The following is a 288358-nucleotide window of genomic DNA, read 5'->3' as shown; positions in this document are numbered from 1 at the left end:
GTTTGTGAGCACTCCCTCAGCCAGCCTTTCTACCTGACTATCTGCCACCTCTGGAAAGCCCATTTCTTTCTCCCCATCAACCTCAGTATTCTAACTTTCAAAGTCAGGTTTTGAAGAACCATCTAATAGTACTATAAAGTTTCCTTACATTATTGTTTATTTTAAATTGGACGCCTCTAGATTCTTTCCGTTAGGGATTAGTAGGATTAAGTCAGCAACCTGATGTCCAGGAGAAGAATTAACTAAAGTAAAATTTTCCACCAATATTATATTTCCAGGTGAAATTTGCTTCCTAGTGACCAACTCGGCCATAGTATTTTCTGACACTTGTTTCGTTTCCTGATTCATTCTGCAGGAATAACTTCTCTGTTGAATGTGTTTATCAAACTGACTTTAATAACCATACACATTCATGTTTTCTTTACAAAACTTGCATTTGACACCAGCAGTCAGTGGATAATAACCATGATTGTTTAGGTGCTTGAATCCTATACCACCGATTCATATTGGCACTTATTAACATTTGAATCTAAATATTCATTAAAATAATTCCCCACATTTTAAAATTTCCTATGAATGTCACAGCTTTACCACAACATTCAAAATTCAAGGTGGTTTTGTATAATACTCTGAAGAAAGTTATGGTCTTAATATTTGTCTAAATAACTCCTCATGCATCTTCAAGGGCAGGGAGTAGGCAGTTAAGCTATAATGGAAGATTGGAACACAATTATCAAGGTACGGTAAGTCCTCAGTTAATATGGTTGATAGGTTCTGCAATTTTAAGCAAAATGATCTATAACAAAACAAATTTTTACCACAGGCTAATTGATATACATAAGAGTCAAGTTTCTGCATCTCACCAACATTATAATGAAACGATGTTGAATGAAAGGACATTATTCGAGGGCGTTATTCATTTCTATGCTTAATAATTCAACAATATATTTTTTCCTCACAATCTGTGGGTTGCCTGGGTGATTCTTCTGCTGATCTCTCCTGGCATCTTGCATGTGGCTGCACCCTGTGGCAGATTGGCTGTCAGCCAGGGCACATTGATCTTACCCCATGTTGCCTCTCACAGAGCCCCACTGCTGTGGTTTTCAAGCTACAGAGAATCAGCTGGTAGGATAGAAAGCTCCAAACTGCAGGAAATGTTAAGACCAGGTGAACCAAACTGCGTCAACTGAGATGACAACGAATGGGAGCAACCAAGGACCATGTACAGAAGGGTAGTTGTGACGTGAGGTTTATGGACATCCTCATAAAATGAGTGCTGGGGGGAAAAGATGGATGGGATTCTGGTGGTAAAGTCAGCAGCGAAGTCCCTGTTAAATTCCCTGAAGAATTCCAAAAATGTACTACAGAGGGGTGTTTGTTTCTCTCTGTTCTACTAGAGAAGCAAAGTATGTTTTCCTTTTAAACAACTAGAAAAAAAAAATTATGTCTATCTCAAAACTAGAGCCCAAAGTTTAGTTCTGAAAATAATGAACGTCCAAAACTGAAATAGTTTTCTTAAAAAAAAAAAAAAAATGTTGTAGGCGGTAACAGCGTTACTTATGCAGAACTTTCCATCCAGATTTTAGTGTGTAAATAAATGACAAAAGTTGTCAATTTATATAAACTCAACTGAAAAAGGAAATTGTCCCGAGTTTAAATGACAAAAAAAAACAACAACCAAAAAAAGTATTTAGTTAAAAAAAAAAAAAAAAGTGGGGGCAGAGGTAATGTAGGTTTCTGATTTCTTAAAAGCCAAAGATCAAATTTCCTTGACACAGTAAACTGTGACATTTTAACCAAAAAAGCAGGTGGCTTCTGAAGGGTCTGCCAGCTAGCCAGACAGGCACCGAAAGTCAGATTGTTTTTTTTGTGATGCAGCTGTGTCAGTCCCAGTTACAACCACCCAGCAATGCTCAGCATGATAGGAAAGATGCAGTGGAACCATTATTGTGAAAGCAGGAAGGTCTGAATTCTTCCAGCAAGAGTGTCTAATGCCCAACATGAAGGAAATAAGTTTTCAGAGACCTGAGAATAAAAAGAAGGCAGCTATGGCTGTATATATGACAGAGAAGAGTTAAGAAAAACAAAACATGTGCCCTACCACCTAGAACGTAAAAATTTGTGTTTGGATTGTCCCGAGACTTCAGGCACACCCTGCGATCTGAGCAGGCACACTTGCCCTTTCCTTCAGCAGAAAGGACGCTTTGAAGTCCCACCTGAGACCAGTAGGATGCCAGGTGGTTTGCGAGCACTCCCTCAGCCAGCCTTTCTACCTGACTATCTGCCACCCCTGGAAAGTCCATTTCTTTCTCCCCATCAGCCTCAGTATTCTAACTTTCAAAGTCAGGTTTTGAAGAACCATCTAATAGTACTATAAAGTTTCCTTACATTATTGTTTATTTTAAATTGGACGCCTCTAGATTCTTTCCGTTAGGGATTAGTAGGATTAAGTCAGCAACCTGATGTCCAGGAGAAGAATTAACTAAAGTAAAATTTTCCACCAATATTATATTTCCAGGTGAAATTTGCTTCCTAGTGACCAACTCGGCCATAGTATTTTCTGACACTTGTTTCGTTTCCTGATTCATTCTGCAGGAATAACTTCTCTGTTGAATGTGTTTAATCAAACTGACTTTAATAACCATACACATTCATGTTTTCTTTACAAAACTTGCATTTGACACTAGCAGTCAGTGGATAATAACCATGATTGTTTAGGTGCTTGAATCCTATACCACCGATTCATATTGGCACTTATTAACATTTGAATCTAAATATTCATTAAAATAATTCCCCACATTTTAAAATTTCCTATGAATGTCACAGCTTTACCACAACATTCAAAATTCAAGGTGGTTTTGTATAATACTCTGAAGAAAGTTATGGTCTTAATATTTGTCTAAATAACTCCTCATGCATCTTCAAGGGCAGGGAGTAGGCAGTTAAGCTATAATGGAAGATTGGAACACAATTATCAAGGTACGGTAAGTCCTCAGTTAATATGGTTGATAGGTTCTGCAATTTTAAGCAAAATGATCTATAACAAAACAAATTTTTACCACAGGCTAATTGATATACATAAGAGTCAAGTTTCTGCATCTCACCAACATTATAATGAAACGATGTTGAATGAAAGGACATTATTCGAGGACGTTATTCATTTCTATGCTTAATAATTCAACAATATATTTTTTTCCTCACAATCTGTGGGTTGCCCGGGTGATTCTTCTGCTGATCTCTCCTGGCATCTTGCATGTGGCTGCACCCTGTGGCAGATTGGCTGTCAGCCAGGGCACATTGATCTTACCCCATGTTGCCTCTCCACATAGCCACCTTGGACTTTCTTACAGTGTGGTGGTCTCAAGACAGCGTTCTTAGAGGGAGCATTCCAGGAGTGTGCAAACAGAGCTATAAAACCTTTTAAACAGAAGCCATAAGACCTATGTCACTTCTGTCATATTGTATTGCTCGAAGCAAGTCACGAAGCCAGCCCCGATTCAAGACGACAGAAAACAGACTCCACCTCTTGAGGAGAGAAGTGGCGAAGTCACATTGCAAAAAGCTTGTGAGATGGGAGACATTGATACAGCCATTTTTGGAAACCATCTACTACACTGCACTAAAATAACTCACATTCCTCCCACATGCAAAATATACTAACCGCCACCTCCCTCCATGGCGCATCCTATTATGGCATCCGCTCCAAGTCCAGGATCTGATCATCTCAGTGAGGTGCACATGTGGAAGAATGAGTTCCTTGTGTTCTGTGTGCAGCTGCTCAGGTGTGCTTCTCTCTGTCTGGGAACTTAAGAACTAAAAAGACACGTTTTCTGCTCCCCATACACTCAACACACGATAACACAAGGACATGCAAACTGCGATAGACAATGGATTATATACTGTGCACCACAGAACCCTAAAGGGAGCAGAGAGTAAGCATGGAAGACGTGGAGAAGTTCTGCCCTCAGGAAGATGGATTAGGGACCTATGCAGTCACCTGAGGGATAAGAATCGTGAAACCACCACCATTTCCTGAACATTTACCAGTAGCAGGCGTTGTTCTGAGCACTCTTCACATACTTTCTCATTAACTTCGTCACCAACTTGAGAAGGAAGGGACCTATTTGGCAACTGAGGAAAACCCAGGCTAAGAAATGATAGGTGACGTAACATTGTGGCTACAGTGTTTGGAGGTGGGAAAGTTGAAGGTAGTTTTAACTTTCTAGCTTGGATAGTAAGTAGGCTAGGGAAAGCAGAACAAGTGATAGGAGATGGAAAAGTTGGATTAACTTTTGGATATGTGGGTTCTGAGATGCCTGCCTCTCAGAGAATGACCGAGGACAGCAAATACCAACTTAGGAATAATTGGTTTTCATGGGACCCTAATATTATTTTTCCCAGGGAGACTGAGAAGCAGTGTGAGGAGGAAACGCTGGCAAAATCCAACACCTGCCCGATTCTAGCTTGTCATGACTGAAAGCTGCTGAGCTGTGGCTGGCATTTCTAAAATTTCATGTTGTGAGCAGGGGTAAGTGGGATGGTTCAGGGCTGGTTTTTCGGCCAGTTGTGATACAACAATTCTTATCATAGAACTTGCACAAGCAACCTCTATTTCTAGTGAGAAATATGGATTTAGAATATTCTCTTGTCTGTGCTGGGGAGAATGCACTCTTTATACACTCCCCCATGTGAGGAAAATTGTCAATTTTGTCAATAGTCTCATTTCTTTGTAGAGGACAGTTCTTGTGTTTTATTTGTTTTATTTGTAGATCAGTTGGTTTATTTGTAGATCAATTGGTTTATTTGTAAATCAATTGCAATTAAAAACATATAAATGTATCAATTGTTGTGACATAGTTTAATTATAAATGAAATAAAAACAATAGCCTCTCAAGAATTGAAAATCAAGGCCACTATAGTACTTCAAAGATTCTGTGATGCTCTCAAGGGAAATTGAGCTTGCATCCCAGAGTGCTTCACGTGGAAGCAGACATAACGAGCTGTCGTGTAGTGTTTTATTTTGATTTACAACCACCCTTTTTAAAAAATAACAAAAAGAACTGGTTTCACTGTTATGTCCATTTTAATATTTAGCTAGTTATCAGGTTGTACAACCCTTTGGTGTATGGTAGGCAAGAACACAGATGGTACAGTAACCATAGCAACAGCACTTAGCCTTGTTTTCTGCCTGTCAGCTTTTTTCAACATCATATTGCTTTTAAAGCAGGGGCACTTGCTTGCATTCTCTCTCTCTCTCTCTCTCTCTCTCTCTCTCTCTCTCTCTCTCTCTCTCTCTCTTTTTCTCCTTCTACCCTGCTTTTCTTCCATCTTTTCCCCACTCCCCTTGTACGTTCCCCTTCTGACCACTCTCTCTCAGCCAACTAAAAGAGAACAAAGAAGTTTCATATAACTTCCTCCTGGTTTTTCAATCTCTGAATTATCCAAACTTTCATACGAATCTGAGTTTCCATTATAAAACTGCATTTCTTACTTTTCTCTTTTTTACTTAAATAGTAGATGTGGGACAAAAGCAATTGTAAGTCCAAAACTTGCCAAGTAAGACCCTTTTTCTTAACCTTTGAGTTCAGGCAAACTCACATAAGTCCATGTACCATCAAGGACTCTTGGAAGCAGATTCTGCTACTTCTTTAGAGAAATCTAACTTTCAGCCACCCTCACATTAAAGGTCTTCCTTGACTCTCGATCCCAAGGGCTTCATACTTAGGCATATTAATTAAAAATGTTGAGCCTGTGTTATAATTTGCCCCTCTGTACATTGCTAAGCAGAATATCTGATGAGCACATTTGGAGTTTCTGCACCTGGAAAATCGATCTTCTGTACAAGTACTTCAGGGCGGCATTCTACCCTGAAACATCTCTGTGCAGAAAATACATTTTATCTAGAGTTTTTAAAATGTTACCCTCTCAGAGAAGCCTTGCTGAATCTTGGTTATTTTCTTAGTTCTCTGTACACTTTTTCAACTGTGATTTATATTTATTTGTTTGATTACTTGTTGGTATGGTTTCTGTTTCCTTTTTACTTTGGCTGCTAGGAAGCTCAAGTTAGTGCTCAGTCAGTGTAGCTGTATTTGCTACTAACCTAAGAGTATTTCTTTCCTTTTTTTTGCATGGCTTTATTTTCTTGTACTGTTGTAATTGCATTATTCTTTTTTAGTCATCTTTAGTTTTTAGACTTTAGTTTTTAAAGTTATCTCAATCTTCTTGAAATCAAGTACCATATAATTATAATAATAAATAAAGATGCTTCATAGTAAAATGATTTTTCAGGTATTTCCCAGAGAGAAGGATGTATACTATGAATGGTTTACTCTTAAGTGTTGACATAAACATGAACAGTGACCAAAGAAACTTTAAATAGTAGAAAATTGAAAAGGTTTTTTTTTTTTTTAACTCTTCAGCAATGTTACAGGGTATTGAGTGAGAATAAGTAAACACTGCATATAAAACTGATTATGTTTATCAGTAAAACAGTTGAATTTTAAAGGGTAAAGTCCACTTGAATTGCTGAAGCATAACTTTACTATATTTTGTGTGTTTATATATACATATATGTATGTACATTCTTGCAGACCCACTTAAAACTGCTTCTCTCTGGGACCTGTATGGCTCCTTGCTGCCTTTCTTAGAGAAGAAAAACCTGTCTGAAAATCATGATTCATGAGTTTCACCACCTTAAGTAAACAGTGTTGCCATATGACCCAGGTTTGCAGATTCAGGATATAAAATCCTTCAGCTGACTCTGAGATTTGTTTGCAGTTGACGGAAGGAGAGGAGAGGAAGCTTTAGGAGGGACTCCTGAGACACTTTTAAATATCTGTGGCCAGAAGAGGAAGCTGTGGTAAGGGAGCAAATCAATGACATCAGTGTCACCTGGGAAGGTGGTGTGACAAGTGAGGATTTATTAATAGAAAGGACAGTGTCAAACGGGGAAAATGTCACACTTAGAAAACAAATGATTAGTGGCAAGAGAAGCTGGGAACCACTTCAGATGAAAGACCAAGTACTTTCACAGCAGTAAGAAGACAGATAGTATCTACTTCTGTGCCTGAGGGGACAGGACTGAAAATAAGGAGGATCAGTTTGGTTTTCTCCCCCGCCCCGTGGTGAGTGGGCGGCGGGTGGAAAGATGGTGAATATGAATAATGCAGGTTCTGAAACGTCTCAAGAATGGAGGGTCCAGTGGCTCCCTCTGTACCTATTCCTAACTCTCTGGACAGGGAGATATAGCCAGGGGACAAATGGAGAGTGATCTGCCTTCTGCTTACTGTTACTTTTCCTGTCTGCCTAGCAAGGGACAGAGTGTCCTTCACCTTACAGAGTCCCATCTTGCACCTTGGAAAACACTCAGTCACCAGGCCCCATTCTCTCTACCATCACATTATTTTTTTCTATGAATCTGGGGTCATGTTGGCTAATACTAGGATGAATTTTTTTTAGAGAGTTGAGAGAGTAAGGTAATGCACCTGTGTGTTTGTTTGGAACCAAAAAAAAAAAAAAACTCACCCAGTGTATAGGCTGCTTTTGTTGTGTGGTGGTGGTGGTGGTGGTGGTGGTGGTGGTGGTTTTTTTGGCCATTCCCTTTCCTAATAGCACCCAGTTTCTATTTACAGAACGTCCTCTCCTCTATTGTAGGCAGTTTCAAGGGAAAATTGGTAAAGTGCTCAGTCCCAGCCAATTGAATCCATTCCGTAGTTGATGGACATGTGTGTTGTACCCGTCTTTTGCTGTTATGATAGAAGCTGCTATAAACATTATTACACGTTTCTCCTGGTGTTTTTGTGTGCAAAGAGGGGATTTGCTAGGTCATAGGGTATGTACAACTTATTGCCAAAGTTTTTTCCAAAGTGGTGCCTCTAATTTTTACTTCCACAAGCAGCCGATGAGAGGTTTCATTATTCTGAGGCCATGCTAACACTTGGCACTCTCCAAAATTTGAATTGTATTCACTAGGTTGCCATAAAATGATATATCATTGTAGTTTTAATTTGTATCTATTTGATATTGAATAAGGTTGAGCACTTTTTAATTTTTTATAACCACTTCTTTAGGATATAATTCACATACCTTACAATTCACTTATTTAAAGTGTATAATTCAATCCTTTTTAGTTTATTTCCAGAGTTGTACAACCATCATCACAAGCAATTTTAGAACATTTTTATCACCCCACAAAGGAAACCCTGTACCCATTAGCAGTCATTTCTCATTTCCCCTAGGTCCCTCTGCCCTGGTAACTTTTTGTATCTCTGGATTTGCCTACTCTGGACATTTTCTGTAAATGGAGTCATGTAATATGAGGTTCTCTGTGAGTGGCTTCTTCCATGTTTTTAAGGTTCATCCATCTTGTACCACGTACCAGTATCGGTACTTACTTTTAATTGCCAAATATTTCATTGTATGGATATACAGCACTTCATTCATTTATCAGTTGAATGTTGTATAGAAATATATGGGTTATTTCCATTTTTGGACATTTGTGTATAAATTTTTGTGTGGATATATATTTTCATTTCTCTTGGGTATATAGCTAGGAGTGGAATTGCTGGGTCATATAGTAACTTTTTTTTTTTTAATCGTATCTCTTTACCCTACAGTTCCTTCAACAAATACTGGGGATACCATAAAATGTATACAAGTAGGCACTTTGGTCAACGTTGCTCAAGCAGTAGTTCACCATATTCAGAAGTGTCTGGATGCTGATGGTAACCACTTTGAGCACCTCTTGTAATTGCAGAAGTCAAACGTGATTTGTATTCATTTTTTGTTATTGATATATATTATTACAATTTTAATTATTTTTTCTTTCTTAAAATGTGAATACATTTTTTTGGCACCCTCTGTATTTATTGAGCACTGTCCTGATTAATTAGGCATGTTAGGTACTGGTGACACAACAGTGAACAAAACAAACAAAAATCCTTGCCGTCATAGAGCATATATTCTAGTGTGAGGAAAGCAAAAATAAACAAAATGAGTTAATTTATATAGTATGTTACAAGCTGTTATATGCTATGGAGAAAAATAATATGGGGAAAAGGATTGAGAGAAGGTAGAGGGAACTGCAATCAGGCCACCTGCATATATGGTCGTGTCCTGCACAAGGATGTTTGGTGAGGCGTAGGTAGGGGCTGAAATCCAGCCATCTGCTGGGGAGAAAGGTACCTTTTCCTGACTAATCAGGTTGGGACTTCAGGACGCTGCAGGTGGTGACCAAAATACCTGACATTAAATGGGGCACTTCCTGAAATATCCTTCTGGCAATACTGAGTTCTTGAGCTGTTGAACTCTTTGGATACAAGTCTTTACCTAAGTTTTACATACCTGATACTACCCTGTTTCCCCGAAAACAAGACCTAGTCAACCTAACCTAGACCTAACCTAGTCAGCTCTAATGCATCTTTTGGAGCAAAAATTAATATAAGACCTGGTCTGACTTTATATTATATTACATAAGACCCGGTCTTGTCTTATATTAGTTTTTGCTCCAAAATTGTTTTTGCTCCAAAATTGTCTAGCTAGGTCTTATTTTCAGGGAAACATGGTGTATCTAAATTTTTTTGTTGATGAAAGAATCAGGCACTATAGAATTAAAATCTTAGTCAAGTCCACAACATTCCATCAGTTGTATTCACCCTGTCTACACAGCCTGGCAGGCTGTCATGGCATAGCAAATGGGTTTGACGAGATTTCCTTTCACAGAGTCAGGCTGAGCATTCTCCCCCTGATTATGTGAAGCTCAACCCCAGTAACTTTCTGGGACTCTAAGTGAAGCTAGATTGTCTATAATTTTGAGGGCTGTAACAATTTTTCATTAAAAAAGGAACATAAATAACTTTTGACCTTTTCAAGCACAGCATATATGCCTTGTCCTTCCAATGTTTCTTAATAAGAGTTAATGGCTTGGCAGTAAGCTAATTTCTTGAATATTTTAAGTCGCATGCCAATTAGCCCTTCCTATCTAAAGCACATTTCACCTTTTTCTTCCCAAGACAAGTCATTCTTGGCTTGTCTGCCAGTCTCTTGTTACAGATGGTACATATTACATGTATTAAGTTTCAGTTACTTTAAAAAATTAACATTAAGGTTTGAAAACTTCTAGTCTACTTAGAGATATCAGTTGTGACGTATGCCATGTAAAAAGAAGGCAACATTTTCACTGTACTTCTTTCTCTGGATATCATTAATAATATTTTCTTTCTACCTTTTCTCTGAAATTTGTTAGTTTGCTTTGTTCAACTGATTTTTTCCTACTGTGTTTCCCTAAAAATAAGACCTAACCGGACCATCAGCTCTAATGCATCTTTTGGAACAAAAATTAATATAAGACCCGGTTTTATTTTACTATAAGACCAGGTCTTATATAATAGAATCTAATACCTGGTCATATACTAATTTTTGCTCCAAAAGACACATTAGAGCTGATGGTCTGGCTAGGTCTCATTTTCGGGGAAACACGGTATATCATGTATGTGAGTATAGGGACTCAAACATAAAGATACCAATTTTAGTTCAAATTTAACACAATTCCAAATTCCACCAGGTTCTTGTTTTGTTTTATCTTATGGATCTTAACAAGCTAATCCTAAAATGAAGGATTCATTAGAATCCTTCCAACGAAATGGAAGAGCAAAAATCAAAGAATAGCCAAGTTACTCTTGAAGAAAAACTATTAAATGGGGCCTGTTCCAGATATAAAACTTAAAAAATATATATGATAATTAAGTTAGTGTGGCATTAGCAAAATAATTTTTTTAAAAAAAGACAAAAATGGAAATAACAAAGCATCCAGAAACAGAGCCAAGCACATAAGGAAACTTGATCTGTAATCAGTGGCATTGTGGATCAGCAGAGAAAGATAAGCCTTTCAATAAGTGCTGCTGGGATTATGGATATCTATCTAGAGGGGAAGTGAAACTGGATTTCTACCTCGCACTATACACAAAAATCTGTATCAAGTGGAATAAAACCCAAAAAACAAAACTCAAACTTTTAGAATAAAATATAGAACAATATTTTTGTGCATTGGGGGTTGGGAAAGATTGTGTTATCAAGAAAAATAAATTCAAGTCTTTAAGGAAAAGACTGTGAATCAATTCAACCACATTAACATTTAAAACATTTGATCATCTGAAGACACTATTTTAAAAAGTCAGGGAAGGGTTTTTAGGTCCAAGATGGCAGATTAGGTAAACACTATGCCTACTACATCCCAGGATCACACCAAAATTACAAATAAATATAGAACAATTAACCTCAAGAATCATCTGAAGACTAGCTGGACAGAACCCCTATAACTAAGGATAGAAAGAAGAGGCCACATCGAGACTTATTTAAAAAAAAAAGTGAGAGAAGATAAGCCACTAGAGAAGATATTTGCAGTACATACTGTCAACTAAGATTTAATATGGAGTATAGATCTACAAACCAATATAAAAAAATCAAATAGTAATGTATATGAACAAGCATTTCACAAAATGGGAAACCCATGAAAAATGCCGAATCTCATTAATAATAAAGAAAATGTGAATTAAGATAAAAATAGGTGCTATTTCATACCCATGAAATCAGTAAGTATGTAGTCTGATGACACCAAAAATTAGAATGAATTTGGAGCAGTAAGAATGTTCATTTATTTGTGAAAGTGTATGTTGCTATAAGTACTTTGAAAAATACGTGTTATGTATGTATGCACAATGATACCATATGTGTACACAAAGATATCATGAAAAACTGGAAACAACCTAAATATCTATCAACACAACAATAGAGAAATAATTTTTAATATAATCATACACTAAAAAAAAAAAGAATGAATACTAAATGCAAAGTGATAATCCAGATTAGATTCTGGAACAGAAAAAAGGATATTAATGGGAAACTGGTGTTATCCAAATAAAGTCCATAGTTTAGTTATTTGTAATATACCAATATTAATTTCTTAGCTTGGACAAAATTATTGTTGTTTGGGATGTTGACATTAGGGGAAGTTGGGGACATGGTATATGGGAGCTCTCTGTACTCCGCAACTTTTCTGTTAAGTCTAAAATTATTTCAAAATAAAAAGTTTACTTTTAAAAAAGAATGATTAGAGCTGCTTGTACCATTGTAGATAAATCTCACAAACATAATGTTGAGAAAATACCAAATTGTAGAAGACACACATAGTATGTAACCAACTATACAAATTTAGAAGCAGTCAATATAATATGTCTTATTTAATGACACATACATATGTAGTATAACTTTAAACATATATATGAGTATGTGAATGAGAAACACCAAATTCTGAATATCGATTTCTTCTTGAAGGTGGGGAGCTAGTATATGTTCAGGAAGGTTGATGATAGAACTTAGATTTTATTTGTAATGTTTAATTTCTTAAGTGGGGTAGTACGTACAAATATAGATTTTGATACACTTCTCCCTTTAAATTATCAGAAATATTTGATAATAAAAAAAATGTCAGTTTCTCTGGAAAGAAAGAAGGGGAGATGGTGTGAAAGGAAAAAGCAATGGGGTGGGGAGAGAGAGAAATTCAGTACTAAATACAAAAAGGTTTTTAAATACTCTTTTCTAAATGCTTTGGAAGTCTTACTGAGAGCTAGTTTAACAACCTCTTGTAGTATCTTTTGAGAACTGGAGGTTAAGGGATACTTAGGACAACAGCCATCTGAATCAGAATCTCGGAAGCTCAAATCAAAGTTTGATTCCTAGGCCCAAGATGCCAAAAGATTTGAGCTCAAATAGGACCCAGGAACTTGAACTTTTATCAAACTCTCTAAGTGTTCTTTTAGGTTACGGCTATCTGGGTAAACTAATTTGGTTTATTTCAGCCATTAATTGATTTCAAACATTTGTTTATTTATTTACATACATAAATACTTTGAGTATGAATGTCTGTATGTAAGATTTATAGGTAGCCTGACTTAATGAATGGTCCCAGCTCGGAGATAATTTGATCAAGAGATTAGCTAGGCAAGTAGTTAGCTATCTGATAGTGTTCTTATACTTAATGGATCCTTTGATAGTCTGGTGAAGGTTTGGATCCCTTTTCAGAACAGTGCCTTTAAATGAATACAATACATTCTGTAAGATTATAAAAGAAACCAATTATAAGTGTCGTTATTAAAGTAAACAAATGTGTGATACGTTAATGTTTGCTTTATTTTAGGCATGGGATAACAAGATGTACTGCAGATATAATAACTATTCTAATTACAAAGTAGTGATGAATTGTAAATGATATTTGGCAATATTTTCAACAACCATAATGTCCCATGAAAACATCTATAATTTCTACTGGCCTCCAAGTCACAGAAAATGCTTTACACTATTGTAGTTTGTCGCCTATGTTCATAGTTAAAGAAAATACTAAGTTCCAGTTAGAAATGTGTGAAAATAATAATAATCTGTAGATCAGGACCAGATCTAGAGTGAAGTGAGGGAAGCAAACACACTCAGGCCCAAAATTTAAAAAACTCAAGTTATCAAAATATCTTAATGCAATACTTTTAAAAAGTCAAAATTAAGGCAGAGAAAATCATGATAAACAAAATGTCAACGTTTTTAAAGAAGAAGAGCATCAATATAGATGCCCTGAATTCTAACCACACACCCGAAGTATTCTACCCATGAACCCCCTCCCCAGATTAAGAATTCCTACATTATAGGCTGGTGTTCTCACTTTTTTCACCTTTCCACCACTTATTTGGCATTGTTTGGGCAGAACCATCAAAATATTCCAAATCTCATTTTTGCATCAATAATCTTTATTTATGGCAAGGAATACAAATATGTTTCTCTGTTTATGTGCTACATAAATTCTGTAAAGTTTCAAAATCTAATAATTCTCTCCCAGTTCTCTGGCAGTGATGACAAAAGATTTTAAAAAACAAATGGTAAAAAGTAATTTTCACATAATACAGGTTCTGTGTTTGTAATCAATGAAGGCAAGTCATTCTAAAAATAATTGTGATTATTTTTCTTATAATGTGAGATTTTTTTCCTATAAAAATAAATAATTTGGTGGTGGTATCTCTACAAGGAGCAAGGAGAAATGTTCAGGAGAGCAGTGCTAACGGGTTAGGGACCCTTCCTTCTCCCCCACAAGCTGCCTTGTAGAAATGCCATCAGAGACAGGAAGGACAGCAATAGCAACATATATGTTTTTCAACAAAACGTTGCAATTGGTTATGGAATCTTTGGAGAACTTTGATTTATTTTATTTTCAGTGTGTTTCTTTCATTCATCGCCACTAGTACTGAAGCTCCACCTAGGGCCCTTTTCAATAATTACATTCATATTCATTAAAGCTTATCTCCCTTGTGAAGGCCATGTGGAAAACAGTTATGCAAATAAGAGAGAGTGGTTGAGTCTTTGTTTTGTTCCAAGCACGCGTTTTACACATACAGATTAGGTTTGGTCACTTCCAGGAACAGAAGGAACACTAAGACAGTCTACCACCATGGGCCTCTGGCCAGGCAAGGATATGGTTAACACCTTATCTCTGGCCTTGAAACATTGGCCTCCAGGAATGCGGCTGGCTAACCTTTGTAACAGGTGGTCCCAGCCCGGGCAGGGTGGTAAAGTGGAGAAACAATAACCTCCTGTGCATCACTGGGAAGGCCAGCTAGGAAGGGTGGGAGAGGCTGAAGTCAGATGACGGCAGAAAATGATCAAAGGGCAGGCCTGCAGAATTTGGTTTACAACTTACAATATAACAGTGAAAACCTTGGTTGTCTACCTTTTGCATTTCTTTTAGGTGAATTTTCAGCATTTTACTACTAGTCCATTGGGCATTTTGTTTTTTTGATTCCCTCTCTTTCCAGCAGTGAGTAATGTGGAATGATTTGAGCTAGCACCCCAGAGTGTTTTGACTCACACCTGCCATCTGTCTGCTTACTCACCATGCAGCCATCCTTCTTCCCCTAACTGATCATTTTTCTTTGATATAAGAACTGGCAGGCAACAGTGGCTGTATTAGGAGATTGTTGGATTCCCGGTTTTCTTTATTCTTGTGATGATTGCAGCATGGCATATTAATGTTTCAGATCTTCACCTGGCATTCTCTGGGAATTACCATATGTTCCTAAAGATAGTGTGGGTGAGTTGTATAAAAGGAGAGGTAAAGGGATTACTTTTTTTAATGTTATTTTAAAATGGTAGACATGTAGACCATTCGACTCAGCACAGAACAAAATGGAAACTCCCCAAATTATTCATATAAGAACTAATATAAATCCCAGCCTCCAATTTCAGCAAAACTACCCTGACTTGCTGCATGTTCCCATTCACAGTCATACTCTGTAGAGTTTGGGTGTAAATTCTCTGTGAAGGAAGATAAGACTGTAAAGAACTAATTCTCTTTACATACAGTCATTGAAACCATGGGTACAAAGCAGAAATTGTGCTTAAAGTAACCAATGTAGGTACATATCCGGACAGTTTAGGCAAACAAACCCACTTTAAAGTCAAGATGCAAACCAGAAGCATGGTTATTTAGCTAAACATCTATTACATATGATTAAAAAAAATCATTTTTAATTATTTCACATATGAAAGAACATAATATACATGTACAGTATATTATAAAGTATAAATAAATACAGTATAAATAAGAAAAATATAAACATTCTTATACCCACCACTTAGCTTAAGAATGAAAACTGTAACATATTTTGGAAGACCCCTCCATGCATCTCACCTAGTGTTACACCCTCTAACTTACTCCACTCCTTGCTTCCTAGGTAACCATTATCTTAATTATGGGTTATCCTTTTTTTTTTTTTTTTTTTTTTGTAGTTTTAAAAACACTTATGTATCTCTAAATAATGTTTGTTGGATTTCGTATGTGTTTGAACTTTATATAATTGTAACTGCAATATATGTATTCTTCTGTCTCTTTTTTCATCATCACTGTGTTTCATTCATGTGGATACATGAATTATAGGCCATTTGTTTTCATATGTATTAACTATTCCATTATATGTATCTACCACAACTTATTTATTTAGTCTCTTGTCAATGTTCTTTGGGTTGGTTGCAGTTTTTTATTATTAAAAACAGTGCTGCAATGAATATTTTAGTACCTGTGTACTGTTGCACATACGTGAGAGTTTCCCTAGTCTAGGATATTTATCTAGAGTTGGAATTGCTGGGTATTAGGTTGGTACATCTTCAGCTTTACTAGATAATGTCAAATTATTCTCAAAGGGGGTTGGACACATCTTCCCTCTCATCGCTGTATTTAAGAGTTTCTGTGGTCCCTCATCCTCATAAGCATGTTGATCTGTCAGGCTTTAAAAATTTTGCCAATATTTTGAATGTAAAATGGCATTTCAGCCTTTTCCTGATTACAGGTGAAGTTGGACATATTTTTACATGTTTACTAATCATTAGTTTTTCCTGTTCTATGAAGTGGGTATCCATGTTTTTTGCCCATTTTTCTATTGGTTTGTATGTTGTTGTTATTGTTGTTGTTGTTTTTGACAGGAAATATATATACACACACACAGGAGTAATATATATATATATATATATATATATAAAATACTGGAAAATTTCATATATATATGTATGTATATATATATGTGTGTATATATATACACACACACATACATATATATGTATAAAACTTGTTCTAAGTATGTCAGAAATTGGAACACATAAGCCCCCTGACTTATGTTTTATCTTTTCATATTTTAAAAATGATGTCTTTAGCTCTTTAAAGGGCGGCAGGAGGACATTTGAGAGTGGTCAGTGTAAGCCCCGTATGCATTGGAGTAAAACTACTCTTTAGTGCTAGCTGCCCCCAAATAATTGTTAAGCTTAATGGTTAAGCATGGTGGGTAAACCTAAATTTTTCCACTTTAAATTCCCTTTTGTTTTGTTGCCCAAACCTAAATAAATATTTTTGCTAATAGATTATTGCTCTTTTACTAACAGATAATCTTTACCTATAGAAATGTATTTTGAAAACTTATTTTACACAGCAATTTTGTAGCAATAAACCTTTTATCAATAAAGCACTATTGTTTAGATGTTAAAAAAATAACATTGTGTCTTTTAATAAACAGAAGTTCTTATTTTAATAGACTTATATTTATCCCTTTGACTATGGATTCTGCCCCTTTTTTGTCTTAAGAAATTATTTTTGTAACACAAGGTTGCAAACATAATCTCCTATATTTTCTTCGGTAAGTTTAGAAACTTCCATGTATTTAATCCATCAGAAATTCATTTTTTGGTTATGATGGGGGTCCATATAGAAAACAAATCGTCCAGGCATTATTTATTAAGTTGCCCATTACTTCCACACTACTCTAAAATTGTAGCTATGACTTCTTTCATATATGTGCGGGTCTGTCTCTGAGGTTCCTATTTTTGTTTCTTTGGTATATTTGTCTGTCTCTGCACTTGTAACACACTAGTGAAACTTTCAATAACCCGGGAAATCCAGTGGGCACATGCTCTCCATCCTCATGTACATTTTTTATTTAATAGTGTATTGGCTATTCTTTTTCCTCCTTGGCTATGTTTGTTCTTTTGCTCTTTTGTATAAATTTTACAATCAGCTTATCAGACCCCCCAAAAAAACAATTTAATAAACTTTTTCTTCAGGTTTACTTCCTTCAATTATAATTTTTCTATAATATATTCATAGACTGAGTCTGCACAAATATGTTGCTAAATCATTTTAGAGGAGTGCTGAGAGATTAAGAAAAGAGTTATAACTCAGTAACATCAATCTTAAACATTTTAAGTATTGAGTTTCATTTTGTTTATAAAACATGAAACATCACAACCTATAGGAAACCAGCCAAGATCAATGAATGGAGATCTTATATATTTTATCCTAGCTAGCTCATATTTGAATCAGGCCTATCTTGGGAGTTTTACATTTTCAATAAAATCAGTGAACAAGTGTTTATTCATAAGCAATTATAATGTACTCAACCCTAATCTAGATAATATATAAAACATAAATTGAGTAAAATATGATTTAGCTCTTCCAAAGATTTATAACTTATTGTAGAAACAACTGATTATCAATAAAATTCCAAAGTTTGTAGTTTTGACTATGAGTAATTATGGAATAACAGTTCAGAGAAAAGAGAGAACAGTGTTGACTGAAGTAATCAGGATAAATTTAAATAAATAGAATTTTTTTTTTTTTATTTTTTTTTTTAAGGAGGGTGCAGCTCACAGTGGGTCATGCAGGAATCAAACCAGCAACCTTGGTGTTATCAGCACCACGCTCTAACCAACTGAGCTAACCGGCCACCCCATAAATAAGTAGAATTTTTAAAAAATAAGGAAAGAAAGAACAAGGTCTGGTATATAATAGACTTCCAATAAATATTTGTAAAATGAGTGACATCAAGGAATATTTGGCCAAATAGGTACAGAAAGCACATATATGGTGGTCCAATGGAAAAGTCATTTGGTAAGTTAGATAGAAGGCAGAATGAATCAAGGGTAAACTGAACCAGGTAGTTGATTAATAGTTTTAAGGCAACAAAGGTCTGAAAAAAGTGCCATGGCAATGTGAAAAGAACATAATCTGGTGACTTAAGAAAATATTTATAAAGGAATCAATGAAATTAGTGACATATTTGGTCACTAATTAGGAATTATTAACATATAATAATTAGTATCTAATAAGAAATAAGAAAGGGAAGAGTCAATTACCTCAAATTTTCTCACCTGGGATCATGAATTATGATTATACTACTGATTCCTCTCCTTCTTCCACAAATTAAGAACTTGGAAGGACTTTCTAGCAGGTTTGACAGAAAGAAAAATACTTTTGTTCTGGACATACTAAGTTTGGGACATTAGAAAAATATAAGCAGTGGGAAGCATGAGATGAGAACATAGTTGAGATGTCAACTAAGTTTTTTAAAGCTAAAATATTAATAGGGTCTCTCAGCCTGAGAATTTAAATAGAACTATGTTCGGATGGCATACTTTTGAGGGCATCTAAAGATCTAGTAGAATCTACTGCTTAAATCAGGAGGTTTAATGTATGAATTCAATATAATTGCAAGTCTCAAATATTTGACACCGTCAATAAGCCAGGTATTATTTGTTCCTCAGAAGTCCTTGCTCTTGCTCTTGCAGAATCCAGAATCTGATAGGCACTGAGAGGCTCTTGGGAAGTAACTCATCCTAAGGGAGGAGAGTGTTGCACAGGTCCTGGGATAAAAGGAGAGAGCTCTCAGCTCCATTACACCTCTGCTTTCTACCCTCCTCATCCCCAAACTAACCATGGGGAACACCTCAGTACTTACCATATGAATGTGGAGGAAATATGCAAGTTCTAAGAAGCAATTTGTACCAGTGCATATCTGGAAAGAGCCATAGCAGGAAAAAGCACCAGCAATGATGAACTGGACGTTATCACAGAAAACTGAAGCAGGAAGGAGGAAATGAGTTGCTGCCTTGTAGATGAGGAGAGAACTATTTCAGGAGCACAAGAGAGATGCCCTTTAGAGAGTCCCATAATTCATTGGGAGAAATTTAGAGAGGGGAAGGAGAGAGTTGTAGATTTCTCAAATTTGCACTATACCAAAGCATCTCACTCAATTAGGGACAATACCATACCCCAAAAGAGTGATTTTAAATGTGTGTAGACATTTTTACTTATCACAGTGACTCGGGGGTCCTATAGACATTTAGCGTGTTGAGACCAGGAATGACAAGCTAATGCAGTGCTCAGAACAGTCTCACATAAGGAATTATCTTTCTGTACCAAATGCCGATAAACAGTGCCTCTGTTGAGAAATCATGCCCTGTAACACTACCAAATAATATGGTAAACTCTGAAGCATGGTGTCTTCTAATTCTTTCTTCTACAATATTTAAAATCTTTGATAAAGGACAAAACAACTACAGTTAATGGGCATTAATTTTTACATCAAGTATCATGACAGAAGTAAGAGACACATAATTTTCAAACTCAAGGAAAATATAAACTAATGTTGAATTTTTTTAAATTAAAAATTGAATAAAATACAGTGCAGTTTTATATTCTTAAAGTTTCTTCTGCTACACATAAAGGTCATTGTAGGAAGCCTAATTATTATCGTATTCATGTTTTAAAGAGAGAGAATTTTTTCTTTTCCAAATCCCAAGAGAATGGAGATTATGAGGAAATTCAGAGAATGAAGGACTTAATTCATCTGTGGTCTCTGATTCCAGGGAAAATAACATATAAGTCGTTCCAAGAATAGAGTTTTCTTTCCTTTGTGGAGGGGGAAAAAAGAGCAATTATCTTAACTGAATGTATTCCTCCCTTCCTAAGTAGGTTTAAATATTATATCCTCCTGTCATTGAAAATCCATTTCTTCCTTGTTCTTGCAAGGAAAATTCCATTTCATTAATTTAAATGGGAATTTTCCAAACAGAAAGAGAGAGAAAGCTTCCCCAGAAAAAAGAAGAACATACTAAATCAGAAGCAGCAGGAGATCTACCAGGAGAGCATCACGGGTCAGATATCAAAGAGAGTTCACCTTCAACAGCACAAACTGCTGGGGCATAATAATTTCCTCTCTATTATAATTACAAAAGTGGAAAGCATAGTCTAGCCCTTCATACATAATGTATCATTTTATCACCCATCTTGAATATCAAAAGGATTCAGTTCTGTGAGTGTCTTGTGTGTTTTTTGAGAATTGTTATAAGTGAAAATACAGTATACATTTTAAGTTAAATAACTCGTAAACTGGAAGGCTGTCCTTGTTGAAAGAATTTGGGAACTGGGAGAGGGAATGAGTGCACTCGTTTTGAATCCAGAGATAGCTCAAGGTCAAATCCTGGCTTTGCTATCTGCAGTGTAATTTCACAAACTTCTCAGCTTTGGTTACTTCATCTGTAGCCTCAGAGATTAGCATTTCCTAAGAAAACTTCATGGCAGAAATTAGCAAAAGATGCAAAATTTGCAATATTGAATTCAAAAAAAACTAAAAATTGAGTAAAATATAGTGCAGTTTTACATTCTTAAAGTTTCTCCTGCCAGCCAGCAACTTATCTATTTATAAATTGAACAGTTCTTTCTTCAGCTTATCTTTCTTACAGTACTTCTAATATACAACTAGCAGAAACCAGTTGACGCTGCCTGGATATCTTTTTAGTCAGTTTCACAAGTTCATTAGGTATATTTTCTATCTTCCAAAGTACCATAGGTGACAGTTTTCAAAATTGTTTCACTACTATACAACATGACTCACCATTTTTTCACCTGCTCTAGCAGTTTACTTAATCGTTGTCCAGTCTTCACTACTTGTTTGTTCAAAAATTTTTCCAGCCTTTGCTAACAGTTTTCTTTGCTAACAGTTTTCTTTGCTAACAGCCTTGGTCCACAGCTTTTCCAGCTTGCACTTGGTGCCTAGTGCTAAAGCCACTGTCACACATTTTAAATATTTGTTAGGCAACACCCCACTTACAGAGAGAAATGTTTGTATCAATTTTTGTTTATAACAAGCCACTCCAAAACATAGTCTCTTAAAAGCATAATCATTTATTAACTCACAAATCTGTAGAGAAGCAATTTTGGCTGGACTTACGGTATATGATGGTATCACTTAGACTCACTCAGGTGGCTACATTCAGCTGGTACATCCTGCGGTCTGGTTGTTAATAAATGACCTCTGTGGCCAGGAGTGCAGTTTCTGGGCTCTCAGCCTCACATGGGAAGGTGCTGGCTCCGGTAGTAAATGGCCAGCAACTGTAATTGGATGGCCATCAGCTGTGGCTAGTTGGCTGTCAGCTGTAACCAGTGAGCCATTGGCCACTAATCTAACTGCCATGGCTACGCTAGCAGAAGATGGGGGCTAACAAGAAGATGGTGGCTGAGCCTGCAAGCCGCACAGTGAGGGTTGCGGATCGTGTGGCTCCTGTTTCCTGTTTCTCCAAACCAGCTGCCAGCGAGACTATAGTGGTGTGACTCCCCTATCTATGGCTCCATAGGTGTTCCTTTTTGGCCTCACCATATCCTGCGTTCTTATGTGGGGAGCGGGACTAGAGACCCCGCCTGACACCCCGCACAACAGCCTCACTCACATACATGGTGGGTGGCTGGAGCAACAGAGGCAGTTGGCTCACCTGTCTCCAACATGTAGCAGGCTACCCCAGGCTTCTTGTTGCTGAGTTCCAAAAACAGAATGAGAAAGGAAGTTTCAGTGTATAATCACTTTTCAACTCTTTGCTTGTGTCACATTTGCTACTTCCTTATTGGCCAAGCAAGCTCATGAGTCAAGCCAAAAGTCAGTGTAGAAGGTAACTATCCAAGGTCATGGGTGTAAGGAGGGACATTTTGAAAACAATCTGTAACAGGTGGTGATGCCTGAGTTTGGTTTTAAAAGGCACGTAGGATTTTACAGATAGACAGTGGGAGGGAAATTTCATTGCAAGAAGAGGGTACATTATATTCAAAGACACAGAGGAATGAACATCATAATCTATTCTGAAAAGGTGTGGTTTTTTTTTGCTTTTTCTTCATATTGACACCATTCAACCTTGCATATTTCAAACTTCAAAATTAGAACTAAGGTTACATTTTGATGTCAAATTTGAATTCCACTCAATTTGCTTATCTTTAAAGATGATATCTTAAAAATTGTGAAGGGAACAGTAAAACAAACAAACAAAAATATTCATATAGTTGACCCAGCTTGCCTTTCAGATTTCAAATTGTCATCACTTTCTAAATATGATAAAATTTAAAGAGTTAACACACCACCACCAAGTAAAATGAATCATTAATATTATTTCCATTCAAGACAATTCAGATTGGAGTGGTGGTAGTGGTGGGCCATGCATGAAAACAATAAGCACACCAGTGGAATTCCTTGAAAAAAAAAAAAACAGACTCTGTTAGCTATCCTGGATTTTGCATAATTAGATAGAAGGAGAACCAATGATTAAGTAAAGTTTGTTGGTGATGGTCAGTTTTATGCAGAAAATAGTTTAGCCAGTGATAGTAATTGACCTGTTATGTTACACATCCTACTCTATGCTTAAGTGACATTACACAACTCTCCATATTTAATGTTCTGAAGTTGAAAGAAACATATGTGTTAGACACATTTCACATTTAACTGCAGGGTTAGAAAAATTTGCTACCGTGTTTCTCCAAAAATAAGTCCTAGCCAGAAAATCAGTTCTAATGCATCTTTTGGAGCAAAAATTAATATAAGATATAAGACCTGGTGTTATGTTATATTACATTATATTATATTATTCTATACTGTACTATATTATATTAGATCCGGTCTTATAGTAAAATAAGACCCAGTATTTATATTATATTATTTATAATATATTATTATTTATATTATATTATTTATATTATTTATATTATTTTATATTATTTATATTATATTATATTCCTGGTCTTATAATAAAACAAAACCAGGTCTTATATTAATGTTAGCTCCAAAAGACACATTCAAGCTGATTGTCCAGCTGGGCCTTATTTTCGGGGAAACTCAGTACCACATCTATTTTATGCCACTGTCAAGGTGTCTGTTTTTCAGCATTTACCTCTGTGATCTAGATAGCGAAAATTGTTGTTCAGAGCAGTTGTAATCCAACTTTGTACCTTGACTCCCTCATGACCTGTCTGATATGACAATTTGCAGAAGAAGAATGTCATGCATTTGAAAATAAGTTAATTACTAAACTGTTACATTTGGAATCTTGCAAAATTATTATTAATTCTTTTTTTGACAAGGATGTAGGGAAATTAATCTTAGAATTAGAATTGATTTGGAGATTGGAAATATGGTTCAATTGTTCATCTTAGCATTTTCCAAAGACTGAAGGAACTTATCCAAAGCCACAAAGCCAGTAAATTGCAGAGTTGAGACCCTAACACAGACCACCCATATTGGTCTACTGCTCTTTCTACCACATCATGCTGCCTCTGATCAAAATAACATTTGTGGTTCAAATAAACCAGCATTTCATAACCATTTCAAAAAGTTATGTAAATATTTGATATTAGCCTAAGATCTAAGTGCTTAAGATAGGACAGTGAATAAAATATAGTACTTTCATCTAGCTTACAGTTTAGTTAAAATAATCACATAGCTGATGATTTTGACATCTTGTAACTGTTTGCCCCTGCATTCATTCTTTCGACAAATATTCCATAAGCACCTAATATATGTCATCACTTTTCTAGGTACTGGGAAAATGTCAGTGAATCAGAAAATAAAATACCTGCTGTCATGGAGCTTACAGTATAGTATTCATTTTTAAATGTATTTTCTTTAGAAATAAATATAATAATATAAAGTATATAAATATAAAACATAAAGTAAATGTTAAATAAAATAAATAATACATATCACACACATAAATTATATGGCATAGTGCAAAGGTAATTTTCTAGTAATCAGGAGATGTGGATTTTAATTTTGGTTTTTGTCTGTGAACAACTGTATGAGTTTAGGAAATTTACGTAACTTCCCTGGGTCCCAATTTACTAGTCTGTAAAACAAGGAGAATAGACTAAACCTGTACTATCCACGATGGTAGCTACATCCCAGCCCTGGAATTAACCATTTCTCCTAGAAGCCCTGGTTTCTTGCTGCATGGAATGACATTAGAGACCAAGATCTAGCCACTAGGTATACTTGTTGGTACTGGAATATTTTTGCTTCCAGGGCCCTTTTACTGACAGAGCTCTTCCTGTTTCTTTTCCTTAAGAGTACTTGTCTTGTCCCATTTATCTCAGTCATCCCTACTTGCTTCTGATTCTTTCATCCTGTTTGTCTCCTTTTTGCATCTGCAATACACAGTTACTGTACCAATGAATCCCCATTCCTAATTTGCCCTTCTTTTACAGATCCAAAATAGCTTTTCTGTTATTCTTTGGAAAGTTGATGTACATTGACCTACTTCTTTTATTCTTTTATTGTGGGCCCTGGAATATAGATCAGTCTACAATTTTTGGTGGGGGAGGGTGGTTAGGCAGGGATGAATGTATGAATGGATTGTGATTTGTTCTATTTTCACACTTTCATTTCACCAGTTCTTACATCAAACTGGTCATTTGGCCTACTAGTTAGAGTGCAATATTCTTCCAGCAGCCACCTTAGCTCTTTTTTCCTGTTATAACTTTCTTTACTAAATCCTTTTATTTTTTTAATTTGAAATTCATTCATTCATTCATTCATTCATTCATTCATTCATTCATTCATATATGTATCATGATTGTGCTTTGTATTCCAGATAAGATGAAAGAGATATACACACACTGCAATAATAATTCTAATCAGAATCTTTGCCACCAAAATATTGATAATTACTTTCACTCAGTGATAGATACATGGAGAGTCATTATGCTAGTATCTCTATTTTGGCATATGTTTGAAAATTTTCCTAATAAAAAGCTAAATTACAAAAACACCCAAAGTGCCAAGAATGCATCTTATAGGTTCACCTCAGTTTGGTATCAAAAACTTCTGCTGAGCAAAAGCTGTTGCACCCTTGGTGAGAAGATCACTGAGGGATTTTTTTTCCCCCCACAGAGAACTTAAGTTGAGTTTTCATTTTTAAGTAAATATATAACTATATTTAATGAATGAATTCTGTGGTTTAAATATCCTTAAATAAATTGCTTCCTCTTTTTAAAAAGGATTCTAAAAATAACATTTCTATTATGTATTTATGCAGCCATAGAAAGCTGGTTTTGAGGCCAGGATCTAGTGCTGTCCTCATGTATGCAACACCCTAAGCCATTGCCTATTTATTTGACAGAGGTTGACCCTTCTGTGTATGGATGACCTGTGCCCAAACTGCTGATACTATAGTCCATCCATCTCCAGAGCTGAGCTGTCTAGAGGAGTTACAGCAGCAGACTGCACACACCCTCTTCCCTGTTGTTCATTTCCCAGGCTGTGTCACCTCCTTCCTTGCATGCATTGCTCATTCAAGTGAAACTCATTTGACCCTCATAACAAAACAATGTGCTGAAATGTTTAAATTAGTTTTCTCTTTTAGGAGATTCTCATTTACGATATTAATTTGCATGGTAAACATTTTCTTCTTTGATGATTCCAAGCAAAACAAGAACCCAGTCAGATTTGAATGATCATAAGTCCTCGATCGGTGAGGTTCAAAACAATAAACTGTAATGTACATAATGGTTTGTACATTCCAGCCTGATTAACTCCAAACTGCCTGCAATCACAGTAACTTTTCTCCTGGAAGCATTCTGGAAAAAGTTTTGCATGCCAAATGAGACATGTAAATGAATAATTGTCTCATAAAATACTGAAATCTACTTAGAAAAAAAGACATTCTCTGGGCAATCCACTGTTTGCTGGCTGCAGCAAGGTTGTGTCCTAGAAAGCTTATCCACTACTAATTATAATGCATTTTCCTCCAGTGCACATTTAGTCCAAATGTAAATATTCCAAACATAATTACCCTTGGAAGGCTATTGCATGGTAATGGTTGTTACAATCTGGGAACATTCCCAGTGGAATAACTCCAGTTCTCTCATTTCTCTATTAATAGTTGCCCACATTTTTTTTTTCTTTTCGTGTTACAGATGTTCTGAAAACCTACGCTGGATGCTTTTTGTTGCTTAGTAAGAATTTAAGTATTTTACAGTGTAACAATAATTTGAAAAATTCAGTATCTTCTTCATAGTCACAAATTTTAATTTTTCTTGTCATGAACCATTAAAATGATCATAAATTGAAAAGGCAAAAAATATTTATAGATAGGTATTAATTTCAATAAAAATAAAAATTTGACCTATAGTTATAATTCTGTATTTCTTCTTTTCCCAATCATCTTGTTTATTATTGGTTAGTTTTATAATTATCTATAAAATATTACTTAAAAATATTAATTGTAGATACTGCTTATATCTGCAGATTAAAACTAAAAAAATTTCATGTTTTTTTGTCAAAGTTTGTTGAAATGTATATAATATCACTCTATGTGGACACCTGGGAGTCTATAATTATGCATGTGGTCAGGGAAGAAATACAAATTGACACTGGTTGTTTCGTATATTTCTCACATACCCAGAAAAGCATGAACTGTAAAAGCAAATATGTTACTTTGGGAAATTTCCAAAGTACTTTACCCTTTCCTAATCATAACAGTTAAATATGTTCATGATAGATGAATCAGAACATATATTTAAAAAATAAACACAAAGTGACATCAGAAACATGGCAGCATGAGGGCTCCCCCTTGGTCTCTCCCCTTGAAGTTACAACAAGTTGAACAGCTATGATTCAACAGAGGATTCCCTGTACAACAACACATAAACACGTCTGAGAGATCTGCACATTGAAACATCTAAAGGTGGGTGAATCAGGGCAAATGGGAGAAGGGAAGGGAGAAGTGCAGAGATGGGGTTTGCAGACGCAGCCTGGAGCTCACTGCCGGTCCAGGACAGGGGAGGATTCAGGCTGTAGGTGCACTCTCTGTGGCCCAGAACAGTCCTCCCTGAGTGATCATATAATACGGCTGAACCCAGCGATTGGGGCAGAGACCTTAAGGCAAAGACCGAATACAGGAGTGTGACAGCTGTGGTCTAGCAGCCTCCACTGCCAGGCAGAAAACAAAGCCAGGGAGCCTGGCTTCCTCCACCCACCCTCCCAGAGCTCGCCTCCCCCACACACTCCCAGGGCTAGCAGTGGGCCCCACAAGAAACTGTAGCAGTGTCAGATTAAGGAGCAGAATATCTACAGCCCTTAGAACTGGAGAGAGTTCCTGAGTGGAGGAGCTCACTGCAGCTAATTCCAGTGACAAGGTAAGAGATATAGGGGTGAGATAGCTGTGGTCTGCCGATTGCCATTACTGGGAGGAGAACAAAGGCCCAAACACCAGCAACTTCTCCCAGCCCACCCCTCCCCCACCTTTCATGGCTGATCCCAGTGGGAACAACCAGGACTGCTGAGACTCAAAGCTCTGCATCTGGCTGCAGGGGGAGCACTGGGATTTCAGGGGCTCAGAACCCCATCACCTACCACATCCTCCAACAGGGGTGGTGTCCAGAGACTGAAGCAACCTGGTCACAAAGGAGACACCCACCTCCCCAGGGAATCTTCCACCATGAGAAGCCAGAACAGGACAAGAGAAAATACAACTCGCCATCACTACCTACTGGAAAACTAAAAACAGACCTATTTGTATCAACCTGCTGCAGAATTTGTTTCTGTAGATGCCCAGGCAGAGAAATAATCTATCAATTACTATGAATAACCAAGGTAACAAGGCAGCTCAGAAAGAAAATGAAAAAATCTCCAGAAAATAAAGACATGGAAATATGTGACTTAAATGACAGAGAATTCAAGATTGCTGTTCAGAAAAAAAACACAACGAGATGCAAGAAAACATAGGTAGGCAGTGAAATCAACTCAGAAATAAAATCAATGAACAAAATGAATACTTTACCAAAGAGAATGAAATTTTAAAAAAGAACCAAACAGAAATTCTGGAGCTAAAGAACTTAATAAAAGAAATGAAAAATGAAATCGCAAGCGTAGGAAATATGAGGTTGGACAATCAAGTTCACAAACTCATCCTAGAAAAAAATGCCACATACCTCATTGCTGACTATCACTGTGGTCACCTTCAAAGTACTCCCTTTGGGAAGCTATGCACCTACACCAGCACCTAGTCCACCCTTCAAAGCAATTTTGGAACTCTTTTTCTGGAATGGCCATCAGAGCTGTCGTCATATTCCCTTGATGTCCTGAATGTCATCAAAATATCTTCCTTTCAATATTTCCTTTATCTTTGTGTAAAGAAAGAAGTAATTGGGGGCCAGATCAGGTGAGTAGGGAGGGTGTTTTGATACAGTTATTTGTTTACTGGCTAAAAACTCCCTCACAGACAATGCCATGTGATCTGGTGCATTGTCGTGATGCAAGAGCCATGAATTGTTGGCAAAAAGTTCAGGTCATCTAACTTTTTCATACAGCCTTTTCATCACTTCCAAATAGTAAACTTGGTTAACTGTTTGTCCAGTTGGCACAAATTCATAATGAATAATCTCTCTGAAATCAAAAAAGGTTAGCAACATAATTGCAGCAAGTTCACGAACTTAATTGTCAGACATCATAGAGCTGACCAGATGGAGGAAAGAATTAGTGATATCGAAGATAGAAATCTAAAAATGACACCAATGGAAGAAAAGAGAGACTTGAGAGTTAAAAGAAATGAAAGAACTCTACAAGAACTAGCTATCTCCATCAGAAAGAGCAATATAAGAATAATGGGCATACCAGAAAGAGAAGACAGAGAGAAGGGAACAGAGAGTCTATTCAAACAAATAGTCGATGAGAGTTTCCCAAACCTATGGAAAGAACTGGATCCTTGAATCCAAGAAGCAAACAGAACACTTAATTACCTCAATCCTAAAAAGCCTTTTCAAGGCACATTATACTGAAACTGTCAAAAATTAATCACAAAGAAAGAATTCTCAAGGCAGCCAGGGGAAAGAAGACAGTAATCTACAAAAGAAAGCCCATTAGACAATCAACAGATGTTTCAGCAGAAACTCTACAAGCCAGCAGGGAGTGGAATCAAATATTCCAACTATTGAAAAAGAGAAATTACCAGCCAAGAATAATACATCCAGCAAAGTTATCCTTTAGATATGAAGGCATAATAAAGACCTTTCCAGATATACAAAAGCTGAGGGAATTTTCCACCACAAGCTCTGCATTACAGCAAATACTGAAGGTTATTCTACCTAAAACAAAAAAGACAAAAGGATACAAAACTATAAGTAAGATTAGGAAGAGACAGACAAGAAACAGGAAATGGCAACCCCTGCACAGACTAGGGCACTAGACACTTAAACATAACATAAAGGTAAGGGAGATAAAAACATAAAAGAAAAAGAAAAGAAGACAATTTGCTACTGCAACTCAGAAATGAACTCACAGCATAAATAGGGATAGTTTGTGACAACAAAGCATAGAAAGGGTGGGGGTAAAGGTCTGAATTTGCAAAGGGGAATAGAGATAAAATGCATGCTGAAGAAAAAGGAATACTGTATATATGAAAATTTACTTTACATAAACTTAATGGTAACCACTCAAAAAAATACAGAACTGAGACACATAGCATAACAAATAAGAGGAAACAGAGAGGAAAAAATCATAGCATACCACCAAACTAAAATAACAGACAGAAACACAAAGATAAAGAAACAGTGGAGACACTGAGCTACTAAAAAACAAAAGATAAAATGGCTAGAGGAAATCCTTATATATCAATAATCACCCTAAATGTAAAAAGGCTGAACTCCCTAATAAAAAGGCACAGAGTAGCAGATTGGATCAAAAAACAAAACCCAACCATATGCTGCCTTCAAGAGACATATCTCAGCTGCAAGGACAAATATAGACTCAAAGTGAAAGGGTGAAAACAATACTCCAAGCATATGGCATCCAGAGAAAAGCGGGTGTAGCCCTACTTATATCTGACAAAACAGACTTCAGGATAAAAAAGGGAACAAGAGACAATGACGGGACATTTCATAATGATAAAAGGGACAGTACAACAAGAAGACATAACACTTAATCAAGATACGTGTATATGCTTCCAATCAGGGAGCACCAAACTATATAAAGCAACTACTAACAGAACTAAAGGGAGAAACTAACAAAAAATACAATTATAGTAGGGGACCTAAATATGCCCTTGACAGCTATGGATAGATCATCCATCCAAACAGAAAATAAAGAAATATCAGCCTTAAATGACACATTAGACCAAATGGACATAGTTGACATTTACAGAGTCTTTCATCCTAGAACACCAGATTATACATTCTTCTCTCGTGCATATGGAATATTCTCAAGGATAGACCATATATTGGGACACAAAACTAGCCTCAGCAAATTTAAAAACATTAATATCATACCAAGCATATTCTCCTACCACTTGCTTTAAAATTGGAAATCAACTGCAAAAGGAAAGTGGGAAATTAAACAACATGCTACTGAAGGAGGACTTGGTCAAAGAAGAAATAAAAGGAGAGATCAAAAGATACATAGAAACAAATGAGAATAAAAATATATTGTATCAAAATTATTGGGATGTGGCAAAAGTGGTGTTAAGAGGGAAATTTATATCATTACAGGCCTATCTCAAGAAACAAAATTCCAAATAAACAACCTAACATTACATCTTAAAGAACTAGAAAAAGAAGAATAAATGAAACCCAAAGTCAGCAAAAGAAAGGAAATAATAAAAATTAGAGCAGAATTAAATAGAGAACAAAAGGACAATAGAAAAAATTAATGCAACAAAGAGCTGGTTCTTTGAAAAGATTAATAAAAATGACAAACTCTTGTTTAGACTCACTAATGAAATACGAGAAAAAACACAAATAAAATGAGAAATGAAAGAGGAGAAATTATCATGGATACCACAGAAATACAAAGGATCATACAAGAATACTGTGAAGCACTATGTGCCACCAAATTCAATAGCCTAGAAGAAATGGACAAGTTCTTTGAAATACATAACCTTGCTAGACTTAATCACGAAGAACTGGGAAAACTAAATAGACCAATCAACAGTAAGAAAATTGAAACAATCATCCAAAACCTTCCCTAAAGCAAAAGTTTGGGACCAGATGGCTTCACTAGTGAATTCTACCAAGCATTCAAAGATGATTTCATATCTGTCCTCCTCAAGTTCTCCCAAAAAACTGAAGAAGAGGCAATACTTCCTAAGTTATGAGGCCAACATTACTCTGATACCAAAACCTGGTAAGGATAACACAAAAAAAGAAAATTACAGACCGTATCTCTGATGAATACAGATGCAAAAACCCTACACAAGGATAGATTTCAACATACGCAAATCGATCAATGCGATACATCACATAAACAAAATAAAGGATAAAAAAAATCATATGATCATATCAATAGTTGGAGAAAAAACATTTGACAAGACACAACATCCATTTATGATTAAAACGGTATAGAAGGAAAGTACCTCAACATAATAAAAGCCATATATGACAAATCCTTAGCTAATACCATACTTAATGGTGAAAAACTGAAAGCTTTTCTTCTTAGATCAGGAACAAAACAGATATGCCCCCTGTCATCACTGTTATTCAACATAGTACTGGAAGTCCTAGCCAGGGCAATCAAACAAGAGAAAGAAATAAAAGGCATCCAAAATAGGGATGAAAAATTTTAAATGTCACTTTTTGCAGGTGACGTGATTATGTAGGAATCATAAAGACTCCACCAAAAAACTATTAGAAATAATAAACAAATACAGTAAAGTTGCAGGATACAAAATCAATATACAAAAATCCATTGCTTTCCTATATACTAACAATGAAATTTCAGGAAAAGAAATGAAAAAAACAAAAAATTCTTTTTGCAATTGCAACAAAAAAGATCCTTCACATCCTTTGTTAGAAATAAATTTAACAAAGACCTATACACTGAAAACTATAAGACAACAGTATTAAGACAGTATTAAAAGAAGTTGAAGAAGACACAAAGAAATGGAAAGCTATTCCATGTTAATGGATTGGAAGAATCAACATAGTTAAAATGGCCATATTACTCATAGTTAAAATGGCAATATGCAAGTTGAATGCAATCCCCATCAAAATTCCAATGGTATTTTTAAAGAAATAAAACAAAAAATCAGATTTGTGTGGAATCACAAAAGACCCAGAATAGCCAAAGAAATCCTCAGAAAAAAGAACACGGCTGGAAGTATCACACTACCTAACTTCAGTGAATACTACAAAGCAACAATAATCAAAACAGCATGATATTGTCAGAAAAACAGAGACACAGACCAATGGAATGGAATTGAGAACCCAGAAATGTATATATATGGCAGATAATTTTTGACCAAGGAGACAAAAACATACAATGAAGAAAGAAGCCTCGTCAATAAATGGTACTGGGAAAATTGGAAAGCCAAGTGCAAAAGAAACTAGACTGCCATATGTCACCATATACCAAAATTAACTCAAAATGGATCAAAGACCTACACATAAGACCTGAAAGAACAAATTGCATAGGAGAAAACATAGGTACTAAACTATGGACCTTGGGTTCAGAGAGGATTTTATGAATTTGACCTCAATGGCAAGGGAACTAAAAGCAAAAATGAATGAATGGGACTACTGGTAAAAAGCTCTGCACAGAAAAAGAAAACCATCAACAAAACAAAGAGGAAACCAACCGAATGGGAGAAGATATTTGCGAACAACACCTCTGATAAAGGGCTAGTATCCAAAATATATAAAGAACTCACACAGCTCAACAACGACAAAGAAAAAAAAAATCCAATTAAAAAAAGAGCAGAGGATCTGAACAGACACTTCTCCCAAGAAGACGTACAAACGGCCAACAGACATATGAAAAGATGCTCAATTTCACTTGGTATTAGGAAAATGCAAGTCAAAACCACAATGAGATACCACCTCACACTTGATAGAGTGGCTATTTTTAATTAGACATGTATGTAACAAGTGTTGGAGAGGCTGTGGAGAAAAAGGAACCCTCGTACACTGCTGCTGGGAATGTAAATTGGTACAGCTGCTATGGAAAACAGTATGGAGGTTCCTTGAAAAATTAAGAATAGAATTACCATATGACCCAGCAATCCCTCTTCTAGGTATGTACCCAAAAAGTCTGAAAACTTTCATCTGTAAAGATATATGTATCCCTAGGTTCATTGCAGCATTATTCACGGTGGCCAAGACATGGAAACAAATAGTCCCCTTTGGTAGGTGATTGGATAAAGATGATGTGGTACATATATACAATGGAATATTACTTGGCCATAAGAAAAGATGAAATACTGCCATTTGAGACAACATGGATGGATCTTGAGCTTATCGTGCTAAGCAAAATAATTCAGATAGAAAAAATTGAGAAGCATATAACTTTACTCATATGTGGGATATAAAACTGAAAGCAACAAACAAGAAACAAAAACTCATAAACACAGACAACAGTTTAGTGGTTACCAGAAGGTAAGGGGGGAGGGAGGATGGCAGAAGAGAGTAAAGGGGGTCAAATATATGGAGATGGAAGGAAAACCTACTCAGGGTGGTGAACACCCAATGCAATATATAGATGATGTAGTATAGAGTTGTACACTTGAAACCTATATAATTTTACTAATCAACGTCACACCAATAAATTTAATAAAAATAAATAAAATATAAAAAAATGAAAAGTTCACACTCTGCAGCAAAACTAAAAAATAAATAAATAAGTAAATAAACAAATCCCCATAGTTCTATCATATAAAGACAGAGTTAATAATTTTGTACATTTGCTATACTTTTATATTCAAGTTTGTTTCATTTTTTAAAAATTATATTTCCAGTTATTATAAATTTTATAACTTTTTTTTTAAGCAAAGGCCGTATCTTTTTTATTATTATTATTGAGGAAGGGGAACAGGACTTTATTGGGGGAACAATGTGTACTTCTAGGCCTTTTTTTTTGTTTTTTCCAAGTCAAGTTGTTGTCCTTTCCATCTTAGTTGTGGAGGGTGCCGTTCAGCTTCAAGTTGTTGTCCTTTCAGTCTTAGTTGTGGAGGGCGCAGCTCAGCTCCAAGTCCAGTTGCCATTTTCTAGTTGCAGGGGGCACAGCCCACCATCCCTTGCGGGAGTTGAACCGGCAACCTTGTGGTTGAGAGGACGCATTCCAACCAACTGAGCGATCCAGGAGCTCAGTGGCAGCTCAGCTCAAGGTGCGTGTTCAATTTTTTAGTTGCAGGGGGCGCTGCCCACCATCCCTTGCGGGAGTCGAGGAATCGAACTGACAACCTTGGGGTTGAGAGCCCGTGCTCCAGCCAACTGAGCCATTTGGGAGGCAGCTCAGCTCAAGGTGCCATGTTCAATCTTAGTTGCAGGGGGCAGAGCCCACCATCCCTTGCGGGACTCGAGGAACTGAACCGGCAACCTTGTGGTTGAGAGCCTACTGGCCCATGTGGGAATCGAACCTGCAGCCTTCGGAGTTAGGACCATGGAGCTCTAACCACCTGAGCCACCGGGCCGGCCCCTATAACCATTTTTAATGTTTTCCAAAATTTAACCAGAAACCATAATATATTGAACCACATTATTTATGGTATCTTCAATATTCTTTTGAAATAATTTTGTGATACTGTAAGTGTGTGTTTGCACTTTACAATTTTTTGTATTTAGGAATTCCTTCAAGGAGAATAATTCTAAAAGTCAAATTATTGGGTTAAGTGATAAAGTGACTTTAAAACTTTTGATAGATTACTAACAAAAATGTTAAAACCAATTTATACTCCCCGAGAGTATGAGAGTACCTGTTTTATCACTTCCTTACCAGCACTCAGTATTTTTATTTTTGAAATATGAAATAACTGGAGAGATGAAAGTGGAATCTACTTAGATCTAATAATTTTATTTTGGAATTTAAAAAAATACTTCTAATAACATTAGACTTTTCCACATTGGTGAACATGTATTAATTTCTCTTTGGGCAATTGCCCGTTCATATCTTTTGTTCTTGTGTTTAGTGGAGACTTTTCTCACCATTTTTAATTTTAGGAAATTTCCTCCTTGTAGAAATTTGATAAATATTTACTTTAATTTTATGCTTGCTGTTTGCATTTTGAATTTGTACACTTAATTCTTAAATTCATTTGGTATATAGTTCATGAAATGGTATTACTACAGGTTATAAACAAAGATACCTACACCCATGATTTTTTTCTAGAATCATTTCAGAAATAATCTTTTCTTTTTTTCTTTGATTAGAGAACATTGTCATATATTTTAATTTTTGTAGCACTATAATATTTTAATATTTGGACATGTTAGATCTCTCATAATTATTATTTTTCATTTTAAAATTTACTTTGAGTGTTTATTTATCTAAATGTATGTTAAGATCATTTTGAAAAATTTAAAGAAATCGTTTTTGGATGTCAGTGAGCCTGTAAATCAATTTGGGATGATTTGACATCTTTAAATTATTCAGTTTGCCTTTCCAGAGATATAGTATATTTTTAGTTTTTTCTTTATGTAGGTCATGGAGTGTCACTATTGTGAATGAAATATCTTGTCTTTTACATTATCCAGCCAGATATTGGTAGATATATAATAACAATATCTGTAATAACAATATTTATCTACATAATAACATCTATCTCTTTTGTGGTCTAGCTAGATAGATATTGCCAGGTACATAATGATAATATAATACCTAACATTCATTAGCCTTGGGATTTACTAAGCAATTATCTTACTTTTCAAAATAATCTGAGGAAGTGGACATGATTGTTTCCATTTTACAAATAAAACAACTAAAACTTTACTTGCTCAATTTATAACTTCTGAGTGATAGGTCCAAGTGTGTCTGACTCTGACTTCAAAGTCTATGCTCTTAACTGCAATACTCTGCAATATGAAAGCTATTAAATTTTATATTTTTAACATATTCCTATTGACTGGATTTTAGGATTTAGAGAAAAGTACATTTGCATTACAGATTTCAAATCAGCATTCTTTATTCCCTGTTGCAGATCCCTCAATAAATCCTCTATTGAATTTCAAAGAATACTCCAAAAACAAGAACTCTCAAATGACTGTCAGTAGAATTTGTCAAAAGAAGATTAGGAAGGCTCTATTAATATTTTTGCATACATTTTGTTCTTAGCACAAACTTTGTGGTTTAAAAATTATTTTCCTCCCACCCCTGGAATTTCTTATATAAAAAAATCTAAACATTTCAGAAATTCCTACTTAATTTTTTTTATATATATTAGACAACCATCATGGTGGCATAGTATTAATACACCTATTGTGGTTTACAACAGTAAAAATAAGTGGGAAAGCCAGGTCTTTTGCCTCTCCAGAGGCCATTGAAAATTGTTCTCATGAGCTGCATTTTCTCAACATAGCACACTGACTACATAATTTTAAAAATTACTTTTAAGAAATGGATGATGACATATCAAATCATAGCTTATAAACAACTGTAGCATTTCTTCAGAATGAAGAGGAGTCCTTATAAAATGGGACCAGACCATATAATCTTCTCAAAAAGCTGCATTATCAAAGATACTTAATGAAGAGGAAGGAAAATGGCTCAGTCTGACAAGATTAAGTCACCCAAGATCTCTGGTGCTCTGATGCTTTTTCTCCATCATGGCTACAAGAATCACCTTTCTTGTTTTGATACATGATGTCTTCATATTCGTTTGAGTAATTAAAAAAAAAAACACAAAAAAACATAGAAACAAACCAAAACCAAAACACACACTTAATTCTTGGATCCCTTCTCTTCACTGGGACCACAAACCACAGATTATTTTCATTTAGATGATGAACTCTTTCTTTTGTACTGAGTTCAAATGAATATGTGTGTATCTCGTCTAAAACTGAGGTTTTGTTGTGGTTTTGAAGAGGTTCCTCAGAATGCAGTCTTGCAAAGTATTTCCATGTGCAAGAAAACATACGAACACCATCTTCCTTAGCATTCTATATTTTTTATCAGAGTAAGATTGGGACTGGCAGGTGCAAACTCAGAGCCCAGGGCAAATAAGATGGTAAAACTAGAACTTTATTCTTTGACTCACATCAGCTATGAACTGTCTTTTCTTTCTTTCTTTGCCTGTGTACATTTTGTAACTGCTTCTCCAAGGAAAATTCCAGCAATGACTGAAAAGCAGCTTCCATACCAAAAACTAGATACTCTTTGGGAGATGGAATTCTCTCTGGTCTACTGCAATCACAATTAAAAGGGTCTGCATCACCAAGGCAATGAAGAGGTTGATTATCACCAAACCCTAGGGCATATGTCTTAAGTTTAGAGTAACTACCGTCTGAAATACTGCTGTCAATATGAGAAGCACTAACCTACCTTGAATACCAAATAACTAGTATAGCATTCTCAGTAGTTATGAAATTCATAAGATGCAGTGCCTCTGTTTTGACAGCTGAAAGCATTCCCAAAGCAACCTTTGATTCTCCTAAGCCAGTACTTTTCAAACTTTGTTGTGCATACAAACTACCTGCGATGAAGATTCTTATTCTGTAGGTCTCAGGTGGGGCGTGAGTGATTTGCAGTAATGCTGACACTGCTTGTTTATGGACCCCCCACTTTGAGAGGCAAGACCTTGGCCAAAAAAGACTCCAGCTGACTTTTATCCCACTGTGAAGGCAGCCACAGCTCCCTTAGTATTTCAATAGCTTCTACTGCTCCATTATATATTAAAGAATTTGGGAATGAGATTTGGTAATTCCAAAGAATTTATATACATAATTTAAAATGTCTTTATAATCGGCGGTGGAAAAAGCCCACCAGAGGGATCATAAAAAAGGTCCTTCGAAAAGTAATGGTTCTTTAGATTTTGGAAACATTGCACAAAAATTCTCAAATGGCCTTCATTAGGGCTCCTTGACATGGTGGATTTTTCTAAAGGGGCTCTTTCCCTGTAGTAGTCTAACGTGCTATCCTTTTGATGTTCAATTAACACTGTATCCTTGACCGCTGAGTTGTAGAAAATCTTTGCTGGATAGTGCATGGAAGAATATACTCTTCTGGGACATTGGCAGAAAAGGTATTAAAAGAAAGGCACGGAGACAGATGCCATGGTCATGACATTGAAGTGTATGTGTAAGATAGGTTTGCTGGAGGCACTGATAGTTGAGGTAGCATGGAGGCTGCCGTGCAGAGGTACTCTTACAGTAACCAGTTACTCTCTGATAATATTCTGCACTAATAACACCATATGTGGTGACCATCCTGTAGAAAAACTCAACAGCCTGCATGGCCCTGCAGGAACAGCAGTCAGGTGACCATGAAGCAAACGCTCTAAGAGCATGTCTGGTTCATAGTGGACATGACCAGTGAGTATAAAACCAGGAAGCAGCAGCTCCAAGGAGAGTATGTCCTAGTGGGGAATGTCTCATTTGTGATCTCTGCGGTGATTAGATTTTTATCTTGTATAAATGAATGAAGAAAAATGGATATGCATGTCTCGCCATACAGAAAAATCTAGATAAGCTGACGATCACAGTGGGGAAAAATCCAGAAGTGGCTCAGTAAACACCATGGCTGGAGTACTTCCCATGCCAGTGTACATTCAGAATTTATTCCTTTCTGAAACTTGGGCCAACTTCCCCTCTTCAGTTCCAACTTCTGCCTCTTCCTGTTAGTTGTAGTTACAAAGTCCAGCCTTCTGTTGGCCTCTTTGAATCTCCTCCCTTCAGCTAAAGATTGTGTTAAATTCTTTATTTGCATGTGTAATACTTTACAGCAAACTCATGGTCATGACATTCTCTTAACAATTTTTTTTTCTACTATAGAAATAATGGAGACAGGAAACTTGGAAAATGTAGAATTGTACAAAACCCAAATAAAAATTGTCCATAATTCTTATCCTTCAAAAACAACCACAATTAATACTTTAATGTATTGATTTACATTTTCCTCTTACCAAGCATTTAGATATTTGTTTTTATAAAGCAATATCAAAACTCAGAAAACCTTTTAAATTATATAAATGCATCAAAGACTTATTTCCTCTCCCCCACCTCCTTTGTCAAGTCTCACTCCCCAGAGATAATAATTTTCCTCAGTATCCCACTGAATCCTTTTAAGGGATTTTTGTTTGTCTGTTTGTTTGTTTGTTTGTTTGTAGTAGTTACTCTTTAGCCTCAAATAATACATTTCACTTCTATTTCTTTACTTACTAATTTTAGACAGTATTCATCAACTCGTTATGAAAGATGAGGAAATTAGGAAATTTACAGATATTCCTCCACCTTCCCCTTTCCTGATTTCTGTTATATTTTTAGTTGTTGAAGTTTATAATGTTGGTATTGTCTCATGGCTCTAAGTAGGTGTTGTATGCTGTGTTTATGGACTGCATTTGGAAATGTAAACCCAGGGGAAAAAGAGGGAAAGGGGAGTGAGAAGGACGCGGTTGCCTTAGCACTTTAATTACACCGATAATATCCCTGTCCCAAACTGACTTTTGCTGATGTTGTCTCTGAATTTGGAATATCTCTGGGCATCCTTTAGAAATGAGTCCTTTTACCTATGAAGTTTGAGGCTGTAGTTTTTCATTCCTCTATTTACTTCTTTAGTCTGATCCTATTTAGTTTCTATCTCCCAGAATTTCCTCAACCATTTAGTCAACTGCTATCTCCATTCCATACCCTGACCCCTTAATGTTATGTTTTTAAATCTTTAAACATTTTTAAGTTTACTTAATGGCTTTTCTGTTACTTCACTGAGACATTGTAGGGATGTGTGTTCAGTCCACCACTTGGCAACACTAGGAATCATTGGGCAGTGCTTGGTTTCAGTGATCTTATAATGAGCCTGATGTCTTACTAATTGGATTAATTTAGATCTTAAAACAATGCCGTAAGATCACATGAATATTTTTCCCGATGTCAGGGTCTTGAACCTCCCTCTTCTCCTTTGTTTCTGTCTTCTGCTCTAGGCCGTGCCTCCTCTCATTATTTCCTCTGTTAGACCCATTCTTGCCCTAACCACCCACCACTTACATGGTTCCCATAAACCTCTTCTGCAAAAACCAAAGGCAATTGAGGAATAATAAGTCGCACTACTACTTAGAATTACATTCATTTATTTTTTAAAAAAGTATTTGTGTGTGTGTGTGTGTGTGTGTGTGTGTGTGTGTGTGTGTGGCCTAACCTGTGCTGGGCCTTGCTCTAGGTGCTGGGCACACAGCAGAGAATAAAACAGAGACAAACTACCACCCTTGTGGTGCTTATATAAGAGAAGGCAGGGATATGTGATACACTGTAGGACTATATCCATCAGCTCCACCCAAACTGGCAAACACTAGAAGGATAAAATGTGCCAGGTTAGTAAACACATCATCAAAACTCCTGGTTGACTTATCAATACCCCAAACTGTCTTCTAATGAATCACTAGGTAGTCAGAATCTCTTTGTCAATAGATCAGTGGATATTTAACAATAATAATAACAGTAATAATAATAATCATATTAAAGGGACGAATAAATATAATTCAATTCTTAAAATTTGAGAACACTAATGTCCTACAGTAATGGTTACATAAATTATGATATATCTATAAAATGAAAATATGAGATTATTATAAATAGTTATGAAGATTTTTGAAGATGAGAAAATTATTAAGTAAAAATAACAATATAAAATTATGTACATAGTTTGACTCTATATGTTACTGGAGTTATTTCAGCTCAGTGGAACATTAATAAAAATAGCATTTTTTATTTTTTATTTTTTTGCCAATTGCTATTTTCAGCTGTGCTCTATTGAATTCCAGATTAACATCTTAGACAGATTCTATAATATTCTGGTTACTTTTAGGTTTTGAAGTATAGTCCAGTTTTAAAACTCTAGTCTCATTTCTGATTCTATTTCTTTTCCTTCCCCCATGTAGTAGAAGCTAGAACTCTGAACACGACAGAGGTAGGGGAGGCAGTGTAGCAGGCTGTGGCTGTGATGGGGGGAGAGGGAAGGAGGTAACCACCTTAAGTGAATGGGGTCAGAGATGAGGAGGCCTCAGTGGCCTCACTCGGGTTCAGCATGTGCCCAGAGGAGGACATGGTTTCCAAGCCAGAGAAGTGTGGTTCCCTAGGGGCAATGCTCAGATTTACCCAGGTTCCTTCTCTTGCTGTGTGGAAAAGAGGGTCAAACTAGCCTTCCCTCAGGTCAACCAGCAGTTCATCCTCCTAGCTTCTCCTCTGGGCTGTGCATCTACCACCCAGCAGCCTCCTGGGCAGCCCGTGCTTTTCTGTTTTTCTAACATTTCACTCCTTCACATGGACTCATGAAACCTCAGATATCCTTGCCATGTCCTTTTAAGGTTATGGTGAACCAGATTGGGGGCAGGAGCCCTCATCTTCTCCTAGTTATATCTTTAAGCCTTATTGGCAGTGGGTTTTCTACGCCCACCTTCAGAAATTTCCAGACTAGAAATGAACATTAGTTTCTACGGATGCCCCATGAACAATGGAAAACTTTTCCAAGAACTCGCAAATGTTTTATTCCAATGGCAGCACAAAGTTACAAAGGAGTGGGACTTAGCAGGCATCAGTCAGGAGCGAGATGCCAGTTTCCCTTTCTTCACGGCACCTATGAATCTCTATGAATTATTCTCTTGAATTTCTTTCCTCTCCCCACCCACTAAGCCTTTCCTTTGGTGAGGCGAAGGTGAAGAGAGGAGTTTCTAGTGTGTTGGTTGATAGTGAGGTTGGTTGTGTGCTTCTTTATAAGACCTGGTAGAAGGGTTTTTTTTCCTCCATGAGTCATATTTGCTAATTTATATTTGCCTGAATATCATCAATTTTATTTCAATTTTCAGAACATTAGAATTGATTTTTAAAATGCTATTGTTAGAAAATACGTCTTTATCATTAGAAAATTTTGTCTTTTTATCTTGATTTTTTTGTTAAAGATCATGTTTAAGTAATTCACTTTTAGAGACTCAATTCTACTGCTTAAATTTACTTTTTTCTCTTTTTAAGATAATTGATTCCCAATTTTTGAATATTTAATATGCTTATATTAATTATTTCTTATTCAGTTGATAATTTATTACTATTATTATTTCTCCCTTCACCATTATTTTATTCCCATCCCTTCACCACTTGCCCCTTTGGCAACCATTAGCTTGTTCTTTATATCTGTATGGTGTCTGTTTCTATTTTGTTTTACTATTTTTTTATTTTATTTTTTTTAGATTCCACACATAAGTGAAATCATATGGCATTTGTCTTTCTCTGTCTGACTTATTTCACTTAGCATAATACCCTCCAGGTCCATCCCTGTTGTCATAAAAGGCAAGATTTCATTCTGTTTTATTGCTGAATATTCCACTCTATATGTATACCACACGTTCTTTATCCATTTATCCACTGATGGTCATCTAAGTTGCTTCCACTTCTTGGCTATTACTAGTAATGCTGCAATGATCATAGGGGTGCATATATCTTTTCAAATTCGTATTTTTGTTTTCTTCAGATAAATCTGGTGGAAGATTTTGAGTCCTAATTATTTATGGCTCTTTAGGGAATGATCTTAGCTATGGGCAGTAGCCACAATTCTGGGGCAACAGGAGAAATCCCATGCAACATTCCACTTAGCAGGAAGTAGGAAAAGGGAAGGCTAGAGACACTTTCAAGTTTAATACTTTTACCCCACTACTTGTATTGTTTATATTATCTGAAAAAAAGGCTTAATTCCTCCAACTATTATTCATCCTAAATGTCTTGGGTAATATCATAGCGTTAGAGTCTGTCTGGCTTCTGTTCCAGGTATTAATTTTGGTATTACAGGCTGGATCAAGGCACATGAAATTGCTACCCTGTTCTCCCTACCCCGCCACCTGGTCCAGATACCATGACCTCGGCCCACTCTTGTCCTGCCACTAAGACCAGGCAATTGGCCACTATGCCCTTGATAAGAGGAGAGATGAGTGATGCCAAACAAGACAAACGAGCTTATGCTTCCTGCTGTCTGATTTCTTACCTGAGCCTACACAGCAGGGTCCCTGGTTCTTGTCTCGGGATCCAGTAGAGTGAACTGCACAGTTACTGATACTCAGCCACAGCCTGGACTTGCCACAGTCCTGCTTTGCCTCTGAATTTTTGGGAAGGACATCCTGGGCATGTCAGTTTCACTAAATTCCAATGCCAGATTATCACCCATCACTAGCCTCTGCCTATGTCGAATCACTAAAACTTCTTTTACCAACGATAACAACAGCCATAAATTGCAATATTTTAGAAAGTTGGGCTAAAATATACATACGTAAGTATACATAAAATTTACCATTTTAACTGTACAATTCAGTGGCATTAAGTACATTCAAAATGTTGTATAAATACCAACACTGTCCATTTCCAGACTATTTCATTATCCCAAACAAAAATTCTATATCTGTTAGACAATAACTTCCCATTTCTCCCTCTCCTGTCCCTAGTTACCTCTATTCTACTTTGTCTCTATGAGTTTGCCTGTTAGATACATTTCATATAATATTACATTTTTTTTTTGTTTATTAACCTCTGGATACACTGATCATTAAGTGTCCAGACTTTTGAAGCAGTAAAATAAGAGATAATATTTAACTTAAGAAAAGTATACAAAGGTATGCACCACCCCCCTGCCCCAACCCAGACCCAGAAAGAGAGGCAAGATCTTGGCTGTTGATTGTAGCACAACTGTTGAGTTTCCCATGAGTACTACCTCCATGACTTTTGCTATTTATTTGTATCACGTATAGTATTGATTACATCATGTTTTAATACAGGGACACTTTACATCACTGGAAAGTCAGTGTCATTTATAAATAGAAAGAAACTATAAAAGTTGATAGAATTTAAACACAGTTATTACATTTTAGCTAGATACTATCACATGCAAAGTTTGTGTACAGCAAAAATCTGTTTTTGTTTATTAAAAATGATTAGCAAGTATTAGTAAAGTGCTAAAGACTACCATCAGGTTGGGGTTTTCTCTTTCCTAATTCAGAAATATTTGAAGCCAGTTATTTAATATTATGACTGTAGACCACTAAAATTATTTCAAGTACCACTAGTATTAAGTTGGCAACACTACTTTGTAAATGTTTCACAGTTTTTGCCATGTTTTCTGTTGTGTTATATGGATCCTCCACACCTAGCCTAATACAAGTTACTTATATAGATGTAGTGAGAAGGAACTTTAAATAATATCTTTCATAATTTATTTTCCTTTGGGATCATATTTCAGAAATTATTTTCCTATTGATTTAATTATCAAGAAAAAATGTTCAGGTGCTGAGATCAAAGATTATTTGAATTTACCAAGGCATGAAAGGTTAAGAAAGAAAAAAGGAAGGAAAGAAAGGAAAAGGAAAAGCATGTTACTTCCTTTTTAATAATGCAAGTATTAGGGGGAAAAGTCACCTGAGTAATAAAGCATGCATCATTTGAATGGATTAAAGTTCAAATCACTGCAAAGCAGCTTATTTTTCATCCATCACCATGGATACAAAAGGACAGCTGAAGTGCAAGCATCTGACATCACAAGCATGCCCAAACAGGCCTGGGAGGAGAGCTGCAGCAGAACCACAAAGGACTAGAAGAAAAGCAGTGAAGGGGAGGGAGGGAGAAGCAGAGGGAAATGGTCATTGTTAAGACTATGAATCAGAAGTTCAGCTGGGAGGATTAAATAGGAGGAGGCGGGAGGCCAACAGAGAAGCTTAGAGACCAGCACTTGTTTACACCGACCTTTTAATACCTTCTTAGCCAGAAATAGAACCAGAGGGAGACTGAGGAAAGGTATATCATATCATTCGCTACCCAATGGCAGTTTTGATAGTTTCTTTTATGTTCTCCTTATTTTATGTTTAGGCTCTAATTTTAATTCATGTCCTAAAGCTTTTACCGGCCTGGCTCACCTCACATTAAAAATCAATCCCCAAAGTAGCTGAAGCCTCCAAGTAACAACTTGAAAGAATCAAAGGAACCAGTACCTGTAAGACAATAGAAAGTGGTAAACATTGAGAAAAATTGCTATTTTAGATATTAAGTTCTTCATGAACAGGCACAATTTTTACTTTATTTAAAATGTTTTATTAACGTAAAATTTTGTTTCTTATCAAAAGGCAGTGCATTTATTCTCAGGCTGCTGCATAGTGTATAAAGACCAGGACTCAGGAACCCTGGGTTCAGAGGTGAGCTGGTAAATGTTTTACAACTGGCTCTCCAGGGCAAGTCCTGATTTTCAGCATTTGCTCATTTCTGTAATGTAAATACTTTCACCATGCCCTATTTCCAGCTACCAACGTGATGTCAACTGGCTTGCAAACTTTCTGAAAATGTAACAGTGAGCTCTAGGATATTAGTGACTGGGTTCTGTGCCAGCCTTGACAACTAGTGGTGGGGCTTTGAGTACCTCACTGGGCCTCAGTTTCCTCTTCGAATGAAGAGGCTGGAACTGAGTTTAAACTTTGTTAAAATTGTGCAATGGTTTGTCTTGGTAGTTTGAGAGAGGATTCTTGGGGGGGGGGGGTGCCCTGGGAGGGGGTATTTGGGAGATGCTGAGCTGTTAGGGTTCTACCTCCTCACAGCCGCTTCAACTTTGCACGGCCCTTCTGACTATCAGAGAATTTTAGATCTCTGTATAAGGTGCTGTTTGAAGAGAAGCTTCTGTGACAAAGGGAAAAAACATCAGAACACCATTTGAATAATTGATCTTAACGACCCCTTCCATTTTTAAAGATTGATGATCTGTGAAACTAAAAATGTGAGTCAAATACCAACATACTGATGTCGGTGGACTGTACTGGACTTACAATAGTACTTTCTCTTTCTTGGTTAAAGCTGAAACTAGATATTGGCTGAAAGTCAACCATGCCTGAGTGGAATTATATCCACAGAATCAAAGACATTGTTAAAATGAGGAGTTTAGAGATAATTTCCTCCAAGGATTTTCAGATACGCCCAAAGGGTTCATCAGAGCCCCTCAGAACATGCCTCTGTGTGTGTGCATGTGTGTACACAAGTGCATGTGTACACTAAACAGGTTGTAATCCACTTGTGTTCCCTCACCTCCCATTGCCATGCATCCTTCGAGAGAGAAGCAGTTCTTACGTATTAAATAATGCTTGCTGCATTTTAAATATTGGGCTTCCATACAAGATTTCATTTGTGGAAAAGCTGGGGTTGGGGAGGGGAAGTAAGTAGAGACATCTGATTCATGCCATTTGCTTTAACAAACCAGAAACTAAGCTTTAAATAAGACAAATGTCTTGTCCTCTGTCCCCACAACCAGTTAGAGGCAGAGTCATGTCTGGAACTCAGGTCTCTAGGTTTCCAAACCATTATTTCCCTTTTCGTAAGCCTGGATACCTGGGACCACTAGTTCCTGTTATATGCCTCTGAGTAAATAACCTAACCCCATATTGTCAAATAGGATAGCCACAACCCACATGGGACTACTGAGTACACTTGAAGTGTGGCTGGTCTGAATTGAGATGTGTCCTAACTGTAAAATATACACCAAGTTTCAAAGTCTTAATACCAAAAAAATGTGAAATATCTCATTGATAATTTTTAAAAATTGATTACATGTTGAAGTGATAATACTTTAGATATATTATGTTAAACATGTATTATAAAAAATAATTTTATTTTTTAAACTGTTTTTCAATGTGACTACTAGACAATTTAAACTTAAATATGTGGCTCACATTATAGTACTTTTAGACAAATCTGATTTAACCTCACAGCCAGTTTCCTCATCTGTTAAAAGTGGAAAATATCTGCCCATTGTATTTCTCAGGGTGTTTTAAAATCAAATGAGTAATCTTTGTAAAGTGCTTTGCAAAATGCTACCCAAGCCATTTTGATATCTGTTTGGCCACTTACTGTGTTAGTTGCTCCCTGGAAGGTGCTAAAAGTTCTGTGGAGTTTTATCTTTTGCTATTGTTTGTGTTGTTGTTTTTTTGTTTTTTTTGAGGGGGGGGGGAGTTATAATGTAGGCTACAAACCTAATAATGAGCACACTCATTTAGTCTTCTCATTTATATTCTGTGTGTGTACCCAGTCCATCGACTCATTAGCCTCCGTACTGAGCCATATAGATTGTAGATGCTACTTACATGCAGTGAGGAGTTCAGCTTGAGTCATAGCCCTCAAGAGCCCTCCTGAGAAAGAACTTACAGAAGGGAAAAGCATCAAGCACAGGTATCTCAATCAAGGGCTGTCAGAGAAGACAGTGTCTGGCTATAGCATGGTGACTATTACTCATAGCCACCCCAGGCCAGCTCCCCACTGTGTTTCTATCACAAGCCAAAAGAACTGAGAGCACTGTTTCACTAAATTATATAAAACATCTGGGCATAAGAAGTGCCTTCGTCAGTTCAGGCCACTATAACACAAATTCTATATAATGGTGGCTTTAACAACAGAAATTTACTTCTCACAGTTCTGGAGGCTGTGAAGTCCAAGATCAAGGTGAGATGCTGGCAGATCTGGTGTCTGGTGAGAAAACTCACTTCCTTCCTGGTTTGCAAATGACTGTTCTTGTATCCTCACATGGCCCAGAACAGAGAGCTAGCTTTCTGGCCTCTTCTTAGGAGGACACTCACCCCATTCATGAGGGCTCCACCCTCATGACCTTATTACCTCCCAAAGGCCCTACTTCCTAATAACATCACATTGGCGATTAGATTTCAACATATGAATTTGGGGGGGTCACAATCAGTCTATAACAGGAAGTAACAATTCACTGGGACCCATCTAACATGGTAACTATAACAACATATAAGGAAGGGAGTATTTCACCTTCACCTCCAAAATTTGGCTCTAGGGTTCTAGTTCAGTCAGGATGCTGCTGGGAAAACAGAAACAACACTAGGTTTAAACAGGTTATTTGATACAGAGAATTGATACAGATGTGTTGAGACACTAAAAGATCACAAAGGGACCACTGAGATAACCCAGATATTTGTAACTGCAGCAAGCAGTTAACCTGCATCATTAAGGGAACAAAAGAATAAGAGCTGGGGCCATCTAGGAACTCAGAGCAAAGGTTGCACAGGGCTGGTGTCTGCACCTCTAGGGGTAGCCCCAGGAATCTAATCCTAGGAGCTGCAAAAGACACATTAGACTAAAGCCAACTTCTGCTGCTAGAGTAGTATTGATAGGAACAAAGGACACCAAGAAAGAAGTTATTTCTCCCCAGTTCCCACCTTCCAGCCGTTCCCTAATGCCTCCTTTTGGCAGAACCTAACAGTGAGCCAACCAGTGAGGGAGTTTGGGAAATACAGTTTGCCAAGTAGTACTAGCCCCAGTATCACATAATGGAATATAGAAAGGCAGGCTGGGGTCTGAGAAACAAGGCATATAACTGGCACTATTCCAGTTCAACTTTGGCACTGACATAAGTGGTTGATCTTATCTATTTATAGACTGGAACACTTTGAATTACCTGTGTTTTTCTTAAACGAATTTTACAAACATGTATACCAGACTGGTCTAGGAACCGATTTCAATAAAATTGCCATCACCACTATTGGTTTTGGAGAACCATCTCTCTCAACTCTTCTGGGAGAAAATGAAAATGCGTACCCCTGTTCATATGCTTTCCTCCTCCCCCAACCCAAGCAATCATGTGGCTACAGAAATTAGTTCATGTTCAGGTATGAGCAGTCGGAGTCCCAGGATTTCTGCTGCACCAATCAGAAAAGAGGTGTTCTTTTTCCAGTGGGATTGTTAGGTGAATAGAATGCAAGTTTGGAGCTTTGGTGGTCATACCTGGCAGGGAAAACTTGCCTGATGTAAAACCAACACATAGGAAAGTACATACAAGAGATAAAAAAATGAAATTTTAATGGCATTGAGCACTTGGATCTAACCACATTTTGAGCGAGGTTTACTTCTAGATTTTTCTATTATATAAGACAATGTTTTGTTTGTTTTTTTAAGAAACTAAGCCATTTTACAAAATTGAGGTAAAATTCACATACAGAGGAAAATGCTTATCTTAAATATAAATTTTGATTAGTTTTGATAAAGGAAAATCTTTTAACTACCACTTCAGTCAAATATAGTACCTTTACATCGCTCCAAAAATCTCTTTGATTCCCTCCCAGTCAATCCCTTCTCCTATCCCCATATTCAACGGTTCTTATTTTCACCAGTATAGATTAAATTTGCGTGTTTTTGAACTGATTATTAATGGAAGTATACAGAATATATTCTTTCATGTCTGACTTCTTTTGCTGAACATCATGTCTTTGAAATTCATCCATGTTGATTAGTAGTTAATTCCATTGATTACCAGCATAACAATTTAAGGATATACAGTAGTCCCCACTTATCCCTGGGGGATATGTTCTAAGACCCCATCCCCTGTGGATGCCTGAAACTGTGGGTAGTACCAAACCCTATATATACTATGTTTTTTCCTACACATATATACCAATGATAAAGTTTAATTTATAAATTAAACACAATAAGAGATTAACTTACTGTTAATTAACTTAATAACTAAAAATAAAATAGAACAATTATAGCAATATACTGTAATAAAAGTTATGTAAATATGGTCTCTCTCTCCCAAAATATTTTATGTACTCCCCCTTCTTCTCGTGATGATGCGAGATGATACAGTGCCTACGTGATGAGAGGAAGTGAGGTGAATGATGTAGGCATTGTGACACAGCGTTAGGCTACTATTAGGGTTACTTGAACATATGCACTGTGATACTGTGATAGTTGATCTGGTAACTTAGCTAGCTACTAAGTGATTGAATGGATGGGTAGAGTATACAGTGTAGATAGGCTAGATAAAGGTTTGATTCACTTCCCTGGTGGGATGGCTCATGATGTCATCATGTTACTACTCAGAATGGCACACAATTTAAAACGTGTGAATTGTTTAGTTCAGGAATTTTCCATCTAATATCTTCAGATTGTGGAAAGTGAAACTGCAGATAAAGGGAGACTACTATAGTACGTTTTAAAAAATTGTTCTCATGTTAATAGATATTTGGGTTGTTTCCTGCTATGCCTAATATGAAGAAAACTGCTGTAAACACTGTATTTTTTTATATATTATTTAATTTCTCCTGTGTAAATACCTTGGCGTGAAATTATTAGGCCATGTTAGAAATGTATGTTTAACTTCCTAAGAAATAGCATCTGTATTTTCACTTGGATGTCCCATAGATATCTCAGGCATAGTCCCCAAACTACTTATTTCTGTACTTTACCTTACACTTGCACTTCTGTACTCATTGTCTTGGTGAAGGGTGTCAGATGTCTTAGCCAGGAATCTGGAGTCAACCTAGGCTCCTTCCCCCTATTACTCTCCCACATACAATCCACATATAATCAGCGCCCCCCCACCCAGTCTTGTAACACAGGTAGTACATATCTATTTTTTTCCTCTGCTCACTATGATTGCAGTATAACATAATACAGTCGTTTTCCAATGTTTTTTACTTTGAGCCATATCAAATGTTTTTCACCAGACTTCAAGGTGAAAAAGATAACAAGAGACAAAGATGGACATTTCATAATGGTGAAGGGGACTATACAACAAGAAGACATAACAGTCATCAATATTTATGCCCCCAATCAGGGAGCACCGAAATATACCAAGCAACTACTAAAGACTAAAGGGAGAAATTGATCAAAACACAATTATACTAGGGGACACGTGTGCACCAACGTTCATTGCAGCTTTGTTTATGGTGGCCAAGACATGGAAACAACCAAAGTGCCCTTTGATAGATGAATGGATAAAGAAGTTGTGGTATATATACACAATGGAATATTTTTCTGCGGTAAGAAAAGATGATATAGGAACATTTGTGACAACATGGATGGATCTTGAGATTGTAATGCTGAGCGAAATAAGTCAGACAGAAAAAGCAGAGAACCATGTGATTTCACTGATATGTGGTATATAAACCAAAAACAACGAAAGAACAAGACAAACAAATGAGAAACAAAAACTCATAGACACAGACAATAGTTTAGTGGTTACCAGAAGGTAAGGGGGGTGGGGGGTGGGAGATGAGGGTAAGGGGGATCAAATATATGGGCATGGAAGGAGAACTAACTCTGGGTGGTGAACACACAATGGGATTTATAGATGATGTAATACAGAATTGTACACCTGAAATCTATGTAATTTTACTAACAATTGTCACCCCAATACATTTAAAAAATAAAAATAAAACAATGTTTTTCACTTTGGCTCAAAGTAAAACACATGTGAAGACTACTATTTTATATATGGTATATATATATATATATACACGCACTCATTTATATCTATATATATCTATATATATACACATACTCATATATACATACATGGATATGAAAGTAACTAAAACAAAAGTTTCATAAAATGATACTTATCCTTCTTGTAAACAATATACTCTGATATTATCTGTTCTACTCTATAGCCATTAAAAAATGTGGTCATAAACCATAAATTGATTGGATGATTCATTAATGAATTACAACCTGAAAGCTCAGGTCCTGGAGTTAGACAGACAAGGGTTTAAATCCCTACTCTCCTATTTTCTAACTGCAACCTTGAGCAAAGCACTTAGCCTCTTTCAGCTGCAGGCTTCACTTATAGCAAAGAAATGATAATAAAAATAATACTATATCATAGAGTTGTAATAAAGATTAATATGGGTTATAGCAAGGATTAAAATGAGTATGTAAAACTATAAACTCAGGGCCAGGAACACAGGTGCTCAATTGATATTAGTTGATTCAGGCCTTCTTCATTTCTCCCTAAGTTACTGGTTCCCTTCCTGAAGTTTTAAAAGTCTTAGCCAATCTTTCTGTTTCTAGTCTCACCCTGCACAATGCCACTGGAATAATCTTTCTGGAATGCACATCGTATCAGTTCTCTGTTCAAAAATTCGTTAGTCACTATTTATGGCTTTTTGGATTAAATATAAGCTTCTTAAAAGGCATTTAAACATTTAGCCTTTGCCTGTATCTCTGGCCACTTCCCCTCCTAGTGTACCGCCTCCTTTGCCCATTATGTCTTCCTCTAATGTGTTTTACTGAAGGATTTGCTCTGCCTCTCTAATGCCTGGGTATATACTGATTTGTCTCTACTTTATATATCTTCCTACTTCTGGTTAGCTTTTACGGAACATAATCTCTTAATTCAAGAGTTACTTTCCCTGGGAAGCATATCTGGGCCAGGGGGCTAAGTTGAGTCCTTCCTCCAAGTCCCCTTAGTACCCTAGGCATATCTTTATAATCTCCCTTATTACACGGGACCTGCAATCAGAGAAACTCATCTTTCTTGTTCATTAGACAGGAGCAGCTGGACGACAAGAACTTCAGTTTTCATCCCTGTATTCCCTAAGGGTACCTAATAAGTACTCAATATGTACTTAATGAATGAATGAAGGTTTCTAACTTAGAAATTTTCCATTGCAATTCTGCCATTTTCCTGTTTTCACTGGAGAAATAGATGGCTATTTTACTATGCTAGGACTCCAAAGTAGTAAAAATACTTTTTACCTATTATATTTATTGTCAATTAAAAATACAGTCATTGATTTTAACAGAATATCCCATGGATTATTTTCAGTTCAGAACAGGCAATTGTCTACTACCGTGTTTCCCCAAAAATAAGACCTAGCTGGACAATCAGCTCTAATACGTCTTTGGAGCAAAACTTAATATAAGACCTGGTGTTATGTTATGTTATGTTATATCATACCATATTAACATATTATAGACTCGGTCTCATATTACAGTAAAATAAGACTGAATCTTATATTAATTTTTGCTCCAAAAGACGCATTAGAGCTGATTGTCCTGCTAGGTCTTATTTTCAGGGAAACATGGTAAGTCAATTGTACTGATATTTTCCCTTTCAAATCTAAAAATGTGAATACAAATAGAATATGGTTTTCTTCAATGTTATCCTACTGCTTTGAAGATAGCATTTGATCTGTAAGTCAGTTTACTTAAAGATGTAATTGTGGAGTAACAAAATCTGAACACATGTATTAAAAACTTGCTTAAACCAACTTTTTAATTTTTTTATGCAAAACAAAAGCAAAAGCCCTGAAAATTCCATAAATTCCATAAAACTGAGACAATATTAATTATGGAAGAAAAATACTAGGAAACATCTCAATAGTTTTCTTTCTTTCCCCACCAACAAAATAATTAACTTGTAAATTTCACCAAATGACCGAAAAGACTTATCCTTTAAACAGAGGAATAATCAAAGGGTATCAGCTTCCCGTACTACAAAGGCAAATAATAACAATTAGATTAAATTTGTTTTCATAAGAGCAGACTACTTTCTGTGTTTCTAATTTTACTGTGCTTTACACCCAACTCAAGTTTTCCTAAGCTGTTCAATTTCTTTTAAACACCAAGCATATTAGATACTGTTTAAAAGTTATATGCTGATAACCTACTATATACCTGGAATTTATTATTAAATTCAAATTTGTCTAGCAATATGGACACGAAAAAGTTAGATTTAAAATTTTTGCATTTTGTATTCCTTATCACATATCTAGGTAAAATATATAAAATTGTGACAGTGCTGTTTCGTTTTTTGTTCTTAAGAATGGTATTACATGGACATCTGAATATTAGCTAAGGATAATTATGTTGGTGTGCTTTTAAAGATATGATTATTTATAGTATATCTTTTAAATTATTATAGTCATTGTAATTTCTGGATTGTCTACAGTTGCAAAGTCTCCTTATTACTTTGCCTATTAATTTTCTGATACTTCTAACAAATTTTTCAAACTTTTTTGTTTCCCATATGGAAAATGGGAGTAATTCTATTGGTAGGCATTTCTAGGAAGATTTCAATTAATATCCATTTCGTCACCTCATAGAATAAACAAGGCAATCAAAATCCTATAGAAAATACACATTTAGTTAGCAATATAACACATGTGGGGATATTACAATGTCAATGTAAGCCCAGGAATATTAAAAATAATACTCCAAAGTGCTTGAGTGTTAACCCCCATTTGACTCTAGGGAGAGACGTTTGTTTTTCACCTAAATCCAAAGTGTTTCTTAACTCTTTATAGCAACTTCTTAAAAAGTAATCCACCAATGTGTTTATTAGACTACATAGTACTTGTGGGGACAGACTCCCAGAGAGCAGTTTCCAGGCTCTCGGCCTCAGTGGAAATGTGCTGGCTCTGGTAGTAGATGACCATCAGCTTAATGATTATTAGTATATTTTCTGTCATAAATATAATTTAAAAATAAGAAGCCTGATTCCTGTTAAATATAATTTCAAGTTTCAGAAATATAAAAATGTAGTTTTGTTGGTTTTGTTTCCTTTTATTTCTGAACAGCTGAATCCTATGTAGTATATAGTGAAATGAAATTGCAAATGCTATAATCTTAGAAAATTCTAATCCTATCAAAGTGATTACATCAATGCCATGTAAAATCATAAAATCTTTAAATTATCTCATATTTTGGAATAACCTTTTAACAATAGTTCAATAAACTGGCTTTTACTTCTGTAGGTTTATAAATTCTTTTTGGTCTTTTTTCAAGCCCAAATAAATTGATAGTTACTGTTATTTCAAACATGATAAAGAAAACTGCACATTGAAAAGATCTTGAAAATGTGTTAAATACAATTAGACAATGTTTTGGAGAGTCCCAATCTTTTAAATACTTTCTTGCTTTTCAGCAACTCTATTAACCTGTAGGTGAAACACATGAAAAGCATTAACTTTGAAACCTAGAATTGAGTGGAGGTAGGCTTGAATGTAGGCCCCACCACTTACTACGTTAGTATATTGCAGTAGATTCTTTAACCACTCTGAATCTATTTCAGTTATAATGAGTAACAATACCTGTCTAGAATCATGAGTAAAGATGGAATGATATTACACTGCCTAGTGCATTGTGAGTGCTGAATAAATTAGTTTCATTCTCAGCTGTCCTTGAGTGTTAACAACCCCCATTTGACTCTAGGGAGAGACGTTTGTTTTTTCACCTAAATCCAGCATGTTTCTTAACTCTTTATAGCAACTTCTTAATAAGTAATCCACCAATGTGTTTATTAGACTACATAGTACTTGTGGAGACAGAGTCCCAGAGAGCAGTTTCCAGGCTCTCGGCCTCAGTGGAAAGGTACTGGCTCTTGTAGTAGATGGCCATCAGCTGTAACTACTTGACCATCAGCTGTAACCAGTTAGCCATTGGCCACTGATATAACTGCAGTGGCTGAGCTGGCAAGCGTTGATTGCAGTTAGCAAGTGAGGTCGGTTGGCAAAGAAGCGGACTGCAGGCTGCGGATCGGGTGGCTCCTGCTTCTTGTGTCTCCAACCCAGCCACCAGCGGGAATACAGTGGTATGACTCTCTTATCTATGGCTCCCTGGGTGTTCCTTTTTGGCCTCACCATATCCTGCATTCTTATGTGGGGAGAAGGACTAGAGACCCTGCATGATACCCCCGCATGACATACTAACTCTTAACAGAGTCAATAATAACGAGTGAGCTATTTTAACAAAGGGTATTAGATTTAAACAAACTGATGCAAAGTTCTTTCAGTGCAGTTTTAGGGGTTACTCCTCTTATTTTTCATTAACAGTTCATTGCTATCTTCTACCGATAGATCTTGCATACAGAAAATTACATTTAATTACGATATTGTTCAGGTGGGCTAGTCTGTAACTGCAAGTAAAATATATTGACAGGATAAAATGAAAGCTTTGAAACAGTGCAAAGTTGGAAAAACAAGGCCAAGCAAGAAACGGAATTACCAAAATTCATGGTCAGAAGATTGATTAGAACGCATTTGCCTTCGAGAACTGGATTCTCTGCAGAATGGAGGTAAAACCCAGTTCTCGAGAAACTAACAAAGAGGAGAACGGCGCAGTACGGTGTTAACCATATGGATAATCAAAAAGCTCAGAAAGGCTTTAAATAACCTTCATCAAAGAGATGATTTTTTTTTTTTTTACTTTCCTTGCGCCCTCGCCCCCCCACCCCCGCAATTAATGCGGTCTAATGCACTGTCAATTTTTTAAAGGGGAAAATATCCCATACAACAGCTCTCAATAGGTTACTGACTTGTACCACAGACCCTTCCATTTAAAGATTTGTATGCAAATGTTTCAAATGTCATTCCACCTCAGCCTCCTTCCAAAACCTGAAAATCACTTTCAAGCCAAATTCTAGGCGCGTTTGTGATTTACGAAGGCCAGGATTTCCAGGCAGGGGCATTAGTACACTAACACCACATTCTCCTGAAATCCAGAAATTTCAAGGCTAAGACCGAGAAGTAGCTAGCGACGTATTTATTTATAATTTATTTATAATTTAAAATCAAGCGATTTCCAAAAGGGATTCGAGATAATTTTTAATGTTTTCAATTACGCATTCTACAATTCACGAACCTCTGTTACCCTCGGTGTGCGCCCCTCTCCTCCCACCACCCCAGGCCCAAGATGCTCTGCGGTCGTGCCTCCCTCCGCACAGTTTAAAAGGCCGGGCTAGCCTCGCTTCCCTACTCTCGGTCGCTGCTAGAGCTAGAGCGGTCAACCAATGGCTGCTTTCTCCTGTACTTGTAGTCCCGCCTTCCAACTCCACCGAAGCCAGTAGAAAGGGCCATCTGGTGACAGCAGCCAATGGGAAACTGGGGAGGTCATCATTGGCTGCGGCCGTCCCGCAGTGGAGTCTGGGCCTGCGCCTCGGTTACCCTGGAGCCGAGGTTGCCCTGCAGCTGCCACCTAGGAGCTGCAATCCCCGCCCCTACCCCAGCCCTGTGTTCAAACTTCCCGCACCCCAGCAACCACGGCGCCTGCCCCGCAGCCTTCGCGGCTTCCGCAGGAGCCTGGCACCCACTCTGGCGGCCAGACGCCCGGGCTCTGGCGAGGAGTTTGGTCCACCGACAGAAGGCAAGGAGGTGGGGCGCCGCGTCGGCTCTGGGGAGGGGCCGGGGTGGGCTGAGGGTGGGCTTTGGGGTGGGCGTGGAGACAGTGGGGAGTTGTGGGTACCAGGTGAGACGCGCTGGAGCCTGGGGGAGTTGGCGATTCGGCGTTTGTAGATGGGGATCGTGCCAGTGGAGTTCGAAGCCGGGAGAGTGAACAGATTAGGGATGGGGAAGGATTTGAAGACACGGGGAGAAGAAAGTCCCAGGAAAATAAGATCCCGCAGCTGGGAGAGGGCGGGAGGAGGGGATGTTTACCTGGACAGGTGGGGGATTGGGAAGTTAGGAGGAGTAGGGGAAGAGTTGGTTATTTGTTATTATGGTACCTGGAAGGGACGGAAAGGATTGCATTGCAGGATCCAGAGAAGGGGTTAGGCGTTATTAGAAAACCCTAGAGGCCTGTAGAGGCTGAGGATGAAAAAGAAAACTTCGGTTATGAAGCTTTGGGTAACTCGGGAATAATAAAGAGGAGATACTAAGACTGGTTAGAGTGGGAAGGCTCTTAAGAGTGGAAAGGAAAATTTTACACATCTTTTAGGAATGGGATTAGAGGAGGAAAGAGGGTTGGCAAAAATGTGCCTTCTTGGCATAGATGAGTTGGAATGGGTGCTTAGATACCTGATGTTTTACTTGGCAGGACCGAGGCACAGTGTTGAAAGTGGTGAAGAGTACAGGTCCAGTTCACCTGTGTTTAAAATAAATCCTCTTTATTCACTTTGTAGACTTGGACGAATTACTAACATCAATTAGTAACAAATTACTAGCTGTTAACAAATTACCAGAAAACCTATTTTTTTCTCCCATTTGGGAATGGGAATATTGTATTGAGATGTTCGTACCTATACTTAGGTAAATGAAAAAAATTGGATGGTTTTGTCCAAGTGGATCTGTTATTGGAATTTGGTTTGTGTAAACTATTGGATGGGCTGCATTGGCAATTTTCTTAATCTTTTCTGTCTTGGACCTCCCTCTGAAAGTCTGAAGAAAATTTTGACTCCTATCCCTAGGAAAATATAGTTGGGCGCATATATATATACATATTTATGGCTATCCTTTATCTTCAGGTCCACGTTAAGAACTTTGGGATCAAAAGCCATAATTTAAATGATTTAAAATTTATTTATTTATTTATTTATTTATTTATTTATTTGGAGGGCAAGGAGGTACTACATGCATTTAGATGAAAGTAAAACTGAAAACAGGATGCAGTTCTAAAGAGTCTTTATTTTCTCTTTTTTTTTCAGCATGGTTGTTTTCATCTATATTTTTTTCTAGTTGTAGTTCCACATTTAAATTTTATATTACTATTCTAAATAATTTACTGTGGGATTTTGTTGCATGTTGATGCATATGTTTATCCAAATACATAATAGGATATAATAGTTTTTTGATTCTCTAAGTTGGCAAAGTGTTATTTCAAATATCAAAAAGTAATTGGTGATTTTGCAAAAGAGATTTTTCTTTTGTCAGTCACATCTCTTCTGTTGAACAATCATGGAACTGTAATTCTGTAAAAGTCCTTTATGATATAGATACTATCCCCTCTCCTGATTCTTCTGCCTGTGATTCTTCATCTCCTTTATGGGATCCTCCTCCTCTGTCCACCATTTAATTGTTGTGTTTCCTCATAATTCAGTCTTCTGCCTTCTCTTCATTCTGTGTTCTTTTCTTGGCTGAGTTCATCCTCAGGCTTTTGATAGGGTTGTCCTCCACCATCTATATTTTATTAACACACTCTGAATTTTTTTTTATCTCAGTGCTGGAACTCTTGAGTTAGCTCCAAATTTATACAGCTGATTTTTGGTATTTCCATATAGATTCCCTATAGGCATCCTAAACTCAGTTCGCCTGATATTGAACCGATCTCCACCAAGCGTGTCCTATTAAATGGTACCATATTCACCCAACTTTGCAAGCCCCAAACTTTGGAATTCATTTATTTAGTTTTTCCTTTCTTCTTATAACCACAATACTATATCCAGTTTATTTTATTTGATAAACATTCTGAATCAGTTCTGCACTCTGTATCTCTAGTTACCCTACCTTAGTTCAAACCACTATTATTTGCCACTTAATTTTAAGACCAGCTGGTCTTCTTCTTTTAGCCTTTTTGCCCTCCAATTCTTGGGTTGGAGGTGTATCTTTGTAAATGTCAGTTCTGATCATTTTATTTCTACTAAACATCCTTTATTTGTTTCCAACCAACTTAGTATGACATAAAGATCCTTCTTATAATGATTTCTTCTACTTAATCCCACCTCACTTATTATTACTTTGTTACTGCCCGCACTCCGGCCAGTGCAGCCATTCTAAACAGCATTGTCCAACAGAAATATATGAAACATATACGTAGTTAAACATTTTTTCAGTTGCCACACAAGAAAATACAAGCAGATGAAATTAATTTTAATATATTTTATTTAACCCAAAATATCCAAAATGCTCTTTCAACATACAATGAATATATAAAAAATTATTAAAGACATATTTTATATTCATTTTTATGTACTAAGTTTTCGAAACCTTGTGTGTGTTTTACATTTACAGCATATCACAGTTATGACTAGGTAGGTGTAAACTACTTGTTGTTTGATAATACGCCACATTTATCTCATGCCTTTTACTTTTGCACATGCTGCAGCTGCTTCGCGAAATGAGGTCTTCCCTCACCAACTGCCTTCTTTTACAAACCTCATCTACCTTCTTACTCCCACCCTCAAAACACACAACCCAAATCATACTTGTGCTTAACCTCTGCTAACACCTAAAGACTCAATTTAGGCATAATGTGTTGCCTCTGGAAACCTTTCCAAACTCCCTTCTTTAATCTTAGTTTTGAGTTTCCTTAGCCTCCAGTACTTCCCTTTATCATTAGTGCTTATACTCTTGTGCGTTATCTTTCTCTTCTTGGCTGGGAGTTTCTTAATAGCAGGGGATCACTTGTGTCTTATTTTGTACTTCCAGCGCCACCATAGTTCAGTGCCTGACACTTAGTAGGCACTGAATGAATGAATGAATGAATGAATATTCTGTGATATTTTCATCATTTAACTGACTAAACTTTGGGAATATGTACTGTAGTTAAGATTCTTTAATTTGACCCATTTTTCAAAATGCTGTTTAAAGAAGCTGATTATGCCTTAAATTTTAAATCTAGCATTTACTGTGATCTGACCTAGAGTTTAGGAAACCATACTTAAAGTCTAAACATAGTTTGATTTTTAAGCAAGAGTAGGTGGTGTGTAAATAAAGGTAGGATAAGGAAATGCTTAGGAATACCCTGGAACATAGAAGTAGAGTAGAAAACCTTTACTTGGTTTTGTTTGTTTCAAATAATTTTTCTCTTTTATAGGAGAGAAGTAGTTGCAGTTTTAATGCAGCTATATTGTGCTCACCTTTATCTCATATTCAGTTATTTATTTTTCTTTTTAGGGAGAAAGATCTCCTTATTTATATCTTAGTTTATTTTTAGTCTACTCATCTAGCTGCCTGTTGTGTGAAATATTTTGCAGGCAGAAGTAGTAACCAACCAGCAATGTTTTATAGTACAAAGAAGCTGAACACAGGGAAATGACTGGAAATGAACAGTTTTTTTATTTTATACTGTTTTTCTTTTTTTCTTAAAACTAAGAACCTTTCTTAAAATCGCACAAATCAGAGGATTATTATATTCCACATAAAGTGCATTCTGTAGCTTAGATTTACTTGCTGATTCATTTGAAACTGGAGATAAAGAAGGCATTCTGGCACTGAAGGAGCTCTCGGTGGTAATCTCTTTTCTGACCTGTTATGTGTGACCTATACAATTTGAGATTTTTTTTTTTTTTAGAAAGTTTCCTTTCGCTTGAAAAATGACAAGTGTTAGATTTGATAAGTTTTCTAGCATTGCCATAATAGCTCTCTTGGCCATTTTTAGAAAATAAACAGTTCTTAGGAATTGAATTTGGGCAAGACTTAATCGTTTTTCTTTTTTGCTTTTACCTAGTTACCTTTGTGCAGATAGAGGAAACAGATGAACAACTGTTAACCGATTCATTCTTGGTCACAAAGAATTAGTTTAAATTGGCTGGAGAATGGTACATGGAATGTAAATCTCCAATGTTCTGTTAACCTAGGTAACATTTTTCTTTTAAGAGAAAAAACAATTTTATTTAATTAATATTGTGACTAGTTTATATTAGTCAAATAGAAATTATTTTTCTGCCTGCAGGTGAAATTCATTTTGTCTGAAGTCCTATTAGCTCATCTCAGTTATTTCAAATTAAGCCAGTAAGAACATTCCAACTTTACAGTGGTAATGGCTCTGAACAAAACTTTTTGATTTGCTAACTTGAATTTTAGAGATTTAAGTAAGTCTTATGCAGTTACTTGGAGGGAAGATTTAGCTTTTAAAACACAAAGGCAAATATTATAGACTGAAACTATTAATCTTCTGTTTGGAATAATAGCATTACAGAATAATCATTTATTCTTCAAACAATAAATGGTGTTGTGGTTACCATGGTGAACTAGACAGATAAAATTTCTGTTCTCTTGGGTATTATATTTAGTAGGAGAAGATAATAAATGTAAGGATATTTCCAAGAGTAACAATGTCTGTGAAGAAAATAAAACAGAGCAATAAGATAGAGTGACGATTCACTTTAATAGAATTGTCAGGGGAGCGTTTTTTGAGAAGGTAGCATTTGTGCTAAGAACAGGATGAAGAGAAGGACCCACCTGTGAGCTGACAACAAGCTTGGCAGGTTGAAGGCAGAAAGAAAGTCACTTTGGCTGAAAACAGCAGATGAGTGGAAGAGTTGCATGAAATAAGGATGAAGAGGTAGGCAGCAGACTTAGATCTCGTGGGGGTTTGCAGGTGTGGTTAAGGAAGATGCTGGCTGTAGGAAGCCGTTGAAGAGTATTAAGTAGGAGAGCAATGCCAGTTGATCTCTGTGTCAAGCAGTTTCCTCTGATTGGTGAAACAAAGATGAAAGCAGAATATTAGGAGGCTATTGCAGAAGTTCAAGTGAGAAAAAATGGTGGCTTGGACTAGGGCAGTAGCAGTGGGGATGGCAAGAATTAATGAAATCTGCAGTGTATTTTGGAGATAAAACCAGCTGATTTTACAGATGTTTTAGATGTGGGATGTGATCTTAAGAAGGAATCCAGAATGCCTTAGATTTGTGACATGAGTAATTCAGTAGATGGAGTTGCCATTTAATGAGATCAGAAAAATAGGAAAGAGTAGGGGTAGAAAGGGGACAGACCATGATTTCAGTTTGGGGCATGTAAGTTTGAAATGATTTTCAGGTACCCAGATGGAGTTGTCAGATAGGAAGTTGGATATATGAGTCTGGCATCAGGCTAAAAGAAGTCTAGGTGACATCACCTAAGGAGAGTGTTGATAAAGAAAAGAGGAGCATATGTGGTACCTTGTGTATTTCAACACTTAGAGATCCCGAAAAGGACGCAGATTCAACAAAGGAGACAAGAGACAGGTAGTGAGGAAACCAGGAAAGCAGATGGCTATGGAAGCTAAGTAAGAAAAGAGTGTTTTAGGACGGAGGGAACAGCTGCTGTGAGGTAAGGGATGAATGGGACAGAAAATTGGCCATTGGATGTAGCCAAGATGGATGTCATTTTCTATTTTGACAGAAGCAATTTCAGTGAAATGGTGGGGATGAAAACCTGACTAGTGTGGATTCAGAAGAAAATGTTTGGGAGGGAAATAGAGATAACATTCTAGATTATAGATTATTTTTCAAAAAATTTTTATTGGAAACTAGTAGTAGAGAAGAGAAATTGGGTTGTAGATGTAATAGGGCATGGAATCAAGCAGAAACTTTATTAGAGCCTCTTTGTTGGTAAGAATGATCCTGTAGAGAGGTCACAATTGGAAGAACACAGTCCTTGAGATGGAGAGAAGGTATGGGAAAGAAAACGGGTGAAAGGTTTAGCTCTGAAAAGGAACAGAAATGCTTCTTCAGTTTTAGCAGGGGGAGGCAACAGTATGGGATAGATGCAGACGATGTGCCTTCACAGGGAGCTAGTTTTCATCTGATTGTTGATATTCAAATATTGAATAGGTAACTCAATTAAGATTCAGCAAATTTGTAGTCCATTTCAGATTTTACTAATTTAGCTCTGTGATCTTAGATAAATTGTGATCTTGGGTAGTCACTTCGTTTTTCTGGGCCCTAGTTTCCTTATCTACGCAAAGAGGGGATTGATTCCCCAAAGTTCCTTCCAGTGCTAAATTGTTATGTAATCTTATTAAACTATAGTACTTTGTTTTTGTTTATACTTTATAAAAAAAATTAATAGTTAGCTTGCTAATAGTTCCTTAATTCATCTTTTACATTCCTTTTTTCTTTTGGTCTAATATTTCATATTTGGTGTCTTATTTTTGCCTTTAACTTGTTAATTTTTGTTTGCCTGTTTGCTTGTTTGAACTGTTTTTTTCTGACAGCACTGTCAGCCAGGCAGCAATGTTTTTATAAGAACTAAGGACTGTTTTTAAAAGTGACTTTCACAAATTTCATAGAAATTTAGAAATTCCTAAATTTCTGTTCTCTAGGAAATCTTAGATCTTTGGGTTGCTCTATGTTCTAATGAATAATTGTTTGTTGTCATGAAGAATTGTAACATAGTGCAGGATGGTACAGGTATATGTAGGTTAGAAATATTTGCTTTATCCTAAAATAGATACTAAATAATCAGAAGTTTGGCAAAGATAAAGTATTCTCTTATGTTCCTGGGGCTATTTTGTAATTTGTTATCACTATTAAGGAAGTGTTCTCATGTATTAGCATGTAATATTTTTAGGGAGTATATATAAAAGATGCATACATAATTTGTTTATTGTAATTAAAGTTTATTGGGGTGACAATTGTTAATAAAGTTACATAGATTTCAGGTGTACAATTCTGTGTTACATCATCTATAAATCCCATTGTGTGTTCACCACCCAGAGTCAGTTCTCCTTCTATCACCATATATTTGATTTCCTTTACCCTCATCTACCGCTCCCCACCCCCCTTACCCTCTGGTAACCACTAAACCATTTTCTGTGTCTATGAGTTTTTGTTTCTCATTTGTTTGTCTTGTTCTTTTGTTGTTTTTAGTTTATATACCACATATTAGTGAAATCATATGGTTCTCTGCTTTTTCTGTCTCACTTCGCTTAGCATTATAATCTCAAGATCCATCCATGTTGTCACAAATGGTCCTATTTCATCTTTTCTTACTGCCGAATAGTATTCCATTGTGTATATATACCACAACTTCTTTATCCATTCATCTATCGAAGGACATTTTGGTTGTTTCCATGTCTTGACCACCGTAAACAAAGCTGCAATGAACATTGGAGCACATTTGTCTTTATGGATAAATGTTTTCAGATATTTTGGGTAGATACCCAGGAGAGGGATTGCTGGGTCATATGGTAATTCTATTCTTAGTTTTTTGAGGAACCTCCACACTGCCTTCCATAACGGCTGCACCAATCTGCATTCCCACCAACAGTGTATGAGGGTTCTTTTTCTCCACAGCCTCTCCAACACTTGTTACTATTTGTCTTGTTGATGATAGCCATTCTAACTGGGGTGAGGTGATACCTCATTGTGGTCTTGATTTGCATTTCTCTGATGATTAGTGATGTTGAGCATTTTTTCATATGTCTATTTGCCATTTGTATGTCCTCTTTGGAGAAATGTCTCTTCAGGTCCTCTGCCCATTTTTCAATTGGGTTGTTTGTTTTTTTATTGTTGAGTTTCATGAGTTCCTTGTATATTTTGGATATTAGCGCCTTATCGGAGGCACTGTTTGCAAAAATCTTCTCCCATTCAGTTGGTTGCCTCTATTTTGTCAATGGTTTCTTTTGCTGTGCAGAAGCTTTTAAGTTTGATATAGTTCTGTTCACTGATTTTAGCTTTTACTTCTATTGCCTTTGGAGTCAAATTCATAAAATGCTCTTTGAACCCAAGATCCCTAAGTTTAGTACCTATGTTTTCTTCTGTGCAGTTTATTGTTTCAGGTCTTATGCTTAAATCTTTGATCCATTTTGAATTAATTTTGGTACATGGTGACAGACAGCAGTCCAGTTTCATTCTTATGCATGTGGCTTTCCGATTCTGCCAGCACCATTTATTGAAGAGGCTGTCTTTTCTCCATTGTATGTTTTTTGGTTCTTTGTCAAAAATTATCTGTCCATATTTATGTGGTTTTATTTCTGTGTTCTCAACTCTATTCCATTGGTCTATGTGTCTTTTTCTGCCAATACCATGCTGTTTTGATTATTGTTACTCTGTTGTACAAGCTAAAGTCAGGGAGTGTGATACCTCCAGCATTGTTCTTTTTTCTTAAGATTGCTTTGGCTATTTAGGGTCTTTTTGTGGTTCCAAACAAATCTGATGATTTTTTGTTCTATTTCTTTAAAAAATGCCATTGGGATTTCGTTGGGGATTGCATTAAATCTGTATATTCCTTTGGGTTATATGGCCATTTTATCTATGTTGGTTTTTCTAATCCATGAGCACGGAATGTCTTTCCATTTCTTCTTCAATTTCTTTTAAAATGTCTTACAGTTTTCAGCATATAGGTCTTTCACATCCTTGGTTAAGTTTATTCCTAGGTATTTTATTCTTTTTGCTGCAATTGCAAAAGGAATTTTTTGTTTTAATTTCTTTTCCTGAGATTTCATTGTTAGTATATAGGAATGCAATGGACTTTTGTACATTGGTTTTGTAGCCGGCAGCTTTACTGTATTCGTTGATTGTTTCTAATAGCTTTTTGATGGCATCTTTAGGGTTTTCTATATATAGCATCATGTCATTTGCAAAGAGTGATAATTTAACTTCTTCATTCCCAATTTGGATGCCTTTTATTTCTTTCTCTTGCCTGATTGCTCTGGCGAGGACTTCCAACACTATGTTGAAAAGCAGAGGTGATAGGGGACAGCCCTGTCGTGTTCCTGAACGTAGAGCAAAGGGCTTCAGTTTTTCACCATTAATTATGAGATTAGCTGAGGGTTTGTCATATATGGCCTTTATTATGTTAAGGTATTTTCCTTCTATACCTATTTTATTAAGTGTTTTAATCATAAATGGATGTTGTATCTTGTCAAATGCTTTTCTGCATCAATTGATATAATCACATGAATTTTGTCCTTTATTTTGTTTATGTGATGTATCACATTGATGGATTTGCGGATGTTGAACCATCCTTGTGCCCCGGGGATGAACCCCACTTGGTCGTGATGAATGATCTTTCTAATGCATTGTTGTATTCTATTTGCTAGAATTTGGTTTAGGATTTTTCATAAGTATTCATCAGAGATACTGGTCTGTAGTTTTCTTTTTGTGTGTTCTCCTTACCAGGTTTTGGTATCAGGGTAATGTTGGTCTCATAAAATGAGTTCGGGAGTACTGTCTCTTCTTCAGTTTTTTGGAAGAGTTTGAGCAGGATTGGTATTAGATCCTCTTTGAAGGTTTGGTAGAATTCACTAGTGAAGCCATCTGGTCCCGGACTTTTGCTTTTGGGAAGGTTTTGGATGACTGATTCAATTTCGTTACTGGTGATCAGTCTATTTAGATTTTCCAGTTCTTCATGGTTCAGCCTTGGAAGGCTATATGTTTCTAAGAACTTGTCCATTTCTTCTAGGTTATTGAATTTGGTGGCATATAGTCCTTCATAGTATTCTTGGATGATCCTTTGTATTTCTGTGGCATCCGTGATAACTTCCCCTTTTTCATTTCTGATTTTGTTTATTAGTGTCTTTCCTCTTTTTATCTTAGTGAGTCTAGCCAAGGATTTGTCAATTTTGTTAATCTTTTCAAAGAACCATCTCTTTAATCACATTAATTTTTTTCTATTTTTTTCTCTATTTCAGTTCTGCTCTGATTTTTATTATTTCCTTTCTTCTGCTGACCTTGGGTTTCATTTGTTTTTCTTTTTCTAGTTATTTAAGGTGTAATGTGAGGTTATTTATTTGGGATTTTTCTTGTTTCTTGAGATAGGCCTGTAATGAGATAAATTTCCCTCTTAAAACTGCTTTTGCTGCATCCCAAAAATTTTGGTAGGATGTGTTTTCATTCTCATTTGTTTCTATGTATCTTTTGATCGCTCCTCTTATTTCTTTTTGACCCGGTTGTTCTTTAACAGTATGTTGTTTAATCTCCACATATTTGTGGTTTTTCCTGCTTTCTTTTTGCAGTTGATATCCAATTGCAAAGCCTTGTGATCAGAGAATATGCTTGGTATTATTTCAGTCTTCTTAAATTTGCTGTGGATAGTTTTATGCCCCAATATATGGTCTATCCTTGAGAATGTTCCATGTGCACTAGAAAAAAATGTATAGTCTGATGTTTTAGGATGAAGTGCTCTATAAATGTCAATTGTGTCCATTTCATCTAATGTGTCTTTTAGGGCTGCTATTTTATTATTTATTTTCTGTTTGGATGATCTATCCATAGCTCATGTCAATGATGTATTTAGGTCCCTTAGTATAATTGTGTTTTGGTCAATTTCTCTCTTTAGTTCTGTTTGTAGTTGCTTGGTATATTTCGGTGCTCCCAGATTAGGGGCATAAATATTGATGACTGTTATGTCTTCTTGTTGTATAGTCCCCTTTACCATTATGAAATGTCCATCTTTGTGTCTTGTTATCTTTTTAACCCTGAAGTCTGTTTCATCTGATACCAGTATGGCTGCACCTGATTTTCTCTGGGTACCATTTGCTTGGAGTGTCAATTTCCACCTTTCACTTTGAGTCTATGCTTGTCCTTGTAGCTGAGTTGTGTCTCTTGGGGACAGCATATGGTTGGGTTTAGTTTTTTTAATCCAATCTGCTACTCTGTGCCTTTTTATTGATGAGTTCAGTCCATTTACATTTAGGGTGATTATTGATAGGTGAGGATTCCCTATCATTCTATCTTTAGTTTTCTGGTAAGACTGTGTCTCCATTGTATTTTTGCCTTTTTATTGTTGTCTATTATTTCTGTGTACTGGTAATCTATGATTTTTCCGTCTGTTTCTTCTTTTATTACAGTATATATTTAAGTCTGGATTTTTTTTTGAGTGGTTACCCTTAAGTTTATGTAAAAGTTTGATATTTAGAGTATTCCATTTTCTTCAGCACACTTATGTTCTCCATTCCCCTATTCTGGTTCAGGCCTTTACTCTCCCCCTTTTTATGTTTTGGTTGCCACAAATTGTCCCTGTTGATGGTGGTCGAATAGCCTCCTTTAGTATTTCTTGTAATGCAGGTTGTGTATTAGAAAATTCCTTCTGCTTCTGTATGTCTGGAAACGTCTTTATTCCTTCCTTCATATCTAAAGGATATTTTTGCTGGGTATATTATTCTTGGCTCATAATTTCTCTCTTTCTATAGTTTGAATATTTGGTTCCACTTCCTCCTGGCTTGTAAAGTTTCTGCTGAAAAATCTGATGATAGTCTAATGGGCTTTCCTTTGTAGGTTACCATCTTCTTTTCCCTGGCTGCCTTGAGGGTTCTTTCTGTAGCATTGATTTTTGACAGCTTCAATACAATGTGCCTTGGAGAAGGACAGTTGGGGTTGAGGTAGTTAAGTGTTCTATTTGCTTCTTGGATTTGAGGATCCACTTCTTTCCACAAGTTTGGGAAGTTCTCATCGACTATTGTTTCAATATACTCTGTTCCCTTCTCTCTTTCTCCTCCTTCTTGTATGGCCATTATTCTTATATTGCTCTTTCTGATGGAGTCAGAAAGTTCTTGTAAAGTTCTTTCATTTCTTTTTAAGTCTCAAGTCTCTTCTTCCTTCCGTGTCATTTCCAGGTTTCTATCTTCGATGTCACTGATTCTTTCCTCCATCTGGTCAGCTCTACTACCTAAGCTGGCTATTTCATTCTTCATTTCTTATTGAGTTCTTAATCTCCAGAAATTCTATTTGGTTCTTTTTTAAAATTTCAATCCCTTTGGTAAAATGTTCATTTTGTTCTTTGGTTGTGTTTCTGAGTTCATTAAACTGCCTGTCTGTGTTTTCTTGCACTCATTGAGTTTTTTCAGAACTGCAATCTTGAATTCTCTGTCATTTAAGTCACATATTTCCGTATCTTTAAGTTCATTTTCTGGAGACTTTTCATTTTCTTCCTGAGCTGTTCTTGTTGCCTTGGTTATTCATGACAATTAATGATTTATTTCTCTTCCTAGACATCTACAGGATTGGCTTCTGCAACAGGTTGATAGGAAGCAGTCTTTCTTTTGTTTTCCAGTACATGGTGGTAGAATGTTTTACTTACTCTCCGAATGCAGCCTTTTATTCTCTCTCACACTGTAGTGTTATGTTTTCTCTGCACTACTCCAGCTTCTTACACAATGGGGGGATTCCCTGGAAGGCAGGCTTCTCCTCTGTGAACAGTTCGCCTGGGTCATAGGGTGCCGCCACATAATTTATTGTTACCTTTTTATTGTTTCTTTGATGGAAGAGCCCGACCCTACCCTGAAAGAACTCATCGTGTATTCTTGCTCATCTAGGTTCCCTTGTTGTCTAAAATTCTGTTATCACCAGTAATTCTTTTTGACCTAATGGATGTGTGAATTAAATAGTAGTTTCATGGACTATGGAAAAGAGATTGCTTGTATCAAATTGTTTTAAAAGATGTTAGAAATAATTGGCTTAAAATGACATTTTTTGGTTGAAGATGTAGATCTGACCACATATATATTTGTTTTCTCTATCCTTAGAGGCAATATTAAAATAATATTAAAGAAAAAAAAACAATAAACCTTTAACATTGAAGCAATAATAACGTCCTCTTAGTAGATGAGCAATTACAACACATTTCTGAAAGAGACAAAGAGTATGATAGATGAAACAGATTAGAACAGAGAAAACGGTGTCCTAAAATGTTCAAGAGGGAACTCTGCAGCAAAGATACTCTGATTTATCCAACAGGATATCCAACAGAACCTCAGAGAATCTTGGGATTTAAAAAGTCAGAGGAAAAAGATGATTGAAAATTGGAAGGAAGAATCATTTAAAAACTACATGTGAAATGGTTTTGCCTCCTTTCCCACCCAAGCCCATGTACAGTGACAGTGTAATGCTCCCTGTCCTTCACCACTCCTTCCCTTTCACATCATAAGTACAGAGGTAATTCTTTCTGGAAATAAAAACTGACAACACTAAAGGAGAAGGAGAGTTGCCATGGTTGACATTAGTGTCTGGAGATAATCCCTCCTCATTCTAGCTCTAAAGGAGTCTCTACATGACGGCTGATTCTCTGATGTTCATCCTAAAGCACAGTGTGCCTGTCAGAAAACCCTACACACACGTACATGGTTTCCATTCATTCTTCCTTTGTCTTCTTAAGTATCAATGGACACCAAAAATTACCTTCAAGAAATAAAACCAGCAGTATATAAATGGAAAGCCTAAGATAAACATACATACTGTCACCATGTGAAATAGAGATGATTCCTGGATCAGAAGAGACCTTAAAACAAACAAAATGTGTACTTAGTGTTCTCAGAGAAATGAAAATATATTGTTTCAGTAAAGGAAGAACAGAATAATCTTAAAAAGCAGAACAAGAATGAGTTCTTGGAAAGTAACATGTTTGCAGAGATTGAAAAGAAAAGGGTGGTTTAGAAGATAAATTGAGTAAATCTCTGAAAATAGAACAAAAAGATAGAACAGGTCTGTTGTTTAACCAGAAGTTTCAAAAAGAGTAAACAGTCAGTTATCAAAGTAACATAACATTTCTGGTGCTTAAAGATACAAGTTTCCAGCATAAAAGGAGGAGAGAGAGAAAAAGGCAACACAATCAGTGAAAAAAGACCCACACCTGGGCACATTATTGTGAAATTTCAGTATAACATGAGGAAAAATCCTAAAAGCTTCTAGGGAAGAAAAAAAGATAACTTGTAAAGGACTGAGAATCAGAGGAGCATACCTAGAGTGTGAACTCCATAATGGTGGGGATTTTTTTGTTGTTGTTTTCATTACTGTTACATAGAGCTCAAAAAAAAAATTCATGTTGAATGAAAAAATGACTATACCATCTTACAAGCACCTCTGAGGGTTTAGAAGACAGTGAAGCAGTATCTGCAAAGTTCTGAGAGAAAATGACTTAACTTAAAATTTGGAACCTATAAGAATTATCAAGCATGAGGGCAAAATAAAAACATTCTCAGGCTTGCAAGGACTTAGAACATTTACCTCCTAACCCATATATCCTTTCTGAAGAAGGTATTTGAGGATATGGACTAGTAAAATGATGATGAAAACTAACAAAGATAATGGCATGGGTTGCTAGAAATGGTAGATTAACTCAGGAGTACAGTAAAAGTAATTCCAGAATGACAGTGGTGCAACAGGTCTAGAAAGTAATTGGTTTAAGTTAGGATATTGGTCTCCAAGAAAAATGTTTTTAAGAGGAAGAATGGAGTGGACTTACAATGATTTAAGAAACTGGTAGATACCAGTGATGTGATAAGAAGGATGTTTTTTCTTTTCAGTTAGAAAAGAGGGACAATTAGGAATTCAAGGGAAAAAATCTGCATAACTAACAAGTAGTTGCATGTTGTAACTATTTAAAATGAAGTGTATTAAATCTTCATCTTTTGTAGTCTAAAATTGTTAATTCAAGTAATATGTAAGCAAGAAAGTATCAGGCATTAAAATAGTTGTTCCAGGGAGCAGAACTTGGATAATAGGGCAGTGGATATTTTCTTTTCTTTTCTTTTCTTTTCTCTTTCTGTTTCTTTCTTTTTTTTTTTTTTGATTAGGTATATGCATATATTTGGGGGGTGGGAAGAGTGCTGATGCATAAGAGATGAGTGGCAGGTAATGTTGTTTTGTGCATGCTTACCCTTTGCAATGAAAAGTTAGGTGGCACCTCTGACTTAGATGGTTGAGCTACTTCTGCCGTGTGCATACAAATAAAATAATTCCTCATCTATACCATATAATCAACTTTTAATTATACTATTGGAATTAAAACTGAAAGTCTTTGACAGGGAACATTAGAATTTAATGAACATGTTGTATATTTGAATTGTAAATATAATTGTTAATATTTACTGAGTGCTTACTGTGTGATATTGATTGAATTATCCAATTTAATCATCAAAAGAATTCTCTAAGGAAGTTACTTTTATTTCCATTTTACAGATGAGAAAATTGAGATTCAAATTTAGATTGAGAAGTTAGGTGAATTCCAGATTTACACAGCTAATAAGTGTTGGAGCCACTTAATTGGTCTAATCAATCATCCTTTTTTTTCTAGATAATGTTTTAAATGTGTAAATATTTTCTTTCATGACTGCAGGCCATTGTACATATTTTAAAAATATTAGTGCTTGTCCCTGGAATTTCTGATTTCAGACCCAATAGCTAATTGTAACAGACTAAGATTGCCAAACACTAATATACCAGGAAGTAAAATTCTAAGTTTGTTTGCTTACTTTTTAAAAAAATTTGTTTACTAAGGAAAATTTCAAATACAGAAGTAGAAATATTACAATAAGGAAGCCACAAGTTTCTGTCATCCAGTTTACATAACTATTAACTCATGGCCAATTTATTTTATCACTACCTTAATCTACTTACTAACCCCTAGGTTATTTTGGACACACCCCAGATGATTTAATTTTATCTGTAAATATCTCAACATATATCTCTAAAAGGTAAGGATTCTTTTTTAAAAAAAAGACAACCACACTATCATCATTTTACCTAAAGCAATAGTAATTCCTTAATATAATTAAATATCCAGTGTTTAAATTTTCTTGATTGCTCTTACAATTTTCTTTTATATAATTTGTTTGCATCAGGATTGAAATTAAGGTTCATAGATTGTAATTGTTTGTTTTCCTTAACTTTCCCTCCCCATCTCTTCTTTTTCTGCTTACAATTTATGCTTTAAAGAAACCAGTTTGTCCTAATAGAATTTTCCAGTCTGGATTTTGCTAATTGCTTTTTTATACATCTGTTTCATGTATTTTCTGTAAATTGTCATTTACATTTAGTGATTTGATCAGAATCAGATTGAATTTTTCTTGTAGGGGGAGCAGATTACATGCTTCAGTGATATCTCTGTGTCCTATCTGGAGGCACACAGTGTCTGCTTGTTTCTGTTCTGTGATATTTCCAGCCATTAGTGATCGTTGTCCAGCTTCATTATTCCATTAGTGGCTACAAAATGGCACTATTCTAATTCTATCATTATAATATTTCCTTTCTCACTTATTAGCTAGAATAATTTTGTAGAGAAACACTTTCCCTTGATTACTTTATTTTGAGATACAGCTGGTAACAGTATAGGCAAGATACATGCTTGATTTTTTTTTTCTCCTTATTGTATCAATTTTCAGGTGAATTAGTTGGTTTCCTGGCAACTTCCAAAGGTGACTAATTAGTTTTATAATATCATATGCCCTCATGGATTTAAACATATGTGATGTGTTTTAATCCTTTGCTTATACAGCTCTTTCGATGGTGAAATCAGTCCATCTTTGTGTAGTAGGAGCTCCTTCCAACTAGCTCCTGAGCCCTCTGACACTCCGAGTGTCTGATTGCTTCCTTGATTTCTAGTGGAACCAAATTTCTAGATTCTTCAGTTCATCTTTTGTATTTCCTCCCTCAGATAAGGAATAAGATCTTTTATGAGTAGCTCTATTTTCTTTTAAAGGCAAATGGTATTTAGACACTATATCTGGGTACGAGGAATGTTCATTGCAATTTGTTCCTTCTTTCTAGGATTTTTCAATAGACATATCTATAAAATCGTTTTTTTAAAAAACTATAAAATCCATCATAAATTCATTTTTATACTCTTAATTAAAATTTTGGACTACGAAGTTTTAAAACTCATATTAGCTTTATTTGTTTCTACCTGCATTGAAATACAACACACTTTTTTTTTTTTGTCAGTGGATATATCTCACTAGAGATATAAAGTCAAATCATTGTGTTTTAAAGTCTGAACTGATTAATCTCTTGTGGACTTGCCACCAACTGTATATGTAGTTAGATTGATTTGTTTCATTTTCTTTTGATTTATAGTAATTGCTTTTTAAAAATCTATTTTCTAAAAATGATAATTTCCCAGGTCGAGTCTATAAAAATTATAGACAAAGAAGTCTAGGCATTTACCATCTCTGCCTCTAAACTTAGCTTCCTCCCTCCCCTGCAGCTCGCTGTACTCAGTCAGCTAACCACCAATACATGTGGCTTTTAAATTGTAAATTAAAATTCACCAAAATTAAAAATTAGTTCTCAGTCACATGTGCCACATTTCAAGTGCTCAGTAGCTCCATGTGCCCAGCTGCTTACCTACATTGGGCAGCACAGATTATAGAACATGTCCATTTTTGCGGAAAGTTCTTTTGGAAGCCCTGCCTTAGAGAACCCCCCCTTTTTTTCATTAGGTGTTTTGTTTATCCTTCTACTTCTTAAAAATATAAAAAATTATGTGTATATATTTATAGTCCTCTTTCTTTGATAAATGGTAGTACGCTATACATGCTTTTCTCCACCTTCTTTTTCTTAATATTTCCTGGAGATCACTCGGGACTATGGAGAATATACAGAGATAGTCCCCTTAGCTTTAACAGCTTCCTAGTACTGCACCTTGTTGTGTGGATGTTTAGGTGTGTGTAGCCAGTTCTTACTGTCATTTTGATTGTTTTACTCCTTTACCACTACAGTACTGCTGCAGTAAATAATAGCAGTGCTGTCTTGTGTATGTCTTTTTTCATATATTACTAGAACCACTGTACTTTGAACACTAATTTCATCATTGGGATTTTTGTTTCTTCTAGAAAATATTTAAAAAGATATTCTAATTATAAAAGTGATCCAATTTTATTTTATTAGAAAATCAAAATATATTAAGAGAGGGATATAATAAAATCATCTAAAATTCATGTCTCAGCGAGACACTATTTTGGTGTATACGTATCCCTCGCTTTGCAGTTTTTTTCAGTTCCTGAGTTCAAATAGGAAGAATACTCAGCATTTTTCAGTGAATATGTGCAGTTCAGATCCTATTATATACACTAGGTTGAATATTTTCTTTACCATAATAATATAAACATTTTCCTTCTTAACATTTTTTGTAAACATTTCTAACAGCTGCGTGATATTATGTTGTATGGATTTTTACAACACTTTTAATTATTCCAGAATGGTTAGACATTTAAGTTGCTTCTTTAAAAAAAAAATGTATTGCATTAAACATTTACATATAATGTTTCCCCTATTTTAGGATTATGTTTTTGGTATCCATGAATGGAATTAGTAGATCAAAGGTTAAAAGCATAATTAAAGTTTTAATACATCTTGCCAACTTTATTTTCCAAAAATTCTATAGATCTTTTCTTGATAGCCACTCTGGCAGCATAGAGTGTTGTTTAGAAAAATCTTTGATAATTTGATAGGTTTAAAAATGGTATCTGAGGTTGAATATTTTTATGTGCCTATCATTTGTATTACCTGCTATGGGGTCTTAACATGTATTTTGCACATTTAACTTTTGGCCTCCTATTTTCTGTATGAGGTGGTATGAAGTAGTTATTTATATGTTAAGGATGGTAGTCATTTTTCTGTCATGTTGCAAGTGTTTTTCATCAAGTGTTTTAATTTGATTAATTTTTACATACTTTAGTTTTACATTTTTATGTAGTCAATCTTGGATATTTTTCTTTTAGCAAGAAGCTTGTTTACCACCCCCACCCCCTCAAAAAAAAAACAAAAACTAGTTATTTGATCATTATTCACTTGTTAAAATCAGCATTTGTATTTATTATAAATCTTGTAAGATTCAAGGGAGTCAAATTCAGATAACATTTATTCAATAGCAGTTATATGTCAGATATTTTACATATTCTCTAACTAGGCTATGATAATCTGTCTTTTCTCCAGATACTGTAAATAAGTGTGTGAAAATATAGATGAATTAAATTATAGTCTCTTTTTAAAATTGTTAGCAGTTTATTATTTTGCTTTTATTATCTTTCATTGTAATTAACTATTGAAATCTATTTTACAAAATATGATGAGTTTCCCTCCCCCTTCCTTAATTGTAGGGGTAAAAAGTGTATCTTTCGGTTGCTGATGTGAATTGTGAACTACAGATACGTAAAGAAGACAAATTGCATGGACATGAGTATTATCATCAGGATCTAAAGACTCTGAAGAATGCTCTTCAGGCTTGCTGTGGATTTTTCTGGAAAAAAGAATCTGTGAAATTATGTGAACAGTGACCATTTTTGAAAACCATGGGGGAAAGAGAAAGAAGTCCAGATACTGACCAAGAAAGTCAGGCAAGCAAACACCATTACTGTTATCGTTCATCTGATTATGAGACTACACCACAGTCTTCTGGCCGGTCATCGCTGGTCAATCCCTCTTCACCCACAAGCATTAAGGGAAAAAGTCCTAAAAGACAAATTTCAGAGAGCCAAGTGCATCACCAAGGTAAGCATTCTTTAAGAGTCCAGTAATTCTAGAAGACTCATTTTGAGTCCATAAGGAAAGCTTGCATGAATGAAACTCTTCTATTAGTATGTATATTGATACATGCATGTAAATGGGCTGCTTTGTATTTTGTGTAGGATATCTTTTTATAAATTTATATAAATATTGTTTATGGCACTGTGTGTTACCCTTTGTTATATTCAAAGTCATACTATATATAGGAGAAACAACCATAAATAAAGCTTCTCAGTTTGTTTTCTTCCTAAATGAATGCTTGTCTTGGGATTTCTGAGGCATGGTAAAGGCAGGAAGAAAACGTCACAAAATGTCTGTACCTTTCTTTGCCTTTATTTGTAAAATGTAAAAAGTAGTGAAAGGCATACAGTGGTTAAGGGGCATCTTTTTAGATTGAGTAAAATTACTTCTCCTAGGTAATGCAGTGCTTACTGCAAAAGTTCAAATTAAACCTGGAAATAGAATTTGGGATTTGAGACCACCAGTCTATTTTCTATTTAACTGTGTTATAATGGAAACAAGATTAATAATTAGAAATATTTTTTCTTGTTAAAATATAATGACATAGTCTGGAACTAGGTATTAATACATATTTGACTAGGTAATATTCTAGAAATCTCTTCTTCATTTTAAAAGTGAACCCTGGTCAAGTATACCCTGAGGTACTACTTAGTAACAAAATATGTAAGGACTACAAGTACACCATGGAAAAACAAGTTAAGGTAAATGAGATAGTTGTAGGGTGTGTTAATAAACTCACCACAGTTATAAGAGCAGTAGCTTAGAATGGTGAGAGTTTAGATTGCAAGGCAAGGAGTGTTAAAATTTGGATCTGAAAAGGAAAACGGGCCAGGTCGTGAAACACCTCGAATCCAGTGCTGATAATATATGGATTGTTTCTGTGGGGGAATAGTTAGCCACTGAAAAGACTTAAAAAGGGTATAATTAAATTTGCCTATATGAACTTTTACTTTGAAAAATAATATTTGCTTTTTAAAAATCTCCAAGAATACATGTTCCTTTAGAAAGCAACCTGTCATGGACCCCAATCTAGCTTTCCAGGGCTGTCCATACTTTTTAACAATTGGATGCTCTTTCTTTGTTTTTTGTTTTGTTTTGTTTTTTGTTTTTTGTGGTTTTTTTTTGCAAGTACAATGCTGGAGGTTTTTTGGTCTCTCCTTCCAAATCTGTCTCAGTGTGGGCATCTTGTTTTGATTTTGTGGTTGAGCGCATGATCTGATATTAAACCTTTGCTACGTAATTAAGAACAAACCGACCTTAGGCTTGAACCTTGGAAAATGCTTATTTATCCCCAAGAAATAATATACATACCTAGGGAATTATTGGTAGGAATACTTTAATTTTTCACTCCTTCCCCAGAAGCAATTTTAGAGGCCACCCAATTAAGGAGTCAGAACTTCTTAAGCCTTATCTTATTTGAGAAGATAATTGAGAAAAAGCTATGAAAAACAGTTCCAGCATCACCCAGAAAAATTTCAATTAATGTTTTCAATCTGACTTGTACAGTTTTCTGCTTTGCATTGTCTTTTGAACTAAAATCTGGTAATTTGTCTACCTTAGATCAAGCAACAGGACCAAACTGATACTTTTCCCTAAACACTAATTTCCCTTGGTTTAAATTGCAATCACCAGTGTAGACTAAACTAAGGAAAGAACAGATGTGATTAAAACAGCATTCTGAACACTTGAATTTGAAGATTTGCATGTTTGATAACCTAGTCTTCCCTTCTCCTTTTTATTTTCAGCATTTTACTATTTTTAAAAATAAAATTGCTGCTCTATCAGAAGTGATATGTATAATGATAAAATTTAATAATAGTTTATAGGTTATGCATGTTTGTATATTACATATTCTGTTGTTTTTAGGTTATACATGATTGTACATTACATATTTATCCTATTTCTTGTTTTATCAATAATATAAACATACTGAGTTTTTGGTAGATACATAGTTTATCTTTCCTATATGTTTTTTAAATAAGCCATATTGTTAACTCTTGGAGGAAGGAAAAAGCAGTATTTTCTCACCCTTGTTTTGGTGGTGACTTAAAGGGCAAGTGTAGAATGATATGTATGAGAATCCTCTTTCTTCTATCAGCAGTATATTTCATCTTGAGAGTTTTAAAAATGAAAATAAAAAAGGTAGATGAAAACTGGAAAATATTTTTGAGTTCAGGTTGAGTGTACTTTTATTAATTGGTTTGTAGTCATACAAATAGACTATGCTAAAAGTAAATGTTCAGATTTTTAGGATGTCAAAAAGCTGGTTGTGGAAGCCCTTTTTGTCTCAACTTGAATAGCTGAAGTAAAGTATCAGTGAAAAATTTTTATCCTGATTCTTACATAGGCTTTAATTTTTCAAATAAAACAAAATTCTATTTATAAGACGTATTTGCTGAGCTGTGTAACTTTATACATAAAAATCAGCTTTGGAATGATGATCATTCATCTTTATAGTCATTTTTATGTATAAAGTTTCTGTCATTCCAAGCGCTCAGTACATATTCCATAATAGCATATACATACGAAAACTCTGTTAACTCAGTATATTGGGAAAGAAAATTGAGATGATGGACTCTCCAAATTAAAATTGGAGCATTGCTGTCCAATAGAAATATAATACAAGCCACACATGTAATTTTATGTTATCTGGTAACCACATTAGGAATAAAAACAGGTGAAATTAATTTTCATATATTTTAACACAACATAACCAAAATATCATTTCTAAATGTAGTGAATATAAAACATTGTGTGTGGGATATTCTGCACTTTTTTTTTGAACTAAGTGTTCGAATTCTAGTGTATGTGTTTCACAACTATAGAATATCTGTTTTGACTACCCATACTTCAAATATCTCAGTAGCCACATATGACGAGTGACTACTATCCTGAATAGCATAGTTTCAAAGTTGCAAGTACGTTTACCCACATCTCTTGTTTTTACCACTTCCTTTGAAGTATTCAAGTATTTATAGAGCTGGAATCCCAAATTAGTATACAATCAAAACACCTTCTATATAATCTTCCATCTTTTTAATGAAACTTTATAATGCTAAGTTGTAAATACTGCTTATTATTCTTTGCTTGTCTATATAAGTATTCGTGGCTGGAGAGATGGGTAGGGAAAGGTTGGATTTTTCTAGTTTTTCTTTATTTTTTTAACTCTGGAATGCATTTTCTCCTTGAAAATGCAGCCACCTTGAAGATTAAAGTTCTTTATTCTCAACTGTGGCAGACATCTAGAACCCTCTTTTAAAGCTGTTCTGTGTATTGAGGCCTAAGTTTAATGAACTTTTAGTAAAAGTAGTAACATTCAAAATTTTTGTGAAATGTGATCTCATATGTACACTTTAAGGATGTCATGTTTATATTTTTAGGATGTAGTGTTTAGTTTTTATCTTGTTTTCGAATTGTCGGATGTTTTGATATGAACATCACAAAAAAAGCCCCTGAGAAAGCGTTTACAATCACATCTCTAAATGCTGAAGTGTTTTCCATTTTCAATCACTGATGAATGGGGTTGAGTTCTTATTACTGACAGAATGTTTGTGGAGAACTTTGTTTTACATGCATCCTTCATTCAGTCTTCACCATAACCTAATCATGTAGGTGGTATCCTCATTCTATGGATTAAGGAAAATAGGAAAGGTTTAGTTGAATTGCCCAAGGAGTTACTAATTGGTAAATCTGAGATCCAAACCCAAATCTTCTCACTGAACAACTTGCTATCGTCCTGTGTCCCCAAATAAAGAGTTCTAATTAATTTAGAGAAACATACATTTCCACATTTGAAATAATGATCCCAAGTATCTTCGCGCAAATGACTTGAATATCATGATGTTCTGCCCCATGTTTATTAGCTAATCAAGCTAATGCTGATGATGCCCATATCGGATTCTGACTTGCCATCTATTATAAAGTAGGAAATGGTAAAGCCTGATACTGCCATCTTTTAAAACAATGTAAAATGACTTCCTATAAACCATTAGTATATCATTTTGATGGATCAGAATATTCTTGACCTTTCCTAAAAGATTCCAGACCTTTCTTAATAAAAACATTATGTTAAGAGCTCTAAATAAAACCTGATATTTAACTAAATGCTGTAAAATCATATTTTAAGAAACAAAATAACTAAAGAGTATAATGGATCCACTTGTGTTACAATTAAAAATAATACTACATTTGGTACAGCTTTCACTTTATTACTGTTTCTTTTTTAGCCCCTAGGAAACCAAGTCCTAAGGGTCCACCAAACAGAAAGGGAGTCCGAGTGGGATTTCGTTCCCAGAGCCTCAATAGGGAGCCACCACGGAAAGATATTGATCTTGTTACAAAACGGGTTCTTTCTGCAAGACTGCTAAAAATCAATGAATTGCAGAATGAAGTAACTGAACTCCAGGTCAAGTTAGCTGAGCTGCTAAAAGAAAATAAGGCTTTGAAAAGGCTTCAGTACAGACAGGAGAAAGCCCTGAATAAGTTTGAAGATACAGAAAATGAAATCTCACAACTTATTGCTCGTCATAACAATGAGATTACAGCACTCAAAGAACGCTTAAGAAAATCTCAAGAGAAAGAACGGGCGACTGAGAAAAGGGTGAAAGATACGGAAGGCGAACTATTTAGGACAAAATTTTCCTTTCAGAAACTGAAAAAGATCTCTGAAGCTAGACACCTACCTGAACGAGATGATTTGGCAAAGAAACTAGTTACAGCAGAGTTAAAATTAGATGACACCGAGAGAAGAATTAAGGTAAAATTCCTACAGCTTCTAATTGTGCTGTTTTTTGTTGTTTTTCACTGGGCATTTGATGTGCTCTATTAAGACTGCTTATTGTAGTTTAGCATTTGCTTGGAAATGAAAACTTTTTTTTAGTATTATCTTTCAGAGTAAGAGATTAGGAAAAATTTAAGATTATATATTTAAGAGCAAAATGCAAAAAAATTGTATATTTTAATGGGCTACATGTTAATGGATAAATGTTTAATTCTGTGGATCATAGTCATTTTGGGGAAATACACTATTTGATTATCTGTTTCTCTAAAATTGAAAATGATACACTATAATAGCTATGGTCTATAAAACTGACATTTTGGGGCCCTTGTATAAGAAATGCCACATGAACAATACTTTGTTTTTTATTTATTTGAACATTTGTGAAAGACATCTTTTGGGACAAGGTGTACCTCTAGTCCCCCAAATAAAAACTGATATGAGAGCTGGGGTTACTAGTCTGAGATTATAGCAAGTCCATTAAAAATATTTTTTATTTGAAATGAGAGAGGAAAAGAATACTATCCCATAACTATAACACAGAGAACTTATTATATTAGATACTACCTGCTATATATACCGGGAGTGCCAAAAGAATGTATATACATGACTTGTATTCATCTTTTGTTGTCAGTATATATTATTACAATTTTAATACAGTTTTTTCCTTTCTTAAAATGTGTAGACATTTTTGTGTATAGATATGTATCAAACAGAAGCCCTGAGTCAGGGCTTAGAGTTGCTTAGAATTTACAAGAAGTTTCGAAAGCAAAGGTAGGGAAAAAGTATGGGAATAATGCCTGCTGTGAGAGCTCTCTGAGCCAAGGGAAAGTCAAAACTATAAATAAGTGAATTATACTTTTTACAGTGTATTCGGTGTTTTTATACATGGTCTGTTTTTGATACATGGCTGAGAGTGCTTATCATAAATTGAGGTTGAATTTTATCAAATGCTTTTTCTGCATCTGTTGATATAATCATAAGATTTTTAGCCTTCATTTTGTTTATATGGTATATCACCTTAATTGATTTGAGGATATGACCCAGCCTTGCTTGTATCACTGGACTAAATCCCACTTGACCTAGTTATATGATCTTTTTAATGTATTGCTGAATTTGGTTTGCTAATACTTCGTTGAAGATTTTTGCGTCTATGTTCATCAAAAATATTGGCCTATAATTTTCTTTTTTGTACGGTTTTTGTCTGGTTTTGGCATCAGTATAATGCTGGCCTCATAAAATGAGCCTTCACACCTCTTCACTTTTTGGGAATAGTTTGAAAAGGATAGGTATTAGTTTTTCTTTGAATGTTTGGTAAAAATTCTGCTATGAAGCCATCTGGTCCAGGGCTTTTGTTCATTGGGAGTTTTTTGATTACTGATTTGATTTCATTCATAGTTATCAGTCTGTTCAGGTTTTCTGTTTCTATCTGATTGGTCCTCAGAAGATTGTGTGTTTCTAGGAATCACCCATTTCTTCCAGGTTGTTCAATTTGTTGGCATATAATTGTTTATTATTTCCTTACAATCCTTTGTATTTCTGTGGTGTCATTGCTGATTTTATTTATCTGGGCCTTCTCTTATTTTTTCTTGATGAACCTGGCTAAAGGTTTATTAATTTTGTTTATCGTTTCAAAGAACCAGCTCTCGGTATCATTGATACTTTGTTTTTTAAGACTGTTATTTCATTATTTCTGCTCTAATCTTTATTTCCTTCCTTCTACTCACTTTGGGCTGTTTGTTCTTTTTTCAGTTTTTTAGAGTGTAAGGTTAGATTGTTTGAGATTTTTCTTGTTTCTCGAGGGAGGCATGTATTGCTGTGTATTTCCCTCTTAGAACTGCTTTGGCATTGTCCCCTAGAGTTTGGGTCACTGTATATTCGTTTTCATTTGTCTCAAGGTATCTTTTGATTTCTTCCTTGATCTCGTTGTTAACCCATTCATGCTGTAGTAGCATGTTGTTTAGCCTTCATGAATTTCTGTGTTTTTTAGTTTTTTTCTTGTAATTGATTTCTAGTTTCATACCATTGTGACCGGAGAATATGCTTAATATGATTTCAATCTTCTTAAATATTGAAACTTGTTTTGTGGCCTAACATGGTCTATACTGGAAAGTGTTCCATGTGCATATGAATAGAATGTATATTCTGCTGCTTTATTGTGAAATGTTCTTTTAAAAATCAATTAAATCCATTTGAGCTGTTTCATTTAAGGCTACTGTTTCCTTGTTGATTTTCTGTCTGGATCTACCCATTGATGTCAACAGTGTGTTAAAACCCCGTACTAGGACTGTATCCTTTTGAACTCTCCCTTTATATCTAGAAATATTCGTTTTATATATTTAGGTTCTCCTACATTGGGTACATAGGTGTTCATGGAGTTACATCCTCTTGTTGGATTGATCCGTTTATTATTATAAAATGTCTTTCTTTGTTTCTTGCTACAGTCCTGTTTTAAAGTCTCTTTTGTCTCCTTTACTCATCCCTCAACATTTATCTTTGCCATTACTTTTTACTTCTTTAAAAAGTAAAAAGAGTTGGAGAGGCTGTGGAGAAAAAGAACCCTCATACACTGTTGGTGGGAATGCAGACTGGTGCAGCCGTTACGGAAGGCAGTGTGGAGGTTCCTCAAAAAATTATGAATAGAATTACCATATGACCCAGCAATCCCTCTCCTGGGTATCTACCCAAAAAATCTGAAAGCATTTATAGATAAAGACACATGTGCTCCAATGTTCATTGCAGCTTTGTTTACAGTGGCCAAGACATGGAAACAACCAAAATGTCCTTCGATAGATGAATGGATAAAGAAGTTGTGGTATATATACACAATGGAATACTATTCGGCAATAAGAAAAGATGATATAGGAACATTTGTGACAACAGGATGGATCTTGAGAGTGTAATGCTGAGCGAAATAAGTCAGACAGAAAAAGCAGAGAACCATGTGATTTCACTGATATGTGGTATATAAACCAAAATCAACAAAAGAACAAGACAAACAAATGAGAAACAAAAACTCATAGACACAGACAATAGTTTAGTGGTTACCAGAGGGTAAGGGGGGGGGGGTGGGAGATGAGGGTAAGGGAGATCGAATATATGGTGATGGAAGGAGAACTGACTCTGGGTGGTGAACACACAATGGGATTCATAGATGATATAATACAGAATTGTACACCTGAAATCTATGTGATTTTACTAACAATTGTCACCCCAATAAATTTAAAAAATAAATTTAAAAAAAAAAAAGTAAAAAGACAAAAACACTACCAAAAACCAGACAAAAACCCTACAAAAAAGAAAATTATAGGCCAGTATTTTTGATGAACATACAGGCATGTGTGTGTTTGTGTGAATCCCTTAATTTATGTTGTAATAACACATCTTCCTACATATGACTTTTAACCTTTGTACTAGCTTTATAATTGTTTATTCACTACTTTTACTGTTTGCCTTTGTCAGTGAGAATTTTTTTCTTTCCTATATTTTCTGATTCATACTTTTGATCTTTTCTGTTTTACTAAAGTCCTTTTAACATTTCTTGTAATACTGGTTTAGTGGTATTGAACTCCAGCATTTTTTTCATTTGGGAAACTCTTTATCTCTCCTTTGATACTAAATCATAGCCTTTCTGGGGATAGTAACGTTAGTTGTGCCAGTGCCTTCTCACTTGCAAAGTTTCTGTTAAAAAATCTGCTGATAATCTTATGGGGACTCTGTTGTATATCACTAACTGCTTTCCTCTTGCTACTTTTAATATTTTCTCTTTGTCTTTAAGCTTTGGCATTTTAATTATGATATGTCTCCATGTGGGCCTCTTTTGATTCTTCTTGTTTGGGACTCTACACTTCCTGCACTGTATGTGTATTTTCTTTGCCAGGTTAGGGAAGTTTTCTGTCATAATTGCTTCAAATAGGTTTAAATCCTGTATTCTCTCTCTTCTCCTTCTAGTGCTCCTAGGGTGCAAATGTCAGTACACTTAATGTTTCTCAGAGGTCCCTTAAACTGTACTCATTTTTTTTCAATTATTTTTTCTAGTTTTGCTGTTCTGATTTGGTGTTTTCTGCTACTTTGTCTTTCAGATCACTGATTTGATCCTCTGCTTTGTCTAATCTACTGTTCATTCCCTGTAATTTATTCTCCATTTCAGTTCTTGTGTTCATTTCTGAGTTTGTTTGTTTTTTATGATTTCCATCTCTTTGTTGAAGTTCTCATTGAATTCATGTATTCTTCCCCTAAATTTATTGAGCATCCCTTATAACCAGTGTTTTGAACTCTGTTATCTGGTAGATTGTTTGTCTCCATTTCAGTTAGTTAACTTTCTGGAGTTTTGTCCTGTTCTTGTATTTGGGACGTGTTTCTTTGTCTCCTCATTTTGTCTGTCTCCCTGTGTTTGTTTCTATGTATTAGGTAGATCTGCTGTATCTCCCAGGCTTGGCAGAGTGGCCTTATGTAGTAGGTGTCTTGTGAGACCCAGTGGTGCAGTGTCCCTCTTCACCTGAGCCAGGTGCTTCTGGGGTGTCCCTCCTGTTGTAACTGAGCCTTGATTGCTGACGGCACATCAGTAGGTAGGATTGACTCTCAGGCTGACTTGCTGTGAGTGCTGGCCATGACTACAGTGGACAAATTGTTCTGTAGGGTCTGATCCCATAGAGCAGGAGTCACTTTAGCAGGGCTTTGGTGCCAGTCGAGTCCACACTTTAAATGTGTCATTTGTGGAGCTGGTTGGGTTATGGTTTCATGGGGTCTGAATCCAGCCACCTTTGTGTTGGTTCTGGAGCCTCTAGAGAGGGTCTTCGTTACAGGACAATGTCAGCTACCATTTGTGTCTGGCTTGGGGCTACCTGGTGGGAAATATAAAATGATCTATGTTTGGTGTGGCTTGCAAGAGGCTATGTTGTGAACTGAGGCTGGCTGCCACTTGTGTCAGGTTGGGACCCTTTTGTGGGCATCGCTGTGTGATCTGAATCCAGCCACTACTTATGCCAGGCTTTTGGCCACTTAGTTGAAGCTGTTTTCCATGCCAACACTTGCTGCAGCTCAGGCCAGGCCTGGGAGTGCCACCTGATGGGAGTTACAATGCAAGTTGAGACTGGTTGGCACTTGTGCTGGGCTTGGGGCCACTTAGCAAGAAGTACAGAGTGTGCTGAGGCCAGCTGCTCCTTGTTTGGGGTTTGTGGACCTTTGACAGATTTTAGGAAAGTCTGCAGCATGAGCCAAGGCTGGCCACTGGTATGAAAAAGCCAGTAGGAGAGACTTGGGCCAAGCATGCAAGTTGGGTGGGGTGAGGTCTCAGTGAATCACCAGGGCAGGGTGAATGGTATTAGCCAGGGTAATGGAGAATGTAGATTTGGTTTCCACCTGTACCTGCTCGCTAGGTTGAGAGGAGCACTCAACAAAGGAAAATAGCTGCTGCCAGTACCTCCACCCCCAGAGAGAGCTTCCCTGACCCCGGCTCCCTCAGCCCTTGCCCTAAAACTAGTCAATTTAGTTTCTTCCCCTATGTTCCTGGTGCTTTTATCGCTGCTGCTCCTGCACTGGAGCCCAGAACAAATAAGTTTGTGAGTTCATGTGCAGGCTCCTCGACACAAAGGTGGCTGAATTCAAACCACATGAAAGCTACCCAACCAGCTCCATAAATGTCTCCAGCAGCCCTCTGTCTCACTCGAATGCAGTCTCTTGCTGATTTTCACAGTCAGATGTTGTGGGACTTCTCTTCCTGGCATTGGTGCCCTGGGGCAGGGGACCCATTGTGGGGCTGGATTGCTCTTCATGGGGTACCTCTGCAGTTGATAGATTCCTCCGAATTCTTAATCGCTACACCATGGGTATGGGACCTACCCATCTGTGCCTACACTCCTCCTCCTAGTCTTGTCATAGCTCTTTTATATCCTTAGTTACAGGCCTTCTGTTTAGCTAGTCTTCAGGTGGTTCTCAGTGGTGGTGGTTGTATAATTTAGTTGTAATTTTGATGTGGTTGTGGGAGGTAAACACAGCAGTTAACATAATCTTCCATCTTGACTTCAAGTCTTTCTTCTGCTGATAGCAATTTATTTTCATTCACTTGTTAAGTTTCCATCTTTTTAGTCTCCTCATTTTATATTTTTAATATTACAAATTATCTCTTTGTTGTGGTTTCATTACCAAGTTATGGTAGCTATAGTTATTTTTTTTTTTCCATTGGGGAAGGGGAACAGGACTTTATTGGGGAACAGTGTGTACTTCCAGGACTTTTTTTCCAAGTCAAGTTGTTGTCCTTTCAATCTTAGTTGTGGAGGGTGCCGTTCAGTTTCAAATTGTCCTTTCAGTCTTAGTTGTGGAGGGCGCAGCTCAGCTCCAGGTCCAGTTGCCGTTTCTAGTTGCAGGGGGCACAGCCTACCATCCCTTGTGGGAGTCAAACCGGCAACCTTGTGGTTGAGAGGACGCACTCCAACCAACTGAGCCGTTCGGGAGCTCAGCGGCAGCTCAGCTCAAGGTGCTGTGTTCAATCTTAGTTGCAAGGGGCGCTGCCCACCATCTCTTGCAAGACTTGAAGAATTGAACTGGCAGCCTTGTGGTTGAGAGCCTACTGGCCCCGGTGGGAATCGAACCGGCAGCCTTCGGAGTTAGGAGCATGGAGCTCTAACTGCCTGAGCCACAGGGCCGGCCCAGGCTATAGTTATTTTTAATGTTCTTTTCTTTTAAACTTTATGTTGTAACTGTTTAATACACTATTCTATAAAAGAGTTGTAGTTTTCTAATTCTATTTATCTCCTTAATCAGAATTTTGTGTACTGTCATCTTTTCATTTCAACTTGAAGGGCTCCTTTCAATATTTCTTATAAGGCAGGTCTAGTGGAGGTGAACTCCCTCTGCTTTTGTTTGTTTGGGAATGCCATATTTCTCCATATCTGAAATGTAACTGCTGGATAGAGTATTCTTGTCTGGCAATTTAAATCTTTTAATAGTTTGAATACGTCCTTCCAATCTCTCCTGGACTATAGAGTTTCTGCTGAGAAATATGCTCATAGCCTTATGTGGGTTACTTTGTAGGTTACTGGGGTTTTGTTTTGTTTCTCTCCAGTTGCCTTTAAAATGCTTTGTCATTGACTTTTTGACAGTTTTAATATAATGTGACTTAGAGGTATTTTTTGTCTTGAGATAATATGGTGTTTTATTAGCTTCATGGACTTGAATTTCCAGTTCCTTTCTCAGGTTCGAGAATTTCTCAGCAATTGTTTCTCTAAATAAGTCCTCTGCTCCCTTCTTCCTCTCTTCTCCTTTTGGTATATCCATTAATCTTAGGTTGGCTCTTTTAATGCAGTCTGACAGTTCTTGTAGGGTTTTTTCACTTTTAAAGAATCTTCTCTCTCCTCTTCCACCCGGATCATTTCTAAATTCTTAGCTACTAGTTCACTTATTCTCTCTTCCATCTGATCTACTCTATTTGCAGTGTTTTTTAATGCATTCTTCATATCTTTTGAGCTCTTTCGCTCCAGAATTTGTTTGGTTCTGTTTTAGAATTTCAATATCTTTGGTAAAGTACTTCTTCTAGCCATTAATTTTATTCCTGAAGTCATTGTATTGCCTTTCTGAATTTTCTTGAAGCTTGTTAAACTTCTTAAAATTATTTTGAATTCTTTACCAGTTAGATACAATATTCCATGTCTTTGGGTTTGGTTGCTAGAAAATTATCATTTTCTTTTTGTGATGCCATGTTACTGTAATTTTTCATTGTGTCTGATGAAAAGTGCCTCTGCTGCTGCATTTGAAGTAGTGAACACCTTTGTTTACTTGATTCTGACAATGCAACAGGTTCGTAATTAGGAGGCTTCCTCTTGTTTTCCAGAAGGTGGCAGGCACTATGGCACATGGTTTTGGTTTCTCTTACCAAAGCCGTCTCACTGCTGAAGTTGGGCGCTCATGCATAAAAAATAGTTAGCAGAGAAAAAACAGTGGTGGCAGTAGAGTGAGGGGAGGTATGTGCTTAACACTTGGGGTGCCCATGTAGGGGGATCCTCCGGTAGGGTGAATCCCAGAGGTACGTGGGTGGATCTCTTGCTGGAATCCTGGGGCATACAGTAGAAGATGTGTTCCTTCAGTTCTCTGGTCTGCCTTCTTCCTTTTCCTCTCGCTAGTTACTATGGTCTCTTCTCAGACAGAGAGCAACAGGTCCCTCCAGCCGCAGCATGCACAGCAGGGCCGACCCTTCCCTACCCCCGCCCTGCCACTCACCACCTTACCCACCTCTGCCGCCACCGCCACTCTCCTGGCTCTGCAGCCTGCTTTGAGATCCACTCCACCCACTTTCGGGTGTACAGATGGGTGGATCTCTGGGGTGTCCTGGTATGCTGTGCAGGGGCGTTTTTGTTCCCTTACAGATGTCTGATTAGTTTTAAATCAAAGGAGAGAGAAAAAGAGAATGACTCAAACCACCATGATACTGGCATCACCTAAAAGAAAATAATTTTAACCTAAATTCTTTCATAAGCTTCATAGAACGTGTCTGAATACTGTGGAAATGGCTGTTGTTTTTATTCAGAAACATTTTACAAGGTAATCTCTGCACCTTGAATAGTGCTGTGTAATTTTACACAGCTGTCTTGGTATCTCTTTGCCCAAACAGTGATTCTCAAAAACCCGTGTTTCTCATCACATCCTTTGGTTGTCTTTTGCTCCCAACTTAAATGACTATTCATATGCTTCAGGCAAATGCTTAAGAATTTATTTATAAGTCATTGTGAAAAACAAAAAAAGGAATAATAGGCTAAGTATGTTACTAAATTGTTGGTGAGTCTCTTTCCCAGTTTAGTTTATATTTACAAACACTGATCCAAACCTGATTTGTATGTCTACTGAAAAAGTCACTTTGATGCTAAGTACACTGTTTTACTGTTGAATTATTTTTAAGTACTATTTTTTATGTGTACACATCATAGGAACTATCAAAAAACCTTGAGCTGAGTACTAACAGTTTCCAACGACAGTTGCTTGCTGAAAGGAAACGGGCATGTGAGGCTCATGATGAAAATAAAGTTCTTCAAAAGGAGCTGCAACAGCTCTATCTCAAATTAAAGGTAAGCCCTTTATTTTAAATTGCAGTGTTTCTCTATAATATATGTTAGATGAAAACTCAATATTTTACAACACTGTTACTTTTCATATTTGTAAGTGGTACAGTGTCATTTACAAAATTATAATCTCTTTGGCACTTACAAAGAAAAGGTGTGTTAATATAATCAGTATAACACATATCAAAAATGAAACATTGAATACACTAATATGAATGATATAAATGAAATAAGTTATAAAACCCTGGAAGAAAATTATGTGAACTAGAGTTTTTCTGTGTTGTGTAGTTGAATAATCCAGTGTTTTTCCTCAGATAACTCCAGGATTAATCATTTAAAGTTATTTCAGATAATGCTCTTCATTTTCACAATGTTTAGAGGAAGCATTCAAATTAGTTAATTTTGTTAAAGCAGGTGTTCTTAATTCTATCCTGAGGTTATTGATGGGTTGAAGTTTTGTGTAAAATTTAGTGTTTATGCATTATCTTGTATAGAATTTTCACTTTGTTAATCAAATTGTCAGAGAAAGCTGTAGCCCCAAAATGGTCAAGAACACTTGTGTTTTTAAAAAGGTCTAGTTTTTAACTTGTTAATAATTCATAACCCACATTTGAGAGATACTAAATCTTTTGTCTCTGTGACTAAGCCTGTTAGGACAATACTACGTAGCTCTGTAAGTAGGAGTGGGTAGAAATGAATTTTGCCTTATTTGCTCTCATTTTTTGACTGCCAATATATAATGGACTTTGCAGGGAGAATCATTGCTCTACCGTACCCTAAGTGTCATAGAGACATTCCTTTCTATTGTTAGGTAGTTACTAAGGGAAGCTGAATTAGAAATATTCTAATTAGGTAAGTAAAGTACCAATTGACAAAGTGAGGATTTTGGTTTTGTTTTAAACAGAGACTCTGTACAGCCTTAATTGTATTGCGTTTGTTTTCAGGAAAAAGAGAGAGAACTGGATATAAAAAACATATATTCTAATCGTCTACCAAAGTCTTCTCCAAAGAAAGAAAAAGAAGTTATATCAAGAAAAAATGGTATAGTAGCTATTATTGTTGAAAAACATGTTGTAACTATTACTTATTAATAACAAAAATTCTGAAATGAAAGGCAAAGGGAAAAGAACTTACTGAAATGAATTTGTTTCCTTTAATCTATTGACAAGTTTAATATTTAATATTAATTTTTATGAAAACACATAAGCATACCCCAAACTAGAGATTTTAGTTTAATGAATCTTTATTTATATCACCTAGCTTTAACAGTTATACATTTTACTAATTATGTTTCATCTAATTTTTTAGAGTATTTTAAAGCAAGTCCCAGCTATTTTATTTTACTCATAAATACTTTGGTATTGTTATGCATATCTACATTTTTTTAAAACAAAAGTATAATTTTCCTCTTCTGTGAATTACAAAAAGTTAGAAACATAAACTTTGTAAAAGCTTAATAGGACTTACCTGTAAGAATCGTCCTCAAGTTCAATAATTGCCAGTAAATCCTAGAAACAAAAATATAATGGTGAGTAGTCATGGAGCTGAACAAAACATGCATTATCTCACTTAGATGGTGAATATATATGTATATATATACACGCGTACCAGATGAATTCCATATATCTTACCAATGTTCAATACAATTAGAAAATTCTTTTATAATTTCCATGGTAGCTGCATGCCAGAGTGATTTTATATACCAGTGTACAAAAGGAGTGCAAACCAGTGAAGACTTCAAGCTGGAAGAATTTCCTATTATACCACAAACAGTTATCTGTTATGAAAACAGATGGGAAGAACCTGAACGTCTTACTTTGGTGAGTTTAACAATATGATTAGGTACTAAACTCTAGGTTTGAAGTTATTCTTAAAACACAGTATCAAACATTTAAAAATTTCAGCAATGATTCAGCAATGATATAGTGCTATATCTGTAAATATGCAACTAGCCTTTTAAAGAAATAGAGATAACATCTGTGTATTTTATTAAATTCCTTTGGATTGACTGTAAGTTCACATTGCACCTTTCAGATGCTCAGAAAGGTTGATTGTACTGTCTAGTTGGAGGTTAAAGAGAAGAAAAATTTACTTTCTAAGTTTCTTACCTTATGTGCACCCAGATAGTCTCTAAAAATCCTCCTTTTAAGTTTCATAGCAAATTATAGTAGTTTTCAAATGATTTGTTAGAATTTGACTACATTTCATTTTTTTGGCCTCCTATATAAGAAAATTTTACAGGTTAGTTGAATGCTGAGCTAACTAATTGCGGTGGAATCTGATTTTATACCATTCAAATTAAGAATGGCATTCAGGGGCGTGGGGCTGTGTGTTGGACCTTCATTTAAAAGGACTTATATTCTGAATACTGGAAAGTTCTTTTCTCTAAGAGGCTTTTCTCGTTAGTGTTTACAGTTTAAAATCCAAAGGAAAAAATGTGCCAGAGAGTCATCATATTTCTATATTTTTGTACCTTGTAAGTTTCCCAGTGACCTGTGATCTCTTCATGTTGTATAAAACAAAGGATGGACTGATTTGGTTCCTGTGTGTACTCTAGTTTTTTATATGTTTATTTTGTTTTTGTTTTACAATCTAGACCAGTTAGCTGTGTCTGCTGTTTCTTTCTATATTTGCACTATCATTGAGATTAGATCATGTTAATCTGTCTTTTTGGAAAGGGAAAGTGTAGAATAGCAAAATAATTCTTTAAGAAAATAAAAAATATTTGGTCTTTATAGGTTTCAGCAGGAGGAGCGGTAACCTGATATGGTGAAAAGAGTATAGACTTGAATTTAAAGTTGCTTTTTAATTAAATTCTGGTTCTAACATTTTAGTTGTATGACTTCTTGGAGCCTCAATTTCCTAATTTGTAAAATGGGGGTGTGTTACCCTTCAGGATTGTGGTAATAACTAATCCTGAAGTTATAAAGCTCTTAAGATTGATCCTGCCATTTTAAAGGGCCTCAGCAAATGGGAGCTGTTACTTAAAGTACAGGCTAAGTTGCTATTGGAAAGAAACCCAGAATACAATTGCTCAAGCAAGATACGAGTTTCTTTCTCGTAATAGACTGAAGGTCAGTGGGTAGTCCAAGATAGGTGACAGCTTTGATCCATGGTAGTAATCCTCTGTCTTATCGCTCTTCCATGTTAAAGACTGTAGTCCTCTTTTATATGATTGGAACCGGCTCACCACCCCTATGAGAAGGAGAGGGCAAGCAGCTTTTGTTTTTATAAATACTTCCCTCTCTCACCCTGTTGGTCCTGTCTGGCTGCAAGGGAGGCTAGTAAATACAGTCTCCAGTTGAGCATCCCTATGCCCTGCTAAAACTCAAGGTATTCTGTAACAAAAAGGAAGAAGGGGAAGATAGATATACTAGGGGACAATGCTTTACTATACAAGTCTATTAATAATAGGTATTTTAATTTTGTTAAGAAAAATTACACGCATGAAAGGGACCATAAGAAACAAGGAATTTATGTTTTTATTTGACTTACATATTACAAAATTTATTAATTGAAGGCTTTGAGCCTAAAGGTATAAGCAAGATTCAAATCCTATTATAAACTTGAAAGATTCAGTGCAGTTGTTACTGCCTGTATTATATATTAGGTGGGTGCAAAAGTAATTGCAGTTTTTGCAATTTTTAACCTTTTAAATCGCAATTACTTTTGCACCAACCTAATAGTTCAACACCATCTCATAGTTGGTTAATACCTTTTTCTGGTTAACTGAATTAATCAGATTATGTTGTGAAATGTACAAGCAAGAATATTTCTGAAATTTGTCTTTTCAGAATTTCATGTGGGGTGTTGGCTTTGCTTTTGTTATATTGGTTCTGACATAATCCTATAAATGTTTCTTTAAAATTTTAGCTAAAGAAATAATCCAGTGTGCTTTTGAAACATCTTTCAGAGGAATGGTAATTTGTGACTTACTCATATATTAATTGAAAATTTGCTTTAATTTCTAACTTAGTTGATGTCATGCTTAATGGGAGATAAACTATGATATTTAAGTGGCTTCTTCCCCTTATTCTACATGTGAACTTCATTTTTTTAAAAATGTGTACTAGGACCTGAAGTCTCAAGAGAGAGGTGATCATGAAGAAGCAGGGATTCTAAATCCAGTATTGGAAAGAGAAGAAAAATGTGTTAAAGATCAAGGACTCCATGTCATAAAACAGGAGGTTGAGAAGCTGGAGGATGGTAAGCATTTGAGCATGTGATGAGTCAGCATCCCTTGGGAAAGAAAGGGTTAACATCCCCTAATATCTTTGAGGTGAAGAGTGAATTGGATTATAGAACAAAAATTAGGCAGAACAAGAAAAAATGGATACAGTGGCAAGGGGATACTCTATCAGGAATCACAAACATTTGAATGATGCTACTAAGGGAAAAAAAATGAAAACTGTAAGTCAGTTGCTATTTGGAGTTAGGGAATAAGGACAAGTCACCTATAGAAAGTTCAGATGAAGTGAAATTCAGATAAAGGGGAAAAAAACTCTTTGTGTATTAACTAAAGCTTCATGAGATACAACTGAAGTACAACCCTGTATTGGCTTGACCTTGAAACCCTAGTGTGTAGACTAGCTCTCAATGACCTGTGAGGTCCTGAATATGTTCTTATAATTTTTGTTTGGTTTTAATATGTAAAGTGAATCTTTAATGTGTTCAACCGTTAATGTGGAAGTTTGGTGAACCAATGCAGTTTCAGATACTGGAAATGAAGTTCAGGAATAAACTCATTTCCATCTGGATAAAATGTCTTAAAGGTATACCTGAAACTCTAATTCTTTGAATGTATTTTATTAGTTATATAGTAGCTGCTTGCAGAGAAATCCTTTTTTTTTCCCTTAAAGTTAACGGACCATAAAATCATGACCTAATTGTTACTTAGTGCATGTACATTGGTGTGTGTATATTTAAAATAATATAACAGTTGAAATAGAAGCTATATTTACATCACATGTTAAACTGTAGAACAGAAAATTAGGTGTTATATTCATTTCTGTCTAGGTACCAGAAAAGGAATAAAGTAATAGACTGTCACTTTTCTTTGTACTTTTTGGCTGATTTTTTCCTGGAGTCTATCTGGAATGATATCTGACATCAGTGAGAATGTATGCCATTTACTAAAATTACCAAATGCATAGTGTTCTTACATATTTTAATTAATTTTTTATTTGGAAATAATTTTAAAATTATAGCAAAGTGGCAATAATAGCCAAAGAACTGTTTAAGACTAGTTTGTATACCTCATGCCTGTACCCTAAAGTACTTCCATGTGTATTTCTCCAAAATAAGGACATTCTCTTATATCATTCCAGTATAGTTTTCAACCTCAGAAAATTAAATTTGATATCACACATTTCTCTAACCTGCTGTCCACATTACAGTTTTGTCAGCTGACACAGTATTGTCCTTTATAGCATTTTCTTATCTGGAACAGCTTCTCAGCCTTTTTAAAATATTTTGCGAGCTTAACATTACTGATAAATTCCAATTCCATTATTTTTAATAGAATGTTCCTCGTTTGGGGTTTATCTGACGTTTTCTGTTAATTAGATTCAGGTTAATGCATCTTCTGTCAGAATACTACATAAGTGATGTGTCTTTCTCAAGGTGTGACATCCAGAGGTTCAATTTATTTTTCAGTTTAAAATAAAAGTATTTTCTCCGTCCATCTCACTACCCTCCATTCAGTGTGCAGCACTGTATTGGGTATAAAAATTAGGCAGAGAACTTTTTTCCTCACCCTTAAATTGAAGAACAAATTTTTTTCTTTAAATGTGAATCTTAAATGCAATGTATATTAAGTATATTCTTTTTGAATACCAGAATATCAAGTATAGAAATAAAATTTATGGGGTCCATTTTTACTGTACTGATAATACCCAAATTACATAGACTGTTGTTTTGTAAAAGATGAGAGTTGAGGTTTCCTGTTTAAGAATATTGACTGCTATAAAATTTTATTTTATAAATTTGATTTCATACAGAATGGGAAAGAGAAGAACTTGCTAAAAGGCAAAAAGGAAAGATGTCTTTGCTGGAAAGAGAAGAAAAGCCAGCATTGGAAACTGGAAGATACCAAGTGGAAATGTACCAAATTCAAAATATTGATAAGTTGGAAGAAGAGGAAGAAGAAAGACTGAAAAGAGAACTGCTGCTCGCTAAACTGAATGAAATCAACAGAGAATTCCAAGATTCTCAGAACCTAAAATGTTTTCCCCTCCCATTGCTACCTAATTTGGAATCTAAACTGCACTCCCCAGAGAGAAGTCCCAAAACATACACATTCTCTGAATTCTCAGAGAGATTATTTAATGGGCATCATTTGCAAGACACTAGTCTTTTAACTACAAAAGGAGATGGTCAGAATCCAGGAAGTATTAGAAGCCCAGTGTCTCCAAATGAGCTTGCATTTGGCAGCTATGTGCCTTCATTTGCAAAAACATCAGGGAAGTCAAATTCATTTAGCCAAAAGAGTGGCCTTTGGGATTTCCAAAGAAATGGTATAGAGAAACTTTGTAAAGACAATGTAGATTTAACTACAAGAAAAGAGAAAAAAGCTAATCTGATGGAACAGCTATTTGGTGCCAGTGGCAGCAGCACCGTTTCCTCTAAAAGCAGTGACCTGAATTCTCCGGCTGCCAGCAAAGGAGACTTTGACCCTCCGAATTTTCTCCCTGGGGACAAAAGCAACAGGGACAGAGAACACAATGAAGATGGTTTTTTCCTCAGTGAAGGAAGAAGTTTTAATCCAAACAGACACCGATTAAAACATGCAAATAATAAACCAACAGTAAAAGCAGTTGATTCTGTAGAAGATGAAATTGAAGAAGTAGCACTGAGATGACTAGAGTATACATTTTTCCAATTGTAAATACGAAAATATTTTAATACAGTATTTATTATAAACATTAAAGCTTTTTAATATTAAAAAGTCCTTATTAAGGAATGATTTTTAATAAAGTGCAAATAAAAAGTAGATCATATCTAGTAGATTATAGCTAGTTTGCCAAGAATGAAGGAGGCTCTTTTGAATGAAACCAAAAATAGAGGTACGTATTACTTGGTTTTGACTTTTTACTTACAAATTTCAGGTTTTACCTCTTAAATCAGCTCTATAGGAAGTTTTACTCCATTGGAGTTCATACTTATTTTCTGTTTTTATCTTTATTTATGTGTATTTAGCTCAGTGAGGATATGACCAAAATTAGTCTTCCCGCTGATTATTGAGTGGAAATTAAGGGTGAGAGGCTCTGTGTTGGGAAGTGTAGGTCCCAGGTGATGGAGAATGGGTGCTACTTGGGAGCCTTGTCTTTTATGGGTTGCGGGGCAGGGCTCCCTTTTTTACATGGTAAGGCTGAGCTACTCTTAAGTGGAAGCAGTCACAATATGGGGACTGCCCATTCCTTTGGAAGGAACCAGAGTTAAACATGTTTCCCAATTACAAGTTTCATTAAATCACTTACCTACATCTGTGCTAATAACATGAGGTTGAATTCAGAAAGCGTTTGTTTGCATGTACGGTTCCTCTGACATGGTTCCCAGTGTAAACAGTAATTCCTTTCCTTGTTCTCCTACATTATTTTTGTCTAGGTGAGATTTCATATCAAATATATAGAATAGAAGAAATTTCATTCCAAGATAGAAACAATTTAGACTCAATTATGTTTCCAAAGGAACGTAACTTGGAAATTTTAATATGTACTATTAAGATTTGAACTTACTGTAAAACCAAAGAGACAATGATAATATCATACTATTGGATTTACAGGACTACTTCTGAGGCAACCTTGGTTAAATGTTGTAGAAATGGGACTTCTGCCTTGCTGTGCAGGTGGAGGTTTTTCTGTGGAAACGCATTGGGCTTTTGCTGTTTGTAGTGCACATCATCTACAAAGGACTTTATGACTTTGGATTACGCTGGGTATGACTGGTCTTTAAGAAGCAATAGTACATCACCAACCAAGGAGGGTTTTCTGTTAACACTGTTAAAATGAAGGGTGAAGATAGTGTGCCAGGGGAAGAACAAAAACGTGTAGATTGGCACTTATTCTAACGTGAGCTTTTTTTTCCCCCAAGAATTTACTATGTATTCACTCATAGTATGATTTCTAATGCCTACCGTACATACTGATGAGAACAGTAGAGTTACTGTTTTATCTTGAGTTCTTATAAATGCTTATTATTTAATATAATTTCATGATTATTTGACAAGACCTACCTGGTTAGGTCTCTAATAAAGATACAACAGCTGTCTTCTAAATTGTGTTCCTGTCATTTACTAGGAATCAAATCTCCCCAAAGTGCTAAACTATATTTAAAAAAAAATTAATAGATATGTTTATGTCTGATACAAATAAGCATTTAGTATGTTGCAAATCACTCTAATATATGTAAAACAATATTGTAGTGCAGTTCTTGATTAAATATTATGTAATGTTACTTTTGTTCATAGCTGCTAATTTCTCTGCCAAAAGTATTCTAATATTTAGGTTGTTTTGTTTTAAAGGCTTTTTAAAAAACCTTTTAGTAAAGTTTTTTATTCAGGTCATTTTTATTACTCTTGCTTTTGTCTACTATCTGATGTTTTCTAGTCTCTTTAACTAGATGCAACAAGACAGAATTTTTAAATTTAAACCTAAAATTAAGTTGTAGACTTAGAAGCATTATGGTGTGAAGCATTAAAATTGGAGTTTAAAATGTATAGAACAGGTTTTTATGAACAAACCTTAGAGAGTGAATCATTTTATTTTCAAAATGTCAAGTTAAATTTGTTGTTTGTACTCAACTCTTACTAATAAAAATTAAAAACATAATTATGACTCTGTTTGAATACCTTAGGTCACTTAGGAAATATATAGTGGAAACAGGACCGACCTGCAGGGTTAATTTTTATTTTATTATTCACCTTTTTTTTCTGTCCAGTATTTTTAGCTGAGGTAGATGAATTTGTCCTAAATCAGGGTAGACAGTATGCTAGTCTTATCACATAATTATAGTTTTTAATTAATCCTTTCAACCTTAATAGCTATCATAATGGTATATATTGTGAATATAAAAAAGGGTGGGGGTCAGGAGGATTAAATTGAATCATAAAATAAACTTATTTCATGGCTGACTTGCTATTTTTCTGATTCTCCTCTCCATCTCATATTCAAATATACTACTGGTCTTTTTCATTGGGTTTTAGTTGGGTATCTGCCTGATGAAAATGGGAAGGGAAATTTGTATTACAACTAAAATATGGACTTTTAAGAATTAAGTTACCATAAGTTGTCAAGAAAGGATCTTCCTTTAAAGCTTTTTTCTTTCTACACAAATGCCCCTTTCACCTGAAAGTCCCCTTTTATATCATTTGAAAATGCTCTCCTTTTAGTAAAGAACATGTATTCATTGTTTGAGTGCTGCTTGGCTGCCCTGCACTGTATTAGATGCAGGGGAGTAAGACTGATCTGGCCCCCGCCCTCAGAGAGTGAATGCAGAAAACGATGAGCCATCCCTGTCTACCCACCTACTCCGAGTGCCTTTGAAGTTTCCTCAGTTGTTATTGGTCTTTTAAAATAATTCTTAATGTAGTTTTGAGGAGTAAATGAAATACTTAGGGTAATGCTTGGCTAGGTGCCTGGTACGTTATAAGTTCTCTAATAAACCTCAGCAGTTATCAAAGCTAATTATGAGTTTCTTTTATGGCACAATCTTAAAAATAGAGCACAGGCTGAGTTCTGGTCAAGATGGTGAAGTAGGTAAATGCTGTGCTCGCCTCCTCCCATGACCAAATCAAAACTACAACTAAGTTATACAATAACCACCACTGAGAAACACCTGAAGACTAGCTGAGCAAAAATCCTATAACAGGATATAAAGAAGCCACAATGAGTAGTAGGAGAGGTGGACACATGGAATGGGAAGGTCCCACACCCATAGTTTGGCAATTAAGAATCAGGAGGGATATCTCAGGTGCAGAGGTTCCCCCTGAGAAGTGAGGTGTCCCAGCCCCACACCTGCCTCCCCAGTCCAGGGCACTAGTTACAGGAAGAGGAGTTCCCATAGTATTCGGCTGCAAAACCTGCAGGGATTGCACCTGAGTGAGATAGAGGGCAGCTGGAGTCCCAGGTGGTCCTCTTGTGGGGTTGCACATAGATTCACTCACAAACTCGCTGAGCTGTGCAAGGGGCAGCAGCTTGAAGAGTGCCAGGGAGATACGGAGAGGAAATGAACTGACTGACTTCAAGGCAAGAGCTGTAGGGGCAGGGATCAGGACTGCTCTCTCCAGGGATAGAGGTGCTGGCAAGCACTATTGCTTCTTTGTTGAGCCCTCCTCCCATCAAGCCAGCAGGCACAGGCGGATGCCAAATCTGAGCCCTCCATTAACTTGGCTAGTCCCTCCCCCCAACCTCGTGATTTCCTTGACCCCACCCCAGCCAACTCACATGCCTTGCTGAACTACTTCAAGCCCCTTTTCTCCACCAATAGCCTACCTCAGCTCATGATGTGGGTTTTCCTAAAATCAAAGGTCCACAAATCCCAAATAACAGCAGCTCACTTGGGTGGGCTCTGTACCTCAAGTCCAGTATAAGTGGCAACCAATTTTAACTTGCATTGTAACTCCCATCAGGTGTCACCAAGCCTGGCATAGGTTGAGCCATTGTTGGCCTGGAATTAACCTGGCACAAGAGGTGGATGGCCTCAGCACACATAGTGGTGCCCTTCAAAGGGCCGCAAGTCTGACAATATTGACAGTTGGAATCAGTTCACAGCACAGTTTCCTGCAAGTGCTTCCAAGCCCAGCACAAGTGGCAGCGTACCACAGATCATTTTATATTTCCCACTAGGCAGCCCCAAGCCAGGAACAAATGACAGCTAAACTTGACCTGCACCGAAGATCCTCCAGAACCAATACACCCAGTGGATGGCTTCAGACCACAGCAGAGCAGCACCTAACCAGTTCCACAAATAACACACTGCAAGGTAGATTTGGCTAGCACCAGAGCCCCACTAAAGCAATTTCCGCTTCATGAGACAGGCACCTACACAACAGCTTGTCCCCTGGCTATAGTTACGGTCAGCTCTTGCAGCCAGTCAGCCTGAGGGTCAATTCCACCCACTGATGTGCTAACAGCAATCAAAGGCTCAACTACAGCAGGAGGGCACATACAACCTACACAAGGGACACTCCTGGAACTCCCAGCTCGTGCACAGGGACACTGCAACACTGGGCCCTACAGGACACCTACTACATAAGGCCACTCTGCCAAGACTGGGAGATACAGCAGATCTACCTAATACATGGAAACAAACACAAGGAAGTAGCCAAATGAAGAGACAAACATTCCAAATGAAGGAACAGGAAAAAACTCCAGAGAGAGAACTAAATGAAATGGAGACAAGCAATCTACCAGATACAGAGTTCAAAACACTGGTCATAAGGATGCTCAATAAACTTGGGGGAAGAATAGAGGAACTCAGTGAGAACTTCAACAAAGAGAGAGAAACCATAAAAAAGAACCAGTTAGAAATGAAGAATACAAGAACTGAAATGAATATATTACAGGGAATCAACTGCAGATTAGATGAAGCAGAGAAATCCGCTATCTGGAAGACACAGTAGCAGAATATACCCAATTAGAACAGCAAATAATAATCATAGAATAAAATGAGGATAGTTTAAGGGATCTCTGGGACAACATCAAGTGTACTAACATTTGTACCCTAAGGGTATGAGAAGGAAAAGAGAAAGACCAAGGGATTGAAACCTATTTGAAGAAATAATGATAGGAAACTTCCCTAACCTGGTGAAGGAAATAGACATACAATCCAGGAAGCTCAGTTCCAAACAAGTTAAACCCAAAACGGCACACAATAAGACACATCATAATTAAGATGCCAAAGGTTAAAGACAAAAAGAATATTAAAAGTAGCAAAAGAAAAGTAGTTACATACAAAGGAGCGCCCATAAGACTATCAGCTAATTTTTCAACAGAAACTTTGCAGGCCAGAAGGGATTGACATGAAATATTCAAAGTGATGAAAAGCCAATAACTACAACCAATATTACTCAGCAAGGCCATCATTTATAATCAATGGAGAGATAGAGTTGCCAGACAAGAAAAAGCTAAAGGAGTTTATCTCCAATAAACCAGTATTACAAGAAATATTAAAGGGATTTCTTTAAGTACAAAAGATCAAAAATACAAAAAAAAAAAAATAGGAAAGAAAACAATTCTCAATGATAAAGGCAAACAGTATGCAGTAGATTAGCCAACTATATAGCTAGTACAAACATTAAGAGGCAAATTAGGAAAATCATGTGCAATTACAATAATAAGGGACACACACTAAGGAAGAAAAAATAATGCCAAAAACAAACGTGGAGTGGGTGAATAAAGTCTGTGGTGATGTTAGAGTGCGTTCAAACTTCAGCAACCATCAACTTAAAATAGACTGCTAGAAACATAGCTTGGTATGTATGAAGAACATGATAACCACAAACCAAAAATCTATAAGAGATATACAAGAAATAGAAAGTAATTGAAACAGTGCTATAGGAAGTCATCAACATACAAGAGAAGAAAGTAAGAGACTAAGAAAGGGACACAAAAGAACTAAAAGAGACAATCAGAAAACAATACAATGGCAATGAGCACATACCTATCACAAATTTCTTTAACTGTAAATAGACTAAATACTCTAACAAAAGACATAGGGTAACTGAATAGATTTTTAAAAATACAAGACCTGTGCATATGCTGCCTATAACAGACCCACTTCAGATCAAAAGACACAATAAAGAAATGGAAAATGTATTTCATACACATGGAAATGAAAAAAAGCTGGGTAACAATACTTAGACAAAGTAGACTTTAAAACAAGAACTGTAAGGAGATAAAAGAGGGGCAGTTCATTAGGTAAAGGGATCAATCCAATAAGAGAATATAACTCTAGTAAACATCTATGCTCCCAATGTAGGAACACCTAAACATGTAAAGCAAATATTGATGGCTATAAAGGGAAAGATCAACAGTAATCAGTTATGGTATGGGACTGAACACCTCATTGACATCAAATGGGTAGGTCATCCAGACAGAAAATCAGCAAAGAAACAGTGGCTTTATATGACACATTAGACCACATGGACACGATGTTTTTAGGATATTTCACCCAAAAGCATGAGAATACACATTCTTTTCAAGTGCACATGGAACATTTTCTAGGACAGACCATGTTAGGCCACAAAATAAGTCTCAATATTTAAAAAGACTGAAGCCATATCAAACATCTCCGATCACAATAGTATGAAACTAGAAATCAATTACAAGAAAAAAAACTGAAAAACACAGAAACTCACACTGGCTAAAGAACATGCTACTACAGCATGAATGGGTTAACAATGAATTCAAGGAAGAAATCAAAAGGTACCTTAAGACAAATGAAAATGAAAACACAGTGACCTAAAATCTAGGGGAGACTGCCAAAGCAGTTCTAAGAGGGAAATACACAGCAATACATGCCTCCCTCAAGAAACAAGAAAAATCTCAAACAATCTAACCTTACACTCTAAAAAACCAGAAAAAAGAACAAACAGCCCAAAGTGAGTAGAAGGAAGGAAATAAAGATCAGAGCAGAAATAACAAAATAGAATCAAAAATAAAAAAGAAAGAAAGAAAGAAAGAAAGAAAGAAAGAAAGAAAGAAAGAAAGAAAGAAAGGAAAGAAAGAAAGAAAGAAAGAAAGAAAGAAAGAAAGAAAGAAAGAAAGAAAGAAAGAAAGAAAGAAAGAAAAAGAAAAAGGAAAGAAAGAGAAAAAAGAAAGAAAGAGAAAATACCAATGAAACCAAGAGCTGGTTCTTTGAAACAACAAACAAAATTGATAAATCTTTAGCCAGCTTCATCAAGAAAAAATAAGAGAAGGCCCAGATAAATACAATCAGAAATGAAATAGGAGAGGTAACAACCAACACCACAGAAATGCAAAAGATTGCAAGGAAAAAATAAACAAGTATCTGCCAAAAATTGTACAACCTGGAAGAAACAGATAAATTCCTAGAAACACACTCTTCAAGCATGAGTCAGGAAGAAACAGAAAATCTGAACAGACCGATAACTATGAATGAAATCAAATCAGTAATCAAAAATCTCTCAACAAACAAAAGTCCTGGACCAAATGGCTTCATAGCAGAATTTTACCAAACATTCAAAGAAAAATTAATACCTATCTTTCTTAAACTATTCCAAAAAATTGAAAAGGAGTGAAGGCTTCTAAACTCATTTTATGAGGCCAGCATTATCCTGATACCAAAACCAGACAATGATCCTACCAAAAAAGAAAATTATAGGCCAATATCTTTGATGAATATATGCAAAAATCCTCAACAAAATATTAGCAAACTAAATTCAGCAATAAATTAAAAAGATCACATAACTAGATCAAGTGGGACTTATTCCTGGGATGTCATGTTGGTTCTGTATCCACAAATGAATTAGAATGACACCACATGAACCTAATGAAGAATAATTTTGATGATTATATCAATAGATACAAGAAAGCACTTGACAAAATCCAATACCCATTTATGGTATTAAAAAAAAAAAAAAAAAAAAAAAAAACAAAGAACCTCTCAGCAAAGTGGGAATAGAGGAAATATACCTAAACGTAATGAAGGCCATATATGATAAATCCACAGTTAACATCATATCCAACAATGAAAAGCAGAAAGATTTGTCTTTAAGATCAGTAACAAAGATGTCTATTTACCCCACGTGTATTCAGTGTAGTAATGGAACTTCTAGACACAGTAATCAGACAAGAAAAATAAGTAAAAGGCATCCAGATTGGAAAGGAAGAAGTAAAACTTATTATTTGCACATGACATTATACTATTTATAGAGAACCCTAAAGAATTCACCAAAACACTATTAGAACTATTAAATTAATTCAGTAAAGGGGCAGGATACAAAATTAATATTTAGAAAACGGTTGCATTTATATACACCAATAATGAACTATCAGAAAGAGAAATTAAGAAACCAATTCCATCTACAATTGCATCACAAAGAATAAAATACCTAGGAATAAATTTTAAAAAGGAGGTAAATGACCTGTACTAGGGAAAGTATAGGTGAAGAAAGAATTTGAAGAAGATACAAAATAAATGGAAAGATATATCATGCTTATGGATAGGAAAAACTAACATCATTAAAATATCTATACTACCCAAAGCAATCTACAAATTCAATGCAATCCCTATCAAAATACCAGCGGCATTTTTCACAGAACTAGAACAGATAATCCTAAAATTTAAATGGAACCAGGAAAGACCTCAAATAGCCAAAGGAATCCTGAGCAAGAACAAAGTTGGAGGTATCATGCTACCTAAAATCAAACTATGCTAGAGGTTATAATCATCAAAATAACGTGGAACTGCCATAAAAACAGACACATAGATCAATGGAACACAACAGAGAGCCTATAAATAAACCCATACCTATATGGTCAATTCATCTATGATGAAAGAGGCAGGAATATACAATGGGGGTAAAGACAATCTATTCAGTAAATGGTGTTGGGAAAACTGGACAGACACATGCAAAAACATGGACAACTTTCTTCTGCCATATGCAAAAATAAACTCAAAATTGATTAATGACTTAAATGTAAGACATGAAACGATAGAAACCCTAGAAGATAATATAGGTAGTAAACTCTTTGATATCACTCTTAGTAATATTTTTTGGGATGTATCTCCTCAGGCAAGGGAAACAAAACAAAAAGTAAACAAATGAAACTACATCAAACTAGCAATTTTTGCACAGCAAAGGAAACCATCAACAAAATGAAAAGACAATCTGCTGAATGGGAGAATATATTTGTCAATGATATTTCCAATAAGAGGTTATATCCAAAATTTATTAAAAAACTCATACAACTTAACACACACAAAAAACAATCCAATTAAAAATGGGCTGAGGACCTGAATAGACATTTCTCCAAAGAGGACATACAGATGGCCAATGGAAACATGAAAAGATGATCAACATCACTGATCACCAGAGAAATACAAATTAAAAACACAATGAGATATCACCTCATACCTCTCAGAATGGCTGTCATCAATAAGTTGGCAAACAAGTGTTGGCGAGGATGTAGACAAAAAGTAACCTTGGTGCACTTTTCGTGGGATTGCAAATTGGTGCAGCAACTATGGAAAACAGTATGGAGGTTCCTCAAAAAATTAAAAATAGAACTACGTATGACCTAGCAATTCCACTTCTAGGTATTTGTCTGAAGAAATCCAAAACACTAATTCAAAAAGACACATGCATCCCTATGTTTACTGCAGCATTATTTACAATAGCCAAGATATGAAAGCAACCTAAGTGTCCATCAAGAGAAGATTGCATAAAGAAGATGTGGTACAAAAAAAAAAGATGTGGTACATATATAATTGGAATATTACTCAGCCATATAAAAGAGTGAAATCTTACCATGTGTGGCAACATGGATGGACCTAGAGGGTATTATGCTAAATGAAATAAATTGGACAGAGAAAGATAAATACAATATGATTTCACTTATATGTGGAATATAAAAAAACAAACAAAACAGAAACCAACTCATAGATAATATAGAATAAACTGATGGTTGCCAGATGGGAAGGGGGTTAGGGAAATGAAAAGGTAAAGGGATTAAGATGTACAAATTGCCAGTTATGAAAACAATCATGGAGATATAAAATACAGCACAGGGAATATAGTCAATACTATAATAACTATGCTTCAGGTGGGTACTAGACTTATCAGGTTGATCTCTTTGTAAATTATATAAATGTCTAACCACTATTCTGTATACCTGAAACTAATATAATATTGAATGTCAACTGTACTTGAAAAAGAAATAAAAAATAAAAATACAAAAGAAATAAATAATAAAATAATTTAAAAAGAGAAAATAGATCATATGTCATGTATATATAATACATCAACATTAAATGCCACAAGATACAAGCAAAACAAGTTTCTAAGCCTCCAAATTAACTATCCTAAAACATCTGCCCTATATTACACCTCTTAGATCTGCACTTAGAACTTTCTGTATTTAATTCAGCATTAACTGTACAGTAAGATTGATGAGTCTGTTTCCTAATCCACAGAAGAGTAGAAAACCTAAACTTTGGAAAGATTTTCTGAAGACAGTTTCAGTGTCATAAGAAAAGGTGAGAGTTAACAGCCTCATAGCAAAAAGAAAGGAAATCCAGAAAATACAGGAGTTTATGATTGCATGATGTGACAATTTGTATCCCAGCTCTCCCACAATGTGTATGTGCATCCTTGGATAAGGTATACAACCAATCTGTACCTCCTCACCCTCTCTGTAAGATGGGGCTAATGATAGTACCTACCTCATGGTGGTTGCATACATTTAATGAATTGATACATGAAAAACACTTAGAACCATAAGTGTTCAAATAATTGTTGTTGATGTTTTGGAAAGGTAATCAAGAAAAGATGGAGAGAAGTAATATTTGTTGAATGCTAGGCATGGCAGTTGGTGTTTTTATGTATTTTAAGAAGTCCAAAGAAATAAAATATTTTACAGAGAGTTTTTCATTAGTACTCCTTTAGTGGAAAATGATAGAAACTCAAGTAAAACTAGCTTAATCAAAATAAGGACATTATTTTTGGATTGACTCTGGAAAGTGTGGTATGGTCTAGAGGTTCGAATAATAGTACTTACTCTGTCCACACCTCTTAGCCTTGCTGGGTATTATTTCCAGATAAATTCTACATTTGGTAACAATACTGCAATTGGCAACCTCAAACCCACCTCTTCCCTTCAGTTGGCACCCACTTCTAAAAGAGAAAATCTTTCCTATATCTCTGGCAAAAGTCTGGTTGGCTAGTTTATGTTATGTGCTCACCTATAGGGCTGGCGGCATTGTGCAGGAGAAGCATGGTCTGCCTACTCCTACCCCTCTTCCTGGAATCATCAGGACTTCTGCGGTACATTCCCCTGATGAACAAATTCTGGACATACAAATATATACATTGTATTGCGTGTGTGTGTGTGTGTGTGTGTGTGTGTGTGTGTGTAGTATTTTCCAATTAATTATTTTAAAATTAGTGGCTCTGATGGAAAAAAACATTGAAAGGCTCTTAATGGAATAAGCATTAGTTACTTACTCAATATGCCTTATTCCCCAAACAATTCATTTCTGGAATAAGATACAATAGGGGTTGCCCTATGAAGTTCATTTTGTTACTAAAGGGTGAGCAATTTCAGCAGTAGCTGAGTATGCAAGACATTTAGACTATACTTTAGAGTTCATAGAAAAGGCTAGCAATCCAGATACATATTTTCCCATACTAACTGCTACATTTGTGAAATAAATGTCCATATAAGTGAACATAGTCTATTTCAATCCAGAACAAAATAAAAATTAGAAAGAGGTAGCCAGGGTAGGATAGAAAGAACACTGGTTTTGGGGTTGGAAGTTGTGTTGGAGTTTGCCATGGACTAATTACAACTTTGGTCAACTAACTGAACTTTTCTTAGGGTTCCTCAGAGGTGAAATTGGGCTGGTCATATCTTACAAGGTTATCATGGGGAGTCAATGAGTTGATGCATTCTTAAGAGAATAATTGAAATAGTGAGCTCTGTAAGTAGAGCGAGAGCATTATGTATTCAGCAATTCTTTTCATTTCTGTATCAACACCCCAAACTTTTTTTTTTTTAACAACGGAAGCTTGTCAATATGGAATTTAAAAAAACTAAATGTGTTATTTTGCCGTATACTCTGCCATCTTTGAAGTGGCTTTTGTCTTTATAAGCCCATGCAGAGGTTACAGTTTTCCATAGAAAGCGCTTTGCTGCTTCTGTGAACAAGCAGCCTGTGGGAGAAGAAATTTACACACATAGTTTTGCTTCACCAGTCGTTGCCATGGAGGAGTAATAGCTAGAACCCAGGAGCCCACGCTGTGGTCTGAAGGCAGGGCATTAGCATTCAGGACAAAGCATCCCTTCCAGTAGAACTAGGAGCACCCTGAACAGCAGAGCCAAAGGTGGCTGCCTGCCTTCTCTCGCTGACCTGAAGATCAAATTTCAGAATTCCTGTCCCAGTTGATGTTGATCCTGGTTAGGCACACTTTTCCCACAATCTGCAACAGGACATCATAGACTTCAGCCATTTTTTTTTTTTTTTTTTTTATCCTTATAAAAAGAACCTGAGGGCTACCTAAACATAAGCAATCATAAATACTGAAAACTTCTGGGGATACCCAGAAACAAAGGTTTATTCAAGTCTTGTCCTTCAAAAAGAACTTCTCCGCAACCTTAAATGTAGATTCAATATTTGCTTCTAATAGGGGTGATATCTGTAAAATTTACTCTCCTAACCACTTACAGAGGAGCTTTGTCAAGGAATCAGTACAAATCTGTACGTTCTTTACCTAAAATATTTTTCAGTAGAGAAATGGAATCGGTGGAACCAAAGAACGTAGGCAGGAAGATCTATTAACGTCACCTCAAATAGTACCACCATGGGCCAGAATCAATGGGGCCCATAATTCTGAAGTCTGGTTTTATAATAAATATACACTTCTTGGCCCTGGGAAGTAAATAATGGCATTTCCCTGACAATCATCACAGTTTTCCTCTTGGAAAATAGACTCAGCTTCATTTAAACAGACAAATTTGCTTTGCAGTTTAGCCGATCGCTCTCAAAGTATGTCCCCCCGGAACCGCAGTGGCATTCCCTGGGAATTTGTTAGACATGCCAGTTCTCAGGTTTCCCTCCAGACCACCTGAATCAGAAACTCCAGGGTGAGGCACTCTGTATTTTAACAAGCGCTACAGGAGATCCTGATACAGCTCAAGCTTGAGAACCACTGCTAAGGCAATGCTAGTAGGTGGTGAGAGGGGTATTCCCTCTAGACAGAAATGGCTACCTGCAAGGTTTTGCAAAGTCAAGTCTAGTTCTTAGGGCTTGGGTTCACAGTGTGCAGGTACAGTATATGGACTCACCTTTGCCCCCTCACGCTGCGCACTGTCTGAGCTAGAATACAACCACTGTCTTTTTTATGGCTACTAGTGTGTCAGAAGATTTGAACTACTCAGGAAAGAGGAATACTATTAGAACAATCAGCACCAAAAAGATTGGGTCATTCATATGGCATTTTTCCATCACAGCCTATAATTCCAAACCTTCAAAATGTTGTCTTATAGCATTTCCTGAAGAAAAACTAATGAAAGTGGTTTAAATTTTATGTTCTTTGTAAGCATGCATTTTATTATAGCAACAAGTTTCTTAAATTGAAAGGTTAAGTTTTTTCTCAGTGTGAGAAGAATGTATGTGTGTGGCTGTGTCCTCAATGGTCCAGACCAGTAGTTTCTGTGCTTGAGGTTTAAGAAATATTAAAATTATCTAAAAGAAATTAACCTGTATATAGGAAATATGTTAGATAAAGAAGAATTAGAACTAAGTATTCAAATTTCTCATGTGTCTACTTCTTAGCATCTGTGCAGACAAACGTATATACACAAGAATTCCTATTTACATCCAGAGGAAGTGTTGATCAACAAAGTAGGTCATGTTTTCAGGAGTCTGGGTTTTGTTTGCTGTACATCTGTCTTTCTCTGGCTTCCTTGATATATGAGTATATTACCAAAGAAACTCCACCTCGTCTAGGACAGACCTCTTCTGTGTAATCTTTTATAAACAGATTAAGATGGTGCCAAGTATCAGGCCATGTAGAACAGTGGTGGTGATTATGGGCGAGGAGGAAGTGGTGGCTGGAGGTAGTAGTGGTGAAGAAATTAGCTATATTTCCAAACGTGTACTCAAGAGAAACACATTTCTCCAGGATTTAGGTCCCATAAAATGCATTTCCACTAGAAAATGTACATTGGAATGGGCCATTGAATATATAGTGGGATTGCAAGTTTTGAATTTACCTATAAAACTGTGATTTTCCCAACGTAATTTTGGCCCTGGGACTAGTAAGCTCTTAGAGTAATTAATATGTTGGTTCTGACACCCCCCAAACAATCATAACTTTACCAACTTCATTGTTACTCTGCTTATTGATAAACACGTTCCCACGTAAAAGGTTCTCTTTCAGTTATGAAATTCTTCCCTTATGTCCCTTATCTAGTAGTTCTCATTTTCAGCTGTGGCTTAATTTCTGTTTCTGTTTTTAAGCATCTTTTTGATTAACTACAAAGTTTGATGGAGACCAGCAGCATAATTAAATTGGCATATACTGTCAGTTGAATCTTTCCTTAGCTGCTGAGAGGTTGCTAGGATACTCTCTTAAAGACACAATTCTCTTCATTAACTGCAAAACCCAGGTTGCCCAAGTAACATTTTTATTAATTCATAACAATACAGGTCAGGATTGCATTTAAATTTATAGCAAGATGAGTGCTATATATCTCTGGATGCTTTTAGCTTTATAGAAATGTATTTAGGTACACTTACAAAGAATGTGCTTTGAATAACAATTTAGTAGATGAGAATTAGTCACTTTATTTTAGGGGGAGTATTCCTTTGTGTTGTACAGTGTATATGGATTTGGAGCTGAAAGAATTCTGAATTTTAATTGCCACTAGGAAACGCATCCCCTTTGTTTCTGTATCACTGCAGAAATGCTATTGTGGTTATTATGATTATTATTTATTAGTGTATGCAACTCCAAATTTCATATTAAGTGCAATCATTGTCCTTGGTTGATTTAATAAAATAAAATAAACTAATAAAACAACTTCATCTATAACAGTTTGATGTGATAGGGACAGTTTTTTCAGAGGTAAAGGACTAGCAAATGGCTTTAAATGATTGGCATTTCTTTTAAGAATTGATTTATAGCTAATGAGTCTGAAAACAACTGTACCTGAATCTATTCTCTACCCATCGTTCATTCATTCATTCATTCAACAAGAGGTTTTGGACCTTCTGTTATTTATAATGCAATTTAATGAAGTCAAATGAGGATTTTTAGATGACATAAGATTTTCATTTTGGAATAGTAACTTTTACACTAATGTGAAAGATGGATTCAACTGTTCAGGAATTGCAGATAAGAAATAATGAGAATGATATCACCACGGTGGTGACATAGGTTGTTCCTGATTTTGCACCTTCACAAAAAAGCAATTAACAACTATTCATGGACAAGACACTGCTGAAAGAACTGTAGAACGTGGGCTTGTGGCTGAAGCCCCCCCATACATTGCAGAGACAAAGACAGAGTGCATTAGAAGTTTAAGAGGCATGGTTACATTCTGACCACATTTCCCCTCCAAGTGGCCTTGGAGCTGCTTCTCCCACTGAGCCCGGGGAAGGGAAACCAACTTGTAGCCCCACATATTGTTGAATAACCTTACCAGAGCATACAGAAATCTGTGTAGCCCATCCAACAGCCCTGCTTACAATGACACTTGGACAAAGACTACAGCACGTGGCTTTCCCTGTCTGCAGAGCAAAACCAGTGGCCTTACCTGACCAGGATATTCAGTGCACACTCTTGTTGTCTGATTCAAGTCCCCAAACAATGAGCCGTGCAGGCTCTGGGTCCTGTCTTGCAGCCCCATCAGGGTAGGAAAGCTAATTCATAGCCCCACCAACTGCTGAGTATAATACCCACTCCTGACCACCTAGTAAGCCTTCGAACATGGAGTCCATCCTACATCCTCACTTGGGCAGGGGACTAAGCCAGCAGTCCAATTCAGCTATTCTCAGCCAGTGGTACACTCCCCGCCCCCCTAACTAGACCTTGAAGAGTTGCCTCACCCCAAAATAGATCCTAATAAAGGCCATACCAGCCCAAAGATATTACCAGCAGACACGTCCAGAACCCCACACAGAGCTGACTGGTAAAGAATTGTCTCTGCCAAAGCCAACCGGCAAAGTCTGGAAGAGGCGACCACTTATTCAAATGCACATATACCAACATGAGGAACCAAGGATCTCCAGAGATCAGGTAAATATGACACTGTTAAAGGAAACTAATAAAACTCTCTCATAACTGACCCTAAAAAAGAAACAACAACAAAAAAAAAAAACAGAGATCTATGAACTGTCAGATAAAGAATTCAGAATAATCCTCTTAAAGAAGTTTAGTGAACTATAAGAACACACATATAGACAACTAAACAAAATTATGTTAGGAAAAAAAGCACGGACAAAATAAGAAATTCAGCAAATAAATATAAACCATAAAAAAACAAAACAGAAATCCTAGAGCTGAAAATATAATAACTGAACTAAAGAATTCAATAGAGAGTTTTAAAAGCAGACTCAACCATGCAGAACAAAGAATTGGCGACTTGGGAGTTAAGATATTTGAAATTGTCCAGTCAGAAGAGCAAAATGAAAGCCTAAGGGACTTATGGGACACAATGAAAAGAATCAATATTTGCATTATGAGAATTCAAAGAAGAGAAAGGACAGAAAGTATATTTAAAGCAATAATGGCTGAAAACTTCTCAAACCTGGGGAGAGAAACAGATACACAAACCCAAAAGGCCCAAAGGACCCCAAATATAGATTGAATTTGAATAGGGGTATACTCAGACCCATTATAATTAAAGTGTCATGTCAAAGACAAAGAATTTTAAAAGCAGCAAGAGAAAAGACAAAAGTTACATACAAGGTAAGCTCTATAAGAATATAGGCAGATTTCTCAACAAGTCAACAAAGTGAAAAGACAACATACAAAATTGGAGAAAATATTTGCAAACCATTTATCTAATAAGGGGTTAATATTCAAAATATATAAAGAACACGTACAACCAAATAGAAAAAAATATATAATTTTAAAATAGACAAAGGATTTGTATAGACATTTTCCCAAAGAAGACTTACAAATGGCCAACAGGTACATGAAAATATGCTCAGCATCACTAATTATTAGGGAAATGCAAATCAAAACCGCAATGAGATAGCACCTCACACCTGTTAGAATGGCTATCATCAAAAAGACGAGATAAATGCTGGCAAAGATGTGGAGTAAAGGGAAAACTTGTTCACTGTTGATGGGAATGCAAATTAGTGCAGCCACTATGGAAAACAAAATGGAGTTTCCTCAAAAAATTAAAAGTAGAACTACTATATGATCCAGCAATTCCACTCCTGGAATATATCTGAAGGAAATGAAAACACTAACTTGAAAAGATACCTACATCCCCATATTCATGGTAACATTACTTATAATAGTCAAGACATGGAAACAACCTAAACGTCCATCAATAAATGAATGAATAAAGAAGTTGTCATCGTGTGTTGTTACACACACACACACACACACACACACACACACACACACACTGGAATATTATTCAGTCATAAAAAAATGAGGAAATCCTGCCATTTGCAATAACATTCCATGCAATAACATGGAACTTGAGGGCATTATACTGAGTGAAATAAGTCAGAGAAAGACAAATACTGTATGATCTCACTTATATGTGGAGTGTAAAAGAAAAAAAAGAAACCTCATAGAATAAAGAGATCAGATTTGTAGTTGCCAGAGGTAGAGGTGTAAGGGGGTTGGGGATTGAAGAAAGATGACTAAAATGTACAAACTTCCAGTTATGAGTAAGTTCTAGGGATATAATGTACAATATAATGACTACAGTTAACTGTGCTGTATGAAATATATAACAGTTATTAAAAGAGTAAATACTAAGAGTTCTCATCACAAGGATAACTTTTTTTTCATTTTTTGCTTCTTTTAAATTGTATCTTCATATGAGATGACTGATGCTAATTTATTACAGCAATTATTTTACAATATATGTAAGTCAAACCATTATGCTGTACACTTTAATTTTATATAGTGATGTATGTCAATTATATATCAATAAAACTGGGGGAAAAGAAATAATGAGTGAGTCAATGGGAATACACTATAGATGAATTGTGGTGTTATTTACGAGACAATTGACAGCACTTGGTAATCAATTAGATATGGGAGAGGGGGAGAAGAGGCCCTCAGTCAGAGGAGATGGCAGTGACAGGGACTGAAATGGGGGCTAAGAGAAGAGCAGATTTGGAATGTAGGAGGTGAGATGCGTCACTCCATTTTAAGCATGCTGGGTTTGTTGTGGGATAGCCACCTGGACATGGTCTGCAAATAGAAGGAAGACCTACATGGAGATATGATCTGGGACTCAATCACACATGATGGAATTTATAGCCACACGTCTGTACAAGTTTACTCAGTGTGTCAAAAGTGTGAATAGAAATAAGTTAATGATAGCAAAGAGATGATCATGCCAAATGGTTTCCCTAAAGCTTATTTTTCACCAATATCAGAATTATACAATTAATGAAGTTGCAGGGCCTTTCTCGTTTCTTTTTTCCCTTCAAGTCTTTCAAGGTAAGAAATGCATCTTAAAAAAAAAAAAAAAAAATAGGAGAGGCTATCAATTTTGAAATACTTTTAGGAAGAAGAGAAAATTATCTGATTCTCAAAAGGCTTTGATACATAATCATTCGCCTCTGCTGAACTTGCCAAAAGGGATTAAAGACATTTAAATTGCTTTTCTATTGCGGCAGAAGAAACATGTTCACTGATGGAAAAGACAACACAGATAAGCAAAAGAACATAAAATTCACCTATAGTTCTACCACTCATTTGAAATGTCAGTGTGTGCGTGTGTCTAGATTTGGGCTTTGTATCCTGTTTTAATGAGTTGCCTTTCCCTGCCCCAGTACCATAGATCTTACTGGTGCATATTTTTAAAATTATTTTACTTAGATAACATATTCCATGTTTCAAAAATCAAAATGATATAAAAAGGAATATAGTAAATTTGTGTTCCTTTCCTTGTTTCTAATCTAACCAGTTACACATTCATACATAAAACTATGAAAATCCTTTCAGAATTTATACAAATAGAGCATGGTGAATTTTTATTTTTCCTTTTTTTTGTAAATAAAAGGTACCATATTTTATACACTATTGTGTACCTTCATTTATTTTTTACTTAGTACATACCGTGTTTGCCCAAAAATAAGACCTAGCCAGACAATCAGCTTTAATGCATCCTTTGGAGCAAAAATTAATATAAGACCCTATATTATATTATATTATATTATATTATATTATATTATATTATATTATATTATATTATATTAATTATTATTATATTATATTGTATTATATTATATGACCCGGTCTTATATTATAGAAAAATAAGACAGTGTCTTATATTAATTTTTGCTAAGACGCATTAGAGCTGATTGTCCGGCTAGGTCTTATTTTCGGGGAAACACGGTATCTTGGCAATTGTGATGGTTGGTTTTGTATGTCAACTTGGCTAAGTGGAGTGCCCACTTATTTAATCAAACACTAACCTAGAGAACACTATATGAAGATGGAGGCAGATATTGAAGTGTTGTCTGCAAGTCAAGAAATGCCAAGGATTGCCAGCAGCCACTAGAAGCCAGAAGAAAAGCAAGGAAGAGATCCTTCCTACGGATTTCAGAAGGAATGTGGCCCGGCCAATACCTTGATTTGAGACTTCTCATTTCCAGAACTGTGAGAGAACAAATTTCTGTTGCTTTAAAGCCACCCAGTTGGTGATGATTTGTTATAACAGCCCTGAGAAACTAATACAATTAAATGTTCATATCATTACATAGAAAGCATCCTCACTTAAAAAAAAGTAGCTTCATGGTATTCCATTGTTATGAATATCCAGAGTTAATTTACCAGACCTCTACTGATGGATATTTGGGTTGCTTTCAATCTTTGCTATTACAAACAATGCTTCATGGAATGACTTTTTACATCAATTTTACATACATCTAAGTATATTTGTAGGACATATTCCGAGAAGTGGAATTGATGTATCAGAAAGTATATCACTGTTGTTTTGATGGATACCACAATATTGTACTCCATGGTTTTCAACAATTACACAGTCATTGGAACCTAAGTGCCTATTTTGCCCTTCTGATAGATATCAGCATAGTTTCAATTTGTGATTCCCTTACTAAGCGTGGGATTTGTTTAAGAGCCATTTACACTTCTGAACTACCTGTTCATATTCTTTTCTTTTTTCCTCTTCTAAAATTTTATATAACTGGAATCATTCTGCACATATCATTATTATTATTTTTTAATAGTTAAATATTTATCATTTATATCCCTCACACAGTGATAACCCCCTTCCCCATCTACTACCCCTCTGACATCACATATAACCATTACATTTCCACTGTCTCTATTCCTAATGCTGTACTCCACTTCTTGTAACTATATATGTGTGTGTGTGTATATAATATCTATATCTATATCTATATATATATATATATAATTATAGTTGACAATCATTATTCTTCAGCTTCAGCTGCACCCCTATGTTTATTGCAGCACTATACACAATAGCCAACACAGAGAAACAACAAAAATGCCCATCGGGGCCGGCTCGGTGGCTTAGGCGGTTAGAGCTCCATGCTCCTAACTCTGAAGGCTACCGGTTCGATTCCTACCAGGGCCAGTGGGTTCTCAACCACAAGGTTGCCAGTTCAATTCCTCGAGTCCCGCAAGGGATGGTGGCTGCGCCTCTCGCAACTAGCAATGGCAACTGGACCTGGAGCTGAGCTGCACCCTCCACAACTAAGACTGAAAGGACACCGACTTGACTTGGAAAAAAGTCCTGGAAGTACACACTGTTCCCCTTCCCCAATAAAATCTTTAAAAAAAAAAAAAAATGCCCACCGGTAGATGACTGGATTAAGAAACTGTGGTACAGTTATACAAGCAGCCATAAAGGAGAATGAAATCTTACCATTTGCAGCAATATGGATGGACCTAAAGAACATTATGCTAAGTGAAATAAGTCAGACAAAGACAAATATATTATTTTCTTAATTTTTAGTGAGTTACTGGTCTATTTTTCTAGGATTTATTTACATATTAGAGAGATTTGCTCTTTATCATTGATATAACTGGAAGTGCCCCCCACCCCAGTTTGTACCTATCTTTTGAATTTGCTTACTGTGTTTTTTCTCTTCACCATGAATAATTTATTTCTATGTAAAATTTATCAAACATTTATTTCGAATTACTGTAGGGTTACAAAAAATTATCCTTTATCTTTCATCTAAAAATTCTTTTAGTTTCATTTCCTATAGAATTTATACTTGTATATACTGTGATATAGTTTCAACATAATTTTTTTCCAAATGGCTATTGTCCTGACACTATTTGTTAAAAGTCCATCTTTGAACTTTGATTTGAAATTCTACCTTTTCCATATACAAAATTGTTCTGTATATTTAGATCTATTTCTGAAATTTCTATTTTGTTCCTTTGGTTATCTGTGCCAATATTACACTGTTTTAATTTTTGAAACTATAAAATATATTTTAATATCTAGTGGCACTAAACCCTTCAACCCATTACTCATCTCATGTTTTTCAGAGTTTCTTGATATTTGGCCTTATAAACTTTAGAATCATTTTATTTAGTTTTTTTAAAACCTTTTTGGTGTGTTTATTAAAATCACATTTAATGTTTTTATAATACTTGGTCGACTTATCTAAGAATATGTGTTTCCATTTGTTCAGTTCTTCTGTATCCTTCAGAAATGGTTTAAAGTTTTGCTGTTGTTATCGTTTTTGTATAAGTCTCACATAGTTCCTATTAAGTTCATTCCTAAGTTTTTAATCTTTTTGAGGCTATTGTAAATAGTAACTTGACTTTCATCATATATTTTATCTGATAACTATTTGTATATGGAAAAGCTATTTTTTCAGTTTTCCAGTTTTGTAATCATTTTGATAACGAAGGTGTTAGGGCTTCATTTCCAGTTCACTTATCTCTAATTTCTTTCTCCTGGTTAAACTGCATGGGCTTCTTCCTCTAGCACATTATATGATAGCAGTGATAGTCGTCATAGTTGTTTTGTACAAAATTTTTGGTAGGAATGCCTCCATTGCTTTCCCTTTAAGCATGATGCTGACTTTTGGGCTGAGATAGATTTATCATGTTAAGCAAATAATCTTTTTTTTCCCCCTGTTTTACTTGGGTATTTGTAATCAAGAATCGTTGTTTAATTGTTTTTCAACGCTTTTTTGGTGGCAATAGATAGAATTATATAATTGTCTCTTTAGGTCTAATAATGTGGTAAATTATACCAATAGAATATATTTCTATTTCTCTTTGTAGGTTCTATAATTTTTGCTTTATAAAATTTGCTTTATTATTTGCTGCCTAAAAGATTCATAATTATACACTCACTGTGAGTTATGCCCATGAGCTTAATTCCTTATTTTTGTATATGATTTACTGTTTTTTTGACTTAAATTTTACCTTTTTTGATATTAAGATCTGATTGCTTTTTTATTTTGGGAGGTGTTTGCCTCGTATTTATTTTGATCCTTTCTGGATCATTTTGTTTTAGATGCATCTGTTGTATAAAGCAGAGAGTTGGGTATTATTTTTGGATCCCGTATGAAAATCTTTCTTTCCATATATAAATTAAGTTACTTTACATTTATTGATTGATATTCAGATAAGCTTGATCTATGTTTGTATTATTTTATACACTCTGTCATAGCAGTTTTTAAAATGTCTTTCACTGTATTTTGTTTTCTTTGCACGTGCATATACCTGTGTGCGTGCATTTTTGCCTGATATTAAGAAAGGTTTATGTGTGTTTTTTTCTTTCTAGTGCCTAATACCCTTAGTCCTCTACCACTGTGGATGGCATCCTTTAATTCCCTACCCAGCCGTGTTAAAAATTGACATGGTTCTTCCCCTTTCCCTCTTTTCTCCAACAACAGATTTTAGTTGACAATATTATCTTTCTTACTCTTTATGTTGTCAAATATTATTATACTCTACTTCTTGGGTCATCAGCTTTAAATGACATCTTTAAACTATTACAAATGAAGCAATTAATGTACTTACTGTAGCTCTTATTTCTTTCTCCCTTCCCAAGTTTTATTAGTTTTATTATGTCCATAATGTCAGGATATAAACCATTTACACTCTGTTCTGGTACCCTATTCTGCATTTGCTTCAGTCTGAATTCTGCAGTTAAATATACTCAGTGCTCACAGGCAATCCTTTCATGATAACGTTCCCAGTCATCTCAGTTACCTGAAATTCATCCCACCACAGTGGGGTTCTGACTGGTGAAATGGGCTCCAGATAACATTTGGAGAATAAGCTTTCCAGGAGTATGCCTGACTTACCCTGTGTTCCTGGGAAAGGAAAGGTGAACCTGTGATAAGAGTTTGTGTACAAGTTTATTTGGGAAATGATACCAGGAAGCAGGAGTGAGAGATCAGGGGGAGAGAAACACGGAAAGGAGGGAAATCCAATGCGTGTGTGCATTTTTGAATTGATAATCCTTATGGGAAAATGGTCCTTGATCCCACAGGGACATTCTGAGGACTGTACTGAAGGTGTCATAGAATTGTCTCCCCCAGCGCTAAAGGAAGTATTTCTCTACTGACTCCCATCCCCACTCATTGAAGGCCTTAACTTCCCCATACTTCCTGGTTGAGAATCCATGAGCACTGAATATGACTCACCCTTGAGGTTCACTGCTGTCTGCACAAAATAGGTTGAAACCTATGTGGAAATATTTGCCACAGATATAGATGGAATCAGAGGTGAAACCAAGAAGGATGTGAGGTACACAAGAGGCATCTGATACAATTTATTTTAACTTTCTGAAACTGTGATTTAATTGTCTCTTTGATCAGCAGATTAAAATTACTTACTATTTCTAATGCATTTTAAATTTTATTTTACTATTGTTTTATATTGTTAATTTCCAGTTTTATTTTTATAGTCAGAGGATAATGGCAGGTAGAATTGTCACTTTTGGGATTTTATTGAGATTCTATTTGGGGCTTAGTATATAATCAAATTTTATGAATATATGAAAAGAATGTGCATCCTTTCTGTTTGTAAAACACAAACTTCAATGTATCTTTTTATTCAAATTCTTATTATCCGTTCAAATTCCCTATCTTCTGTTCTGTTCTTTGTCCCTTTGTTCAGTTAAGGATTGAAAGAGAATGTTTAAGCCTCCCATTTAGAATGTGGTTTTGTCAATTTCTTCTTATATATTGCTTTAATGTATTTTCATTAAAGTTAATGGCCTCCATTTTGGAGGTTTGGAGGGTATAATTATCCACAGCTCTCTCTCTTCCTGTTTATAAACTAACTGAGAAAGATACTCAGAAATCAGATTGGGATGAAATATTAGCTTTGTTGTGTGCAAAACTGAATTAGAGGATTTAGCTTGGATTTCCAGCCAAAATAGACTTTCTACTACTCACTTTATTTAGTCATAAATGGAATAGCTAGGCTGGGGAAAGGCAGTAGCCCCAGAATGTCTAGTGAGGGTAGGGACAGCAGTGAGGTTGAAAGAGCATGCTAGGGAATGTATCCTGAGGCTGTGTCAGCATAGCAAGCACAATGTTTTACTATTCATTCTAGTGGCTTGGGTTGGAAGGGGCTGAATTTCTCTAGTGCCACGTGTTAATGGTACTATTCTATGTTCCAGGGAGATTTCCACATGGAACTCACTGTGTTTTAGGTAGGTGGCTCTAAGAGAGCGTGCGAAAGAGAGGAGTCCATCAATGCACAATGATCCTTCTCTGATTTCACCCATCAAATAAGTCATCCCTGCGGAAGGGACATAGAGGCCTGAGGAGTAAGCACTTCTGGAGGCTCGGGCCTTAACAATTGTGAGAGGTGGGGGAGTTCCGATTTCAGGGGAGGCTGCACTCAGAGAGGGAGAAAATGGTATCTCTTCCCTTGGTCATAGATGTGTAATTTTTAGCAACATTAAATCTTTTTTTCTCCAACTAATTTCCTTTACATTGAATTTTATTTTGGTGTTGATATCAAGACCTCTTAGGACTTCTCTTTGGTTTGATTTCTCATGATATCTTTGTCCAGTCTTGATTTATTTAATGCTTTCTATCTGATTTTGTTTCTGATAGATTGCATATAAAGACCATACAGTGGGATTTTTTTCATGTTGCTTTGTGTATTTATTTAATTTAATTGAGGTAACATTGGTTTATAACATTATTTAACTTTCAGGTATACATTATAATTCGACATCTTTATAAATTATATCATACAATTAGATTTCTTTAAAAGCCAGTGTAAGTGTTTTTGCTTTTTATACTTACAGTTGTCACTACTCAGACTTGTTTTACATTTGACATATAATACTAGGATTTCTTGATTCTTTTTCTTATTAGGTTTTCTTTCTTTCTCTATTGATTTAAAAGCTTTTAATCCTAATCCTTTTACACTACCTTAGCATTAAATATATAAGTATGTATGTATATATGTATGTATGTATTCATTCAGTTATTTATTTCCTAAATTTTTCTATGAATGATTATGAATGAATGAATGTTATGAATGAATCCAAATCTGTTCACCTCCCTTAGTGTAGGATATAAAAATTAGCACTTTCTTCATTCCTCCTTTCCCACTTAATTTTTTGTTGAAATATAATAGGATTTTAAATTTATATTGTTATTATTATTATTTTACTTTATCTTCCTTTTTAAGACTTTTGTTTAATATGCATATTAAGTTTCATAACCATCTTAACAATTATTTGGATGTTAACTATTTTGTTGGTTTGACTGCTTTGCTGACTTTTCTTCTGTACCCTCTTTACTTTTTAAATTTTGAATTTTTTTAGCATCTCAAATATTTTCTTAGTTAAGTTACTATAAAGTACTAAGATACTTTAAGAATAGTTACTAAGACTGTATTTTTTCCCCTCAAATTAAAGTCAACTAACATTTCCCACATAATGACTGCCACTCTAAATGGGAAATACAAGGATAAACAAAACACAAAGCGGCTTCTCAGAGTTTGTACTACACAATTACGTATTATGAATCTTTAAGAGGAGCACATATTATTTCCTAAATCTGATTCCACTCCAATGCTCTTGGCATTAATACTAAATAAAGAAGAACTATTATTCTAATTCAAATTTCCTCCCCTTAGTAACTTCTTTGTTTGCCTGGATTTTATTTCTTTATTACCGAAATGAAAATGTCAATAGGACATGTTTACTGTAGGTCTCTTCTATTTCTCCTGGTAGTCTGTGTATCAGTCAAAAAGAGTTTAGTGCACAAAACAGAAGTTACTCTAGAGATTTTGAACAGAAAGGATTTAATATTGGGAACTAGGTGCTAATGAAAGGAGAACTGGAGAAGCAGACTCCAGATTGGGCTTCTGCCACTGACTCCCAGAACACTGCCTGCCTGGTCCACCCAAAGCAGCCTTCCTCTGCCACAGCTAGGAGGCCTCCTAACTTCAAGAACATGATATCGCAGCTGCAATTCAGGGAATTGGGAATTAAAAAGCCAGAATTGGAATGCCACCATTATCACAATAGCTGGACAGGGGAGCCCAGAGTCTGTTTCTTGTGGCCCCTGCAGCAGCTAGAAACTATATTTAGAAGTCTCCATAGTCTTGGTTACCAGCAGAAAAAAAATGCCCCAAACTAAAGGAAGATAGCCATCACCTCATTGCATCCAGAACCCTAGGTATGAACAAATCTGGAGAATGTCATTTTTATTAGGTTGGTGCAAAAGTAATTGTGGTTTTTGCAATTATTTTTAATCTTTTAAACTGCAATTACTTTTGCACCAACCTAATAGCTTTCCAGTCTTAGGAGCTCAGGAAAATTATGGTTTCCTGATTGGTAGACTCCTAGACTACTGGGATGAACTACTCTACTGGAGGCCAAATGCTCCAGTGCTCGACCCTGTAATGGGTAAGACTCCAGATTTATTCTCTTTCTCTTCATCAGAAGACCCAGTAAGCAATTCTGTTTGCCATGAATATTCTGTACCAAGACTCATTTAGGTAAACAGTCCCACTGACAAGTGTCAGCTCTTCTTTCTTTGTCCTTTCTCAAAACACTTCAAAACTGTTGCCCAAACTGTTCCTGCTGTTCTGGTCACTCAAATCCAGTAAAATAGGAATAAAATTTGTGAGACTAATGCCCCATTGTTCATAAGAAACATCCTGAATGACTCTATTATTGAAAAACTACAATGTTGTGGCAGAGAGTTTTCACTTATATAGGTCATGCTTCTTTATCTAACTGATGTAGTGCCCAAGCCCTGTCCCCCTGTACCCAGACCTGACACAGCAGAGTCCTGTGATCTTAGCCCGTGTTCTGGAACACCCAAAAGCTCTGTAGGTGCGTTTCTGAACACCCTATATGAGGCACTTTAAAAGATGCACATTTCTTCACTGCTTTTCATCACCCCTAAAAGCCCCTAGAAAGTTGTTGTTGTTTTTTTCTAGGCTAAGACTTTTTTAATGTTGCTAAAACTCTAACACTCTAAACCCAAGAACATTTTAAGATACTGTCTCCAAAAAGAGCTTAGAGAGGAGAGATCAAAGGGAAGTATCTCTGATTGCTTTCATTGGTGTTAGTTATTTTATCTGATTTCCCCGTTGACACATGACCAAAAGGGGAGTGGATAAATGATATTAGCAAAGAGCATTGACTTACAGGGTAGGAGTCGAGGGTTGTTAACCAGCAGGCCCAATCATTCAATTTCTCAGTGAGTTTCCCTTGCAGCAAAGTAGGGATAATGACACTTGCCCTGCCTACCTGGTGGAGTTGCGGTCCATGCCAAATGTGTATGTGTCTAAGTACCAATAGCCATACAGAGCAATATAATAATTAACAGGACAAGTGGAGCTGGGTTGTGACAGTAATAAGACTTAGTAGTTATGGGAACAGTAGAAACTCAATAGCCCCTCCTCAGGGCTACAGGCCCTGAGTTTAGTGCACAAAACAGAAACCTCTGCTTCTACTCAGTGGCTGAGGCACTGAACGTAGACAACTTCTGATTATTTCTTGTAGTTAGGCTGTTTTGGCGTTGCCCAGGCTAGAAACTTTCGTTCTTACCCATCCAGAAGCCCCACGAGCAGCAAACGTTTTCAAGAGCCATTTTTCCAGAAGCGGGGCCTTGGTTGCAGAAGAGAATTCTGAAAATGCGGGGAGAAGCTTGTCCATTTCCCACTGCACATAGACACAGGAAGTGAGATCTAAGGAGCTCTGCAGCTCCTGCCCAGCCAGCCATTGTGCTGTGCTGCACTGCAGATAAATTTCTTAGAAGTACATCTTTGGCACCCACTTTAAAATAACCTCTTAGCTAAAAGGAATAAATCATAGGAGGAGGGATTTTGTGTTACTTCCTGCCCTGGAGGTTTAAAGGAATCTATACTTTCCGGGATCTGTCTTTTCCAAGAGCCATTTGGAAGGGAAACCTAAATGAACATTTAAAACCCCTTTTAACTTCAGCCTGTGAAGTTCAAAATGCACCCTAGGAGGCCTGTGAGTCGATAAAACTGAGCCAACTGCTTCCAGCAGCTCCCACAGGCCGGCTGCTCTGAATCTGATGTACCTTTTAGCTTTCGTCTTAGTTTGAGGAACCTGCTAGGAATGCTCTATTTGCCATAATTCTCAGATTTCTTCAGACTAATGTGTCACATCTAATTAAGATGGTGCAGTAATATCACTTTGCTCTACTAACCACAGCTGCTTCTGCTGAAATGTGCCATTTAACCTGGATTGTCCCCAAAGCTGGGGAACAGCTTTGCTGACTATGGCTGATGTATCATCTCAGCAGATTTTTAAATTTCCATTAATATTTAACCTAATATATCTTCAGGTGTTTTAATATTGCAATCAATAAGTAGTAAAACGGATATTAGAAAATTAATTTTCCCCCATAACCCTACTCATGCTCCATGAAATTTTTTTCCTTGCTTTGCTATTATAATAGTTGCCCTGATGACTTCATGATATCACGAGGCTCAGGTGAAGTATTTGAATGTGCAGGGTAAGCTAGGGTGCATGCTACAGGTATAGACAGCTAAGTGCTAATCTGATCTGTCATCTTTATTGTCTGATAAAACCAGACCTGAACACTGAAGGAAAAGTGTTTAAAATGTACACAATGACGTGTGTGTGTGTGTGTGTGTGTGTGTGTGTGTGTGTGTGTAGTTTGGTAAAAAGAAGAAATAAAATATTTTAAACTCAATCATCTGTTTTTGACAACAATAACTCTGTGGCAGCAATTTATATCTGCAATTAACAGTCACCTGTATTTACCACTTTTTATGTCTCTATGGCAGATATGAGTCTCTGAGATTTCTCCTGCTCCTAATCGATAATAACAATATAAAGTTTTGCCCAATATTTCTTTTAATTACCAAGCAATTTGTGAATCAATCCCTGTGTATAATGCAAAATGGATAAAGGGGAAAAAATGTAAGAGTAAACCACAAAATTAGATGGACAAATAAAAATCCATAAATGTTTCATATTACTTTTTTCTTTTAATTTTCATGTTTCAGCCAGATTACTCTGCCTGTCCTCTTCTAATTCAGCTGACTTGGCAGACTTCCCAATATATAGGTTTTCAGAGTTGGCTCTAAGCAAAAAGCTGACAAGGCCTCCTCAGCACTCAATTCAAAATATTTTTCCTTGAGCACACTTTCTCAAGACAACTACCTGGATCCCCTTCTGAATTTCCCATCTCTCAGAGTCTAGGACGTCTAACCCTTACTCAGAAACCATCACCTTTTCTCTTTCCAAGAACTTTCCACAAAGATGGGGACAGTGGTTCACAGTGAGCAGAAGCAACGAGGGCTAAAGGAAGGTTGTTTTTTTCTACCAGTCCAGAATTGGTGTGGGCAGCTACCTATGATATTTACGATTAGGGCTGTCTGGCAACCTTTTTTAAAATATTGGATCGATTTTGTGAATTACAATTAAGTAATATTTTGGCAGAATAAACCCTGAATTAAACCTGGATATTGAATGTACCTCACATAGATTTCCTTTAGAGGGCACTATTGATTCTCTGAAACCATGGAGACCTTTCTTCATGTTTCCTTGGTAAAGATGGCCAATTTTGAAATCATATTGGACTTCAAGTCTACTCATATAGAATGATATTAGCCTTATACTCAGTACCAAATCTATACTTTGAAGTGGTTGTCCGTGTACACGATGATTAAGAAGCTAACCCAGATGCTGGTTGTTAGGACAAGTTATCAATACAACACATACAGTTCTATATTGGAAACTTCAACTGGTTTATTTGCTTTTGAAAATTCTCTAAATGAGAATTTCCTTTTGTAAATTGATGCAAAATTTAAATTAAACAATTCAGTCTTTTGTTTAGAAAGACAAATTAGCACCTCTTTGGAAACTAATGTCTCATTCTACAAATAGATAATTATGAACATATTTTTGGAAGAAGCCATATTTAGTATTTTCACTCAAAAATCCATTAAGGCCTGGAGATATCCTAATAAAAAAAAATTTTCTTTTTTCAAATTTCTTGTGTTTCAGGGACTTTGCCAATTAACAGAATTTTGATAAAGGCCATAAGAGAGAACTTTCTTTTTTTCATTCTCTAAGTTAACAGAAATAGAAATTTACAAGCTGGCTCACTGTAGTCTTTCTCTAATTTCAAAATAATGGGAAACCTGAAATAATCTGAAGCTCAGATACATAATTTTTCAGATATAAATACATTCATGTCACCATTTACCAGGGTTTGCTTAGCTTTCATATCATAAGATACTATTCCAACACACACGACTTGTATAGTAATCTCTTACTAAATTACCAATATTCTAGGATAGTAGTGGGTAGTAGTCTCACAAGTGTTTTATAAATAAATTAATTAATAAATAAAAAGGTCATGTATATACCAAAGATAGGACAAAAAGTTGGATTTTCATTGTCTAATGAATCAAATATAAATTCGTCAGACCGGCCTTTAAGACTCTCCACAGAATGGTCCCAGTCTATCTTCTGAGCCTCAGCTTCCGCTACCAGTAACCTAAGCCCCCAGTAACTGGCACTGCCCACTATTATTTGGACATTCGTGCTTTCCCATATTCTTCCCTTTACTCATCCAGTGTCTTCCACTTCTAATGCATTTTCCTTTCCAACTGCCCTCTCCAAACCCAATAAGAGTTCAATCCATCCATCAAGCGGCATTTTTTGAACACCACTAATGCCACTGAGTCTCCTTCAGAAGTGATCTACCCATTCTGCGAATTTCCATGCCTAGTTCGGTATAATCTCCATGTGGAATTTACTAATTTGTATTTAAGTGGTTGGTGTGTTTATTTCATAACTCTAAATTGCAAAATTTTTATAGTTTGTTTCAGGATCTATACCAAGCCTGGTGCCCAGCATGTGGTAATAGCTTCCTACATATTTTTTTTTTTCAAATGAATTGAGTTAAACTGAGATACTGTTGCCGTTTGTCTGAGGAGGGGCATTGAAGGCAGAACCTGGACAGTGTAGAAATAGAGGTGTGAAGATGAATGTCAGAGATATTAAAAGCGAAGTGAAAGAGCTTACCAACTGATTGAATGTGGAAAGCAAGCACTCTTGGGCCTGATGACATAACTGTAATTGCTGAAGCCATGAGATTAGATGGTATTGTGAAGGGGAGAATGTAGAAAGGTCTTCTCCAGCTATATCACTGGTAAGCACCTCTACTGAGGGGCAGGACTAAGAGCACAATTATGAGTGAGAAATGGTCATAAAGTAAGAAGAAAACCAAAGATATTTTATGTCCTTTCCTTGACTAACCTCTCAGCTATAGTTGACATTATGGAATTTCTCTTCCCACTTGGTTTCACCATTTTTACTAGTTCTTCCTTCCTAGGACATACAAAATGTATAGTTTTATTTCCTAAATATCTTTTAAATTTATTCTACCTTTTTAACACTTACCACCATAGTTCTAGAGAAACATTATCATCTTTATCCAAATTCTTCAGCACCCTCCTTACTATTCTTTGAGCTTCTGCCTGCTTATTCTATCAGGCACCATTCCACCAGAATGATCTTTCTAAAACATAAATCTGACCATGCCATTAAATGGCTCAGAATTGTTCAATGGCTACGCACGATCTATGTCACGTTTGTCCAAAACCCTTGACTACCTGGCCTCTGTCTTCTTGAACAACTTCATCTCCTATCCCTCCCCCACGTGCTCTATCACCCTCCCCAACACCAATCCACTTGTAGTTCCCTGATTGCATCATGCTGTTCCCTGTGCCTCTGATATTTTCCAAATGACAAACTCACTTTTTCTTAAAAACAGTCCAAGAATTGTCTCTTTTTGAAGCTTCTCTAATTCCTAGTAGATTTAGATTCTTCCTCCTCCATGTCTTTCACCTGTCGTTTCATTGGCTATCTTCCCACTGTCTTTTAGCCTCCTTGAGGGCAAGGGGTGAATTCTTTTAATGCTTGCATTTTCAGCAACTATTGTGTGTGGCATTTGGCAGGTGGATTGATACATATTGATCAAATAAATGGATAAAAAGGAGAAAGTTTCAAGGAGGAAGATGTGGTAATCAGAGAAGTTGGAACTGACCAATGACATTTGGATTGGTTTAGAGAAAAGTGACTCTGAGAGAGCAGATTCAGTAGAATGGTTGAGACAGAAGCAAGTTTGCCAAATTGAGGCAATGAAGATAGATTGTGCTTTCAATAAAGTGGTAGGATACTAAAGTAGTTTGATGGAGCACCAGGTTTGGGGGAGCATTGATTGTTCAACTTCGATTTGATTTTAATTTTTGTTTTTGATTTTGGAAGAAGAGTGAGCATAAGCCAAAGTGACCTAATAAAAAGGAAGCTGTTGCTAATTCAAGAAAAAAGATAAATTAACAGGGAAAAGTTCCATAGGAAGGAGGAATAGAGGAACTCAAAGGCACGTGGTGGAGTGGACCTAACCAATATCTAGTACCCCCTTCTTGTGGTAACTACCCTAAATTTCAATGACCTATTTCCAAGTCCAAGGCTGTCAGCTGAATAACTCCAGGGAGCACTAGTCCCATTGTATTTTATGTCAACAGCATAGAACAAAGTTCCAGAATATAAATCCATATGAATTGTGCCTCCTGGAACTATGCACTTGGACAGCGCTGCCTGGGTACCCCAAACCCTATAGGCATTGAGAAATTTGACCCCACCCTGTTTCTAGAAATAGAGTATAGGGTTCAAGCCTAAAATAGTATGAACTTATCACATAACCATAGTTACTGGTTTAGGGAGGGCATTTCTTCCAACTTAGACCAGTGAGATCCAAAAGGGATTTTCTTCAGGCTTTTGAAAAAGAAGTTTCTTTGCTCTTCTGAGAGAAGTTCTGGAAGCAACACTCAGTCTCTTCTTGAATGTGAAAAGCAAAGCATGTGGCCCTGAAACAGCTGCAGCCATCTTGTGATCCTGAGGGGCTCTGAACTGAAGCTGAATTTGATCTTAGCAAGGGCAGAGACGAGAGGCAGAATTTGATTTCTCTGGCACTGCCGAGCCTCTAAAGTCTGCCTTCCCTCTGGACTTCCATTTACATGAACCAGTAATTCCTCTTATTCTTTTAAGCCAGTAACGGATAGAAATGGAACTGTGATGGCCTCAGAAAAAGAATAGAGTCCCTTCTTTTTCTGACAACAGAGGGTAAAGATACAGAGAAATGACAGAGAAAGGTGAACATTTTTCTGCTAACATCTCTTTGTATGTTTTATATGTGCCAGACACTATATTTAACACTTTACACTCTTTCTTTCACATACAATCACAACAGTCCCATGAGAATCATCATCCCCATTTTACATGAACAAACTGAGGTTATAGGAAATTAAGTGAGGGCCGGGTCACTTGGCAGTAAGTAGCAAAATTCATGGTTGAGTAGTGTGTTCGTGCAGGCTGAGAGCCTTCACATACGTTCCTAGTCATCAGGTTAGATTTCAGTGATTTTCCCAGGAAATCTGGGAGCATGCAGAGGCAGAGGGCATGTAGAGTGGGGGTAAAGTAGTGCCTGGAGAATACGGAAAAAGCAGGGAGTCAATGAAAGAATGATGATTCTTTCATAAATGAAAGAATTGCTGAGCAAGAGAATGGCTCTGGAAATATCAAATCTGTATTTCACAGATTACCTTGAACAGCATAACAAGAAAAAAATTGTAAAGTGCCCCATAACAATGCATCAACTTATTTTCATATCAAAAATATTAAACAGAGAAAGACTTGAATATCATCAAGTTAAACTCTCCTTGCCCTGTAGGTGTGGAAACTGAGGTCCAGGAAGGACACTGTAATAATGATAACAACTAATTTCCCTAAAATTCACAGCTGAGCAATTCTCTCAGGAGCTTGGCTCCTCGATTCAAGAATTTTCTGGAAGCCACATTCAAAATAAATGGGGCAGATAAAAGTGGGCATTTACAGGGGTGTACAGGCAGAAATCCAGCCCGTTACTCTATTTATAGACTCTCAGCTTGTCAGTGTTGTGTAAACACAGATTGATACCAGCTACTTCATTCTTTCACTACATTTTCTTTCTTTTGGGGAAAATCCCCTTTTCAGTTTTTGCTTCCACCTTTGTACTTCATAGTCTTTTTTTCTATGCCTGGTGGTGGGAAAAGCACTAGAACTTGAATGTAGGAAATTCAGGGTTGAGTTCCTGCCCAGCTGCTCCCCATCCCTGCATGGAGTTGCCGCCTCTCTTTCCTCAGGGACGCTTGTCTTGCTTACTCCAGAGTTGTGGTAAATGAGAGGGAAGGGGGTTGCCCAATAAAATGCTGTAAAGTTCTCTGTGCAAAGCAGATTTAGGACACCAGACACTTCTAGTCCTTTTCCTTAAAAGTGGTTTTCAGAGATGAGTAAAGGTAGAGACGGCTTACTTATCAATATGGGAAGGAAAAAACTGAAAAAGAGGTAATAAATTGCTGGACAGAACCAAGATTCAAAATGAGTTTGATAGACTTGGATACGGAATAAAATAAATGAGATCCGGCTTAGTAAGGATTAATAGGAAGACCAGAAGCTGAATCATAGATTGCTCTCATTGTATAGATCCTGCTTTGGATTCAAAGAATTATTAGAGTGAATTCAAATTGGGGAAGATGGCCTTTGATAATTGCTCATGTAGAAATTCTCTGAAAAAGTTTTAGTTGACTTCAAGTTGATGTGATCCATAGCCTTTACTGGTTAGCGATCAAAGGAGCAAACAGTCCACTGGGTACTGGCTGGCTGGCTGCGCACACTTGGAACGTGTGGTCCACCCTGGAGGACCCATTTTAAGTTGGATGCCAACAACTCTAGCACCTCCAGATAAGTGTGGCAGGGCTACGGCAGGAGTCAGGAAACCACAAAGAAAGATCGAATAATATAGGAATTTTATACAGAAGAACAGAAGATTGAAGAAGAAAGGGGAGCAGTCTTTAAATAGCTGACAAGCAGAGATGTGTAAGGAATTGGATTTATTTCACACTTTTTGAGGGCAGAGATAGCACCAGCTAGTGGAATGTACAGGGAGGCAGATAGGAGTTCCATTTAAGAAAGAACTCCAAAATATTTGGATCCATCTGTAAATGGAATGAGTTACCTGGTGAATTTATGAGTAACTGAATTAAATGATCTCCAAGTTGCTTCAACTCTAAGATTTAATGGTTCATGATCTTCCAAATCATGCCTCGTTCATGCAGAGAGAACCACTACTAACCTGGTATAAATAGCCTTTTAGTGGTTTCTAGGCATATTTACATTATTTATTCATATTCTAAGCAATCTTTTCTTTATAAAGTAAGCACTATTCTGTGTATATTACATTATAATCTGATTCTTTTCACTTAATGTATAGTAAACCTTTTTCTAGCTCATTAAATAATATTTTATGACCACTTTTATAGGTCACCTGGTGTGGATGTTCCATTATTATGCAACCAGCCCACTATTTTTGGACATTTACTTTGTCTCCAATTTTTAATGACTATAAATAACCATGTGATAAACCTATATACCTTCTCCTCAGCAAAAATGGACTCATCATAAGAAGAGTTTCATGGCTGCATCAAACACACTAAAACTAAAAAATCAAACCAAATAAGAGAACTAACTTACTTTTAACATTTTTAAAGCATCTAACTTTCCTTATAATTTAACTTTTCCTGGAAACATTTTAAGGCAGGAATTCTGGCTTTTAAATGTTCTGTGCTGCAAGGACCACACCATTTATTTTATGTGTTTTATTTTTCCATTTATAAAATTGTCCCCTTCATGTTAAAATTGCCTCAGGGTACAAGTACAAAATATAAAACATTTAATTAAAATATATAAAGCAGAACACTAATATGGTAGCATAATCAATGTTAATGGCAATATGAAAATATAATAGTGACTTTTGAAAATGTAGGAGAAAACACTAGGTTAGTTTTTTTTTAAATATAGGATATGAACTATTTCAAATTACATTTCAACACAATAAGTTAGAGTACCACACAAGACCACATTAGATACAAATTGCATGATTTTAAAATAATGCTATTTACTTTCCCTATTTATTTCATTTCACAATTCTGAAGTAAGTGCACTAGAAGCAAAACACTTAAGAGGGTTTTTGGCCCCAAGATCAAGCAGATATGGGAAGGTATGAGCACATTTAAAAGGGTTTCCCTTTGCAAATAATGATCATTTTTGTCAGTTTAAGCCCTTTTATTTTTATGCCACATGGTTTAGTTAGACAAGTGCATGTGGAAAATATTTTATTTGCAATAAAGCCCTTTAGCATTTATAATGTAGGAATAAACCCATAGCTGGGCCCAATATGCTCTTTCCAAAGAATTAAAAGAAACTTTTAAGACAAGCAACTCTTAAAGAAATCTCTAAAGATGATTAAGAAAGACTCAAGATGAGCTATGACACGAGGTGGCAAATTAAACAGGAATAAAACATCTTTCCATTATCTGAGAAGGCTTCTCTGGCTAAGCATTCACTGAAGGAAACAGGTTGGCAAAGAAAGCAATCTCAAGTAAGACAAAAAGCCACCTGGGAGCTTTGAAAGGAACTGTGCTGAGGCTTTGAGGCCACCTTCCTCGAATACACGTATATAGTCACTGTCTTTGGGGGCAATTTAATATTTCTTAGAAACCTCATTGTTTGAGAATATGTGGCCCCAGAACAAGTCTTCACCATGTTCTATCCCTACTAAGGAGGGTTAGTCCTTATGTTGCCATTGAAATCAGACTTTTAATCCTTGGCCTCTGAGTGACCGGTATTTGCGGTAATTTTCCTAGTGAGAAGGTCATCTTCGCAAATAACATTCTCCAGGGACCTGGCACCATGAGATTTTCCCACTGCATTCTGTGGAGTCTTTCAAGCTGAGGATGCCACTGACCCAGCTCTCCTTCCTTAGAACCCAGTCACTATGACTGCAGCATAACTTGACAGCAGCTAAGAAGAGGGTGTCCAGGACACTGATATTTTTCTACTTTAAAATATTTGGGGAAAGGAAGAAAAAAGGGACAGAAATGAGAGGGAGAAGGAAAAAGGACAAAACTATCTTACCTTGGTGTGTAGTAGAGAGTAACCTTACCCAAAAGGAGATCTGGCTTTTGCCCCTGGTCCCTCAGGGGTGCTCTCTACACCCGTGGAATATCAAGCCTGGTAAGCGTCTCCCAATGTGATTTAAGTGGAGTCTTTGGGTCATGTTGCATCAGCTAGACCTCCAGAGGGGCTGGATACTGAAGTCAGCGATGTGGGTGGCCAGTCAGGTCTATGTAATTAAGCCGCCATAAAAATTCTGGACATCACAGCTTGGGTAAGCTTTCCTGGTTGGCAATACTTCATGCATATTGTCTCACATTGTTACCAGAAAAACTAATGCTGTTTATACTCCACTGAGAGAAATAATTAGAAGCTCTGTGTTTAGAACTCTCCTGGACTCTGCCCCATGCGTCTCTTCCCTGGGCTCATTTTCATCTGTACTCTTTCACTGTAATAAACCATAACTGTGAGTATGTACCATACCTGTGAGTATGTTTCACTGTAATAAACCATAACAGCTTTCAGTGAGTTCTGTCGGCACTTCTAGAAAATTATTGAAACTGAGGGTGGTCTTGGGGACGCCCAAACTTGTACTTGCTATCAGAAGTGAAGGTGGTCTTATAATTTCGCACACAGCAGCAACCCAGTTCCCTCCATTGTTCCTCATAATGACTCACCTGTAAACTATGTCACCTTCTTTCTCTTCCTCCACAATTCCTCTTTGGCCCCCACCCCACTAATCTATAACCCAACACATCCATGACTATATAAGATTGCCACGCCAAAATATTCCCCCTGAAACTTCCACTCTCCCCTCCCTAGGAGAAATCATCTGTTCCAGCCTGGATGTTCCCACTGGGGTTTCCTTCCTACCTGAATAAACTGCCTTTCTTTACTCAGGCTACTTCCCTTGCTTGAGTGTCCTCTTCCCCTCATCTCATCCAAATCCTACCTATATAAACATTTAAAAAGAGAGAGAGGGAAAAACTATAATGTCTTGGAAATTTTATTTAAAATAAATTCAAGGTCAATTATAAACTTGTAGGCTCCAGGGAGAGATAATAGTCTACAGTGGAAGGTAATGGAACAGAAACAACACCAGGTTTCACCAGAATCCAAGTCAAAGAAGTCTTTTGTCTCTTTTTCAGAATGAGCATAATTTGCTGATATTTTATTCTACTGGGGGTTCTCATTGTCCAAAGGGTAAGTGTTGTGATTACTCCTCCATGCTCACAACCAGCATTTCCCTCACAAGTTCTTAAAATGGCATGCCCTGACTTTAGTCAGATGTATACAGATTTTCCCTGTTGCCCTTTCATCTCGATATAGACAAGAGACACCAAAAAAAAAAACCAGGTTACTTTGCCTTGTATCTACTGGGAGTTGTGATTGGTAGCTCTACCCTTGTGGTTCGGCAAACCCCAGCTCTTCAGCACTGGGGAAGATTTAACAGCAAACAGCTATTCTATTTCCCTTCACTTCAGAGCTGCTCCAAAGTTCACATGTCCTTAGGCAACTGTCAGGTTTCTCAGATAATGTATGAACAGCTGTTGGGTTTTTGCTAAGCTCACCACTGCCTCAAACACAGTTCAACTCCTACTCTCTCTCTCGAGGGGCTCTTTCTATCATATTTCCTTTTTCCTCCATCAGTATCAGCTGCCTTCTTCATTCTCCAGCACCTGTCTAGCCTCTTCCAGACCTTTGACACGATGCTTCTCCGATCTAGAGTGGTACTTTTCCTTGTCCCATTTCCAACACCTAGCAGTTCTTCAAGGCAAGCCCCAATACTTCATTAGGAAGTCCCCTCTTTTAAATCTCCTAATTTTAACTTCTCATCTCTCTGACCTCCAAATGAACTCATATTCATATGCTTATAAAATGTTTGGCTGGAAGGGACTTTGGAGGCCTTTCAATCCACCCTACCTTTGAATGCAGTAGTTCGTCCCAGTCTGTGTCTGATCTGGGAATAGAAGCACTCTGCTCTCCCCGACTGCAGTCTGACTTGGGACAGCTGTCTTCCTCAGGGTTCTCACTTACACTGAGCAACAGTCTGCTACCCTGCAACCTCAGCTTTCCTCTACAGCAAAATCAAATATGATGAAGTCACAATTTATGCAGGGATTGGTTTTAGAGAAATCCCAGTTATCATCCAGAAATTAGAGTAAGTATGTTTTTATGTATGTAGTCCCTTTTTTAAGAATATCCCTCATGGTCAATTTTTTCCTACATTTTTGGATCAGATTTCTATCTCTGGCTAAACTGCAGATGTAGTTGTTCACTCACAATTAAAGGCCCTTTATATATAAACCCGTTTTTTAATACCACAATCATATTAACATAGATGCTCGTAAGAAAAGAGGCATCAGGAAACTGAGACCCATCAAGATAATGTACGTACTGTGTTTCCCCAAAAATAAGACCTAGCCAGACCATCAGCTCTAATGTGTCTTTTGGAGCCAAAATTGATATAAGACCCAGTCTTATTTTACTATAATATAAGACCGGGTATAATATAATATAATATAATATAACATAATATAATATAATATATAATATCAGGTCTTATATAATATAATATAATGTAATATAACATAATATAATACCCAGTCCTATATTAATTTTTGCTCCAAAAGACACATTAGAGCTGAGGGTCTGGCTAAGTCTTATTTTTGGGGAAACACGGTATATGTTCCCTCCAGGATACATCTAATCCCTTTCATACATGTTGGGCTTCACATATTTAACAGGAAGCTGTAGCTTTCCCTAATTATTTGTGTTACTTTTGTCACCTTGACACTCCCCATTGTCTCTCACTGGTCCCCACTGGTATTGTTCTTTTACCATAACTGATGCTGGGTTTACCATACTTTGCCACACTTTACCATAACTTTCTGGGTTTTCTGAGAAAGCATAGTTTCAGATTTATGTAGACGGAGTCGAGGTCAGAGTGGGACCACCAAGCAGAGACTGTCCAGGAGGCAGACAGACAGTTAAAGAAACTGAAGTTTGGGCAAGAGATCAGAACTGAAAGTCTGAAAATTTGGAGTCACTTTCAGGAAGGTGATAGTCTTGGCCTCACAATTAGATTATATAATTTCTGGAGGCAGGGACTGCGCCATATATTTCTCTGAAACTTCACATCATGGAAGCATCTCAGCAAACACTAAACAAGTATTTGTAGATTACAATTCAATCCAAGTTCCAGGGAGTCGCAAATATAAAAGCAACTAATTTAGAAAACAAGGTGGGGGAAGAGTTTGACATGGTACATTTTTATGAACAACAGAATTACCTTCCTCTCCACCCTACCTCTAAATTGGCATGCGTGCCCGCACATGCACTTACTGCTCACCCGGCCCTTGAAAACTGGTCTATGCAGAATTCCTCAGGTGCGGGGATGGGGATTGGTAAGTTGGGGGCAAATGAAGTGAAGAGGGCTTCAGACTCCCCACTCCACCTTCAGCAGAGCAGCTCTGTTTTAAATCCATTGTTCACATTGAGCCTCCTGGTGAGACTTTCTTTGACAAAAAGATTTGGAAGAAGAAGGATCTGGGAGGAGGAGAAAAAGGAGGAAGGAGGAAGGAGGAAGGAAGGGAGGAAAAGGGGGAGTAGAAGAAGCTCAAAATCACTGCTCTAGCCCACAGTAGAAGACCAATATAAAAGAGCCATCTGGGCATAAGAGATCTCAGGCTGGGACTATCCAAGCCATCATTCTCAGGGTTAATAGCTAAAGGATATTCAATCTTCCTCTTGCCTCCACTACATTCATTAAAAATCTTTTTTTCATTTTATTACTTTATATTTATATATATAGTGTTGAACTGATAACATGTACCATGGGGCACCACTGCAGAAGAGAAAGCAGCAGGATAGCTCTGTCAAGCCTAATGTTTGCATTTTGGGAAAACTAAGTGCGATTTTTCTTTTTCCAAGGTCTGTCTAATGGCAGGGAATCCTTGATTGTCTTTTGAAGGTTCTTAATCTATGGCTCCCATTAGGGAAAATTCCAAATGCTCCTTTGCAAGGAAGAATATATTTCTGGTAGTTGGGATGTGTGGTAAGAAATAAAAATGGAAGTTTGAGCTCAAATGAGTGGAGGCAGGGCCTGGGGGCATGGCTGAGAGGTGGCCAGGAGACCCATTCAGCAGTAGAGAATGACAAATAAACTGAAAAGTGGGTGGACATCCGAGGGGCATCCCTGAATGCCCCACTAAACAATTTGGACTTTATCCTCTGGGCAATGAGAAACATTGTTTGTTTCTTTGTTTCTTTGATTTTTGTTTTTTCTTTTTAAAGGAATCATCAGAACAGTGCGTTTAGAAGATTAATCTTGATATGGAGGTAGGTGGGTGAGTAGGCAGACTTAGCTCATGAGGTATTGCTTTTCTCAAGCTTGGTGAGCCTTGCTTTTCTTCTCTACAAGAGGGATAACAGCAACATAGGGGTGTAGCAAGAACTAATGAGAAGCTATTGTTGCCATTACTGCCCTAAAGTCTGTGTGGCTAGAAGGTACATGTACAAACTCTGGCCTTAGACTGCCTGGGTTCAAATCCAACTCTACTTATAAACTCTGTGACCTTGAGTAAGCTACTATCAAACAGGAATCATAAGAAGAGTACCTACTTCATGGGGCTGTTTTGAGGATTAAGTTTAATAAATATGAAATACTTTGTTAGTATAGTGCTATTGTCCAAGTAAGAGTTATAATTAGGATATCCCCACAGGGAATGGAAAGGAGCAATTAAATGTGAGCAACATTATTAAGATAGAATATGATGACAACTGTTTGCATGTGAAAGATAAGGGAGAGTAAAGATAACAGTGAGAAACACCTTCTCAATGACCTAGAGAAAGTGGCGTCATTAATAGGAATAGAGACAGCAGGAGGATCAGTGGACCTGGAGGACAATCCATGAGTTTGTTTTGGGGCATGCTGAATATGTGACAAGACATTCATACGGAGCTGCCTGACAGATGGTCAGTGCTGTAGGACTAGAACTGAAGATCAAGGCAAGGACTGGGTACATAGCACTGAGGCGCTCAAGTGGTTAGACATCAGTTGTTAAAGCTATGACACTGACTGAGATCACTAAGAAGAGAGTGAAGAAAAAAGATGACAGAAGATAGAAATTTTAGGAAGCTTAGAAAATTGCCATTTATAGCCAATTGTTAATGTTTAAAATGTTATCCTCTCAGTATATTATAAGAATTGGGAGGGAGGCAGGTATGTCTTAATGATTTTTAGGAACTTTTCAGGTTAAAATAAAGTAATATTTTCTCACTGTAAACAATTTATGACTATAGGAAAGTACAAGAGGAAAAGTAATAATCATCCAAAACCTCACAATTAACTCTTAGGTATATTTCCTTCCAAATAACTGTATGTTTCTATCTCAATAGGAATACTATTTACAAAGTTGGTGTGTTTTTTTTTCATGTAGAAATTATATGATCCTCCCATGAGGATTTTCTCCTAACATTAATGACTCTAAGGAAGTATCATGATGAATGGCTGCATAGTACTTATACGCACATTCCTTAAAACTGAGAAGTCAAACGTGTGGTCAAAGGGGCACAATTATTTCTATTTGAATTTCAGAGGGAAGAGTAATAGCTAGGACTTCCCGTGACATAACACAGTTCCCTCACTCTAAGGAAAGAGAACCACCGTATGAAACAGACTGGAATTAATAAGAACCACTATCAATAAAACCAAGTGCATTTATTATTCACACTCAGTCATTGTCAATTAGAATTTTCCTTTTGAAACAATCATAACCCCACTAGTTTTTGAAAGCCACATGAAGCACCCTGAGAAGGGTGTTCTCTTGCTCCTTGGCCAGAAGGACCCTACCATCTCCCACATTAGTAGTAAACACTTGATCTCAATAGGTGTTTTCAGCCTGGCCAGGTACAAAAGATAACTTCACACACAATTTATAGCAGTACTAGGTTTTTTTTTAAAGTGTAGATTTTGTGTACTTTATTATCACAATCTCACAAGCTAACCAAACTATTCGGGAGGAAGGAATTGGAAAATTGTTTCCCTAAATTTGTAAATTGGCATTATTTTCAAAGATGTGATATATCATCAGTCTCTTTATCAAAACAATCTTCTTTTGTTTATTCACCAGAAAACAAAGGAGGTGAAATTAAAACTTTGTTGGCTTCTGATAATAAAACATAAAGGCCAAACTATAGGAAGATATGTAAATTCCTCTTGCATCCTGCTTCACCTGCTCAGTGGTAAGATATATCTCTTAACTAGCACATGGAATGTGTTTTCCACATTATTGGCCTTCAGTAGATGCTACAACATTACTCAGATAGTAAACTCCATTTTCCTTTATCCATGTTGTCCAGGATTCATGTAGCTTGTTTGGTGTATTGGACAAACTAGAACAAACAGATAAATAACTAGAAACATAAAACTGTCAACAGTGAATCACAAAGAAATAAAAAATAGACCAATTACTACTTAGGAGATTGAGTCAGTAATGAAACATCTCCCAATGAAGAAAAGCCCAGGAATAGATGGTTTCACTGGTGAATTTTACCAAATATTTAAAGAAGAATTAACATCAATCCTTTTTAAAGTCTTCCAAAAATAGAAGAGGAGGGAAGACTCCCAAACTCATTTTATGAGGTCAGGATTAGCCAGATACCAAATCCAGATAAGTACACTAATAGAAAAGAAAATGACAGGCCAATATTCCTGGTGAATATAGATGCAAAAATTCTCAACAAAATACTAGCAAACTGAATTCAGCAGCACATTACAAGGGTCATTCACCATGATCAAGTGGGATTTATCTCTGGGATGCAAGGATGGTTCAACATACACAAGTAAGTCAATGTGATACATCACATTAGTAAAATAAAAGAGCCATGCAATCATCTCAATAGACACAAAAAATCATTTGACAATATTCAACATCTGTCTATGATTAAAAAAAAAAAAACACTTAACAAATTAGGCATAGAAGGAACACATAGCATAATAAAGGCCATATATAAGAAGCCCACAGCTAACATCACACTCAGTGGTAAATGGTTGAAAGTTTTTCCTCTATAATCGGAAACAAGAGAAGGGTACCCACTCTCACCATTAGTATTCAACACAGTACTAGAAATCCTTGCCAGATCAATCTGGCAAAAAACAAAAACACACACACACACACACAAAAGGCATTAGAATTGGAAAGGAAGAAATAAAATTTTCTCTATCTGCAGATGACATAATTTTAAATGTAGAAAATTCTAAAGATGTCATAAAAAACTAAGGTCCAATCAATAAATTTAGTAGTCACAGGATACAAAATTAACATAGAAAAATCAGCAGCACTTCAATACACCAGCAACAAATTATCTGAAAAAAGAAAACAATCATATTTACAGTAGCATCAAAAACAATAAAATACTTAGTAATAAACTTAACCAAGGAGGTGAAAGATCTCTACTCTGAAAACTACAAGACATTGATGAAAGAAATCCAAGAAGATGCAAATAAATGGAAAGGCATCTCATATTCATGGATTGGAAGAATAATATTGTTAAAATATCAATACTGCCAAAAATCATTTATAGATGCAATACAATCCCTATTAAGATTCCAATGGCATTTTATTTTTTTTTATAAATAGGAAAAACATTCCTAATATTTATATGGAACCACAAAAGACACCAAATAGCTTTAAGAAATTCTGAGAAAGAAGAAGCAGGAGGCATCACACTTCCTGATTTCAAGCTATACTATAAAGCCATAGTAACTAAAACAATAGGGTACTAACATACTGTTCCATAAAAACAAACAAATAGAGCAGTGAAACACAATCAAGAGCTCAGAAATAAACCCAATATATGATCAACTAATACTTGGCAAGAGAACAAAAGAATAGTTAATAGAGAAAAGACAGTCTCTTCAATAAACGACGCTGAGAAAACATGGAAAAGAATGAAAATTGACCCTTATCTTATACCTCTCACAAAAAAATAACTCAAGCTTGATGAAAGAGTGAAATGCAAGACCTAAAACCATGAATCTCTAGAAGAAAACATAGGAAAAAGAGCTCTTTGACATGGGTCTTGGTAATGATTTTTTTGAAAATTACACCTAAAGCACAAGCAAAAAATACAAAAATAAATAAGTAGGGCTACATCAAACTAAAAGACTTCTGCACAGTAAAAAAGAAAAAAAAATCAACAAATTGAAAAGACAACCTGTGGAATGGGAAAAAAAATTGTAAACCATGTATCCGATAATGGGTTAATATAAAAAATATATGAAGAACTCATACAACTCAATAGCAAAAGAACCCCCAAAATAATCCAATTAGAAATGCACAGAAAACCTGAATAGACATTTTTCCAAAGAGGATGTATGAATCACCAGTAAGTACATGAAAAGACACTCAACATCACTACTCATTAGGGAAATGCAAATTAAAACCACAATGAGATATCATCTCACATCTATTAGAATGGCTACCATCAAAAAGATAAGAGATAATAATTGATGGGGTGCATGTGGAGTAAAGGGAAGCATTGTTTACTGTTGGTGGGACTGTAAATTGGTATAGTCACAATGGAAAACAGTATGGAGGTTCCTCAAAAAATTAAAAATGGAACTGCCATAGGATCCAGCAATTCTATTTCTGAGAATAAATCCAAAGAAAACGAAAACACTAACTTGAAAAGATATGTGCACCCCCATATTCACAGCAGCATTATTTACAATAGCCAAGACATGGAAACAACCTAAATGTCTGTTGATGGATAAATGAAATACATACTCATATATATAATGGAATATTATTCAGCCAGAAAAAGTGAGGAAATCCTGCCTCAAATGGATGAACTTGAGGACATTATGCTGAGTGAAGTAAGTCAGAAGACAAATACTGTCTGATCTCACTTATACATGAAATAATAATAATAATAATAATAATGATAATAATAATAATAATAACAACAAAACTCATGGAAAAGTAGATCAGATTTGTGGTTACCAGAGATAGAGTGATGGAGAAAGGTGGTCAAATGGTACAAACTTCAACTTATAAAATAAATAAGCACCAAGAATGTAATATACAACATGACGAAATAACACTGCTTTATGATATATAGTGAAGTTGTTAACTGAATAGAACCTAACAGTTCTCATCACAAGGAGAAATCTTTTTTTATTGTATCTATATGAAATGATAGATATTAACTAAACTTATGGTGTTAATCATTTCACAATATATGTAAATCAAACCATCATACTGTATACCTTAAATTTATACAGTGATGTATGTCAATTCTTTCTTAATAAAACTGGAAAAAAGAGTCTACATATCATGGCTTTTAGTACTTTCATAATATTGTGCAATTATCTCTATCACCTAATTCCAGAATATTTTGATCACCCCCAAAATAAACCTGCTGATAGTCTGTGGGGGCAAGAGGTGGGAGTTCTCTTGTTTGTGTTATCACTATTCTCTTGCTGTTTTCTGCAGTATATTCTCTCTTTGCAGTTGACTTTTGTCTATTTGATTATGTTTCTTGGTGACACCTTTTTTATGTTCAATCTGTTTGGAGTCTTTGGCTTCATGGACTTAGACATTTACTTCCCTTCTCAGATTTAGTAAGTTTTTGTCATTATTTCTGCTTAAGACCTACTTTATGGCAATTTCAATATTCTAGGTTGACTGAAAGGGCCTTAAAAAAGTGTGACAAATGGCTCTACAGACAGATACTTGAGAATTATTATATATGGATTGCTTAGTGATTTCATTTCACAGTTATAAAATTATTAAGTTGATGATTACACAATATTGAAATATCAACATCTGAGTGGAAGGGTATTACATCCCAGATGGCATTAAGAATATTTTGACATATACTCATATTTAAGTAGATGTTCTATTTTAAAGAGTACAGTTTACTCAATTGTGAATTAACAACAAAGAAAAGAGAAGGTATTGAGTCCCCAGTAATTGTAGAGTTTATGGAAACTGAATTAATGATTGCTGTTAAGTGCATTATCTACAGCACAGCAATGTTAAATATGTAAATAAGCAGAATGATGATTGCCAGTGAGCAGAAGATTTGTGTCTATGTGAAAACAACAGCAACATAGATTTCTGTCACATAATAATCTTTTGAAAAAGTTTATGACGAAAATACACGTGGACATTTTCACCTCTTCTTCCTTGAAACCATGCAAAATAGGCAACTGAAAACACAGGCCAAGATGCAGGTTAATAACAGAAACCACCGAGCTCATGCTCATTATTGAGACTTTAAACATGCAGAGAGAACACACTTCTTGGCTGACTGGAACTTCCCAACATGATTTTCACAGTTAAATATTCTAATTCCATGATAAACTGAAAAAAAATTTGATGAAAAAAATTACTTCATAAGTTTGTCACTTAGATAAAATAAGGTATCTAGGCCTTCCATATTTTTACTGATGATCATTGTTTTTCCTTCCGGCAATATTTTATATGCTAAATAGTTCCTTTGGTTTGTGGAAAGGTTTTTCTACCCTGAGAGAATACAACATGGCTGGATTCAAGAAGAAAAGAGGATTGCTCTTCTTCAGTAAAGTGGAAGAAAGATGACAGTGGTAAGAGGTAGGACAGGAGAACCTGCAAGGCTGGGTACCCGTAGGCAGATGAGCTTAGGGAAGAGATCATATGGTGGGTGAGAATCTGGATCCTTTTAGAACCCCCACTCCAGGTCTCCTAGATTGCTTAGAACTCTCACATACGCATAACCCAGTTGGAAGAGCGCTGCTCTTCATTCTCTTATATTTGGTAATCAAGCCCTTTAACTTGTCCTCCACAATAGGTTGATATGTACTACAATGCCGTAGCCTATAGTGTTGATGTACTCATTTCTGCTCAGGAAGCCAAGAATATTTTGCGACTATTTATTTTGATTCCTATTTTTGTGACTTTAGATTGGATAAGAATTTAAATTTACACATTTTACTCCGTCTCTCTGTGATTTACTACATGCTTAAATGCTTTGAGACTTATTGAATCCAGGTGTTTTATTTCTCAGTAATTACCAGAACTCACTTGATTTAATTATGCCAATCTGTTATTTTAAAGATTTTTTTTTAATTCCCCTTTTTCAGTTATTGTGAATCTGTGGCTTTCTTGATCTAAAAATATTTTAAGAAATTTTATAATATTATGAAAGATCATTTGAAAGGGTTTCCTAAGGTTTTCCTTTTTTTTTTTTTTTATGCTGTAACAAAGCTTAATAACAAAGAATGGTATTTATAGATTAATATTTGGGATAAATTCTAAAATGTATTTCTAACAATGCTTTCCATACTTTCCTCCTGAATACAAAACAATCTGCTTCTGTTTTTCTGGGACTAACAGTGGATAGCACAGTGATGTAAGTCCTTATTAAAAACATTATTGCAGCTCCATATTAAAAACATTTTTGCTTAAATAATTAGCATTTTTGCTTATCCATAAAAAACCCATATGAGATAGAAGAAAAAAATATTTTCCCAGATGGTGCTTTTTGCATTAATTTTACTAACCCAGGCATTAAAAACAAACAATAAGGTATTAACTATGTAATTTGTGCCAAAATATAAGAGTCGTGAACTTCCAAGTGCTTTTCAGTTTTAAAGGGACAGTTGGGTATAAAATCAGCATGGCTAGACTCTCACCTCTCTTGTGTTTCCCTTTCCTATACAGTCATGTGAACAGTTTCCTTCTGTGGGAAATGGAAGAATGATTACAACCATTCCTGAACTGGCAAAAGGCATAAACATTTGTTTACCTGTTGTAAGAGCAGAAAAGAATACAACCTGTTTTAATATTTATGGCGGAATCAGTTGTTTTTGTTTGCCTGGTATTCATTTGTCTTTTGTCTAGTAAAATAACCCATATTTTCCTTGGAGAACCAACCCTTTTCCATTCTTTTCCACGTGAGACTGATAGCCCCAGCACAGGGTAGGGTCTGTGATCCAGGTTGGCCCGTTGGAGAATCAAATTCTTCTAGTCCCTGTGATTAATTCAGGAAGGGAACATGCTCCAAACCGGTCCAATGAAACTAAATTTGGGGACTTTTATAGAACTGTTTGGAAAAAGAACAAATTTATCTGACTAGGAGCTGCTGGAGTTACTATGCAGAGATAACGTCCAAAAGGAACGTGGAGCTGAAATATGGCAGGGGTGGTGGGAAGAGGGTAGTGGAAGAAGCGGGGGGGAGGGAGGAGGAGAGAGAGAGAGAGACAGACAGACAGACAGACAGACAGATGTGGTCTTCGGTATTTTAATTATATGAGCCAAAAATTCATTCCTTGCTCAAATCAGCATGAGTTTCATTTTTCTGTCACTTGCACCTGTATGAGTTCTAAGACAAAAACCTGTCCAGACGTGATCATGTTCAAAACGGGACAGTTTATCAGATGTGAGGGCCTTTGCTGTGCCAGGCACTCTGCTGGTCCTTTGGGACATGCAGGGGTCAACAAAACAGAGCTTCTCTGGAAAAGGATGCTGCTCTGAATACTTGAATTTATTCCCACGCTCCCAGCAACAGTTATGGAATATGCTTTTTCCTAAGCAGGATGTCCTTTTATAAAGATTATTTTCAGGTAAGGGGATAAAACAGAGGGAGAGAATCCTGATTGTGTATTGTATAAGGTAAATAGATTTTTCAACTCCCAGAGAAATAGCTAGCACTTTAATAACATTATCTTTTTGAACAAGGAGAGGGGCTATTTATTATTTAAATGTCAGTCTTAGGCAGCAATCTTTTAGGAGACAGAAATATCCAGGGGCAAAGATTGTTAACATAACTACACAGCTGCAGTTGTGGTTACATATTCATTTTGATGGAATATCAGATAATCAGAAAAAATTAGATTGTACTGCTAGGCACTCAATTATATATATATATATATATATATATATATATATATATATATATAAACATATATATATGAAGGGGGTAAATATTTTACATTATTACTGGATTATAAATGAGAGGTTTATCTGTTTAAGATTTCTCTTGACTATTTCAATAAGATCCCTTTATCTACCAAACATACACACACATATACACACCTCATATCAGTGGAAAGGAATGGTTATCATCATGCTCTATTAATATAAATTTTATATTTTAAAGTCCTTCAAAATCTGCAGGCCAGGACTTAAACATTTTAACAGATTATCTGTTCTGTTTTTGAAAGAAAGGAAGCAGCAGAGATTGCCAGTAACAACTAGTAGTCAATGGGCCTAATGAATTCGTGTACACAGAAGTATTTGCACTACAGCAGGGTGAAAAAATATCATTTACAGAATTATAATGAGTGGACCTTCTCATTACTCCAAGTCAGAGGTTGTCAAGATCTGCATCCATCTGTTAGAAGGGCTCTTGTGACCACCTTCACTCATCCCAACGAACACTCACCCTCACCACTGGGCATCATCCACTCCCCTATTCCCTGCCAGAAAGTCAGGTGGACAGGGTAGCCCACTACATTCACTATTTCTGTCTCTGTTCTATGCAGAGCTCCTTAGGGAGCAATGAGGGATACCCCTTCCTGCACAGACTCAGCAATGAGTGTCTCACAACAGATATGGCCTCGACTTCAAGTCCTTTAGGAACCAGCTATTTCTAATATACCTGCAGTCATTTCTACCCAGGACATACTCACAGGACTGGGGTCTACTGGTCAAAGAGGTTCTTATAGAAGCCATGCACTGAGTCTAGAATTAGTGTTCCCGTCAGCTGACTAAGTCCCTGGTATTGATTCAGGGTCACCAGTGCACTCTCCTCCCTTATGGCAAACTGTATCTTGGGACTTAATTACCCTTGCTGGCCATCTGGCCTCCACCAGGACTTTTGAGGCCCATCAGGCCTCATCAGAGTTTGACAACTCTGAACCTGAATTTGAGCTGGATATTGACAGGCTTGGGGAGGGCTGTAAGACCCTATCTACCCAACAGAGTCAGAGCCTGAAGCTAGACCCAGCAAAGATGCAGTTATCTCTTCCTCTCAGCACACGGGTGACTATTCATTTTGCATTTATATCACAAAGGGGTTATTTTGGAATTTTTTTCCCCAAGAAAGGAAGCCAGCACCAAAGGTGAGCTGACATTTTCATCATTAGAGACAGAAAACTGCCAATGATTTTTAAGTAACCTGTTTCCAATTTAAAAGAAAATAGTACAATATATGTATTGTCCATTTTTAAAAGAATCAGGCAGACTCAAATACATTTAATATAAAAACTACGAAGAATGCAACTTTTGAATAATTAAGAAGCAACCTCAATAATTCCTGAGATTCATCATTATAGAAGCACAGGAGGCCCAATTAACAGATCATTCCAATTAATAGAAGCCTGAATACAACATCATTTATTGTATTTATAATATAGTCAAATGTACATTGCAAGTTCTTAAGGAATTCTGGGAACGCCTAATGTTCAGTTACAAGAACAGCATTGTCTGCAGACATTACTCTCAGTAATATTTTTACTGATATATCTCCTCGGGCAAGGGATGCAAAGGAAAAAATAAACATATGGGACTACATCAAACTAAACAGTTTTCACAGCAAAGGAAACCATCAACAAAACAAAAAGACATCCTACTGAATGGGATTAGATATTTGCCAATGATACATCTGATAAGGAGTTAATACCCCAAATTTATAAAATACTCATACAAGTCAACACCAAAAAAACAAACAATCCAATTTAAAAATGGGCAGAGGACATAAAGAGACATTTCTCTAAAGAGAACATACAGATGGCCAATATGAAAAGATGTTCAATGTCTCTAATCATCGGAGAAATGCAAATAAAAACCACAATGAGACACCACCTCACTCCTGTCAGAATGGCTATCATCAACAAAACAACAAACAGCAAGTGTTGGAGAGGATGTGGAGAAAAGGGAACCCTCATGCTCTGTTGGTGGGATTGCAAATTGGTGCAGCCACTATGGAAAATAGTATGGAGGTTTCTCAAAAAATAAAAAATAGAACTACCTTATAACCAGCAATTCCACTCCTGGATATTTATCCAAAGAAATCTAAAACACTAATTTGAAAAAATATATGCAACCCTATGTTTATTGCAGAGCTATTCACAATAGCCAAAACATGGAAACAACTGAAATACCTATCAACAGATAAAGAAATTGTGGTACATTTATACAATGGAATATTTATTCTGCCATAAAAAAGAATGAAATTTTACCATTTGCAACAACATAGATGGACCTACAGAACATTATGCTAAGTGAAATAAGCCAGACTGAGATAGACAAATACCTTATGATCTCACTTATATGTGTAATCTAAAGAACAGAACAAACAAGCAAACAAAACAGAAATAGATCAGAAATACAGACATTTTAAGAAAGCAAAACTGTATTAAAATTGTAATACTCAATATATACCAGTAACAGGGGCAGCCAGTCGGCTCAAGTTGGTTAGAGCACAGTGCTCATAACACCAACATCTCCTGTTCAGTTCCCACATGGGCCAGGGAACTGTGCCCTCCACAACTAGATTGAAAACGACAACTTGAGTTGGAGCTGATGGGTCCTGGAGAAATACACTGTTCCCCGATATTCCCCAATAAAATTTTTTTAAAAAGAAAATTATTATAAATATAATACTGATAACAAAAGATGAATATAAATCACGTTTGACTTCTGCAATTATAAGAGGCGCTCAAAGTGGTTACCTTCAGCGTCCAGACACTTAATGATTACGGCAAACTACTGATTAAGCAATGTTGACCAAAGTGTCCACTTGCATACATTTTTTTGGCACCCGTGGTGTAGATAGATAGATAGATAGATAGATAGATAGATAGATAGATAGATAGATAGATAGATAGAGTCACAGGATGTAAAGTACAGCGTAGGGAATATAGTTAATGTATTGTAACAGCTATATATGATGTCAGAGGGGTAACAGACTTGGGGGGTTATCACTTTGTGAGGTGTGTAAATATCTAACCTTTATGTTGTTTTGTACACCTGAAATTATTATAAAAATTCTTTATAAAAAAGAACTCCATTGTCATAATCACCACAAGTGTAAACTAGGCACTCCTTATCATTGTTAACATTTCCCCAGATAATGCCTGAATTTCCTGCCTCTTTCATTGTGGGTACTGGGAGGGCATTAAAGTAGAAAAGGGCAAGTTGGGGAATACATAAGCATAGATTGGGCTTTATGAACGATGTTCAGGAAGGAACAACTCTGGTTGGAACAGTGGTTTCCACAGGGCTCTGATCAGGTGTCTCAGACCTGAATTTCCTGCTGGCACACAAGGAATGGGCATCAAGTAAACAGGGCTATGTTCTTCTTAGATGTCATTATTTCTATGGTCTAGGTTTCTTGCTGACCATCCTCATGATTTGGCATCTTCTTTATTAGTTATAGATATATTAGCATCAAAGACTAGAAAGCTGTTTTTCAAGGTGACCTTGAATATGCTTCCTTTTATCTAGAAGGATCTCTATAATAAGTTGCTTAAGATATATGGGTTTTGGAACCAGACTGATGGATTCAAATCCCCGCCTTCCATTTACTTGCTCTATAACCTTGGGTAAGTTAAATAACCTCTCTGTGCCTTAGTTTTATCATCAGTAATGAAGTTAATGATAGAATTTCCCTCATAAGCTTGCTTTGAGGAGTAAATGCAGTAATGTACGGATTAGCATACTTTTTTCTGTAAACAGCCAGGTAATAAATAGATTAGGCTTTGCAGGACATATAGTCTCTGTTGCAACCACTCAAGTACGCTGTTGTAAAGTAAAAGCAGCCATAGATAATACATAAATGATTTGGTGTGGTTATGTTCCAACGAAACTTTATTTACAAAAACAGGTAGGGGGTGATTTGTTTGCAGGCCATAGTTTGTCAACCTCTGGGATATTTGTGCACCAATACTTTGCCTGGCACATTGTAAGAATTTAATAAATATTAGTTTTTTGTGTTGTCGTCATCATCATCATCATCTATCCCCTCACTCATTCCACAAAGGATTATAGATCCTATTATGTGCTAATTTTACAGTGCAGCTTTCCTCATTGCACGGGCTTCATTGCCACATCTATGCATCTCCTAACTCAGGTCTCTAACCTTCCACTAAAGTCCTTCTAACAACAGAGGACAATGAACTCCCACCTCATTGTTTTTGAGCTGGCCATAGCTTTAAAAGCAGAACATGTCTTTCAAGTGTCACAGTTCATCTTAAAATTCATGTGACTTTTGCATTTTATGCCATAGTATATTTTTTTCCTTTAATACAAAAAAAAAAAAAATGGTGATTTAAACCAGTATCATTCATCAATGAGTAAAATTGACCACGTTTACCAAGTGTTTTCTGCTTTTTTCATGACACATACATTTATACCAATTTGAGAAACGTGGCCTATGATGACAGGAATTTAAATTGTGAGGTAGGAAATCTCCTTAGGGATTAACAACTTGGCATTCTATGTGGCTATTAGATCTTTCTCAAACACAAAAAGGAAGAATATAATTAGAAAATATGGGCATGGAAGAGTTCACTGAAAATTTTGGGGAACCCCATTCATTGCCTCCCTCCTGACAAGTGACAAAGTAAATGTCTTGGTGCCTGAAGCTCTGGCCTCACAGCTCAGGAAACTGTTAACACAGGAAATAAGCATGTGCCCATCCGGCCATGACTGATAGAAACTGCCGGGGGTTGATCTGAGAAAGACAGTTGTGAAAAGGAAAATAACAAACAGAATAATCTGTGTGTAAGAGACTGCTAAGCTGAAACACATAAAATGTTCAATGTTTGGCCATTTTTGATATAAAAATGGCAATCTCTGTGATGTAACCTAATATTTCCCTAAAGCTTATTAACCAACAATGTGTATGGCACTGGTTTTTAAGTGAAATGTTACCACTGTAAATCATAATAAGAATAGCACATTCAGGCTCATTAAAAAGTACACACAAAGCAAAGAATGTGAAAATAGAAAGTAAAATTTAGTGCATGAGGCTGAAAACAATTAGAACCCAAGGGGTTGTATTGTGATCATGGTTCATACGCATGGTCAGAATCCTTTCTGACAATTTTGACAAATGATTTTGTGGGTGCTTGTTGATCCAGCAAGTGTAAAGGAATAAAACATCAGGACCAGAAGAGTAAACCCTGACCATTGCATGAAAGCACTTGGAAAGATGAAGTCCTCTGTGTTCTTCCTGGCCATAAGAAACGTGCATTTATTCCACCATTTTATCAGTGTGAGATGGAGAGATGGCAAGGCTGTTTTATTCCTCCTCTGTTTTCATCAGTTGCTAGACAATATTCTGAAGCCATAGGATGAATTTCTCTTAGCATCATTTCCTTTAGTAGGCGGCTTAGTGCGCATTATGTATTTCTCAGACTCTCATATTAAACCAAGATGCATTCTTACCTACACTCATTTAAATTCCAGTCTTCATCTCAAAGCTTAAATTGTAAACAGGGGTGGAATAACACAGGGACAGAGAAAGTAACCAAGCTCAGTAGCATCAATGACATAGGATGCACAAGTATGACACATGCATCAACTTTATAAATTGGTGTAGCAGTTTCGTCATGAGTCAGTCCTATCTGCTTCTTTGAATTATAAATTCCCAGATCTGGATCTAGACTGGGTGGAGAAGAGAAATGGAAGTTCAGAAGTATGTATTTGGTAATCAACGAGGAAAGTAGAGAATGTTTCTAAGCACATGTGAGAGTTCCTACACTGAGTTTGGTATACCTTATATAGCCTTGAATTTCAGGTTTGCTGCCTTATTCTGTCTAGAATCTTATAACTTGAACCTTCAACTGAGTGGGCAGAGAAAAACAAAACAAAGAAAAAATAAAAACAAAACAAAATAACCAAACCAAAACAACTACCAAACCAAGGTCAAAAGAACATATGAACCACAAATGAACAAAGGTTTTTCTGATGGAAACATAACTGTCAAGTTAACAAATAGCTTGACTTCCCACTACATCAGAAATTTGATTTAAACAAAAAATTTTTTCTAATTAAAAAATTTAAATATGGGGCCGGCCCAGTGGCTCAGGCGGTTAGAGCTCCGTGCTCCTAACTCCGAAGGCTGCCGGTTCGATTCCCACATGGGCCAGTGGGCTCTCAACCACAAGGTTGCCAGTTCAGTTCAATTCCTCGAGTCCCTCAAGGGATGGTGGGCTCTGCCCCCTGCAACTAAGATTGAACACGGCACCTTGAGCTGAGCTGCCTCCCAGATGGCTCAGTTGGTTGGAGCGTGTCCTCTCAACCACAAGGTTGCCGGTTCGACTCCCGCAAGGGATGGTGGGTTGTGCCCCCTGCAACTAGCAACGGCAACTGGACTTGGAGCTGAGCTGCGCCCTCCACAACTAAGACTGAAAGAACAACAACTTGAAGCTGAACAGAACCCTCCACAACTAAGATTGAAAGGACAACAATTTGACCATTGTTCCCCAACAAAGTCCTGTTCCCCTTCCCCAATAAAATCTTTAAAAAAAAAAAAAATATTTAAAAAATTTAAATATACACAGAAATTGAGAGAATAGTAAACAAACTACCCAGATTTAACAATTTTCAAAGTTTCCATCCTTGCTTTGTCGATCCTGTTTATTATTGTTGAAGTCTTTTAAAGCAAAGCACAGCCACATGGCATTTTACTCCCATATATACTTCAGTATGCAGCTCTTAAAAATTGAGGATAGTTTCTTTAATAACTATAATGCCACTTGGGCAAAATTTTAAATGACAATTTATCACTTCAAAAGAAAACTTGTACTTACTCTTCATTTGTACTCTGCTACATTGCAAAAATGAATATAATATGAGAAAAAGAGATGAAACTAAAAGGAAAATAGGGTAGGATAGCAAAATGGAATCAGGAATAAAAGTATTGAACATCAAGGTTTATGGAAGTCCTATCCTAACCCTAAACCCAACCTGTTTCATAGTGGCCAAAGCAGGAGGGAAATCCTGGCAGACACTAGATTCAGTGTGCATAAAGGAGAAATATCACCACTTCTCTGTAGAACACAGCTTTTCCTGTCTCTAAGGTCTCTGAGGAATTTTTCTTGGATATCTTCATGAAGAAGGCAGTGTGAGATTTATAAGAGAACATACTTTTCAAAATCCTCACAATAAATACAGAAGGGGTTCTGTGCTGCTCCTTATCAGAGTGCCTTCCTTGCAAGCTAAGGCATAATGCTCATGTCCAGGTAAGTAAAAGTCATCCAACAAGGGGCCAGAGTAGTGTGTCGTGACCTCCTGGTGGCCACCATCCCCAGGTACATCATAAAACCCATTCATGTCAAATAAGCTTTCCATCTCCCTCAGACTCCCATCATCCCAGTTCCCCCATGAATAATACAGCCCTAATTTTAAAAACTCGAATCCAGCGGTTAATACTGTTAAGTGCTGTTATCCATAGCAAGTCAACGTGACACCAAATGTGTCTTCCCCACTCTGTTCATCATTTGTGAGTTTGGCCCAGCCACTGGATTTCCCCCCCTGATGTTCAGAAGGGCTGCAAATGCCAAAAGCAACCAATCTATTATATAAGCAAATCAATGTGACCAGCCGTCACTGGGAAGAGCTTACCCTGCAGCTATCTGTTATTTTTTTTTTTGAAATAGCACGGAGCTTGTCTTTGGGATCTGATTACCAGAATACCTACGCACTAAAGCAGCTGTCTCCCCTCGGCTTTAATTTTTTTTTTTCTTACTGGAGGCTGGCTTTGCAGAGTTTCCAAGCTTCAGGAACAGCTTGAGGCTGGGGGCGCCGTCGTGCTCTGTCACTGCTCTGTCAGCCGTAGGAAGCAAGCGGCTCCAGGCGCCCTTGGCTCTCTCACCTGCACGCTGCGGCATTGATCCTCGATAAGCTCTCTGGCTCCTCAAGAATCTACTACCTGCCATCAATATCTCCTTGGAGGGAAGTATTTCTAAAATGCAATTTCTTTGTGTCCTTAGCGTGTGTGACATAGCTCATCATGCTTTTAAAGATTTTCTCCTGGCTTCTGCTAACAGCCTTTGCTTGCTTTCTGCTGTTCTGTTCATCACGTAGCTAAACAAACCTGTCTGATGTTGCCATCTCTCAGGAATCCAATCGGAAAACATGCTGAAATCATATATCTAGATGAGCTGACATCAAGGAACAATGAGGAAAAACAATTTCAACAAATAGGAAGAAAATTTGAATGCACAAATGTTTTCTTGTTAAACTGAAAAAAAGAAAGAAAGAAAAAATATTTGGGGAAATTTGAACATACCCACAATGGTATAATAAACTATGTCCTGATCCCACACTGCTTATTTTCCTGAGTGTTACATTCCCAATTTAAAATAGTGGCACCAGATCCAGGAAACAAATGTCCTTGAAAACTCATCCCATAGAAGCATCACTGTATGCATTTAAGCTTTCTTTTCTACTGAAAATCATTGTAAACAGCATGAAAAATGTCAATGCAAGAAACAGAATAAAATTAATGGATGATTTTTAAAAAAACGGAAGGATAAAAATGCTCATGAAATACTACCCTCAAATGACTAATGTTAATGTTTAAGTAAAATTATTCCCTGTAGGAAAGAAAATAAGATGCCTACAGAGTAATATATAAAATATATAAAATAAAAGTTAAAAAGTCAGTAATATTTCTAGATGATTTGAGCAAGTTTGCAGAGAAAATATACAATAGTAGAATAAAATCTGTTAATATTGCGAAGGAATTGAAAATTTCTATTTATTTTCCAGTACACCAAAAAGAATTGTTAGGTGTTTTATTGTTGTTGGCCTAAAATATCTAGGTCATTATATCTATTTCTTGTGTCATTTTGCAGAAGTCTTAATTCTTGTTCTCTTACACTGTCTTCCACATATATCCACTCAACCTTATTTTTAGATTTCTATTTATGATTAACAGTATTTTAAGTTTCCTAAATGCAGTCCTTTATTTGGAGTCTTTTTCATTAAGAAGTCTAGATGTCGAATCATACTTCCCTGTGTTTCCTTAGACATTTGCTTGCTTTAATTTCAAAATAGCAAGTATCTCACATGTGCCTCATTACTCCATTTTAATAGAAGGTTCCTTGTTAACATTGTGTTCAGTACCCAGGGAGTTGCAATGTCATATAACCAAGGAATTCACAATGAAATTAAAAAGAAAAAAAATGTTGACGATAACGGGGAGATACTTGTCTGGAGAAGGTGAGGTTCAAGCTCCCTGTTAAAGAACAGGAGGAATTTAGGTGTAGAGAACAGAGGAGGCTGTTTCACACAGAAAGGATGGTATGTAAACCACTTAGCTGCAGAGAGAAAACTTGGACACTAGAGGGATGCCTGGCATGCTTATGATGGTTATAAAAGCTACACAGCTGACAAAGTCCAGTGCAAGCTCTGGAAGGTGTTCCATTCGACATGCGCTCTTTAGTTCCACTGGGGGAAAGTAGGGCCACTCACCCACTGAACGCACCCAAGAGCTCACCAGAAGAAACAGGCCCTGGAGATCAGAGCACATGAGGATCCACTCAGTGGAAACTCTGAGCGTGATTAAAGCATTTGGTGATGAGATGTACTTTACGCGCTACATTGCACTGACTTCCCAACTCTTCCAATGCAGAGAGCCCTTCTGGAACTCATCAGCATCCCCGTCTACCATCACTGAGTCCTTCTCAACCTAATTAAGGGCTTCCCATTCTTAATTGCCTAAATCTCTCTGGGGAAGTCTCAGAACACAAATCACAGATTGATTTGTTTGCGGTGGGACAAAATTACTGTTTTCCCTTTAGTTTTGAGTTCTCCTCTAAATACCTATAAGAATCTATGATTGGGCTCATTCTTTATATAAAGTAGTAGCATATTACAGGAGGGGAGATTTTTAATGACCATAATGCATCGTAGACTCACCATAGCACAGGATACCAAGTTTTACAATCAGGCTCCAAGTTTGGAGTAGTTAAAAGAAGAATAAGGATTAGAGGAAAGCCTTTAATTCACTACTTGATACTCTAATTTGGAGTAGTAAATAAGGGTGAACATTCACTGTATCTTAAAAATTAAGCCCAGAATCCTTCATATCATTTTCCCAGCTTTATCAAGATATGATTGACATATAACATTGTATAAATTTAAAGTGCATAATGTGATTATTTGATACACATATATTACAAAATATAGTTAACACAGTAAGGTTAGTTAACACATAATTTACCTCACATAATTACCATTTTTTTGTTATGGTGAGATTATTAAAGCTGTACTCTCACAACTACTTTCAAATACAGGACAGTTAACTACAGTCACTGTACTGTACATTAGATCTCTGGAATTTATTTGCTATAACTGAAAGTTCATACTCTTTAACCAACATCTCTCTATCCCCCCGTCCTCTTGTGACTCTTCCCCCGCCCCTGTCTCTGGCAATCATCATTCTACTCTGTTTCTAGGAGTTCAATGTTTTTAGATTCCACATGTGATATCATACAGTATTTGTCTTTTACTGTCTTTCTTATTTCACTTAGTAAATGCCTTCAAGGACATCCATGTTGTTGCAAATGGCAGGATTTTCTTTTATGAATAATGTTTCATTTACATTCCACCAACAGTGTATCATGGTTCCCTTTCCTCCACATCATCCCCAGCATTTATCTCATCTTTTTGATAATAGCCATTCTAATAGATGTGAGATGATATCTCATTGTGGTTTTGACAGGCATTTTTCTGATGATGAGTGATGTTGAGCACCTTTTCATGTACCTATTGGCCACCTGTAAAACTTCTTTGAAAAAATGTCTGTTCAAACCCTCTGCCCATTTTTAAATGCAATTGTTTAGTTTTCTTTGCTATTGAATACTGTAAGTTCCTTACATATTTTCAATAGTAACCCCTTATCAGATATATGGTTTGCAAATATTTTCTCCCATTCTGTAGATTGCTTTTTCATTTTGTTGTTTATTTTGCTGTGCAGAAACCTGTAGTTTGATGTAGTTGTTCTCATTGATTTTGCTTTTGTTGCCTTTGTTTTTGGTGTCATATCAAAAAAATAATCATTGCTATAACTGATGTCAAGGAGCTTTCCCTCTATGTTTTCTTCTAGGAGTTTTATGGTTTCACATCTTATATTTAAGTCTTCAACCCATTTTGAGTTAATTTTTGTGTGTGAGGGAAAACAGAGGTCCAATTTCATTCCTTGCATGTGGATATCCAGTTTTACCAATACTATTTATGGAAGGGACTTAGCCTTTCCCATTCTTGGATCTCTTGTCAAATATTGGTTAACAATATACATGTGGATTTATTTCTGGACTCTCTGTTCTGTTCTATTGGTCTATATAATATTTTTATGTTAGTACCATACTGTTTTGATTACTATAGCTTTGTAATACAGTTTGAAATCAGAAAGTGTGATGCCTCCAGCTTTGTTATTTTTCAAGATTGCTTCAGCTATTTGGGGTCTTTTGTTCTTTCATATAAATTTTAGCATTTTATTTCTATTTCTGTCAAAAATGCCATTGGAATTTTGAGAGGGATTGTATTGAATATGTAGATGACTTTGGGTAGTATGGAAATTTTAATAATATTAACTCTTCTGATCCATTAACAAGGAATATCTTTTCATTTGTATATTCTTCAATTTCTTTAATCAATGTCTTATCAATGTATAGATCTTTTACTTCCTTGGCTAAATTTATTCCTAAGTATTTTATTATTTTTTTATGGTATTATAAATGGAATCTTTTTCTTTATTTCTTTTACAGATTGTTCATTGTTAGTGTATAGAAACACAACTGATTTTTGTACATTGATTTTGTATCCTGAAACTTGAAACTTTACTGAATTCATTTATTAGGTCTAACAGCTTTTATTTGTTTGTTTGTTTGTTTTTGTTTTTTTGAGTAGTCTTTTAGAATTTTCTGTATACAAGATCATGTCATCAGCAAACAGAGATAACTTTATTTTTTTCTTTCTGATTTAGATATCTTTTTTTTCTTTTTCTTGCCTAATTGCTCTGGCTAGGACTTTCAGTACCATGTTGAATAGGAGTGGTGAGTGTGGGAACCCTGGTCTCATTCCTGACCTTAAGGGAAAGTTTTCAACCTTTCACCATTGAGTATATTAGCTGTGGGTTTGTCATATATGGCTTTATTACATTGAGGTATGTTCTGTCTATACATAATTTGTTGAGCATTTATATCATGAAATGATGTTGAATTTTGTCAAATACTTTTTCTACATCTATTGAGAAGATCATACTTTTTTTATCCTTAATTTTGTTAATGTGGTGTATCATATTTTTTGACTTGTAAATGTTGAGCTATCCTTGCATCCCAGGGATAAATCTCACTTGATCATAGCGTATGATACTTTTAATTTCTGTTGAATTTTGTTCAGAATCTTTGCATCTATATTCACCAGGGATATTGGCCTGTAGTTTTCTTTTCTGGCCACATTATTTTCTGGCTTATCAGGGTAATGTTATCCTTGTAAAATAAATTTGGGAATGTTTCCTCCTCTTCACTTTTTGGAGGAGTTTGAGAAGAATTGGCATTAATTCTTTAAATGTTTGGTAGAATTCATGTGTGAAGCCATCTGGTGCTAAACTTTTCTTTGTTGGGAGTTTTTTGGGTTACTTATTCTATCTCCTTGTTATTGGTCTGTTCAGATTTTGTATTTCTTCATGATTCAGACTTGGTACATTGTATGTTTCTATTAATTTATTCATTTCTTCTAGGTTGTCCAAAATGTTGGCATATAATTTTTCATGGTAGTCTCTTATTATCCTTTGTATTTCTATGGTATCATTTGCAATATCTCCTCCCTCACTTATAATTTTATTTGAATCTTCTCTTCTTCTCTTGGTAAGTCTAGTTAAAGATTTATTAATTTTGTTTATCTTTTTAAAAATCAACTACTTTCTTGATCTTTTTAATTGTTTTTCTATTCTCTGTTTCATTTATTCCTTCTCTGATCTCTGTTACCTCCTTCCTTCTGCTAATGTTGAACTTAATTTGTTCTTGTTTTTCTATTTCCTTGAGCTGTAAAGTTAGGTTGTGTACTGGAGATCTTTTTTCCTAGAAGTAGGTATTTATCACCATAAACATACATCAGCATTGCTTTCATTGCGTCTTATAAGTTTTAGTATGCTTTGTTTCCATTTATGTTTGTTTCAGTATATGTTTTGATTTCCATTTTGATATCACCTTTGATCCACTGTTTTTTCAGGAGTGTGTTGTTTAGTTTTCACATATTTGTGAATTTTCAGTTTCCCCTGTTATTGATTTCTAACTTCAGACCAATGTGGTTGAAAACATACTTGGTATAATTTCAACCTCTTTCAAATTACTGAGAGTTGTTTCATGAACTAACATATAATCTATCCTGAAGAATGATCTGTGTGTTCCTGAGAAGAATGCATATTCTGCTGCTGTTTGATGGAATGTTGAGTATATGTCTTTTAGATTTTTTTCTATAGTATCATTCAGGGCTGTTTCCTTATTGATTTTCTGTCTGAATGATCTATCCATTGTTGAAAGTGGGATACAGAAGTCCTCTACTATTGTACTATTGTCTACTACTCCTCTCAGATCTGTTAGTGTTTACTCAATGCATTTATATGCTCCACTGTTAAATGCATACATATTTACAATTGTTTTACCCTCTTGATGAACTGACTCCTTTATCATTATATAATGACTTTCTTTGGCTCTTGTTACAGGTTTTAACTGAAAGTCTATTTTGTCTAAGTATAGCTCTCCTTGCTCTCTTTTGGTTTTCATTTGTATGGAATATATTTTCCATCCCTTAACTTTAAGCCTGTGTGTGCCCTTAAAGTTGAAGTGAGTCTGTTGTAGGCAGCATAAGGTTGGTTCTTCTTTTCTTAAATCAATCATCCACTCTATGCCATTAGATTGAAAAATTGTATCAATTTACATTTAAAGTAATTATTGGTAGGTAAGGACTTACTATTGCCATCTTATTGTTTTCTGACTGTTTTATAGTTCCATTTTTCCTTTCTTCCACTCTTGTCTTCCTTCATGAAATGATGACTTTCTGTAGTTGTATATTTTGGTTCTCTTATCTTTAGCTTGTATTTTACTATACGTTTTTGTTTTGTGGTTACTTGAAACATCTTATAACTGATAACAATTTAACTTTGACCCCATGCAAAAACTCTCCCCTTTTATTCCACCTTCCCACATTTAGTTTTTGATGTCATACTTTACATCTTTTTATATTATGTATTTATTAAGAAATTATTATAGCTATATCTATTCTTAATAATTTTGTACTTCCACAGTTATACTAACATGGCTAACATACCACCATATAACATTACTAGAGTATCTTGAATCTGACTATATGTTTGTCCTTGCCAGTTTTTTTCATGTTTTCAAGTTACTAGTGTCCTTTTGTTTCACCTAGAAGAACTCCTTTCAACATTTCTTGTAAGTCAGATTTACTTGTATAAAGTCCCTCAGCCCTTGGGAAAGTATTTATCTCACCTATATTTCTAAAGGAAAACATTTTTGGACACAGTATTCGTGGTTGGCCATTTCTTTCAATGCTTGAATACATCATCCCTTCTTTTCTGCCTTGCAATGTCTCTGCTCAGAAATCTGATAGCCTTATAGGGATTCTCTTGTATGAGAGACCTTTATTTTTCCTTTGCTGCTTTTAAAATTCTCTCTTTGTCTTTGATTTCAAACAGTTTTATTATAGTATGTCTCAGTAAAGATAATTTTGGATTGAAATTCTGTGGTGACCTATTAAATTTGTGAACTTGGATGTCCAAATCTCTCCTCAGGTTTGGGAAGTTCTTAGTCATTATTTCTTTAAATAAGCTTTCTACATCTTTCTCCCTCTCTTCTTCTCAGACTCCAATGATACACAGATTGTTTCTCTTAATGGCATTCCATAAGGACTATAGGCTTTCTTCATTCATCTTCATTCTTTTCTCTTTTTGCTTCTCTGGATAATTTCCAATGATCTGTCTTTGAGCTTAGTAATTCTTTCTTCTACTTGATCAAGTCTTCTGTTAAGGTTTCTTATTGAAGTGTCTTATTGAACACTTCATTGCAGTCATTGTATTATTCAACTCCAAAATTTATGATCCTTTTTATGTTTTTTATTTCTCCATTGAACTTTCTATTTTGTTCCTGTATGCTCCTGATATCATTAAATTATTTATCTGTGTTTTCTTGTAACTCTCTGAGCATCTTTAGAACAATTATTTTGAATTCTTTGTTGGGCAATTCCTGTATCTCCACTTCTTTGGGGTCAGTTACTAGAAGTTTATTTTATTCCTTTGGTGGAATCAAAGGAATACAGTAAGACCCCTAGTACTGCAATAGGTGCTCACTGGAAAAAAACAGTCACCTCTTCCAGGCCTTCTAGACAGATTTTGGTAAGGAATGACTTTTACCTGTGGGTAGGGGCATATTGGAGTGTTTTGTGACCCCAGGTCTAGTGGCATAGGGCGCCAAGTGATGGGGTGTGTGGTGGCACCAGTCTGGGGGGACATGGTGACTCATGTCTCAGGTTTTGGGGGTCCACATTGACAATTGCATGGTCCTTTATGAGCACTGTGGGGGGACCGCAGAGCCTGCAAGGGCTGTTGGGGTCCTGAACAGTGCCTCCAGGCCCAAGGGCTGAGGACCTGGACAAACCATAGTAGTGATTGGAGGTGGTAGTACGCACACACTTGGCTATGGGGGCCAGCTGTGGGTGCCTATGTAGTGGTAGGGGTTGATTGCAAATAGACATGTAGTGCTGGAGGCCTGGCCAAACAGCCAGGCCTGGGCCAACTATAAGAGCACTGGCAGTTGTGGGAACCCTGGCTGTTGGAATGGATGTACTACCATGACTTCACAATCTTCCCTAGGTGTGCACATACAGTGGAGGACAGTGACAACAGTCAGGCTGGTGGAGTGCAAATACACAGCTAGAGGGGCTACCCCAAGTGCACGTGCAATGATGGGTATCAGCTGTGAGGGATACGGGCTAGTGTCCTGCACTTGTACGGCTGCAGAAGCCTAGGCTGCCATTGTAGTTCCTGGGCTCTGGTGGGGCCAAGGGAAAGGAGGGAGCTGGGTGAAACTCTGATGGCTGGAATCAGCAAACACAAATAAATACCTTTTGGGTAAAAGCTGGTGAAATCTGCAGGGTGTACACCGCAGCTTTGTTGGCCATTGGTTGTTTCCAGTGATGAAAGTTACTGAGGTCATTTGTAAAGCAGGTCACTGGGAACCTCAGTTGCTGGCACCTTGTGGCTAATACTGGTAGCTCCTGCTTTTCTTCCTTGTTCCTAGCCATCACCATATGTTTCAGCTTTGCTAGTCTTTGGGTCAGGTGAAATTCAGTGGGATCTTTGTGCAGTGCTCTGTAGGTTGGGGAAACTAGTCCCTCACCCTGCTTTTCCTTTCTCTACAAGGAAGGGGTACTCTTTCTAGTTGAGGAGTTCCCTCTTGGTCCTGAGCAATGCCAAATGCCAGCTTGGGGGATTGGATGATGTAGGCAAAATAAAGCTGTTCTTCCCTCCCCTTTGGTGCTGTTATTCTCAAGTTTTTTGTTTCCCTCTGTTGTTACAGTTTCTTAAGTGGACTCCAGAGCTCTCCCAGAGCTGGTTTTGTTTGGGAATAGCTGATTAATTGTTGATCTTTGTGAGGGGACACAGTCTGAGGTCTCCTACTCCACCATCTTGGTGACATCACGCTAGAATTGGTTGTTTCCTCCTCCCAGGAAGGACACAGTCCTCCCATGTGGAATCCAGCACTTGGAAGCCTTTATGTTCTTTTCTGCGGCTACAGAGTATGGTGAGTATCTTGAAAAATCAGTTGTTCCAAGGGGCACTTTACTCATGGCCAGAAAACTCCAACTGCTTCACTAACAATAAATAATTCTCTCCACTTTGGCAAAGCTAAATGTTTGTAGGACTATTTGCCTTACAGAGAAAACTTTATCAGTTTTTCTGCCATTTTTTTCAGCTAGCCAATATCAAGGACTTTGTATTCTTGGTTAAAAGAAGCAGCAAGACATGGGACTATTATTTTAAATTCTGGGCACCATTCCAGAAATGTAGGAATTCAAAATGATTCTCTTGAGGGATTTCTAAGCATTGCAGGTGTCATTTGGACATCAGCTACATATCCTGGTACGTATTTCTATTAGGTTGGTACAAAAGTAATTGCGGTTTTTGCGATTATTTTTAACCTTTTAAACTGTAGTTATTTTTGCACCAACCTAATAGTTGAAATAGTAAGAAATCATATACCAACTCTTCTTAGAGTTGGACTAGCAGAGGTTTGACGTTTATATACTACCATTTGGGGTACCAGTTCTTTAAAAAGACATTGGCTCCAAGGTCCTCAATAATGACAACTGATGTCAGCTGTCTGCATGCTAACTTCAGTCAGAATACCCCATATTTTAGGACTAGGTGTGTTTGAGTTGTATCCAGTTGTTATATGATTCAGTCATCCTAATAATCCTTTATTCATTTTTTCCTGTTCTGTCTCTATTAATGGTCACTGATGAAAACATAATGAACACAGAGCTCCTAGCAATGAATGTGTCCCAGGGAACTCAGCTCCCTGGCGTCTACCTTGGCTTAGCACCTCCAAATGCCTGTGACTCAGGTGGTCTCCCACCAAGGCTGGTTTTCAGCTGCTTGTTTCTATCGTGTGATCAAGACATTGGATGTGCCCAGATCCCAGGGGCTTGTCTCTGTCCTAGACATTCTGATCTAATCAGTATGAAAAACATTCAATGTAGTAAATACCACTTTAATTATAAGCTTGCTCCAAGTGGATTAGAATCAAAATAAGCATGCCTAAGACAAAAATTAGATCTGAAAGGCAAAATTAGTCACTGAGCTTCTGAGACAGGAGTCCACTTTTATTTCACGATGCAGTGATTTTCTTTTCTAATTCTTCTTTTAATATTCTCATTTCCACCATAAACCTATGCCATCATCCAACTCCATACATTATTTCTCAAGTAATCATTTCCTCTTTATTCGCCTTTAATTATATTTACCTTTCCAGTATCCCTCAGGTTTATTGCCTCTCTCCTCATCATGGTACCCCAAGTTGTGGATGCAGTTGCCAAGCACTGCAGAGAAGCCTTCACAGCAGAAGTTAGTGAGTACTTATGAACAGCAGCTGTAGAGTTAGACTTTGTTTCAAATTCTGGCTCCCACACTTAGAAGTAATGTAACTTGCACACTATTTACCTCTCTAAGCTTCAATTTCCTTAGTCATAAAATAGAAGAAATCATACTTATTTCACAGGGTGATTTTAAGGATAAATGAAATAATGTAGGTAGTGCCTTTGACAAAGGGCCTGCCAAATGCAGTACTGTCACCTGAGAAATGCTACTTACTGTTTTGAGTAAGAGGATGCTCACCAGATATATGAGTAACCCCGGAATCAGCAAGACTTGAGTTTAAATCCCAAATCTGGCTCCTGAGAGTTGCGAGAAGCTGGGTACGTTGTTTAATTTCTCTCTGCTCTTTGGGTCTTTTGCAAAATGGGGATTAAAAATACCTGTTCTACAGATATCATTTTTGGGTGCTGTTTGCATTAATACAAGTTTCTTCTAACAGATAAGTGTCAGGCTGTTATTTGTACAAGTAGAACAAAGTGACCGCCATACAGCTTTCTCTGAAATACCCTGGTAATGAGAAATAAACATGACCATCATCTTATAAAGTTTTCCAGGCATAGTTCCATCCCATGGCCATAAATAACACCTTCTATTCAAATAATTCAGTATCAGACTTTTTACTTTAGGTGAGGTTTTCTACAATTAGAATAGGCAGTTTTCTCTCCTTCGTGTTCGTTTTACAGATTCAGATTATGGTAGGAGGGCAACCAGTGCAGCTGAGCAACCAGAAGGAGGCTGATAACAGACTCTAGAAATCACAGTGGCCTATTGTTGATAATTTTGAAGAAGCCAAATACCTCAGGTGTTCTAAAAATGTGATTCCTTTTTCTAGCCAGAGATAAAAATACTGCATAGGAACCAGCTACATTGTAACAGGATACATAGAAGAGATACATTAGCAAAGGTCCTTGTGGTAGGTGGTATTATTGACCCCAATTATTTGCTGCTGCTTTCTGTGAGGGGTCTATTCTTTTCTACCCCATTAACATCAGGTTTCATTTTACTTGATTTGGCCAATGGAATGTGAGCAATATGCCACTTCCAAACAGAAGTTTTAAGAGCCATTGATCATTCTTTGCTCCTAGGAATTCCATCAAAGTGTTCTACTGATTCATTTATGTGGGCCAGAAGTACCTGATGGTCACTGGACTTGACTGGCCTGTTTGTGGCAATGCTGCAAAGATAAGCTGTGCTTATCCCAACATTCTCATGTGAAATGCTGGACATACTGTTATGTCCAGCATTTCACATGAGAATGTTGGGACACACTGTCCTCAACTCTGTTTTTCAGTCAATACAAACATGCATGCACGCGCGCGCGCACACATATACACACACACACACACACACACACACAAACACACTAGCGCACACATCCTTCAGATATGTTTATTTTTTCTAGAGTGTTGAGTTAATTCTCCTGTCTTTTATTATTCTTCTGTGAGATAATTTAACTTCTTAATGCAGTTGGAAAATGTGGTGCAAATGATACTGTAAATGAAATAACTTCATCAACCTCTAATTAGAAATTGAATCACTACGTGGATGGCATAATAAAATAGCTTGCTTTAGTCATCTACAACAGAAATTGATTCAGGGAGGACTTTATTGAAAGCATAAGATTAGAAAGCTCTAATTAAATTTATTTTAAAAAATATCTCCGTAATCTGGACCAGCACATAACTTTTTGTAATAACATAATAATGCTATAATTGTACTGTCCAATGTGGTATCCACTAGCCATATGTGGCTATCAAACACTTGAAATGTGGCTAGTACAACTGAGGAGCTAAATTTAATTAATTTAATTTATACTTATATTTAAATAAATGCATATTGCTAGTAGCTACTGAATTAGAAAGTGCACCTTAGACCCTAAATTAGAAGAGTATCTTTTCCTAATAATTGAAGGACTCTTTCATGTTACTGTATTTGGCACTAAGAAACGTATATGTACACGTATGTATATGTATGTGTTTATGTGTGTATATGTGCATATATATATATATATATATATATATATATATATTTATTTATGCAAGTATCAGACAACCTCACCCTGTTATATTTATATTAGGCAGCCATGTCATTCTAGATCCAAGAAAGCATTGCCTGTACTGTTTCAGACTTATATGGGTACTCTGAATAGACATCTCACCTAGCTTTGTGGAGCAAATCTTACAATAAAGCACTTACCCAAAATAGTCCCAGTAGGCAAACGGGTAGTAGTACCACCTCCTAGAGTCATAAGTCAAAGAAGTTCTTATTTAGTCCATCCATCTATCTAGAAAGAGCCACTCCCAGATTATCCTGACAACTTCCAATATTAGACTTCCAAATCTCTATTCTTTAGCTCTTCATCTTAATACTAGAAATTAGACTCCCAAGTTCATCAACCAACCAGATTTTAGTTGCCACAGTCATTGAACTGAAACTTAACTAATTTTCATTTGACTATATAACGAAATAAGGAGTTTATGTCCTCCATTTCCAAAGAACTCATGTCACTGCAAAGATGTAATATTGTGGGAGACACTGTAATTGTTAAGATCATGGGGTTTGGAAAACAATAATTCCTAGTTGTGAGACTATAATGACTTGAGAAGGCTGGAGGCTGATGTATTATTAGAGACTCTTAGACACTGACTCTTCTTACATTCTGTGGCTATGGCTTTCCTGGTGGATTTCTCAGGGAGCAGAGGCCAGGGAAATCCTTGCCAAGACAGGCCACATTGGTCACTGCCTCAGAGAGGTTCTTTATCACTGGGTAATTAACTAAGACATTCAATCTATTCTTAATGAGAATGTGGTGTGTTCTCCTCCCCTTAATTGTAGAGCACCAGAAAGACTTGGCTCTACTTCCTTGTGATATTGACAGGACTTAGCAGAGCAACTAACTAATATCATGCCCCCAGTAAATGACTATTGATGTTGTTTTGTTTTTATTGAGCTCTAAAATTAAAATCTCATTTTACACAAAGAACACAAAACCTTCTAAGAAGCACAAGATCCTTTGGAATAAAGTAGAAGACTATTCAATAGAAAGAGATGCATCTACACCGACTATATTGACCCCAAAAGTTCCCCCAAATGCAACGTATTATAGTTTCCCACTAACACACAAAATGGAATGACTAAACTAAAGATCAGCCTCCCTTCTACAGATGAGCTATACATGACCAACCTTTATTCATCTGAGAAGAGGAAGTTAATGAGAGAATATAAAGAAAAAGCTGAGGCACTCTGAGATGTCCATGGGATGTTTGTGTTTATTCACATGCCAGACCCTGGAATTTCTCCTGGATTTCATTTCCAATTTCCCTCAGCCCAATTCGGGTGACTATATAAAACTCAAAGGCACCTGCCCCTATGAGCAATGGGTCACAGGATGACCCACTGTGGTTTCAGGGATCTTCAAATTGTCCCACAACACAGAAGTAATGCCACCTATGGGATTAACCTCAAATACACAAGGTGACTCATTTGAGTCAGACTTTCTTAACTCGGAAACTATGTTGGACAGTTTTAAAAATGTGTTAACTCTTTCAAACACTAACTTGAAAGCAATAATGCCATTTGTCAAAGTGGCTGACCAGCATCAGGATCTGATGTAAGCAATGAAGAATTCAAATTTGTAGCAAGAGAATATTAAAATATGAGAGCAGATATTTTACAATGTTTCATGTAAACTGTCTAGCAATCTTACATGAGTTATATCTAATGTAAAAGACAATAAATTGAGATTTTTTTTTACTTTTCAAAATATGTGAAAAGGAATGAGAAGGAGTGGATTTATCAGGAATATGTTACATATTTGTTGTGTCTTTATTTTCCAGAGAGAAATGTAAAACTCTGTACAGCTAAAGCATCAACTTGATTGCTTAATGATGGTTAACATTTAAGAATTTGCTCTGGAGGAAATAAAGTGGAAATTTAAATAGTATTGCAATTTGCCAGTACTGCGTGTTTTTACTGTCTATTTCCAAATGAGGACACAGGTGAAAGATAATGGAGAACCTGCTCCGACTGTATTATGTGCAGTCAAATCCTCTTCCTTTTATTGATTCTGTAGATATATATTGCCTTAACTGCATAGATGGCTTTGTTTTTAAGCTGTTAGTCTTTAAAGAGACATTGAAGTTTTCCTACTCAGTAAATATTCTTATAATCCTTGGATACAAAATGTCTACATGTACATAGAGACAAAGAGATATATTTTATATTCACCAAACAGGACAGCAATTTATTCCAAGTTGCAGAGTCACCTCCCCTTAGAAAATAGACTCTTCTTAATACTATACACCCCTCCCCCTTGCCAGATTACATACTTACTGTCCAGTCTCTTTACTTTTAAACCCCACTGAGCATCTACTATCCTATGAGATGAGTTTTTAAATTTTAGGGCATATTCAAAATGCTAGAAATAAAAATAAGAAAAGAGTTCAAGCATAATAACAATAGTAATCATCAGAGCAGTCATTTAAATTAATACTTTTAATCAAGCAACCTAAACATCATAACGCAAAAGTAGAATAGAATTTAAATTTAAATCAACATTCTACCCCATTAAAAAAACAAAACAACAAAAAACAGGTGGGTGGAATTGAAACTGACAAGGATACTTTTACTCTACCCATGTAAACATCAGACTATTTTTGCTCCCTAGGCTTGCTTTTTCTTTATTTAGCATGACAGTTCTGATTCTTCAGCCTCCCATGAAGAAGAGAAAAATTCCCTTGAAGCTGAACTAAATTCATCAGCAAATGAAATTATATTCATTTGATAAAATGCTAAATGGAAAAAGGCAGGTTTATTTTAAGCCGTCAACAGGCTGTTTTAGTTAATCATGCACAGTGCAGAAGACAGGAGTTTGGTTGCTAAGAAAATGGTTGGCACGTTTCCACAAGATCCATGTGACCTGAAATGCATCTGCTCCTTTTAACAGTGAAATAGAAAAAAATAAAATAAACAGTTCATGGTATATTTGGTGAGTCACTGTGGAACACGGGGCCAAAATAACTTATGTGTTATCAGTTTACTTTATACAACCTTATTGTTATCACGTTAGCCTTTTCTTACAATTCAAAAAATTTCGTTTAAATAATGATGTCTAGTTAGAAAATTCATGCATATTTATTGTAGAGACATTGGAAAATATAAACTAAGAAAACTGAAGTCTGCTATAATTCACACAATATCTACAATGCCTCATGCATGCATAGTAGGGGCTCAGTATTTACTGAATGAATTAAGATATATTTTATTTACAACTACTGTATGGGATCATACCGTATATACTTTGATATACTTGGACATGCTTTTTGTTCATTAACATATTTACCATAAACATTTTTCTGTTATTAAATATTCTTCTTCAGCATTATTGCAATAGTTTCATTCTGATGGGACACATAAGTTGTTCTCTTGCAAGACTTTTAGAAGAGCCAGGAACTGAACACAAGCGTCTACCCCCAGTGATGCTGATTCTGTGGTGCTGATGAAACCTGACCATGTTCAAGATTTCTTTCTTGGATGTCACATGTATTCCTCTGGATATTTAGTCAGTGGAGTTTTGGCTGTTCTGAGCACGTGTGCTTCCCCCATTTCCATCACCAGATACTATGTAAATAGATGCTACCCAACCTCAGCATCCAGCACACTAATGGGAGCGAGAAGAGCCAAAGATGGCGACCTGCTTTGCATCCCCTGAATGCCATGTGGTCCTCAGGCTAAAGTAACCATGATCACCGATGTCCACAGCACCTTCAAGGTGTCTGCTGTGGACAGAGGACAAGCCAAAAGGACAGCCTTAAATCACAATGTGGAAGAACATCTTGGTTAGAAAAAAAAGCTAGTGATTACATGAACTTCAAAGCTGAAAAAAGAGACACAAGGAACCATGGTTGGGATCTCCTGAGAACTCACTTGAATCCACTGTCTTCACTAAGGACAAAATGGGGGAAAAAAGGAAAATTCAAGGCAAAAACAATGATGAGGTCAAACAGAAGCTTCTTGAAGATTCAGTAAAACCAGCTGACTGAACAAGAACTAGCCTGCTGAGAAGAAGTTGAATATCAGCAGGCCTATTGGAGAATTCCAGTACTCTGCAGGTTCATCATCATGCGCTGTGCCAGGAAGCTGAGGGCCAGCTCTCCCAGGGGCACAGCGCATCCCTCACACTGGGCATTGTCTCACCTGACGGTGCTGACACGAAAGTGTGTTCCACAGATCTGTTGCAAAGTTTAAATATGTGACCAAGTCGGTTTAGTTTAAAACATTACATTTAAACTGTGAATTAAGCTGTAGAGAGAAATCGATCCAAATGTGTATAATAATCAAAATAGTTCATGTCTTGCTCATTGAATAGTCTAAGGCAGGTGTCCCTGGTTGGTGGATGATTCTCCACACAGTGACTTGGGTTCATTTCCTCTTATCTCCACTTCTCAACATCTGCCTCCAGTCCATAGACAAGAAATGAGCACATAGTGGGGGTGTACCTACTTCTTTAAAGCCTTGTCTCAGAAATGGTATTCATTATCAAAACTCATCCATGTGATCTAACTGCAGGGAGGCTGGCATATATAGTCCAATTGAAAAGAAAATGGATTGGTGGGAAGGAGAAAGAACAGTTAGCATAGTCTGTAGTTGTTTAAATTTGGTCATATTTTGTACACTTGAGTGATTCTTATTGCACCCCAGCAGCGTGCAAAAGAGTGAAAAATAAAATTTATGTCTTGATGAATAAAGATCCACTTTAAATTAATGCCATGAAAACAAGTAGAATTCCTGGGTCAAATGGCAAAGGAAATTCTAAAGCTTTTCATTAAATACCATCAAATTAACCTTGAGACGTTGTTCAATTTATACTCTCATCTCCATGCCATCAATTACACCACTGCTAACACTGCACATGGTATTAACATTTTAAAGCCTTTTTTGAATAAACAAAATTAAGTATTCAAACAATAGAGAAAAGATGAGTGAGGGATGTAAAAATAAATACAGAGGTAATCAACACTAATCTTTTGCTGACTATATTTTCCTACAACTGTCTATAAATATATTCCACATAAAGGATTATAGTATACTTGCTTTTAAAAAAATATGAACAGCCTTCTTCTCTTGCTCTATTTTCCTTCTCTTTTTAATGGAATTTTTTTACCCCCTCCTTCCCGCCTTCCCTGCTTTCCTGGCTCCCTTCCTGCCTTCCTTTTTCTCTCTCCCACCCTCCAGTTTCTCATGCTTTGTTTTTGGTGACCATAACTGATTTACTTTACTAAGTCAGTCCTGACTTGGGGAGGTACTATAGCGAAGTAGTTAAGAGCATGGACCCTAGAGCCACATGCCTGGAACTGAATTCCACTTTGTCCTTGTATTGCTGTTATGACCTCTCTGTGTCTCAGTTTTCTTACCTGTAAATTGGGGGTAATAATAGTACCCACCTTATGAGGTACTATCAATCCTTGTGAGGATTAAATTAGTTAATACATGTTATGTGTCTTGAATAGCACCTGGTGCTTAGTAGATACTATATGTTTGCTATTATTATTAATCTATCATATATGTTATGAATATTTTCTCCTGCCTATTGTTTTCCTTTTGACTTTAGGTATGGCACTGTTTTTCATGCAGTAAAATACATCTAGCCTTCCCTTTATAGTTTCTGTATTTCCAAATGTGTCTTATAAAGGCCTATGTCCTTATTTCCTTTTATGTCATCCATGTCGCATATGTTATTTCTAACTTATGCTTTCTTTCAATTATAATTGAGAGTGGAGTTTTTGTGATTGTTTTGTTAAAGTCAGAGCTATCATTCGTTTTCCTTAAGGATTCTACATTTGTGTTTGCTTAGGAAGGCCTTTGCCACCCATTTACAATTTAATTAGTTTATGAAGAATCGATATAGATAGAGATATTTTGTTTCTAAATTGTTTGCTAGTTACCCCAAGACCATTTATTATTCTGTGTTCTGATGAAAGGGATCTATTGAGAACTGGAACCTCCCTCATTGGAGCTTGACTTCACAGAAGCCACACCCCACCTTTTGTTACAGTGTCCTTTGAGAGGTCTGTAAGTACAGTCAACTCTTAAGTGTCATCTACAGGTACCCACTTAAGAGATCAATGAAATAAAAATCCAGATTCAAATTAAAAAAAAAAAAGAAATCTTAGCCTCGGCTCCTCGCATTACTTTCCACTGGGCTCTGCTCAGAAATTCCAGCTAACATTAACTTTATATAAGTCAGCTTGGAAGAACAATTTTTAAAAGGTATATAAATGTTTTACAATGCTAACTACAAGTGAGTCTTGAAATTTCCGCCATCTAGTTATCTGCGCATTAGGATCTTTAACAATTACAAGTAATGCAAAGCTGAATAGTGTATTTGAAAAAATGAAATCCACATGCTGTTTCTCTGATTCAGGCACTCTGGCATGATTTTTATAGAATAGGAATCAGAAGACAAAAGGGATTAAAGGAAGTTTGGCATTGGTAAGTAACCCAGAGTAGACTTAGATTTTTGACTCTGGAATTTAGGATTAGTCAGTTAACAGCTCACAAAACTTTTTTATAAGACGCTTCCTTGTCACGGAAGGCTCAAGCCTGAGGATTCTGAGTGGGGGGCTTAAAGAATCTCAGAAACCACCGTATCTTTTTTTAATCCAAAAAAATTTTATTGACAGAACTATGGAACTTGGACTTTAATATCTGTTTCTTAAAATAATTACGGCACAGTTAGGGTCTATGCCAACGCTCCTTAAATGATCTGTGCTAAAGAGCCACTTATTTTTTTCAATCTGCAAAGGAACATTTCTGTAAAATATAATAAAAAGGAATTACTAGAAAAATTAAAGGAAAATGAAAATTATCTACAAAAATAGAAGCCCAACTTTTTTTATTATTAGGTTTAACAGATACAAAAATTACTGTATCAAAGAGCTACAGACATTTCTAAATGTTAATGTTTAATTTCTGTGCTTATTCAATCGCAGACCAGTAATGGAGTGGGCCCATGCATCACACTCTGAGTAGTACTGCTCTACACCATTTCCGGCCTCTAATGCATATGTCAAAGCCAAGGCTCCTCTATCAGAAAGGGTGAAAAAAGGATCAATACACAACAGTGAACTCTGTGTCTGTATCCACAGCAAATGTTAGGACCTCTTCATTCCTGGGGTCTGGCTATCTATAATTCCCAAACTATGTCTTTTGGCAGGATATTTAGTTCTGAACTGATCAAGTCATGATACACTTGGAATCTCTCATTCAGTGAGTAATGTTCAAATCCTAAAGGTGCTGGTTATGTAGTATATTCCCCTTTTCAACTATAATTCATTCAATGTTTGTTTTCTGTGCTTAAGAATCTTTTTTTTTTTTTTTTTTAAATCAATGCCTATGAATTTAGTGAATGCCCTGTGGAATGGTGCATAGCAGGGAGCTTCATATTCTGATTTTATTCCAAGTAGGGATTCTCCAGATCCCCTTTGTCCTAAGGTTCCCTAAACAAGGAGCTTTTGGCCTAAGGGCCCTGGCCGCCTTTCTCTTCAATATCGCCAGGGCTCCTTGCACCCAAATAGAAACATTCCTGGAGGAGATCGTTGTATGTACTGATTTCCTTTTTTCTAAGACTCCTCTTAGGCTTCCAGTACCTGTGTTTTTCTAATGGTAGGTGCAATTCAGTGTGATTAGACTGGATCAGCGTTCTAGGAACCACAATTATGTTGTTGGGTTGTAGGGAAATTCATTTCTTAACTGTCCTTTCTCTCTAAAAACTGTGAATTTAATCGCCCAGAGTAAAAAGACCAATTTTTATGTAGTTTATTTATTGGCATGATAACTCCACTTTACTGTTACACATCAAGCAGTATTTTCTTGAGTAGTACTGCTTCATGCAACAAAATATTGCTCTTTAGAATAACTTTAAACATTTGTAGAGATGAGGGAAAAATTAAACCACTTATTTCACCTTCCAGGGCATAGTTCTGTTCAGTCACCTTTGATTAGGTGGTTGTTGTTTTTTAAAGTCAGTTTAGAGTCAATATAGTGGGAACAAGAAATAAGCAAAATTTTAGTATTACATTCCCAGTGAAATGCCATTGCATACTGTTAATTTTATCACTATCTTACCTTAGACCATTGAACCTTACTGATGGCTCTATCTTAGCATTAAAACATTAGTAGCTGACCTCTTTTTTGGATTAATTGCCATCCTCTTTCACCCAAATTTGTTATAGTATCATCTTAAGAAAGAAAAATCTGCTAATGTAAAGGTTCAAACAGACACTAGTTTGAAGGCATTTGTATGCCAATCAAAATATATGATACACATGATTAAAATATTAACAAACAACAATTACAAACGGGATAATTTCTAAGCTCTACTCCAGATAGTAAGTTTTAATTATTCACCAGAAAGATAAAGTCCATTAATAATCTTAAAAGTCCCTCTGACTCTGCTTCAGACAAATGGCTGCACCAATCTGAAGAAAGGAAAAGGCCTGAATATTCAGAAACCAGACACCTCCCCAGGCCTGGGGAGGCAGGACCAAAGTCCACGGTGGAGTCAACCCCAGATGCCCAAGCTACTAATTAGTAAAACTTGGAAAAGCTTTCAGCAAAATACAGACTTCATGTCTAACCATCAGGCAGGCTCCTTTGTTTGGGTCTCATCCTGCCACATCCATTCTGGATCCCACCTCTTCAGCCCCTTCCACCTCTGGGACCTTCTTACATTCATTATTTGGGACCCGAGGCTGCATAAAAATCAAGCCTAGGGAGTTGGCCATATTCTTCTATTTTGTTCATGTAAAGGTGAGAATGTCTCTAAAGCATTTCTAACTAACCCACACATCTCCAATACCTGGAATTTCACAAATGAAAACCCACTTCTGACATTCAGTACTCTAATTATCAAAACGTCCGGTGTTAGAGATAAAAGATAGCTAAGGCACTTGTAGCGGCCTCTGAAGTTGGGCGTTTTGATTAAATGCTACCAATAATCACTGCTGGAGTATGAATTTCCAATTAGAATAACTGCCTGCCTTAGAGTCTGGATGAAAACAATCTGAAACCCATGTTTGCACACATAATGTCTGCTAAAGTATTTTAAAGAAAATTACAGACCACATACCACCTCCCCTTTAAAAAGCCAAGCTACTTGAAATGGGACTGCATTTGGTATGTCCTCTTTCTCATTTCCTGTTCTCTTTAACTCATGGCTATCCAGCTCCCATCCTTACCGTTATAAGAACACTGATTCTGCCAAGGTTGTTTATGACCTAGATGCTAAATCCAATGTGCTAAGTCCTAGCATAGTTCCTGAAATATAGTTTTGTAGTATCAATATTCATTTCTATAATTATAGGAGGAGTTAAACATGAACATGTCTCAATCCTGTTTTTCTCTTGCCGTATACTCTGAATGTTTTGATTACACTTCTGAAAAATCTTGATTCAGGCGTGAGACAGGAGAACCTGGTAAAGTAATTAAGTGGTATATGCCGAGTTCATTACTCTGCAAATGAATCCTCACTTCCCATAAATGGTAAAAAAATAAAATAAAAAAAAATAAAAAAAAATAAGTTTATTTCATTAAATCCCCAAGTTCTCCTGAAAATGTTCAGCCTGACAACGCAAATAGGTAAAAACACCTGAAAATAATGATAACTGAATGCCTTTGGAAAAAGCACAGCTAGAAAAGATTTTCTCATGGACAAGTTAGGTCCCACATTTTCCTGTACATATCAGTTTTAACATCTCTTCAAAGACTCCAGACTAAATAAAGGAATTAGAAGTCGATGATATGTTCATAGGGGCATTTTTAGGCGTGCAATGGTTATATTATACTACATCCTGTCCTAAAGCTGTCTGAATCTTAATTCAATACAAACAGAAAATGCACGTTTTCCACTCAACATATTTGAATGCTTTCCCTCCCATAGGATGGAATGTTGGGTGTGCCTTTATTTTCATTCAAGTGGGTAATATGTATGTACATGAAATGTGAGAGGTGTCAGTAGTAATAGAAATTTTAGCGTGAGAACAGATTCAATTGCAGAGGAATAAGAACAGATTCAGTGTGCATCTGGGGAGCTGCCAAAACATGAGCACGGACATGTTAAAAAATCCTTCTCCTATTTTTTCTGACATTCAGGATTTTGAGAGCTCCTCTGATTATCTCTGAAACAGCCTCCCCATTCCCAGAGAAAGCTGCAGGGAGCAGAAAGGATAGCTGCACAAGGAAAACTCGTCCTTTAGGAGGGGGAGAAATTCAGCTTCTGAGTCAGCAGACACTTGGGGTGTACCTGGTTAAGTTTTAGATACCACGCTTGGTGCTTTCTCCATCATGTGCCATTGTGGTCTACTGTGTAGACTTGTATTTGGAGATAGGAGCTCAGGGAGGGAAGAGAGAGAAAATGTATAAGTGCATGTATATTTTTCTTTTAAATTATGTTTATGTATTTTAAATTATGCATGCATATTTATATAAAATACATATATGTATATGTATTAAAATATACACACATATATTCATTTAACAATTCTGATGATTTCAGCCATCATTTAATGAACAAGTAAATGCTCTTGCAGAGACTATACCTGAGATGTGCTTAATAAAGTACAGGGGAGTCCCTCAGTACCCAAACACCTCTCATACTGGGAGCATCTATATAAAAGGTGATCCTGATGTTTAAATAGAAGCATTTTTTTCCTGTAGCATGACCCCTAAGCACCAGCCAAATTTCCCTCAGATTCTTACCGAAGAAGTAGTAATTCATTCTAGTGCTAGAGTCAAAAAGGGTAGTGTTAGTAGGCTGGACTCTAATTAAAAGGAGTCTTCCCCTAACGTTTTGCGTTTAGAGCCTAATCCCAATATAAAATATTTCTCCACTGGACTCCCTTTCGCTGAATTTTCACAAGATACTTGTTAGGACTAATAGGTTAATTAAATGTAATAATAAATATGGTATTAGCCACCCTATCTGTGGCAAGAGCCTTCCCTGTTCTTTGGGACATTGTACCACCCTAACTCCAACCTCATAGTTCAAGGGAGGACGTACCTGCTTCCCTCACCATGACGGATGTCTCGCGACTCAGGATGACCTGTTAACCTGGTCATAATGACCAGTCCAGGGAAACACACGAGACACTCAGTGTTCTCCCCTAGAATTTTTCTGCAAGAATTAACACGAAAGAGACTTTCATGCCTATGTGATTAAGTTCTGTAAAAATTTTACCTTCAAGTGTCAGCAGGCCGTGCCCCTACCTTATAAAGATGTCTGAGAAATATAAAACTAATACAGTTGACCCCTGAACAATGCAGGGGTTAGGGGCACCAGCCCCCAGTCAAAATCCACATAATATAACTTTTGACTCCCCCAAAACTTAACTATGATACTAATAGCCTACTGTTGACCAGAAGCCTTACCAATAACATACACAGTTGATTAACATATATTTTGTATATACTGTGTTCTTACAATAAAGTAAGCGAGAGAATAAAACATTATCAAGAAAATCACAAGGAAATACATTTACAGTACTTATTGAAAAAAATCTATATAAAAGCACAGTTCAAATCCATGCTGTCCAAGGGTCAGCTGTACTGAGAGAGGACCAGATGTGAGGTAGAGTCCCGCCAGCATCCCTGCCCCTGCATCCAGTCATCCTAGAGGCCAGATCATGCCCAACTCTTGTTTTGTTTTTCATTCTTTGGTTATTTCAGAATTCTAATTATTGCCTCTTTTGACCTCAGTAATTTAGTTTCTTCCATTGATGATGTAGTGTTGTTTGTTTCACAGGTAAGGACAGCATAGTTTGTAGGTTCAATAACTTGCTACATTCCAAAAGCTAGTAAATGACAGAACCAGCCAGCTACTACAATATCAAACCCTGAGATTTCATGGTCACTAGAGGTTTTCTGTAGTGGGATAGATTTTTTTTTTTTTTAATTATTTTTTTAAGTGACAGAAACTCCTTCTCTCTATAGGCACTGGCAGAAAGTTATCTTGGATGATATTTTTTTGGGGGGAAAAGACAGTAAAATGACGTCCCCTCCATTACGTAAATGAATAGCAATGAACACTTTTTCTGGGGGAAAAACAAAACAGAAAGTCTAGGGATCCATAGAGACCAACTTTGTAGAATCCTGTGAAGCAATTTACAAAAGAAGCCCAATGCTTTCCGGAAAGAAAAAAAATTCGATACCCAATACATGTTCTAAGAGATTCAAACTCAGGAATGACCCTGGCCAACACCCTGGTCGGGCAACAACAGCAGAGCCTGTGTCACCTAATAGCAAGCAATGTCTACTCACCTAATATATCTAATTGATGTATTTACCCAGAATTCCCTCACTGAGGCGAGGGGAAAACTCAACCCAAGTGTACAGAGGAGGTCAGCACCTGAAAGGAGGGCCCTTTGCACGACCTTGCTTGCCTCCCCTAGGATCTGAAATGTCACACACTGAAATCATTCCTCCTGGACTTCCCATTTTTAGGGGACTGCCCGAACACCTGGGTCAGTATAAGGGGCCTAATGATAACAACAGACAACAGTTATGGAGTCCTTCTGTGCCGGGTCCTATGTTAAGAGTTTGACATTAATGTACATTACAACCTTATCTACAATAGCAGCCCTGTCACTCTCTCATTCCCTTAACCAAGCTTTATATTTCTTCATAGCATGCATCACTGCTGGATTACGTATTTGTTTGTGTCACTTTCCTGTAGTGGAGAAGCCACAGTCTCTCCCTCCTGTGTGTTTCCTTTACTTTTATACAGTACACTTCATTCCTGACACTTTTAGTCACCAAATGTGTGGGGGATTTTCCCCCACCAAGAAATTCTCTGTGACATCAGCTGGGTGTCCTACAACATAACTCAATTCCGACACTATCTACCTAGATATAGCATCATATGTCACAGAATAAGATTGCCCCCTTTCCCCTCCCCCCATTTCAGATGCCTACCACAAGTTAGGACCCCAGGTTATGCACAACTTCTGTGCAACTTGGCTACAAATCAGAGGCTCCCATGCCCTCCTCCCTCTTGGATTTGATAATTTGCGAGAACAGCTCACAGAACTCAGGGAAATATTTATTTCCATTTCCAGTTTATTATAAAAGGATATGGTAAAGAACGCAGATGGACATCCAGATGGAAGAGAGGCATAGGGTAAGGTATGTGGGAAGGGATGTGGCGCTTCCATGGCCTATCCAGGTACACCACTCGCCCAGCACCCTGAGTTCACCAACAGGAAGCTCTCCAAACCCCTTCTGTTTGGGTTTTTATGGAGGCCTCATGACAGAGGCATCATTGATGAAAACATTGACATTGATGACTGAAATCTCCAGCCCCTCTTACCTCCCCAAAGGTGGAAGGGGGAGGAGGGACTGAAAATTCCAACCCCTAATCAAATGACAACCATTCCCCATTCTTAGATGCTTTCCAAAAGCTACCTCATTAACATAACAAAAAACACCTTTGTGGCTCTTATCACTTAGGGAATTCCAAGGGTTTTAGGAGCTCTGTGCCTGAAACTGGACAAAGAGCATATGTATTTCTTATTAAAAATCAACAACATCACATTCACAAACTAAAATGTGAGCGCCAAGAGGAGAGAGCTCTGTTATCAACCCCCATACCCAGATTGCTGGCAGACGGTCAGTAAAATTCTTTGAATGAATGACAGTACTATGGTTGATTTCATCATAAGAACCTTACGTGACAAGTTTTTGATAAGTAAATAGCACAAGACGACATTGCTAGCAAGTAACAGAATAAAGACCTGAATTCAGCTGTGTGAAATGCCAAAGTCTTCACTTTGATCCACCAAGTTATGCTGGCTAGGGTGCCCTGAAGCATGTATTGAGTAAACAATAAATGAAACAAAGCATGAAACAAAGAAGACAGAAGGCTCTGCCCACTTCACATCTCTGGCCAGGGCTTGGCCTGGTCACCAGCATCTGCTAAAGAACAGGCTTTGAGGTTTACTCTCTGTCCCATACCTGAGTTTACCACTCCCCACTCAGTGACCTCAAGGCCACCTAATTTCTCACAATTTCAATTCCTTCATCTGCTATCTCCTAATGATGACAAAGAATTTAGAAGGGTTGATGACTTGATGAATTTCACAGGGATTCCAAAGAGAGGATTGGCTGTAATACAAGAAACACCCTGGCAGTGCTGTTGGTCGGCTGTTTGCTCAACAACATAGTTCACTTATATTCGATCCTCTTTCAAAACACTTCTTGTTCCCTGCCAGTTCCTCTACGTGTGTAGAGATCCAACATGGAATGCCTGAAAAGGCCTCGCTTACAATGTAGGATCTGATCACAACTTCCCAGTGGAAGAACGCACACTTTTGCAATGGACTATTGGGCCTGTGCACAGTCCTTTCACGAAGGAGCACTAGCCTTCTGCTCTGCAAACATTAAAGGGTTTAGTATATAGTTTCCAAATTCTCTGGCAATACATTTGATGCTTGAGATATTTGGATTATTTGCCCAGGGCTATCACTATGAGCTGAGAGAAACACAGATATCTTCTGACAATCCGTTCTGACAATGGTAGCCTCTTCCTACTGTCTTGATGCACTTTTATCAGAGGAGGGGACCACTGGTTTGGCTCTTTTCTCTAGCTATGTATCTGTGCTAATTTTAATCACGAAGACCTCTTTTTAGTATCAAGAACTATTACATAATACCATCCTTCCCCCAAAGCAAATGTCCATTCACTGAGGAGATAAATTATGAAAAGCAGTTACAGTGACTTAACTATAGACTTTTAAATGAATAACGGTTGTTGTAATTCAGTGGTATGAATCACACTGACATCTACATAATTTTGGAAGGTGGTAGCGCATTTATGTATGTGACATCTTAGCTATTCAGCGAACAGCCATTCAGGAAGTAGAGAACCCCTGGCATTAATATCCAGGTGCCTCATGATAACCCTGTCAGTCAGCTATCAGAGCCCCAGTTACTGTTCTCACTTCGCCAGAGCTATAGCACTAAAGAACTCACTCACTGATATTTTTCAAAAGCTCTCTGGGTAAGATTCTAACATGCCGCCAAGGTTACCAACATCCTACAGCTTGGGAACCAATGTCTAAAGAAATTTAATTGAAAATTTGGAGAAGAAACTACCACAAAGTTAATTTCAACTTTATCTCTCTCAGTAGTCTATAATTCTACTAATGACTAGCTAAATTTAAAAATTAAAATAATGATAGGTTGACCATAAACAGAATTTTGTTTTAAAACAGGAAAAATATGAATTTCTAGCTGTTTTGGAATCTAATTTTTAACTACAGTAGACTAAGTCATGGCAGGATACTAGACATAATTTGAAACCATGAAGGTATAAACCCAAAGAACAATGTGTGTAATGCTTGAATTACGTTCAAACTGATCAGAGGAAAGGCTAGGAAGATTTCTTGATTAAAATTATTGAACAGGACAGTGACTTCAACCACAGTATAAAAGGCAATTTGCAATTACTGCCCTACTTTCCCTTCACTTTCCATTCTTGTTTTAGTGCACAGGGAGGGTATAGCAAACCCAGCTTTTGCATCTCCTAAGTTTCTTATATTTTTACAGAAAAAAAATGCTATCATGTAACAAATTTCTCTAACTTTAAAAGAATCAGTCTCCTCTCTGGCCTGCTTACTTCTGCTAATACTGAAGGCGGTTTCAGATTTGCCTACAATGGAAAGCAAATTCTTTCCTTTCTATTACAAATGATCAGGCAGGTGACATTGGTGCTATTTTAAAGGTTCTGATGATGAAATGTATCTGTATGCTACATAGTAAGTCAAGCCTTACAAAAAGTGAATCTTTTTAAAGGCAAATCAGTATTTTAAAGTGAAATCAAATCAAATGTATATACTTTAATCATTTCAGATTAGCTAAATTGCTCTGGGCTATTTAGAAATTAATTTCTTAATATACAAAATACAGCTGCTTAAAATAAAACCATAATTTTGGAACTTATGTCCCTAAGAATTATAGAAAGAGGAACACTCAAAAAATGATAATTTTTCATGGATTTGGGGATCCAAATGCTACTATTTTTCTTTGTATTTTGTTTTTTAATTCTAGACTTTGGTTTTAAAAAAATAAAAAGGTAAGGTCTAGAGAATAAAATTTCACAAATGAACGTGAAAACAAAACAGCGTGTGAAAGCAACTTGTAAATTAAAAAGTAATGCTGGACCCACACCTATGAATATTTTAATTAAAAACCTATTTCACAAATAGATGTTGTCATTCATTTATGGTCTGGGTGATGTCACTGATACCTGGGGGTTAGAAGCGGAGTGTGAGGAAATTAGGAATGCAAACTCATCTGTGCAACTCCTGAGAGCCATGGTTTCAGAAGCAGAGTGTCCCATAGACTCCAAGCCAAAGTTATCACAGCCCTTTAGATCTGGAACTTCCAGGCACCAACCCCCAGAGGCGCTAAGAAGAACTCTATGATTGTCTTTGTTCATAGATAATGTAGTGAGGCACTGAAGTTTTCTCTGGCTACTGTTTTACAAATTACCATAAGCTTAGTGACTTAAAACAACACAATTTTTTTTCTCTTCCAGTTCTAGAAGTCAGAAGTCAAAAAACGGTTGTATGAGCTGAAATCAAGGAATTGGCATGGTTGCATTCCTTCTAGAAGTTCTAGTGGAAAATCCATTTCCTTGCCTTTTTCAGCTTCTAGAAGCTGCCCACATTTCCTGGCTTGTGGCCCTCTTCCATCTCCTAAACCAGTAATGGCATCACTCTGACTTCTGCTTCTATTGTCACATCTCTTTCTCTGACTCTCCTGCCTCCTTCTGTCCCATATAAGGGCCCTCCTGTTTAAACTGGGCCCACCCTGATAATCCAGGATTATCTCCCCATCAAAAAATCCTTAACTTTTTCACATGTGCTATAAAGCCCATTTGCCATGTAAGGTAATATATTCATAGGTTCCGGGGATTAGGATCTGGACACTTTAGGGGAGTTATTATTCTGCCTACCACAGACATCGTGGAGCAAAACACTGAACTGTTGAGGTCAAAGAAGAGATTAACCTTCAGCACTGAGGGGTGAGTAGGACAGAGTGACTTGAACCTCCACTCTCCCCTCCTTAGCAATATGTTGACTTTGGTGTGTCTAGAATGCATAGCAGTTGAAAGAGTTGTTAGCCTGGAAATACCAAGAGATGTACAGCTTGGTGATTTATGTAAGAAAATCTCTTAGCTGATATTTAATAGTTTGTTGTTGTTTTTGCTTTATTTTTAATCATTGAGAAGGAGTTTAAATGCCTCTTCTTTTTGGCTTCTATAGAGTCACTCTGCACCCTAGAAACTAAGACAAAGTCCAGTGTGTAGGATATAACCACCACCACAACCACCACCACCGAACTTCTCTTACCCTCTGCTAATTCTTGCAGAACTTCTGATTGAAGAAAGAATTCTGCAATACTTGTTTAGTCTCTGAATCAAACTATATTTAAAAATAATCTTTACCCGTGGATTAGACTTTTACTTGCCTGTGACATCTGGCACTAAGGAGGTAGGCTAGACATGACAAAGGTTCCCAGTTCTTCCACGAGTTTTAAACCTGCTGTTTTAGCAATCCTTAATACAACAATGCTGGCTGGCTTCCTGAACTGTTCTGAGCCTTGTTGATGAATGAATGACACTACTGTGGACTGTCTTTTGAACCAGGCAAATATTGTCCTGCAAGTGTCTATTTTCAAATTATCAAATTTGAAATATTTTTGTTTTGCTTTTTAAATGAATTTTTCTCTGCTGAATGGTCAAGGCAGAATAGCGATTTGAACTTGCTATTCTGAATAGCTATTTGAACAGCTCCAGGACTAATGTGCCTTCCCTAATGTCTTCAGGGAAACAGTGTATTTTACTCCCTGCATGTGGTATGCTACTGTGCTCTGTGAAGGCACAGATTGAGACGCCTAGTTTGCACGGTGTACAATAATATATTTGCACACTGGAATATATCACACGTGGGGCACAACCATGAACCTGGGTAGATGCTGTCAAACTTGTAAAATAGAAAAAAAGAAAAATCGATTGAAAAAGAAAATCTCAGCCTACCTCTTGCTGTTTCCTTCCCCCGCCCCCATCATGTAATTGATCCTGATGGAAGAAGTAGCTGTCCTCCCTGGACGTCAGTTTCTTCGTCTGTAACATTAAGAAGCACCCTCCACCTCTCAAAGGTGTGTCCATCTATGTACATGACCCTCTTCATGCTTGGGTCTAGGAAGCCAGCTATTGACATTTATATCATTTCTTCTTTGGGGCTCTGAAGAGTCCAGAACTTGGGCCATGCTTTCCCAGAGTCATCCTTGGCATCTGTCTTTGACTGGACAAGTCTTGTCAGTCCCAGCCTCTAGTGTAAACACCCTACCCTCCCTCCTGAGCTTGACCCCATTCTGGCTTCTCACACCCAGGCTCCTCACCAAGCTTACTAAAGGTACCTGCGTTTTTTTGACTTAGAACTGAAGTTGCATTTTCTTATTGAGTTCAGAATTTGGTTTTACCTGCTTTCTTATAAACAATATAACCTCATCATGGTTGAAAATTATCTTGTCTGACTTAGAATAATGTATGCATTAAAAAATTAATAATAGAAACCAATGAGACAGAAAACCTGCCAGGCTGTCAAACTTTCATTCTTAGAAATACCTTGGAACCTGGAGCTTGCAGCTACTGGCTCTGCTTTTTCTTAGCAACTTCCTAGACCAGAGAAGTGAAGCTGTGCACACGTGCCCACCTATGTACCTGGCCAGCAAAATGGAGATGGTGTTTAATGGAGCAGTATTTCAATGAGTGACTGAAACTTTGGTGTTTGGTTTCCTTGGGTGCAATAATGACCACATTAGACAATGTGTCTGAGTGGAAGAAGAAGGTTGAATTCAGGCCTCTGTGAGATGCACAGTGTGGTGTTATTTAGCTGCTGTTAAGGAGGAAAGTACTTGCTCAGGACAGGTCTCCTTCTGGGCCACAGAATCTCCAGGGCCTTTGTCAAATCACAGCTGCAGAAATGGACAGTGCCTGGAGAGCTGACTGCGTTCTTTCATTTTAATTGTGGTCTATATCTAATACCAAGAATCTAATAGGACAGAAATGTCAGCCAATTTACTTGACAACCTTTGTTTTTCAAAAGATTGGTAAGGTATTTTTTTAGTGATGATTCTTTCAAAAGACATTGAAGATAACCATGTCTGCTTGGCGAAAATTCGCGGGGCAAAAGTGAATTGCTGTTAATAGCTTAAGAAAGATGTTAATACTCTTCAACCTGAATTTGAGCCTGTCTTTAATACCTAACATAATTGTGTAAGATACTTATAACCACATTGTTGCTCTAATTGTTTCTTTTTCCCTTTCTTCCTCTTCTCACAACACAGCAATCAATTCAGTTCTATCACCAAAATTTTAAATTTGAGACATTGTGCGTAAATAGTGAGTAAAGAGAATAACTTTAAGATCCAAAAAAATGCATGGACACCACACTTTTGGGCAATCACTGCATGATTTCAAAACAAAATATAGGCACTCCAAGGCAACTGATACCATTATAAAATTATATTATCACTAATAAATAAAATGCCCTTTTTTTGTTTTTAAGAACAGTCATCTCTGTTGACATGATTTTTATCTACTTAAAGGTCAAAGTTGATAATTAGGGTGGAAAACTGGACTAAAGGAAAACACTGCTGTAACATTTGCATTCTGACTACCAGAGATGAAAAGCTAGATTAAAAACAATATTTCCAGGAAAATAAAATTAATTCAAAGTTTTCAGGAAAAGCTATTTAATGATTAGTCTGTATGGAAGCCATTATTGGATCTTTAAATAAAAAAAATTGCTTTTTATTTGAGGCCTGTAAAACATAACTAAGAAAAGTGGGTTGGTAGAGGAAAACAGTAAAAATATTGCAAAGATAATAATGAGTAATCATGTTATCAGGTGATGGGATTCATTTTCCATTTGTGAGTTGCTTTACATTCACTAACCTCTGTGTTCACATGCTGTTTTATATCACTCTGTTCCTCATTTGATTATTTTATAGACTGATATTGTGAATGACACCATCTGGTTATTTAGTACCAATCAGAGCCATTCATCTTTTCATCTGTAGATTAATAGTTTTCTTAAGTGCAGACCACCAAAAGACACTGTGTAAATACATATACTGGAGTCTGCACTTGGGTAATTTTTTAAAATTGTTTCTCTCAATTGGGAGTTTGGTGGGGAAAGAGGAAGGGAAATAATATGAGCACTTGAATAATTCTCAAGGGTTTAAATCAATCAAAAGAGAAACCGTGAGGTCACATGCATGAAAAAGAGCCAATACAATACTTTGTAGCTGTGACACAGCACCAAGAGTGCTACAACAAATAGTCCATAAAGTTCTTCAAAAACAATCACGTTTTATGCTCCTTCTTTTCTTTAAAGAGATTTTTTTCAATTCAATTTTCATTGCATTAAAAAAAATTCACATTTCCATTTTAGAAGGTTTGCTTCGTGTCAAACGTAATTGTCTGGCTTCCAAAAAATTTGTGAAATGCCAACAATATTTTTACATGATCTCAGCCATAGGTGACCAGAATCACAATTCACAAGGTTGGACTTCGGACTTCGAAATGTAATAGTTCCTCAGCCCAAATCATGCTCCCCTACCCATACTAGAACTTCCTTCTACGTTCCTCCATCACCCTTTCACTTTCTCACAATGTCAAGATTCACACTGGGATCCCATGCTGGAAGTAAATCACACAAGGGCAGTTCATCAGTGGTTCTAAAAGTGGCGTCAGGAAAAAGAACTGGGACTCTAGTGCGATAGAAAGCCCTGCTTCTCAGCCTGGTGCTGGAGCCTCTTCTTCAAACTAAGTCAGCGTGATAGGAAAGTTCGCTGCCTATCTAGGTCATGTCGCCTTGAATAAAGATGTAATTACTATCCTGGCAGTCTACCCCTCACCAAGGATAAACAGGTGAGTGCGGTTGGCAGTCATTGATCCCTTTTTCTGACTCAGAAAGAACCTGGCACACTCCCCACAATGGTTAGCAAATCCCAGGAGCCCCAGTCATCAGGTAATTGCTTTATGGTGACTGGATTAGTCCTGGGGGCTAGTAGTGCCTGATGGGAAAAGGCATGTAGAATTTGGAACTAATTATTTCCCTGTTATATTTGGCATTTCAGTAGAAAGAAAACTGGGATCACATTAGAATTTTAATGAAGAAACTTTTTCACCTGAGTCTTAATCAGAGTATCAGGTTCTAATTTCCCATCAACTCTTTCTTTTGCCGCACAGCTCTTACCTAGAAATTGGTGCATGTTCACTGTGTGGTGAGGACAATACATGCTCAGAACAGAAAGCCTGAGCGTTAAACCTGCTAGACCAGAAAAACAAGCAATTATCTGAAAAATTCTGACCCCTAATCTTTTGTGTCCTGCCCTGCTCAGATAACTCAGGTGAAAATGAGGCTTCTCCTAAATTGTCTCAAAATTGCTTCAATTTCCTTCTTTGCCAGTGGAGATTTTGTTGCATTGCGCTTTTTCAGCTAACAGAACTTTCAAACAAGAATGGATTGTCCTTGTGTCAATAGGGTGGGCGTGGGTTTTCTGAGAGATTAGTGTGATTGCATGTGTTTCTCTTCACTGATCATTGGTCTCAAACATCCAAGAATGCTGGTGCGACGACTGTGGGCTAGTACAGCTTGAGCCCAGGCTGTACTAGCCTGTTTCAGAGAAAGAGAGCCTGGAGAGAAGAGCACAAAATGTGTGCGGGCTAGACCTGTCTTCCTACCTGGGCTCTCCCACCAGTTTCCTGTGTGTTGAATCTCTTTAGCTCTAGTTCTTTGTCTGGGAGAGGTCCAGCTTGATAGGATTGTTATAACAATCAGATGAGATAGCCTAGATTTAAGCAACTAACAGTGCCTGGGAAACATAAGCAGGGAATGTCTCATTTCCCTTCTTGACCACCTAGGAAGGAAGGACGGCTATACATCCTGGTTTCTCGGTTGTGTTGGTGTAATTATTAACAGCACCCCAAATATCCCAGTTAGGATGATAAATTACATTGTTACTCTACACCCAGGTACAGTTGGTTTTTGATTACTTCACTCTGACTTTGCCAGAGCACTTTAGTGGCAAAGAATGAAACCCACTTTAGCCAGCTTAAGCAAAGGGGAATTTACGGGAAAGACACAGAGATAGTGCACAAATCAGCTAGGCTTCATGAGGGGCCAGAACTAAGAAATTGAAGTCCCTGTTTTTCTCTCTCCAGAGCTGTATGTTCTCTTGATTTTCCTCTCTCTGTACATCTGGTTTTGTCTTTTCCCTTAGGCAGACTGGCTTTTGCTGCGTTGGCATGCATGCACATGGCCACCGTTATCTGTAGCTTTAATACCATCTTCAGTTCACATCGACTGAAGGCAGATCTTTAACCCCAACTTCCACATTCCTGAATAAAAGGATTTCTGGCTTTTTTCTTGTACACAAATGCATTCCAAATTCATTGCCTTGAATCTAGTATCTACCTATAGCTAAGTGAGCTGTGATTGGGGAGGAAAGAGGGTATCACGTAGTTTGCTCCCCCTTTAACAGGTCTCTGTGAGCATTCTTTCTGTGAAGGGAGCCTGGGAAGGTTCTCTAACAAGAGGTGTGGGGTGGAGAATAAATGGTTGATGGATGAAAAAAATGATCTCTTTAGTAACCTCACCCCTCACATAAAATATTCTGATGTTTCACTGAGTCACTTTCTCACTGTTGCTCAAAGGAAATTATCTATGCTCCCAGAATTCAATCAGACTTATGCTTCTGGGTTCTCATTACTTTAGGTATTTTCTCAATGCTGGGTGAATTTAAGCTAATAAATTTGTCTGTCCTCAAGTGCTCATATTTGGCAGGGAATGTAAATTGTTCCCTCACCACAGCCAGTCAACATGTTTTCGTTTTCTCAGAGGCTTCCTAGGGACAGGATACCTGCAATTATCTCTTCTCAAACTTTTTCAACAAAGTGGCCCTTACTATAGAAAGAATTCATATACTTGGGGTTCTGGGACTGTAGCACAAAGCAGATGTGAAATTTCTCACATTTCAGCTTTTAAACTCAGTTCAAATTTGCATTTTATAAAACATTAGTGTTTGTTTTGATACAACTTTTCTCTCAATTTTTGGCATGAAACCACTGTTCTTGAACAACCTACCATGATTCTCCTGGAAGCCAGTATCTCCAGGCACACTGCCACCTACCTGCCAGGCTGGGCATAACCTGGTTGGACAACCTTGGATTTAACCCAATGAAAAAATATAATAGTGGAAATCTAGGCATCAGGATAAGTCAGTGGAGGATCCATTTTGGAGTAGAGGGCCTTTTTGTTTTTTGTCTCTCAGATCACAGAACATTTGAATATCTCTGTATATAGGGTGGAGTCTGAATGACATTCATCCTTACTCCCACCTTCTGGAGATAAAGCTGGGTTCTAATCCTACTTCTATCTAGGTTCTCCTCCCAACTCTCCAACTAACCAGGGGTGAGATCTTGAGGAAGTTACTGCACTTCTCTTTATCTCTGTTTCCTTAGTTATATATTAGAAAGGTTAATAAAGAACTACTGTGAGAATTGAGTGAGGAGCCATATGTCAAACAACTGGTATGTTGTCTGGCACATGTGATTTCTCCTCTTTCTTTTCTATCTTCCTTATTCACATAGATTGCTCTCTCCCTTCTTTCCCAATAACTTATATATTTCTTTACTTATGTGAGTGTAATCTTGTCTCTTTCACTGAAATATCTTGGTATTCTGGGGTATCAGGGGAAAAACAAGACAGGCAGAGCTAAAAGTTAGACTAGATTCCAGCAGATCTGAGGTTTACTACTGTTCTCTCTCTCTCCAAATGTAAAGGAAATGTTTCTTGTATTGTTTTTCACATCCACCCTTTCTTCCCTCTTCTGCTTTCATATGCCATATGGAACCCAGAAATGAAAGGGTTACCAAGGGAAGCTGGCACAAGCAATTTCAGAATTCCAGACTTTATTAATTCATGGAGAGGCCACAGGTGACTTAAAGCACCAGTAACCGCCTTTAGGACCCTCTCTGGGCTCATCCCTACTTTGTGCTTCTTTCTGCCTTTCTATCCACCCCATGGTCCAGTTCCTCTCCCCTCGATCTTCATGTCCAGCAGAAGTGGATTTTTAAGCCTTTCTGTTAAAACCTTCCTGAAGGAGTTCATCAGAGAACAATATAACATGGACTCAAAATGCGGGGCCCAAAAAGGAAAAAACCCCTTCCATACTCTGGTAGATTTGCCCAAGTTTTATTACCTCAGTAAGGACAGAGCAAGAATAGCATAAGACAAAGGACCAGGAGACCACAAAGAGAAGGGCACCCCAGGGGATTACAGCACAGTCTCTCCTCTGTTGTTTCAAGGACATAGAGAAAAATATAACCAACCTGGTAGCTCCTGGAAGGCCCTTAACCTCAAGGCTGTGTTACAGTATAAACAGGGCCAGCATGTCAACTTTCGGGCGCTCACTCACCTTCCTTTTCTGCCCCCATACAACCACACAAGGTAGAATCCCAAGGCAGGAGAGTGGCAAGGAAAACCACTACCAGTAAAGGGCGCAATAAGTCGGGAGTGTCTCAGTTTAGGGAGAACCAGTATTTGTTAGTCAACTTTGTCATAAGAATGCTGCATAATAATCCCTGCCCCCACCGCCACCACCTGGTCAGTGGCTTACAATAAGAAGCATCTATTCTCACACTCATGGATCTGGGGATCAGTTGGGGTCTGCTGATCTAAGCTGGGCTTGGCTGCAGGCTGTGGGCTGGCTTAATGCCTGCTCCACATGTGTTGATTCTGCGACCTAGGCTGAAGGGGCATTGGCTAGTGGCAGCGTCTCATAGTGGATCACGGGGGCTCAAGAGCTGAGCTGAACTGAGCAAGAACAGTTAAAGACTCTTCCTGAGGCCACATCCTCCAAGTTTTCCTTGGCCAAAGCAAGTCATATGGCCAAGCCTAAGGTCAACGAGGCTAAGGAATTATACTCTATCCCAAGGAGGAGAGGGAGTTGAGCGACTACTTGCTGAACAATAAACTGTTTTATTACGCCACGTTCAGCTGTTTATGGTCACCATCACCACCAATTCATTGAACCCCAGCAGCTTAGAGTTGGAGGTAAAGTTAGTCATCAAATTTCCCTCCCCAGCACAGAGATGCCCTCCCAGGAATCAGATTGATGGACTATATGGTAGTTCTATTTTTAATTTTTTGTTGTTGATGGTTTTCCTCAGGAAATGAAGTCCAGCACTGATGGAGACAGATACTGAAGAGAGTGGCATGAGACAAGTTTAGAAATTGGGTCTTTACTGAGAGAGCAGTGGAAAGCTTTGAAAGCTTCAAATTAGGGAAACAGTAAGATCTTCATTTTCAGTGTAGAGAGTGGTTTAGAGAGAGGCAAGAGTTTTTGAGGAGACCACTCAGGAGGCTAGAGGCTATTGCAGGAATTCAGGCAAGAGATGAAAGTAGTTTGGACTAGGGCACCTGCAGTAGAGATGTAGATAAATTGATGGATTCAAGAGATATTCAGGAATGAAAGAGGACCTATTGATAGCTTAGCTATCAGGAGTAAGGAGAATAGGCATAATATGAAGGATGGCCCTCAGTGTTCCATTTTTATAACCATATGAGTGGTGGTGCTCTTGACAGGAACGCTGTGACAGGAAACACTGTAGGTAGAGTAGGCTTAGGGAGGGAATGGGGTAAGTTTAATTTCAGATATGTAGTGTTTGAGTATCACTGAGACATCCAAATAGAGATGTTGAGAATAGTAACAGTAGGTACTTATTTTATATTATATGTTAGGTACTGTTCAAAACCCTTTGTACACATGAATTAATTTACCTTTACCATAACCCTATGTGGTAGGTACTGATATTGATACCATTTTATAGAGGAGGCAACAGAGGTACAGAGAGGTTAAGTAATCTTCCAAGAGTCACACAGCTAGTCAGGAGAGAGTTTAAAACGTAAGTTTGGAGCTGAAAAGAAAGACCTTGACTGAAGTTGTAATTTGAGAATCATTGACAAGCCATCGATATGGAATAAATTGTTCCAGAAAAATAATGTAGGGTAAACGAGCTGACCACTGGGATATAAAAATTATCTGCAATCTGTAAATAAGGTCAAGAGGATGACTGCATGTTCTTTCAATGTATCCTAACTCACTGTTTATCAAACTACCCATGGATTATTTAATTTTCTAGGAAAATATACCATTGTTTAACTTTGCTGCTTTTTACTATTAATTAAGGGCCTACTTTGTGAAGTTCCTTTTACTTGTCTATTTATGGCTGGCAGAGATGCAAATGATTTCTCTCCAGCAGAAAAGCACATTCCAAAGGCTAAAGCTAATAACAATAGTAACAAGTTTTGTGTCCGAACAGCAATCTTATTCCAACTTTTTTGTCTTAAAAGACTGTATAACCCCAATTCCTTAAATATTCTTAGAATCAGCTTTATCATTTTGCTAGTTATGCCATTAATTAGTGAGCTGAATAAAACCTTTGATACATGTTTATTATCAATTTGTAAGAGAGTCATGAGAATTACCTGTCAAAAAGAATTACCCTGTAAAAGAAGTGGGTCTTAAACATCTTCAAATCTTTGGGGGAATCCTCCTTTTACTCGCCACAAATCCATCCCCTATTATTCAGCTCACATTTCTCCTTCTTTTCATTTATTCATTCTTTAAAAAAGTATTACTGGAGAAGTACTTAGTACAAGGCATTGTATAAATCTCAGGGCATTGAAAAATGAAAATTATACCTTTGAGGTGCTTATGGTCTTTGGGGGTGAGGGAACAGACAAATCAACAAGAAAACATAATATGAAAAATGCCACACAAGAAGAATGCTATAAGCATCTGAGAAGGCTTTGCAATGGGTCTTAAGTGACTAAAGGGACTTTGCAGTTGGAAATGAAAAGGAAGGATGGAAGCAATCCACGAACAAAAGTGACATAGAGCAAAAGAAGCTTTCATGTTAATGTTTTGGTGACATTCACATACCCTTCGTTTTGTCAGTCTGCACTATGCCATTTTAGATTCTTTGGGAATGGCATAACCCAGAAACCTGAGCTGACTCTCAATGCATACTACCTCCTTCCCGAAGGCTCAGAAATAGTTCATGGTCACAGAATCTACTGATATGTGACTCCTCATCTAGAACACAGTTTGCCATTATACATCCTCATTGCTACATCTGCTCCTTTTCATTGCTTCGGGCATGACATCCACATGGAATTTTTGAGATAAAAACTAAACTTTGTCCTTAGCTATTGAAAAGAAACTAACTAATATAAAAACATAGTAGTGAAGAATAGTTACATGGGTTTCTGGATTTATTTTTCTGAGGAGGTAACTTTGAAACTCATGCATAAAATGGGCAAACCAATTATCCAAAAGGAGGTATTCAAAAACAGTGTCGCTAAGTGAGTCCTGTGCAATCAGCAGAGGCAGTTCTTTTTGTGTACTCTGCTCATTGCTAGAAGGCACTTACTATCTAGCGGGCATTGTGTAAGTTCCTTTCACCTGATCATTCTTAATTCTCACAATAACCCAGTAGGACTGTCCTATTCATTTTGCAGAAGAGCAAAGGGACTTTCAGATAGAGTAAGCAGGATGCCAAAGGTCATGGATTTGAGGTTTAACGCAGACCTTCTACCTTACAGTGAATAAATGTTGTAATTTAAAGCAATTAGGCATCAGGTGCTAGTTCCTGTTTGGGTTTCTTGGTTGACTGGCAGGTTACTGTCACCCCGTGTTCTTTTTGTACACTTGGTATTGCAGGCCACGTTCTAATAGTGCCAAGGGGAGACCCTAGAGCTTAAGGCCTTTTTATTACTTATTCCATGGCCTACTCCAGGGGACCTTACTCTCAGAACTTTCTGTTAACTCTTCAGAAAATCTTACCTAAGACCTTCATTATAAGAACATATTTCACTAGACTGTGCCATTAATAAAAACCAAGCACTTATTTGGAGACTAGAAATAGGATCTTAATATATGGGGACCAGATCAGAGATCTTCCCCTAAGACCAAATAGTCCAGCCCCTTCCATGGCTCCAGGAGAAACCTGGTGTTTTACACTTATACAGTTCATTTTGTTTCCACAAATATTTATCATGTGCCAAATGCTCTGTGCCAGAAATCACCGGGGATGCTAAAACATAAAAGGCATAGACCCTGCTCCAAGGAAATTACATTCTCATCGACTAGGGGAGATCAAACATGTGCAAAATGCCATTAATTGAGGGCCTGAGGAAAATTTGTGGGACTTTAAACTGAGATAGCCTGTTAGGAGGACAATTTGGCAGAATCTACGAACTTTTTAAATATGTACACTCTGATGGAGGAATTTCACATCTATAAATTTATCCATAGAAGTACTCACAAACATATATTTCAATGTGCATGACAGATTTGTTTTTAACAATGGAATGTCAGAAAATAAATTGCCATCTAAATATTACATTGAAAAGAAATCACATTTTTATGTGCTGACATGAACAACTGGCCAAGTCAGTAATTCCAAAACAATGCAGGGTATGATTTCATTTATGAAAAAACATTAACCTCTATTACATGTGTATGTCTGTACTCACATGTGCACATGTGTTTGTAAATGCCAAGAGAAAATTCTGGGAAGACATACAGTAAATTATCAACAGTATACCCTTCTGGAGACAGGAATAAGATATAGAGCTGGGGTAAAGCTAGTCTTCCACTTTTTACTCTACATGTCTCTAATTTAAATTGTTTTTGTTATCTTGGACATTCATTTAACATAAACTAAAAGTTGTGCCATGAGAAAAGCACAACATGCTGTAGGAATTCAGAAAGGTAATGGAGCCCCCCAATGTGCATGCAGCAATTGTCCCAGCCACAATAGGGGGACACACACAGTTCACACAGGGAATACCCCTGAATCACCTGACTCTAGTGACCAGGGGAATTGTGCCACTGGGTCCACAGGACACCTTCTACATACGGCCACATTTTTAAGACCAGGAGATATAGCTGATCTACCTCATATAAGGGGGTTGCCAAAAATATATATATACACATGACTTGTATTCATCTTTTGTTATTGGTATATATTGAGTATTATAATTTTAATACAGTTTTTTCCTTTCTTAAAATGTATATACATTTTTTTTTTTTTGGCACCTTCTGTATAGAAACAAACACAGAAAGTTAAGTAAAATGAGAAGACAAATCAATACATTCCAAATAAAAGAAAAAAGACAAAACTTCAGAAAAAGAACTAAGTGAAACAGAGATAAGCAGTCTACCAGGTAAAGAATTCAAAGTAATAGTCACAAAGATGCAGTATACAAAATTAATATACAGAAAGCATAGTGTTTCTATAATGTACTATCAGAAAGAGAGATAAAGAAAACAATCCAATTTACAATTATATTAAAAACAAAATACCTAGGAATAAATTTAACCAAGGTGTTGAAAACTATAAGACACTGATGAAAGAAACTCAAGATACCTCAAATAAATGGAAATACATACCAGCACTCATGGATTGGAAGAATTAACATCATTAAAATGTCTATAATACCCCAAGCAACCTACAGATTGAATGCAATGTCCATTAAAATACGAAGGGCTTTTTTCACAGACTTAGAACAAACAATTCTAAAATGTGTATGGAACCACAGAAGACCCAGGATTGCCAAAGCAATCCTGAGAAAGAAGAACAAAGCTGGATGCATTATACTTCCTGATTTCAAACTATATTACAAAGCTATAGTAATCAAAACAGTATGATACTGGTACAAAAACAGACACATATATCAATACAACAGACTAGAGAGCCCAGAAATAAACCCTTGCTTATATGATCAATCTATGACAAAAGAGGCAAAAATATACAAGGGGGTAAAAGTCTCTTCAATAAATGGTGTTGGGGAAACTGGAAAGATACGTACAAAAAAAAAATGAACTGGATGGCTTTCTTATATCATATATAAAAATAAACTCGAAATGAATTGAAGACTTAAATGTAAAACCTGAAGCCATAAAACTCCTAGAAGAAAACATAGGCAGTAAACTCTTTGACATCAGTCTTTAAATACTTTTTTGGATATGACTTCTCAGGTAAGGGCAATAAAAGCAAAAATAAAGCAGTGGGACTATAAAATTTTGCACAAAGAAAACCATCAACAAATTGAAAAGGCAACCTGATGAATGGGAGAAAATATTTGCAAATTATATGTCCAATAAGGGTTAATATCTAAAATATATAAAGAACTCAAACAAGTCAACATCAGAAAACAAACAATCCAATTAAAAAATAGACAAAGGGCATGAATAGACATTTTTCCAAAGAAGACTTACAGATGGCTAACAGTCACACAAAGAAATATTCAACATCCCTAATAATCAGGAAAATGCAAATCAAAACCACAATGAGATATTACCTCATACCTGTCAGAAAAATAGCTATTATGAAAAGGACAAGTAACAAGTGTTGGTGAGGATGTGGAGAAAAGACAACCCTCGTGCACTGTTGGTGGGATTGTAAATTGGTGCAGTTACAGTATGGAGATTCCTCAAAAAATTAAAAATATAACTACTACACAATCCAGCAATTCCACTTCTAGGTGCTTATTGAAAGAAACAAAAACACCAATTCGAAAAGGTTTATGCACCCCTATTGTTCATTGCAGCATTATTTACAGTACCCAATTTATGGAAGCAACCTAAGTATCCATAGATAGATGAATGGATAAAGAAGATGTGATACACACACACAATGGAATATTACTCAGCCATAAAAAGGAATGAAATCCTGCCATTTGCAACAACATGGATGGGCCTAGGGGTTATTATACTAAGTGAAATAAGTCAGACTGACAAAAACAAATGCTCTATGATTACACTTACATGTGGAATCTAAAAAATAAAATGAAGAAAGAAAACAAAACAGAAACAAACTCATAGATACAGAGAACAAACTGATGGTTGCCAGGGGGTTGGGGAATGGGTGAAAAAGGTGAAGGTGATTAAGAGATACAAACTCCCAGTTATAAAATAAATAAGTCATGGGGATTTAATATACAGCATAGGAAATATAGTCAATATATTGTCATAACTTTGTAAGGCGACAGACGGTTACAAGACTTACTATGGTATTCACTTTGTAAGGTATATAATATTGAATCACAAAGTTGTACACCTGAAACTACTACAATGTTACATGTCAACTACAAACAATAAAATAAAAAGAAAGATAATGGATTCCTTTTGGCCTAGGGAAATCACAGCAGATTAAGAGATATATTTAGGTTTAGGCCTGAAAGGATGGGAGGTATTTTTAAACAAGAACGTAGTCTAGATGAGAAAATGGAGTGAACAGAAAGCATGCTCTGCATTCTGCAAGGAGTATTCTGATGGCAGCTAGCAGAGGGCCAGGGTGCTCCAGGAAATCCTGACTGGGGAAAAATTCTCTCCAGGAGTTGACTCTAGAGTCAACTGAAGCATTAGCATCTTTGAGAAACTTTCCAGATTCTCCTCTTTGATTGAGATATTTTATGTGTGTGTGTGTGTCCATTGGTTGCATTAGCCTAGGTGCTCGTTAAATATTTATGGACCAAGTGATTAAATTACCTCTAGTTACTGAATGCATAGTATCATGTGCATGTCTCCATCCTAGCACTTATTAAACCCCACAACTCTTCTATAAGTCTTCTGGGGACAAGAAAGATGTCTTTCTCTTTTCTTTTTATATCTGCTGGGTCTGGTACTCAAAACAAAATAGACAATGCAAAATTTTGTTGAATAAATGAATAGGCCAATAAATGAACTACTCAAGTGGGATAAATCCATACCTACATGAAAAGGAGGTTGGTGCTCAACTACAGACAATTGTCAATGCCAGACCAAGGCACTTGGATGTATTGTGAGGGCCGAGGCATAATTTTTCTGCAGGTTATGATACTACCAGAGCTGACTGGAGAATGACAAGGAAGAACAACAGTTAAGGAACTCTTCAAATAGTCGAGATATGAGAGGGTGGACATACAAAGCTACCCAAATCAGATCAGATTTGATCCATTTAGTGAGAACAAACAGAGGGAACTCAACTAACACGTTTTTAACAGCATCTGTATTCCCCAGGGAGTGGTTCAGCAGTTTTCTTTAGGGGAGCGTCAGAGAGAGGAGAAGAGTACCCTCGGAAGGCAAGAAGCAAGGATAAATAGGTGACTGTGTAGCTAAAGCAAAGATCACCTCTTTCTCTATTTCCTAGGACAGTTTCTTACTTTTGTCTGTATATAAAATATTGCTGATCCTTTGACTGCCTGTTCATATTGGCTACTTAACAAGGACGCTGGTTCAAGAAAAGTAGGAGATAATAAAAGACCACTGCTTATTTAAAGGTAACACAAGTAAGCAAGCAAAAGGAGGGCCTTTGTTATTCTAACAAATAAGGCCGTGGTTAGAAAGAGAAATGGAAAATTTAGACATGGAAGTAAAAGTCTGAGTTACTGCAGCACACTGAACCCTGTGGCCCCAAATGAGCCCATTTCTGCTGTTGCAGCTTTCTTTACTCCATATTGCAGAAAGGAAATAAATAAAATTGGTGTCAAATGAAATTTTTCCTGTTTTGATTTAAGAGGACATGAAGAATTGGAAGCTGTTTACACTAATAAACTCGAGGGACCACTTTCTGCTGTCAAATTCCGGTGGCACATTTGGCGAAGTAATGCTTGAAGCTTTATGTGGCAAACTCCACAGTCACCTGAGCAGAGATGCCGGATTCCAGGGGAGGAGGAGAAGGAAGACGGACTTAGTGAACCTGCTGCAGTCAAAGGCCTTTGATAGAACAACAGCAAACATGAACTTTTCTCCTTAAAACAAGGAAAGAAACTTAAACATTTTTTTTTTCAGTGCCTGTGATTTTAGAGGCAGCTGAATTCATGTCTGATTTCCTCAGAGTCCAGATATAAATAGAACAGGAATGCTTTCTCCTCTCATCACCTGAAAAGACACATTCCTTGTGTTCTATTTAGCTCAAAGTGGAAAACTGGGTAAGTATAAAATCATGAAATAGACTGCAAGCAAACCTTAGAATCTAAGCAGCTGGTATTTCATCGAACAGCCAAAGGGGCATTCCTCCTTTGGGACCCACAGTCTACTTCTCCACAGTAATTCTGGGGATGAGGCCACTGCTCAGACGAGGAGGGAAAAATTCTCTCTAGGAGTTGACTCTAGAGTCAAATTACCCGACATGCCAGAAAAGCAGCCCTGTCGCTTGACAATCCCATGTGTGTTTTCTCCTGTGTGATGGCTTTTACCATATTAACCCTCTGTGAGTTTCAATATGGTGTTCTTGGTAAAGCTCTCATCCTGTTTCTGTAGGCCAAAAGCGGCAGGAAAAGGAAGAAAAGCAGCATTCATTTATTTATTCAACAAAATAGGTTGTTCAAGTGTGGAATTTGGGGACAAAAATGGCAAGCAAAATGACATGTTTAAAAAGACCCTGCTGGGGTCTTTTACGCGTGATTCCATATAGTGTGGTAAATTCAGAGGGAAAGTAACAATCAGCTAGCTTCCACAGAGCATGCCTCTGCTTTTGTATCTGTGCAGAAAACAGCATAGCAAGTCTGAGACTGCTGTCCTTAGAAAGGCCTGCTTGTAACGTTAGGCCTTAGCCAGTGTCTGGGAATTTGGATTTGGGACGTTTTCCATCATTCCCTCACTGATAAGGGTGGTTTAATGTGGCCAAGTTGTTTGTACAAACCATGTCATTTATGCTGAACACTGCTTTCTTTCTGGGAGTCAGGAATTTTGTAGGTACTAGGCAGATGGTGCCTACATGACTAGTATTCAATAAAAACACTGGACATTCGATTTCTAATGAGCTTCTCTAGTACACATTTCGCATGTGTTTTTACATTTTGTTGCTGGTGTAATTAAGCCTGTCTTGTGTGTCTCCACTAGGAGAGGACTCCTGGAAGCTTGTGCCTGGTTTCCTTCAGGCTTTGCCATGGGCCTTTTTCCTTTACTGATTTTGCTTTGTATCCTTTTGCTGCAATATATCATAGCCATGAGACAACTATATGCTGAGTCCTGTGAGTTATTTTAGCTAATCACCAAACCTGGAGGTGGTCTTTGGGGACGCTCTTCTCCATCTTTAATGTACCCTATACTTACTATCAAGTCTGATATATAAGTTCTTATTTAAGTACCTTTTCAGGCGCTCATTCAATGGGATTTTCTGGAGGCAGAGAGCACCAGGGTGAATTCCAAAATAGAGAAAAGGTAATGAAGGGGAGAATGCAGTTTATCTAGATCCCATTGACTCTTCTGGAATTTAGTGTATGAGATTTTCATTCTCTTTCTATTGTATTTGGCATTAGTTACTACTATAGTTAAAGTTTGGTTTGTGCTTTTTATAATGTCATTATTTTATGTTTCTTATATTCTGAAAGACAACTAAAATTCATGCGTCTCCATATTACCCAAAATTGTGTTTGGCCAACTGTTAAGTTCTCCATTATTCTCTAAATAAGGATTTTAAATACCAAGCATTAGATTCACGGAGAAAAATACCCTACTTTGCTGAATTTACCACTAGAGCTCCTTTCAAGGTTATTTTCCCTCCTTTTATAAATGAACCTTCATTTGTCAAGCTCTGTCTCTTGATTTTTTAATAACAAAGACATCTGTAATGCAAGTATATGCTTCCCTTAGATGTATATATTAATATGCCCACATGTATGCATATTCAAGTTCTGACGATTAAGTTTGTGAACTCGTCCTACAAGAAGTGCTACATACCACATTGCTGAATATCACTACGGTCACCTTTGAAATACTCCCCTTGGAAAGCTATGCACCAATACCAGTGCCTAGTCCACCCTTCAGAGCAGCTTTGGAACTCTTTTTCTGGAATGGCCTTCAAAGTTGTCATCATATTACCCTTGATGTCCTGAATGTCATCAAAATGTCTTCCTTTCAATATTTCCTTTATCTTCAGGTAAAGAAAGAAGTCATTGGGGGGCCAGATCAGGTGAGTAGGGAGGGTATTCCAATACAGTTATTTGTTTACTGGCTAAAAACTCCCTCACAGACAGTGCCTTGTGAGCTGGTGCATTGTCATGATATAAGAGCCATGAATAGTTGGCGAAAAGTTCAGGTCGTCTAACTATTTCAAGCAACCTTTTCAGCACTTCCAAATAGTAAACTTGGTTAAGTGTCCAGTTGGTACAAATTCATAATGAATAATCCCTCTGATATCAAAAACAGGTGAGCAACATTGTTGCAACAAGTTTGGGAACTTAATTATTAGACCTCATATACCCATGGTTCATGGTGGGGAGCATTTTATGTGGTTTTAATTGGATATGTTTGTTTTCTTTTTTTTCTTTAGCCTATAGACACGTCTTTCTTTCCTACATCTACTGGTTTCACTAAGCCTACAAGTATGCAAGTATGGGCCCTTTCATGAGGCCCAGAAAGTTTTTGTACAGGAGGCAAGCAAATAAGTGTCCTTTTTGCATTTGTTACCTTCAGAAGTCTAAGCACTTTTGATGGCCCGCTTAGGCAATGGTATACAAAGTATTAACTCATAATGGATTGAAGACTTGAATGTAAGACCTGAAATCATAAAACTCCTAAAAGAAAACACAAGCAGTAAGCCCGTTCACATTGGTCTTGGTGATGATTTTTTGGATAAAACACCTAAAGCAAAGGCAACAAAAATAAAAATAAACAAGTGTGACTGCATCAAAGTAAAAAAGGTTCTGCACAGCAAAAGAAGCCATCAACAAAATGAAAAGGCAACCTACTCAAAGGGAGAAAATATTTGCAAATCATGTGTTAGGTTGGTGCAAAAGTAATTGCGGTCTTTGTGATTATTTTGAAACTTTTAAACCACAATTACTTTTGCACCAACCTAATATCTAATAAGGGGTTAATATCCAAAATATACAACTCATATACTTTAACATCAAAAAGCAAACAATCCAATTAAAAAGTGGGCAGAGGACATGAATAAACATCTTTCCAAAGAAGACATCCAAATGGATAACAAGTACATGAAAAGATTCTCAACATTATTAATCATCAGGGACATGCAAATCAAAACCATCATCAAAAACACAAGAGAACACATGCTGGCGAGGATGTGGGAAAAAGGGAACACTTGTCCACTATTGGTGGGATTATAAATTGGTACAGGCACTATGGAAAATAGTATGGAGTTTCCTCAAAAAATAAATAAATAAATAAATAAACAACCTAGAACAGAATACAGGAGTCAACATATATTGTTATATTTATGGAAGAGTTTTAAGCACATTTCTATGCTGAAAGAAGAGATAGTAGAAGAGGCCTAGACACCCAGCCCTGGGTGTTTTTGACATTATCTCATTCCTTCATCTCATAAGTTTCTGGTTCTTGACATGGCAAGAAATTCACCATATTAATTTGACTATGTCAATGCAGTAAGCATTTATTCATCATGAGAAAGAGACATTTTTAATCATGATACATCAATTCAATCAATAGACTGACCTATCCTTGAATTACTAGATAGGACTAGAGGCCTGCAGGCAAAGAAAAATTTAAATAGCCAAATCCATTTTAATAGGAGTAAGTTGTGTTAACTAAACATGTCACCATTTTTATAACTTATGACTTTATTCAGATTTCCAACTCATTTTCTGTTGAATGAGCAAAATAATTTTTGCTTCGATATTTAATCAATAATATTTTAATTTTCTTTAAATTAAGTATGTTTTATCTGTGCAGCAGCATATAGCTAATTTTCATAAATGGGCCACAACAGAATTCACCCTCAATAAAGCTTAGTTCAGATCCACAGACCAAAATATCACTTCAAAATCAGAATTTAGAGACAGCAGGTTAGCTCAGTTGGTTAGAGAGCAGTGCACTTAGCAACAAGGTTGCTGGTTCCATCCCCACATGGGTCACTGTGAGCTGCACCCTCCAGTACTAGATTGAAACAACTACTTGACTTGGAGCTTATGGGTCCTGGAAAAACACACTTAAACAAATAAAACTTTTTTTTAAAAAGTGTTAAAAAAATCAGAATTTAAATGTATCGGATATTAGAACTCCCCAGAAGTTCAAATATTTTTCATTGTGGCTTCTATAAAATCTAAGCTTCAAATCATATTACTTTGTTTCATTTTGGCTTTGTTTTGTTGTTTTCTTTTAAATTATGTAAAACATGACACAGATGGTTTGAATACTTTCAGCATAAGAACCCATATTTACAGTGCCCTGTGTTTATTCTATTCACATAAAGAATTTTATAGGGTATTTTTCATTTTTGATTTGTTAATATATGTGTAATAGCCATACAGTACATATGAAAATAATTTATATTAATTTAATGTAAAATGAAACACCATATACTAAGATTTGAGTGCTATGGTAACTTACAGAAACAAAGCGAAACCAAATTTACTCAGCATAAACTTAGCTACACAACATCAGTGCTAATTCACTTAGGTAAACTCTCTACATTAGGCCTAAGAAATACTATAATTCAGAAAATTTTAAGCTGCCATATTTATTGGATTCTCCGATGAGGTGTGTGGGGGGGGACAGAGGTGGTACAGGGGATAAGGACTGGGAGAAAGAAGGAAAAATAAATTGAAAATGCTAAATATTTTCATTAACATTTATTGCTCAAATACATTTTATGAAACCAGCCATAGAAATGGGGTATAAGTGCTTTCTGTCTTATAGGAAAATTTTTCTGCTATAGGAATCCCCAAATAACTGATGGGCAATTGAACAAACTCAAGACTGGTTTTTACAACTTCTGTCAGGAGCTTCAGATTCATATTTTCAATAGTTTCTTTTTTCGCCGTATTCTGCTTTGAATTAGGTTTGACTGGAGGTCAGGAGATAGGAAGAATACCTTACAGAAAGGTCTCTCTGCACAAACAGAAATACCATCCAAGAGAAATACAAACAAAATTGTATTTCTTTGCTATTGTTACAATTTATAATTTTACACCTCTCCCCTCTCTCTCTCTCTCTCTCTCTCTCTCTCTCTCTCTCTCTCACACACACACACACACACACACACACACGTCACTTATTCTGGCTCACAGGAGTCTGTGTGTCAGTCTCCAGACCACCAGGACCTCTTCCCCGAATATCCTCCATGTTCTACTACAATCAAGGAGACTACGCTCCTAGTCTTTCTTGCTTTATGCTTCTATTCCAAGTCCTACTTTTTGCTTTTCGTTTTTGCTTTTTATTACCTGTGTTCCCTCTCTGAACAGTCTGGCACTTTGCATCTCAAAGCTATGTCAGATCTCAGCTCATCTCCAACCTGAAGTTACCTGAAGGAAAAAGGGAACAGCTCCTGCACTTAATCAGCCTGAAGGAACAGAGTGGACACTGTCCTACAAGAAGAAAGCCCGAGTTCCAGTCTCAGTTGTCTCTATTTTAGTTACAAGGCCACAGGCGAGTCACTCAACTGCTGGGACCATGTCTATCAACAATAATTCCTGCCAACCTAACAGGGTGGTTGCAAGGATTAAATAAAACCTATTTACAATAACTGCTATTTCTAAAATTTGTCAATGCACAACAAGTGTTTGACACTTTCCTCAAAACTCCTAATTTCCTTTGGCTATGATATTTGCCCCAATGGATTTTGTATCCTTTGCGTGCAAGAACTATCACTTAATTTAAATGATTAGTACTTACTCTCTAGCAATTGCTAACTATCTCAATAATATTTACCAAATGAAAACATAAACCAATTAAGTGAAAGTAAATAATGTGTGTGACAGCAATGTTCCAACATTAAACAAGCTATACAGTACATGGTGTTTTTTTGTTTTTTTCTTTCTTTCTTTAAACAATTCTGGAGGGTTTGCTCTGTACCAGGCACTGTGCTAGGCAAGACAGTGGAAGAAGCCTCATGTAGGAAGTAGCAATTCTTACCACTGGAAAGCTCTTACTGAACACCCACCCAAGAGTTACTGTAGCTGGATAGTCAAGCAAGAAGGGAGAGTAAAACATCTGAGTAGTAAGAGAGAATTTCACTTTGATTTTATGAGAGGTCTCATGGTTAGAAATGTAAGAAACATTCTAAATTTAATATTTAATGAATCAGTACATTTTGCCCAAGTGTGCCATTTCTCCTCTTCCTATCTTCTATGCTTCTTTCACTTTCCCACTTATGTGAATAAGTCCACGTGTGTTAATGCTTTATCTCTAAAGAATTAGATCAAATCAAGAGTGCCAAATATGTGTCGTGCCGTTGACTTTTGGACACCATCACTATATTCACCTGAGAGAATTTAGCCTTTGGTCTTTCTTCATAGGGTTCTTTTTCTAAAAAATGTTGAGTATACACTGAATAGAACCAGTTATACAATTTAATTCCCACAAAGTGTATTAAAGTTCCACTAAATACTGGGCCAGGTTCTGATGGGTCTACCAAATTGATTCAAATATCACTGCTGCCCTCAAAGAGCTTAAACTTAGTAAAAGAAGTAAGACACGTCTACACATAGTCAGGCATAATTGGGGAAAAAGACATCAGAAGGAGTTAATTTATGCATTGTCAAATATTCAGAGAGAAATTGCTTATTGTAAATGGATCATAATTACAGCCTTACAAAGTGTTAAAATTGCCTATAGAGTCTTGAAATCATTTATAAAATACCTCCAATGGAAACATCAGTTATTCCTAGTTATTAACCAAGACTTTACACTTCTGGTTAGTACATAATTTCAGATACTTTTGTGTAGTAACAATGATTCTTCAGGTATTTTATGTAGTCTTTTCTGGAATCATTGTTTGTTTCTCTAAATACAGTCTACATAGGCTCAGATTTTCAATGTAATATTAATGTCGCATGTGCATAGAAATGTTCTCATTTACTTGTCTTTGCTGTTCTTATTCTAGTACTTTAAAATCAGTTTGCAGCTGAGCCGTGCATTCCTCTCATCGTGAGAGATGGGGCTTATAGCTCACATATAGTGGAGGCATAATAGCTAAACAGTTTTTATTTTCGCCTAGAGGATCATAGATCTGCCCCCCTGGGATTTATGTCATCATTTGAAACCCCAAGCTAAGAAAAATGTGCATTGTTAGACTTGCTTTACCATTCTTTCAAATGAAAGTTTAATCAACTTGACATTTACAGTAATGAATGTCTCTGTGACAGCATTTATGGCGCATACAGCAATCTCTATCCAAAAGTAAATATGAAAATGTGGCATAAAGTAGAGCTCTTGAGTGTCAAATCAAGATACAGTACAAGTCTGAAAACAGTCTTCAAGTACTGAGATATAACTGAAACCACCTCATGTTTTACAGTCCATGCTTTTTCCTTCATAGTGTTTATAGGTTTTATGAGGAGACAAAAGGATTCTTTCATCAATTAAGTTTTTGGAAACACTTGGGTCAAACACAGAAAAAAATATGTTCAGAACTTCTTAGAACTTTTAGTATACCAACACGCTATTTGAATTTCCAAAAGAGATATATTATGCAGCTTTTCAGAAATTTTATGATCATAAAAACTTATTTTTTTATGAGATATCTTTTGGGACAAGTGTTCTGTGGAAAGCATTTTAGTGTCAAAGAACTTTGCTCTGCCTGAGGTCATCTAACTTATTGTTTTCACAATGAAAATTGTTTTCGTCCCCTTTCTCTTTTTTATTTTTCTCAGAGCTTCTTGAAGTTTCTTTAAAATTTCATTTTAAAAAGCCTCCATTCAGAAATTAGTAGTCAAAATCCAAGTAAAGTCCTATTTTACATGCTTTTCATGTATTAATATAGTAACATAATTACACTAAATGGATTCATGTGATTTTGGTTATAATACAGTTAGGAGATGTAGTTTATCATAAAACATACCGTCATAGTTTATTAAACTTATTTGAGCTGTATGATTACAATTACATGAGGTAGTCAGTCAAACTCATAGAGACAGAGAGTAGAATGGTGGTGGCCAGGGGCTGGGGGATAAGAGAGAGAGAGTTGTTAGAATTTCAGTTTTGCAAGATGACAAAGTTCTGGAGATCGTTTGCACACCCATGTGAATACACTTAACTCTACTGAACTGTACACTTAAAAATAGTTAAGGTGGTGAATTTTATATGTATTTCACTGCATTTTTTAAGAATCATATGATTTTCAATATAGTACTGTATTAAAATTTCACCAAATGTGAAAACAAAAAAAATGTAATTGTTTGAATATTTAAATTTATTTATCTCTCTTTATGAAAAAAGAAAACTGGTAGAGAAAAAAATCTAGTTCACTGGAATGGAAATCTAAAGATTTCAAAATAGTCTCCTTAATCAAAGGAGCAACTAACAGCAAATATTTGATGTACTGGTGAGACTTTTCAAAATTGCATGGATCTTAAAATAAAAGGTACTTTAGAATTTCAAATTAGATTATTTCCCTATACCTATACAAGTTCTTACTGATCACATTTTGAATCTATAGTGATTGTATATTTCTAAATTAACTTATATTAATTAAAGAAATTTACCCATAAACTTTAACTTTTGGTGCTCCAAACTGCTATTATCATTACTATGATAATTTCCTATAAATTTCTGGGTAGACTCATAGAAATATTTGTGATCTTTTAGGAAGAGGATATGCCCTGCAATGGAGAAAATAGGCCTTCTTTCTTCCCTAGCTGTATTCTAGAGCCCATTTGGCTTTTATATTCCATACATGTATAATAGTACTTATTAAAAGCACAATTCCTTCAGGAACTTGAGGGTGTGTGTAAAGTAAATACAAATCTCACAAAGTACTTAACAATTATGTATAGCAAAATTAGAAAAACACGATATATATAGCAGCACAAAACACCTTCTCACATCTAGAGTGTTGGTCCGCTCACCTTTATGCAGCACTGGGCAGGTGCACCCGGGAAATAGATGGGAAGCTTGCAATTAATAAATGATAACTGAAACATTAATATTCCCTGTCACACAACCACACAACCAAATTGATCCTGTATGAAATGAGACTATATTCATTGTGCACAAATGGAGTAGTAAATGCTCTCAGTGAGGTGGTAATAGAAGAGGGAGTTGTAGGAATTCTAGGGGAGTAAAAATGCAGACGTACTTGCCCTTTGTCTTTCTTTGAGCCCCAGAATAGAGTTTTAGGAGCTATTTGTGTGATTAAGGGAGGAAGCCTGGGGAACTGTTACAGGGTCAGCATTTCAGAAACAAGGTAAAACTCAGAGCAGGTGACTAAAGAAGATGAGCCTAGGACAACAGAAAGGCCCAATTTAAGAGAACTGAAATCATCCCTAAAGAGAACAAAAATGTATTTTTTCATGATCAGAATGAAAATGTCTCTCAGGAGTTCAAAAGTAATTATAAATTTCCATAGTGCTAAAAATGATACATGATCAATGTGTAGGTTTCAACTAATTCACTTTCTTATGTGAACTTGGAGGACATGGAGACTGAGGCTGGTAGGGAGTTTGCCTGGACATATACATAGGGAAAGGGAACGTGCTCTGAGTTCCTACCTATTATCTCACCCCTGACTCTTCAGGACATCTACGTAGAAAAAAAGTCCCATATGGGTAAGAACTGTACCTGTGAAGAAGGGGAGAAGGAGCAATGATGTCAGCTCTATGCTCCCCAATTTTTAGAAATGCAGACGATAGTATACAGAGACTTCATCAGGGAGTCCCAGAAGAAGGCAGAAAAAGGTGACCAGCCCCGTTTGCAGGCTAGGATAGGACAAGAATAACTATTATGTGAGCTTTTGGGGATTTTTTAAAGCTTTCAACACTCCAATGTCCATTTCCCCCCACTCTCTGTTTCATATTTAGTAGCAAAACCCCCAAAACAAAAAAGGGTATGTGATCTTTTAATTCTGGGTCAAGAAAAAGCCAGAAAGCTAAGGAGATTGCATCCTAATTAATTATATGGCCTTGAGAGTGTGAGCAGTTAGAGGAAAGGGAGAGATTCAAACACATCTCTGAGATCTAGGATTAATGAGAGGCTCTGGAAAAGCCTACACGGGATAGAGCAGTGGGGCCAGTTTTATCCAAAAGAGACCCTATATAAGCTCTGACTGTCAAAATGACTTATTCTAACTTTCATATTTTTCCAGCTGGACTGCAAAAATAAGACTAACTGAATCATTTCTACTAGATATCCAGATGTTACCGTATAACTTGATAAGCTAAACTATAAGATGAAAAAGAAAATCATATTTTAAATCTCCAGAGTAAGGCAAAAACAGGAAATCCTAAGTCTAGTTACCAAATCATTTGCACTTTTTTCTGTAACAGTGAATCATCTGAATTAAGAGTTGTGTCAGAAAAATTTAAAAATATACCTTATTTAATTCTAGAAAACGTCATAAAATGTATCATATTAACTCACATTCACAGAGCACAGCCTGCATTCTTTTCTGCCAGGCAGCCTTGTTTTCATATCAATAGTAACAGAAGGTTAAATCTCATCATTCTTTTCTTCTATTTATACAGTTAAACTTTGTTCTGCTTCATGGCTTCCTGCTGAGTCATCTCTTTTATAGTAGTTGCCACACTGTGTTGTTTAAAGGGTCTGCCTCCATGGACAGTTTCGGAACACATCATCCTCCTTCTTGCTACGGGTTCAGGACATTTTCTACACCAACTCCCAAATCCCTGGGAGTGGCTCTCAAACCTTTCCATGCACAAAAATCACTGAGGGGATCTTCTGAAAAAACTAACTTCCCGTTTTACATTTTAAACCTTGTTTGCCCAATCGTTCGATTGCAGGTGATCCTTGAATCCTACTCTAACAAACTGCTTTCTTTTTCCCTTTCCCGCCTCCCTGACGTTTCCAACCCATACTGATTTCCTCCTCAGACTCTAGAGTGGTATACTGACCTTTGATTTAACCCTGAATAATTTATCTTCCTGTATTGTTTATTTCATGTGGTTATATCTCACATGATTAAACACTCCTAGGAGGAATCCCATGTCTTAAACGATGGTATAGTAATGTATAATAAATGTTAAATACTATTGGCATGGAATATCCAGAGAGCCTTTCGTGGCAACAGGATAGAGTTATTTTTCACCTTGAAGGTGACTGGAGAACAAGGCCCTGGGAGGAAGCAAAGGCATTAAATGAAGGAAGCATTGGCCCATGGGCAGTGTTGCAGCCTCCGTTCTCCTTGGTGCTGCTACAGACATGGAAACATGGAGGCAGTGCACAAGCAGTGTGGGGCCACACGGCACCAGGTGCCCTAGGGCTGGCTCTGCCCTCCCTTGCTATGTTTCTTGGGTGTGTTCTTTTTCTAGATTTTTGCATACCCAACTAGAAAAGTTTTATTACATGATCTCTAAAACCCGTTCTGATGCTCCAGAGTCTGGGAATTTACCCATATCTGGAAACGGTACCAGAAAGATTGGTGTTACACAAAGGAAGTACAGATGCCCTCGATAAACCCATAGTAAGTTGAAAATGAATTTCATACACTCAACCTACCAAACATCATAGCCTGGCCTTAGCCTACCTTAAATATGCTCAGAACACTGACGTTAGCCTACCATTTGGGCAAAATCATCTTGCTGCTACTGCCCAGCATCATGAGAGAATATTGTACCACAAATTGCTGTCCTGGGAAGAGATCAAAATTCAAAGTATGGTTTCTACTGAACGCATACTGCTTTTGCATTGCTTTTGACCCTCAAAAGAAAAAAAAAAATTGCAAGTCAAACCATCAAAAGTCAGGGACCATCTGTATTTTCCGACTCTGAAGGTTGTCACTACCTTTGTTCTCAGCTTTCTTTTCCTAATTTCACATCATTTCCTCATTGAAAAAGTCTTTTTGTACAGTTTCTTCACTGTTCTGAATCCCTTATAAATTAGAGGTAATGACATTCAATATTGTATGTAATTATTCTGAGAATTTTTAGCACACTGATACTCCTTTCTGCCACTTCTGAGGTGTTTTCTTTGAAGATTTTGCATCTGAGAATCTTCCTGAGATCTCGTTTTATTACCCTGTCTTTTTTTTGATTGCCAATATTATCTATAAAACCTTTTGTACTTTATCTCAATTTATTTTCCTTTTCCATTACTTTATAATGTGCGTTTCAAAATATAAGCACATCATACAAATCCCCACGCTCCTTCCAGACCTAAAAGAATGTGTATCATTTTATAACAAAGGTTTTTGTAAGTTAATTCTTATTACTATCTAGTTGAGATATAGCTATCACTTCTTAAGTATCTTTAGTTTCACAAAAGAAATAATAGGTAAGATTGCTTTTCAAATTTTCCTTACAATTTCTACTACAAGTATTTATAATTGTATCTCTTTTGTAACATAATACATTTGAAATATTTCATTTGCTTAATTTTATTTGATGTCAAATATTATCACTTTTATTATTACGGTAAAATAGCAACAGTTAAAATAATTGGAAAGGAAAACTATTCATCACAATTCCCTCGACTTAGTACAGAAGTTTTCATCCATGCATGTTGTGGACAAGAACATTTTAACAAAATTACATTCACAGTATAATGCCATTTTGTGATTGTTTTTACTTGCTAATATATCATAAACATTGTCTCATAATCATTATAATTTTTAACGGTTGCATAATGCTTCATGAGTTTGGGTGACATACTTCGCTACTTTTTGCATATTTATGTTATTATTTTTTTTTTAATTTTGATACTGCTATGATCATCTTCATGTAGATATCTTCTTACTACTTTAAGATTATATTCTTAGGAATAGAATAGCTGAGTTGAAAGATAGGAACAGTTTGGGGATTTCTGATAAAAATTATCATATTGCTTTCCAAAATGGGTTGTATAAATTTACATTCCCACCCTCAGTATAAATGCACTAGTTAAACACAACCTTACCCTAAGCAGTTATTCATGTTTTAAAAGACTGTGATCAAATAAATAACAAAAACTTTATCCTTTTAACCATTTTAAGTGTACAATTCAGTGGTATTAAGTACATTCACAATATTGTGCAGCCATCACCATGGCCCACTTCCAAAACTTTTTCATCCTCCCACACAGAAACTCTGTACCCGTTAGACAATAATTTCTCATTCCTTTCTCCTCAGCCCCTCATAACTTCTATTCTACTTTCATCTCTATAAAGCCTATTCTGAGTATCTCATATAAGTGGAATCATACACAACATTTTTCTTTTGTATTTCGCTGTTTTCACTTAGCAAAATGTTTTCAATTTTCATCTATGTTGTAGCATGTATCAGAATTCCATTCTTTTGTAAGGTTGAATAATATTTCAGTGTATTTATACACTCCATTTTGTTTCCATTCATCTGTCAATGGACATTAAGGCTGCTTCCACCTTTTGCTACTGTGAATAATGTTATTATGAACACTGGTATACAAGTATTTGAGTCCTTACTTTCAACTCTTTTGGCTATATACTACGGTACGAAGTAAAATGACTGGATCATATGGCAAATTTTACTTAATTTTTGAGGGGTACTAGTCTTTTAATGATTAAAGAAAGTTTTTTGCTTGCTTACTTAGTATAAATTTTACTTTTTTTTAATAAGATTTGAATATTTTCTTTACCTTTATATTGCATTTTCTATAAGTTATCAGTTCACGTTCCCTGTCCATTGAGTATTTTCTCTATGTTTTTCTAATATGAATGCTCCCTATGGTGGACAACTGTTCCTTTTGCCTGCTGAGAGTCTTTTCCCTTTTATACCTGGATTTTTTTAAATTAAGTTACCTAGAGTTGATTTCTACTGTTTACAATCAGACTTGACAGACTATTTATGTCTATTATATAATCCCTAATCAAATTTTGTGTAAAATGTGTCCCAGTTTATTGACCCCTCATTAATTTTAGTTTTATTATGTTATTTTTTCCACTGTTTAGAAATTTTCCATGTTATAGAATTAAATCTATAAGTCTTTTAAATGGCTTTTCAATTTCTTCAAAGCTAAGAAATAATCTTTACTCCATCAGTTAATAGTTACTCTCTTCAATTCCTATTTTGATTATATTAAAATTGTTCCAATTTATGCCGAATTTTCCATTATTCCTAAATACATTCGTTTTCCATGTTTCCTAGTAGCAAATGATTTTATATTGATTAATATATTTTTATATCTCTCAAATTCTCCAGGTCTTGGGAAGTGTTTGGTTTCAGGATATACTAGATACTGTCCACTTATACGGGAATACATTCCAAAGCTCCAAAGGATAATGATGTTCTACAAATACATTTTAGGAAGGAAGGAATTAGTGGAAGCATGTGCATAGCTATTTTTGTTTCTCTTCCTAGTCTCATTTCTTCTTTCTAGTGCAGCAAGAATAAGAATGTATAGGAGGCAGGAGAGTGGCTCTGGATTGTCGTCTAAGAGGGAAACAAAGTCCTGTGCTGGGAAGATTGACCAAGCAAGGACTCCTGGGAGAATGTGGAATGTGAGAGCATCGACTTGGGTGAATGACATACAAGTATTGGAGGCTCACTCTTGGCTTCATGCAAAGGAGTCTAACCTGAGAACTTAAAGCAGAGTTGTAAAAACAGTAATAACAATAATGTAAAACTTGCTTATCACATGAAATCTCACACAGAAGCTGAGTATCTGTAGCACATTACAGTAGAGTTGCACTGTTGAAACCCAGCACATCTGATCTGTTATCCTGCAGGGTGATCCCTACGATCCCCTTGGGACACCAGGATTCTGCAGGACATGATTTGAAAATGACTAGTTTATAGGAAAAGAGGCATCATACATCATCACAGTTTGTGCTCAGAAGAAAATGGCTGGCAGTACTTTAAATAACACCCCTCTCTGAAGGAGTTTCATTGGAGTGGGGAATCAAAGAGACGGAGCCTCAGTAGATCATAAATCAGACTGAGTACAAGAACCGGCCGGGGAGGGAGGTATGGCAGGCATAGAATCAATTCAGTTGCTCTAAAATCATGTTATGTGTCCTGTCACCGACTTCCTGGATGAAGTGCTGGCCAAAGACAATTTATTGTGAGTCGTCATCATCACAAGACACTTGATACTTTTCTAGAAGCCCTCAGTGTACTATTCACATAAATTAATCCTAATCCTACAAAATAGCCACCCCCCCCCCATACAGCTAAGAATAAATATGCATTTGAAATGATTCCCAAGAAAAGACTGGAAGAGGAGAGTAACATTTGAACACAATTATGGCAAATTAGAGGGAAGGATTTAAGATTTTCTCCATGTCAATCAAACCAGGTTGACATATTTAAAGGGGAAATGGCAAGTGGTGATTATTTAGTGTGTGAGAGCCTGACAGAGGGTTTTGTTTGTAGTCTCAGCCAAAGAACTGAATGTTCCATAATGTCACTGAAGAACAAAACGTCATCTGGTAGAATTAATGGCTGATAAATTTAGAGCAAGGCGAAGAAACTATTACTTTGTACTACATTTAGCCAACCTGTGAAACCCACTGCTACAGGAGGTTATGGAGTTGAGCACTGCAGTTGGATTTAAAGCAGAATGAATAACTTTACGACTAATAAGTGCCAGTTTCAGCTCCTCATGCCAAGATAAAAAGGGTAATCAAAACACATATTTGAGAGCACAGGCCAATTGCTGCAGGGATCAGAAGCAGGGACCTTTCCCCTGTAAATACTGATATGAAATCATCTGTACAGAAAACAGGAAGCATCTTTATCCCTGTGCTAGAACCAAGCATTGCCCCCTGCAGAAGCAGGGTTCTATGTGCTGGCCCAAGGGGGCTGCTGTAAGATGAGTGAGGATCCTGTATTGAGCTTCCACAGCCCTTGAGCTACTCCCAACCAACAAGCAAGCAAACATAACTTAAGACTTTTCTCTTGCCTCTCTTAGTTACCTACTCAACCAACCTCAAATATTTTCATGCTGGAGGGTCCATCCTGCTGACTAAAATAAAGGTTGGGTCTCCCCCTTCTTCACTAGCGGAAGGAGTTCCCTCTTCCTACTAGTCTGTTCTGCGCTCTTATCTTCAACAAATGAAGATTCTCTATTTCTGAGCATCTGTTCACAGTTCCTATGCATTCTCCCATCCTGACGACCTACAAAGGATCCCTGAATACTTTTCCTTTTACACGGGTTTTAAAAATAAAAAGTCAAAAAATCCAGGTAGGTAATATAACACTAGATTGGTAATATGTGTAGCACTCTAAGTACAGGAATATTTAAATTCCAGAAATAGAATCAACATTCTTTATTTTTACTAAATTAGAATTGCATTGCAAAATCTAAACAGATATGATGATATGTTGGATTGTAGATTAAATTCAAAATAAAAATATTAATTTAAAAAATTCTAAATCCAATTCCTCTGATTTAGAATTAGAAAACTAATGTCTTTCTTTTTTCTGCAGAAGATGTATTAGGTCTTGTATTTCTCTTTGAAAGGGACAGTCCAGAATTTGGTCTTAAATCCCTTAATTGGGAACAATATTTAGTTTTATTCCATTTCATAATGGAGAACAGATGTACCCAAATGTAGTTACTTCCAAACATCATTTGGTTTTATATTTACAGTAACTATTCTCAAGACATTTGAAGAAATCTTATTTTCCAACATCGTCATATTTAGCTTTCAGCATCATATACTGCTATATAATTTTATTTGAGAAGTTTTCATTCACGCTAATATTCATTCTATTAATTGTAAGAGACAAGAGGAACAACAATTAGTTTATTTTTAAAAAGTTTGAAGTAGAGAACCATGTTTGGAATTGTATCCTCAACTCGAAATTAGGGAATTCCTATAATTTCCAATTCTGAAAACTGATTTTAAAGTGTGGTAGGTTATTCCTTGCAAAAACAAAACAAAACAACCCCCCTCACACACACACACACACACACACACACACACACAATTTTCCTAAGAATAAAATAATAAAAAGATATATTTTTAAAATATTTATAAGATCTTTTATATTTATATTAATAGATAACTACTTTTCATGGCAGCGTTACTTTATTTGGCTTCAAAATAGAACTTCATTGAAATTTCTATTATATGTCTCAGTTCATTAAAATCTCCATCATGCACTGTCTTTCTATGGTTGTTCATAACAATGCCTTAAATTGCATTCTTTTGACAAAGATATACTTTGTGTATTAAACATGTAAGAATAGACTATAATTCAACAAAAAACTCTGCTCTCTCCTACTTTTCTTGAGTTACATTGCTCTCTCAGTCTCTGTCTCATTTTCCACTTTTGCTAGAGACATGGATACACAAAACATTTCTTACCTCCAGAAAAACAACAGCACAAACTATGATGAAAAATGAGAACTGACACTTCCCCTTAGTGTCAGGCTTATAAAATAAGATGTGACTCCAATAAACTGGAGAGAGCATGCCAGTCTAAAGAGGATGGCAACTACACAGCTCCAGCCAATTGCTCCCTTACAGTATTGAGACCCAGTGTTGCCAAAACATCTGGATATTTCCAGAAAGGCCAGATGCCTAGATTTTTGTCTCAAGTTTTAAATGTAGCTGACTAATTAAAAAATTTAAAATATAATGCATACTACTACAGACTCATTAGAAGGACTATAATTCAAAAGATAAATCATAAGTATTGGTGAGGATGTGGGGAAACTGGAACCCTTATAACACTGCTGGGAATACAAAATACAATAGCTACTTTGGAAAACAACATAACAGTTTCTTAAAAAGTTAAACATAAATTTAACATACAACTCACTAATCCTATTCTTAGGATTTTATCCAAGAAAAATGAAAACATACATCTACACAAAGGCATTTTTGCAAAATTTATATCAGCATTATTAATAAACAGCCCTAAATTAAAAACAACTCAAATGTCCATCAACTGGTGAATTCATAGACAAAATGTAGTAGATCTGTGTAATGGACTATTAGTGAAACATAAAAAGGAACTACCTACTAATATACACTATAACTGAAATGAAAAGCAAATCATTATGCCAAGTTAAAGAAGCCAGATGCAAAAGACTGTATATTTCGTCTCCATTTATATGAAATGTCCAGAATTGGAAAATCTACATACAGAAAGCAGATCGGTAATTGCCTAGGGCTTCATAAAGTGGGGGAGCTGGAAGAAAATGGGGAATGACAGACAATAGGGTTGGGGATTTATTTGGGGGACGATAAGAACATTCTAAAATTGAGGTGGTGATCACTGAACAACTCTGTGAATATACTAAAAACCATTGAATTATAGACTTTATACACTTTAAATGGGTGAATAGTATTGTATGTGAATCCTATAACAATAAAGTCTTTTTGGTTTTGGTTTTCTATTTTAAGCAAGAAAATCGGACACAAAGTTTTAGGATGGGAAACAAGAGACGCCAGAACAGAGTAGGAAGGAGAGCAGAAGTGAGACAAGGAAGCTGGGCATTGTATAGTGTGGCCTGGTGAGCAAAGGCAGGGTCCAGGGTTGGTGGAGCGAATGGCTGAGGGGTTCACCCTTCAGTCTACCCAGAGCTGAATGCCTGATGAATACTGGAAGATAATGCTTCACAGCATCATTAAGGACAAGGAGCAGTGTCAATACCAGCGACTGTTGTGGCTTATCAGCACCTCCCGGGTTTTCTGAATGCCTGATAGCATAGAGAGAGAGGGAACACCAACGATTACAGAAATGAAATGTCCCATCATTGACGTGAGTGGGATCTCAGTGTAGACTGAATTTGATTTAGGGGAATACTGCAATAAAGCTGCTTGAACAGGACACTGTGATTATCTCATTGATATTCATTCTCTTCCTCCTACTTTGTGTAGTGGCCATGAAGTTGGTAGAGACTGATCTTCAAGGACAAGTCCTGATTAGTCTCAGTCAGAGTAAAACCTATCTCTTTTGCCACAGTACAGACCTACCACCCATAAAATGTTCTGCTTTTGCTGTAATAGTTCTTGAAAAGTAATACCATTTTCAGACAACTCCTTTGTCCTACATGAGGCTTTTCCTTTGTACCCTAAAACACTCTAAACAAACAAGAGAAGTAATAAAACAATAAAAGAAATAATAAAATTGTTTTAGAAATAAAAATAATGAAAGAAGAAACAAAAATAATAAGTAATATTTTTGAGATGATGATTTCAGGCAAAGACATGCTCATCAATTTACTCAACACCACATTTTTCTAGTCAGACAATATCATATGGATCTAATTTGAATTGCGTGTAATGTTTAGATAAACCCCAAACAATTGACTTTGCTTATGTATGCCAAATGAGAGGGATAAAGGGTTTGCAGCTTCAACAACTCTTTGTTGTGAACATATACTATTTCCATGTGTTTCACAGCATTCTTTTGCTTAGCTTTTACTTTATCCTAAAAGTGGTTTCCTATGATGTAAACTTTTACTTTTAAACACAGTTGGAGTGCAAGATCAAGAGTCCCAAAAAGTTGAACAATTGTTGAAGAAAATAGTGCAGAAAAAAAAAGAATAAACAAACCCTTATTATACCCTATTTTATGTATAAACTTGCATTCTTTACTGTCAAATTATTAGAGTTTAAAAACTATGTAAACTTATTTGCATTGTTCAATTGCTACCTATAAAATAATTACGTATCTTGAATTGGGATGAAATGCACCACAATTTTTCTTTTAAAATTAACATAAATATGTGTTCCATTTAATGACTTTCACTTAGTATCAAGGGTTTCAGGAAGGAATCAGTCATTAAACAAGGGACAAGTGTGTTTCAAGGAACTAAGTCAATAAGAGCATTTTATTTCTGTGGCTATAGGATTTGGTGCAGTGGTTACCCATTCGGAAATGTTCAGAAAGCTTGAAGGTTAGGGAGGGGAATGGCTCTCTCTACCAGAATGTGAATAATGACGTGTGTAACTCTGCATGTAGCTGGCAGCCATTTTGTGATCATGTCAGGGAGACAGATGGGTCTGGATTTAAGCTGACATCATGAAAAGCAGAGTAAAGAGAGACGTAATCTATGACTTTGATGACATAATTTATCTGCTGAATCGAACTAAATGGAAATCACCATATTTATGTAGTTTCTAGTTATGTCTCTTTAATGCAAACTCATCTGGGTTTTCTGTAAATTGTTACAACAGGAAGTGTCATAAATTGGGCTTTCTGTTTCTAGAAGTATGACAGACTATATATGCAGAGAAATACCTTCAGGAACAAGAAAAATAACACAAAGTAAAATGTCTTTAAAAATCTTTCTTAGAACATAGCTGAGCTGAGCTAGCAGTTAAGAAATGAAAATGGAGGAGACAAGCAATGAGAAAGTGTGATTCCATGAGGATTAGGGGAGCACTGGAGCTGGCATCATCCCTAAGGATATCTGCCAATTATAATAGCTTCATCTGGGTTTTAATTGGCCATGTGTTTGAGAAACAGAAGCCAAAACCAGGGGCCAGAGCAGAGTGGAAGTTAGGGTCAGAGATGCCTGCAGGAAACCAGGACCACTTAAAAAGCAAAACCCACAGTGGGTGAATGAGAAAACAAATTGACTCACAAGGAAACATGCATGTCTCAACCTTCTCTCTGGGCGGAACAGAAATAAAGAAGAAAGCCTCCTTTGAGATTTCTTAACTACAAGTCATATTCACATGGGTTTGCCACTAAAATTTATAATGCCGGAAAAAAACCCAAACTGAAAATTAAGTTTAAAGGGATCTTTGGCTGGTAATTCCTCAGGTACTACTGTTGCAGAGAAATGCCCTTTAAATGCAGGCCTCAAAGAATACCTTTGGATAGAAATCCAAAGATCATGAAATCACAACAAAAATGATTAATGCACGAGGAAACAAGCAACCATGAACAAAAGTCATCATAAATGACAACTACAGAAGCAGCTGTGCATTAATAAAAACACTACATTTCAAAACTTCTGGAATGTAACCAAAAATCTTGAGGGAAATTTAAAGCCAAAAATACTTTTATTAGAACAAAAGCAAAACTCAAAGTCAATTGCATAAGCATTTATCTTAAGACACTAGGAAAAGAAGAGCAAAATAAACCTAGAAAATGTAAAAGGAATAAAACAATAATGAACAGAAAAGTATGAAGTAAAAAACAAAGATATGAGAGGATTACCAAAACCAAAAGTGGTTCTTAAAAAAAAAAAAAGACATGAAATTGACACACCTCGATTGGTTAAAGAAACAAGAGACAGCACAATATATTAGGAATGGAAAAGAGAGCATAACTAAAAAGGCAGCAGAGATCAAAATGGTAGTGTGGTAGATGAGGCTAAAAGGGATCAAATATATGGTGATGGAAGGAAAACTGACTTTGGGTGGTGAGCACGCAATGTGATATATAGATGACGTATTATAGAATTGTACACCTGAAACCTATGTAATGTTACTAACAATTGTCAACCCAATAAACTTTTAAAAAATATTAAAAAAAATAATGAAATATAAATGACTTTAATGTCAACATATTTGAAAACAGGTGAAATGAACAAAATACAAATTCATCACAATTGACTCAAAATTGGTTAGAAATAAAAATCAGAACGGTTATCAGTAGTCCAAAATTCCCCCTCAAAGAAAATAGCAGGATCAAATGATTTCACAGGAGATTTTAACAAAATATTCACAAACAGGTAACTCCAAACCTAAACTCCTAATTTATAGTATAACAAATTTCTTTTGTTATCAAAAATAAAAAGAGTAAAAGAAGGGGAAAAACAGGCCAATCTTTTAAAGCAAGAGCAAAAAACTTTCTAAAGAAGAAAATGTGCAAATTGAATTCAGCGAAGCATAAAAGGGTACTCTATCATCACTGAGTTGCATATATTCTAGGACTACAAGTTGATTTAATGTTAGAAAAATCTATTCAGTAATGTATCACATTACATAAAAGGAGAAAATGATATAATAATTTCAATAGGTGCAGAATAAGCAGTTGATAACAGTTAATAATCATTTTTAACACAAATTCTCAGTGGACAAGGAATTTCTCAGAAAAGGAATTTCTTTAACCTGAACAAGATGGTGTATAGAAGAACCATTATAGCAAACATTATCATCAATAGTAAACCATTATAGTTGTTCCCAATATTTCTGTTCAACATTGGACTAAATAACACGGTTAGTGCAATAAGAGTTTTAAAAAGAAAAAGAAAGAAAATCCATAAGAATTGGAAGGGAGTAAATTGTTATTATTCAGAGATAAAATGATGGTGTACAAACTGGAAAACCCAAAAGAACCTACCCAAATTATTATATTAATCATAGATTTTTTAGCAAAGTTGCTAGTTACAAATTCAATAACCAAAAGTCAGTAACATTTTTGTATACAAGCAAAAAATAGAAAATAAAAATTTAAGAATATACTATTTATAATGGTTTAAAAATGGTAAAATACCCAGGAAAAGATGCTAACAGAAAGTATGTTGAAAAAAATGTTTGTTTGTTTTTGGTCATTTGGGGTTTATTCCTTAAAACAAAACAAATCAAACAGAAACTTAAGCTGTCATTTAAGTGGGGTTTCAGAAGGGAGTGTAGGTAAATGAAAACTTCTTAAATAGACTATTAACCAATCCTTTTTCTTTTTCCCTGTAAAATTATTTTATTTTCTGTTATATAAACATATTTTTCAGGTAATGTTTCTAGAACAACCTGTTTATGGGATTTTATAGTTGGGGTAAATACATTTTAAAAAAACTTATTTTTATTATACAGAGTTGTAATGTAAAAATGATAATATAGGCTTTAGTTTTCAGAAAGCAGTTAGCCAGACTAATCCTGAAAAAACTATTTAAGTCTATAATATGAAATGAAAAGATACGATTTAAAAATCTCTGGATCAAAAAGCTTGAGATCAAAGGAATGTTTACTATCCTCCTTTACTTTACTATTACAGAGAGCCACTAGGATTTTTTTCCATAATCTTTAGATTCATCCAGGATGGCTTGGCAGAGAGAGATACCATACAACTTCTGATGGCATGCTTTGATATCATTCATGTCGATTTCAGAACAGAAAACCATAATTCTAACCAATGTCTTATGACACATTCCAACACTCTTCATGGCCTGATGAAGCTTCTCAGCAAAGAACATTGGTTTGTTTGTGGCACACTTCACAATCCTTGTGAAGCATGTCTTGACATCACCTGTCATCTCCAGCTCCAGAACTTTGTTATGTCGTGCTGACTGGACTTGAAGTACTTCTGAAACACTCTGCAAAGATGGGGATAGCTTCTGGTGTAAGAATGGTATTGAACGCACTCACATCTGTCGCTTTTCTCCTTTCCCCCGGCATCTGACTCAGCCAAGTCCTCATCTATGCCAAAATCCTCAGATGGGTCACCCTTAACAAGAGAAAGCAAAGCCTTCTGGTAATCTCCAGATGTGTCTGAGGTGATGTCTTTAGCCAGATCTCTCTTCAATTTTTCTCTATAGACTCTGTTAATTTCTCTGTTAGTTCTTGATGCCAAAATTTCATTCAGAGTGTCTTCATCAGTTCCAAGGCCCTTCATGGCAGTGCAGAGTTCATCAGCATCCAACTGGGCTGGAGTTTTTAGTAGAGCCAAAGCCAGTTCCTCGAGGTGACCTGTAAGGGCTTTCTTCAGAGCTTCATGGGGGCTTGCCTTTTTCCTGGAGATATGCTGCTTTGATCTGTTGATGCTGTGCACTGCTTCTCTTAGTTAGAATATCAGTGATGGTTGCTCCATCCACACTTTTAACTGTTATTGCTTTATGCAAAGCAGCAATATCCCAGGATGTACTGAAGCTAAGATAGGGGCTCATTGCTGACCCGGGACCACCTTTGGATTCTTTCAGTTTTAATGTATTCCTGCTCTTCATTTTCAATAAACCAGGCCTGCTTGAGGAATTCTGATACAATTGCTACCCTGTTTCCCTGAAAATAAGACCTAGCCAGACAATCAGCTCTAATGCGTCTTTTGGAGCAGAAATCAATATAAGACCCGGTCTTATTTTACTATAATATAAGACCTGGTATTATACCATATTATGTTATGTTATGTTATGTTATGTTATGTTATGTTATGTTATGTTATGTTATGTTATATTATATCATACCTGGTCTTATATTATAGTAAAATAAGACCGGGTCTTATATTAATTTTTGCTCCAAAAGACGCATTAGAGCTGATTGTCTGGCTAGGTCTTATTTTTGGGGAAATACGGCATTCTTAAAGAAGTTTCTTTTTTCCACTTTCTTCCAAAGAACGAAAGAGATTCTTCTCTGATCCTTTCACACTCTGAATACTTTCTTTTTAGCCCCAACTGGATCCCACATCCAGAATTGCTAGGGTCATGAATCACTGAACCATTGCAGATTCTGAAATGCAAATTAGTGTGCTTCCATGTTTTCCCAATGATGATTTATTATTCAGCTTTCTTGTATCTGCTAAATCAGTTATTGCTATCCAGCTATGGTCCAGATTCTCCTTTCTTGTTCTCTTTGTCCTAGAGGGTTTATGTTTGTGAGAGATTCTGTAACAACACAGAGGTGAGTGTATGTGATCAATTCACCATTTTTTTTTTTTTTTCACCAGAAGCCCACTTTAACTTTATATGAGCATATCCCTATGGGAAATAGGTATTCACTCGGAAATCAGATAAATGGGATATTTACTTGGCAACAGAGGAAAAAATCTATCTGTTGTTTTGGGGTTGTTTTGTTTGTTTGTTTGTTTGTTTGTTTTGCAGGGCAGATTGTTCCTAGAAACTTTAACCAGTGGATGGCAATCACACTAACTGACTCAGCCAATATACCAAGTTTATTTAACCGAGGTTGAGGGCATTATCAGTGACTGAGTCAAGGGCAAGTCTAACAAATGGGCTACAGGGAGAAACCAAAATGTTGCTCTTTGGGGCCTGGTGAAATGTGGCATTCTTCTCAAGAGTAAGGTGAGAGAATCCAAGGCACTCTACCAACTGTCTCAAAAATCAGAAGGTTGGCTGGTACATTGAGATGCTTTCGTAAGACATGTAAATAAAGCAGTGATTTGCCCCTTCCCTTCTTCTTGAGGCTGAAGAAAAGGCATAATTCAATGACATGTTTTTTAGATTTCCCCCCGTGCATCTGATGTTTAATGTGCACTGTTTGCTATTGCTGTGTTTTTTCCCCAGGTTTTTCATTTTGTTCATGTACCTCAAGGTGATTGTTCATAGTTGACACAGTTTTAGAAATGCTTTTTAGTGATGATTTTAAACGATAATAGTTATAATAACTTCACTAATTTAGTCTGTGGATCCTTATCTGTAGCTGAACAAAATTACACTCTAATTTCCTTAAAACTTGTAATTCAGCACAGAATCAAATCTTTCCTTTCATGTTCAGATCCTCTGCCTAGTTTCCAAATCCCTTGAGATCAATCTAATCCTCTACAATTTTCTTCCCTTTAACTCCTTCCTTCTCAGGATCTCACATCACGAACCTTTCTCGGAACCTGTCAGTGAGAGTGCTGCAACACATCTTGGGCAGCATTTGAAACGTTCAGCAATTGATCTAATGACCATTGACCTAGGAGGTTAGGATTGTGTTTCTGCGTGTATCACAAAGTGCCCCTGTACCCCTGGAAAACACCTTAACCCCAGATTTCCCCTCTTGTGCATGAAAATAATAGTATTTATAGTCAGCACCTTTATCTTTGTAAATAAAGGTGTATGTATAGGAAGATAAAAGATAAAGATATCAGTTTGTATTATTGTTCTCAGTTCTTGATACCTGAGTACTGAAATATTATGAAAAAGAGAATGAAATAAATGGGAAAGGGGAAAAAAGACAATGATTTGAATCATAGGAAAAGAACATAAAGTGACTCTTCTAGAGAAAAATGCAGACATTTTCCAGAAACGTCTGTCCAAATAAATGATGTAGGAAAATCATCATGAGAAATTGACAAAACAGTAAATAAAAATAAAAAGAAGGCATTATTTTGCAGTTGGCGAAATGAGAAGTAGAAAGTTTATTTCATAGAAATGATTATTTTAAACATGCTTAAAAAAAGATATTTTTTAGTGTTCAGAAAACAAAAAAATGCCATGCTGCTGTCTTTATACTTTTAAAAATCATCTGCTTGGCATTTTTTAATTGAACTTGTACTTGTTTCAAACATTATACCCTCCTTGAAGCCTTTTCCAATTTCCAAAACAAAGTTAATTACTCTCCCCTTAATGTTGCACACGCCTTTGAACTTAATTTTCTTGTAGCATTTATACTTAACATTTTTGGTGTCGTTCTCCCACCCCACTCCAGGCTGTGAGCTCCTTTAGGAAAAATATTATGACTTATTCTTTTAACCTTAGTGCCAAGGTACATAATATGAATAAAATAATGCTTTCTTTTTAATCATGTTTCATTAATTATTGGCTTTTTAAGGTGAACATTTCACTGGACATTTAACTTGTGTAGTTTATTTATAATGTCTATCCACCCTCATTTAAAAGTTATTTCTCATTTCTTTCATTAAAATATAATCCTTCTAAAATTCCAATTATAGTACACCAAGAGCACAAAATGAAATGGCAAGAATATGTATTTTTATGTGGTGACCTTTCTCATAAACAGGGAATTCTTTAGTAGTGTTTTACTATAACAAAGCTAAATGTCCCAGTATAAAATTTTTTAAAAGTCACCCATACTTTTCTACAAGTTGCTTCCAAAAAGGACTATGACAATGGCCTGTTTCATTAACCAGTTTTCTATATTTGAGGTGTATCTGGTGGGAAAGCAAGAAAAATCTATACCAAACTTTCAAGACAGTTGCTCTTTACACCCCCAAAATTGTCTAAATGGGAGGAGTAAGAACAGTGGTAGTTTTTCTTTTCTTTTTTTTTTTTTAATCCCATTTCATTTAAGAGAAGAAAGTAAATGACATATGGCTCCATTAACAAAGTGCTAGGCTATGGATCTTAACGTTTCCTGCCTGGTTCTCGTTTCAACACCTCTGTCATTAACTGTATATCATGACATTTTAATCTCAAACACACACAAAATAAAGACGTAGGACTAGATGATAGCCAACGTTCTTTCCAATAGTTCTGCAGTGCTACCATCTTCTAACAAAACCTTTCTCTATTTTTGCAACCAAAGCACTTTGGATGGAGTTCAATCCTTACCCACCCCATATAGAATTCCCGTCTACACCAAGCAGTATTATAGGGAAGCTCTAGCATTCATGCGTACATAATCACTCTCCATGCCCGCAGGGTTGGAAACGTCGTTATATCTGATGATATAAAGCAGCCTTGAGCTGGTGATAGGTTATCATTAAAAGGATTAAGGCTTGCTTTGACATGGGCTGACATCCCAAAATTAGATTTAATGTTAACAGCTGGAATGCTCAAGAACATAAAGGGTAAGTAAGGGAGAGACGAATGGAGTTAAATTAGATCAAGTGGGTGTCAAAGGCATGTTGGAATTATTTTCAACTCAGTTTAGAAATGTTTCATTCAATAGCTAAAAACGTAGAGTTGGTATAAATTCTCATCTATGATTACAAAATGTAGAAAAAATATCTTACATGGAAAATTTCATCTTCCAAGATAAGTATTGTGCCGCTGGACACTTTTTTTAGAGAAATGACTAATCCTGGAGGCTTTTTAGCACTTTTGAGCTTCACAGCACTTGAAAAACATGCTAATACTTAAAAACCAAGACCTGTTAAGTCTCAGGAGGAAGATTTATTTTTCTCTCAGCATATTTGCCTGAAAATTAACTTACAGGTCTGAGCAACACAGGTTAAGTTTGGTTAAAAAGCTTTTGATGGCTGACAGGGGGTGTACCTCAAGGTTTATTTGGTGAGCTGCAGGTTGTTGATAACCAGGGTATAAGTATCCACAAATTCTTTTCCATCTCTGCTCCATGGACCTATATTAGAGTCACAATAGGGTTGGGAGCTGGGGGTAAATGTTACTGAAAATGCGAATTTCTCTCCCCCATTCCAGACCTCCTGAAGCAGAAACTCTGAGGGTGTTGCCTAGGAACAAGCACCCCAAGTGACTCTTATGCTTACCAAAGTTTGAGAAGCACTGCCCTATTTCTTGACCATTCTCATATTCTCTAGACCAGATCACTCATTTTTTTCAGTGGAAAAAAACACACACACAACTTGCTAAACGCTATCCTACATTCAGTTGGGTGGTGGGTAATAGATCACGTGAAAACAAATATGTGCCCACATTTACTCTGCTTGAAATGCCTCCATCACCAACCCACCCCCAGATACACACACTGCTAAATTCCTTCTTTTTCATTCTCAAGACCTTGTTGCCATATCTCTTCCTCCTCAACCTCTACAGTTGAGTTGATTTTATCCTCCTTTGAGCCATTATTTGGACTCACTGTGAAATAAATTGTAGAAGTGCTATTGTAGCATGACTGAAACTGTCTCCCCTGTAAGATTGTTCACTTGATGGCAAGAAAAATTTATTATTTTACCCCCACTTCCTACTGTAGTGCCTGGCACAGTAAATACTCAATAACTTGTGTGCTCAGAGAGAGTTCATGGGACTTGGGGAGGTGATTGAGTTTTGAAAACAACATGAACTGTGGAGAAATAATGAAATTAAAATACAACATACTAGCCTTTGAGAGCTATAGACACCTCCGTTACATACAGGCACTTCTCTGGCTGTATTGGTAAAGTCAGCCCTTCTATGATAAGCGAAAGGGTAAACCTGGAAGTTCAAACATTGTAAAAGAAGCTTGATTTCCTCCTCTTCAGTAGTTTCTGGGGGGGTTGATAAAGGCAGTTAAATGCCTGCTAGTTAACTCAGTGCCTTTAAGAATGTTGATTTTCACTTGCAGCCATTACCTTCTTCAAGTTTTAATAAGTAAAACTATAAAGATTGTGAGTTTCCTTAATAATCCTTTGATTTGCAGGAGCTATGCGCAAACATAAATATTTTTATGTTTCCTAGAACTAAAGAGCTCTAATGTCTTTAATTCCAGACTCTAAAGCCCCTAGTTTTACATATTCCTCTACCAATAGGATTTACAATCTATAGTTTATATTTTATACTGGTAATTGTCATTAAAAATTCTGTTAAATTATTATATCTCTGTAATTCTAAGATGAACATTTTTTTCTCACTTTTCACATGGCATAAATTGTGAATTTCACATGGCAGAAATTTCACAAGGCAGATTGTCTTAAACTTGACGATGCCTTATTTTTAATAAACTATAGTAGCTTCATTCTTATCAGTAGTAACCCTAAGCAACTACAAAGGATCTCAAATAGCATATCTAAAGCTTGCCAAAATACATAGCTAAATGTATCCTTAGCACATAAAAGCATTTGCTTGTAAGAGAAATAAAGAAAAAAATTCAATTACTGTATTTAAATCTTCCAGAGATAATATAGGACACACAATACTTTATTTTATAAGCGAGTCTATGAAACAGACCACTAAGTTTAATGTATTTCTTTATCTTTTCCCTTCATACCTGACGCTATGACATTGTGAATGCTATATCTTCAGAAACTGAAGAGTTACTGGAAGTTTTTACCAAATTACACATGCAGGCAATTCCTCTTTGGGCTATGGAATGTGGCCCATGTTAAAAGTACTTGAAAGAGAGAGGTGATCCCAGAACTAGAACATGAAATGAGACTTAGTAGTTAAACTAGTTATTATTAACACATAATGGATGCAAGTAGAAGTCATCCATCCTAAGAAATTGTTTAACTCTTCCTGGCTGGGAAACTTTGGCAATAAACAAGTTCAATCAAGGTGATTAGAAAGTAATCACAAAGAGGCCGGACCAGAGCAGAGATGGCCAAAACCAAAATTTCCATTACTGGATGCCTTCCTTAGGAGGTGAGATAAGAGGATTTTAGAAAAGGGAAGCCCCAAAGGCAAGAATCTGGAGAGTTTATCTCTCATGGAATAGATACTCTGAGTCTGGCAGCCCCAAACGTATTAATCCTGGAAAGATTATATTCCCTTTTGTGAAGCAGAGGTAATTCATAAGGATTGAACATATCCTACAAAACTCACTGTGTTCTGATTTTATTCTCACCAAGAAAATTGATAAATTGCCATATTTTTTTTAAAATCAATAAGACATTCTATTGATTTAATAATGGGTTTTCAGGAAAAAAATACATATATCAATGTTAGTACAATATATCTGACTTAAGAAACGTTGATATGTGAAATAGCAAGAATGAGAGAGAGATGGTGAGCAGAGATTGCTACTTATTTTCTCCAATATCCATTTTCCCCTTTCTGCTTAGTAGCAAAATACTGATTTAATTCAGGACAGTAAAGCACGCATACATTTATAGATAAAAATTTTAAGACTCTGTTGCACCAGTTATATCATAAATTCTAGTAAATGTAATATAAGTGAATTCAGTGGAGATATGTTTCTCTTCCTCTTTTGACTTCCTCCCTTCCTCTTTTGTGCTCCCTGAAATATGGAAATCATGGCTGAAGTTTTAGCATCTTGGGCTTTTAAACAATTTTGAAGATAGAAGATACATACTGAAAATAGTAGAACAGAGAGATAAGAGGGTGGATCCCTGATGACCCCGTAGGCCATACCAGTGCTAGACTGTAGTCTCAGATTTCCTTACTGTGAGAGAAACATGCATTTCTATATTTCTTTACTGTGAGAGAAACATACGTTTCTATCTTGCATTTTTTTTGTCTTTGAAATATTAGCTTACCTAGATTTTATTTTAACTAAAATTTATTGGAGTGACAATGGTTAATAAAATTACATAGGTTCCAACTGTACAATTCTGTAATACATCGTCTATATATCACATTGTGTGTTCACCACCCAGAGTCAGTGCTACTTCCATCACCATGTATTTGACCCTGTTTACCCTCATCTACTGCCCCCCTCCCTCCTTACCTCTGGTAACCACTAAACTATTGTCTGTGTCTATGACTTTTTGTTTCTTCATTTGTTTGTCTTATTCTTTTGTTGCTTTCAGTTTTATATCCCACATATCAGTGAAATCATACGGTTCTCAACTTTTCCTGTCTGACTTAATTTCACTCAGCATAATAATTTCAAGATCCATCCATGTTGTCACAAATGGCACCATTTCATCTTTTCTTATTAAAGCCACTGTATTTGGTACTTATCTGCTATATGTAGCCAAACCTATCCTAATTTATATATGTGATGATTCTACTTCTCTGGTACCTGATGCCAGGAGGGGATATCTAGGAAAGTAAAAATATGTATTGTAATCACTAGAAAGGAGTGTGGCTCATAATAGAAGAAATTGTTCTCTGATTTCTGCAGTAGTTTCTTTTGAGTCTGCTTTTGTGTATCAATTCCTTAGAGTCTCATGAATTTTGGGATGCCCTAAAAATATGGATTTGGGAGTTCTGAAAAACTGAGGGGAACCTGCAAGGTCTTGATAATTGGTTAACTGACCTCTCCTTCCCTTTCATTTTTGTAATATTAAATTCTCTATACAACTGCTCCTATTATATTCATATATAGAATTCTATATAGGTTGAATATGCAAAATTCTGATAAAGGATAAAACAGATTATAACTTATTTTTCATCATATGAAGCCAAAAACCTATAGAATTCTAAGATAAGAACCCACCCACTGATTAAAACAGTACATGGCACATTGTTGCTTTTAATCAGTTTATGCTATGTGACAAACCATATTAAAACTCAGTGGTTTTGAAAAACAAGTATTTATTTTTCTTTTATGCATTGGTGGGTTGGCTGGGTTTTAGCTGATTTAGGCGGGGCTTGGCTTTAAGTGGCAGGTTTGGTCTATAAGTTTATTCCATGTGTGTCTCGTCCTTCTTGGACCAGAGACTATGTCTGAACTATTTTTACTTACAATACTTATGACACCAAATGTGTAATCCTGGTTTTTTTTTCCCCCACACCAACAACCAGTTCTCCAACTCTCCAGATGGGTGTCCTACATTTCAATTCAATTTTGACGCTAACTACTCAGAGTTAGCACAGACCCCACAGGTTAAGGTCTCAGTCACACAAAATTGTCCCTATTTCAGATGCCAGTTCTCAGGTGGCCACCTGTACTTCTGACCACTGGCAATGCATAAGGGGTTCCCACGCTCTCTCCTCAGGTTTGCTAGTTTGTTAGAATGTCTCACAAAACTCATGGAAACACTATACTTACTATTTTTAGTTTATTGTAAAGGATACAACTCAAGAACAGCCAAATGGAAGAGATGCATCGAATATATACAGGTATACAGGACAAGGTATGGGAGGGCAACACGGAGCTTCCATGCCCTCTCGAGGAGTGATGCTTTCCCAGCACCTTGATGTATTCATCAACTCAAAAACTTGCTGAACCCCATCATTCAGGGGTTTTTATGGAGGTTTCATTACGTAGGCACAGTTGATTACATCATTAGCCATTGGAGACTAACTCAATCTCTAGCCCCTCTTCTCTCCTTGGAGGTCAGGAGATAAAAATTCCAACCTCTAATCATGCCTTGGTTTTCCTGGTGACCAGCCTCCACCCTGAAGCTACTTAGCAGCCCCTCAGCAAAGAGTCTCCTTATAGCATAAACTCAGGTATGATGAAAGATAATTGTTATGAACAATACAAGACACTCCTATCATCCCTATCGCTCAGAAAATTCCAAAGAGTTTCAAGCTCTGTGTCAGGAACTGGGGACAAAGCCCAAATACATTTATCCCACCAGCTAAAGCACATTCTTCTCATGACAAAGTCAGGAGTAGAAGCCCATATCAAGCCCTTGTTTATATCACATACACTAACATCCCACTGATTAAAGCAAGTCATATGGCCAAGCACAAAGTCAAGAGGCAGGGAAGTACAGTACACTCTGACCATACCAAGAGTGTGAATGACAATACTAGTGCAAGGGGGTGAAAGATTGAGCGCAATTAGTCAATCCATCACCGTTCTCAATAAAAATCTGTTAGATGAATGAATGCGTATGGTAGTAATTACAGTTGAAGTGTGTGCTAATAATCCAACTGAATCAGACACTGTAAATGTCAGAGAAATACCAAGAGATGGGTACAAAAATTCTGAGAACTGTAAATGTGGAAGTAATCAGGGTCAGAGAAATGTTTGGATATTTACGGTGTAGGAATGATGAGGTGAGCAACTATAGACAAAGGAGACATTCTAGAGTCAACAGGGTACTACAAAGGAAAAGTATACCACCATCTCAATACAGTAACTAAGCAATGATTTGTTGGTTCCCAATTAGCCTGAGCTAGCTACCATCTTAACCCCCTTATCAAAACTTTATCATTACTTATTGAGAAATACTTTTCCCTATAGAAACACATCTCTGATTTTATGATACTCCAAAACTTGATTCACTTTATGAAAATTCACTTTGACAGAATGCATGTACTTTGCTTTGAAATAGAATTGTAATGAACCAGACAGAAAACTGAGTCTCCGTAAGTGGCTAAGCAACATCCAGAGAATAATTTAAACATTAGGCGGTATAGAGATCTAAGAATAATCACCACTTTCAGAGAGGAAATATAACATTATGATGGAGAACACAGGCACTTGAGCCATTTATATTGGGTCCAAACCCTAGCCCAATCACTTTATAAAAGGGAGTGCTGACAACTATACCTACTTCATAAGCTGTTAATGAGAATTAGGTAAATTACATAAAATGCTATTTAGAAATAATAAGAACTTAAACATTAGCTATTATCATAGGCAGATGTTTGTATCTTCTCAGCTTTTGGTAGACCAAAAGGAGCAGGTAGCATTTAAGAATTAATGATCCAAACAGGTTGAAATGCTCTTCTAGTGAAGAGGTCAGCTTTGACAAAGAGATACACAGGTAGTTAGATAGATAGATAGATAAAATACATACACACAACTATGCACAATATATGTATACATATATATATGTATGTGTGTATATATATATATCTGTATATGTATATTTGCCTAGAAATATTTTCAGAATGAACATAAACACACATTCTTAAAATTCTTCTGGCTTTCTCTTCGGGGAAGGAACATTCCAAAGGTAAACAACTTGGCAGTGTTATAAAAAGTAACTTTGAAAATAATTAGTTATGACTCTTTATTGGATACATTTAAACACTGAAATTGAAATAATATGAAAACAAGGAAACAAAACACTGAGCGCATCCACATATCTTTTCTTTAGGGTAATTTCTATAAAATGAATAGTCTATGTGTTACCTTTTGTAAGAAACCCTTCCAGATTTTTCTAAATAAGTTAACTTTGTTTTCCCTCATACTTCCTATAAAATTGGGTTGTATTTTCATTCTAGCCTTCTTAGTATTAATACTTTAGAAATCTAATAGCCCCCATTAAATTACGAGATATGGTACAAAGGATGTCTGTTTAATAATAATGATAATTATTATAACTAACATTTAAATATTCTTATATAGTTTACAAACAACCCCTACATACATTTTTCTCATTTTTTCTTGTCTCTTTCACAAAAGCCCTGTAATAGATTTGCATTCTTCTCAGCACAACATACACTACTTTGCATATAATAGATTTTCAAAAATATTTTTGGGTTTAAGGAAAACTAAAGCTGTATTGTGTGGGTTATATGAAAATGTTCCCAATTCCCTGAATTTTTATTTCCTTGAAAGCAATTAAGAGAGAAAAAGAAGATTTTTGAATGCTTTCACTTTTTCATTTGTTTACCACCGATATAATATATCCCTAAGATAAAAAAATTCAGAAAGTATTCATTTGACTATCAAGATTGCATATAATGACAACAACATCTAGACAAAGCAGGTTTTTAAATGTTTATTTATTCATGTATTAGATCAGAACATCTTGTTTTCCTTGCTCCTATTTGATTGCTTACTCGAGTCCTGATCAACACTGTACCGTGTTTCCCTGAAAATAAGACCTAGCCAGACAATCAGCTCTAATGCGTCTTTTGGAGCAAAAATTAATATAAGACCCAGTCTTATTTTACTGTAAGACCGGGTCTTATATAATATAATATAAGACCAGGTCTTATATAATATAATATAATACCAGGTCTTGTATTAATTTTTCTCCAAAAGACTTATTAGAGCTGATTGTCTGGCTAGATCGGGGAAACACAGTATAAGCTCCACATCAATGGGTACTCATATATTATAAGAAAAATGAAGAGTTAAACCACCCTTCAAGAAAATGATTGTGTTGGTAATCCGGGACCACCTCAGTTTTCCCCATTCAATGCTTTTTCCTTTAGAAGAAACAGCTTCCTATAGCCCTTTGGGGTCCATTTAGATTCTGACATTTCTCTATTGGAAAATGAACTGAAGCTATCAACTCCCATTTCATTACACAAATACCCTTCAATCGCTAGTAACTACAGCTAAATTATTATCTCATTTGATAACTATTCCACATTGATAAAAGCTCTCTCACCCATTATCCCCTCAAAGTCATCTGGTTTCTTTGCCAGAACTCTTCTACTTTCATGAGCAATTTAAAAATCACTTACAACTCAGAAAATAGCTCACCTCTTATTTAGTTCTTTAAGTCAGCTGTAAGCAGATTCTATGCTATGTCAAAAACCATTTCTTATTTTCACTGGACTCAAATTGCCAATGCTTCTCTGAAATGTAAAGACCATTCAAAATGAAATGGAACAGGCAGGCTGATATCCAGAAATAGATTTCTTTTTCTTATTAAGAACAAATTTTGAGAACAGCCCTAGAAGCTAAATATTATAAGAAAGAAAAGGAAGATCTCTGGAAAAAGAATAAAAACAGAATAGAGTTGAGTACCAGAAAGGAAAGCAATGCATTAAGACATGATTAATGGTATTTGCATGTAGAGCACATGCAAGAAGAAGAAGAAGAAAGAAAAGAAGTTGTCTTGTATTCCATTTGCAACTCAGACTGTTTTCCTGTGGGCATTGAGGATATGCTAAATAAAAGTAAAAGTCTGCCAACAGCAGTGGCTGTGTTCCCATAGGCCCCCGATGAGCCAGAACTCATGTTAGAGAATAAGTATAACAATAAATAGAACCCAGTTCTGCTCACAGCCTAATGGTGGCGACACGTGTATACAACACAGTATTATAGAAATCAGAATGACAGAAATGCTCAAACTGAGGAAATGCAAATGATTTCAAAAGTGTTATGGGATCATAAAAGTGTGAATCATCGATTCAAATTGGGGGGATTAGCAAAATTATCACATAAGAGTTACAATTTAACTGGAAGTTAATAGGACTTGAAATTAATAGGAATTTATTTGGTAGAAAAAGAAGGGAACATGCATCCCAGTCTGAGAAAACAGTAAGAAGACATGAAAATGAATGCCACACTCAGGATGCAGCAAGTAGTCCCACATCGTGGGACTGGGGCCAGGAGAAGAGTTGGGAGAAGATACCAAAAAGTAGGTCGGGACTCTGTTGAACCAGAAAAGTTTGTGTGCTGATAGTGACACAATATTTGTGCTCTAGAAGGGCCCTCTCAGGAAGCAATGTAAGGAAGTTATTAGAAGGCAGAAACTAATGAAGAGCCTCAAGCCACTGCAGTGTTCTAGAATTGAACAGTGACACTGGGATACAAGGAGGCAATGAATAGAAAAGACATTAGGAGATAAATTCTATTGGGCTTAGTAACTCCTGGGCTATGGAAGACTAAGAGGAAGGAGAAAGTGACGCTAGGAAGACAGCTTCTAATTTTAGCTGTTGGATTTATTCACTGGGAAATGCGGAAACAGGAAGACAAGAATGCTTTGAAAAGAGGCAGAGTGAATGGGGTTGACTTGCACTCAGTTGAAAATGTCATGTTATCTACCAGCACGGAGGCAACAGTTGAAATCATAGGAGTGGCCCTAACATGTTAGAAAGAGAAGCACTTTTGAAATTTTATGGAAACACATTTATATTACAAGATCAACTGATTTCCATGATTTATTAACTACCTCATTCACTTCAGAGGCATTGAGCTGTGAGATAGAATGGATAGGGGTGTCCTGCTTCACAAGCTTAGAGCACAGGAAACTTCTATCATGCAAAATAGTACGACTGAGCCCCTCTCTATCCTCCTTACAACATGAATGTCTACTTTCCCTCCTCATTACTAAGTTCCTTACTAGCCTCCACTGAGGGGAGAAACAAAACAAAACAACTTCGTTGATCTACCAGATGCTCCTTCTCTGCCACACTGAATCACTCTAGAAGGCAGTGGTCACCCCCCCACCTCCCCACACACATCCAGGGCAGCCTCTGCCACAAGTGAGGGAAGAATCTCCCCACAGCCCACCTTCCCAAAACTAACCAAGATGAAGCTTCAGGGCCCCTCACTAGCAGAAGCCTTTTCCTGGTCCTGGGAGGGGGGCCCTAGTCATTTTCTATACAGAATTTTGTATTATTTTTTATCTTAAAGAAGGAACCCAATATAAATTCAAATCAAACGACACCTGGATTGGCTTTTACCCACATCCCCACTGCTGCCCTTAGAGTGGCTTTTCTGAGCTGGAGAAGGAAGAAGCAGCTTCTTACCTCTCTGTTCAATTGGTGGTTGTTCCATACCATGGCAGACCTGGGGTTTCTCACTTTTTAGTGACAACAGACAACAGTGGACAAGTTTAATTGTGGACAAATGCAGGAAGCATGCACTGGCCTCATCTAAGATGCTTAGGTCATTACATGCCAGGTATGATATGCTACAGCGACTCCCACATCACCCAATGTCTGGTATGGAGAGCCAGGCACCAGTCCAGCCTTTTCTCTGCCAGAAGGTTCCTCTCAGAGTCCTCTGCAGGTCTTACTGCTGCTACCTGGCCTTAGACTAGAGCAACTCAGTAATCAGATACATTGTAATGACATTAAAACTCAAAGTGTCAGGGTCTCCTTCCTACTTTTCCCAAAAGGCTCCTTGACCTCTATGCAAATTTGACTAACTTCTTTTTCCCCAGGAACCTCCCAGTGTAACAATTTGGAAGGTCAGTCAACCAGACGGTTTCCTCCTTCAGAGCTAGAATTCTATACCTTACAAGCCTAAGGGGGAAAAATATCTCTTTATACTTTCCCTTCACAAAAATCGATGCGTGTTTATCTTACATCAATATAATGAAATGAGCCATTAAAATGTCTTATTTTAACCCCTGAACAAAGAAAAGCAGCTTCAATAATATATCATCCTGGATGTAAGTACATAGCCTGATCTCATTCCGTCACCCTCTCTCACACATACACCTTGCACCATTAAAATTTTGTTTCACTGAATTACACATACGTAAGTAAATTCAATTAGAAACTTCATCTCATACAAGTTACCTGCCACCAAGGGCAAGCCTATGATGGTTCTGGCACTTATAAAATTCCTTTGAACTCCCAAGATACCACTTTGATGTTTTCCAGACACGGAGGGGCAATCTCTAGCTCTGAATACTCTGGACATAGCATTTTGCTGCTGCTGTCGGCCTCATCGAACCTTAACTGGAAACTGAACTGAAAGTGAACACCTTGAATTAAAACTTAGGATGGATGTGAGTCATTAAGGCATGTTCAGGATTCACCTTTATTTCAGAAGGATAAATGTCTCACATATTAACTTGTCTTCTAACTCAATTAACTTAAAGGATGTAAGAGGTCATGTTGCAGCAAAATATGATTTCTTCACTCTTGATTTTTCTGGAAAAAATCCAAACTCTCACCACATTTGATTTTTTAAAAATGTTTCCAGAGGCAATTTTATTATCTTCTCATTCTTGATTTTTTAGAAAGCCAAGTTGGAATTGACTTTATGTGTTATTTTTAAAATTGGGGGATAAGTAAACTCATAAATAAGCTATTAAAAAGTCAAGTAACAAAAATCTCTAAGAAAGTTTTTAAAATTAGTCATTAGGAAGAATCTCACTCTACAAACTATTAAACATGTTATAAAGGTAAACAAAACACTGTGGCATTGACAAAAGTATACCATTAATTAATTATATAGTAACTATTATTTCCAATGATAATGTTGGGATGGGGACTTTCCATAGCGGCCGCCCCAGCCGTTAGTAAGTTGAGGTTTCTGAGTCTTTTGAGTCTCCTGAGTCAGAACTTCCAGGTAACAGAATTGCATCTGTGCTTTTATCCAAGAGTAAGTGTTGGATGGTGGGTCCTGAGCCAGGTCTTCAGCCAACTGTCTATAGGCCGCTCAGGCTGCTAATCCTTACAGCCTCTGGCGTGAGATTATTCTGCAATTCTCCTGTGGAAATTCATTTTTTTAGAGGACTTTCTTTTGCCTTTGTACCAGTCCCTCAGCTCTGTTGTCTCATGATTGATCTGTTTGCTTGTGTAAGGAGTTCTAGAAAACTCTTGCTGCCCTGTCCTGATGGTGGGTCTTCCTGGATTTCCAGAGTCGCTGTGTATTTTATTTTTAAGATATATACTGTCATTTCCATGGGAGCTAGGATGAGGAGAGGTTTGAAAATGTGGATTCAGTCCACTTTCTTGAAGAACTTTCTTATGTAGTCAAATCAATTCCCCCCGCTTCCCTACAATGAGTTCTTTCTTAGCTATTGCCTTCTATTTTTCTCTGGATAACTTTTGACGTTTTATATTTAATTCCTTAATTAGCTTCATTTCATCCCAAATACCTAACCTGTTGTCCCAGTACCAATTAAAAATTTACTTGCATCTGCTCTTTTTTTTCTTAAAGGAAACTCATATGCATTTTGATATCAAAAAATGTTTAAAATATAGTAATTGACAAAAGAAGTTACAGATAAATGTGTTGGAAAAAAGGGAAGAGAATTTTATGCATGAGTCACTATATATCATACATTACATATCCTGATGTATGAATAGAAAATTTATAGAAGGCTATAAATCAAACTGTTAAGTGGAAAGGAAATCCGAAGAAAGGGAGAATTTCCCCGAGAATAATCTCACAATCATACGCAGTGTGAACTAAGAGAAGCGGCAGCCTATAGGTGGCAGGCAGAAGAGAGGGCTATGATCAGCAGAAAAACAAAACCACAAGTGCCCATGTTCACAAATTGAACATTACTACAAAACAACAGCTAACATGAATTGAACTCATGCTATACGCCAGGAACTGTTTTAAGAGCTTTACATGAACTGACATTTAATCGTCGTACAACTCTATATGAGGTAGGCAGTACTCTTTTCACAATATTAGAAACAGGAAAACTGAGGCACAGGGTAGTTAGGTAAATTGTCCAAAGTCACATAGCTATACATGGCACAGCCAGGATTTACCCCGTTAATCCGGTATTAGAGCTCACCCTTCACCCCTGTGCTATTCTACATAGTCTAAAAGACCATCCACTTAGCCTGCAGCCTCTCTCCCACCCTACTTACAATCACCTGAAAGCACTCCTGAAAGCAGAAGCTGTGTTCCAACTGTGGAAATGAAAAGCCTCACTTGGGGAGGGCAGGGGTAGGGGAAGGGGGGAAACCCACTATAAACATAAATATCATATTATCTAAACATTCATCTATAAGTATATGCTGGAAATGAAAAGTCACCATATATTTGAGAAAAACGTACAGCAGAAAAAGCATGAACTCCAACAAAGGGAAGAATTAACTCCCAAGGAAAGAGTTAAGAAAATAGAATAAAATATTTTTAAAAGCATAATTTGTAGTTTTACAGAGATACAGGGGTTGTGTCCACACAAACTACACAAATCAGAGTTCTACAAATCAGAGTTCTTAGAAATTAAAAACATGATTACTGAGATTAAAAACTGATTAACTATGTAACAGAATGAGCATAACAAACGATCAAATTAGTGAGTTGAAAGACGAAAGAATTCTTTCAAGATGTTATGTAAATGCAAGGGCATAAAAATATTAGAAAAATGTTGAGATAGAATCACAAGTTCTGTGATAGACAGAATAATGGCTCCAGAAAGATGTCCACATCTCCAGAACTTGTGAATACATTAACTTACAGGCAAAGTGGACTTTGCAGATGTGATTAAATTAAACGAATGATTTGAGATGAGAAAATTATCGTGGATTATCCATGTGGTTCTGTTGTAACCCAAGAATCCTGGTAAGTAAAAGAGCAAGGAAGGAGAGAGAGTCAGAGGCTTAAAACAGCATGAATTTATTGTCTTACAGTTTTGAGGTTCTGACGTCCAAAATGGGCTCATCGGGCTAAAAATTAAGGAGTCAGCAGGGCTGCATTCCTTTCTAGAGGATTCTCAAGGGGAAAATCCATTCCTTTGCCGTTTCCAGTTTCTAGCAGCCACCCACATTCCTGCGCTCTTGGCCTCTTTCCATCTTCAAAGTCAGAAACAGTAGGTGGAGTTCTTCTCACATCCTATCACTCTGAATACCTCTTCTGGCTCCCTCTTCCACATTTAAGGACCCTCAGACCCTCCAGATAATCCAAATAATCTCTCTATTTTAAGGTCAGCTGATTAGCAAGTTTAATTCCTTCTGTTATCTTAATTCTTTTTTGCCACATAACTCAGTCACAGGTTCTAGAGAACTAACACCAACTTCAAATGCCTCTTGCCTTTACAGTAGATCATTTCAGCCATGCCAAACTTCTACCTTTAAACTTGCCCATTCTAATACACTCTTGGAAGGTGGGGGTGGGGTGGGGGGAGTTGAGTAGTGTAGGAAGAAAAAAACATATTGGATGTCCTGTCTAGTGCACTCTTCAGGGTTATTTCAGCTTTTCATGGTCTTTGAGTTATCTTACAATTCTGTAAGTTTTAGGAAGCTAGAAAACTGATAGTAATGCAAGTGAGTCTTGTTTATAGAAATGCAGATAATGTCCAGAGGAATGCAATCGATTATTGCCATATGGATATTCATGAATTTTGCCAGTTTTCATACATTTTAATGTTTCATTAATTAATGAGTTAAATAAAATCTTTGACACTTTCAATTGGCTCCAGAGTTCCAAAATGGTTACGTCAGGCAAATTCTACCAGCAATTGTTGTCTAGGTGGGAAGACAGATTCCTTGTGCTTCCCACTCCACCATTTTCCCAGAATCCTCAGCATTGTTTTTAGAGATCACATTTTGCTAGTACATTTTTGTTCATTTCGCCATTTTCCATGTTTCTATGGCACATTGTTCTAAGTGAGCTTCTTATAAACTGTGTCATAGGATACTTTCTAATCTAAGCATAGAGGAATTTAACCCAAATTTAACCATAATACTTATTATGTTTGGCCTTATTCCTACAATCGTATTTTATATTTTCTATGTAGTATATTTTCTTTTGTTGTTGTTCTGGTTGGTTTGGTTGTTTTCCTATCGTTTGTTAAACAGATAGATTTTTTTCATTTCATTTATGTTTCTCTAGAGCAGGAATACATTTTCTGTAAAGGGCCAGTTAGTATGTACTTTCATGGACCATACAGTCTCTGTCACAACTACTAAATTCTGTTGTAGCATGGAAACATCCATAGATAATACATAAAGGAATGAACATAGCTAGGTACCAACAAAACTTCATTTTAAGAAAATCAGGGAGTGGGCTAGATTTGGCCTATGGGCTTTGGTTTTATACTATTTTAAAGCTATCTAGTGAGTAGCCTTCCTTTGATTTCCTTTATTGTCTCCTGAAAATCCTATTAGGTCTGTATTGGTCTTTCATATCTCTCAATCCTTTTCTCACATTTTACATCTCTTTGTTACTCTATCTCCTGGATAAATTTATTTCTGTTAATGATAGTAGTTCATGGACACAATAACAAATCAAATAGCAGTTCATGGACACAACAAATCAAATAGTATAGGAAAAGCAACAATCTCCACTCTTATCATTCCCCAGGTCTTCTCTCCTCTTTGAACTATTACTTTTTAATTTTCTGGTTGTTAATTCCACAGTGCTATATATGTTTCTACCTCTATTTCTTGTCTCACTGAAAAATAGAGATTTAGCTCAATTATATTAGCCTTGTCTTTATTAGTCTATATTACTATTCTCTTCCATCTCTTTTCAAAATTTTGTATCTCTAACATAATCTTTAGCTCTATTAATGATTGTCTTAATTCAATCAACTTTGACAATTATTTCTTGATTCTATCTTACTTTGTAAGATAGAATACTAACACTTACCTCCTCATTCCTTCCACTTCCCCACTCTCATCCCGAAACTTTAATTAGGTACACTTTAATTTTTTTTCCTTTTAACCTGATTAAGACAATTAAATTTATATTTTGTCCTGAAACTCAACCAAAGCTTCTATCCTTTATCCATTGCTTGATTCTAAACAGTGAAAATCTGTAAAGGTGTGTACATTTGTATGTTCATATAAATATTGTATAATGCCAGGCCAAGCATGGTGATGGCATTATCTTTCCTTTCAATGTCATAACTCTTAAATCAATTATAACGGTGACTTTAAAATCAAGGACAAACTGATTTTTTTTCTTATGTTAATTGCTTAAAATTGGGGCATTTTTCTTTTTAATATTCGGATCATAGTTTTCTTATTTATCTTCTCTCCTTTCCCATCATATCTCATCGTCATATCGTATTTTCATATATTTCATCATACTATCTATTCTCTTGAGTTCCTTGTCATTTTCTGAAGACACTCCTCCTGAAGATCTAGCTAGCTTCCATGCACCCATCCTCCTGCTCCACTCTCTCCTGACTGCTCTTTTAGGCCAGTGCATAGCTGTTTTTCCTGTGATCTGCCTTCATTGCCCTTCCGGGCTGAGGCTTCTGTTTTCTGGATCCCATGTTGTCTTTCTCTTGCTCAGTTTGCCCCTAGTTCTGCTGGAGTACCTTCTAATGGGCAATTATATTTTTAACTTCTAAAATTTTTTCATGTTGTCTAATTGTTCTTTTCCCTAACAAACTTTTGGCTTTTCTTTGTACCAACCCCCCACGAAAATATCACTTCAAATTTTTTTATTTTGTTTTTTTAAGTTCTGCGCAATTTAACTTTCTCTGCCTCTTCTGGGATCAGTTTGTATATTCACTTGTTTCTATTGGTCCTCCCTTTCATTTAGTTGTTTTTCCTCAAATATCTGATGATCTTCTGTTGTGTATTCATATCTTTCAATGAGAAACTTTTGATTGTCTGGTAACTGGTATGCGTTCTCTTTCCCCAAATACACAGCAGAGTTGATTGCAGAGCTCATGTAACTGGGAGCAGCCTGTCCACTGTGAAGCTTCCCTTTCTGGTGCATGGGAATGGGGCAGGCAGGCAAGGTTGAATTCCCAGTACTAAAATAAGAAGGCCTTTTCCCTGGCAATGGCAGTTTTTAGTGTTTCTTCCTCCTGGACAGGGCTGCCTTATTCTTTTAGTTTGGATGCATTTCTCTCAGAACTCTGTATCCTCCCCAGGAACGCTCTCCCACCTGGTGTGTCACTTACTTTGGAATGTGTCTTGAGAATTTTAGCTTTAGATTAACACTGCTTTTCTAATTCAATCGTTAGGGTCCTTGTTCTAATCAAATCATTAATTATCCTCTTTACTGCCTTAGTGCTTTGTCCAGTTCATGGAATTTGTTCACTGTTTTTAGCGTTTCAGTGGATCTTGTCTTACCTTTTCAGTGTTTTTCTACTGCACATATTTTGGGGTTCCTCAACTCTTCTCCATCCAAACCCATTGATTTCTTTCTTCAAGGTGCAGCTTGTAATTTCTGGTCTGCTGACAATCACTTTTCTTGCTTACCAGTGTTGATATGACTATACCTATACACATTCTGTAAATTTAAGGTATTGGGATAGGTATTTAGGTGGCTATTGAGTTCAGTCCCCTGGTTTATTTATTCTCCTTGAGGCCATTAAGCTAATCATTTGCTGGGATAGTTTTAATCTCTTGTTTCAAGTCAGTGTTATTATCCTGCCTTGAAATCTTTCATTGACACTTTAAATTCTATTTTGATTTCTAGTTAATTAACATGTACATTTCTTGTAAAAATTTAATACTTCTTGATGTCCCCCTCCAATCCTAGAGATAATCACTGTTATCAGCTTTCAATGTTTGCTTGCAAAATTTCTTCTATACATTTATAAAGCTATATAAGATCACATAGAAATATACAGTTTTAAAACAAAAATAGTATTATAATTTAAATTTTGTTTTGCAATTGCTTTTTTAATTTAATAATATGTCTTAGAGTGTTACCTATGATCAGTAAATATAGATCTAGTTCATTTCTTTTAAATGCTGCATAGTTTGGTCTATAGTTTATTGAATATTAATGATTAGTTTTGCTATTACCACAGTGCTGTAACAAATACCCTTGTACACTTCCACTTGTACATATATTAGAATATTTAACTGGTCAAGAACTGACATTGCTGGTTATGTGGGTATGCACATTGAAAATCCCCACAAAGGATTTTTAAATCTATAGGGAGAGTTTCTCTTTACCTTTGAGGGAGAAATGATTATAATAAATGATGTCAAGATGTAAAAAAAAAATTTAGGCGGCTATACAGATATTTTTATATAGTATAAAATATATAAAATATATATTCTGGGGGACTATATATAATATTTTATTTAAAAATGAGAACAGTAGGTGCCTCTGGGCAGGTGGGGAGAAGAGGAGACTAGAATAAGGGAGAGATATATAAGACTGCAATTTATAAAGTTCAATTTCTCAGGGTGGTTAGTAGATTCATTAGTTTTCTTTATACTTCTTATGGTCAAGATAAAACTAAATTCAAGTAGGTCAAGGATTAGATTTATTCTACTTAATTCCAGTGTGGAGTGATTGGAGATCCCTATTTGTAGGGGAAAAAGAACACGCTTACCAAAATATAGAGGTCTACAACTCTGGTACTAAGAAACATGTATCAACCTAGAAAATATCCAGTGAGAACAGAGCACCCAGGTGGAAAGAAAAAGCTTGAGAAGAAAGTGGAGACCTGTTATAGGTACCTTTATGAATCACATAAGAACTCAGTAGATAGTCCCTATTTATGGGGCTATGACACCTTCCGGAAACTAAGTGTCTGAACCTCCATATTTACACATGGCTCTTGCTCTATGTGTAGTTGTATTTTATGTATGTAATTAATAAGCCACCAATGTCAGAGCTCGTGATGCCCAATTTGTTAAGAGCAAAGATGTCTCTAAAATGAGACATTTCTGCTTTCCTCAAAGACTCTTGAGTCAGCAATTGCTATTTCATCAATATTACAGCCTTCAACCTACTAAATATCTGACACCTGCTGACCACATTTTATTTTACTTTTGGAAAGACCCCTTCTGGTAGAAGAGAATCTTTTTCATTACAGAAAAAAGCTCCACTTCCTGCCCAGTGGAGTTTAATCTTAAAAGAGGAACTGACTAGAATAGTAGTAACAAATTCCCAAGAGCTCAAAAGCCTCCCCAGCAGAGAAAAGGCTGGCCTCATTTCTAGATTGCTTTCTGACATAAATTTCTTAGTCATAGGATATTTTAGAGAATTTTATGTGACGCACAAGACAACCACATTTACCCCCATTTGACCTCAACAGAGAATCATGTTGTGATATATTATATATGGTATTCTATTAAGTTTTCATTTGAGAAATGAAAACTCTCAAAATGAAAATTTGGAAAGTTGCTGGTCTTACCAAAACACAAAACAAAACTATTGCGGGGTTCTGGTAGAATTGAGTGTTAAAGAAATTGCCTCTTATAAGTTTCAGAGAGATGGCATTTTTATGTGGGTGACGTTTAAGAACTAGCAAATCACTAAGTTAGAAGACTGGACACCCAAATTCCCAGTCTTAAGAATACATTAGGAGTGTAATTTTAAGATTAAAATGTAAGTCCACAAATATGTAGCTAAGAACACAGCTTCTAAAATGAGCCAAGGAAAAAAATTACTGATATTCAACTCAGTTAGCTATCCTTTCTGACAGGAGATTAAAGCTGCCTATAAGATTTCTTTGACTCTGACTCATTTAATTCATTTAGACATTGCCAGCAGAGCAAGCTACAACAAAGCAGATCCATCGTAACAAGCTCACTCCTGGCTGTTCTAATAAAGAAAAATAATTGAATTGCTGATTTTGATTTTTTAAATGCACTCAGCATTTGCGTATTTGGCTTCACACAAAATAAACATAGGTATATTTATTACATCATCTTCTTCTGTTCCCCACAGGGAGTAGTAAAAACCCCACAGAATAAGCTCCAGGTACCCTGTAAAAATAGTGCATCATTGAAGTATCTTCCTTGCGTTTATGATATCCACACTTTTAAGTTAAAATCTTAGTGTCTTATTTAGAGCAAGCACAGGGTCTGAGCACAGAGATCTACAAGAATAAGTGAATACGTGTGTGCTGACATTAAGCAAATCTACAGTCAACGGATTTCTCAAGAGGCATCGGCTGCAGCGAAGAATGCGTCTGTCAAAGTGGGTGGTGTGGAAAGTTGAGGTAGCAAGCTGGTGGCCACAGACATGTGTTATTCAACTCAAATATTAAAAAAAACAAAACTGGGCCAAAATTTAAAAACAGGATAGTCCACATAAAAATTCAGACTTGTAATTCCCTTGAAAATTGAAAAGCGCCTCATCCCAAATCCACAGGAGCTGAGTAGCTGCATCCTCCTCCATTGCTTACAGTCTATGTATTTGGACTTCTCCAAGCCCACATTGTGTATATTCCCTGCTTGATGCAGTAATACTTGGGTTTAGGACAACTAATACAGAGAGTCAAGCAGTAAACTCAGAATTAAAAGACTTACATGCTCATTCCACAGTTGACACCAAGAAAATCATCATTTGGCTAAATATATTAGCTGGATCCCACCCAAATCTACTGATACGACAAGTCGTGTATCATCTAGTAAATAGTAGCTCTACATAGCTACGTCTAATGCATAGAAAACTTGTTCAAGTAATAAACTATACGGGGGCCGGCCCAGTGGCTCAGACGGTTGGAGCTCCATGCTCCTAACTCTGAAGCCTGCTGATTCAATTCCCACATGGGCCAGTGGGCTCTCAACCACAAGTTTGCCAGTTTGATTCCTCAAGTCCCGCGAGGGATGGTGGGCAGCACCCCCTGCAACTAAAGATTGAACATGGCACCTTGAGTTGAGCTGCCACTGAGCTCCCAGATGGCTCAGTTGGTTGGAGCATGGGCTCTCAACCACAAGGTTGCCAGTTCGACTCCCAAAAGGAATGGTGGGCTGCGTCCCCTGCAACTAACAACGGCAACTGGACCTGGAGCTAAGCTGAGCCCTCCACAACTAAGACTGAAAGGACAACAACTTGACTTGGAAAAATGTCCTGGAAGTACACACTGTTCCCCAATAAAGTCCTGTTCCCCTTCCCCAATAAGAAAATAATAATAAATTATATGACTTTACTGTTCTACAGAGTGAATGATCATTGTATCTTGACTGCTGGGGTGCGGGGGAGAGGAAGAGGTTATCATTAAATTTGTACCTGTGATTTAGAACTTTAGATACTATCTAATTTGAATCTCACACTAGGATTAGAAGGTAGATATTTTACATGTTAGGAAAGCAAAGTTAACCAAACTCACTTGATGTTACACAATTACTAAGTGGTAGGGCCACTATTCAAAGGCTGGTCTTTTTTATTTAAAATAAATCTATATTTTATCAATTTCACCATGTATCCTTGGAGACATACCCTCCACCAAATAATATAATTTTACTCTCACAGGTGTGCACTAAACTAATGATTTTATAATGTTTGTGATTCTGTAGGGGAATATTGGCTCATAATACAGGTATTTCGAGCTTTAAAATGCAAAACTTTAAAGAGACCCTTTTTCACCAACCTCTAAGTGAGCAATTATCCTTCCTTGTATTAGTTTGACAGCTGCTGTAACAGAGACCCAAATTAACAATGGCTCAAACACACTATAAATGTATTTCTTTTCACATAATAGTCTAGGAATAAGCCTATAGCTGGTATTATAGTTCCAACTGGTCAAGTCCCAAGTTCTTTTTATCTTGTTCCCCTGCCCTAGAGTGATGCGGTCATCTCATAGTATAAGATGGCTTGCCACCACCTCTACAATCCAGGCATGTGATGGAGAGGGAGAAAGGAAAACTTACTCTTCCCTTGAAGGATATGATCCTGAAGTTGAGTACAGTAGTTTCACTTCCATTTCAGTTTTAACAAGAACTTCACCAAACAGCCACACCTAGGTGTAAGAGAATCTAGGGAATGTAGTTATTGCCTAGGGGCCATGTACCCAGCTAAAATTTTATTATGGAAGAAGGAAACCAATACTGTTAGTCAACTATCCATCTCAGGCACAACCTTTAAAACTTACATATAAGGTACCATCAAATCACACTCTCTCTTCTGAGCTGAACATGCCTTTGTTTCTTACAACCTGACTTTGCCTGTCCTTCCATTTTTGTTTCACTGTCAAAGCCCTGAGTCTATTGAAAAACCCTCCCTAGGTTAGATTTCATGCCACATTTACCCACATCAAATTTCTTGCCATTCTCTTTTTCAGTGTTTCCCTCTCCCAACTCTCTATGTTGTTTTGTATTGTTCTCACTTAGAAATTACTATTCCCCTATGTTTCAACAAGTGTTAATCTTCCTCCAGATTAATTCAAAACACAAATTTCTAATACACCTGTGTGAAGGTAGAATGAGCATCTTAAGTGGGCTTCCTTTTTCATATTCAATAGTGTACTATTTTGAATAAAATAGGGCAAGACATTATATGTTTATATTTCTTTGTTAGCATCAGGTATATGGATGCATTTAACAAGTATAGTAACAGTGATAGCAGTGATCCTCACATTTCAGGAGAATCACTGGGCATCCATTAGGCAGGCACAATTGCAATAGTCATCATCAACTATTAATACTCATTTTGCAAATTGATCTGTAGAGTCAATGCAGTCCTAATCAAAATCTCAGCAGGCTGTTTGTAGATATCGACAAGCTGACATAAAATTCATATGGAAATGCAAAGGACCCGTTACAGCTAAGACAAACTGAAAAAGAAAAGCAAAGTTGGAGGATAACCACTACCTAATTTCAAATCTTATTATCAAGCTACGTTATCACAACGACATGGTGTCAAAATAAACAAGTAGGTCACTGGAACTGAACAGAAGATCCAGAAATAGACCTACACATATATTAACAATTCATTTCAACAAAGGTGTAAAGGCAATTGAATGGAGTAAGGATAGTGTTTTCAGTTAAGTGGTGCCAAAACACTTAGATACACATACGTAGGAAAATGAATTTTGATTGATACTTCACATCATACACAAAAATTAATTCAAAACATATCATAGATGTAAATGATAAAAAGCATGATTCATAAAAGAACAAACTGATAAATTGGACTTCATCAAAATTTAAAACTTCTGCTCTTCTAAAGACACTGTTAAGAGAATGAAGTGACAAATCAGACTGTGAGAAAATATTTGCGTATATATATGTGTGTGTGTGTACATATACATATATATATGCACTTATTTCCAGAATGTATAAAGAATATCTAAAACTTAATAAAGAAACAAATAATCCACTTTAAAAAGTGGCAGGGGGGCGGGGGCGCTGTGTGCAGTATACAAAAAATTTGAATAGACATCACCAAAGAAGATGGTAAATAAGCATGTGAAAAAATGTTCAACACTATTAGTCATTAGGGAAATGCTAATCAAAACCACAGTGAGATATCATTACAAACCTAGCAGAATGGTTAGACTTTAGAGGACGGACCATGCCAAGTGTTAGCAAGGATGTGGAACAACTGCTTGTAGGAATGTAAAATGATACAACTTTGGAAACAGTTGAACAATTCCTTAAACAATTAAGCATACACCTGCCATATGATCTAGCCATTTCACTCTTGTATATTTACTTCAAAAGAAATGAAAGCATACACCCATACAAAGACTTGTACATGAGTGTTCCGACCAACTTTATTTGTAATAACCCCAAAACGCAAACAACTCAAATGTCCATCAATAGATGACTGGCTAAACAAATGGTAGTATAACCACATAATGGAAAATTATCATACTTAATAATTAGAAAAAAGAATGAGCTACTAATACATGTAACAACTTCGATGAATTTCAAAGTAAGTACGCTGAGTGAGTGAAGCGAGAATCTGCCCCCCTACACACAAAAAAAGAGTACATACTATGAGTCCATTTATACAAAACTCTAGAAATATGCGAACTTTCATAGTGATAGAAATCAGGTTAGTGGTTGCCTGGTATGGATTAGTAGGAGGGGCTGACTACAAAGGGCAGCAGGAGGAAACTTTTTGGCGTGGTGGAACTACTCTGTATCTTGATTGTTGTAGGAGTGTTACACACTTTATTGTTTCAAAACTCACAGCACTGCATTATCTCTATGATGATATAGCTTAAAATAAGCTTTTAATAAATGGATTGATAGGTCCTTTATATATACTAGAAGTAAAACAAAATCAATTTTTAATAAATAAGAATCTAAGATATTCATTAATTTTCCTCAATTTTTTCCCTCAATGCTGTACCATAACATAATACCAAAGTATAATTTGTGAAAGGCCACATTCAACAGTTTAAACAAAGAGCGTTCCAAGGGTAATGATGATCTTCCTTGTTCCAAAGATAGAATTTCCAATACTTAGAAGAATGAGTAGACTATTTATCCATAGGCAATTCCTCAATAAACATTATTTCTTACAACAGTACTGTGATGACATTAAACAGCTGAGAGTTAAAAGCAAGAACGTGGAATGCAGACAGCATAAGGAGGCTGACAGGACACATCTAATCTCAGAGTTCTTTCAGAAAATAATGTACACCAAAAACAAACAGATGTGCAAGCTTTATCTCATAGTATGTTGGAACTCTTAGCAATTCTCCTTATGATGAAATATCAATATCAATAAACAAGTCAGCTTCAAATGATGCTCAGATGTTTAGTTAAGTTTAAATCTTCACATTTTAGTAGAAAATATATTATTGCTGATATTCAAGTTACCATCTGAGCCCTATTCCTAAAAAACTGGTTCACTCAATTATTTAGCAAATATTCACTGAAAACAGTTTGTGCCAAGGACTATGACAAATAATAGAGGTATATCAGTAAACAAGACAGATTCCCACCTTTATATAGTTTACCGCTAGTATAGTTCGGAATTTCTGCCATAAAGCATGGCCAGGGTAACTTTAGTCTTAAAATTTTTCAAAACAAAAATAACCAATCCCTCTCTCCCTCTCTTACATACACATACACACACACACACAAATCTATATATGTTTGCATATATATTTATATATATTTTTGGGTTGCCAAATACAGGATTTCTACTATAATTTGAATTTCAGGTAAAAAATAAATAAAAATTTTAGTGTGAGTATGTCCCAAATACTACATGGGACATATTTATACTAAGACTTTTTACTTAATGTTTATATGAAATTCAAATTTAGTTGAATGTGCTAGTTGTTGTTTTGGCTAAATCTGACTATATAACTACATATAAACATATAGTTATATGTATGTGTATATTTGTTATATGTATGTATATTAGGGTTGCCAGATACACACACACACACACACACACACACACTCCTATCTATATGGTATGTGTCATGTATATTTTTAAGCATTTTAACTTCTTGGAGAAACTTTCAAGATAAACTGTATATTATTATCCCAGATAATTAAACATAATGACTTGTGATTTAAAGCTATTTGATATAAACCAATTAAGTGCTATAGGCCAACTCCCCAAAATGATTATTTTGATTTAAAGTAGTAGTTAATTAAACCATTACAATTGGAAATGCCAGGCTATCAGACCAGTTTTTTCTGAGGCCACTGATAGTTTGAGAAAATAAAACATCATTAGCATATATCACAGAAAGGTTCAAACAAAAGAGGGATAAAATTACTGTCACTGGGTGCAAAAAGAAGGAATTGGAAGAAAAACATTCCCCATTTCACCCTGCTAAAATTAATGCGTTTTCTGCAACAAAAGGATTCTAGGAAATGATTGCTGCTATCTACCTCTCTACTCCCAACTCCTGGCTGCTTGCCTATTTTGACCAGCCACTTATACCAATGCCGAGCTGGGTGTCAACACACCCTTGCATCCTGAGGATATCAAGGGTTGGGAAACGATGTGAGGCTTTTCTTTCTTTCTTTTTTGCTTTATCTTGCAGTGGGCAAGAGCCTGAGCCTGAGACCTACAACAGACTTCCCAGGACAAGAATCAGAAAGTGGAAGTTTTAGAAAAACTTATCAGGCAGAAAAGTTCTTTACATGGCCCATATTAAGATATCAAATCCCCTTCCCCTAAATAAGCCAAGTGAGTGCTTAATGGATGTGCTATGTCCTCCCATTACTGAGGCTGGAGATAAACGATTGGGAGCCTGGAGGCTTCTTTTGGTAGCTGCCTGGAGACTGGCAACCTGCTAGCCACTGCACTGCCAGCCCATGTGGGATTGCCACCATCCATCACACACCACACTGCCACAACTTGGGGTGTTGCATCAACCAGCCCAGGACAAGTCAGTCATGTTAAAACCCAGCTAAGGGCCCAGCAACCAGAGAAGAAGATTAGTCAGGACAATTACAACTTTCTTGGTGAAATAGAACTGTTATAAAGGAAAGATGATGAGAAAGTTGTTCAAAAATATTTAAATGAATCACATACACACATGCACAAAGAAACATTTTCTGGAGAAATCAAAGCAAGCCACGATTTCCCTATGGAACAATTGAGTGCATGAATTGAAGAAGAGGATGATTATCATGGCCAAAAAGAATGGCCTAGAAGACCATAGAATAAATACTTCAGGCATAAGCATGGGGAATCATGAAAGGACAGATAAAACAATTTTAGGATAGATTTAGTAGACACAGCATATATGTAGGAATTCCTGAAAGAGAAATACATTATTACAGTGATAATGGAAATACTCTGTTTCCCCGAAAATAAGACCTAGCCGGACAATCAGCTCTAATGTGTCTTTTGGAGTAAAAATTAATATAAGACCTGGTCTTGTATTATATGATGTAAGACCGGGCCTTGTAGTAAAATAAGACTGGGCCTTATATTAATTTTTGCTCCAAAAGACGCATTAAAGCTGATTATCTGGCTAGGTCTTATTTTCGGGGAAACATGGTACTTCCTGTGAGCTTAAGACAGACCTGAATCTGCAGACTGAAAGGAATTGCCGAGTAGAAGGCATGACTGGGAAAAAAGAACATGTACCTGGGTATATCCAGATAAGCGCCTGAACTCTCAAAATAAAATTGTATAAATTCCCAGGCAGAAAAAGCAAGTTATGTACATGAAAAATGATAGCTCAGGAAAAGAGAAGAATTAATAGAATTAACTAATGGAATAAATGTAATGGAAAAGTAGAGTAGAACATTCATATTAACAAGAGGTAAATGGCATAAATAGCAAGTTGGCCAAACCAGCAAAACTAAGAAAAAGGAAAAAAGAAGAAAAAGTATTGTAAAGAAATAAAGTAAGACAGAGAAAAATGAAGTATACCAATCATTACATTAAATATGAATGGGCTGATGTCTTCTACTGAAAATCAGAGATTGTCAGATTGGTTAAAATGCAATACCCAACTGCAACCAACGTAAAGCCGTAAGAAAGGTTAAAGATAGATATAGGGAGAGACAAAAAATATCAAGCAAATGCAAATAAATAAGAAAGTGATGTACCTTAATGTTAAACACTCATTCAGATCACTCAGTCTCTGAAAATTAACTTCCCTCCTTAGCTACACTGATTTATTTCTAATTTATTATTTTCTGTTTTCCAGCCAGGCAATGGAAGGTCAGAAGGTTACATTCAAAATGGAGACCAACTATTTGCCATAGAAACAATGCCATAGAATACAAAATGCACTGACATTTACCATGTTTGAGAATCTCAGTTCCACCAGGACTGGCAGCAGCGTGTGCCCATGTGGTTTAACCAGCCTGCAGACCCCAGGCCCAGCAGGCCAAAGCCAGAGCGGACCGCATCACCCCACACGGGGCATCTGGCTCACAGTGAGATGCCCCCCCATGAGGTACCACACCAAAGTGAAAGCCGGCAGGGGCTTCAGCTAGGAGGAGTTAAGAGTGGCCAGCATCCACAAAAGGGTGGCCTGGACCATTGGGATCTCCTTGGATCCAAGGAAGAAGAACAAGTCCAGCACGTCCCTGCAGGCTAACGTGCAGCGCCTGAAGGAGTACCGCTCCAGGCTCACTCTCTTTCCCAGCAAGCCCAACCCCACCCTCACCCCACCCCCAGAAGGGAGACGGCTCTGCTGAAGAACGCCCCCCGGCTACCTAGCTAACAGGACCAGTCATGTCCACACAGAATGTCTACAAGGAGGAGAAAGCCAGGATAGTCACAAAGGAGAAGAACTTCAAGGCGTCTGCCAGTCTTCACATGGCCTGTGCCAATGCCCACCTCTTTGATATCTGGGCAAAAGGGCCAAGAAAACTGCAGAACAGGATGTTGAAAACAAAAAATAAAGTGCTGTTGGCAACTTGTGATTAAGGAAAAAAAAACCGAGGAGACAAACCAGAGATACAGGCGTGATTAAAAGAATTATGAGAGATTACTGCTTGCAATTCTATGGCTACAAATTTGAAAACACAGAAATGAATGATTTCCTAACAAAATATAAGTTACTTAAATTGCCAATCACTGTAGATGTCAGACTGGTGATTAAGAATCTATCATGGAAAAAGGCACAAAGACCAGATGGGTTTAATCTTTAAGTAATAGATGCTTCCAATGTTGTTTAAACATTTCCAGACCATAAGAAAAAAAGAAAAAAAATCCTCCTAATTCATTTTATGAAACCAGATTAATATTAATTCCAAAGCCTAATATTAAAAAAAAAAAAAATACTAGACCCTTCTCACTTAAAAATGCAGACACAAGTATTTTGACTAAAATGTTGGCATATAAAATGCAGCTTGCTTCTGTCTTAGGTCAGGACTGGGCTAGAGAAAGAAGTTGCAATACGGTTACAACAGTGGCTTCAGCAGAACACACAGAAAGGTCTGAACCAGTCATGAAAGGCAGGCCTGCTCCCTGAGAGGCAACTCAGCTATGAGCCATCTGCCTCCCCAACACTCCAGACAGCTGGGGGAGTGGTAAGCACCTCCTGCTGACAGAAGCATCTGAGCAGCACACCACAGCGTCCAGGAGACTCAAGAGACTTGAGTTTCACAGGATACAATACAAACAAGTAGAATGTATTCCCAATTACAGGGGTGGTTTGATATTAAGAAATCTATCATAATCTTTTGCATCAACAAATTAAAAAATGTACTAAGATCACATAATTATTAGATGCTGAAAGGCATTTGATAAATTTGTTCATTCAGTCATTTCTGACACAGCTTTAGTTTTACATATTGCATATATGTGAATATATCATACTCTGATTTATGTGTGTGTGTCACCTTTTATTTTTTCTTGGCTTTCCCTCTTCCTCTCCAACCACATCAACCTCAGTACAGTAAGCAGGGAAGAAATAACTGTAATATACTGGCTTTGAAAGATATAGATTTAAATTTGTCCCAGATTTGTTTCAGAAACAAGCGTCCTGCACGACCATGTTCCCTTTCACACAGGCCTGCATTGGAGAATTTTTAATTTCATTCAACACATCTATTTCCAGAGCCATTATCTAGCTCTCCATGGAACACACCAATATTCTCTGAAGATAATTAACTCCACAGAATATAAATAAAAATAAATAAAAGCTAGGAAAATCATCCAAGTGTGGCCATACATCCAAATAGAAAACGTGCATCTCAGTAGATCTATAGGTTTCCATTTAGGAATTCCCAACCAATTCACCTTTATTAATGGAAAATATTCCCTCAACAAACACTCTCTTCCTTGCCCATGAGGGATTTTTCTTAAAGCGTAAAATCATAAATATGAAAAACAATGTACAGAGTCTAATTCTCTTGCAGATGTACAACACATAGCAGAAATTAATCTGGACCCTTACCTTTGCAGATTCCATCTGGCTGCTTTATAGATGGAGAATCAATCACTGGGAAAACTCAGCACTTCTAAGACTGAAAAGCACATCTGGCTTCGAAGATTGCTGGAATTATCCCTATAGGATTCACCAACAATTCTGGGAGGTCACCCACTGTGGAGGCATCTCAGAGCCACTCTCTCTAGAAGAGAATGAAGGTGTGGGGTGGAGCTCAGTCTTTGGCTCCCTGATTCTGTTTGCATATGCCCCAGCCTAGGTGAAGATCCTTAGCAATTAGCAACCAGTTGCAATTAGGGAGCAGAATTGGTTTCACCAGTTTCCTGTAGGCAAGCCACGGCAACCTCAAACCGAAAGAAATTTCTAGAGGCTGTTGTCTCCCAGAATTAGGTTCTAGGAATGACTCTGTGTTTTATGGAATGTCCATGGTAGCTTATTTTCTCCTTGGAGGCAGAGTTTTTTGGAAATCTAAGTGATAATAGGAGTTTTCTTGATACATATTGAATCAGGGGCCAATTGAATTTCAAGTTTATGTCTGCAAGCTAAGTCATCCTGATACACTGATCTCAAAACAAACATGAGATGCCCAATGTGATCTGAGTGCTGGCTATTACTGCTTTTCTTCTGGATGGCAGCTGAATGAGCACCACTAAGATTAATCTCCTATAATTTTCCTTTTTCAATACTTTTAATTCTAAACAAATCCCCCTACAAATCAGCCCATTCTTTTTATACATGTAAAGCTAAATTAATATCTGTTGGGAAAATTTTAGTAAATTATTGATAACCTGATCCTTTTCTTAGTATTGCTATTACATGAAATAGAACAAAATACACCTAAAACTGTGTCTGAAATATGTAATATTTGGGATAATGTGGGGGCAGAGCCCCAGAAAGTAGTTTCCAGGCTCTCGGCCTCACATAGACAGGTGCTGGCTCAGGTAGTAAATGGCCATCAACTATGATTGGCTGGCCATCAGCTGTGGCTAGTTGGCCGTCAGCTGTAACCAGTGAGCCATTGGCCACTAGTATAACTGCTGTGGCTACTCTAGGAGAAGAGAGAAAGATGGGGGCTAGCAAGAAGATGGTGGCTGGGCTGGCACGCGTGGATGGCGGTTTGCGGACAGTGTGGATCCAGCCTCCAGTGAGAGTATAGTGCCGCCAAGTGAGAATATAGTGGTATGACTCCCCTACCTATGGCTCCGTGGGTGTTCCTTTTTGGCCTCACCATATCCTGCGTTCTTGTATGGGGAGCGGGAGCAGAGAACCTGCAGGCCACCCTGTATGACGCCCCGCATGACAAATGGCGCAGCGAGCAGGGTCTCCCGCATGACAGATAATTTTTAGAAATTTTAAGAATCAAGAAGAAAAACAGGTCTTTTTTTGTTTGGTGTTTGCTTGTTTTTACATAAAAGAAAGAGCAAACAAAAGTGGACAGGAATCACTTATTTCAAGCAATTGAGGTAGTCATCCATTTGGACACAGAAGACTGAACCCGATGAACTCTTTAGACCCTCTTTCGGCTCTATATTACATGGCTTGTGTGACAAAAGATACTTCTTCATATGTTTTTTTTTCCACTGACAGTGAGAACATTTCTGAAGAAATGTAAATAATTTTGTAGTTCAACTGATCTCCAATTCTTTATAAGAAACAGATTTTTTTTAACATTGAGATAATTGATTTCATATTTTCCATCCATTTGGTGCTACTTCCCCAAGTCTTTATTTCTTTTCATTTTAATTCTCCACAAATTCTTTGCTGAAAAACTACAATTACATTTAACTACAGAAAGGTAGTTGCATGGTGCATGAATAACTGTTGTTTTAATGATTCTTTCTTTCCTTTGTTAAATCAGAGTAACACATCTTTATTCAACTGGTCTAATAACCAAGGTCAATTTAGTTAAATTGTAAACGTTGCAACAACCTAAAGCACATTATAGTGAATACTTCTTACTCACAACACTATTCTAATGGACAATGGGAGTATTTTTAAAGGGATAAAATAAAGACAAAAGGCAACCAGGTTAAGCAACATTGAGTTAAGAGAGAAGAATCTAGATGGAGGTTTAACAATAGTGATCTACAAGCTTCTCAAATGTAATTTGGTGCTAAAGAGAATAATTACTACATGTTCTGGCTTCCACCTGCAGTCCCTAGGAATGATTCTGTGGCTCTACCTGCACAGCCAGAGTGAACCAGGGAGTAAGATCATTTTATCAGTCCTGATCACTCAAAACTCACCAGTGGTTGAGTTTTATTTATTGCCCAAACTGACTACTTTTCTTTCCACTTGTGCAGATGTTTTACCTATGTTCTTTTCATTCAACACTCATTCCTTTCACCTACCCTATAAATATAGAAGATTTCTTCTCGGCAGCGTTAGAATTTGTATATATGAGAAACTCATGAACAGCACCCTGCTTGGAACTGGGAATGAGGAAAAGCAAACACTGTTTTACTTATTTGTATCTTAATTGAAGGTGGGTTTGTTGGAGTGATTGAGATTATGGTGGAGGGTGCTGAAATAAGAGAAACATTACCTGAACTAATAGATGAGCCGAAAATCAAGATTTCTAGAGAGGAATCACGTCACATTTTGAAGGGAGACTACCAGGGTAGAATATAACTAAAGTCCAGGGTCACAGACAGGTAAAGGAAAAAGGAGGGCATGGAGTATGGTTGATGGGAATCACAGGATTCCATTAAACACCTCTGAGTAAGGTGAATCCATTTGGCAGATATTGATTGTGCATTAATGCTATAGCTGAGTACCAAACAGAGGCGATGCCATAAAGAAGGAGTCCTTAGCCTCAGTAGTGAGAAATATACCCACTTGAGTTCCTCTATAACATTATCCTGAGGATCATCCATCAAACTAATGTGTTACAGGCGCCTTCTACCCTTCTAGTTATGATATACATACAAAACTTTGTATGTTTTCCAAGGAGCCTTATCCCAAGTCATATTGCTTAATTGGTAATACAATAGAAAGCTTCCAATAGAAGAGAGAAATGAAGAGAAAATATGTCCTTTTTGTGTCCCTTTTTTATATTCAAGGTGAAAACTCAACTATTAAGATGCTGATATTTTGCTGCTTTCCTTGCACTTTGCTAGAAGATTTCTCTTGCGATGTGTTCACACTGTGGCCTGAAAAGTACGTCCTGTGCTCCTGGTTGTCTATCCCTACCTCTTAAGAGGTAACATGATATAGGGGACCGTGTCCCTGGACTGAAGATCAGAAGAACTAATTACCAGTCCTAGTTCTATTATTTTTTAAGTATGTAACTTCAAACAAGTCACTTTACCACTCTTAGCTCCACTTGTAAAATGGAGGAGTTACTAATTCTCTAGTTTTCCAACTTTTTTTAGCACTAGAATTCTTATTTGCAAGTGGAATTTTATTCAAAAAACCGCAACATATAAGACAGATCAGAGTGGAACCCCTTAACTTGAAGTGGGGAAACAACGGGTGGTGTGTGGAGCCCTATCCACTTGATCCCATGCTGTCCCCTGCAGTTCCGCTGTGTTAGCCCCTGAGTCACTTCACGCTGGGGACTGAGAACTCATATTTTAAAGCACCAATCTAGGTGAGCCTTTCCAGATCTAAATTCTGCAATTTGTTGATAAGTTACTTCACTCTTCTCCACTTGGATAACAGACTATCTGGCTCAATTTCAAGTAGTGTGTGAAATGTCAGAGAAAAGGAAAGTCTGAAAGTAAAAATGTTGCAAAACATAAAAAAGAAATACACTTTTTTCCTAACAGCCAGCAGAAAATGGATTGCAAATCTCTGCAGGAATGCTTGTTAAATTGGTTTGAATTCCACTGTTAGATCTACAGGCATTGCTTTCCAGCTTTCGATCTGTGAGACTCTCCCTTTATGCTGAATGGTCAGACAACCTCTCTCTACAGACTTAGGCCTGACCCACCCAGTTCCCAAGCCTTCTTCAATGGAGGAGGGACCCCTGGCCTCACCCTCACCTGCCTCACCCCCACCTGCCATTCCATCTTGCAGCACCAGAATCAAGTGGCATAACCAGTTCTGCAATCCCCCTGTGTCTCCTGTGTATAGCCAGCCAAATAAAGGGCCAGGAGCAGTATGAGAAAGCTCTGCTGCAACGAAAATAATTTAAAAAGTAATAATTGCTCTCATTTCTTGAGCATGAACTATATGCCAGGTATTACGTTAAGAGCCTTATTACCATACATACAGTAGCAACAATCCTATAATCAGGTCTTACTATCCACTATCCCCCTCCTCACAGATGAAGAAACTGAAACTCAGAGGGTTTTTTTTAGACACAAAGATAAATATCTAGCACAGCAATGAGCCCCGGCACCTGCAGAGTCTCCTTTCCCCACCCCCATTGGAGCTATGCTTGGAATGCCAACCTGCTTGGCTAAGACCCAGAGATCCTGACAGATCCTGGCAACCCAGGATGACTGGTCTCCTGGTCTCTTCCTTGATGCAGCTGACAAATTGGTCACAGGGAGTCCATCAACAAAATGTAGGCCATTTACTCATTAAATGATATGTTAAAACACTGCTAGATGTTTAGCAAATATTTTAGATCACCGACTATAGTGGAAAGTAATTTACATGATGGAAGCAATCATTTAATCACTGCAATTAGCCAAATTATTACCTATTCAGCTAATTGTCCTTTAATGATGTAATTTTAAAAATTAAACATTATATTATTCTAGCCAATGACAAATTCTTATTTCATAATTTCCCAATGAAAAGTGTAATTTACTATACCGTACAATGTAATTTCCTACAAAAATGAAGTTTCATTTTATTCTTAATTACAGGCTAAATCTTCCCATAACTACCATGACCTGTACATAACCAATGAGCAAACGTGGCCTTTCAGGAAAATGTAATTGGAGAGGCTAAAACAAAGTCAGTCAGGTTTTTTCCAGACATGTTAAGGAAATGCTGACTTTCCATACCAAAAGATAATACCATCAACCTAGCAGTGCTTCTCAACTAGCTGCACATTAGAATTCTCTAGGGAGCTTAAAAAACAAAACAACAAAAACAAAGAAACACTCAGACCAAACACCCCTCAGGCCCAGGGGTCACCCTTAGGGACTCTGCTTTAATTGGTCTGAGGTATTTCCATGTCCATCATGCTTTAAAAATCTCTCCAGGAGATCCTACTGTGTAGTCGGGGTTGAGCACCACGGAAAAGGTAATTTTAGCCTATGCTTCCTTTAGTCACAGTTCTGTTTTGTTTTGAGGGGAGTTGCTTGTAGACGTAGTCAAGAAGCATTACGTTGGGCATTTGGGAGCAATAAGGGAGGGTTACAAGAATGGACACAAAAGATCCAGACAACCAAGTTCACTGTAAGTTTATAATTTAGAGAGTGAGGAGTTTGCAGTTACAGAATGGTGAGACTTAGGTTACAGGCCAAGATTCGAGAGAGCCACCACTCAGTTGCCAAATATGCTGGTATCATTTGTCAGGGGCTTGCAAAACAGTCAGGAATTTGAGTAGATTAGATATCTGCCATGGGACTGTGCACCTTGGATCTGAAAGCAACAGTGAAACGAATGAGTTAAGGGGCTCCTTATAAAATTCTGGGCCAAAGTAAACCTCTGAATAGATGCAATAGCCATAGTTAAGACACTGTGATTCCATTTCAGTGTACAATACACATTTGACACTTACCAGACCCTGAGTAAAATACTTCCATGATTACAAAGTTGAATGACAAGTGGTTTTTGCCTGAGGGAGCTCACAGTCTGGTGATATCCTGCACTTTCTGACATTGCCTGGAGAAAGGATGGAGGAGCCTTAGCTACACAGGTTCAGTCCTGTGTAAGAGAGCAAGCATGGCGGGGAGGCTGTCTTCAGCCATCCAAGATGCTTCTATGAGGGCAGCTTAATGATTTGGGTATTTCATATGCCAAACGGTTAAATTAACCAACGCCAATAGTTCAAAAAGTATGTGAAACAGAGCTCAAAAAGAGGCATGCATGAGTTTCTTTATTAAAACAAAAACAAACAAAAATACTTACTGTGGCATAATTGACACACAATCAACTGCACATATTTGAAGTATACAATTTGATGTTTGATATTCCTGTGAAACCATCACCACATTCAAGATCATGAAAATATCCATACCCTCAAAAGTTTCCTCCTGCACCTTTGTAATCCTAATCCCTCTCTGCGCCCCTCTCTCCAGTCTGAACAATTGCTTATCTGCTTTCTATCACTGCAGATTAGTTTGCATTTTTTTCGAATTTCATGTAAATAGAATTATACCATATGTACTCTTTTTTGCCTGAGTTTTTCAATCAGCATATTTATTCTGAGATTCACCAGTGTTGATGGATGAATCAATAGTTCATTACCTTTTATTGCTGAATAGTAAGTAGTTCATTGTATGTGTAGACTGATTTGTTTATCCATTCACCTGTTGTTGGATATTTTGGATATTACAAATAAAGCTGCTATGACTATTCATGTACATGTCTTTATATGGACATATGCTTGTTTTTTATTTGGATAAATAAGTGGAAAATGACTGCGTGGTAGGTGTAGTTTTATTTCATGTGTTTATTAGCCATCACCTATCTTCTTTGGTGAAATGCCTGTTCAAACCTTTCACCTATTTTTTATTAGACTGTTGTTTTCTTACTATTGAGTTTGGAGAGTTCCACATATATATCCTGGACACAAGTCCTTTATCAGGAATATGATTTATAAATATTTCCTCTCAGCTTTTATATTATCTTTTCATTTTCTTAATGCTGTCTTTTGAACAATAGAAGTGTTTAATTTTGATAACGTGTGATTTATCGATTTTTTATTTTATAGAGCATAATTTTAGTGTCATACTACAATTTTGATTACTGTTGCTTTAGAGTAAGTCTTGTAATCGAGGAGTGTTAGTCTTCCACCATTGTTCTTTTATTTAAAAATTGTTTTGGCAATTCTAGATCATCTACATTGATTTGAGATCTTTCTTCTTTTCAACATAGATGTTTAGTTCTATAAAATTGCCCTTTACATGTTGTTTTAAATCCCACAAATTTCCATATGTTGTGTTATTGTTTTTAATCAGTTCAAAATACTTTCTCATGTACCTTTTGATTTCTTCAACCTATGGATTATTAACGCCAGGCAAATATCTGCAGATTTTACACACATCTTTCTGTTAACTGATGTCTAATTTAATTCCATTGTGGTCAGAGTACATATTTTGTGTGACCCAAATACTTTTAAATTTATTGAGACATTTTTATTGCCCAGAATATGATCTACCTTGGTAAATGTTCTGTGTGCAACTTGAAAAGAACATATATTCTGCTTTTGTTGGATGCAGTGGTCCATAAATTTCCCTACATAAGTTTAAATTGTCCATTTATTATTAGGTTTTATGACTGAGACCAGTTATAAAAACTACTAAAGATTTTTGTGCCATCACTTTTGGAAAAATATTTCTAACAGTTTTCTTTGGATAAAATGCTTGCTTTGTAATTTCTCATGCTGGCAAACACAAAACATTATTTTTAATTTCTAAATAATGGTATGCTAAACAAGGGTTTGGATTCAGAGAGTTAGATACTAGCCCACACAGAGGAACGGAGTCCTGAATTACTACTCTCTCTAATTGAAAAAATATTACTAATTCTTAATTCTATGTTCTTATAAACATAGAATTAGTAATTATTTATTAATAAGACTTTCAGGCAATTTTTGTCAGTATATTAAGAAAATCAAGCTTGCAATGACAGCTGGAATTGGGAGCAACATGAATGCTATCTGACAAAATTGCTTCAATATATTATGATGCATTTACACAATTGTATATTATGCAGTCATTAGAATTGTTTCAAACATTCTTTTAAGAGCTTTACATGAATTATGTCACTTAATCCCAACAATCTTACCTTATGACATAAAATTTTCTTCATTTTACAGATGAAAAAAACCAAAGCACATGAAGGCTACATAATGGACTCAAGACTCAAGCAGTCTGACTCTAGGAAAATGAATATCCTTATCCACCATTCTATGTATCCCCATATTTAATTATGTAGAAAAGTTAAAGATACTTGAAGTGAAAAATGTTATGAGACAGTTCATTTAATATTAGTACATGCTTATTAAACACACACACGAAAAGTGTAGAAGAGTACATTCCAAATTATTAGCATGTTATCTCTAAGTGATATAATTGTAGGCAGTTTTACTTTTCTTTGTGTTTTTGTTTTGCATTTTCTCTTCTTAAAACAAAGAACCTGTATTTTACAAATAGAAAAAATTTTAAAGAAAAGGTCCTATGTCCCATGAATATGAGTTCATCAGTTTTGAAGTAAGTTTACTAACAGATGCCAAATTCATTCCTAACCTTACTCTTCACACAACTCAAAAAGATTACAAATGTCTGAAGATAGCCAAATGCTCTAAGTTTATCCCAAAACACAAACTCATGACAGGAAAGGCAGGATTTATACAAATTATTTTTGGCTGTCAGGTGTGGTGAATTTCAAAGCTGGAATCAGAATCTGAGAACCAGGGCTGAGAAGCACATTAAAAAACACATCGCATATAATGCCGGGCATCCCTCACATTCCACCTCAAGGTTGACTGGCCATTTAGCTATCAAGGCCTAACTGTGCCAAAGATGGAAAGACCAGAGTTCATCTTACAAATATCACCCTCTCCTTCTCTTCCCTTCACTCAAATTCAAGAACTGAGTTTGTCACCCTTCCACCACTATCTGCTCCAAAACTGCTCTCCCCAATCCCCACCCCAGTTAACCCTGCCTAAGCCTCTTTGGATTGGCAATTTAAACTCAAACTGACTCTTTAGTTGGAATCCAACACTTCATTAAGAAGTAGTTTTCAGTAAGTGCATATTGGTTCCAGACACCAAGGCCCCTGGCCAAATGGCATCAGATTCTGCACCCAACTCCAAGCCCAGCTGCAGTTCCCACCCCATGCCCATTCCAAGCCTGCTTTATTCCCCACGGAGGTGTCAGAAATGTAGCCCAACATATTCCGTGACAAAGAACTCACCATCTCTAAAGGTACACTGTTCTCTTTATACAGTTCTACTTATTAGAAAATTAGTTGGGATATAAAGTCTAGATCGGCCTGCTAGTACTTTCTACCCAGTAGTCCTACTTCTTCATCTTGGGCCCACACAAGTCCCATTCCTCCTCCACATTACAACACTCCAAGAATGTGACAAATCCTCCTGAGTTTTCTACATAATGTTCCAGATATCTAAAAGCACTCCTTACATGACATGATTTTAGGTCTTACCAGCTTCTAGCTCCCTTTCCTAGAACATGATCCGTTGGTCTATAGTAAGGATAGCCAACTCAAGCATCTATGGGAGCTTTTCTGAAAATGTAAACAAGTGAACTGAGGTCTGGAGAGTACAGGCCTGCTCAAAAGCTACTCAGCTCCAAATGATTACAGTAAGTCCTTACTTAATTTCATTAATAGGTTCTTGGAAACTGCAACTTTAAGCAAAATGATGTATAAGGAAACAAATTTTACCACAGATTACTTAAATTGACATTTACTATAGAAGATGTCAGACTGGTGACTAGGAATCTATCACGGAAAAAGTCACCAAGACCAGATGGTTTAATCTCTAAGTAACAGATGATTCCAATTTTTTTATATAGTTCCAGGTCATGGGGGGAAAAATATTTCTAATTTATTTTATGAAACCAGATTAATTTTAATTCCAAAGCCTGATGATACTAGGGGGAAAAATGCTAGACCTATCTCACATAAAAATGCAGACACAAAAGTATTTTAACTGAAATACTAGCAAATAAAATGCAGCTTGTTTCTGTCTTACTTAGGTCAGGTCCCTATGAGAGACTCTGAAATAGCAATATGCATGCCCAGGTTTTTGAGGAAGTGCTGTTAGGAACAATATCTTTAAGAAAGTGAAAATCAGAGACTGGGGTAGAGAAAGAAGTTGAACTGCAATACAGTTGCAACAGTAACTGGAGATCAAGTCAGAACTTATTTGATCATCTTTCCTATGCTCAAACCTGATTCTCCTTCTGTTTTCCCCCTATCAGGTACTGATAACACCATTTATCTAGGTACTGTACTGGAAATCTATGAGTTATTCTTGATTCATCCTAGTCTTGCATCACTAAATTGAATACCACTAAATTATGCCTATCAACATCCTATATCTCTCTAATCTGTTCTTCCTTTCAACCCATAACATCGTTACCCTAGTCTAGGCACTAACCTCTTCTTGATTGGATTCTATCAGTAACCCCCAAGTCAGGCTCCTGCGCTACTATTTTGATTTCACCCACTTGCCAAAGAGGCTCGTCTAGTTTGCAAATCTGACAGTTTTACTCCAGAAATTAAAATGTTTTGATAGTTTCCCTTTGCTTCTATAATAAAGTCCAAACTCATCAACTTGGCAAAAAATTCTTTCTCTGAACCTGGTCTCAACCTGCATCTCCTGCCATTTCCCACCTTTCACTTCATAAAAATATCACACCAGATTTTATTCTCCTACTAAACATATGACGCTGGGCCCTGTACCACTGCTGAAGCCGATCTCTTTGCTTGGAATACCTTGCTTCATCAAAGAGCTAATTGCCACTCATTCTTCAGTACTCAACTTGCACCTTGTCTTCTAGTTGGTCAACTGCACCCCTCAAAACTCTCTCACCATTCTGGACATACTCCTCTTATTGGAAGTACTACTATTTTTGGAATTATCCCTTTATGTATGTGTCTTATCTACCAGACAATTATTCATCTTTATATTCACAGTGCTTGACATATAGCAAATATACTCAAGAAACAGTGGTTGAATTTTTAGTGAAGACCAAGTGCTCAATGTGATAAAATGTTTCCCTGATTTATATATCTAGTAAGCCTGACCAATATATATGTGGATGTGTGTGCATATATGTCATATACATATACACACTATATATGTATATATACATATATACATATGTGTATATGTGTGTGTGTATATATGTATATATGTACATATATATATATATATATATATATATATATATATATATATATATAGTTTCATTGGACATAACCATTCCTAGAAAACTCAAGTCCTAGTCCCCAGTGCTTCTTTACATAGAGTAGGGTTCAGCAAACTTTTTCTATAAAGACCCACATAGTACATATAGCAAATTTCACACATAGTAAAAATAGGCTTTTGTGGGCCATATGATCTCTGCTACAACTTCTCAAAAATGCTGTTGTAGCACAAAAGTAGTCACAAACAACTTGGGCGTGTCTTCGCTGCAATAAAATTTTATTTACAGAAATAAACAATGGGCCGGATGTGGTCTGTGGGCCATAGTTTGCCCCACTCCTGACCTAGAGGTATTTAAACCAACTTTTTACAAATCCAGCCTCTTCCTCCCACGGGAGGCCTACGTGGCACGGCCATATCGCTAGTGATGCCCAAGAAGTTCCAGCACAGATTGCGAGTGCTGAACACCAACATCAATGGGTTGCAGAAAATAGCCTTGGTCGTCACTGCTGTCAAGGGTGTGCAGCAAAGATATACTCGTGTGGTGTTGAGGAAAATAGACATGGACTCACAAAGAGAGGTCACTGAGGATGAGGTGGAGCTTGTGGTCACCATCACACAGAATCCAAGACAATACAAGATCAAAGACTGGTTCTGGAACAGACAGAATGATGTGAAAGATGGAAATGACACCCTGGTCTGGGAAATGGTCTTGACAACAAGCTCTATAAAGACCTGGAGCAACTGAAGAAGATTCAACTGCCACTACCGGGGCCCTCACTTCCAAGGCCAGCACATCAAACCCACTGTGGCAGTGGCCACATCATGGATGTGTCCAAGAAAAAATAAGTCTATAGGCCTTTTCTATTAATAAATAATTATACACCTGAAAAAACTTCAACATCAGCTCACTGGTATTCATTATGCAAAATTTTCCTTCTTCTATTTTTTGAAAATAAGGACAGTATTTAACCATCTCCAGTTTACTTCATAAGGCATTCTTTAGAGTCCTACCATTGTTTGTAGTCTACTATTCTTTATAATCCTACTTCTCTAAAGATTGGATCAGCAATGTAATTTCCACATTGTTCTCAGAATATTGGGGTGCAGTTTATTAGAGTTGGGAGACTATTTAGAGAAACTAGATTTCCACCTTGGGCTTCTCTTTCTCTTGCTAACGTGTCTCTTCTTTCCTCGCTCCCCTCCTTACTCTCTTCAATAAGAAGACAGAAGTAAAACTGAGCTTCAAGAGCATGGGTTTTCCTAAGAAATCTTTCAACAATAGATTACTGCTGACTTGACTCCACCCAGTGGGACTGCTGTCTCTTTGATCTTTTTAAATCAAACTTTAAAAGTTATGTTTATTGTTCCCTGCATTTTGGCAGACCACAGCTCATATTGATCTCTAGGTTTATGCTACCTCTATGTACTCTTGGTAGTGTGCCCTCTCCTCATATAACACTCTTTATCTTGTAAGAGGAGGGTTCCCTTCACTGCAGCAGGAAGCAGGCTGTGCAGAATTAGGACCTGGAAATAGGATTTTTGAAGTGTAGGGAAGAGTATCCTGCTATGTCAGATGAGGAGGGATCCCAGGTCACCAGGCTTTGTTGTCTATTAGAATGCGAAGCTCCATAAAGGCAGGATTGGTGTTTTTGTTTTTGTTTTTTTTCGTATTTTGTTCACTATTGTATTTCCAGGTCCCTGAATAATGGGTGGCACTCAATAAATATTTTATGAATGAATTAAAAATAGTTATCAATGGATAGAGCAACATTCAGGTGAAAAATAAGCCAAATATCAAGAGTACTCAACACAACGTAAACAGGGATCCTAACAGGCAGGCAGGGCCTGATTACAGAGAATCCAGGACATGTGACTTGAGCAGACAGTGCCAGGCAAGCTGGCCGGCAGGTAGCAGGCCTTTTGCACTGCCACGGTGTCGAGTGGGGCAGCTGCGGGGTCTCTGCTCCCGCTCCCCACATAAGAACGCAGGACATGGTGAGGCCAAAAAGGAACACCACGGAGCCGTAGACGGGGGAGTCATACCACTATTCTCGCTGGCGGCATCTGTCTCTCTGCAATCCGCTCTTGCTAGCTCAGCCACCATCTTCTTGCTAGCCCCCATTTTCCGCTAGCGTAGCCATGGCAGTTATATTAGTGGCCAATGGCTCACTGGTTACAGCTGACGGCCAACTAGCCACAGTTGATTGCCATCCAATCGCAGTTGATGGCCGTTTACTACCTGAGCCAGCACCTTTCCACGTGAGGCTGAGAGCCTGGAAACTGCACTCCTGGCTCTGTCCCCACACATGGCATTAGGGTTAGAAATGCAGACTCTGGGAAAGAAGCGTCTTCCAAAGCAAAGAGCTCTGGTCTTACAAGCATGCTGTAGCTAGCAGCTTACTCACAATGGGCTTCAGCCCCAGGGGCAGTGGCAATCCAGCTTTTCAGTGGGCCCTATCACTGGGGACAGCAGCAAAGCTGCCTTGATGCTGATTTCCAGATAGACAAAAGCTCCTTAAAATTCCTCCCATCTAGTCTAGCTCCTGATTCTAATCTCAAAATCAGAAACAGAATTTCCTAAAAATCTGTATGTCAGAATTTTCTTTAGAATCAAAAGCAGAAGTAAAGGCTCTTTGAGAACTTCCCTTGTAGTCCCTCTTTGTGTCTCAGCAGAGCATTCCTACAGTAGGGTGCCAAATGGGTAAGATGTAGCTAGCAGCTGTGGTGCCTAACATCCCTATAGCGTGACCCAGGGCAAGTGAAATTGCAGAAGCCTGGGGACCAGGTAAGGCAGGACCTGATGATTCCTTAGAATAAAATTTTATCTTATCTATATTTGTTAAATTTTACATTTGCTAAGTAAATTTAAGTGAGAGTATATAAAATATAATTACAAAAACGCAAAGAAGGAAACTTTTAACAGGCAAAAGAACTAGTCAGGTGTCACATTATCTTGCAATTGGCCAGGACCATTTCTTGCTTGAAAGCTGTATCTCTAGTTCTTCACTCAATGCCTACTAGGAATCAATAAAAGTTTGTTGGATGGGTGAATAAACAAATGAATAAAATAGCCAGCCAATTAAAATAATTTCACCTTATTTTGTTTATTTCAATTTGTGTCAGGATTGAAGATTTTAATGTAACTCTAGGTCTTCACTGAGAGGTGTCTTAGTGCTCATTTGAGTCAAGGGCATAGTCAGTGGTAGGTCCGTGGCTTAAAGAACCGGTCAGTACAAGGGTGATATTCCATCCACTTACAAATTCACTTTTTTCCATTGTATTTCAAGAAGACTTTCAGCAAGATTCTTGAAAAAGCTCTTACCAAAAAAAATAACATGTCATTGTGGGGACAGAGCCAGGAGTGCAATTTCCAGGCTCTCATGGAAAGGTGCAGTTTCCACCTCACATGGAAAGGTGCTCACTCGGGTAGTAAATGGCCATCAGCTGTGGCTAGTTGGCTGGATACAGCTGTAACCAGTGAGCCATTGACCACTAATATAACTGCCATGGCTACACTAGCGGAAAATGGGGGCTAGCAAGAAGATGGTGGCTGAGCTAGCAAGAGCAGATTGCAACTAGCAAGTGGGGTTGGTTCGTTGGCAGAAAAGTGGACGGGAGGTTGCAGATCGTGTGGCTCCTGCTTCCTGTGTCTCCAACCCAGCTGCCAGTGAGACTATAGTGGTATGACTCCCCTATCTATGGCTCCGTGGGTGTTCCTTTTAGGCCTCACCATATCCTGTGTTTTTATGTGGGGAGCGGGACTAGAGACCCCGCATGACACCCTGCATGACAGTCATGTACCAAACATAAAATATTGAGGTACTTACAATGTAGGAAAATAATGAAAAGACAAAAATAACAAAACACCTACTATGAATTATATAGTACTTTTAAATCTATTTTTAACTTTTTAATCAAAATACATGAAATCATTTGTTAAAAAAGTAATTGCACATATGTAAGAGACATATTTATGTGATGATTAAGACTGTAGACTTTGAGACTAAATGACCTGTGTTTGAATACCAGTTTATCTATTTGCTAGCTTCATGATCTTGAGAAACTTACATAACCTGTTTGAGGCTGTTTCCTCACCTGTAAAATGGGGGTAATCACTATACCTACCTCACGGCATTTTCATGAGGATTAAATGAGATAAGATATGCCATGGACTTGGCACAGTGTAGAATATATATAGCACAATAACAATTAATACTATTTATTCAGGGTACAGACATACTTGATGTAGATATTGACTGACCTGTTCTTGAAGTAATTCAATGGCATCTGAATCCCGCAAGTTAGAAAACACTAACAAAACAGGAACTGAACTGCAACAGGAGGTGCCTTTCCAGAGAGTAACAGAGAGCTGGAGTTTGAATCTTGGAACACTGTTGGAGCAGCCTCCTCTGAGGAGCAGTAGCTGGCAGATGGAATGGGCTCTGGAAGGTCCTGTCACCAGAAACAAACAGCGGATACCCTTAACTGTATTAGTACCTGGGATCTGGACACCACTGCTGACAAGAGCTCTGCCAAGATGTTCATTAGTGGTCAGTCCCAGGGACCCTGCTGACCACACATGCCAATGAGCATGGCTTACAGAGGAGGACTCAGGAAATCCAAAGAGTCAGCGTTTCTGATGCTCTCTTCCCATTGTGGCCTCTCATTTGAAAAGAAGAGTGTCAGCCCCAGTGTTCCACGCAACATCCAGGGGAAGGGTGAAAAAAGTATGCTCCATCAAAAAACCCTCATTGGGAAGGGTCGATAATCATTTCCCACCGAGAAAGTTGGAAGCCAGAAACTGAAAGAGGATGCAGACCTATTTAGAGGTTTGATCTAGAATTTGGTCCTCAGGCTTCTAGGGGATTATTGTGGTGGTTTTTTTGTTTGTTTGTTTTTTCTGGGATGGATGCCAGAGTTTCCTCTTCAAATGCTTAGTAAAAACAGCAATGCCGCTGCTCATTTTTATGTGTTTACATGTGTCCATTGCATCACTTTTATTACAGTACTTTAACAATAACTAAAGTATACATTAGGCAAAGTTAAATGATAAAAATTTTTTCCCCAAGATTGGAAATAAGGTTTCTCACTTCAAATCCCAGTTTTACCACCATATAGCTTGTCTCTGATGCTCAATTTTGTTATCTAAAAGTGAGGCTATAGAAGTGCAGTTTCTCAGGGTTACTTCCAGCTCTAACATCCTCTGACTAGACTACTCTGCTATAAGGTTACCGGTGTGAAAGCCAACGTGTCACCTCCCTGTTCCTCCTTTTATGCCTTTGGAATCTCTTCTGTTTCACTTTGTTGTGTTTCCTCCATGACATCTTTCAACTAACAGGGCTCCATCTCCAAGTCTTCTCCCTCCCCAAATTTGGTAATTTACTAAGGATTTTAAATTTTGGTATAAAACTCCATTTCTGAACCATTAGAAAGGCCATAATCTCTGGTAGTTTAGAATCCCTCAGCCTTTTCTTCACCAAGCTGCTTTCTAGACTAAGACTGAATACACTTTCAGAGTCCTGTCCTTAAAATACTTGTGAATTTTCCTTTAAAACTATTAGCCAAAATGCAACCATTTCCTTTTTCTGATGGAGGTTTGTCCTATTTTTAACAAATGATCACTTTCACAGCCAATTATACAAATTTTCTATCCAACTCCATTTATTTTTTCTCTGAATTTCTTAATAAGAAAACAGTTTTTAAATATTTCTACTACTTTTGGAGTTTGAAGCAGCTATTTCAGTCCTTTTGTTTCTTTCCTTCTAAATTCAATATAGTTTTCCCCAAATAAAGATATTAGTGATTAAAGATATTAATTATTATGTAAGTTATTTTATATATTATTGTTTGATGATAGATTTACATTTTTAAACATCACAAACTAAACTTGGGACTCTTTTTTTTTGCACACAAATATCACTATCACATAGCATGAGACTGGAAACATGAGAATGGAATGATATTGTTTGTTTCCAAAAAGTAACAATGCACATCAAAGTCTACAATGAAACTGACTATAAAAAGGATATCATAGTGTTCTTAAAATAATCAGAAGGATTGTCAGTTGGAAGTGATTAAATATATTTGTAATGGAGCCAGAGATTACAGTTAGGATAAATGATTGAAGTTAAATTTATAATTAAAAAAAAAATTATAAGTAATATTTATATTAACCATTATATGGAAGCTGTTTTGTAGGTTCTTCAAGCATAAAGGGAAGGGATTTGAATTCAATGACCTTTCAGTTTGCAGTTCTTTTATTCTATTCTAGAATCCTATGAAGGTGGTATTTACATTCTGTAAGTGGTTGGTGAACTATTTAAATCGAATAGCTTGATTTTAGAGTATAGCAGAAGATAGTCTTTCTAATCTCAGTGTCTACGCCTCTAGGAAATAAGAATGTATTTAAATGAACTTTAAACCAAATAAAAGTAGGCATTTACTCTATGTGATTTACTCTTAATATTTTTTGTCAACTAGAACACACAGCTTGATATTTAAAGTAAATACCGTTTTTGTTCACATGTTGCTTTAGAAATTGAAAATTAGTTAAGGTTTAGCCCTTGATCTAAATTTGTATAACGTACATTATTCAGCAACACGAGTCCTACCTGATTAAAGTGCTTAGAGCTGTTCACGGGGCTGCAAGGACCAGCTCTTGATAGTTTTTTTTTTTTTTTTTATTGCAAAAACTATGCTATAAAAACTCAGCTTCTAAGATATGTACCCACAAATTACACAGAGCTTTAAACAGGTTCCTCAATTAACCGATACAATTTTTGAGTCCTGTTTTATAAAAACTAGCATATGTCTTAGACATTAAAATAGTAGACTGCTCTTACTAATATGTAAATAACATAAAATTTAAAATAGACAAAAACTGTGTAAACATTAAAGCACCAAGAGTCAATATTCTCATCATTTCTTCCATGAAGCTCACATGGTCACCAAAAGCCTACATGAAATTTCTGGCATTCAGTTTTTCTGACCTCCAAACATGGCAGTTTCACACTGTCTAACCTGATACAAAATGGTAATACAAGGGGCAGGCAAGTGATTTAAAGAGTTGCTCAGAGTACATTTTTCTAGTTGGAAGAAAATCATCATAGATCTGGACACAGCTTTTAGATGCAATGTGATCTTTTCAGTTTATGACCAAAAGAAAAAAAAATAGAGGTTGAAGGAAAGGGTAGTTTGAAGATTCCCTGGGACTGGCAGCCGAGGATCAGCTAGGTGATGAGAGCCAAACCCGGACAGCAGGTCGCTCTGACTTAGGCAGCAATCCTGTGATGCAGCTTACAAGAGAAGATGAGATAGACCCTAAAAGCTGTATTCAGAGCACCAACAGCCAAGGCTTTTCAAAACCTGGAAGACCCATAAGCAAGAGAAATGAAAGGTCTTCCTGGGGCTATAAAATCAAAGAAAATGATAACAGTTGAGATTAGTAAGCAATGCTACTTAACTTACAGCACACTTTTATCATTACTTCGAATCTTAAACTAAAAATGATAACTTTATTAAAAGGTTTTTGTGGGAATTAAATGAAATCATGTACATAAAGGACATTCCACCTGAAAACTGCTGGAAAGTGTCCATTCACTTCACACTCTCACCTGGCTTTGATCACAAATCTTGTTAAGTGAGGGAAAAGGTCTCAAAGTCTTGAAATAGATCCTCAAATAACTACTGGAATAGCCGCTAGCAAATTTGTGTCAAAGGGTGCCCTTCAAATGCAAAGGTTGCTACATTTTTTTTTTAAGGATTCCATAAAAATATTTACCTTTGCTCTCTTTTCTTCCACACCAGTGTGATTTCTCAACCAAGGTAAGGTGGCTTCCTCCCAGCATTGCCCTGAGCTAGTCTGATGAATGTTACCAATTACATCCTTGGTTCCAAATTCAACAAATAGTTTGGAGTGACTGCAGCATTGGATACTTCTCGGTGCTCTCCCTTCCCTCCATTCCCATCACTTCTCTTTCTTCTACCTCTACCTCTATTCATCTTCCTCTTTTCTGGTTCCCCTTTTCTGTATCAATGCTCCCCAGAGATCTGCACTCATCTTCATGAGTTTCTCCCTAACTTTCTTAAAACTCATGATTTTGACTACCACCTATAATGCATATTCCTATACCTATATCACCATTCAGGTTGTCTGCTCCAGCCTTCGGCCTGTAAGTCCAACTGCTAAATGAGTAGTTGCACGTGAGTGTCCCCAAAACATCTTGAATTAAACATAACTACAAGGTCCCTAACCCTCTGTGCTCCCATGGTACTTTGCAGATGACTTATCCTAGCATTTATCACACCAGGGGGTTTAAAAAAATATTATCATTGTTTCATTGAAGACAGAGACTATTTCTTATTCAATTTAGAATTCCTACCTCCTGGCAAATTACTGGCATATTGTCAGCGTCCACCAAATACGAGTGAGTGAGTACAAGTCTTGTGACACACTGCTGAACTTGACACAGAGCATCTCCTCTCTGCCTGGAGTGTTTTCATCTTTCCTTGGCTCCTTAGTATGTCTGGGTTGTATTTTGGTTACTGAGTTGCTTTGTTTTCAATGTTCTGATTGTTGCTGGGTGGTTTCCTTGGGTCTCCCTCCTGGTTGCTATGCTTCACAGTCTCTGAGATTTCCATCTGCAGCTAAATGGTCACATTTTTTATCTGCCTCTGAAATGGAACAGGGCCTCAGAGAAGCTCTATTGCAACCACACACATATTTGTGGACTATAACAGGCAGGAAGGAGTTTGGCAGGAACCTCCTTATCTCTGCTCAGAGCCAGCCCTCCTGTTTTGTTTCACTGTCTGCATCTTCAAAAAGAATCTCATTTTCTCACTACTCAACACTCTAGTTTGAATGCTTATTCCATTGGTAATGGATCTATAAACTTTAAAAATGAGGACGTTTATTAATCTCAGAATTAAAATGAGAGAGTTGAAGATTTTTTATAGCTGTTGTGGGATAAGGTCTTTCTGTTGTTGCTTTTCTTTTGAACTTCAAAATAAATACTCTTTAACTGATTGTTCTTTGTCTTTCTTTTTTTTTTTTTTTTAAGTGGAAGACTTCTACTAAAATCAGGAATTGGGAAGCACATCTAGATTATTTGCTTTTTACAAACGTGTTACAGTAAACTAACTTTGTCTGGAAATGTTGAGAACTAAGGTATTCTGATTAATTGCATACTCTAGTTAATCCAAAAATATTCCTTAAGTGCTTTTTCAACACTGTCTTAGACATCAAGAGGAAAACAGAATTTTACAAAACAATTGGAGGTGAGGAGAAGTCTAAGACTCGTGTAATAATTTGTGAACAACTTAAGATGATAGTAGCAAACCAGATAAATCTTGTAAATGGGCCCTTGAAACTGACAAAAATACTATATATCCTTCTGGTCAATTTATTCTCCCATTCTCCAGAATGAGTATTCAAGTCTTCTCCACTCTCCTCCAATTTCTGATTCAATGTGTGGCTGCCACAGTCGCAACCAACAACTTCACCTATCACCTCCCGCACTCTCATAGGGCGACCTTAACTTATTGGAGAGGAAAAAAAAAAAAAAAAAAAAAAAAAAACACGTAAAAGCCCTAGAAACTTCCTCATCTTTCTGATGCCAAATATATCAGGCCAAACCTTTCCCTTCCACTCCCTTATGATGTAATAAAAGTATAAGGCCAAACCCTCATAGTGTGATGGATCTCTTCTCCTTTCCTTTCCAGAATTGTAAATAGGGATACCTGTTCTTCCTTACTTTTTTTCACCCTTTTTTCTCTCCCTCCATCATAATTTTCCAACAGTTTTTAAACATTTTCAAGACTTCCATTTAAAAACTATTTCTCTCAACTCCCATTTCCCCACAGAGGCTGTGCTATCTTTCCCTCTCTCCCTTCACAGGCATGTTTGGCAGAAGAGTTGTCTACACATGCGGTCTCCACTTTCTCAACTTTGCTTTACTCATTAACCCAATATGGCTTCTGCCACATTATTCCACCAAAAGAGCGCTAGCAAATGAGACTGATGTGCTCTGTGTAACTAAATTCAACAGGTATTCTAAAATAGCTTCAGTTATCACTTACATGATAATAATTCACAGATCTATTTGTGAGAGGTGACCCTAACTCTGAGGCCAGACTTCCCAGATTTGAGTCATATCTCTACCACTTAATACTTCTACACCTCACACAATTTATTGAACCTCTCTATGCTATGGTTTCCTCCTGTAAAAAATGCAAATTATAAGTAATAACTAATCTCAAATGCCTGTGGGTATCAACACATTAATTCTCTCACACACATTTAAACTAGTTACAATAGAGCCTAGAAATCACTATTTTATATCTAGCCCAAATCTTTCTTCGGAACCGCATACTGGGCTCACATATTGAACTGTATACTGGACATTTCCACTTGGATGTCTCAAAGGTACCGTATTAATTTTCTATTGTTGCTGTAGCGAAGTAGCACAAACTTAGTGGTTTAAAACAACTTAAATTCATCTTACAGTTCTGCAGGTTAGAAGTTTGACATGGGTCTTAATGGACTAAAATTAAGGTTTTGATAAGGCTGATCTCCTTTCAAGAGGAAAATCTGTTTCTTTGCCTTTTCCACCTTTTAGAGTCCTCTGCACTCCTTGGGTCATGGTTCCTTTTCCACTTTCAATGCCAGCCACATTACACCCCTTTCTCTGACTCTCCTCTGATCCACTCTTCACTTTATTTTTTTGAGATGTAATTCACATACCATAAAATTCACTGTTTTAAAGTGTAAAATTAAGTGGTTGTTAGTATATTTACAAAGTTGTACAAACATCACCAGTAATTTCAGAACTTTTCCATCACCCTAAAAAGACATCCTTTACCCCTTAGCAATCACTCCTCATTCTTCCCTCCCACAGCCCCTTGCAACCACGAATCTACTTTGTGTCTCTATGGATTTGCCTATTATGGACATTTGATATAATGGAAACACAATATGTGGCCTTTTGTGTCTAGGTCTTTCACTTAGTTCATCCATGTGGTAGCATGTATCAGTCCTTCAATATTTTTATGACAGAAAATATTCTATTGTAGAGATATAATCTCATATTGTTTATCCATCAGTGGATGGATATTTGAGTTGTATCTGCCTTTTACATGAATAATGCTGTCGTGAGCACTCATGTGCAAATTTTTGTATGAACATGTGCTTTCAATTTTCTTGGGAAAAACCTAGTAACTATATTTAACCTTTTTGGGAAGTGCCAAACTGTTTTCCAAAGTAACTGAGCCATTGTACAGTACCACTAGTAGTGTATGAGGATTCCAATTTCTCCAAATTCTCACCAACACTTATTTCCCTTTTTTTCTTTTCTTTTCTTTCTTTTTTTTTTTTTTTTTTTCTCTAGCCATCCTAGTGGCTGTGAAGTGGGATCGCATTGTGGTTTCCATTTGTATTTTCCTAATGACTAATGATGCTGAGTAGCTTTTCATATGCTTTTTGGCCATACACAAATCTTCTTTGCAGAAATCTCTATTCAAGTCTTTTGCTCCCCTTAAATTGAGTTTCTTATCCGTTTTTTGTTGAGCTGTTAAAGTTATTTTTATATTCTAAACCATTGCCTACTCAAAGGTCACAAAGATTTACACTTATTTTCTTCTAAGAGTCTTATAGTTTAAGCTCTTACATTTAGGTCTTTGATCCATTTTGATATAATTTCTTTATGTCATGTAAGAAAATGGTCGAAATGCATTCTTTTGCACATTGATATCAAGTTGTCCCAGCACTATTTTTTGAGAAGATGATTTCTTTCTTATTGAATGGTCTTTGCACCCTTGTTAGCAATTAGTTGACCATAGATATACGAGTTAATTTGTGGACTTTCAAGTCTATACCACTGATACATGTTTATGGTTATGGTTATGTTTATGCCACACTGCTTTGAATATTGTCTCTTTGGAGTAGGGTTTGAAATCGGGAAGTGTGAATTCTCTAACTCTTTCAAAGTTGTTTGGACTATTTTGGGTTCCTTGAAATTCCACATGAATTTTAGGATCAGCTTATTCATTTCTGTAAAAAAAGACAGTTGGAATTTTGACAGGAATTGTGTTGTATCTGTAGACTAATTTGGGTGGTACTGCCATCTTAACAATGTTAAGTCTTCCAAATCAAGAACACAGACTGTCTTAGGTCTGTGCGGTGACTGGGGCCAATTTCCATTCATTTAGGCATTCTTTAATTTCTTTCAGCAAAGTCTTGTAGTTTTCAGTGTTTAAGTCTTGTGCCTCTTTGGTTAAATTTATTCCTAACTACATATATTTTATTCTTCTTTATGCCATTGTAAGTGAAATTGTTTTACTAATTTAATTTCCAGATTGTTTATTTTAATGTATGAAACACAAACTCACTTTTGTATATTAAGCTTGTATCCTGCAAATTCGCTGAAATTAGCTATACTAGCTTTTTTTTAATATGGATTCTCTAGAGTTTTCTCTATATATAAGATCATGACATCTGCAAATAGAGGTAGTTTTACTACTTCCTTTCCAATTCGGATGTCTGTTGTACTCTTGCCCGCATTGAATAGAAGTGATAAGAGCAGGCATCCTTTGCTTATTCCTGATCTTAGGGGGAAAACGCTCAGTCTTTACCATTAAGTATAATATCAGCTGTGGGTTTTACATGGATGCCTTATATTAGTTTGAGGAAATTCCTTTCTGCCCCTAGTTTATTGACTTTTTCTCGTTTGTTTTTGTTTTTGTGTATCATGAAAGGGTATTAGATTTGGTCAACTGATTTTTCTGCTTCTGTTAAAACGATCATGTGGATTTTTCCCCTTTATTCTATAATACAATGTATTTCATTGATTCATTTTGTATCTTGAAACAACTTTGAATTCCTGTAATAAATCCAACTTGGTCAAGGTGTATAATGCTTTTTATATATTGTTATATTTGATTTACTAGTATTTTGTTGAAGATTCACATGTGATATTGGTCTGTAGTTTTCTTATGATGCCTTTATTTAGCTTTGGCATCAGGTTAATAGCGGCATCATAGAACGAGTTAGGAAGTATTCCTTTCTCTTCTATTTTTTGAAAGAGTTTGTGAAGGATTGGTGCTAATTCTTTAAATACTTGGTAGAATTCGCTAACGAAGCCATCTGCTCCTGGGCTTTTCTTCGATAGAAGGTGTTTGATTACTAATTCAAACTCCTTACTTGTTATAGACCAGTACATATTTTCTATTTCTTTTGGTAATTTGTGCCTTCATGAGATTTGTCCACTTAATCAAGGTAATCTAATTTGTTGGCATATCATTAGTTATAGTACTTCATTATAAGCCTTTTTATTTCTTTAAGGTTGGTAACAATGTTCCTTCTTTCATTCCTATTTTAGTAATTTGAATCGTCTCTCTTTTTATCAAGGTCAGTATAGTTAAATATCTGTCAATTTTGTTGATCTCTTCAAAGAACCAACTTTTAGTTTTTTATTTTCTATGTTATTTTCCTATTCTCTATTTTCTTTATTTCAGCTCTAATCTTTATTACTTCCATTATTGTGGTTGCTTTAGGTTAAGTTTGCTCTTCTTTTTCTTACATCTTAAGGTAGAAATTTAGAGTATTGATTTGATATATTCCTTAGTTTTCAAATGTAGGTGCTACAGTTATAAATTTCCCTGTGATCACTATTTTTGCTGTATCCCATAAGTTTTGGTATGTTGTGTTTTCACTTTCACTCATCTCAAAGTATTTTCTAATTTCCTCTGTGATTTCTTTTTGGAATCATTGGTTCTTTAGGAGTATTTTGTTTAATTTCCACATGTGTGAATTTTCAAAATTTCCATCTGTTTTTTATTTCCAATTTCCTTTTATTGTGGTTGAAAGGACATATTTTGTATGATTTCAATCCTTTTAAATTTATTGAAACTTGTTTAATGGCTTAACATATGGCTTATCTTGGTGAGTGTTCCATAAGCACTTGAGAAGAATGTGTATTCTTCTGTTATTATGTGGAGTGTTCTATAGATGTCTGTTGGGTCTAGTTTTTAAAATCTATTTCTTTGCTTATCTTCTGTCTACCTTTTTATTCATTATGGTGAGATATTGAAGTCTTCAAGTATTAAAGTTGAATTGTGTATGTTCACTTTTGTCAGTTTTTGCTTCATATATGTTGAGTCTCTGTTATATTCCTACATGTCTACAAATGCTCCTTGACTTACAATGGGGTTATGTCCTAATAAATTCAGTGTAATTTGAAAATATCGTAAGTCAAAAGCACATTTAATACACCTAAACCACCCAATATCATAATTTAACCTAACCTACTTTAAGTGTGCTCAAAACACTTACATTAGCCTACAGCTGGCAAAATCATGTAACACAAAGCCCATTTTATAATAAAGTATTGAATATCTCATGTAATTTATGTAATTATGGCTTGCCATCTTCATGCTGAGAAATTATCTTTAGCTTCATCTCAAGAGTAATTGCCTTTGTCTTATTAGGAGCAGGAGACACAGATGGGTGTTTTGTAGACATGCTGGGACACGAAAAAATAAAACACAATATAAAAAAAAACACCTGGCAACACAGTACACTGTAGAGTTTTGGTTGCTTACTCTCATGATTATATGTTTGACTAGGAGCTATGGCTCTCTGCTACTGCCCAGCATCACAAGAGCGCATCATAGCAAATATCACTAGCCAGGAAAAGATTAAATTCAAACTATGGTTTCTTCTGAATGGCTATCACTTTCACATAATATAAAATCAGAAAATCATAAGTTGAATCATTTAAGTCAGGGGCTGTCCGCATATTGGTTGTATCTTCCTGGTAGACTGAATGTATCACTACCAAGTATTTGTCTTTGTTTTGTGGGATAATTTTTGTCTTTAAGTCTATTTTGTCAAATATTAGTATAGCCACTATAGCTCTCTTTTGGTTACTATTTGCAGGTATCTTTTTTCCATCCTTTTATGTTCAACCTATTTGTGTCTTACATTCAGTCTCTTCTAGGCAGCAACTAGTTAAAACATGTTTTTTGTTGTTGTTGTTTTAATCCATCTACCAACCTTTGTCTTCTAACTGGAGATTTTAATTCATTTATGTTTAACATAATTATTGATAAGATTTACATCTGCTATTTTGCTATTGGTGTTCTATGTGTCTTTTGTTTTCCTCAATTCCTCTATTACTGACTTAGTTTGTGTTAAATAGATATTTCCCAGTACGCCATTTTAATTCCCTTGTATTCTTTACCTTTTACTATATGTTTTTGAGTGATAGTCTTAGTGGCTTCCCAGGGGATTATCATTAATATCTTTCTTTTTTTTAATCCTTTTTTTCAAAGATGGCTTTTTTAAAAAAAATTATATTGGGGGACAGTGTGTTTCTCCAGGACCCATCAGTTCCAAGTCGTTGTCCTTCAATCTAGTTGCAGAGGGTGCAGCTCAGCTCCAAGTCCAGTCGCTGTTTTCAATCTTTAGTTGCAGGGGGTGCCGCCCACCATCCCATGCGGGAATTGAACCGGCAACCTTGTTGTTGAGAGCTCGCACTCTAACCAACTGAGCCATCTGGCTGCCCCTCTGGAAGTTCAGTGGCAGCTCATTTTCTTCAGTCTAGCTGTGGAGGGTGCAGCTCACTGGCCCATGTGGGAATCGAACCAGCAACCCTGTTGTTCAGAGCTCACGCTCTAACCAACTGAGCCATCCGGCCTCCCCCCATTAATATCTAAAGGTCAGCCAACTAACAACCTTCATTCTATCTGTAACCTTAATTCCACTTTGCAATGTAAGATAATTTATTCATAGGTTCCAGAGATTAAGATGTGGATATTTTGAGGACATATTATTCTGCCTACCACAGGTACCTAAAAGTCAGTATATCTTCTACATTAAAGGTGTGCCCCAAAATACACAATCACACACACACACTAATAGACCCCACAAAGTAAATAAGCAAATGACAAACTCCTGGTGTTCTTTCAGTGCTTCCCTATCTCAGTGGCTGGCTGAATCATCTGTGTTGGTGAGTAAACTAGAGCTAGGAGTCATCTCTGACACCTTCTCCTCCAACAGTCTCCAAATCCCATTCATCATTGAATCCTGGTGATTTACCTCTCCCAAATTTTCTACTTCCATCACCCTAATCCAAGTCATTGTTTTATTAACCTTTTCTTTACTATTATGCCCTAAGAAGCCTATTTAGACATTTTTCCTAATTGTCCCACCCATGAAATGTTAATACTACCACAGACATACTGTGTAGCTGTGATTTATATATAAAAATTAAGTATAATGATTACTCTTTTTATTCAATACAGGATTAAGAATGACTAAGTAAAGCTTCCAGGTTAAAAGATAAATTTAAAAGGTATCAATATTTAACTTAACTTTAAAACTGAGTAACTTTTAATGTAATTTATAATACTTATATAAATTGTAATGTGTCAAATATATGCATACATATAAATACACAATAACAATGGAATAAAGTTTTAAAATTTATTTCATTTTCCAATGTAAGTAAAACTATTGAGAAAAATTAAATTAATTTCTTAAAAATTAAGTAGTGAACTTAGTTTTTAATTTTTGCTTGATATGAGAAAGTAAATTTTAACTTACTTAGCAGCTAGATACCCATTCACATGTTGCTGACTTTTTTCTTTTCAACATTTGATAAAATGAACGATGAGTTGATTAACTTTTGTCAAATTAAATGGTAAAATATAAACTATTTTTATTTAATTCTCAAAGTCCAACTCACACACAAAAGCATGAAGATCAAACATAAACAACATCTATAGGGTGGTCAACAGCAGCCCAGAGACATGCTTAGGTCATTTCTTACAATATGAATTCAGGATCAAATAACTATGCAAGAGAAAGTCCTCAATTGTAGCCATTTCTTTCATAAATCTTGCATACACTGTCCATGAATTCAATGCCAATGCTGCTCGTGTGATACTCCCAAAACACACCAAACCCAATGAGGGCAATGAAATACTAAGGAATAAGATTTTATCACTTAAGGTTGAGCTTCAGAGGGCCACAAATCATTTTTTGCTCCCAATGAACCAATTTTTGCCTTGAAGGTGAGAGTAACCCCTATTGAGAGTTCTTGGTCTAAACAATCATCATTCATCACTAGTATTCCTAAAATAATCTAATGTATTTCAAAACCTCCTTTTTGCCTCTCTGATCTGTACTTCACAATGCTGTCAGAATGATTTTCCAAAACATAAACCTTGATCATTCCGTCTCCTTTAATGTTTTCTATGGCTCTTGGAATCATGCCAAAATGCCTAACAGGGCCTAACAATCATGCATGACCTGGTTCTAACTTACATCATCTCATATAACAACCTCCAACCCTCTCTGCATTCCAGTCACATTGGCCTTCAATTCATTGAACACCCTGTTGCCCCACGGTCTTTGCACATGCTGTTCTGCCTGAAAGCTTCTCTGCTGTCTTTGCTCATTTAAAGGCTATTTCTTCAGACTTTTGCTTAATCATTCTTTCCTCAAGGAATCCTTTCCTATTATCCCCAATATCACTAAATCTGCCTTTTAAAAAAACTGATGATACCACCATACCCTCCCTTCAATTACACTCATCACAGTTGTAATTTTATATTCATTTGTTATTAGTTCTATGGTCTCTTGAGTTTTGTTTAATTTTTTTCACCAGGATCTTCCTAGTATCCAGCATAAATCTGGCACATAGTAAAAAAGAAAAAAAAAATCTGGCACATAGTAGGTGCTTAGTGTATCTCTTGAATAAATGTATTATTGATTAATTGTGTATTAAAGAATTCAAAAGATTGAGTAGTTCAAAGAAGTAAAAAAGAAAAATTAATGAAACCCGTAACATAATAGTCAAGTCTTGATGAGCTAAAGTAAAGCTATTATAACAAATATAAACTATAAAAACAAGCAATATGGCTCTAGATCTTGAGTCTTCTATTAAATTGTATTCTGGAAATCTTACTTTACTAGTCTAACTATACAAATTGTGTTTGAGAGTTGCCATCTTGTCACCTTAGAATGCTATCATATGTAGTAAATGCTAAAACTGTTGCAAATATGTCTTTGATTCTTCAGATCACATCCTGGAAAAGTGCAGTGCCTTAGGGATATCATTGCAAATCACAATTATCACAGCCCAACTCAGCAGTCACAGAAAACACGGGCTTGCTTTTAGGGATCCGTCAAAACTGCTGCACCAGCGTTTGCCTCCCCACCTACTGCTGTGCTCCAGGCTGACGACAATGCCCTGGCACACAAACAGGCAGGCAGAGTAGCTCTCACAAGCCTTAGGGTGTGAAGTCAGCCACTAACCTCAATCCACAGAAAATGGCTTTCATGCCAGTTACGGCACATGTGTTTAATGCTGTCCATGCTGAGAACAGCACTGATATAGTGAAAAGTATGACAGGTTTTAGTCAGAAATTTGGGACTTAATCCTGCCTCCCTCATTAACTGGTTTCATGGTCTTGGAAAATGCATTTGACCTCTTTAGACCTCTGCAGAACATTAAACCACATAAGTAGTTGAAACATTTTTACTAAACTCTCCTGTTAATAGTTTTTAACCATGGACCTTGTGCTTCAAAATATTATAATATTATGTAGAGTGATATCTAGATAATATAAAAAGTCACTTGGTGAGCAATAATTCTCTCTCTCTCTCTCTCTCTCTCTCTCTCTCTCAAACTCTGACAGATCTCTAAAGGGGATTAAGAATAGTGATGACATAAGTGAAGGAAGCTGTGCAAGGCAGAGTAGGGTAGGTGATTGAGCTAGAAGGTGATGCCAATTTCCTCAGGTAATTAAGCAACAATTTAATGTCCTGTTTTTATGGAACAAAATTCTATAAAACTTAGCACATCAGGGGGGAAAAGCCCAGCAAGAGTATCTATCAATTTGCCTAGGCATTTTGAATTACTGGGAATAGGTCACAACACCCCATTACAACCTTTGTAATTGTTCAAAGATCTCAGGCTAGATACCATTACACAAGACAATTCCTAAGGTCCCTAACAGGTGTACTCCACATGAATTTCCATTAAATTAGCTTTGGGATCACTG

At 36.6% G+C, this 288358-nt stretch overlaps 1 protein-coding gene, 1 long non-coding RNA gene and 2 pseudogenes across 4 annotated transcripts; 2 read left to right on the top strand and 2 right to left on the bottom strand.

Annotated features, from left to right (window-relative positions):
• Nucleotides 1-57223: 57223 nt before the first annotated feature.
• Nucleotides 57224-99625, top strand: LCA5 (lebercilin LCA5). Of its 3 annotated transcripts, none has more exons than XM_074333222.1 (8): nucleotides 57224-57460; nucleotides 76544-76934; nucleotides 81197-81726; nucleotides 90666-90803; nucleotides 91742-91838; nucleotides 92475-92617; nucleotides 94871-95003; nucleotides 96797-99625. In XM_074333222.1, exons 2-8 carry the CDS (start codon nucleotides 76736-76738, stop codon nucleotides 97654-97656), a joined length of 2100 nt encoding a protein of 699 aa, XP_074189323.1. In that variant the 5' UTR covers nucleotides 57224-57460; nucleotides 76544-76735; the 3' UTR covers nucleotides 97657-99625. The 3 variants fall into 3 exon arrangements, with proteins under 3 accessions (XP_074189323.1, XP_074189324.1, XP_019585132.2); XM_074333223.1 differs by having other exon boundaries at nucleotides 57224-57468; nucleotides 76592-76934; XM_019729573.2 differs by having other exon boundaries at nucleotides 57224-57468.
• LOC141571676 (uncharacterized) lies at nucleotides 89881-242591 on the bottom strand. Its single transcript, XR_012496652.1, has 3 exons — nucleotides 242469-242591; nucleotides 92265-92305; nucleotides 89881-90111 (listed from the first exon to the last, which is right to left on the bottom strand). It is a non-coding gene; the product is annotated as an uncharacterized LOC141571676 (long non-coding RNA).
• On the bottom strand, nucleotides 224184-228605 carry LOC109446357 (annexin A1; annotated as a pseudogene).
• A 13490-nt stretch (nucleotides 242592-256081) lies between the features above and the next one.
• LOC141571793 (large ribosomal subunit protein eL13 pseudogene) lies at nucleotides 256082-257606 on the top strand (annotated as a pseudogene).
• The last annotated feature ends 30752 nt before the right edge of the window (nucleotides 257607-288358 follow it).

The sequence above is a fragment of the Rhinolophus sinicus genome, linkage group LG05, assembly GCF_036562045.2.
Source record: "Rhinolophus sinicus isolate RSC01 linkage group LG05, ASM3656204v1, whole genome shotgun sequence".
In the NCBI taxonomy this organism is placed as follows: Eukaryota; Metazoa; Chordata; class Mammalia; order Chiroptera; family Rhinolophidae; genus Rhinolophus; species Rhinolophus sinicus.
This window is presented reverse-complemented; position numbering and strand designations above follow the sequence as displayed.

Coding starts and splice junctions, on each gene's coding strand:
- LCA5 (XM_074333222.1), top strand. CDS start 76,736: ATGGGGGAAAGAGAAAGAAGTCCAGATACTGACCAAGAAAGTCAGGCA. Junction 90,804..91,741: donor AGCTCTATCTCAAATTAAAG/GTAAGCCCTTTA, acceptor GTTTGTTTTCAG/GAAAAAGAGAGAGAACTGGA. Junction 95,004..96,796: donor GGTTGAGAAGCTGGAGGATG/GTAAGCATTTGA, acceptor GATTTCATACAG/AATGGGAAAGAGAAGAACTT.